A 255,414-nucleotide genomic window follows, 5' to 3' on the forward strand; every position below is an offset into this window, starting at 1 on the left:
CTGCATTATTCCATTTGATCTTCATAGCTGTGTGTGCATTGAAAGGATACATTGTCCTTCCATTCTACATGTGAGGAAACGTGCTCTGGGCTTAGTGATCTGCTTTGTTCCACACTTTAGAGTGACAAAACTCAGATTTCCTAACTCTTAATTCGGGATTCGGTCTACAACATAGGCCCTGTTTTTGTTTGTTTTCTTTTTGGTAATGTTCTGTGAGTTGAAGCTAGAGTTGAGACCATAGTGTTGAGCCACACTGACTACTTTTGGTTATTTTTGGGTATTTTTTGAAAAGGTAACATGTACATATGGTGGAGAATTCAGAAGGCACAAAAGGATATATATATATTTAAAAATGAAGTCTCCCGATCACTTCTCTTTTCCCCAAAATCTCAGTGCCCCTCCCCAGAGATAGTCACCCTTACTAGTTTCTTATATGTCCTCCCAAAAATAATCAATGTAATTCAATTGTATCATGTTAAGTTTTTGATCCCATACTACTCCGCAGCAGGGTTTGTCAACCTTGGTATTATTGACATCTGGGGTGGAATAGTTCTTTGTTGTGAGTACTGCCCTGTGCATTGTAGAGTGTTTAGTAGCATCCTTGGTCTCTATCCACTAGATGCCAGTAGCACCCCTCCCCCTCACTGAATTGCGGCAGCAGAAATGCCTCCAGACATTACCTGATGGTCTCTAAGGGGCAAAATTGCCCTGGTTGAGAACCAGTACTCTAAAGAAAAGTAGCACAGAAGCAGACTTCCTGGGATTCGTACTGTGTTTTTAGAGTCCCTTTAGTAGAAAAGGGACTGCTGTTGTCTATTTTAAGTTTAGAAGTAGTGCCTGTGTCCTCAGAGATCGTGCAGTCCATCCATGCCATCGTGCCCTGTTGTGTGACCTCAGTGTTGATAAAGTTTCATAGAGTTATAATTGTATGTAATAATAATATATAATTATAAATTTTGCCTCTCTTTTGCTATTATGAGTTTTTTTATTCCTTGGCACAGTGGGCACAAAATTTATTTTCCCGAGAAATCTCCTTGACTACTGTCCCTTTCTTTTGCTGCTAGTAGAAATAATATTCCTGAATATTTCCAGTAATCTTGTGGAGAGTTCTTCCAGAATGAGGCCCCTGGGCACAATTCTTCAAAGAATCATAATTGAGAAAGTTAATTAGAATCACAGAATCACTCTACCAAGTATTTTCTGAAGGACCTTCTGGATTCTGTTGCCCCTTGCCCTCAGGCCATATTCATTCAACAAATATATATTGCATACACCGGCTACCTGCTTGGCACTGCTCTAGGTCTTGGATATATAGGAAGTAAAATGGCCCCTGCCTTTACTGGTGGCCCTTTCTAGTTATAGGAGAAGACAGTAAACAGGTAAACAAATAAACATCTAGTCTCAAAGTAGGGCAAATGCTGTGAAAGGAACAAAGAGAGTGCTGTGACAGAGAATAACCAAGGGTGTCAAATAGAGTAAGGTCTGTCTGAGAAGGTAAGATTTAAACTGAAAGTTGAGGGGCGCCTGGGTGGCGCAGTCGGTTAAGCGTCCGACTTCAGCCAGGTCACGATCTCGCGGTCCGTGAGTTCGAGCCCCTCGTCAGGCTCTGGGCTGATGGCTCGGAGCCTGGAGCCTGTTTCTGATTCTGTGTCTCCCTCTCTCTCTGCCCCTCCCCCGTTCATGCTCTGTCTCTCTCTGTCCCAAAAATAAATAAACGTTGGGAAAAAAAATAATAAAAAAATAAACTGAAAGTTGAAGGATGCCATAGAGTTGGTCATTCCAAGAGCATAGACCAGAGTGTTTAAAGCAGGTGTAACTGCATTCAGAAGCTCTTGGGTAGGAATTACCTTAGTGTGTTCTAAGGATTGAAAGAAGATCATCATGTTTGGAGGGTAGCAGTTGAAGGGGGAGAATAAGATGAGGCTGAGGGCAGGTGGAGCAGAATCATGCAGACCACAGTAAGGAGTTTGTATTTTATCTTGACAGCGTTAGAAAGCCATTGCAAAGTTTTAAGTTTTAAGAGAGGTTATGACCTAATCTTACTTATATTCTGAATATATAAATTGGGGCTGCCATGTTGCAAATGGTGAAGGGTGTGTTAAGAGAAGGCAGGGAGATTAGTTAGGATACTCTTAATGGCAATTCAAGAGAGAGGCTGATGGCTTGGTGGAGTGTGGCAGCATGGAAAGAAGCAGGTGGATTTGTATTCTGGAGGTAGAGTCTATGGGACTTACTGACAGTTTGGGAGGGATGATGGTATCAAGGTTGATCTCAGGTTTCTGCCATGAGTAACTTAGGATGTGCTGGCCTATTCACTGAGATGGGGAGAACGGTGTAGAAAAGGGGTTGAGTAGAGAGGATATTCAAGAATTCAGGCCTGGTTTTCTTGACATGTTAAGGTGTTAAGTTTAGGAAGTTGGATGTACCAGTCTGAAGTGAGGAGAGGTCTGGGTTGGAGATACAAACCTAGGAGTCCCCTGCATATAGACGGTTCTGAAGCCGTGAGAACCACTGAGATCTTCTGGCATATAGGTCTTAATCTGGGGTCCTGGAACCCCACAGGGATTCAGAGGTAGAATCTGGACTCCATGAATTCGGTTGGGAAAAACTTTTCTTGTTTCCACTAACCTCTAACTAAAATTCAGCATTTCCTTCAATTTTGCACAGGAATAATAATATTCACAATATCACCAATAGAAATCACTATTTTTATATCACATTACAATTGATGCTGATATCTCGAAATAGCATTTAACACTTGCCACTGCTTCTGAATTACAGTACTGTTATTGAAGCCACAGTTAGAGATCCTTTTTAAAATGTATTAATAATATATTAATAAAGAAGCACATGTTACAATTTTTATATTTTGAAAACTGTATTTCAGTAGAATTGGCTTCTTTTGTAATCCTTTATGTTTTGTATTATATCTTTAAAAAATTATTCTGTGGGGTCCATGAGCTTCATCAGATGCCAGAAGGATTCCTGACACATTCAAAGATCAAGAAAGCTTAATAATAAGACTGTAGAATAGGGGCTCCTGGGTGGCTCAGTCGGTTGAGCATCTGACTTTGGCTTAGGTCATGATCTCACCACTTGTAGGTTCGAGCCCCGCGTCGGGCTCTGTGCTGACAGCTCAGAGCCTGGAGCCTGCTTTGGATTCTGTCTCTCTCTCTCTCTCTGCCCCTTCCTAGCTCATGTTCTGTCTTTCTCTCTCTCTATCTCAAAAATAAAAACATTAAAAAAATTTTTAATAAAAATAATTAAAAAAAAAAAGACTATAGAAGAGACCTGAGGTTGGTTGGGGAGGGAGGGCGGGCCAGCAGAAGAGACTCAAAGGGAGGTTTGAGAGGCAAGAGGAAATCCAGGAGAGAATGGTGCATTTGCAGGAGAGTGGCCAGGCTGTGTGAGAAAGGGTCAAATGGGATGGGTGAAGTTTTGGGTTTGGTGTCGTGATGTCATTGGTGATCTTGGTAAACAGTTTCACCAGAAGGACTAAGAAGACATTAGATTGGAGTGGGCTGAAGAGTCAGTGGACAATGAGAAAGTAGAGACCGTGAGTCCCGTCCAGAGGTGGGCAAATATTTTCGTAAAGGGCCAGATAGTAAATAGTTCTGGATTTGCAGGCCATTTGATCTCTGTCACAACCTCTGTCTTGTAGTGTGAAAACAACCATTAGATAACACATGCACGAATGGGTGTGGCTGTGTTCCAACGAAACTTCATTTACAGACACAGATGGCAAACCAGATTTGACCTATTAGCTGTATTTTGCCAAGCCCAGGCATAGATAACTCTTTCGAGGAGTTTGGTAGGAGGAGTGAAGTGAAAAAATGAGGAAGTAATTGAAGGGGGACAAGGAGTATGTGAATGTGTGGTGTGTATTTTAAGATGGGAGATTCTAGAGCATACTATTTGCTAATGGAAAGGAACCTGTGAAGAAGGAGAGGCTGATAGTACGGCACAAAAAGAGAGTTTAACTGTTGCAATAAACTCTTGAATAGGCAAGCGGGGGTAGGATTAAGAGGACTTAAATTGATATTGTTCTGTGACTTGGGGTTGCTTTGAGTGACATGAATATCCATGTTAACGGCAAGATCAATATGGGGAGTCTGTCCCTGTACATGGTGCCCACTTACAGGACCATTTAATATGATGAAGTAGGCCCTGGAGGAGAGCTCAGTGAGAAGATGGTGGCATGAAGCAGCTCATTTACTTAATTTGCTAGATTCGGAGTTTAATTTGGGACTTTGTTGGATTGGCTTGACCTGAAGCGAAACGTGTAGCTACCTTCATTTTTCTTGCAGGTATCTTCAAGACCCTAATTCTGATTCTGTGAACTGACAAGCTGTAGGAGTTGCAAAAAAGTTCTGGCTTAATATTCTCAGTCTGTTTTTCCACCGCATTTTACTTGGTTAGATTCTTGTCAGTAACAGTGGCTCACTTTGGCAATTATTACTACTGAGGAGGGAGGAGGGAAGGGAGCAGGCATCTACCTCACCACTCCTCTGCCTCCCCCACTATTGCAAGTCATTGTTCTAGACCTTTTGTGGGTACTTCAATTCCGGATTTTAAAAGGCATGTTTGTTCTTTTCCCTGGGCAGTTCAGGCATCTTAATGATCTGAAGCACATTTCCCCCCCAGAGTAGGCACGCTTTGCCTTTTGCAGACCCCAGTATAGCAGGATCTTCAGCATATTAAATCAGTACATATTTTCATGATGAGCACAGACAATAATCCAGGCAGTGAATTCTTTCACAGCTTTTTATGGTCATTGACTAGGCTACACAAAAGGGAGTTACAGAGGACTTAGGCACTTCTCGTCTGCTGTGTGAGCCTCCTATAACACAGACCTGCTTTCTGAAAGTCGTCTGTCACCTGCATTGACAATGTTTTCCATTGGGATTGGGGCTTACAGACTGAAGAGGGTTTTCATCTGTGATCGTGCTCACTTTGCTCAGTAACTTCTAAGATAGGAAGAAATAAGAGGAGAGTCTTTTAGCCATCCACGTTACAGAATTTCTGCTTGGCTTTTTAAATTAGTTTTTTTCTCAAACTATCCAGCGAGGGAAATATTAAAGCAAAAAGAAGAGTCACATCCCCCAGAGGTGACCACTGTCCTTTCTTGTGTGTCCAGGAAAATGTATATGTCTGTGCAAGCACATAGGCTCACACGTTTATCCTTTTTTTCTTAAAGCTTGAATGAGATCATACAATATATTCTGTTCTACAGCTTGCTTTCTTAACAGTCATATCTTTCCATACTAGGACATACTGATCCATCTCATTCTCTTCAGGCTGTTTCTTCTGCCTGGAACGGTCTTGTCCCAGGTCTCTTTATGGCCTCCTCCCTTCCAGTCCTTAATTAAATGCCATCTTCTTGGCGATGCCTTCCTTAGCTGCCCTATCTAAAATCTTACTCCTTCTCCTGTCACTTCCTATTCCCCTTCCCTATTAATGAGTTTCTCCTGGCACTGATTATATATATATTGTTTTGTTTTATTGTCTGTTCCCCCCACTATAATGCACACCCTCTGCTGGGAGGGATTTATGACTGTTCATAGCCAAATCCCCAGCCTTTACAGTAATGCCTGATCCCATAGTAGATGCTCAGTAAATATCTGTCGAATGAATGAGTGAATGATTATGTTGTTTTTCACATTTGAGTGCAGCATAATTTATTAAATATTCCCCTATTGATGGGCATTTAAGTTTTCATTTAAGTTTTTCTCTACTTTTATGACCAGTGCTATATTGAATAGTCTTATATCTTTGTCCTGTTGTGTACGATAAATTCCTAGAGGTGGAATTGTGAGTTTAAAGGATATACAAATTTTAAAATTTGAATAGTTGTCTCCCCTCCCCACCCCCAAGAAAATTACAGTCCTATGATAATACAGCGTATTCTCAAATTACAGCCCTGTTAAGGGTGTCTAAGGACACCCATTTCCCAACACCCTGTGTATACTGGTTATAATCAACCTTTAAGCCATTGCCAATCTGATATATGGAAATGGTACCTCATCTTAATTTGAATTTCTTTCATTATAAGTAAAGTTGAATACCATTTCATATACTTACCTTTTGTGTTTCCTTTTCTGCATATCTCTTTTTATCCCCATCGTCCCAATAGTTTGCTTTGCTTGTGTTTTTGCCAACACATCTTTGCTTTGGTACGTTTCCCTTTCTAGGCTGCAACCAGATCTAACCCAGAGAACAGTATACCTCTGGGCCACAGGTATTCTACACCTAGAACACTTCTAGCCCTGGTGTTCACATCTTCATCTGTTCTTCTTGCTCGCAATTTTTGTTTATTTATTAGTGAAAAACAATCATATAGCATACAGAGCAATCATAGTAGATGTTGGCTAGGTTCAAGGCACTGTGCTCAGCACTTTTTTTTTTTTTTAATCTCTTTAAATGTCACAGCAACCCTATCAGGTAGTACTAGTTTGTCTCCATATATATAACTCATATATATATGTATATATATATATATATATATATATACACACACACATATACATGTACATACACACACACACATACATATAAAGAAGGGTAGTGAGACTGAGTAACTTGCTGGAATTCACACAGCTTGTAATGGCCAAGCCAGGATTTGAGCCCAGGCAGGCTGCGAACTAAACGCTGAGCGCTATTGACTCCTGTACAGGCAATGGGCAACGTTGCCAGTTCTGTTTTCAAGAGACCCTTCTGCCTGTATGTTCCCCATTCAGAAAATTGACTACAATTGTGGAAACAAGAGAAACGTATTCATGTACAGCTCTAGAAGTTTCATCTTTACTTATAAACTAGATTCCACTGCATGGTTCAAAATCAAAATGATAGAAAAAGGCGTATGGTGAGAGGTTTCACTCCCACTCTTGTCCCATCTGCTCTATTTCCCCTGCCGTCTACTTTCCTTAGTTTCCTGACTTACTGTGTACTTGGAAGTAAATGTATGTGTACGTACACATGCAGAATTTTCCCCCTTTCATACTTATAAGATAGCATACTATATGTACTTTTTTATACTTTGGGTTTTTTTACTCAGCTCCTTCAAAGGTTTTAAGACCATTTTATTCCTCAGATATTTATTGAGTGCCTCTTCATCCAGGCACTGTCCCAGCTTTAGAGGGACATGCAAAGAAGCACAAGACACAGGAATCTCTGGCCTCAGGGACTTCACAGTTCTTCAGGCTGATAGCACAAGTGAATATAAAGTGTGGTGTTTATACGACATGGTACTATATTGGCTGATTCGGGCTTTCATACAAAGCACATGTAGCCTGCTAAAGTTATGAACAGGTACCTTGGTCTTTTAGGGCCAAGGGAGAGTCATTGAATTACAGGTCTCTTGAACACAAGAACTAGTCTTACTTATCTCAACATCTTCTTCAAGACTCTATTGGTGAAGAAACAAATCTGTATTTATTTTAAATATAGACTTCAAGGAAACTTTTATATCTTTTTCATGAACCCAAAGGGAAGTGTTTTAGAATCATTTTGATTTTAGAATTCATCCTTGGCTGAAGGGTCTTGTCAAATTGGATTGAGATAAAAATTTCATGTGCCTAGTATAGAACCAAGGGAGGAGGGCTCATCTAAAAAGAGTTTGCTTTGGGGTGGCTCAGTCGGTTAAGCGTCCAACTTCGGCTCAGGTCATGATCTCATGGTTCGTGAGTTTGAGCCCCACGTTGGGCTCTGTGCTGACAGCTCAGTGCCTGGATCCTGCTCTGGATTCTGTGTTTCCCTCTCTCTGCCCCTCCCTTGCTCATGCTCTCTCTGTTTCTCAAAAATAAATATTAAAAAAAATTTAAATAAACAAAAAAAAATGAAAAGAGTTTGCTTTGGGCTCCTGGATGGCTCAGTCAGTTAAGCATCTGACTTCAGCTCAGGTCATGATCTCACAGTTCTTGAGTTCGAGTCTTGCATCAGGCTCACTGCTGTCAGCGCAGAGCCCGCTTCGGATCCTCTGTCTCCCTCTCTCTCTGCCCTTCCCCCACTCTTTCTCAAAACTAACTAAATAAAAGCATTAAAATTAAAAAAAAAATAAAAGGAGTTTGCTCTCGTGGGGGTCATCTTCTTTCCCCTTACTGAGCTGTCCTCCTCTGTTTACTCCCCGTGGGCAGAAAGTAGAAAAGAGTCAGTTAGTCCCAACTCTAGTACAGTATTTTAGAACTGTGGGCAAACTCCCCTCAATTGATTTGTTTTGGGCCTTAGCTTGTATATATTACAACTTACTTCTATTAAAGACGTCTTTGTTCAGTACCCACCCCCCCCCCAACAGTTCTGGACATTCCAGGACCATGTGGAGGCAGTGTGATACAGTGGTTAGAAGAGCAGACTCTGGAACTGGTCTTCTGGCTTTGGAATTCTTAATCTGTTACTTTGGGTTGTGACAAGTTGTGACAAATACTTCTTTGTGCTTTCACTGTCCCCACATAGACATCATAAATGTTAGAGATCTGTGAATATTTTCCCCACTGAGCTTTACAGCCAGGGACAAAATGTAAAGAGAAAATCTAGCCCTTATATTTCTCTAAGAACTTTTTATCAGGACCATAATGCAAATTACAACGTAACACGCACATAGTATATACATAACACATGTACCATCTAAGCATCTTAGTGCTTAGTATGATGCAAGGAATATTCTGCTTTGAAGGAGGATGGATCCCAAAGAAAAAGAAGCCAAGGTTAAGGTCACAGGGCTAATCATAGAACATGGGTTTCCTGCCCTTGGCTGCCAAACTGTTATTTGAAGAAGAATTTGTGACAGAGGCCCTTTCCTTTGGAAGCCTGTCACTGTAATAAGAAAAGAATCTCTTTGGAGGTATATTTTTGGGCACAAGGTAGGTTTGCTTTTCTCCCCTCATCGTTTTAGTTGTGGGAGTCTAGTGCTTCCTGCGCACCTAATTTGGGAGAGGAGGGAAACATAGGGTTGGAGGTGGGTGGGGAACATGGTCACTGGGTGTGTATTATCCCTCCCCTGAATGTCTGGAAACCCGTCTTGCAGTGGGTGCAGGACAAGGGAGTCGCCTTGCTTCAGAGTCTGTTGGGCATTTTCTTTGCATGATAATCATTCTGATCCGTTCCTTTAGGCTCTTTATTGAGAAACTACCAAAGCATCGGGATTACAAATTGGCTGTCATTCCTGAAAAGAAAGACACAGTAAAGGTGGGTCTTCACTCTCACTGTTGCCCATCTAAAAGCTTCAAAGCAGCACAGACTAACTTCAAGGTAAAAGTAGTGGTGTCCGCATCTGAGCATCAAATCCGCCAACGGGAAATAAGGCCATTTCACCAGATCAGTTGTGAAGTAGCAGGTATGGGACAGTAGGGGGTATTTTGCATTGTTTTTGGAAACGTTGTTGCCATTGCCAAGTTGTCTTAAGTCACTTTACTTCTCTACTTCATTAGCTAGGAATTATCCTAATTCTCAGTTTTTGATTTTTGTGTCTCAGAAGTTAAAGGAGATTGCATTTCCCAAAGCAGAAGAGCTGAAGGCAGAGCTATTGAAACGATATACCAAAGAATATACAGAATATAATGAAGAAAAGGTAAGTATATAATAAAAAGGAAATTATTTTGCTTTCTTAGGCTGTGCCCTAGGATCGCGATACGATATTTTAACAGGTCTTGTGATTTTAGTGTCATAGTTTATTTTTTTCAGCAAAGGCAAGAAACTCAAAAGAGTAGAACACAAGTGTTTAGGCTGAGGATTCTAACATATTTAGCCTGCTTGTCCTGGAGGGTGATTTGAGGGACAGAAAATCTGTTGCTTATGTGCTATATCTAGAGGGAGAACCTAAGAGCAGTGAAACATTTCACTGAAACGTAAGTTTTTAGATCAGTGAATTTTGGGATATTGATTCACATTTGGTTATACCTGTTTATAATACTTGTTTTTCAAGCTATTTTCAAATGCTTCTTGTTAGGAAGAGTTAGTTAGAGCATGTGGAGAAACTCCCAAGGCACTGCCTGTGGTCTGTGTCAGATGTGAAACTCGCACTGCCGGCAACTCCAGACTATTTTGTAGCGCTCTGCTGAGCCCTGGACTCTGTTCTGGACTCTGATGTTGAAAATCAGCAGAGAGGTAAACAGCTATGAGGCATATATTTCTAAGGTACCGAGTGAGTGAAAACCTTAATGAGGGTGATTGTTACTTGATGTTTCTTGTTAGTTTAAAATGTCACTTCGTACTGAGCTAGTCACCAGCTAAATTTTGGAGGCTTCCTTTTGGGTTAAAATTCTGTAAAGACCCCCTTACTTCGGATACAGAATGTATACATGGTAGAGTTAGAGAATAAAACTGTGTCTGATACAGATTATGCAGTGCGAACAGTAAGTTGCATCAAGATTTCAGTTGAGAAGAAAATGTCTTAGTAAGAGCCATTGGGGAAGGGTACTGAGGGGGTCGGGACCGTCACTGTCCTTGAAGAGTAGGTCTGCCGTGGCCTGGTAGACACAAGCGGTGACCACTTGGGCAGACGTGAGCTGCCGAGGGAGGCACAGATTCCGTGTTGGGAAATTGGGCCAGAGCAGGGGCACGCTTTAGGAAATCCCTGCCGCAAAGCCTTGTCCCCCCGAGATGCGAAGTCACCCAGGTGTCAGTTGTTAAGCCTAACTCCTTTCTTTTCAGAAGAGGGAAGCGGAAGAGCTTGCCCGGAATGTGGCCATCCAGCAGGAGCTGGAGAAGGAGAGGCAGAGGGTGGCACAGCAGAAACAGCAGCAGTTGGAGCAGGAGCAGTTCCATGCCTTTGAGGAGATGATCCGGAACCAGGAGCTGGAAAAGGAGCGACTGAAAATCGTGCAGGAATTTGGGAAGGTGGACCCTGGCCTAGGGGGCCCACTGGTGCCTGACTTGGAGAAGCCCTCCCCAGATGCGTTCCCCGCTGTACCTGCCACGTCCACACAGCCTGCGGACTGTAATACGGCGGGAAGGCCTGCCAAGCCACCCGTGGTGGACAGGTCCTTGAAACCTGGAGCGTTGAGCAACTCAGAAAGTAGTGAGTCCACTTGTTCATGCCCTCTTCCATCTCAGGGGCAGCCAAACAGAGTGTCATTCTGAGGGGGTTGCCTAAGATTACCTCCATTATCCCACTCATCAGGCTCTGGTCACAGAAGCCCCTTTGATCGATATTGCCATACTGTGTCCTGTCACGCTGGCCATAGTATGAAAGTGGCCTTTGCTTAAGCCGTGTAACTTACCTGGCCCCAGGTCGATATTCGGAAGAGCTCACAATGTCCTTGAAAGTCAGACCCTCAGCTTTTAAGGATTATATAGAGACTCAAAATGTTCAGTGAACCAGAGACCACTGTTGGTTCTCTGGAAGGGAAATTTCATAGCGCCACTTTACAATTCAGCAGTTGGCCTTTAAAAAGTGAAAAAGGGTTACCGAATGCTGTTTGCCCTGGATGTGTTCCCAATCCTTAAGGAGCTTGGTCATGGTAAATACTATATGTAGTCAGTGATAATTCAGTCTAGTCATAACAGCTATTAGCAGTCTTTCCTCCTCTCACCAAAGCTTGCCTATCTGAGAAAATAACAATAGTGGCAAAATGATGATTATACCTTGATTATTAGAATAGATCTTTTGGGGAAGGAATTTCAAGTATCACATGAGGAAGTCAGCTTTGCAGAAGATCCACTTCAAAGGGCAATGTGAGAGTGGGCAAGGGATGCCAGACCCCGAAGCCTGGCCTTTAGGTTTCTCCCACATACTTGGCAGGCTAATCTCCCACCACTGCCTGTTCCTTCGCATGTATTCCGTGCTCCAGTCAGATTGGACTCTCATGTTCCCGGAGCAGCCCCTGGACTAGCTTATCCAAAGAGGTGTGTTAATATTTGCCCTGAGCCTAAAATATCCTTTCTCTATTTCTGCCTTCTCTGCTCATCTTAAAGTTTTGCCAGGTCTCCTTCCCTTCAATCAGATTGATTCTGTTCTTGAAACTCTCAGGGCTCTTATTATCTGTAATGCAGTTGACATCATTTACCTGATAGTGTAGTCATTTGTCAGTAACTAGATTTTAACTTTTTACTGGTTGGGGCTTGAGTCTTATTCATATTTGTGTTCCCTGGAGGTTAAGCACAGTGTATGCACTGGAATGCACTCAGGAAGTGATTATGGAATTGAAAGGAAAGGACTGTGCCAAGCCTTAATTCAGAATCCTCAGATATTGTCATCAGACTATCATGTGACTGTGTGGTCCCTGGTTTGTTACCTCTCCAGCAATTCAGAGCTCGCTGTTGAATGTGCAGAAACAAAACATCCTTTTGCACTTAAAAAAATTTTTTTTGTAATCTTTATTTATTTTTGAGAGAGAGATGGAATGCGAATGGAGGAGGAACAGAGAGAGAGGGAGACACAGAATCCGAAGCAGGCTTCAGGCTCTGAGCTGTCAGCACAAAGCCTGACACAGGGCTCGAACCCATGAATGGTGAGATCGTGACCTGAGCCGAAGTCGGACGCTTAACCGACTGAGCCACCCAGGCACCCCATGTACTTTTTGTTTTTTTTTTTTTAATGAAAAGTGACCATGAAAAACACCCTTATTTGAGCCTGTGGGCTCTCTCTCAGGGCTTTTCCGTGGTGTCCAGGGACTGGGCCTATCCTTGGCATTCTGAACCAGGCTTATAAGCTGCTCTGTGCATTCATGCCTCTTTTGAGGACCAGAATGTGTTTTTCGTGGTTTTGTTTTGGCACTTTAGCATTCTTCTAAATGAATAAATTCAGCATTAAGTAGTTATCCAAAGTATTTTCTGTTACCCAGGATATCTCTGGTGTATTTCTTTATAAGTCGTACTCTCCAATATTCTTATCTGAGATAAAAGACTTAAAATAAAAATAAAAGCTCAGTGGAGTGAGGAGGTTATTTTTTTTATCCTCTGTGTTAGACTATGACAGAGAATTCCTGGATATCTCAGGAACTTGTTTGTTTTCTTTTGTTTTTCAGTTTTTGTTTTAGTTTTAAGTAGGCTCCATACCCAGCATGGAGCCCAATGTGGGGATAGAACTCATCACCCTGAGATCAAGACCTGAGCTGAGATCAAGTGTCAGATGCTTAACTGACCAAGCCACCTAGGCACCCCAAGAACTTGTTTTAAGTAGTAGGTTACCCTCATCTTGAGTGATTAAAGCCTGTTTTCTTAAAGTAATGTGCTTGCAATGGCTGTGCCCACAACCCTCTTCCTTCTGTCGTTAGGCTGAGATCCCCACTCACTGCCCATAGTTCGAGGAACCCCAGTGATTTGGCTTTGCCCTCCCAGGACTGCCTACTCTGGGGCCTGCTTGGGAAGCCTCTCCCTGTGGTCTTACACTTTTCTCCTTTCTCCATTACAGCTCCTACAATCGACGGACTGCGCCATGTGGTGGTGCCTGGGAGGCTCTGCCCGCAGTTCCTCCAGTTAGCCAGTGCCAACACTGCCCGGGGAGTAGAGACATGTGGAATTCTCTGTGGAAAACTGGTAAAAAACAAACGCTTTCCTGAGCTGAGCCTGTTTCTTCCCCCTTGGCCTCCTGTGACTCTGAGAGAAGATATCCAGGGTCAGTTACTCTTTGCAACGATCCCTCTGCAGAAGGAACCGTGGATAGCATAATGCAATGTTACTTTGGATTTGGTGACCTTGCATTTCATTGATTTTCTCAGTCCCTTGAATCGAACTGATTATTTTAATTCTAGTAGTAAGAAATAGCTAATTCTAAACTTGGGAGACCAAGAGTCAGCGTTACCTATATATCAGTTTCTGAGTACCTGCTTTATGGTAGGCCTGGGAATATAACATATGTAAGGCTATCAGCCCAGCATGCGTCCACAAAACCTACCAAAGCATTTTGGAGCAATGGGAGCTACACCCCCGAAGAGAAATAGCACGCTGAATGGTATACGCAGTAGAGCACTAGGAGTTGGGAGGAAGGAAAGATCACTGAATAGAGGCACTTGAAGAACCCATTACTAACTACTGAATGAATAAATGAGTGAAGGCAATAGACTAACACTGAGCCTTTGAGGATGAGAAGGACTAAGAGAAACAGTAAGAGGGAAGCTACCCTAGACATGAGCAAAAGAAGAGAAATGGTACTATCCTGGAGCTTCTTGGGAATCAGAGGCAGACACTTGTGGCTGCAGCCAGAGGCACCTGTGGCTTTGCAGAGTGCCCTTTGCAGTGCACATGAGCAGCTAAGGTTGGGAACCGCTGAGGTGAGGGACTCAAGGAGCACGAGGACTCTTGCTGGGGTGGGAAGGGCCTTCGCTTGTATAGATGTTTAACTTGCCACAGCTGTGACCACGTGGGGTTGTACAAGTGCCAGGGAGTGGTGACAGGCTGCTTTTCTCCTTTGACAGATGAGGAATGAATTCACCATTACCCATGTTCTCATCCCCAAGCAAAGTGCCGGGTCTGATTATTGCAACACTGAGAACGAAGAAGAACTTTTCCTCATACAGGATCAGCAGGGTCTCATCACACTGGGCTGGATTCATGTAAGCAATTCTGAGCTCTCTGAGGGTTAGTCCTCTCTTCTCTCACCATGTGGTAAACACACTGCTTGTTTCTTTGAGCAAAGTGAATGGCATGCAGATTATTTAGATGAAGGTTTTTCCCTCTTTCAGATGCAGACTAGACGTTCCTAGCATACTTGACTGCTTCCACTCCAGTATTGATTTCTGGGAACTACTTAGGGCTTTTTCATTTTCCTCATTTTAAAAAAATGGTTTAATGAAAATGAACTTCTTTCCCTAAAGTCCCAGTTTCCTTGTGAGTGTGAATGGTGATAAAATGCTGGCCTAGAGTATATATGGATATTGACTGTGGAGGTTCTGCCTACTTCATACAAATGGTGTTCCTGAAAATATCCTGAAAATATTTTAATGAACCAAGGAAGTTAATTAATTCAAATGCTTGCATTTGGTCTTTGTTAAAGCATAAAGCAGCATACACCTTTATGTAAACCAGTAGGGTCCTTAATATAGTGGATTTTCAAGTGTCTTCTGTAGTCTTCTGGTGATATTTAGGTAAAAGGTAATTCTATCCCTAAAGAGTATTTCTGCATTTTCCTTCCTATTCCTTTTCAGCCGGTCACTCCACAAACCAAGCTACTTTTCGTGTTGTGTGATAGGCTTACATACAAGCAAGTCAGCTCGTTTCTGGATTTCGGGAGATTACACATACCTGTATGTTACAATTTGGGAAATACTGACCTGGGAGGCAGTCCCATGTGCCTGTGTCCTTTCTCCATTCTGTGACATTAGTATTTGCCTTCTATTGTGTATCTTCCATTATAGTATATGGGAAGTAGAGAACTTTTTTCTTATCTGCTGGGGGATACAAATTTGAGAAAGACACGACTTTAGTCTCATAAAGTAGATTAGACAAAGAGACAAGTAGTAAGTCTTCCCGGGAGGCAGAATGTGCCAAGTGCCTCGAGAAGTACAAACAGCACAATCAAATTGAGGAGGGAAGGACTGCACCTGGCAGGATTTACTAAGATTTTGACAAGATAGGCTAAGGGAGAATTCCATATGCAGGGAGCAGCACTGGAATAAGCAGACTGTGTTCCTAAGATGTTGAGGTCCAGTTGGGGTTTATGTCAGGAATCGTAGTAGATAAATAGGCTTTAATGTGATAACATTGGAGCAGTGTTCTTGGGGGGAGGATCTTGGGTGGATAGGCAGAATAGTTCTGCTTTTTAGTAAGTGGGGAACTTTTAAAGGTTTTTGAGTAGAGCAATGAATGATATGATCAAAGCCATTCTTTAGTATATCTAACATAAAGGCAGTTTTAAAGTAGGTCGGGGCAGGGAGATCATTTAAGAGGTTAGCGTGCTGATAAAATCTAATGATGAGAGCTAGGGTGATGGCATTGAACTTGGGAAGGAGATGAATGTTGAATTTCAGAGGATGTGGAGAATGAGTGAGAGGATGATGAGTAAAAGCCAGTGATGACAGAGAGCAGGCCTGACTCACAGGGCTGGCAGTGATTATCCCATAAGCAGAAACAGGGGCTCCAGGAGGATAGCTTACTTTGGAAGCAGGGCTAATTGTGTGTTCAGTTCTGAGCATGTTGAATTTAAAGTGTATGTGAGACATTTTGTCAGTGGAGGTAGTTATCAGGCAGTTGGCAGTGTGGCTGGCGCTGGGGGGCAGGGTCAAGGTGGGAAAGAGATCTGGGAGACCTCTGCATAGAGCCGACCTGAGAAGCCTTGGCACTGGAGAAGAACGGAGAGCAAGCTTGGGGGCAGGCCACCCAGGGGAGCGCAGGGAATAGTTGGTAATGAAGCAAAGAGGCGTGAGAGCAGGGCAAGGACAGTGTAAAGGCACAGAGCCAGAGGAGGAAGAGCACTGCAAACGTTTAAGAAGTAATGGGGATCGGGGCGCCTGGGTGGCACAGTCGGTTAAGCGTCCGACTTCAGCCAGGTCACGATCTCGCGGTCCGTGAGTTCGAGCCCCGCGTCGGGCTCTGGGCTGATGGCTCGGAGCCTGGAGCCTGTTTCCGATTCTGTGTCTCCCTCTCTCTCTGCCCCTCCCCCGTTCATGCTCTGTCTCTCTCTGTCCCAAAAATAAATAAACGTTGAAAAAAAAATTAAAAAAAAAAAAGAAGTAATGGGGATCAAGGATGTGGTCATGGTGAGACGGGCACTAATTTTTTTTTAAGATTTTATTTTTATGTAATCTCTAACGCCCAACATGGGGCTTGAACCCACAACTCTGAGATCAAAAGTCACGTGCTCCACCAACTGCGCTAGCCAGGCACCCCTACACACCAATTTTTTGAAGAGTTTAGCTCACGGGGAAAGGAAGAAAATGGGATGGTGGCTTAAGGAGTAGCCAGGTTGAGAGAATATTTGCTTGATTTATGGTTTAGCATAAAGGTTTGAACATGTGTTTTGTTTTGATTTTGTTTTTTTGAAACCTTTGTATTTGAAATATATAAGAAAGTACATAAGGGTAAATGGATATTTCAGTGAATCATGAAACAAAACATCTGTGTACGTGCATGACGCAGGTCAAGAGATAGAACATTGTGAGAGGCATGGTCCCACCCCCATGCTCTTGCCCTGTCCGCTTCCCCTCTGATACAGGCAGTCTCTCTCCTGACTTTTCCAGAAGTCCTTTGCTTTCTTTATAGTTTTACTACCCTAAATGCATATCCCTGAACTCAACAGTTTAGTTTTGCCTGGTTTTGAGCTTTATATAAATAGAATTATATGATACATATTCTTCTGTATCTGGCTTCTTTTGCTCAACATTTTTAAGGTTTACTTACATTCTTGTATGTAGTTGTTTCAATATGTTTGTACACCCAGTGAGCCAGCAGAGCTTAGTGGAGCATAGTGGAGCCAGGAGAGGAGATGTAAAGGGGCAGAGACAAGGGAATGCGAAGGTAGGAAAGTATTAAATCAAAAGTACAAAAAGGGGGCTCATCTTCATACGGGGGAGAAAACACTCATCCCTCTGAGACAGAATTGAAGGAAGAAAGAAAGATACAGAGATTTTGGAGGTCTGTTTGGAGGGGTTGATGGAATTCCTTTCATTCAACAGTGTTGCAGTCTAGATTCACTGCCTGGCAGGAGGGAGACGGGTGGTTTTAGGAACTGGAGGAGATGGGGGAAAGTTTGGAATAATCACGGTTTAGACTGCAGATAGAATTCAGCCGCAAATGAATAAAAGGATTTCTAAATCAGGGTTCAGCTAGGAACAAATTTAGAGCTGAAGTTTATAGTATTTCAGCTCTTTTCCCCTATGATAATTTCTGTGCCATTCCTTCCTAACTGGAGATTAAAAACAAACAAACAAGCAGGCTGTAAGGTTTGCTCAGATCTTAAAATTGGCAAGAGAATTATGCAGAAGATCAGTTCTTCCTTCTCCACTTTGCCAGCTGTAAAATCAGGTTCCCGGGTCAAAAAGTTTGTATGGTCATGTATTGATCACCAACTACTGTGTGAGCCTCCAGTCCAGTATTCGGGAGACTCCTTCATCTGGCTTCAGCCCTGCCTTAGCTCGTATCCCTGTCCTATGGCTGCTCTGCTCCCATCCAGGCACCGAGGCTGCCCCCAGCATCTGCTGTTCTTGTTCATTTCTGCTCCCTTGGTTTATTGTTTTCTCTTCATAAAAATGCCTTCCTCTGTCTCCAGCATGATGGACAAAACTATTTTTTTCAAGAAATCCAATTGTTAAGGGAAGGAGAAAGAGAAAGCACAATAGAGGGGAATAGAGACTCAAGACAGGGTTTTTTGATTTAGTTTAACAATTATTTATTGAGCTCCTATGTATCCCTATATTGTCTTTCTACTTTAGATCAGAGGCCTGGATCAGCTTGTTCCATGGCCTCGTTTGTTCCCAGTTAAAATTCTTTGTTCTAACTGTGGGATGAAAGGTGTTGGCACAGGCCTTTTGTCCCTAGCAGTCTGTAGGATCATATTATTAGGTAGAAACTTTTTTTCCTTTGTAGTCACCAAAGTTCTTACCTGCCCGATGAGGATCTGCGTGTGGATTTGCTGTCAGCACTCAGCTAACACGTTCCTGTCCTGCAGGCCTCTTCCACAGTGAGCTGGTCACAGCATTCTGTGGGGTGGTGCTTCTCAGATGATGCTGCACATAAGAATCATTGAATGGCTTTTTAAAATTTCAGGATGGCTATTTCTAGGGGTGGGGCACAGGAGCCTGTGCTTTTGACAGGCTCCTCAGGAGCTTCATTTTGTACATGGCAGGTTTGAAGATGCTGATCAAGTACACTTATTTATTTTCTGTGCTTTCTGTCAGTGAAGGTTGGTGGTCTTTTTGAGTCATATTGGGTCGTCTTTTTCCATTCTTGTTCTCTACAGTCACACCCTTCTAAGATTAACATAAGGCATTATATGGTTATTCATTTGTAAAAAAGAATGTGTTCAATAAAACATTAAATGATTGAAAACAATAGAAACTGAATGTACATTTCGATGGTGCTTTAACTGATTACCCTCAAATTTCAGTATCTTGGTCCTTTTCCCAAACAAGATAGGGTCCTTTGTATGATGTAACTACTATTGTCCCCTGCTTCTCCTATCCTTGGATGGTATGCTTTAGCCATAGGACAGCTTTTGTCATTGCCCGTAGAGCTCCACACTCATTCTTGACCTTTTAACACTTCTGTCTGGAAGAGGAATCATTCATCCAACTGTGGTTTGTTAAGTCCTTGACTTTTATCATTTTGAAATATTGGACAGCATATACCATCTATTCCAGAATGGATGACTCTCCATTGCCCTGAGAGAGCTTGTGAGGGGCCAAATAAGTCTTGATGATCAATTAGAAATTATGAGTTTCCTCTCATACTCATGTTAACCTATATTTGTTTACAGTGCTCAAAAGTAATGAACTTCAGGCATACCCTCTTGTGGCTGCCAGTGACTTTGTACTTGTGAGGGGATTGTGGCCAGCTATTGAGAACCATTTGGGTCTGTTTCCTTTATGGGCCAGGCTTGGCTGTTTCACTCAGAGGGTCTCAGACATGTTTTTCTCTTCTCAGACTCATCCCACGCAGACCGCCTTCCTCTCCAGTGTTGACCTACACACTCATTGTTCCTACCAGATGATGTTGCCAGAGTCAATAGCCATTGTTTGCTCCCCCAAGTTCCAGGAGTAAGTACATAGATGTGGTTCTGGGCATTACAAGGAGACAGTGGGGAAAAGCCTCCAAGGAAAAGTTCTCTATTTGGAAGACCTTGTTCTGTGTAAAGTATATAGACTGTGGTATTAACTGGCTGTTCTAAAAGGTTTCCTTTTAAGCACCATATCCGGATACTCCTACTATTCTTGTTTAAAAAGATATCAAAGCAACAATTTCAATGCTTTTCTAAGAAAAGGACATAAGAAATTTGAAGTGTTTGACTTGAAGCAATGGGAATTTCAAAAGACTGATGTCAGATTAGAGAATTTAAAATCAAACAAATTATCTCAGTTAAATTCTTTTTCATTCTAAATCCTGTTATTTACTATGAATTCTCCCAGCAAAACTAGTGTGGTGGCAGTGATGAGTCATTCCCTAACTCTGATTCATTCACCAGAAAAGAGACCTGTGTGCCAGCATAGTTTTGAAGCTGTCTCAAAATGAGTTCTGTGTGTGTGTTTGGGACTGGGTAGACACCTTTGCTTGATTTGGGCCTGCTTTTTCTTATTGCAGAACTGGATTCTTTAAACTAACTGACCATGGACTAGAGGAGATTTCCTCCTGTCGCCAGAAAGGATTTCATCCACACAGCAAGGATCCACCTCTCTTCTGCGTATGTATCTGTGTAGAAGAAATCAGGGCTGTGCTTCAAGCAGGGAGGACGGTCAGAGCTGATGAGGTGCATTGTCTTTTCTGACCCACATAGAAGATCAGCCTCGTCACTTATCTTTGCAAATCTTCCCAATAAGGACATACATGGGAAGCAGTGTGGGATAGCAGTGGATTTGAGTCATAGCTCTGCCATCGAAGGACTGTCTGACTTTGATCAGACTTCATCTTCCTGGGCCTCAGCCTCTTATCTGTAAAGGGGAATGACAGTGATGGTAATACCTACTTGATAGGGTTATTGAGAGGATTAAATGAAGTAATATGCAGAAAGCACCTGGTGCAGGAGCTGGCTTGTTAAATGTTAGGTTTTTTCCCTTCGTCAACACCAGTTGCTAAGCCTGTACTTCAATAAGGGATTTGAATTCAAAGGAAAAAAGCCATTTAAGATAGGTAAAATATATTTGATTTTGCAATTTTGCTTAAATAATAGGGATTTTTATGACCTTTCTAGGAAGCTTGTTTTCCTAAGTTGTATTCTGTGAATAAAAAGTTTCAGTTGCTGTTAGAGCAGTATGCTTCAATTTGCCCCTCAAATCTAATGTGATAGGCTGCTTCACTCCTTGCTGGCTGAGGGGGGTTATTTCTTTTGGGTTCATTAAAAAGTGACCAGTATGGAAAAGGGACTCAGAACCTTGTCACATAAAAGGAACTGGTGATGTTTAGAAGTGAAACCTCAGGGAGGCTCTGAAAACTGGCTTTAAGTTTCAGAAGAATTGTTGTATAGAAAGGTATCGAGTGCATTTCTTAGGACTCCCAGAACTAAAACTAAGACCTCGTGGAATGAGTTTTCAGCTGAGCATGAGAAAGCACTTTGTGACAGATCTGTTGAAAAATAGGTCAGTCTGCCTTAGAATGTAATAAGTGTCTAGGTACCAGGATGATGAAACAGAGGCTGCAAGAAAAGTGCCCAGGTTTTCTGTTATAAAGGCCTCTTTGCATGCCAAAAGTAAGCATTCCCCATGTGTCAGTGGGTACGCTGTATTAGCTGGTTGACATAGTGACCCCCAAAAAACTAACGAATTCAGCAATTCTTTCAAATAAGTCTGTATTTTGTGAATGTCTCTAGAATATACATTCATTTGAAAAGTGAATGAAGATATATGGGCCCACGTTGATTCAGGCTATGTACAGGTAGGGATTAGAAAGTTACTGATTCCCAGACCCCTTACCATAACTGCCATTTAAGTAGCAGCCTGGCTTCCAGACTGGGAACCACTGGTCAGAATAAGCATGTTAAGTAAGTTTTAAACAAATGACTTCCTAGAATTTTTTAGGACTTTCTCTTTCTTTCTTTTTCCCTGTTGTAGAGCTGCAGCCACGTGACCGTTGTGGACAGAGCAGTGACCATCACAGACCTTCGATGAGAACTTGACTTGAACACCTCCCAAGAATTATAAAACCATACCAGTGTACTGTAGCCCCTTAATTTAAACTTTCCAGAAAGCTCTGAAAGCTTTTTTAGACAGAATTGAAAGTGAGTATCACCTGGGGGAAAACTGATTTTCTGTTTCTGGTTTGAAAAAAAATAATTGGCTGTATTTCTTAGGCAAGTGTGGAGAATAGCATGACCATGCTAAGATAACCTTTCAGTCTGGCTGCAATTAAAAAATTAAGTTGTTAAAATGGTGTAGTGAACACTTACATACCCTTTGTTCTAGATTCACCAGTTGTTAACATTTTTTTTCTTCTCAGCTAGCCTTCTGGTTTCTCTGCCAACTTGTTTATTGTTTACCTTTGGAATTTTTAAGGGCATCTCTGCAGAAATTTGGAAGCCATTTAGAAAATCTTTGGGTTTTTCTGTGGTTTATGACAATATTAATGAAGCTTATTACATGGATGAGGGACAGCCCACCTTGACCAGATGGTGGGGCTTGAAAACCCTGAAGAATGATTTTTGTCAGGAAGTATTGTTATTTAACAAATATTTCAGGATATTTTTTCTTCTACAATAAAATAACCATTAACTTATTTTGTGTGTGTGTGTGTGTGTGCTCTAGAGTGATCTGTTTGATCAAATGTTGTCTAAACAGGCTAATTGAAAGGTCTGGTTGTTTGGGGAAAGGTGAGGGGAAAATGGAATTTGAGCTGTGCTGGTATTGAAGGTGTGTCCCAGTTCACAGTGAACTGTTGAGTGGTTTTTGTCTGCCTGTTGCGTCTTCCAGGGCTGTGAAATTCTCTGTTCTTTTGGTGTTGTCTCAAGTGGGTCATCCCATTCACTTCCTCCGTATGCCCTAAAAGCTTTCAGCTAAAGATAATAGAGCCTTTGTTTGGAGTGCCAGGTTATACCAAATGAATGATTACATTCCCTTGCCACCCCACCCTACCGATTTTATGATGTTGTTTATTCTTTTCTGACTCAGGCAACATTTAGGAAGGGGTTTGAAGCTACAGTTGATTCTATATTTTCCTTTCTATGAGCTGAGCCTAGTGTTGTAAGGTGGCCTAGAAATAATGGCACTGCTTGTGACCCCTCAGGTGACGGCAAGAGGGTAAATACCTTGCATAAGAGAAACATGTTTCTTTTTATATTAAAATTCTATAGGAAAAATTCTGCAAACGTATGAAGTTTGGCTTCATTTTGAAGTTTTGTGTCCTGAATATGTTAAGTTCTTTATCACTTAGGTTAGTGTCCTTGAACTTTTCCCCTGGAAGAACCAAGTCTCTATATTCTTCTTCTCTTGGGTTCTTAACTCCCAGGTATCAGAAATTCTTTTTTCTGTAGTTCCAGTGTAAGTGGGAACATGGGGCCAAGTGAGTCTGGGAAGGAGGAAGAGTGCTTGTCCTATCACTGCCTGCCTTTCCCTCCAGCGGCCCCAGAGGCAGCCTGGGCTGTTCCATCTTGCCTTGACAGTCCTGTCATTGCCCCAGTTTGGTGCTTTCTCGGAAATTCATCCTTTTCTTTCCATGCTCAGGGCTTTATTGCCCCTTACTTGGACTAGTGCAATAGTAGGTTTTTACCAGGTCTCTCTTCTCTCTCTCTTTCTCTCTCTCTCTCTCTCTCTCTCTCTCTCTCTCTCTCTCTCTCTCTTTGGTATTTCTTGACTCCAGTCTGTTCTGCCCAGTACAGTCAGGAGAAGCTTCCCATATTACAGCCATCCTCATGTTTCCTCTCTTGCTCCAAAACCTGCAATATCTTTGCATTGCCTAAGACCTAAATTTAGCCTTTACTCAGAACTTTCTGCATATGGCCACATAACGCTCTTGTCCCTGGCTACACATTCAAATACACATTAAAAAACTACTGATGCTTGTGCTCAACCCCACACCAATGAATTCCAAATCTCTGGGGCGGGGTCCCAGACAGTGTTTTTTGTTTTGTTTTTCTTTTGGTCTCTAAAGCTGCTAGGGTGCAGCCAGGGTTGAAAAGCACTGCAGGAGTCATAGTTCAGGGGCCACTATACCTAAGAATTGGGAGCTCTCTTATCCATCTCTACACTTCAAGGACATTCTACAAAAGTTTGTTGAACCAAAGTGAACTGAATATGTCATGTGTCACAACTGCATTGATCATTTACTTTTTACCAAATGGCCACTTTTCTTTTCTTTCTTTCTTCCTTTCTTTCTTTTCTTTTCTTTTTTTTTTTTCTTTTTTTTTTTTTTTTGCCTCTGCACCTGTGTACAAGAAATCTCAGAGGCTGCCCAGGAGCAGAAAACCAGTCAGCAAATGCCCCCTTTGCACCTGCTGCAGTGTAGCCACTCTGCACAGGGTGGTTTCAGTGTCTCTTCCCCTTAGCTCTGGGGGAGAGATGTGGTATCAATCCAGCACCCAAGGAAGCAGGGGGACAGGGCAGGTGCATGAAAGAGAAAAGGAGCCAGAGTTGCAGGGAAAAGGGGAAAGGATTCCATATTGTGAATAAAAGGGAACCAGACCATGAAACCTGAGGAAAGCAGCTTATATTGAAAAAGTAGCAACTGCTCAGTGGAAAGATTGATTCCTGAGCTCCTGAAAGCCTTTCCACTCTCCCAAGCCATAGGAAGGAGCACCATGCATACTGGTCTGGGCTGAGTAGGGAGGGAGGGCAGTGTCTGGTTGCTTCCCAGTTGGCTTCAGAGGCATAGACCCTCCCAAGTGCCATGGGCCGGGTGCAGACAGACTCTGGGGAAGCTGTCCTCCTGGGATTCGGGGCAGGGCTGTGTTTCTTCAGATGATCATTTTCATGTACTCCGTTAAACATCACCAAAGAGGAAGAAGAAATCACTTAAGCCTTTAAGAAAGAAATCACTTGCTTTGTCGGGTAGCAGTCACCTTAAAAGGCAACATGGGGATGAAGCATTCCCTAGTGAGGCTAGTGTGGTGGATATTTGTTGCTTGAGAGGCTAGGGTCTCAAAATTTCATTTTGGCACCCCCAATTTTAAAATCACAATGCCTACCCCCTTTGACTGTTGATTGCTACTGAAGGGTTTTAGCTGTCCAGGTGGAAGGAAAAAATTTTTGTGTGGGGTTTGGGAGAAATGGCGACCCCTGGGAATGAAGCTTTAATGGCGTGAAATCCCAGTGAATCCTGCAACTTTGGGCTATTTCAAATAGATTTTGAGAACAGTTTTAGGACCAAACCAGTTGTTTCCTAAAAAACATTTGTCAGTTGGTATTGTGTCTCCTGACTCCTCCCCCCGGTATCTCAGCGTTTTAACCCCACCTGGGTTTGGAGACCAGTTTGTCTAAGGATCTTTCACACTTGTGACCAGGAGTGGAACTTCTGAGTCAAAGCTCATTTCTTTTTGTGAGGAGCTTTGCCTGGGCACTGAGAAGGCCTGTTTGGATCAGGACCACTGAAACATTATTCTCTGGAGAGGAAGTGCCACTCCGAACATTTAAGACCTCACTTTTAGGTCCAGCTCTTTATTCACCCACAAGTCACTTAACTTCCCAGACTTTTAAAAAAATCTATAAAATGGGGTCAGCCTGATACGCCTACCCCAAATGAAGACAAAATGAAATCCATGTGCAAGCCCGAGAGCCATAAAATGCTATAAAGATTGAAGGTACCTGTTTTTGGTGTCTCCAGAAATGTTGCTTCTACCTACTAGACTTTTATACCACACAACTTCCAGCTAGAAGACTCTTGAGTCAGATTTGCATTCTTTATCACTGGCTGGACCTAGGCTCCAAATAGCTTAACCTCCCACTTAGTTGTTCCAGCTACTTTTTGAGGTGAAAGAAGAGGAAGAGAACTTTGACCCTCTTCATGAAGTCTGCGTTCCTTAATCCAGGGTTGAGTTTTTGGGTTGACTTTAGCCTACTTGGGGTTAGAAGCAGGGCCATAGGCTTATAGGCTATGTCCAGTATCATTCACTGTGCCTGTTGGATCCAGAATCCAGGCCGGTTGCACTGCACAGCCATGGGCTCTTGTGTCCTTCTTTGGCGATCAAACCTACTTCCTGTAGGTCTTTGTTCAAGTTCTGCCTCCTCTAGCTCCTTCTTTCACTGGTAAATTCACTCCGAGGGTTCCTTCTTTGAACTCCAGTGGCATTTATAGGCTGTTTCCCGTAACTTGATTGCGGATTTTTTTGCTGTTTTGCAGTGTTTTCTCACTGTCTTCCTATGTAGGTCGTGTCTGAACTCACGTAAATTCTGTAAGGGCAGGGATCATGCTTGTTTTCCAGCACTGTGTTGAGTGCCTTTCAGTCAGCGTAGCACTTCCTTACTTTCTTTTGCTTAGCCCTTCCTTGAAATAGAGTCTTTGGTGTTGAATTGTGTGTTAGGAAGCCAGCTGGACCTGTGCCCTTATTGAGAAGATCTGTCTCTACTTTGCGGGAGGCCATCTTAATGCCTTGCCTCAGATGTTGCTTTTGGGGCCTGTGCTGCCACCCCAGTGTCACCTTGTGCCGAAGGTTTGAATATGAGCAAGAGCTCTCAGCAGAGGGAGCCGGCAGTTGAGCTCTCTTCCAACTGCCAGGACAGATGGTTATCCTGCCCAACAGGCTCCATTCTCTGGGTAGTCAAGAGAAGATGCCAGGAAGGCTGAAAGGGGGGAGGTCAGAGAGGCAGGAGGAGACCAGTAGATAGTGGCACCACTATCTTATCACAGAAGCCAAGGAAGGCAACAGTTTAAAACAAGTGGAGTTGCATGGCGCCAAATGGCTCAGGAGGGGTTTTCTGGGCTAACGACCAAGATGAGTTCATGGGATGTGGCAGTTGGCAGTGGTCTCCCCTGACAACCCCATCTAAAGCGCCTCCACCCCATCACTCCACCACACCTTCCTTTAACTCTCTGAGTAGCACTGTCATTAGCTAAAATCATCTTGTTTATTTCTAGCTTATGTATCTAAAGTATACTCCTTGAGAACAGCAACTTTGTCTTGTCCACCCTTGTATTCTCAGCTCCCAGAATAGTGGCTGACACTCAGAAAGATAGGAATACGTGCACAGACTTGTCCAAAGTCACCCGGCTACTGAAGTGGGACATCTTTGGAGGTGTTGGGGGGAACAGAGCAGTAAATGTGCATATGTTTTGAATACTGATTTTAAAGATTGTACGATTTAAAAATTCACAAGTTAATCATAGAAGATTACCTCTTAAGAGGTAAAAGAAGGAAAGCACGTGAGAATAAAATCTGCATATATAGCCATTTAGTTATTTAGAGATGAATGATAATGCAATATCATAGGTGAGAACATCTGGAATTTCTACAAAGTGTACAGAGTTGGAAATTTAGAACTTTAAGTGCTTTCACTATTTAATAAGAAAGAATAAAAAAATGAATCAAGCATTTGATTCAAATGAGAAAAAAAGAACAAAATATAGACCAGGAAAGCCAAGAGAAAAGAAACACATACCATGGCAGAAATTATTGAATTTTAAAATAGGAGAATTGGTAGATACATTCATAATGTCATTTTTTGAAAAAACAATGAAATAGTCAAAAAGGAAAAACAAAATTAGAAATGAACAAGGGTATACAACAAATGTATAAGAAAGTACTATGTGTAACTAGGTTAATGAATTTGCTACTTAGTGAAATAGGTGATTTTCTGGTAAAAAAAAAATTATAAGGGTGAATGAAACCAAAATTGTCTTAATTATCTTAAGCTAAGTGGAAGACCTGAAAGATCAATAATCAATGAAGAAATGGAGAAAAGTGTACAAGTATTATCTCCATATGCTTCTATGAATGAGTTCTTTCAAACTTTCAAGGAACAGGTAATTCTCATGCCATTTTCTTTATCATATCACCATTCTGATTTATTTTAATTAATTATTTAAATTGAGGTATAATTGACATACAACATTATATTAGTTTCAGGTGTACAACATACTTATTTGGCATTTGTATATATATTGCAAAATGGTCCCCACAATAAGTCTAGTTAGCATCCATCACTATAGATTGTTAGAATTTTTTCTTGTGATGACAGTATTATTAATTATAGTTGCCACATTGTACATTATATCCCATGACTTACTTATTTTATAGCTGAAAGTCTGTATCTTTTGACTCCCTTCACCCATTTCACTCACCCCCCCCTCCTCCTCCTCTGGCAGCCACCAATCTATTCTCTGTACCTATGAGCTTGTTTTGTTTTTTAAGATTCTACATATAAGTGAGATCATATGGTATTTGTCTCTTTCTGACTTATTTCACTTTGCGTAATGCCCTCAAGTTCCATCCATGTTGTTAAATGGCAAGATTTCATTCTTTTAAATAGCTGAATAATATTCCATTGTGTATGTGCATGTGTGTGTGTGTGTGTGTGTATTTCACAATGTGTAAATGATTATGTGTATATTACAATTTAAAAATTCTGTTTTGTGGCTGAATAATATTCCATTACGGATATATATGTATATGTAAAGGATATATATATATATGTAAAGGATATATATATATATGTATATATATGTATATATATATGTATATATGTATATATTGTTTAATCTGTTCATCCATCAGTGAACATTTAGATTGTTTCCATATGATGGCTATCGTAAATAATGCTGCAGTGAACATGGTGGGTGCGTATATCTTTTTGAGCTAGTGTTTTCATTTTCTTCAGATAAATACTCAGAAATGGCTGCACTGATTTATATTCCCACCAACAGTGCACAAGGTTCCCTTTTCTCCACATCCCTGGAATAAACCCTACTTGATCATGGCGTGTGATTCTTTTAATGTATTGTTGAATTCAGTTTGCTAATATTTTGTTTAGGACTTTTGTATCTATGTTCATCAGAAAATTGGCCTTTAATTTTCTTTTCTTGATGTGTCCTTGTCTGGTTTTGGTATCAGGTAATGTTGAACTTTGTAAAATGAGTTTGGAAATGTTCCCTCCTCTTCTGTTATTTTGGAAGAATTTGAAAAGAATAGGTATTAATTCTTTGAATGTTTGGTAGAACTTACCTGTGCAGATGTATGGTCCTGGAATTGTGTTTGTAGGGAGTTTTTAAATTACTGATTCACTCTCCTTACTAGTAATTAGTCTATTCAGATTTTCTCTTTGATTTGGTCTTGGAAGATTGTATGTTTCTTAGAATTTATCCATTTCTTTTACTTTGCCCTATTTGTTGATATGTAATTATAGTAGTCTCGTGATCATTTGTATTTCTGTTATATCAGTTGTAACATCTCCTCTTTCGTTTCTGATTTTATTTATTTGAACCTTTTCTCTTTCCTCTTGGTGAATATAGCTCAAGACTTATCAATTTTGTTTACCTTTTCAAAGAACCAGCTGTTGGTTTCATTGATTTTTTTTTTCTATGTCTTTTTAGTCTCTATTTATTTCTGCTCTGATCTTTATTTTCTTTTTCCTACTAACTTTGGACTTCATTTGTTCTTATTTTTCTAGTTCCTTGAAGTGTAAAGTTAGGTTGTTTGAGATTTTTCTTGTTTCTTGAAGTAGGCATTTTTTGCTGCTAACTTCCCTCTTAGAACTGCTTTTGCTGCATCCCATAAGTTTTGGTGTGTTGTATTTCTATTGTCATTTGTCTCAAGGTATACTTTGCTTTTGCTTTTGCTTTTGATTTCTTCACCAACCCATTGGTGGTTTGGTAGCATGTTGTTTATCTCCACATATTTGTGAATTTTCTAGTTGTCTTCTTGTAATTGATTTCTAGTTTCTTACCATTGTGATTGGACAAGATGCTTGGTATGATTTCGGCCTTTTTAAATTTGTGAAGATATGTTTTGTGGCCTAATATATGATCTATCCTGGAGAGTATTCCATATGCACTTGAGAAGAATGTGTATTCCATTGCTTTGGGATGGAATGTTCTGTATATATCTGTTAAGTTAATCTGGCCTAAGTTTTGTTTAAACCTGATGTTTCCTTATCAGTTTTCTATCTGGATGATCTATTATATGAGTGTGTATTAAAATCCTCTATTATTATTGTATTGCTGTCTATTTCTTCTTGTAGGTCTTTTAAAATATTTGCTTTATATATCTAGATGCTCCCAGGTTGCATGCATAAATATTTACATATGTTAAATTCTCTTGTTGGATTGACCCCTTTTATCATTATGTAGTGCCCTTTATCTCTTATTACAGTCTTTGTTTTAAAGTCATTTTGTCTGATGTAAGTATAGCTACCCCAACTTTCTTTTGGTTTCCATTTACATGGTACATCTCTTTTCACCCCTTCATTTTCAATCTGTGTTTGTCCTTGCATCTGAAGTGAGTCTCTTGTAGGCAGCATATAGAGGAATCTTGGGGTTTTTTAAATCCATTCAGTCACTCTGTCTTTTGATTGGAGAATTTTGCCCATTTATTTAAAGTAATGATTATCGTGGTAAAAAATCACATAGCATAAAAATTGCCATCTTGACCATTTTTAAGTGTACAGTTGAGGACTGTTAAGTATATTCATATTCTTGTGAAACAGATCTCCAGAACTTTTATCTCTCCTTTCCTCCCTCTCCCTCACTCCCTGGTGACCACCCTTCTATTTTCCATCTTAATGAATTTGACTTCTTTGGATATTTCATATAAATGGAAGCATACAGTATTTGTCTTTTCATGACTGATTTGTTTTACTTACCATAGTGTCCTCGAGATTCATCCGTGTTGTAGCATGTGTCAGAGTTTCCTTTTGAGGCTGAATAATATTTCATCGTGTGTATATATCATTTTGTTTATCCACTCATCCATTGATTGACACTTGGGTTGCCTCCACTTCTTGACTATTGTGAATAGTGCTGCTGTGGACTTTGGTGTATAAATATCTCTTGCTGTTTTAACTGTTGTAGAGCATGGGAAAATAAGAAAACCAACATAACTCATTTTTATGAACACAACCTAATCATGTACACACACATATATACACACTTCACACTGCACTCAGTAATATAGATGCATGAATCCTAAATAAAGCACTAATGAATGTATCCTTATAGTAAAGGAACAATAACTACCAGCATTTATTGTCCATCCCGTGATGCATTAGACCTTAGAACACATTAGGGTTCTAACCACTGGGTGGTTCAGCTGGTTAAGCATCTGACTTCAGCTCAGGTCATAATCTCACGGTTTGTGAGTTCGAGTTCCACATCAGGCTCTGTGCTGATGGCTCAGAGCTTGGAGCCTGCTTTGGATTCTGTGTCTCCCCCTCTCTCTCTGCTCCGCCTCCACTCATGTTCTGTCTCTCTCAAAAATAAATAAATATTAAGAAAAAACTTAAAAAAAAAAAAAAGAACTTAGAACACATTAGGGACACCTGGGTGGCTCAGTCGGTTAAGTGTCCAACTCTTGATTTTGGCTCAGGTCATGATCTCACAGTTGTGAGATTGAGCCCCATGTCATGCTCTGTGCTGGGTGTAGAGCCTGCTTAAGATCTTCTCTTCTCTTCTCTTCTCTTCTCTTCTCTTCTCTTCTCTTCTCTTCTCTTCTCTTCTCTTCTCTTCTCCCTCCCTCCCTCCCTCCCTCCCTCCCTCCCTCCCTCCCTCCCTCTCCCTTTCCCTCTGCCTCTCCTCTGCTTATGCGTGCTCTCTCACTTGTTCTCTCAAAGAAAAAAAAAAAAGAACTTAGAACCCAATACCTCACTCAGCTAGTAGGGCAGCCCAGATCTATCCAGCTCCAGAGCCCTGATGCATTTGGTGAGTTTGTTGAGAAGATAACGATGGCCCCATAAAAGAAATCCATTAATATCACATTTCACAGAAGTAGGTCAAAGGAAAAAAAACCAGACTTAAGAGTCTCTCATGGGTAATAAAGTATTTGAAGATGAAAATCAACACTTGTTCTTTATTTTTGAAACTCCCCTAATAAATTAGGAAAAAAAGAAGCTTTATTAACATAAATCTGAAAGAACACCCAGCATCATTCTTTTTTTTTTTAATTTTAATTCCAGCGTAGTTAACATACAGTCTTACATTAGTTGCAGGTGTACAATATTGTGTATAACAGTGATACAACACGCTCAGGATACCTCATTCTTAATAAAGAAATAATGTTGTCAGGGATAAGACAGACCCATTCTAACCCCTATTCTCTCACAGTATCCTGAAAGGATAATGAGCCGATGTAATGAAGCAGGATAAAAAATTTACTATTGGAAAGGAGACACAAGTTTTAGCTGCAAACTAAGTATCTAACTAGAAATCTAGAGAGAATCAATCCTGAAAAATGGTTAGACCTAATAGAGAGCAGCAGTCGTGCCCTGAAAACATCTAACATAGCTTTCCAAGCACAAGAAGCCACCAGTTGTGACTGAGAGAAAGAAATCTCATTCACCCTAGCAACCAAAACTATAAAATACCTTGGCACAAAATTAACAGGAAATGTGCAAGACATACAGGAAGAAGACTACTAAGCTTTGCAGAAGGACATGAAGAAAATAAACGGGAAGGCAGGCCATATTCCATGAGGGGAAGACTTGGTGCTTCAAAGATGTTCATTCTTTTTCATTGATCCGTAAATTTAAAATGCAAGTCTATAACAACCTCATTTTTTAAGACTTGGAAATACTATTCTAAAACTAATCTGGAATAAGTGAAATAACCATTTTTAAAAATTGAAAGAAGAATGTTGGGGGAAATTTTATTACTAGATAACTTACTATAAACCTGTAAGTTAAAGCAATATCGTCCTGGTGGTAGACTCATTTAAACATTAGCAAACTTTAATGTTGAAGGAGTTAAGATTTAAAGAGAGAAGTTGCCAAATACCACAGAACCTTAAATGAGTGGTATCAGACTTTCAAACCCATACTCTTAACTACAATGCAATACTGCCTTCCTAAAACATACATAGATACACGTATTCATAAAACGATGAGAAAGAAGCACACCGAAATATTAATATTAGTTATCTGCAGATGAGGGAATTATAGCGTGATTATTCTTTTTTTCCCTTTCTATCCTTTTCTTGAATTTTCCAAATATTCTGTGGAGAACAATATTGCTTTTATAATTGAACAAAAAGGACAATGCCTGCTATTTTCAGAAACCAAAGCTCCACTGCCCCTTCAATGTGGGAATTTGGCCAAGATCTTATTCTTGGACAGCATCAGTGAAAGGGCCTTGGGAATGCTCTTGGGCGCAGCAGCAGAGGCATGTCATATATGGAAACCTTCCATTAGGATGACCTCACTACTGGAACCCATTCAACATAAACCTTGCCTGCAAGAGCTAGCAGAGATCTTTGGACAAAACCTGGAGGGTGGAGAGCTGAGAAAGAACTGACCTAAAGAAGAGAGAACTGGGCTTTTGGCCTGTAGAAGTCCTCTGTACCCATCCGGGCTCAGCAGGTCTCTGTGATTAGTTCCTAGGGAAGGATTACTTTCCCCATCTCACTCTCCTCCGAAAAAGAACTCCTGCAATGGCCGAAGGGTTATTTTGTCTTTTTCCTGGGCCTGAGTGAGAACGTAGGTTGTTACTTGTGTTGGAGAAACAGTAATGGGTTATTAGTGGGTGAAAGAAGTGGAAACATCACCTAGACTAAAGGAAGTAAGACTATTCTTAGATATTCCTCAGCCATTCCCTGTGGTTATTTCCCGATTCCTGGCAGTCTCCTCTCTTTACCTCACCTTGCCTTCAAAACAGCATTGGTGCCTTTGCCACCATGAACAGCTCTTAACGGCTCTGCTTGCCATGCTTAAACATCTGTGTCTAGAACTTGTCTCACTCAGCCTAATGTTCTATACTTTTCCCATGGCTTTGGAGTTAAAAAAAAATTTTTTTTAAGTAGGCTTCATGCACAGCACAGTGCCCGACACAGGGCTTGAACTCACAACCCTGAGATCCCAACCTGAGCTGAGGTTTAGAGTCAGCCACTTGACCAACTGAGCCACCCAGGCACCCCTTATATTATTCTTAATTGAACCATGGTAGACTCAGGATAAGTTTATACAAATATTTTAGTTCCCAGTCTTAGTGTTGTTGTGTAAGCACAAGGCCTCTGATTATGGCCTTTGGAACTTAAGTGTGGCCTGGGAAGAAACCATATAATGAGAATGGAATCCTGTGTTAGTCTGAACTATTTTCATTCCACTGGCAGAAAGCTCAATTCAAACTGGTGTTCAGGCACAGCTGGATCTAGTGCCCACTGTCATCAAGATTCATTTTTTTGTTTTGTTTTAAAGATTTTGTCTTTTTATTTTTTTTTTAATTTTTTAAGGTTTATTTACTTTTGAGAGAGAGACAGAGACAGAGTGCATGCAGGGAAGGGGCAGAGAGAAAGACAGAGACACAGAATCCGAAGCAGGCTCCAGGCTCTGAGCTGTCAGTACAGTGCCCGACGCAGGGCTCAAACTCATGAGCCATGAGATCATGACCTGAGCCAAAGTTAGACGCTTAACCCGCTGAACTACCTAGGCACCCCAGATTCTATCTTTTTTAAATGTTTATTTATTTGAGAGAGAGGCAGACAGAGCACAAGCAGGGGAGAGGCAGAGAGAGAGAGGGAGAGAGAGAATCCCAAGCAGGCTCTGCACTGTCAACACAGCCTGACGTGGGACTTGATCTCAGGAACAGTGAGATCATGACCTGAGCTGAAATTAGAGTCAGTCGCTTAACTAACTGAGCCACCCAGGTGCCCCTGTTTTAAAGATTTTGTTTTATTTTAAAATCTGTACACCCAACATGGAACTTGAAATCACAACCCAGAGACCAAGAATCACGTGCTCCACCAAATGCCCCAAGACTCATTTTGAAGGATATACTCAGTGTTTGTTCGTTTAAGTAAGTTTTCTCAATGTGGTAGCTTTGATGGCTTTTATACTCAGTGTTTATTCATTTAAGTAAGTTTTTCTAATATGGTAGCTTTGATGGCTATAGGTTTATATACTATATAGCTTTATATACTATTGTTTTGGTGAGTCCAACAAGAAAAAGAAAACTTCTGTGTCCAAAAGTTCCCCCAAAAAAGTCCTGGAATTGAGTTGTTGGGTCATGGGTTTGGTCATGTCTTCATCCTAGGACCAATCACCAGGGCCAGGGGGTTAGAATATTTTGATTGGCCAGTCCTGAGTCATGTGCCTATACACCATGTGAACCACATGCACTGAGAGTAGGGGAGAATTCATCCTCCAAAGAAAAATCACGATGACATCAAGAGTAGAAGGAGGAGTGGATGCTGGGCGAGCAAAGACAACAGATGTCTGCAGCAGGTGCCTAGGAAAAAGCTAGGGCCTACCTTCACCACTGTGGGCAGTATGACCTGAGGTGAGCAAACTAAGACAGAACTGGGAACACCAAGTGCTACAAGCTTTAGATAATAGCACCAAAATTATGAGGTAGTGACCCCTTCACTCCCAAAAAGGCGTGTCACACATCCAGGCCATGAATCTTTCATTCATTTGATTTGCATTTAGTGAGCACCTACTTTGTGCAGAGCACTGTTCAAAGTACACAGAAGTAAATGCTGTGCTCTCTGTCTTTAAGGAGTGAATAATGGGGTAAGACAAAGGAGCCATATTCCCATGAAATAGCACGAGAGCAATATCTTCCTAACTGATGAGCATACACAGGATGGGCAGCAACTTCATGTATGGGTGTTGAGGGGACCCAAGCAAGGAAGAAATGAATGTTTTCACTTTATTTATCCTCTACTTTTATAATTTAACTCATACTCTTTATAATTTATTTGTACTCCACCTTTAACTGTTTCAATAAATATTTACCGTATGCCTACTAAGTGCCAAGTCCCCAGACTCTAGATACCAATAGAAAGGTTTTCCAGGATATGTAAAATATTAGAAAGAGAAAATAAATCGATTGAACATGGGGGCAAGTGAATATAGAATACAAGGATGCAGCAACACGGATCCGGTAATAGAGCAAAAAATGTAATCTGTGATCAATTACATTCCCAGTATAGATGAGCCGCATGATATGTGATGTCACAAATAATATAAAAATTTGTTCAATGAACCCAAGCAACACAATAGAGTGTTCTGTTTTGCCATGTAAAAGATGGCACAAGATATAGTAAAATATGTGCATATTATATATATAACATAGTAAGGTACAATATGTAGTAAAGCACAATATATAGTAGAAAGTAATTCTGCTGGAACTCAGGTGGGTGCAGGCATTGGGGCAGTATAGAGTTCAGCCCAAACAACTAGCTGTCTGCTAACCTAGCTTAACCTAGATGGTGGACTGCATGAATTTTAAACAACTCCAAGTTCCTTTTCAGTGACATTTTAATATTTAATGACAGTGAACTTGGAATCGTAATCTTTGGCAAGTGCTTGGGGGTGCAGCTGCCAATCTTTATTGGTGGCCGAGTAAGATCTGAGGCTCTCAACTTTCAAACTGTTTTTGTTTGGTTTTAACACAGCTCACCAAAGTTTTAGTAAGACAGCCTGTGGGTCACTTACTACATCGATTCCCCTTTCACAGCAGAAAAGGAACTGGCAGTAACCACAAAGGGTGTCTGTACAAGCCAATATGGGGAGTCAAAATTTGGACTATGTGGTTGTCTCCTTATTTATGAACTTGGGGAAAACATGGGAATACCTACATGGGGAATACCTACCCAAAACCAATCTTCGAGGTTTTGATCTTGTAGCCTTTCTTTCTTGCCATAATTGGCTAGCAGGGTCTGTTGTATATACAAACCATTCTTTGTCTAGGAAAATAAAGCCCTGTCATCAGAGTAAAAAAGAATATCTTCCTTCCTTTTTTTTTTTTTTTTAATAGCAAGGGGCTATGCAACCAGCCCATCCAAAGATAGTATCAATTTTTTTTTTTTTTTTTTAATGAGTGGAAAAGTACTGGTGTCAGAATTCATCCTGGATCAGCCCTCAGGAAAACTGTCCTCCCCCCACCGCTCTGGCCCATGAAGTAGAATAGCAGTGCTGAATCAATTTGTCCATGGCCCAGACTGAGGAAAGGTCAATAAAAGTTGCAGATAATTTGATATTATTCTTGCCACTGTAGGGCAAAAATTATAGCAGTGACCTGTGGTGGAATTGCTTTTTAAAGCCTATCTGTTCCTTATATCCAATGCTCATCTGAGAATCCTGGACTTTCACCACTTGTTACAGAGCTTTATAGAATTAATAAACAAATCGACGTTTTAAAAACATTTTTAACATGTATTCATTTTTGAGAGGCAGAGAGAAACAGAATGTGAGTGGGGGAGGGGCAGAGAGAGAGGGAGACAAAGAATGTGAAGCAGGCTCCAGGCTCTGAGCTGCCAGCACAGAGCCCGAGGTGGGGCTTAAATCCACGAACAGGGAGATCAGAACTGAACTGAACTGAAGTCAGACACTTAACTGACTGAGCCACCCAGGCACCCCACGAATCAACTTTTAATTTGAGTTAGAGGATGCCCAGGTTGTTCTCACTCAAGAAAGATAAACTGGATTCTGGGTTTAGCTCAACACAGCTAAGTCCAAAGAGTAAAAAAATAAGTAATAAACATAATCAATAAAACTGGGGATGGGAGCCCATTGTCCAAAGGAAGTATTAACAACTCCAGAAGCAAAAAGTTGCTCATGGGTGCTTTATTTAGATCGAGTTTTTAAATTGTCTGGGCAGTGAATTGGGCTCTAGTCAGAGATCGGCCTCATATTTATAAAAATTGGGACAGTTGACTTTGTTTCGTGAAAGCCAGAGGAAGTGAACTTCCCAGGTGTTTGGTCCCACACAAACTCAGTTTCCAGAATAACAGCTCCAAACCTTCCCGAGTCTGCTGTTGTTGCCAGAGTCCATTCTCACCACAAGGTGTTATTGAAGTAAAGTATTTTTAAGACGGTGAAAAAATGTATTCTAAACTTTAACTTGTATGAGGTCCTGAGTGGCCTTTTTCTATTTTGGGTTCTCACAGCTTCTTCATTTGATGTGTTAAAGGTTATTTCAGCTAGCCAAGAATTCTTAAACCAAATGTAGGATAAAGCAGGACCTGCATTTGCTATAACATTTTGAAATTAAGACTGATTCTAAATTATCTGCACAGTGTTGTGATGAGAGAGCCTCATCTTCGGACACTTCTAGTAGTTCTCAGCTAATCCCAGGTTGCAAGTATATTTTTCCCCTCAGCACTAGGGGAGGGCGTAATGCTGAGGTTACGAGCGGGCTCCAGAGCCAGACTGACCTGGGATGGATTCCTGGCTTCCTCACTTACTGGCTGTGTCATTTCAATAAGTGTCTTATCCTCTCCAGCTTCAAAGTCCTCAACTTTATGAAATGTGAATAATACCAGGAGCAAATGAGAGAATGCATACACACAGAGGCTTAGGACAATTTGGGGCACATAGACACAACTCAATAAGGGGCAGTATCGATAATAACAATCATAGTAATAACGATGAGGCCTAAGCCAATAGTTTGCTGTGAATCACACTTTGGGGACAGGGGAAACATCTTTCTCTTGCCTAGAGAGATGGGCAGAGGATCCTAATACCCCAGGGAAACCATAGCCCCTGATCACAAAATGAAAGGGGACAGTTCCTGCTTTCATTTAAAAGCCACCCTTCTGGGTGGGCAGGTCCGAGGGTCAGGGAGATCTTGACTTTTAAAAGAACCATCTAGCAGGAAGGCTATCAATCCTGCTTTTAAAGCCCTCTAGTCCCATCCATCCCCCCGTCCCTGCCTCACTATAACTCTCCTCCAGCTCTTCCTATCTGAGGATGAAGGTAGGGACTTGGGACACCACGCTCCAAGGGTTGATGGGAAGGACAGGATGACTGTAGGAGTCAGAGGAAGGCACTGCCTGATAATAAATAAAGGAAATAATGGGGATCCTGGGGGACTTCCCAGGCCAGCCCAAGGTTGAGACACTTAGAAAGTCTAAAGGGGTATAGTCTGTTTCTAATTCCTCCAGGGTCAGGGTCATCCCAGAGGGAAAAGGAAGGACATGTGCCTTTTTACTTAGATGTATGGTAGATTTCAACATTCTCTCCTTTGGCTGTTACTTCTCCATTTAGCACCGACTGTCAAATGCTGGCTTTCTCGTAACGATCACATGTGGAGTTTCCCGTGGGTCCCGTGCAAACCGCACCATTCCACCCAAGTTCACACTTCCTTGATATGGGAAGTCTGGCCTAGTTGAAATGCTCTTATCCTCCCTTATCCCCACCTTCTCCAGTGATACACCCACATTCTTTCTCTTGGGTGGGGCATTGGCAAGAACACTCCAGTCCAACCACCTTCCCTGTGCCCATTGGTCCTATGAGGACACCCCAAAACTGAGGGTGTCCAGTCTGCTCCACACTTCCCCACTGTCTGCCCTATTATTGCCATCCCACTAGCATCTTCAGGTGGGCTCAAGGCAGATCAGTACAGCCACTGCCCCAGTAGACACCCAAATGGAAAATGCAAACTGTTAAGGGCACCTGTACCCTCCAAACTGTCCTCTTGGAATCCCCCCTTGCTTGCGGGGATACAGCCCTCCTTCTCCACAGAATAATCGAAGAAGCCATTATGTCACTGCTCTTCCCCAAGGCTGGGGACTCAGCTGGGAAGACTCAGTCTACTTCTTTCTCTGCCTTTCCCACATAGACACCTGGGGGTAAGGATACCAGAAAGTAAGTTGGCTGAGCTGCCTCTCAGTCAGCCCTGGGGGAGGTGTTGGGTTCCATTTCTGGCCATCTCCTAGAGCCTATTGTTTGCATTTGGGGCCATAGCAACAATTTCAGGGAAACAAAAATGTTCACTCAGCAGTCTGTACCAGATAAGATTTAATCCTGTTATTCAAATACTGTATATCTTTCTTGATTTTTTTTATCTCCTTGTTCTATCAGTTACTGAGAAGTTGTGTTACTTCCAGCATGATTGCAAATGTATCCATTTCTCCTTTTTGTTTAGTTAATTTTTGCTCTCTCTCTGTCCCTGTGTGTGTGTGTGTGTGTGTGTGTACATACAAGTGCTACTAGGTGCATACAAATGTGGAATTGTTACATTCTCTGGTAGACTGCTGTCTCTTTCCTTCAGGACTACACCTTGCCTTAAAACATACTTTGTCTCATATTGGTATAACTTTCTTTTGACTAGTACTTCTTACTTTCAACTTTACCGAATCTTTGTATTTAAGATGCATCTCTTGTAAGTAGTGAATTACCAGTTTGATATCATCAAATATCCAAACTATCTTTAAGTAGGAATATTTACTCAATTTAAGTTTAGTGTAATTACTGATGTATTTGGGTATAAGCTCACCACTTACAATTTGTTTTCTTTTTTCTTTCTTCTTCCAGGAAGATGTCTTCTCTGTTAAGGTCATTGCTGCCTGGATGAGACCCATCCCTTTTGTGGTAGATAATCTGCATAACTCAAAGACTACTGATTTAAATGTTAGTATCATCTTTTCTTTTTTTTTTTACAAGATGCATACTAAAATTTTTTTTTAATATTCATTTTATTTTTGAGAGAGAGAGAGACAGAGTGCGAGTGGAGGAGGGGCAGGGAGAGAGGGAGACACAGACTCTGAAGCAGGTTCCAGGCCCTGAGCTGTCAGCACAGAGCCTGATGCAGTGCTTGAACTCACACACCACGAGATCAGGACCTGAGCTGAAGTCAGACTCGTTTAACTGACTTAACTCGCTTAACTGACCGAGCCACCCAGGCATCCCACTGTTAGTTTCATCTTTAAAATACTTCCAGAGAAGGTCACCTGGGTGGCTCAGTCAGTTAAGTGTCCAACTCTTGATCTCATCTCAGGTCATGATCTCATGATTTGTGAGTTCAAGCTCTGCTGACCATGCAGAGCCTGCTTGGGCTTCTCTCTCTCTCCCTCTCTCAAAATAAATAAATAAACCTAAAATAATAATAATAATAATAATAATAATAATAATAATAAACCTCCAGAGAAACACCTAAATCAATGTTTGGCCACATATCTGGGTACTGTGGCCTAGCCAAGATGACACATAAGGTGACCATCAGGTCCCAGTGGAAAGAAAGCCCAGAGTGTTTGACAGGCCCCTCCCTATGGTGGCTCTGAACTCCCTAGCCCCATAAGTCTGCCAGAAACATTGATAAGTTTCTTAGTCTCTTAGTTACTGCTTCTTGCTCAACTTCTTTTTTTTTTTTTTAAGATTTTATTTTTAAGTAATCTCTTCACCCAACATGGGGCTTGAACTCACAACCCTGAGATCGAGAGTCGCATGTTCTTCCAACTGAGCCAGCTAGGCACATTGCTTTTTGATCAACTTCCTCTTCTTCTTTTTTTTAATTTGAGAGAGAGAGAGAGAGAGAGAGAGAGAGAGAGAGAGAGAGAGAACGCTTGCGAGCCAAGGAAATGGTCAGAGAGAAAGAGAGAGAATCTTAAGTAGGCTCCATGCTCAGCACAGAACCTGATGCAGGGCTTGATCCCACAATCCTGGGATCATGACCTGAGCCAAAATCAAGAGTCGAACACTCAACCAACTGAGCCACTTCTTGGTCTCTTCCCTGTGCTGCTCTAACATGGAAGGATGTCTCCAGAGGAAGATGGCACAGAATATCAGATTTGCCCAAATGAGATTCCTCTCTCTAGAAGACTGGCCTTTTATGTCCTACCTGCTTTGGTAGTTCTGGGTGACTACAAACAGGTATGTTTTCATAGTTTATTTTAGTGGGAGGATCATTGAGATGCTGAAAAGGGCATTTTATGAAATCCAACTCCCAATGAATAGCTCTTAAACCTAGAATGGAGCAATATGTCCTTAAGATGAAAAATAATGCAAATTATATTGAATAATACTAGAGTAGGGTCCTCAGTGTTGTATTGGGAAAGAAGATGCTTCAATATTACCTGTGTAGCTAACAAAGCACAGTCACCTGGATCCCCCCTCAGACGTAATGAACCAAAACCTGTGAAGGTTGGAGGGGATGGGTTAAGAACACTGAAGTAGACACATTTTCATTAAAGACAAGAATGCCATTTGTAAGGGCAAAACATTAAACATTGTTCTGAAAGTTCTAAATAGTGTAATAAAAATAAGAAAATAAATCAAAGGTAGAGATATTGGTTGAAATATTTTCAGACAATAGATTATCTACCTAGGAAAGAAAAACTTCAAACTAATGAGTTTAAGATGACTAGATAATGTGTGTATAATATATATGTGTACATAATAAAATGTTTATATTTCCTATACATCAGTAATGAGTTGGAAAATATAACAAAAATGTATGGGGCACCAGGATGGCTCAGTCAGTTAAGCGTCTGACTTTGGCTCAGGTCATGATCTCAAGGTGTGTGAGTTCGAGGCCCGATAGGGCTCTGTGCTGACAGCTCAGAGCCTGGAGCCTGCTTGGGATTCTGTGGCTCCCTCTCTCTCTGCCCCTCCCCCGCTCACACTCTGTCTCTCTCTCTCTCTCTCAAAAATAAATAAGCATTAAAAAGGAAATATGACAAAAATGTTAATGTAGTAGCAAATAGGGGTGCCTGGGTGACTGAGTCAGTCAAGCATTCGACTTCACCTTAGGTTGTGGTCTCTCAGTTTGTGGGTTCAAGCCCCTCGTAGGGCTCGCTGCTGTCAGCGTGGGGCCCGCTTGGGATCCTGTGTCCCCCGTCTTTGCCCCTCCCCTGCTTGTTCTCTCTTCCTCTCAAAAATAAAATAAACATTTAAAAAATACATATACAGATAGTAGCAAATAAAAATACAAAAACCTAGTTAATAAAAACAGAACTGTGCAGGACCTATATGATGAAATCTTGGTGATGTTATTGAGGAAGATAAAGAAAGTTTTGAATAGGTGGAAAGACATAAGTGGAAAGTCCGACAGTATAAAGATATAAACAGTATATAAATTAGTATAAAATTCAGTGTAATTCCAGTTAGGATCTCAAATTTTTTAGGGGGGATTTGGTGAAAGAATTTCACAAAATGGTTTTAAAGTTTTTCTGGAAGAACAAATAAACAGTAATAACCAAGAAATATTTGAAAGAGAGTAACAATGCAATATTTATTTCTGCATATATTAAAACCTAGAGCTGAATGAAATAAGTCATACAGAGAAAGACAGATACCATATGTTTTCAGTCTTATGTGGATCCTGAGAAACTTAACAGAAGACCATGGGGAGGGGAAGGAAAAAAAAAGTTAAAGAGGGAGAGAGCCAAACCATAAGAGACTCTTAAAAACTGAGAATAAACTGAGGGTTGATGGGGGGTGGGAGGGAGGGGAGGGTGGGTGATGGGCATTGAGGAGGGCACCTGTTGGGAGGAGCACTGGGTGTTGTATGGAAACCAGTTTGACAATAAATTTCATATTAAAAAAAACAAAAAAAAAACCCCACTGGTTTAAATTAAAAAAACAAAAACAAAAAAACCCCTAGAGCTGTATTTGAAATGGTGAGATACAGGGATGCCTGGGTGGCTCAGTTGGTTGTGCATCTGGCTCTTGATTTTAACTCAGGTCATAATCCTGTAGTCATGGATTGAGCCCCGCATCAGGAGTGTGGGCTCTGCTCGAGATTCTCTCCCTCTGCCTCTCTCCCACACTTGCACGCTCTCTCTCTTTCTTGAAAAAGAACAAACAAACAAACAAATAAAGTGGTGAGGTGCTAACGCAGAAATAAGTAGGCAGATAAAGGAAGAAAGCAGAGTGCAGAAAGAGAACATTTCAAATCACAGAGATGGTGTTGACTGGTTTGTAAGTGATATTGACTAGTTAACAAATAGTGTTGGGTAGTAGCTCTTGGGGGAACAGAGAAGACAGGAAAGTCTGAACCTATCTCATAGTTTATATTAGAATAGATTTCAGCGGGATTCAGTAGAAGTTTCAGTATAAGATACGAAATAACAAAAGCGTCAGAATAAAATGTAGGTGAATATTTACATAATTATGAGTTGAGGAATGATTTCTTTAAACATGACCCAAAGGTACATACCATGAAGGGTAAGGCAGATATTTTTATGTCGGAAGTTAAAACTTTATCGGAGTAGTGTTTATCTTGGGAGGATTATTGACTGTGAGAAGTTACATGAAAATCTGATTTGGGTATGGTTACGTGGGTGTAAAGATTCACTGCACACTTAAAATTCACTTGTCTGTATGTGTGTTATTCTTCAATTAAAAAAAATTTAAGTAAAACTTCTGGTTGGAAAATACCAAGAAAATAATTTTTGAAAAAATGATAAACTAAGAATAAATATTTGCAACATTCACAATATACAAAAGGTTAATTAATATCTCTAATATGTAGTTATTGTAAATCAATAAGAAAAGATTAAACACCCTAATAACAATTAAAAATGCACAAAACCTAATACATATTGACAATAAGCAAGAAAAGATGTGTAGCTCATTGATAACCAAATAAATGTGAATTTAAACCCAAGATAGCATTATTTTTTACCTATTAGATTGCAAAGATTAAAAGGTTTGATGCTCTTTAGCTAGGTTGTAAGGAAATGAGCACTCTTGGGGCACCTGGGTGGCTCAGTTGGTTAAGCGTCTGACTTTGGCTCAGGTCATGATCTTAGTCTCACAGTCTGTGAGTTCAAGCCCTGCGTCGAGCTCTGTGCTGACAGCTCAGAGCCTGGAGCCTGCTTTGGATTCTGTGTCCCCCTCTCCCTCTGCCCTTCCTCTGCTCACACTGTCTCTCTCTCAAAAGTGAATAAACATTAAAAAAATTAAAAAAAAAAAAAAAGGAAATGAGCACTCTTGTACTTCAGTGGGAGAATAAATTGCAATTACTTTCTGGAGGTCTGGCTTAGCAAAATGATTTATTTTTTATTTTTTATTTTATTTATTTTTTTAATTTACATTCAAGTTAGTATATAGTGCAACAATGATTTCAGGAGTAGATTCCTTAGTGCCCCTCACCCATTTAGCCCATCTCCCTTCCCACAACCTTCCAGCAACCCTCTGTTTGTTCTAAATATTTATGAGTCTCTTGTGTTTTGTCCCCCTCCCTGTTTTTATATTATTTTTGTTTCCCTTCCCTTATGTTCATCTGTTTTGTATCTTTTTTTTTTTCATAAGAAATTTTTTTTTCGTTTTTTTTAATGAAATTTATTGACAAATTGGTTTCCATACAACACCCAGTGCTCATCCCAAAAGGTGCCCTCCTCAATACCCATCCCCCACCCTCTCCTCCCTCCCATCCCCCATCAACCCTCAGTTTGTTCTCAGTTTTTAACAGTCTCTTATGCTTTGGCTCTCTCCCATTCTAACCTCTTTTTTTTTTTTTTCCTTCCCCTCCCCCATGGGTTCCTGTTAAGTTTCTCAGGATCCACATAAGAGTGAAACCATATGGTATCTGTCTTTCTCTGTATGGCTTATTTCACTTAGCATCACACTCTCCAGTTCCATCCACGTTGCTACAAAAGGCCATATTTCATTTTTTCTCATTGCCACGTAATATTCCATTGTGTATATAAACCACAATTTCTTTATCCATTCATCAGTTGATGGACATTTAGGCTCTTTCCATAATTTGGCTATTGTTGAGAGTGCTGCTATGAACATTGGGGTACAAGTGGCCCTATGCATCAGTACTCCTGTATCCCTTGGATAAATTCCTAGCAGTGCTATTGCTGGGTCATAGGGTAGGTCTATTTTTAATTTTCTGAGGAACCTCCACACTGCTTTCCAGAGCGGCTGCACCAGTTTGCATTCCCACCAACAGTGCAAGAGGGTTCCCGTTTCTCCACATCCTCTCCAGCATCTATAGTCTCCTGATTTGTTCATTTTGGCCACTCTGACTGGTGTGAGGTGATACCTGAGTGTGGTTTTGATTTGTATTTCCCTGATAAGGAGCGACGCTGAACATCTTTTCATGTGCCTGTTGGCCATCCGGATGTCTTCTTTAGAGAAGTGTCTATTCATGTTTTCTGCCCATTTCTTCACTGGGTTATTTGTTTTTCGGATGTGGAGTTTGGTGAGCTCTTTATAGATTTTGGATACTAGCCCTTTGTCCGATATGTCATTTGCGAATATCTTTTCCCATTCTGTTGGTTGCCTTTTAGTTTTGTTGGTTGTTTCCTTTGCTGTGCAGAAGCTTTTTATCTTCATAAGGTCCCAGTAATTCACTTTTGCTTTTAATTCCCTTGCCTTTGGGGATGTGTCGAGTAAGAGATTGCTACGGCTGAGGTCAGAGAGGTCTTTTCCTGCTTTCTCCTCTAAGGTTTTGATGGTTTCCTGTCTCACATTTAGGTCCTTTATCCATTTTGAGTTTATTTTTGTGAATGGTGTGAGAAAGTGGTCTAGTTTCAACCTTCTGCATGTTGCTGTCCAGTTCTCCCAGCACCATTTGTTAAAGAGGCTGTCTTTCTTCCATTGGATGTTCTTTCCTGCTTTGTCAAAGATGAGTTGGCCATACGTTTGTGGGTCTAGTTCTGGGGTTTGTATTCTATTCCATTGGTCTATGTGTCTGTTTTTGTGCCACATCTGTTTTGTATTTTAAAGTCCTCATATGAGTGAAGTCATATGATATTTGTCTTTCTCCGACTAATTTCGCTTAGCATAATACTCTCTAGTTCCATCCACGTGGTTGCAAATGGCAAGATTTCATTCTTTTTGATTGCCGACTAATACTCCATTGTATATATGTACCACATCTTCTTTATCCATTCATCCATCGATGGACATTTGGGCTCTTTCCATACTTTGGCTGTTGTTGATAGTGCTGCTATAAACATTGAGGTGCGTGTGTCCCTTCGAAACAACACACCTGTATCCCTTGGATAAATACCTAGTAGTGCAATTGCTGGGTCATAGGGTAGTTCTATTTTTAGTTTTTTGAGGAACCCGCATACTGTTTTCCAGAGTGGCTGCACCAGCTTGCGTTGCCACCAACAATGCAAAAGAGATGCTCTCTCTCTGGATCCTTGCCAACATCTGTTGTTGCCTGAGTTGTTAATGTTAGCCATTCTGACAGGTGTGAGGTGATATCTCATTGTGGTTTTGATTTGTATTTCCACGATGATGAGTGATGTTGAGCAGCAAAATGATTTATAATTAAAATGTGCATTCTACTTGACCAAGAAATTTCTCCTTTTGGAATGATCCAAGGAGATAACCCCACAGGTACACAAGCATAAGTAAAAACATACTTATTGCAGTATTGTTTATAATAATGACAGATTGGAAACTAGTTAGATAGCCAGTCAGAAAAGGACTGGTTCAAGAAATACATTGAAATATATACAGCCAGTAAAATAGATGTTGCTGAAAATATATATACCTATGGACACAGAAAAAAGAAATTCCAAGACATCGTGTTAGGTAATAAAAGTGGGATTTGCTTATTTCTTCATGTAACAGATATTTATTGAGTGCCCACATATGTCAGGCCTTCCTCTAGTCACAAGGGATACAGCAGTGAGAGAAAAAAAAGTAAAAGCAATTACTGCCTTCCTGGATCTAATATTCTAGTGGCAAATGAAAAATAATAAAAACTGAAATAAATTATGTAGTTATAAAGCAGCATGTACAGTACAATAGCATTTTTCTAAATGTGTATTTGTATTGAAAATGTCTGCAAAGAGTTTAATTCATTGTGGATTTCTGCATGGTGGGGATTTTCATTTTCCACTTCATACTTTTTTTCCCCTGAAATGTTTTGAGTGAGTATTCCTTTTTAATCAGAAGAAAAGAAATGAATTTCTAGTTTGACAAAAAGAAAATGGCAAAAGAGTGTCTGAATAAATTATATTTGCTATTTCCTTCCCCACAAGAAATGAAAAGATCAACAACTCCCAAGTGGAAGAAACTTTTTGACATTAGAAAGAAGTGCTCAGTTATATATCAAAGCCACAGTGATATGGACCAACATTGCTGCTGGGAATGCAAAATGGGTACAGCCATTGTGGAAGGTTGTTTGGAAGTTTCTTGCAAAACTAAACACACCCTCACTGTATCATCCTGCAGTCACACCACTTGGTATACAAATGGGTTGAAAAGTCATGTCTATACAAATACCTGCTCAAGGATGTTTGGAACAGCTTTAAACTTGGAAGCATCTAAGATGTCCTCCAGTGGGTGATTGGATAAATAAACTTGTGTGTCCATCCAGACAGTGGGGCTGTTATTCCTTACTAAAGATAAATGAGCTATCAAACCATAAAAAGACATGAAGCAACCTTGAATGCATATGATTAAGTGAAAAAAGCCAATCTAAAAAAGATTCACAAAAATAAAATAAAAAATCAAAAGGCTACATAGTGTGTGATGCCAACTATATGACATTCTGGAAAATCAAAACTATGGAGACAATGAAACAATCAGTGACTGCCAGGAGTTGGAGTGGGTGAATAGGGATGAATGGCTGGAACACAGAGGATTTTTAGGACAGCAAAACTATTCTGTATGACACTGTAATGATGGATACATGTCATCAGACATTTGCCAAAACCTATGAAAGACACAGCATCAAAAGTGAACTCTAATATAAACTATGGTCTTTGGGCAATAATAACATGTCAGTGTATGGTCATCGATTGTAACAAATGTACCAATCTGGTTGGGGATGTTGACAGTGGGGGAGGCTATGTGTGTGGAGGGGTAGGGCATATATGGTAAATCAGTGTACTTTCTGCTCAATTTTTCTGTAAGCCTAAAACTACTCCCAAAAATAAATATTTGTTGTTGTTGTTATTATTATTATTATTATTATTCTTTGGAAGACACAAGAGATACCACCTCACACCCATTAGGATGGCTGCTATCAAAAAATGTGGAGAAATCGGAACACTTGTACACTGTTGGTGGGAATGTAAAGTGGTGTAGCTGCTGTGGTACACACTGTGGTTGTTCCTAAAACAAACAAAATAGAATTACCATGTGATCCAGCAATGCCACTTCTGGATATATGCCCCAAAGAATTGAAAGCAGTGTCTTGAGGAGGTATTTGTACATTCATGTTCATAGCAGCATTACTCACAGTAGACAAGAGGTAAAGATAAACCAAGTGTCCTTCAATGGATGAATGAATGAATAAATGTGATATGTACATGCAATGGAATATTACTCGGCCTTAAAAAGGAAGGAAATTCTGACCCATGCTCCAACATGGATGAACCTTGAGGACATTATGCGAAGTAAAATGAGCCAGTCACAAAACGACAAATACTGTATGATACCACTTACATCAGATACCCAGGGTCGTCAAAGTCACATGAACAGAAAATAGAAGGGTGGGTGCCAGAGACTAGAGAAAGTTGTTGTTTCATGGGTACAGAGCTTTATTTTTGCAAGATGAAAACGTCGTGGACATCATTTGCACAGTAAAGTGAATAAACTTAACCTTACTAAACTGTACACTTAAAAATGGTTAAGATGGTACACTTTGTGTTATGTATAGTTTACCACAACTAAAAATAAAATAATGAATAAAAAAAAAAGCACCCAGCTTTCCTGAGAATGTTATGAAATACAGACAACAAAAAGGAAAGACCTCTGATTAAAGAAACGCCAATAAGGTGCATGCTGCCAGACAAAATCAAAAGGCAAATGTTAAACTGGAAGGAAGATACATATTTGCAACCGATGGGATAGGCTAAAGGCTAATCGTAATCACTGATGAAATGTACCAAGAACTCTTATAACTCAAGAAGATTAAAGTGAACCATCCAATGGAAAAATAGACAGACATGAACCAGCCATTCTCAGAAAGACCAAAAAAGAAAAAAGTTAATAAATGCCACATGAGTTCATTGTCATTAGTTATTAAAAATTTTTACATTTTAATTTTAGAACAAGAAGGTGCCAGGGCACCTGGCTGGCTCAGTCGGTAGAGCATGCCACTCTTGATCTCAGGGTTGGGAGTTCAAAACCCCACATTGGGCATAGAACCTACTTAAAAAAATAATAAAACAAGAAGGTGCTAAGTTTCTCCTTTTGTATTGGGAAAAATTTGAAAGATGTTTCTTTAGGGCACAAGGAGATCCAGAGAGGCTCAGCTGGACAACTATCCACTAACGCAAACAAGATGCAAACATCTATTTCCAATTTTTCTTTAAAAAAGAAAAAAACATTGTATTACTTTTATAAGCAGGCGGGAAAACAATTCTAAGCTGAAGAGTCATAGGAAGATTAGCATGTTTCCAAATGTAATAAACAAATATAATGGACCAAAAAAATAATTGAAAAACATCATTGATGCTCAGTGTCTGGTGTGTGAAGAAGGAAGTGGTCTCAGACACTCTTGGCAGGAGGGTAAACTTGTCCAACCTTTTCAGAAAACAGTTTGGCAGTTTCCACCAATATTTCAAATGTTCTTGTCTAATCAAATAATTCTGCTTTAAGAAAATCATCATATAGATACACACATACATGAAAGCACATAAAGTTTTATTAATTTTGGCAATGTTTATGTAAGTAAGAAATTGGAAATGACCCAAGAGCCCCTCAATAGGATATGTTTAAATAATTTATACTATATCCCTACTGCAGAAAACTATGCTAACATTTAAAAAATTACCTGAACTGATTTGGAAAGACATCCAAGAATATTAAGAGAACATGGCAAGTTTCAGAACAATTGTAAAGGGGCACCTGGGTGGCTCAGTCGGTTGAGCCTCCGACCTTGGCTGGGGTCATGGTCTCCCAGTTTGTGAGTTCAAGCCCCACATCAGGATCACTGCTGTCAGTGCAGAGCCTGCTTCTGATCTTCTGTCCTCCTCTCTCTCTGCCCCCACCCTCAAAAAAATAAAAAATAAAAACAAAAATTAAAAAATTTCTTAAAGAATCGTTGTAAAAACATGTTATAATTCTATTTTTATGAAGTAATATAAAAATATAGAAAAATCTAAAAAAATTAGCAGGAATACACATCATACTGTTAACTGTGGTCATCTCTGATTCAGGTCTGAGATTGCAGGAGATGTTTGCTTTCTAAAATACACATTTTTGTACTCTTGAGGTTTTTTGCATTGATTTTTGAAACGAGGGGTAAAAAACAAATCTTCAGGGTGGGTTTCCTCATACTACAAAAAATTGAGTACCTCCAGTACCTGGTCTAGCCTCCTGCCTCCCATACGCCTCCTTCTCTCTATCAAAGTCAAGCCAGACTGCACCTCCCTAAGAATTTTCTAAGAGCTTCAATTTATTCAGATAGCATTCCTTTGTGATCTCTGGGCTCTTTGGACCCTGAATCACAACGAACCCCTTTGGATCATAGACTCTTTATTGTTTATCAGCTGACTGTGCCAACAAGGTGTGAATGTCTGGCCTCAGTGCTAAATGCTTAGAAGGAAACAGAGCCAACCCTGACACTGCAAAGGGAAACGATGTCCCCTTTAGATTCCTGATCAGGGTGAGAGAGACTACTGCCCTGTCCCCACTCAAGGAGGGAAACTCGAAGAGGAGCTCACAACCTGGGCATTAGCTCTCAGCTGCCTCGGCCAGTGAGGACTGACAGCACTCTGTCCCTGCTGGACAGCTCCCACTTTATCCGCTGCCTTGCATGCCCCATCCTCTAGTGAGGGCTTTTCCAGGAACCTGAAAGGCTCGGGAAAACTTCCCATGGGGCCTGGAGTTTAGACTTCACACTAAGCACTCAGTTTAATTGTCAAAAGGTAAGTATACCTCATGATGGCTACAGTGTCCCTTCTCCACAGGGGACAATCACAAGCCCTCAAGTCAAGCCTTCCCTAACCTATCCTCTGGGTTTTTTTTTTCCCCTCCGTATCTACACTTCTATTAATCCTCAGTTAATGAGGAAGACAGACCTGCACCAGGCCATTGCACCAGGTCACCCAAAACCATGTAGAACTCCCATACGATGTCCCCAGAGTGGGTGTAGTTGTGCCCATCTGTACAGCTAAAAGCTGAAGGAAAATGCCATTCATACCTGGAAGAGAAATCCTGTGTGCCCTGCTCACCTGCTGCCCACCCCCCACAAGCTCCTTAGTCTTGGGCTGAGTCACCAGGTGGGGGTGGGGGAATGTTCCCAGGGACGCCTTAAGCAGGTATTTGATGCACGCTCCTTCTGATGAAGGGTAGGTATCCTGGGAACCCCCAGAGTTTCTGATTCCATCCATTTGGGTGAAGCATGAGAATGTGCATTTATAACGGATTACCCAGTCATGCTGGCACTGCCCTCCAGTCAGGCTGGGGCACTTGGGAATCACTGGGTTTGAAGATGGGGCAGAGTCAGGAAACTGTGTCAGGACCAGAGCCTGAAGCAGAGTGGGGCCAGCAAGGGTGGGAGGCAGGCAGCAGAGCTGAGGGACATCTCCGAGGGGAGGGCCACCGGGAAGGGAGCCCAGTTGGCTGCAGAGCATGAGGTGGGGTGTCTAGACTGACTTGGGGTTTCTTGCCTGAAGGACCAAAGGGGAAGATTGTGAGGTAGGGAACCCAGGAGGCAGAGTAGCATGAAGGGAGGGGATAGGGGTTCAGGTTTGGAGGGTCATCTGGGTGGAGATGCCCAATAGGCACTTGGTCATTTCAGTCTGGATTAGACATCAGGTGTGAGGACTGTGGGAATATGGGAGCAGAGGGTACTTGGGACAGAGCTGATGACTGGTAGTGTAGGCAATGAAACAGCTACCCAGGGAGAGTACATGAATTATGAAAAGAAGAGCAAGAACCGCAGGACTGTGGAAACTTCTACAAGCTTATGAGTCTTATCAGGTGTGTTAAGACAGCTCCCTTGGTCTGTAATTCCCCAAATTTAGGGACCAACAGAGGAAATCCAGCAAGGTAAGGGAAACGATAGGGGACAGTGAAGTTCCAGAGGTGGCTGAAGGTATCCTGGGACAGCCAAGTTGACTCAGCCCAGCATTTAGTAGCTCGTGTGATGGGCAGGGGTTAAGGAGGGCACACGGGATCTTTCTGGATGGCATTTCCCTTCAGCTTTTAACTGTCCTGGGCTTGCACCAGACAAGGCACGACTGCACCCACTTTGGGGCACGGCATGGGTGTCCCAGGCCGACCCAGGGTGGGGTGGGGGGGCTGCAGGCAGCAGGGCCTAAGGAGGGAGGTGTGGAGGGAGGAGGCCCACTGCCATTCTTGGTATGGTTCTCTCTCCAGGAGCAGAGTTGTATCTGGCCTCACTCTGGGCAGCTTATAAGGCCTGGTGTGAGTTTTGTTGATGCAAGTGCAGCATAAAAGGAACAAATCCGCCAGCACCAGGGCTGTTGCCACTGGAGTCCTTTTGCATACATTTCTCAAATGATAATTCACTCTACCCAGCCCCCTTCCCCACCCCCCTAGGCCGATTTATTGAAAAAACCACCTTATATGGTAATATTGTTAACACACCGTCAGCTGGCCTTTTTAGGGACTCTGTTTAAAGAAGATCCGCCTCTGGGGTTTTATATTGCTCTGGTATTTATGCCAAAGACACACCAGCCCTCCGTCACTGGGAGAAGGACCTCTCGTATACTCGGTGAGTACTGCACACACAGCTTCTGCCATCCCTTCCTTTCTGAGGCTGCCTGGCCCCCTGGGTGCGGGAGGTGCCTCCAGATTGGCCTGGCTTCCGTGACGCTGGCCCAGCTCACATGTCAAGGCGCTCGGTGGGCAGTGGGGCCTCCGGGCATGCTGCTGCCTTCCAGGAAAAGGCATCTCTGGGCATGGGGCATGCTGGACAGCCCTGCGACTGGATGGTGGGTGGGACAGAACACCTGTGGTCTCTACTCACCCTGCTCACCTGGGCCACTGCAGATCTATAACCTCATGTCCTTTGTCATGATTCAGAATGTCTGAGAGGCTGTTTTAGGGAAGTGGATGTTTTGCAGGAAAACAGCTTCTTCTCGGGGTATTTGAATCAAAGCCAACAATGGTCCCAGGATCCATGAGATGTCTGTGTTGGGAATGGAAGTGTGTTTTCTTCAGTCCCCTTGTGGGTCTCACTCTCCTCTGATTCATGCTTGGCTGAGATGAATTGAGAATTTTCTCAGTCCTTGAAGGCTCCAGGGTCATTGGGGGATGTGGAAACTCAGGGTTGGGGCACGGGCAAGTGTCCTGTGGCACCATGCAGGTTTAGGGCTGGCGGGAACATGACAGTCATCTAATTCATTCTGAAGACACTGAGGCCTAGAGAAGTTAAGTGACCTGCCCAAAAGGCTCACACCCAGCTGTGAAACCACCTACCAATGCCTTCATCCTCCCCTCCGATCCCCTGCAACACATGCACACACAAATAATTAAGAGGGAAATGAGACCAAGGGGCTGTTTCCACTTTTGTGACCAGAGTTGTGAACATCTGTTTGTGGCTGAGGCAGCTTGGTGCAGTGGTGGAGCTCTTGGAGGCAGACTGCCCAGCTGCCAGAGTTACTTGGTGACCCCAATGTTCTCACCTGTAAAATGGGAGTGCTAGTGATAATACCTACCTGGCGGTGTTGTTGTGAAGATTAAATGAGATAATACATTTATAGGGTGCTCAGCTCAACACTGTTAGGGCCTGGCCCTGAGTGCTTTAAGTATCACTTGCAGGGCTTGTTAAAACACAGATTGTCTTCCACCCCACCCCAGATTCTGATTCGGTAGGCTGGGGTGGGGTCTGATAATCTTCATTCCTAATAAGCTCCCAAGTGATGCTGAGGCTGCAGTTCTGAAACCACACTTTGCACAGGGAGGCACTGAGGGCTTGCTTTTTACTATTCGAACAAGTTTAGACTTGGAGGTTAGCCTTTGAGCGGAAAAGAAACTGAGCTTCCTCTGGTGGAGATGGATAGGTACTTGGAGAAAATGCAATGAGCGATGAGATACTACATGCCAGGTCTGGGATACCAAATGGGCAGTATGACATCATGACTTTCAGGCTAGAGTTTTCTCCTTCCTTTTGTTCATTGCACCAACATTTATTGAGTACTTATTATGTGTCAGGCTCCTGCTCCTTAGGGACAGTGTAGAGGCTTCTGCAATCACTAGGAGAGATGAGCAAACAAACAGATAAAGCCCAGGAGGGGCCGTCACCCAGTCCTGGAGTTATCTGGGAAGGCTTCCTGGAGGAAGGGTACCTGAGCTGGGTACTGATGTAGGACTAGTCCCCAAATCAGGGAAGCATGGTCTTTGGACTGTTGAAGTGGCTCAAACTCCACTGAATTAGATTTCAAGACAGGAAGCAGGGACAGTTTAAACAGAGGGGCAGGCAGCGCTGGATTACTAAGGCTTCATACACTAAAGGGTTAGGCAATGGGGGACCACAGAAGCGTGACGGCAAGAGATCTGCCCTTTGAAGGGACTGCTCTGTCAGCGGTGAAGAGAGTGGACTGGAACAGGGCGAGAGCGCTACCCGAGTGTGCAGAGGCCCTGAGCTGGAGCACCGCGGTGGCGCGGAATCAGAAATACAAGACCCCAGGATTGGTTGGGAGGGCAGTGGGAGGAGTCGGGTGTTGGGCGTGGCCTCCAGAGTGGGCGGTTCCAAGTAGAGGATGGTGATGAAGGCCGCAGCCCCGGAGGTGGAGTCGAGGTGCTAGGGGTCTGGGGTATAGATGCCCTGCAGGCAGTCTTCTAGAGCCCGGGAGAGGGGTCTGGACTGAGCGGATCCGGCAGAGCAAGAGAGACGCGCCGGTAAAAGAACAGGCCCAAACGGCAGATTCCTGAGGATCAGAAATATTACTAACCAGAAGTCATTTTTAATTTAGTTAAGTATACCAACCTAAGTCAAGATAACAAAGTTGATTAGAGGTGCTGCTGCTAGAATTTTCCACCGCAGGAGTGTTTTTTGTTAAATTATTTCTCTCTGCCAGGCTAATTGTATGGATATGTGTGTCTGCAGATTATTATAGGCAGCTGCTTAATGTCGTTTGAAGCCCTCACTGCAAAATATTTCTCCAACTATTGTTTGAGGTCCCACTATCTGAGAGGCCTTCCTTTTAGGACTTACATTTTGTACTGAAATGAAAATGCCTTTGGAAAGTGGTGTAAGTTCAGTCTTCCCTTTAGTAATCATTGATTTGTGAAGTGGATGGTTCAACTCCTACCAATATGACAGACTTCATTATGGGAGCAAGTTCTGATAGAGAAGAGTAAGAGAGGTCATAAGAACTATGATTTTTGCAGCCCTTTGCAACAGGGTTTGGCAAACTTTTTCTGAAGGAGGCCAGATAGTAAATATTTTATGCTTTGCAAGTCTAAAGGTTTCTGTGGCGACTATTCAAGGCTGCCATCATAGGGATAGCAGCCATAGACGGTATGTAAATGAACAGGTGTGGCTGTGTTCCAATAAAACTTTATTGATAGGCTCTGAAATTCAAATTTCATATAATTTTCTCAAGTCATAGAATATTATTCTTTGGCTTTTTTTGCAACCACTGAAAAATGTCAAAATCATTCTTAGCTGGTGGGGCCCACGAAAACAGGCATTAGTTTGCAGATCCTGATTTACAATTATAAAGCACTTTCATTTCCACTATTTCTTTTTTTTTTAATCGTTATTTTTTTTTTGAGAGAGAGAGAGAGAGAGAGAGAGAGAGAGACAGAGCATGAGCGGGGGAGGGGCAGAGAGAGAGGGAGACACAGAATCTGAAGCAGGGTCCAGGTTCCGAGCTGTTGGCACAGAGCCGGACATGGGGCTCAAACTCATAAACCATGAGCTCATGACCTGAGCCAAAGTCAGATGCTCAACCGACTGAGCCATCCAGGTGCCCCACATTTCCATTATTTCATTTGCTTCACAATCCCAGGAGACAGATGCTACCCTTTCCAGGAAACTGAAGGCCAGAGGGGGATTCGGGGGAAGGGGCCATCGGAAGGGGGTACCCTGAGGGAGGAGAAGGGGAAAGAAAGGGAAGCCGGAAAGAACTCTGAAGCCAAATCTTGTCTCCTTCAGAGTGACAGGTTGGGGGGCTAACGTCTCTGCCCTCATGTTTGCCTGAGGGTGGCCAGGGAGATGAGTGAATGAACACATTTTTTTGGCACCCATTATGTCTTTGGGTTTTGACCACCCTGAGGGGCGGGGTGGAGCTGGGTTTCTAACTCTGAAATCCTCAGTGAAGACCAGATGTGCCGAAAGAGCCAGAATAATTCTGTTGGCTTTCTGTGAGCACAGAATGGTCGTGACCCCGGGAAACCACAGTGACTTTGGCTTTGGTTCAGCTGACACACTCAAGCCTAGCCACAGATTACCAGCAAGCAGCTGAGAAAGGTCTAGAATTTCTCTTGGCAAAGACATTCCAGGAGAGCCTGGCTTCATGGTGAAACCTTTCTTCCCAGGCAGTGTGGGACCCCGTGGAGGCCCCACTCCAGGCCAGCAGCCCTACCCCTGTCTTTACCTCTGTCACTTCTCATTTGGTTCTGACTTCAAAAAAGCAGATTTAAATCCAGCTAAAGTGCTGCACAATGGCATTGTTGACTTGACAGCTTTAAGTTGCTTTGTGGCTTGTCTCAGCTGCTGCTCGGCTTGGGAAACAAAGTCCAATCCTCTCCTCCTGTGTGTGGGGAGCTCAGCGGGAGACAAAAGGGTCCATTGAAAAGCCAGACAGGCTTGAACTACAAATCACACCAGAGAGGGATGCTGAGGGGACCCCAGAGGGAGATAGTCACAGAGATGCAGGACTCTCGGCCACCTTCTAGCTTTTGAGGTGGTTTTCCCTTCCTGGTGGACCACCTGCTAGAACAGGGCAGCACAACTGGTAGCCGACCAGCTTGTGAAGAGAAAACTGTCTCCCTGTGATTCAAATCAGGCCCGTGTGAGCAAGCTGTCAGGAGACTGGACTGTGGGGACCCAGGGATCCCAGGGGCAGGGCAGATCAGGTCTGGAAAGGGGCCACTCGGGTGGTGGGGGGGGTCACCCACTGTTTATTGAGCACCTACTGTTTGCTAAGCACCGAGTTAGTTTTGAGGGCTGTAAACATAAACCCAGACTTAGTCCTGGCATAGGAGGGGTGCAGAGGCTCAGAAAGAGAAGTGAACACAGATCCTTTTGTTTCGGCCTTTTGCTGCCAACGGCTCTAGAGAGATGGAGAGACAGAAGCAAAAACACCAAACATGGAGAAGTTAGGACAGTTTCACTAAGGAAGGTGTAAGCTTCCGGCTTTGGAACCTGTTCTGAGTTGATGCCAGCCCTGCCTCTTCTTGACTGAGACCTTGGGCCAAGTTCCTTCCCTTCTCTGAGACTTGGTTTCCAAATCTGTAAAATAGAAATAAAAACATCTTCCCTTGGGGCTTTTATGAGGATTAAATAGATAATCTATGTGAAGAGCCCCACATTTTTTTAAATTAAAAATACATTTTTACCAAAAATGGAAGCATGGCCAATACTGGTATGTTTCACCTAGCAATGCAGCTCACCCCTTTTCTGTTGCATTAACTATTCTGCTCTCCCCATTATACAAAGGTTTCAGGCAGTTAGTTTACAAGCCAATTTATTATTCGACAACTTCCTTTGATATTACGTGGCTTCTAATTTTGGTTATTTTAAGCTGTGATAAACTAGCCCGTAGCCAAATCTTTGCATTCACCCATGAGTGTTTCCCAAGGATAAAATCCTGGAAGTGCCTTTGTGGAGTCAAAAGTTATGTACATTTTTAAGACCGGGGACAAGGATTTTCGAATTCCCCTTCTGAAATGCAGTGCAATTTGGCACACCTCCGCTGTGAATGCAAACCCACCTCCCCACACCTTTGCCAGATGCGGGGAGGGGGCGGGGGGGCAAGCATCGGACCTGGTGTTCCAGCTAGAGGTAGTGTTAGCTTTTAGCCTGGCCCCAGAGTACTGCTCCCTCTTCACAAGACCCCATGTCCCGCTTACAGATGCTAAACAAGAGCTATCACAGTTTGCTGATTTCGACCCACGTGCAAAACCTCGTATTTACCCTGTTAGGTTTAATATTATTTGACTTGGCTCATTTTCTCTGTTTTTTGAGATCATCTTGGGTTTTGATTCTTCCATCCAACACATTTAATATTATACTCTCTTCCAGCTCTGGAAATTTGATCGGCACGTACCCCATATTTTCATCCAACGCGTTTATAAAAATGTGTGACAGAGGACTGAGAGTGGAGCCTGGAGGAATATTGCTGCCTCCAGGTTGATGTTGACTCATTAATGAACACCTTTCAGTGACAGTAATTCAGGCAGCTGTAAATATGCGTAACTCATTTATTGTTCAGCCCACATGGCTTTATCAATAGGGATATCACAGGAGACCTCGTCAGATGCCATGATCAAGTTAAGGTCCAAGGTCTCCCACCTTCTTCTGCATTCCCAGCCCACAGCAGTCCCGGGGGAAAAGGGGAGGCTGTCACTCTGTCAACATTTGTTCTTGGTAAACCCTTAGTAATTATAAGAAATCACTGCTTCTTTAATAATGCTTTCTTCTTTAACAGTGCCTTCTGGAAACCTGCCTACCTTGCATATCAAGATTAACTGATGTTTGAGAAATCTGCTTTCTTTCCCTTTTTGAACATTAGAACAAACTTTGCCCATCTTCAGTTTTCTGACATCCCTTCATTTCCCACTCTTCTAACATGGTAGGAAGTTAGGATCTTCTCTGCAATCCAGAAACTGCTCAGACCAGAAACAATATTGTTTTAAGCAGCTAGGGGAGGGTGCTGTCCTTCAATCTCCATCTCATCTCACACCTTGAGTTCCTCTTACCAGTGTTTGGTCTATCTTTGTTACTCTGAAAATCCTTCTCCTTGACTCCCATTGATTAATTCACTCCTTCATTTTTTTTTTCTGCTTTTTTAAATTTTTTTAATTTATTTTTTATTTTTTATTTTTTTTAATGAAATTTATTGACAAATTGGTTTCCATACAACACCCAGTGCTCATCCCAAAAGGTGCCCTCCTCAATACCCATCACCCACCCTCTCCTCCCTCCCACCCCCCATCAACCCTCAGTTTGTTCTCAGTTTTTAACAGTCTCTTATGCTTTGGCTCTCTCCCATTCTAACCTCTTTTTTTTTTTTTCCTTCCCCTCCCCCATGGGTTCCTGTTAAGTTTCTCAGGATCCACATAAGAGTGAAGCCATATGGTATCTGTCTTTCTCTGTATGGCTTATTTCACTTAGCATCACACTCTCCAGTTCCATCCACGTTGCTACAAAAGGCCATATTTCATTTTTTCTCATTGCCATGTAATATTCATCACTCCTTCATTTTGATGACAAACATTTAAAAGCACACTCTGTGCCAGATATTGTGTTGGGCACACTGAAGAATCGTGGGGGGAACAGGACAGACCCAGCTCCTGCCTTTGCAGAGCTACGAACGAGCCGGGATATGCAGAGTTGATCATTGTTCATGCAAGTTCAAGGTGCTGTGGGGCCAAGAAGAGGGGCTACTGACAGACTGGTGGGCCAGAGAGGCCTCATGAAAATGCAGTGTCCATGCAGAGGCCTGGCAGGTGATAGGAGTTAGAGTAGCAAACAGGTGAGGGGAGAGTGCTCCAGACCCTGCGTCTCAAGGTCCGGCAGGGAGAGAAGATGACACAGTTCAGAGAATGGAAAGAAAGTCTATATAGGCAGAGTGAGAAGGCCAAGAGGGGGCAAGAGGGAAGGTGAGCCTGGAGACACAGGCCCGGCCAGAGCCTGGGGAGCTCTGTGGCCTGAGTTAGAGGGCTGGGACTTGATCCATAGCCATGGGGAACCCCAGGGGGAAACAGGGACAGAGGCGGAGCTGGATTCAGGAAGTCACAGCAGCTTCTTCCCTGGTGTCCACTCTGCTTTGAATGTAACAGGGAAGAGCTTCCTTTTAGCCTTAAAGTGTGTTACTAACCTTCTGCTCAGCCTCGACTTTGCCTTTCTGACCTCATATTCACAAGCCTGTGTCTCTGTCTCCTCCTTGCTTTGTCCACCTTTGATGTGAGGCCACGGAAGAGCCAGGGTCACAGATTTCCATAGCATTTATCTCCTTCCCGGCCTGTGGTCAAATGTTCTGAATGAAGCTTCCAGGGGCCTTCCTCCTCAGCAGCCACCTGTTTTTCCTGGACTGCTGAGAGTTAACCTCCCTGAGCCCAGGGCCTTTCTGTCTTCCACCTGTCCCCCTGGGGCACCCCCAGGCCAGGGGGTCTGCACACCCTCCTCTGAGCTTCTGTTGTTTCTTCTTTGTCACCGAGCACCAACAAGTCATCAGCTGTTGTCTTTTAGCCTCCCTGAAAGAAAGAAAACCTGCAACAGATGTGGGAAAAATGAACTCCCTCACCACTTTGCAGCCATCCCAATGCAGCGATGAGCATCAGCGGACGGACTGCTGCTTTCTCCACCCGAAGAGCCAGGGACTGGGCTTCCTGTCCAGAATCCTCTCTCCTCTCAGGCTGCCTTTCCTCCCCGAGCCGCTTCTAATGTCCACATCCTATAAAGATATCCATCCTATTAGATTAGTCCCATTGAACACCAGTCATATTAGATTATTGACTTCATTCTGCCTTAATTACCTGTCTAAAGACACTATTGCCAAATATGGTCCTGCTCTGACACGCTGGGGGTGAAGACTTCAACATATGACTTGGGGCGGTGGGGACACAATCCAGCCCGGGACAGCAGGCTCCAGGGAAGAAGTCCAGCTGCCAGGGAGTGGGAGTTCAGGCCCATGTCTGCTCTTCGTGGAACTGGGCCCTGGTTGGAGGTGGAGTCAAACTTCAGAACCAAGACATGCCTGTCTCCAGCATGATTTTGACAAGGCGCTGACTAGTTCTCTTCTTCCCCTGCCCCGAAGGTGCTCAAGCCCCCGGTTCACTCGGCCACACTCACCATGTGTGAAGAGGAGACCACTGCGCTCGTGTGTGACAATGGCTCTGGCCTGTGCAAGGCTGGCTTTGCTGGAGATGATGCCCCCCGGGCTGTCTTCCCCTCCATCGTGGGCCGCCCTCGCCACCAGGTATGTGCTCATCTGGACCCAAGGCTTTGAGCCTCTAGGAGTAAGCGCTGCATGGTGGAGACTACCTGACGTGTGTGTGCGCGCGCGTGTGTGTGTATGTGTGTGTGTGAGCTTTGTGAGTGCATGTGTTGGGGGTGGGGGGGGACTCGCTTCCAGTTAACTAACAGAGCAAGACCCTTCAAATAGAAATATCCAGGACTAAACCCAACATAGCCCAGGCATGCAGGGATGGTATTATGTTTGGCTTAAGTCTTTGGAAGAAACTTGTAAAAAATACCTGCAAGTAAATAAGAACTTTGCCTTTAAGAAATGTACACTCTGTGAACTAACTTGAGATCACAGGCTACAACAGAGGCAAAATATTTCACCAGGAGGAGCACAAAGGAGGGAGAGATTAAATATGAGTGGAGGGACCAGGGAAGAGAGGCTTTGCAGAAAAGGGAAAACTGAGGATACGGAGGATCTCCTCATATGCAGAGAAGAGCAGGAGCCAAGATGTGGAGACGTCAAAATGTAAGCAGAGGGTATCTGAGGAGAGCAAGTGTGAGCCCTGTGTGTGTGAAGTGAGGGAAGAAGCGCATGGAAGGCCCTGCTCTCTTGGAAAATGACGTTGTTTTAGGAGAGAGAAGAGAGACGAGCCCACAGGAAACCCTCCCCCTTCTCTCCACGCCACCTCCACATTCATCAGTACCTGCTTCGCCCATGTCTCATTCTGTCCTGTCTCCAGGAAAAAAGATATCTTTCCCATCTGTATCCTTCTTCACAGCCCCTCCAGTGCCTAGATCCCCCTAAGTGGAGCCCTCAGCCAATCTGCTTCTTCCTTGTCTTTTGCATTACAGGGTGTAATGGTGGGAATGGGCCAGAAAGACAGCTACGTCGGGGATGAGGCTCAGAGCAAGCGAGGGATCCTAACTCTCAAGTACCCCATTGAACACGGCATCATCACCAACTGGGATGACATGGAGAAGGTATTGGTGGACTCCCCGCTTTTGGTATAATATACACCGTCATGACCCTCGTCTCCCACAGGCCTCTGTCCTGTCAAGTGCCTCAAGATGTGTCTCATATCCTTCCTTCCTTCTTCGTCCATCCCCCTGGTCACTCCCCGTGGGGCTGCCAATGGCTCTCGTTGGACGGCTGCAATGGCTTCCTGATTTCTTTGTCTCCAGCCTCACCATCCAGTGAATTCGCTGCACTGCTGCAAAGCTAGTCTTCCTAAAAACAGATCAGATCGTGTCCCTCATCTTCTCGAGAAGCTTCGGTAGCTCCTCATTAACTGACAGTAGCTTCCTAACTCCCTGTCTGGGGTCTGAGGACCTGTCCTACCTAATGCCCAGCTTCATCCTTTCAAACAGCTTTCGCTCTAGCAGGTGCTCAATGCTGCTGCTGCCTCTATGGGGGTAAATGGCTTCTCTCCCTTTCATTTTTTCCTGTCATGACCTCAGGGAGCTGCATTAATGCCATGTCGTTATGATGATTCTCTAATGAAAGTTCTAAGTAGGACTCTCTGGGGGTTTCTAGAAATGTGTGTGTGTGTGTGTGTGTGTGCGCGCGCGCAAGAAAATGCAGGGGTAAGGGGGGATTTTTTAAAAGGTAGTTTGTGATCAACAAAATCACATGTGGGAAATGCTAATAGAGCCTTCTTAATATTCTTTTGATATGTTCTGCTGACATTTGTCTGAGAATCCTTGTTTTTGCAAGGAGTGCCTTTTGAAGTGCCATAGAATGCTTATCGAACAGACTGCGACCAGAAAGGAGGATGTTGCTGTGAAATCTGTAATACACTCTACTCTTGTCTAAATCCCAGATTCAGTTATTTGGGGTGTGAAGCTTTTACGCTGTGCAGTGGCTAAGAGCACAGACCCTGCAGTCCGTGGCAGGGAGGTCTGGCAGTGGGTTCTTCCTTCTGAGCCTCAGTTTCTCCATTTGTGTAGATAAAAATACTTACTTCATTACAGTTGCTTTGGAGACTGAATTAGGTACTCAGTATGATCTCAAGGCATGGAACACTGTACTCAGTAAATGGCATCTATTACTCATAGTATCTAACAGAATCTAATTCAAAAACATAATAGACAAAATATTTTGGTATAAAAATATTTTAGCAGTAATTATTTTAGTAGTAATAATGTGTGACCTCTTTAAAGAAATTCCTAAACATATATTATACACCTCAAAGAAAAATAGGATAGGGGAAAGCTGTCAAATCTTCCCAAATTCATTTATAGGCTCATTGCCTTTCTAATAAAAAACTCACAATTTTTAAAATTGTATATATATATTTTTAATTTTTTTAAACATTTATTTATTTTTGAGACAGAGAGAGACAGAGCATGAATGGGGGAGGGTCAGAGAGAGGGAGACACAGAATCTGAAACAGGCTCCAGGCTCTGAGCTGTCGGCACAGAGCCCGACGCGGGGCTCAAACTCACGGACCGCGAGATCATGACCTGAGCCGAAGCCGGCCGCTTAACCGACTGAGCCACCCCGGCGCCCCTAAAATTGTATATATTTAAGGTGTACAAGCTGATGGCTTGATACACATTTATATATGTAAGAGCCACCACATTCCAACTAATCAATGTACCTATCACCTCACATAGTGACTTTTTTTTCCTTGTACTGAGAACACTTAGGATTTACACTCTTAGCAAATTTCATATACACAGGACAGTGTTGTTACCTATAGTCACCATGCTATACATTAAATCTCCAGAACTTATTCATCCTGCATTAAGGCTTTGTACCGCTTGACCAACATCTCCCTGTCTCCCCACCCCCAGCTCTTGGTAACTACCATCCTCCTTTCTGCTGCCATGAGTTTGAGTACAAAAAAAAAAAAAAAAAAAAAAAAAAAATCACAATTTTTAATTCTGCAGGGTAATCATAAATAACGTACGTTTGGAGAAATAAATAAGGCAAAATTTATGAGAACACAATGAGTTAGGAAAACTATGAGAAGCTTGCCATGTTCACATATTAAAATATAATACAGTATACAAATTAAAATAGTTTGGTACTAGCACAAAGGTAAAGAGGAAATACATGATAAATGAAACTTTGAACACCAAAGGGAGAACAGGGTTGGTCAACAAATTATTCCAGAACAACTGATGAGTTATTTGGGGGATGGGAAGTCTTTATGGCCCCTACCATACACCATTTCACCAAACACATATAAACTGAATATAAAAGTTAAATATAAAAATTCAAATGGTAAAGAAATACATCATAGTAAGCGTGAGCATTTATCAAATTTCTGGTGAAAGAAGTCATAGAGGGAAAAAATGACAAACGTGATTTTCAAAAAATCATGACTTCTAGTATGTGAAAAACATAACCAAATGTAAAAGGCAAACAATAAGTTGCAAAAAAATTCACAAGAGCAATGAAGATTAATATAAACAGCCAATGTAAATTGATGACTAAAAATACAAAGTCTCCACTGGGCAAATAAATAAAGGACATGAACAGATAATCCACCAAACAGAAATTATAAAAAGTTGCAAATCTGAAAACACTTAAACTCATTTGAAACAAATGTAAATTGTCAAAGTAAAACAATGAAGTATTATATTTCCCTACCAAATTATTTCCTATATTAAGAGTGAGAACCCTGGATGCAGGTAGGGGGAAAATGGGCTTTCTTATTCTGGAGGAAAGAGTAATTTAGCCTCTTTGTTGGTAAAAAGAAATGAAAAGGTCTTCTGGGGTGCCAGAGTGGCTCAGTTGGTTAAGCATCTGACTCTTGATTTCGGCTCAGGTCATGATCTTATGGTTCGTGAGTTCGAGTCCCGTGTTGGGCTCTGTGCTGCAGAGTCTGCTAGGATTTTCTCTCTCTCTCTCTCTCTCTCTCTCTCTCTCTCTCTCTCTCCCTCTCTCTCTCTCTCTCTCTGCCCTTCCCCCATCTCTTTCATAAATACATTTTTTTAAAAAGGTCTTCCAATCACCATGCTAATAGCCTAGTAATTCCACTTTTAAAATTCTTTTCTTTGGAAATGCCCTGAATAGAAAAAGGAAAATACAACATGTACAAGATAGCTATGATAGGATTATTTATAAACAAAAATCAAAGATACCATGAATAGTAATACAATTAAATATATGATAGCATATGATGAAATGTTGTATAAGCATTAAAAATAAATGTTCAATTAATTAAAAAGAAATATTTACTATGAAAAAAGAAATTATTTATGTTACACTCACCAAACAGTGGCAGGAAACCAAGATTGAATGTAAAAACATAAAAATAGTGTAACAATAAATAAATACAAGTATATGAAATAAATAAGTCGTGATAGTAATAAATTTGAAAATGCTCAAAGGTGAAAGATTAGTAAGAAGAAAAAGCCAAAGTGTTAACTATTATTAGATGATGGAAATGTGGGAGACTTTTACTCCTCTTAGAAATAGTTCTATAATTTTAAAATTATCAACATCTCTAAGTTTTAAAGTACTTTGTAAAAGCTCTAAAAAGTTAAGTGAAAATGAAATGCAGGTATTTGGCCTCAACAGCCATGATTCGGATTCCTGGACCCGGGGTCCAGCCTGGGAACCTGCACCAACAGCAGTCACCCCAGCTCGTTCTGTGATAAAGCGTCTGGGGCCCACATTTGAAGAAATACTGACATCACTCAATTAAGACTCATTGCCATTCATATCTCTGTTGTGAAACTTACATAGACAGGGCCTTGGCTTCTGCCATGTCTTCTGCCTCAGATGCCCTTTTCAGCCTCTGGAGACCTTCCTTTGCCTGCAGGGCCCACTCAAATCCCCCAGATAATGAACTGCCTCCTCTTTTACTCAAAATGTGGATATATCTTTCTATTTTGTCTTCTTGGGTGTTTTACTCCTCTCTGGGCCTTGAAACCAAGATCAAGGGACCATGTCTGATTTCATATCTGTCCTCACTACAGTTAGCACCATCCTAGCACAAAGCCGGGAGTCCACAAATATATGGGTGCAATGGAAGCAAATGACCCTATGCCTCGCCTCTGAGGAAATCAGAGCCCTATGTCCCTGCCACTCTGCTGAATCCCTCTGAGATGTAGAGTCCTATTTGGTTGTCTTGGATCATTGGACATGGTGAGAAGAAATAGCTTCCTCTAAAGCAGTGATTCTCCACAGGAGCAATTTTGCCTCCTGGGAGACGTTTGGCAATGATTGGAAACATTTTTGCTTGTCATAGCTGGAGAGGTGCTACTGGCATCTCATGGGTGGAGGCCAGGAATGCCGAACATCCTGTGATGCATAGGTCAGCCTCTCACAGCGTGGAATTATCCAACCTGAAATGTCAAAGTGCTGAGGTTGGGAAACCCTGCTGTAAAGCACCAGCCTGGCCAGTAATAGACAGTGACAGTTCAAGCATATCTGTCAGGTTCCCATAGAGAGGTGTGAGCAGGGGGAGGGAACCAGGAAGAGATGTTGAGGCACCCAAGTACTAGGAACGGAGGAAAGCTCTTACACCCTAAGCCTGAAAGGTGGGTTAGGGGCAGTGTCACTAGAGCTGGAAGAGGAGCCACCCAATAGGAGCCGGGCTCACAGTGAGCCACACCATTGCTTGGAGAAACACCCTGACCTCTCTCCCTCTTCCCACTCTCCAGCCTCTTGCTGATGTCTTCCATCCGCCAAGCATAGCCAGAAGCCAGGAAGCAAGAAATACTGAGAGATGCAATGGGTCTGGCCCCCTAGGGAAGAAAGTCAGGGGGACAGAAGAAGAGTAAAGAGGAGGGAATTTCCTATGGAAATAATCAAGACGCTAAGTATATTGGCCCCAGATCTGAGTCCTGTCTAGGGCCCTGTTGAAAAGGAATGTAAACTCCAAAGGTTAAGCAGAAATTCCCAGGACTGACAGTCTTCTCTTCAGACCCATCCCATGCTGTGGACATTGTGTCATGCTCCCCCAGCATGTACATGCCAGTGGAATTTTATAGGAGACTCCTCACCTCATTTGACTTTTGTCTCAACCAGATCTGGCACCACTCCTTCTACAATGAGCTGCGGGTAGCACCTGAGGAACACCCCACCCTGCTCACAGAGGCCCCGCTAAATCCCAAGGCCAACAGGGAGAAGATGACCCAGGTAAGAGGCCAAGAAGTCTTAAGCATGACACAAGAAAGCAGCATGGATCCCTTCTCCCTTTCACACATCAGTGCAGCAAAAATTTTTGAGGACATGCTATGTGTGTAGTCTATGTCAGGCCCTATGGGAGGTGGGGTGGTGTAAATAGGCACAGCCCTTGCCCTAAATAAGGTTACAAACCATCCCGTGAGCCAAGAGGTGCTGTGATTTCTGCCAGATCATCCTTCATTCTTCTTTGTCCTTTCAGATCATGTTTGAGACCTTCAATGTCCCTGCCATGTATGTCGCCATTCAAGCTGTGCTCTCTCTCTATGCTTCTGGCCGCACAACAGGTGAGCAGCCTGTAATCTGATCCCTTCCTGACTTGATGTGGGGGGGCAGGTGCTGTAGAGAAAGCTGGGCTCCTGCAGAAGTTCCTGCTCAGAAGAATCAAAGGGACAGTCAAAGTCCAGGGAAAACCCTGCTTAGGGATAACAGAAGGGAAGCCCATGTGGAATGCATTCAGGTCTACCCAGTAGAGCTGGCAAGAATTTATATGAACGAATTTATATGACAAGTACATCCAGCAAGGGCTGTTTCCCTCACAGCAGTCAGTCCTGAGCTTACATACACTTTCTAGCAGTATTGGAATGTTTCTGCTCATGTGCCTGTGATGGTGGACATGTATGTGCCCTTGGTATAGAAGGGTGCTCAGGGAAACAGAAGGAACTTCAAGATAGAGCAATTTGTAATGGGGACTCGATAACTTCCATGAACATTGTTCAACATTCATTCATTCAAGTATTCATTGATTCAATGATTGATTGATTGATTGATTCATTCATTCATTCATTCTTCAGACATTTCCCATTACTCCCTACCAGGTGCCAAAGACTGCACCAGGCCATGGGCATACAGTGACAAATGAGACAGCCCTGCCATCCCAGAGCTAATGGTCTAGTGGGGGAGAGGCAAAATGAAAAGATTGTTTCACTGCTGATGACAAGGACAGTGATGGGGAATGTACGATGGTTCTATAATTCACTTATTTGTTTTACCATTTCTCTACTGCTGGACTTTTAGGTTGTCTCCAGTTTTTATTTTTTATTATAAAATATGCTGTGATCAGCATCCTTGTACAAGTGTAAACTACCGGTCTCTGGATGTTTATTTTGTATCGGGCCCTTACTGAGCCATCTTATTAGCTCTAGCCATGTCTCAGTTGATTCTCTTGGGTCTTCTAGGTATACAGCCTCATCATCTGTAAATAATGACAATTCTGTTTCTTTTTGATAATACCTCTTATTTCTATTTTCTGTCATATTGCATTGGCTAGAATATCCTCGACTGTATTAAATAATAATGATACAATAATAATATTAGTGTTTCTCCATAGATTATGATATGGATTGAGATTTATTATCGTGTTGAAAAGCTCATTTCCCTCCATGGTTTAATAAGTTTCATCAGTCAAGAATGTTATTTTTTTTTTAATTGGATGGTTTTTGTGGTCCCTTCCAGATCTCACATTCTCCATGCGTGTGCATATGTGTTAGTTTAATGCCAGAAGGATGTGCAAATTATCCAGTCTCCTTAATGAATGTGCATTTGAGATGCACATTGACAAGTATGCATTACTATGAAAGTGTTTTAAGGAATACAAGAAGGGAAGATGTTTTACTTGCCTTCCAGAAAGCTACCTTCTCATTTTGGAGAATGAATTGATGTACACAAAAAATATTATTATTGATCCTTATGGTGGGTGAATTTTCTTAGCTGCTAAAGAAAAGTATGGTAATTGAGGATCATTTGGCAACTGGTCCCAGAAAGATGAAAGACAAGAAGTTTTCATGGGTCCTATCCCTCTGTCCATAGGCATCGTGCTGGATTCGGGGGATGGTGTCACCCACAATGTCCCCATCTATGAGGGCTACGCACTGCCCCATGCCATCATGCGTCTTGACCTGGCTGGCCGTGACCTCACTGACTACCTCATGAAGATTCTCACAGAAAGAGGCTATTCCTTTGTGACCACAGGTATCCAGCCCCTTCCCTGATTCTCACTTGAGCTCAGAATGAAATCTGATCTAGGACCAGGTGTTCTTTGATGAGAAGTCTGTGGCCCCCTACCCTCAAACTCTCCTGGGATAGATGAGGAGGCCCCTAGGCTGGGGCTGGGCCTCTGGACAAGACCAGGTAGTCAAGGCAGCCTTATTTATGGAGGAAGGTTCCCAACCAAGATGCCCTTGGGAGGGTGACAAACCCTCCTAAGTGCCCTTTCAGAGCATTCCCTGCTTCTCCAGGGACCTGCTACCTCTGTCCACATCCACACCAGGATCGGAGATGGTTTTTACAGTGCTAAATGGTAGCAAAAATCTGATGATGCATTTTGTGTCTTAGGGGCATTTGTGGTTTGTCTGAGGACACATGGAATAAATAAGGTCTGAATTTCTAAGGGGAAGTTGTCATGCCTCAGTGGCCACCCTGGACAAGAGGAGATCTTAGGCAGGGCCCTTCCTAGATTGTGTAAGATCACAGCAGATTCTCCTACATCTAGCTGGAAATGTGTCCTGTAAGGCCCTCGGGAAGGCCTGTAGCTTTGTCAGGGCAGAGTAAAGATGGCAAGGAGAAAAGCCCATGTGAAGTTTTGCCTGGGAATCAAGATTTTGAACTTGCACTTTAGGAAGAGGAATGAAAAATTAACATTTATCCTAAGAATGAATTCAGAGTAGAGGAGGAGGTTTTCACGGAGATCAAAATAGGACAAACTAACAGAACAGAGTATCTGCTTTCTGTCATTTCTCCTCTTACTAGCTGAGCGAGAAATTGTGCGAGACATCAAGGAGAAGTTGTGCTATGTCGCCCTGGACTTTGAGAACGAGATGGCCACAGCAGCCTCCTCTTCCTCCCTGGAGAAGAGCTATGAGCTGCCAGATGGGCAGGTCATTACCATTGGCAATGAGCGCTTCCGCTGCCCTGAGACCCTCTTCCAGCCTTCTTTCATAGGTGAGGTGTTGCCCACTGTCCCTGCTAATCGAGAGCGGGGATGGGGGGGGGGGTGAGGTAGAGGGGTGGGGGGACGGAGGGAGAAACACCAGGAGCCGTGCACACTTTGTTTATGGTTTATACATAGCCCACATTTTTCCAAGAAGAACCAAAAACACATCAACAATACAACTAGATAAAATCTAATTTTTTTAATGTTTACTTCTTTTTGAGAGAGAGAGAGACAGAATGCAAGTGGAGGAGGGGCAGAGAGAGAGGGAGACACAGAATCTGAAGCAGGCTCCAGGCCCTGAGCTGTCGGCACAGAGCTCGATGCAGGGTTCAAACTCATGAATCGGGAGATCATGAACTGAGCCAAAGTCGGACGCTCAACTGACTGAGCCACCCAGGTGCCCCGATAAAATCTGATTTTAAATAAAAGTATAGGAAAATCAAAATAAAGGAAAAGCAGAATAGGGAATATAACATAAAACTAAGAATAAGGTTAATACACAAAACACTTCTTGGATGGCCCAACATTTAGGTCACTGGGACCAAAACCCACAGTGGTAAACAGAATGGGTCTGGGGGCAGACCTGGTCTCAAGTCCTGACCCCCTTCAGACCCTGTCACCTTGGATGCGTTACCTTCTTCAAACCTCAGTTTCCTCATCTATAAAGTATAAATAATGATAGTACCTACCAGATAGGGTTACAACAAGGATTAAATAAGAGAATATTTAATACAAGGACAACTACTTTTTTCGAGGAGTGTATAAGAAGAGATGGGCCTGTGAGCAAATGCTGATAGATGGTGTAGTGTTACATACCAACTGCACAAAGTGATAGAAGCCTAGGAAATCAGTGAAGGCTTCTTAGAGAAGGTGAACATTTGAACAGAATCTTGAACAATGAGTATCATTTGATGGTATCTGGGGACAGAAGGAGTGCAGGATGGGAATGGCCTACAAGGAGGATGGAAGGCTACCTATAAAGACATGGAGGTGTGAAAGGTCATGTTCTATTTGGGACATGATGGGAGAAGTAGGGGTGTGTGTGTGTGTGTGTGTGTGTTTGCACACAGGGGAAACTGGAAGGAGTTGCCAGACCCCACGAAGAGCATGGTGTTTAATCATACTAGCAATGAAGATCCCTGCAAGTTTTTAGCTGGCAGTGTAGTAGGGTCAGGTTTGTGTTTCAGAAAGATTCCTCTAACCTCAGTGTGAAATTCTGTCACATGGGGAAACTACTAGAGGTGGGGGAGACTAGGTAGGTGGGCACGAGCTGGTTGGGCACGCAGGCCTTTCACTGTGGAAAGTCTTGGTGCCAGGCTAAGGTAGCTAGATGTAACCTGTAGATTAGGGGGCTGTCAAAGATGATATGATGGGTATATCCATGCAGTGGAATACTGTTTAGCAATAAAAGAGAATAAAGAACTGACGCAGGCTCTAACATGGATGCACCTTGAAAACATTATATGAAATGTTAACATTAACATAACATTAAGTGAAAGGCGCCAGACACAAAAGGCTACGTATTATATGATTCCATTTATGTGAAATGCCCAAAGCAGGCAAATCTATAGAGACAGAAAATAAATTCGTGGTTATCTAGGGCTGGGCAAGGGGTGACGGGGGAGATGGCAGTGTCTGCTAATGGGGACAGCGTTTCTTTTTGGGGTGTTAAAAATGTTCTGAAATTAGGTTTTGGAAATTAGAGTTTGCACAATCTGTGAGTATACTAAAAGCCACTGAACTCTAAAGGGGTGAAAACTATGATATATGAATTCTAGCTCAATAAGGCTTGAAAAAAGATGACACAATAGAATGTTCCCTTAGAAATATATCTCGTGTGGGGCTCCTGGGTGGCTCGGTTGGTTAGGCATCTGACTCTTGATTTCAGCTCAGGTCATGTTCTCACACTGTGTGAGTTCAAGCTCCACATCAGGCTCTGTGCTGTCAGAAGCACAGAAGCCTGTGCTTCAGATTCTCTCTCTCTGCCCCTCCTCCTCTAGCATTCTTTCTCTCTCAAGATAAATAAACTTTAAAAAAAAGAAAAAAGAAATGTATCTTGGGTGAAAAATGTGACAGGTCAGTCAGAACAGGAAGAACCACTGGCCAGTTAGAGGTCTAATCCTGGGAGGTGATTAAGGGTGTGTACTAAGGTTGCTGCAACAACAGAAGGGTCACTTGAGGAGCTGAAAGTGTGGGTATTTATGACGTGATGGATGTTGACAAGATACTATGACCTGTACTAGGCATGGAGTCTGCCGGGATTCATGAAACCACCTACAATTCCATCATGAAATGTGACATCGATATCCGCAAGGACTTATATGCCAACAATGTCCTCTCCGGGGGCACTACCATGTACCCTGGCATTGCTGACAGGATGCAGAAGGAGATCACAGCCCTGGCCCCCAGCACCATGAAGATCAAGGTGGGTCCTGTCCCAGTTCCCTCCACCCTTTGGGAAAATACAAAGGTCCCAAAGACCTGCCTACTTGGGAGATGCTCCAAGTCTGTCTGCCAGGCCCATAGCTTGGTGGTCTCCTGGGCTCAGCATCGTCCTGGTCTAGGGCAGATTTCATCTCAGGGGATTATGCTCCTTGGGCACTGGTGAGCTGGAGACATGTTTAGCATGGGATCTCAAATGTAATCACGTGATGTCATATGAGAAGGGGGTGAAAGAGCTTGGGATGAGAATATTGCGGGGGTTGAGGATGCAATCAGGAGGAGGGAAATAGAGGGAAAGAAAAGAAGGAAGCAATACTACAGCATCTTTAGACTTTAAAAGGGCTGTGCTGCCCCAGAGGAGGGTCAAAGTTTCGGAGAGAAAGTGTGGCGTGGGTCGGGCTGCTGGCTCACTCACAGACACATCACTTGATTCCTGGGCAGCCTTTGATCTGTTGTCTCCTCTTGGTTCCGGTCCTCCCCATGTGGCTGCTCACCAGGGCGGCTCACCTCACAGGCCTCATCAGAACAGGGGCCCACCTGTCTTCTGCTTCTCCCCAGCCTCTGGTCCCCAACAACCATACAGAGCTTTTAGGGCTTGTAGGAGATTTGCTGCTAGCAGGTTTAGAAAAAGAGTTGGGAATTGAATACAGGTAATGAATAGATTAAAAGTTACAAAGTCTCACAGTCAAGGTGGTCTCTGGGAGTAGGCCTGATCTGAGGAAATGTGTTCTAAGAACCTTTTTCACAAAGGAGGGCTGCCCTAGGCCTTCCCCCTTTCTAGCATATGGTGCTCAGCACAGGGAAGCAGAGTAGGTCACCGGGAGCCACTGGAGCCACTGTACTTACTAAGGCCTGCCATACCGGGGGCATTGTGGCTTTTTACCAGGACCATGTGTCAGGATCCCACACCTCGCCTCGCCCCCAGATTCTGGCTCAACAGATTTGGGGTGTCCCATCACCTACACTGATAAACGAACACCAGCGTTTTGATGCATATCCCAATTTGTGAGCCACTGCCCTGAGTGATTTGTAGACATGATCACTGAGAGGGTGACTTAAATAAGACAAGAGGAGGGGAAAGGGCACTTGAAGCAGGAAAAATACAGAGCACAAAGGTTCCCCATGGTGTGTGTATGCAGGGACAAACACCCCCAGCCAAACTGGACAGCAGGATTTGTACAGAAGAATTGGGGAGATGAGACAGGCTGCAAGGATGTGGAAGAAGAGATGTGAGACCAAGGACACCAGCCCAGGACAGCCCAGTGTTTTCTCACAACCAGAGTGGTGCAGCAATAAAGTGGCCATGCTGTCCTTGAGGTGTCAGTCCAAAGAGTGACCAAGTGACTTTTGTCTGACTGAATAATAAGATAACTTCTAAAGACTCTTCTTCCTCTCCAATTCCATGATCTCTGCAATTTAGGAAATATGTAGAGAGAGCCTAAGTAGACAAAAAAAAAAAAAAATCCAGTGTCTGGTTTCTTCTAGCACTGAATTCTTAGACCCTTTAATAGCAGCCTTTCTGGATCTGCTTTTAGGTGGAGTTCAAAATTGTTTGACAGGACAACCAATTTCTGAAGGCTAAGCTCAGGACTTGCAGGGGCAAGGATGAACCGTGTGTGTATGAACTTGAGAACTTGTCAGATATAAGTGGCTGTTGACAGATGAAGCTCAAGACAGGGTGTGAGTGGACCGGCTGGCTCGGGATTGGAAGACTCAGACTGGCTGAGCCGCCCTTGCATCCGAACTCCAGGCAGGAACAGAGCAGCACTTTCCCTGCAGGTGTTTGCACGGGTCATCTATGGCTGAGGCACAAGCAACTGCGAAATCCCAGGGACATAACACTAAGTGTTGCTTGTGCATCTGCAGGTCAGCTGGGAGTCGGCCAATCTAAGTCAGGCCCGGCTAGGCAGCCCTGCAGGTCTAGCCAGCTCAGGTCGGGTCCATATCTCATTGTGGGGCCCAGGTGAAGGGCCAGCAGCTTCTCAAGGGAAGCCCTTCCCCTGAAGGTGGCAGAGGCACAAGAGAGCCTCCCCGGCTGCATGCCTGAAGCGCATTTCAAGCTCCCGTTTGTATCACGTCTGCCTAAGTCCCATTGGTCAAAGCAAATACAAGGCCCAGACCAAAGCCACAGGGTGAAGCTACGCATCCTTCCCATGGGGGCGGGGTGGGGAGAGGGAGGGACAAAGATCTGAGCAACAATCTAATCTACCACAAGGTTTACCCTGTTTGTTTCTGACTGTGCAGCTGTCCTTACCTGGGGCAGCCCTCTCTGTAATGAGAGGATTCCCAGACCACCTCGCTCTTCCCTTGGGGACTGACGGTGATTCACCACATTTATTCTTTGCAGATTATTGCTCCCCCAGAGCGGAAGTACTCAGTCTGGATTGGAGGCTCCATCCTGGCTTCTCTCTCCACCTTTCAGCAGATGTGGATCAGCAAGCCTGAGTATGATGAGGCAGGGCCCTCCATTGTCCACAGGAAGTGCTTCTAAAGTCAGAACAGATTCTCTGGGGATCCCCTTGAGACTGCTCTGTTACTAATCATGAAATATTAAAACCTGCAAGCCTTACTTCTCTGCGTGGGGCTTTTTCTCTCCTCCCCCCTGGGCTTCTACATGGTGCTAAGGACTTTTCACACCTTATTTTTAATCCACACAATGATCCTGTGAGATACACATATCCCCATATTATGGATGAGGAAATTGAGGCTCAGAGAAGTTAAGGACTTGCTGAAGACCACAGAACCAAGATTAAAATCCAAGTGTGTCTAACTCTAAAGCTAGTACTCTCACTCTACTACCTTGTTTCCTTTTCCTTCAACATGAGTAAGAATGAGGGCTAGATGACTCTTGGGGGGGGGGCGTGTTAAGAAACAAAGGCTTTCAGAGATGTACATCCTTTTACTCAAGGGCAAGACACAGAGAACATGAACACAAAGAGAAACACAAGGATTATAGGGTGTGACATATGAATGGTTCAAACACAATGTTTGAACTTGTGTGGAGGAAGGTCATAGTGGCTTAAGGTCTCTATGAAGTCCTTTGTTATTGAGCATTAGGCTGTATCTTGCCCCGAAGCTAACTAAGAAAGGAGCAACATTCTTAGGAAGAATATGTTTTTCTTTCTTTTTCTCCTTTCCTCCTTCCTCTTCTTCTTCTCCCCTTCTCCCTTCTTGCTCTCCCCCTCCCCCCTTTTTCTTCTCCTTCTCTTCCTTCTGCTCCTCCTCCTCCTCCTCCTCCTTCTCTCTCTCTCTCATTCTCTTTCTCTTTTGTTACTTGCTCCCCACTCTCTGCCCTCAGTCGATTCTGTTTAATTTCACAAGTATTGACTGAATTTTCAGCATCTGCTATTACTGGGTAAGCCCACATGGAATTTATGTATCCAGCAAAGATGATTCCTGCCCATCAAAGTCTCACTGCATAAAGTGGGAGAAGACATATGCAAGACAATGATTTGAGGTGAAATGGAAGCACCCACAGAGTACTACGAGAAAGTAAGAGATGATAATGATAGCTAACATTGGTTGTGTGCTTACAATACACGAGGCCCTAGGTTAAGAGCTTCATAATGATTTCCTCATTTGATCTTCACCATAACACTGTTAGCCGGTACTAGTATCATTCCCATTTTACAGCTAGTTTACAAACTAACTCACCCGCCTAGCTAGTTAATAGCAGAACTAGATCCCCACTTTTGCCTGGCGCACCCTTCACTCTCTCTGCCTACCCAAGTCCCATCCTTGCCACCCCTGAGCAGATCCCACTTGGCTGGGAGCCTTCCCAGACACACTTACTTGGAGACAGTGGACCCCAGTGGAGGTGCACAGACCTCACTGTCAGGCCCTCTTCCTCCACCATCCCCACACTTGTCCTCTGGGGTGGAGAAGCATGTTTTGCAAAAATTCTTAGTGGACTCATGTTTTAGGACAGGTTTCCCAGAAGCAGACCCTGAAGTAAGGCTACACAGGCAAGCAATTTATTAAGGAAGCACTCACAGGGGAAACCAGTGAGCAGAATCAGAGAAGCAGAACAAAAATGGAGAGGAAGAGCAGCAGGGGAGCTCTCAAAGTCCCCCAGAGGGTGGCCTCACCCTGATTCCCAGGCAGCTGGGTGTGAAAGCCTGACCGGATACAAGTGGGCTTTAACACTAGCCTATCAGTGATGAGTGAAGATGCACTCTGGGGCGGGGGGGGGGGGGGGGGGGGGGGGAAGGAGGGAAGGTAAAGTCCCAGGCTTTCCACCTGTGCTGGGAAAGGGCTTCAGTAGTATGAAGGCAGTATTGCAAAGAAAAGCTGCCGGCACTAGCTGTTGGGAGAGAGAGCAAGGGGAAGAGGTCAGAGGGCAGCCATACACACACACGCACACACACACACACACAGGGTCCGAGGAAATGTGGAGCACTGACCATCCCTGCTGCAGAGGAATGCATCAGAATCTCCATGTGGGGAAAGACAGGGAAGCTGACTGGTTGTTCCCCACCCAGTCTTGCCCCACTTCAAGAAGTGCTGTCCTAGAAGTCTTCAGTGGAAGTCAAACTATGGGCTGATAGTGAGGGGGACATGGGTGGGTGACATGGCTTGAGGAGAGATGAAATACATCAGGAAATCAACTAAAGATAAATATAGCAATAATGTCCCAGGCACAGAAGGCCAAGCTGAAGGCAGCCATCACTTACCACGTAATGTGTACTGGGTGGTAACTGTGTGGCGGGAGGTAAGTGCTGCTTGTGGATTATCTTTCTTAACCCTCACCCCTGGCTATCTAACCGCTCCCTAAATGCCTCCTAACCGCTCCCTGAATGCCTCCCTTTATGATTAGGTATATCAGTCAGAGTGCATTCAAGGGAGCAGAGCCACCATGCACATTATGGGAAGAAGGGGTTTATTATAGGAATGAGACTTTACCTGAAGGTGGAAATAGCTGGGGAAGTGAAGTTCTGGAAACAACTGTAGGATGATCAGGAAGGAGACACTAGGGCTTTGAGGACAAGCTGGGATCTCTCTGTGAACTCATCTGTCTGTCACAGTATCTGAAAGACATCTCCCCAGACGATGGCTAAGGCTCCGCCTTCTGAATCTTATACCTGGGCCTCTTTTGGCCGACTCTAACTCAAAGCCCTGTCAGGAGAGGATTCTAGAAGCATACTTCCCGGCTTAACCAAACTGACTTAGCATCATCTAGCACATTAGAAAATCTTTGATGTAAATGAGACTATAACTGACCAGACATCCGAGCAGCAAAAGAAAGTCAGGGTCACATTGGCATATGTTTACCTTCTTATTTTTTGTGGCTATGTTGTAGCATTTTTGTAATATGGGTCTGTATCTATTTGTCACAATAGCACTTACAAACATTTGAAAACAGTAAATCCTTCAGAGCTGTACTCTAAGGACTAGAAAGAGTGCCTGATAACATAGTAGATGCTTGGCAAAAATTGGGTGAAGAAATGGATGCTGAATGACAAGAGTCCGTGTAGTGTAATCAACCTTTATTCATACATCCCAGCAGATATCTGACAAACTCTAGGAGCGTAAAGCGGCCTCATTCCTGTAGACAAGTAGGATGTAATTCTGTTCGCCAAGACACTGCTGCTTTTTGTGTTCTGGCCATCACCTGAGGGGGGATGAAAACACCCTGTTTTCTCCTTCTAGGAGGGACCGATCACTACCTTTTTGGGTGTCTTCCTTGCTCATGATGATCCCTTTAATCACCTTCCTTCTTTATGCACGGGGTGGGGCAAAATACTCATGTTCATTCCATGAGAACTTCATTTGGGGCACAGCTGGGCCAATTAGATTCTCTCTCTTGGGAATTTGGAATTAGGACCAAGAAAGATATGAATCCATGATATAACATAATAACGAACACTACAAAATAAAAGGGAATAGAGGGGTCATCACTGATACTGGGACAACTGACAGGCAATTTAGGCCATTTTAGTTTTTTTACTTATAGTGAACACCAAAGAAATTTGAAAGCTTTTTAAAAGCAAGGAACAGAATGAGAGAAAATATTCATAAAGGAGTTTATATCCAGAATGAACAAAGAACAGTAAGTAAAAGACAGATAGCCAATAGAAAAGTGGGCACGGGACTTGACTAGGTCCTCCAAAACAGAAGTTACCGATATAGCCAATAAACATAGGAAAGAGTGTTTCACTTCGTAAATCATCGGGAGAATGCAGGTGAAAACTATCTACAGCATATTGGACAAAATGAAAAAGCTGACAATACCAACTGTTGTTAAGAATATAGGATGACCAAAAAAAAGAATATAGGATGACCACAGTGCTCACCCATGATGGTGCGAGTCGATTAGGACAAACACTATAAAAACTATCTACTATTTGGGAATATTTACTAATGCTGAACATACAAATAACCTATCACATAGCAATTCCACTCACAGGTATTACCCAAGAAGACTGCATGCTTAACTTCACCAAAAGACATATTCAAGAATATTCATAGCAACCCTATTATTAATAGCCCAAATCTAGAAACTCATAAATGTCCATCGATAGTAGAATGGAGAAAATACATAGTGGTATAGTGACATATTGGAATACCACACAGAAATGAGAATGAACTACAGTTACATATATAGCATGGATAAATCTCATAGATACTAGGTTGAATAAAAGAAATACTATATGATTCCATTTATCTAAAAAACAGGCAAAACTATTGTCTGCTCTTAGAAGTCAGGCTATGGATTATTTGGGGTGGGTAGTAACTGGCAGGGCAAATGGATTCAGGAGATACTAGCAATGCTCTATTTCTTTATCTGAATCCAAGGAACATTTTCAGTTTGTGAGAAATTCATTAAACTGTACACTTATGATGCATGCGCTTTTCTTTACTACTTATTACACTTTACTATCAAGTCTAAAAAAATTATAACTTTTAGGAACACGTTAGTTGCCTGTCTGCACCTAAAGTGGCCGACAACATCGTCATTTAACTTTCCCGATATCCCAGATGGCAGTGAGGGGAGGGAAATCTTGGGGGCTCAGAGAGCCTCTCAAACTTGTTTGGATGAATATTTTCCAAGTCTGAGTTTACATAGCTAAAGAAATGTAAGCAATAATTTGACACGGAGGTGCCTGTGAGAGTAGGAGCAGAGGATGGGACTGACTTTGGCTGTTCCCGTATCTATCAGTGCTCCATCCAGGTTATCCTAAATAAATTTATAATCTATATTTAAAAATAATGTGCTTAATAAATGAACATCACTTCAATCATCTCATATAAACATCAGTATAAGAAAAGGTCCCGTGCTTGCTATGCAAGACAGGTGTCCCAGCCACGAACCCTTCCCCAACCCCTCGCAATCTGATCCCCATTTCCTAAAACCTCCCCCCTCTAAGGTGTTGCCTGAGGGCCGTTTTAACTGTTGGACTCCTGGTTTGACTCTTGTGGTTTCAACGATGGAAAGTGGAAATACCCTCTGACAACATTTCATAACTCGTTAGTTCTGAGGTCGTTATGACAACGGGGTGGTGGTGGCAGGACAAAGCCAGTCAAGGCCTCACCGGGTGGCAGCAGCTCAGAACTGTCCCTGACCCTCCACAGAGCACAGGTCTCCACCCACGGCAAGACTCCAGGTTTATACACCAGCCAAGTCTCTCTCTACTCTGGCTCTGCTCATCCTTTTACAAATCCCACTCAGATTCCCCACCGCCCCACGCTGGCCTGCAGCTCACCCTCGCAGTGGTTCACACCCACAGAGCCCAATCTACGGTTTAAACGAGTTCCACTCACATCCTGAGCCTCCACCCACTTTATCCTAATGGGATTTTTGGCTGCTGTGCAAATCGACAGAGTGAACGTTTATTTCATTCAAGAGACAAAATACGAGGTGGGATGTAATGAGCTAATTTGTTGACTTATTCAGTCATGTGCCAGCATTGTGCTGCGCGTCACCGTGAATGGGAAAAAGTTAACTTGTGTACATCATCAGATTGCGTCATTTTCCTGCTTAAAATAGTCCAATTTCTACCCAAGTTAGAATAAAAAGCAAACACCTGGAAAAGCCTCGTTTAAAATTACAATTACTTTGTCTTTAGTTATGACTTATTTGAAAGTTACACAAAAATACAAAGGTGAGGAGCTTGCTGAGCGTATGTCTCTTTCACAATGTTGCTCTTCCGACAAACAGCGAGACGGCGAGCCTCCCAGACAACTGCAGTTACTAACGCTCCCGCACCCCCGCACTAGAAGTCTTTTCCACCTAGCGTTGCTTTGCTACAAATTTCGCGAGAACACAGGGGTCCCTTCGGCCCCTCCCCGCGCGGCCAGCTGAACTCCACCCACTTCTTGCCCGGCGATCTCCTGACGTCATAGGCGCGCCGGAGCGTTTGCACAGCGGAGCCGGGGGCGGAAGTGCTCTCCGCGGAAGTGATAATTGCGCGAGTCGTGGGTGGGATGACCGCGGGTCAGCTCCTTCGAAGGCTGTTGCGAACACCTTCCAGTTCCATGGCTCAGAGCCGAATCGGTGGCGTGGCCCCCTCCAGGGGCATGCACGCGAAGCGCGGGCCTCGAAAGCTCTCCATCGAAGGAAATATTGGTAAGGGCCGGAAAGTGGCTGCCAAGCCTTTGCCTCCCCCGAGCTGGTGCCCGAAAGGCTGGGAAAGGGAGCTGGGCCAAGACCACCCTGCCCCCGCGATCTGATGTGACGGGGCCTTTCCCTTCCCAAAGAGGCCTCTTTGATTTTTAGGATGTCAGGCCTCAGTACTCTCCCACAGTCACGAAGTCCGTAGATAGCCAGGAGTTCCACCAGCTTGTTCTGATCGCTATGAATGCGACAAGGAGCAGGGTGTAATTTCTTTTGTTCTCCTAAAATAGGGATGTCGGATTTGGGGGGGGGGGGGTGAAGTGCCATTTAAAATAGGATTTCAGATTTTAGTGTGTGTGTGTGTGTCCTATGCAATATTTGGGACATGCATTAGAAAAAATTATTATCTATCTACAATTAAAATTTACTGGCGTCCTGTATTTTATCTGGTAGCCCTACCCTGAGAGTTCTTAAAGTTCAGTCATTCAGATACCACTTACAGTAATTTTGCCATGTCTCTCTTCTAGTCCCATATAATTTAACATTTTTCTTAGAAGAAACTCACTTTTTAAACTTAAAACATGTTTTAAAAGTAACTGTTACAAGAGTAGAGACCCGGTATGTTAGATAAAAAGGAACCAAAAAAACCAAATGAAAGCATAACACTTCGGTTTTTTTTTTTTTAATGTTTATTTATTATTGAGAGAGAGCATGAGCAGGGGAGGGACAGAGAGAGAGGGAGACATAGAATCCGAAGCAGGCTCCAGGCTCTGAGCTGTCAGCACAGAGCCTGACGCGGGGCTCGAATGCACAAACTGAGATCATGACCTGAGCCGAAGTCGGGCGCTTAACCGACTGAGCCACTCAGGCGCCCCTGCTTCAGTTTAACGTTATTAAGTTCTGACTTGATGCTTTTACCTGCTGAGGTGCTGAATAAGTGTTGAAAATTGAAGACAGCCTAGAAGCCAACTGAGAATTTCTCATTTTATTCATTCGACAAATAACCCTTTGAGCAACTTCCATATGCTAACACTGTTCTTAACCCTGAGGATATAGCACTGAACAGAACAAATAAAAATCTCTGCTCTCACGGAACTCTAGTAGAGGTAAATAATAAACAGTATGAATTAAGTAAACAATATATTAGATAGTAATGAATGTGATGGGAGAAAATTCAGGGGTGAGAGATTGAGGGAGGTTGCAGTTTTAAATAGGTTCGTCAAGACAGGCCTCACTGAGAGGTGACATTGAAGCAACAACCAGAAGAAAGCGATGAAACCATGTGGATAACTGGGAGACTCTTCCACGCAGAGGGAAGACCAGGTGTAAAGGCCCTAAGGTGGATAGCGTGTTCAGGGAACAAGAAGAAAGCTGTTGTGGCTGGAGTGGAGTAAGCAAGGGGGAGAATGGGAGGAGATGAGGTCCAAAGGTAACGGGTGGCTGGATTGCATAGGCCTTGTAGTCCGTGTTGGACTTCTACTTGCCACTGGAAAAGATTTGCGCTGTCACGTGACATGATTTGACTTAAATTATAAGAAGGTGACTTTAGCTGATATGTTGAAAGTAGGGGTCAGGTGGTTATTGCAATGGTGAGTTGCAGTGAGTTCGAGCAGGGTGGTGACCGTGGAGGTGGTAAGAAGCAGTTGGATTCCAGTTACATTTTAAGGCAGGGCAAACTGGATTTAGTAGCAGATGTGGATGGAGTGTGAGGTAAAGAGAGGTCCGTGATCACTCCAATCATTTTGGCCTGAGCAACTCGAAAAATGGGAGTTCCAAATTTTCATAAATGGGAGAAGAATGAGAAGAACAGACTGAGCACAGAGGATGGTTTCAAGATTTCACCTTTAGTCGTGTTAGGTTTTTGTATGCTTGGTAGACGTCTGAGTGGAGGTGTTGAAGAGGCAGTTTGATATATACGTCTGGAGTTCAGAGTCTCCCTGGACTGGAGGTATAAATGTAGATGGCATTTGAAGCCAGGAGACCTTGTTGTGTTGATGGAAAGGACTAAGCCATGGGGCAGTTAGATGGAAGAAGGAATCAGGCAAAAGAAACTGAGAAGGAATGAGCACTGAGGTAGGAGAAAAACCGGAAGAGAATGATATCTTGGAAGCAAAGTGAAGAAGGTGTTTGGGGAGTGGGAATGTTCAACTGTGTAATGCTGTTTAGGTAATGGAGCTTTTTGGTGAACTTCAGAAGAACGGTTTTTAGGGGCAGTAGGGGTGAAAGTCTGATTGGCATAGGTTCAAGGAGAATGGGAGGTGACAATGGATTCAGACAACTACAAGTTTTCCTAGAAAGGGGAGACATGGGGTGGTAGCTGAAATGGGAGGAAGGTTTGAGGGGGTTGTTTCCAGTTTTTTCTTTTTGTAAGAGGTATTGGATCATATTTTTAAGCTGGTGGAAATGGTCTAGTAGAGAGGGCAAAAAAATTCGTGAAGCAGGAGACAGGATATAATTACCGGAGTGATTTTAGTAAGCAAGGAGTGGAATCTCTTGCCGAAGTGGAGAGAGGTTGGCCTAAGCTAGGAGCAGAGTTTATCCCTAGGAACAGTGTGCGTGGCAACATAAATGAGTACTGACTCAAGGAGGTGTGGTGGGAACTTGGGGAAGGTCTTTTGGTTGTTTCCTCAGTGAAACGGGAAGAAGGGTCAGCTAAGCAGAGTGGGTGTGAGGAGAGAGGAAAGACATGAATTAGTCTAGTGAGTGAGCAAGAGAAATGTAGAGAGTTGCTAGGCAGCATTAAGGACCCACTTGGACTTAGTGGTCATGGGTTTAAAGTGAGATCAGTCACCACATCTGTGTGTGTTTCTGCAGCCAAATCAGAAACATCAAAAAGATTGAGAAGGGAGGGTCCTGATGGTGTTCAAGATGTTCTGCCTTTGGGAAACATGCCTCTAAGGGAAGCTCTGTTCTCAGAGCCCACAGAGGTACCAAAGTACTTCACAAAAGAAGTACTTGGACAGGCCATTAGGTGAAGTTTGGTTTTCCTGACCAATTTTCCTGACCTTTGCGTCTTAACCTTTGTAGATGGATATGCTTCTGCCTTGGTTTCTCTTGAACCAAGACTTACCGAATATGTGCTATGAGGGTAGACTCACATGTGATACAATTCCTGTCCTTTAAGAAGCTCATAGCCGGGTGGGAGGAGCAGACTTCTAAACATCATTCCTGTACCATGTGATGAGTGCCATGCTTGCTTGGGCATGGAAACTCAGAATCTCTGGGGTAGGAATTCCCAAGGGGGAGATGAGAAAGGAATGTTCCAGGTACAGCAGGTAACACTTGCCAAGGCAAAGCCTGAAGAAACATGCAGTGTTAATAACAGGGGTGTACCTGTGTGGCAGAACAAGAGGGTGGAAGGGTAGACTTGCCAGATGTTGAACAACCTTGTGGACCATGCTAGTAGAGGGACCATGCGGGGGCGGGGGCTGAAGATTTGAGGCCGGTATGTGTCACAACCAGATTAATTTTAAGACAGAAATTGGCCAGAATGAACAAATAGGAAGGTCCATAAGACAGGCACTTTCTTTATATGTCTTGTTTGCTGCAGTACCCATAGTGTCTTGTATCATTGCTCTGAGTGAATGAGCAGGAACAGAATTGGTAGCTAGACTGGTTTTGTGGCTGTTGTTGTAGTAGTGGGAGTGTGGGAAGATGCCGGCCTGGACAGAGGGAATGGAAGGACGGAGAAGAATGGAGTCATTTGAGAGAGATTCTTAGAAGTGAGATTGACAGGACTAGGTGGCCACTTCTAGTATAGAAGATGACAGTGAGGCTTTTAGTTTGGACACTGACTGGCAACTGAAGATGGGAATAAAGGAAGAGGAAGTCTGGGGAGGTAAGAGTGATATGTTTAGTTATCAGGTCCCTCTGAGGCATACAGAGATAGATGTTCTGGGGTAGATTAGGACATGTGCCTGAAATCCAGAGGGATGGGACTGAGCTTTCAGGTATGGAAGTTGTTGATGGTGGGGGTAGCTGTTGAAGCCTTGGAAGTGGATGCACTTGCCCAAGGAAAGTGTGACTAATGACCAGTGGACTGGGGGACCCTGATCTGGCTGTTTCTGGTTTTACCTCCTACAACTCTTCCATCACCCCACACAGCCTGGTGACTGTCCTCAGGCGGAATTAGTCACTGCCTCCTCTGTGTGCTCCCGTAACATTTTGTACCCACAAATGCTGCAGCACTTGACTTCTTCTGTTGAGACCTTCCCTGGGTTGGCTGCTTAGTGTTTTGCTCATCTTGGCATCACCAGCACTTAACCCCTGCCTGACCCATTGTATTCTTTCAGTGTTGACCACATGTTTGGCTCCTGTGCTTTGACATCCACGTGAAAGGTCGTCACTGGTGCCCACGGAAGGAATATGTCAAACTGCTTTACAATCCTAGTCAGGACTGAGCTTGTTCTCTAATCACAGGTGGCATCCCCAAGTGAATGAGTACCCATCCAGGAAACCTGAATAGAGGAAGGGAAACCCTTGTCCTGACTGAAGTTAGATATGTTTAGAGGGGCTTTTCTAGTAGTCCTGCTGCTCCAAGTCTTGTTGATCTGATCCTGTAAGTGCAGACACCCTGCTCATGTGTCTGGTATGAGCTGTGAAGCCATCTGCCATGTGTGATGGAACGTCAGAAACTTGGTGCCTGAACAATGCCTGAAAATCTAAGAAATACTTAGCCTATCTTCTAAGTGTATTCATGGCTACGGTATATTATTGCCTCCCAAAGCCAGTTATTTTGTAATTACAAACCTCAGTTGAACAAAGGACTACCATATGAAATACTGGCAGTGAGTGATCTCAGACCATTCTCACTTTGGTTTTCAAAGACCCAACCAAAGCAGAAGAAACTTTATCACTTTTACAGTCTAGAGGCTTGTATATAAAGCAGCGGAGAGAGCTTCCCTAATAGCATGTTTCCTGCATTCTAACATCACTAATGCTCATCTTTTGCTTTTATTGCGTGTAAACAACTGGGCAAAGAATCCTAGCGGAAAAGAGACTATTTATTCTAAACGTTCTATATTGGAGCGTTTGTTTCTGTGATTCGCCTCGTTCCATCCATCTCCATTCCTAGGACCTGGCTAGGTACTCAGGATGCAAAGGGAACAAGGCCAGTCTGTGTCTTCAAAAAGCAAGTGGAGAGAGTGATGGGTCAACAAATAATTATAATGTAATACCTTGGTACATCAGAGAAGGCAGTAATTAGCTCTGCCTCCGGGTGACGTGGAGCTGGAGAGAGTTCAGGAGAGTTTCACGGAGGAGGAGGGAGTGAAAGGATGAATCCTGTGGTGGGCAAAGTGGGGGAGGAAGGTGTTCCAGACCAGTGAGGGTCTCATGCTGAACAGAGCGGTTTGGATTGTTGGGATTGTTTGCTGGGAGCTGTGAGCAACTTTTTTTTGGTAAACATAGTTTTCCCTAGGAAAAACATTAAAAGGAATGAGGGCAAAAATGTATTATGTTTCTTTTAAGCCTGCTGAGTGATTTTTGTTACGTTTGCCCAGTGTGCTTTTAGGCTCAGAGCCTTTCTGAACCTAGGTACTTGGTTTCACGGGTGGATTATGAACTTTTTGAGGGCAGGATCTCAGCCTAATTCATTTTATAGTACCTACTAGTTAGTAGCGATTCCATAAACATCTCATAAACATCTGGTGAGCCAGTGAGTGAGAGATGAATGTGGCATCACATGCAGTTCCTGAAGTAAAGGCTTTCAATTTTCTTTGGAAGACTTTTGTGTTTAAGATAGACAGTTTTATATATATTGCCTTTGTTTGCTTTTTGGTAAAAGGTTTCAGAATTGGATTTTTGCCATGTTTTTCATTTTGTTCAGGAGAGGAAAATGCTTGGAGGTGATGGTATGTTTAAGAGGCTCACATGAAATACAGCTGTATTAAATTTAAAATAATACATTATTTTGGACATTACACTCTGACTGCTAGGTTTTAGCAGAATGTAGCAATAGCAGGCATCATAGTTTATAGAAAAACTTGTGGAAGAGAAAAAGGAAAAGATGGACATTAGCAAGAGAACTCTTTGGTGCAGCTTGTGGAATGACAGTCTTGGTGCTAATAAAAATCAACATGTTGAACTAATACACTCTAAAGAAAGTACCTTCCCCCCTTTTTCAAGTCATGGCGCATATAGTAAAGTTCAGTAATAGCCAAGGCCTGAAGGGAAGGTTTGATTCTGCGATCTGATACCTCCCAAATTTCATGATATTAAAGAGTATATTGAAAGATAACAGTGAACCTGGGATCCAACTATCGTGATGATGATATCATAAGAAGCTGGTGCTCTGCACAGAGACCGGACAAAGGGAGGACTTTTTCTTGTTTGCCCAGTGTTGCATAAAGAGGAATGGCTTTTGGTGGACATGAGTGTTCTGCTTGCTAGGAGAAGGCCAGTGTAGCAGGAAAGAAGCAGATGTCACCACTCTTATGAAGCCCCTGGAACACTTTAAAACATTTGTCTTGGGGCGCCTGGGTGGCGCAGTCGGTTAAGCGTCCGACTTCAGCCAAGTCACGATCTCGTGGTCTGTGAGTTCGAGCCCCGCGTCAGGCTCTGGGCTGATGGCTCAGAGCCTGGAGCCTGTTTCCGATTCTGTGTCTCCCTCTCTCTCTGCCCCTCCCCCGTTCATGCTCTGTCTCTCTCTGTCCCAAAAATAAATAAAAAACGTTGAAAAAAAATTAAAAAAAAAAACAAAACACAAAACATTGGTCTTAAAAAAAAAAAAAAAAAGCTAACACAACCAAAACCCCAGCAGGAAGAAGAAAACCTGTTATGATTAGGTATTATATCCCTAAAAAAAAGTTATGTTGTGTGTGCTTTTAAAATAAATATATAACTGAATTATCTTTTAAAATTATTCCATATTTGTGGCCTATGCCTGGCACAGCTGAGTTCCATTAGAACACGGTTTTAAGAACTACTGCCCTATGGCAAATGACCCCGGCTCTCTGAGCCCTAGAGCAACATGGATGGCACAGCTCTTAGGACCTGCCACCACCATTTACTGTCATTCTTTGCTGAAGCCAGCTTCTGATTACTCAACTGACTTTCCAGAAGCTTTCGAACGGGCATTGGGGTGCAGGGTAGAGCTGTTGCCCTGGTGTAATTATTCCAGTAATTGGAACTGTAGATTTCCCATTACATCAAATTTGTTGCCATTCTGGGTTTTGTGTGCTTAAATGGCCTGAGTCGATTCCTCAGAGTCCTGACTGCCCTTAGATGAACTAATAGTGTCTGATCTCAGAGGTGAAGTTGACATTTTCTAACCCTGAGGGCCCTTCCTGTCCATCTGCAATAGTTTTTTAGATTGTTTTTAACGTTTAAAGCATTTAATTCTAACAGTCACTTAATCCCAGCCATCTCAATTACCTTAATCTTTTCCTGTTAATTAAAATAGCTTTTCACTGATAGGTAGGAACCATGTTCTAGATTTAATCAACAACCTGCAATCTAAATATTGACCATCTATGCCAAATATTTTAAACTAGAGACTTTTTAGGGCAGTCAGACATCTGATAATATATAATAAACTCAACCAATTTGTAATTCCTGTCAGTCTCTTAGGTACTTCATGATAAGCCTGTAGGCTTTTATTCAGTAGTCTGGTATGTGGTTTTAGAACCTATATTAAAAAAAAAAAAAAAAAAAAAAAACTACCTCTGTTGATTTTGAACAGATTGTAATGGACAGCAACCTCAAATATAAGTATGCATCAGGATCACTTTGGGGCATACTTATAAATGTGGATTCCTGGGTCCCAACCCCAGAGAGTCAGGTCCTGTTAGGAAACCAAAAGTAAGACCCATGAAGCAATCAAAACAATTGAATGCTAAACATACTTTTTTTTTTTTTAATTTTTTTAATGTTTATTTACTTTTGACAGAGAGAGAGAGCGTGAGCATGGGAGGGGCAGAGAGAGAGGGAGACACAGAATCTGAAGCAGGCTCCGGGCTCTGAACTGTCAGCACAGAGCCCGACGCGGAGCCCAAACTCCCGAGCTGTGAGATCATGACCTGAGCCAAAGTCGGACGCTCAACCGACTGAGCCACCCAGGCGCCCCAAACATATTTTAAGCAGTTAATAAATATTTCTTATTTGATTCAATTGCCCCATGCGGTAGAAATTCCATGTGAACTAGAGACATTCTGAACCCATGGAAGAGGTGGGGCCTTGGCCTTGGTAGGGGAAAGGATTTAGACACAGGCCTGGAAGAGCAGGGGAAGGCATTTATTCACTGAAGTGTGGGAAGAGCAGAGGCTGGGCGGATGTGCAAAGGCACGCATGGGCTGGGTGGAGGTGGAACTGAGAGATGAGCGTGACTGTACAGAACGCACAGGTTCATGATGTTTGTTCTTACCCTGTGTTGTTCAGACAGGAGTTGGAGTGGTGTGTAATCGATGGCACATATTGGATGTGTGGGCTCTTCAGTAACCCTGGGTGGCTGATAGAATTGACTTGAAGGGCACCTCCCTTCCTTCTCTTGGTTCCATTAAGTGTTTCACTCAGTCAGATCATTATGCTGGTGTGTGGTTCCAGTTCCACTCTGTGTGCCCTAGAGGAGCCCCATCTTCTACCTGCAGAAACAGAATTACAATTGCAGTGACAGATTCTTACCCAGAAGGCCAGACCAAGGGTAAAGGATGATTAGCTGATCTAGCTCAGAGGAGTCAGGGTCTGGAAAAGCTTCGTGCAGGAAGTACATCTGAGCAGAATCTTGAAAATTGAGTAGCGGGTTGACCAGGTGAGGGGAGAAGATGCTCCAGGAAATGGGAGCACATTTGCAAACTCCCATTTGCAGGGAAGAACATGGCATGATTGGAGTTTGGTCAGCAGGAGCTCAGGGTGCCTGAAGGAAGCCGAGGCCAGAGAGGTATATGCAGATGTTATGTCTCGTAGACCATGCTAAAGGGTTGGATTTTTGTCACAAAAGCAATAGGGAGCTGGTAGAGGGTTTTAAGCAGTGTTATTTTGTGTTCAGTGTGGCTGCAGTATGGATGATAGGTTGAAGAGGGCAATGCCAGAGTCAGAGAGGCAAGAGATGAGAGCCTGATCTTGAGCTTGGAGGTGGGAATGGAGAGAAAAGGAGGGATGGGGAAATTTTAGAAGGCAAGTGCAAAAGGACTTGGTGGCTACTTGAGGTTTGGCAGAGGAGGGACAAGCCCTGACAGTGAGTGGATGCTGCTGCCATACCCGGGTCCAGGATATGGGAAGAAAGTCATTTTGATGGGGATGATGATGACTTCATGTAGGGAGCAGACTGATTTTGAGGTATTTGTGGGACATCCAAGCGGAGGTGTCTGGAGCTCAGGAAGGTATAGGCCAGACATTGGTGTAAATGGAAAAAGATAATTTGTTGTACTAGGTTGGTTTCATCTCCAGAGTATTTCTCAAAAGCAACCACAACTTTCCACGTCCTCTGCCATCCCTTGGTTCAGGCTACTATTATATTCTAATTTGTGTGGCTACTTCTGTTAGCAGTCTGTTCTTTTTTTTTTTTTTAATTTTTTTTAACGTTTATTTATTTTTGAGACAGAGAGAGAGCATGAACAGGGGAGGGGCAGAGAGAGGGAGACACAGAATCGGAAGCAGGCTCCAGGCTCCGAGCCATCAGCCCAGAGCCCGACGCGGGGCTCGAACTCACGGACTGTGAGATCATGACCTGAGTCAAAGTCGGACGCTTAACCGACTGAGCCACCCAGACGCCCCGTTAGCGGTCTGTTCTTACACACCTGGCAGAGTGATCTTTTAAAAATGAGATGGAATCTGGGACACCTGGGTGGCTCAGTTGGTTGCGCGTCCAACGTCGGCCCAAGTCACGATCTCACGGTCTGTGAGTTTGAGCTCCACGTTGGGCTCTGTGCTGTCAACTGAGAGCCTGGAGCCCGCTTCAGATTCTGTCTCTCTCCCTCTCTCTCTCTCTCTCTCTCTCTCTCTCTCTCTGCCCCTCCCCCGCTCATTCTCCCTCTCCATCTCTCTCTCTCTGAAAAAAAAAAAGAAAAATAAATAAAAAATGAGATGGAATCTTTTCATTTCTTGCTTAAAATACGTTGCCACAGATTTCCCATTGCTCTTAGAATAGATTTGAACTTCTTACCATGCTACGAGGTCTTGCCTGATCTGGTCCAGCCTGCCTACCTGCTCCTCCAAACATCTTGAGCCTTTGCTTGACCATGTCTCTTCTAGGCCACAGGCTTCTCTTCTGTCTTGTCGTACACCAGGTCCCCCCACACCCCCCAGCCCTTGCTTATGCGGCTCCCTTTCCCTGAAATACCCTTCCCCCATCCTCGGCCTGACTAACTCCTCACCTTTCAGCTCTTCCCTCAGAGAACATTTTCTTCAGAGGAACCTTCCCTGGTCTCCTGTGCTGTATTAGAGCCGTCCTGCGTTTTTCTTTCCTACCACTCAATGCCATTTGTTATTGGTTACTTCCGTGTTTGTTTAGTGTCTCCCGAGAAAGCTCTGTGAGGGCAGAATCCATCCTATGTTTTGTTCATCACTGTACCCCAGTGCCAGATAGTCCTGAGCCCATAGTAAGCACTCCGGTAAATACTGATTAGGTTTGTTGAGCGAATGAGGGTCATAATTTTAATTTTCTTTCTTGAAAAACTTGCAGTTTTTACAGTCACAGAATATGATTCACGCATTACAACTTAAGTAGCTGATTTCATCTACTTCTGGTAGTCTTACATTTTTCAAGGTTATTAAATAGTTTGCCTCTGGGAGGTTGAAGCATTAAAACTGCAAGTCATATCTGAAGGGTATTTGTCTTCCCTAATGCCTCTATTCCTTATGGCGACTCCGGTTAGCAGGGCCTGACCTATCCATCGGCCGTCGGACAGTCGTATGGCACTGAGTTTTGAAATTGGGAAACCTGGTGCTTGTTGCCTTAAGTTGGGTCTTTGTGGCAGAGTTTAGTAGCAGCTTCTCCTTCAGCCCTCATTTGGGAAGTGTCCCAATACGTGCTGTTTGCGTTGCAGCTGTGGGAAAGTCCACCTTTGTGAAGTTACTCACGGAAACTTACCCAGAGTGGCACATAGCTACAGAACCTGTAGCAACATGGCAGAATGTCCAGGCCGCTGGCACCCAAAAAGTAAGTTTTGAGTTGTGGTGGGTAGTTGGCAGGCATGGGTGAATAAACTCATTGTAATAATCTAATTTGCTCTGAGTTGGTGAAATAGCCCAGTTTGAGTCTCTGTTTTAAAATACTTTCACTCCAGAAAGCAGACCGCATGTGCCAGAGAGGATATGACTTGTTTGAATATGTTTAGTTTTGATTTTTGTGGTTTTTACATGTCTACATAAGTGACTGCCTCTGTTCTTTGTGGTTTCCCAAAGCATGTCCAGCCATCCTGGCTTTGTCATTCCTACCCTTAAGTGTATTACTGAAGCTGGCCATCAGGATTATTAATAGTTAATTATAGTGATCTTAACTTATTTATGAAGTCTGAGAAATTGGAAGGGACTTAGCGAACATCTTGTCACACTCTGAGTCGATGCAGAAGTAATAGCTGACGTTTATAAGGCACACTCTGCCACTTACCATGCCAAGTGTGGTGCATTTCACTTATGCCTCGTGGCCTAGGGCCCAGTGTCACGTCTGCTGCTTTGGGAGAGGCCGTAGGTTTGGTTGCAACACCAGCCACATCAGTGTGAGTAGGGAAGGACCAAGTTAGACGTGAACCTCAGAGGTAGCCGAGGGAATGGCACCACCTTGCCTCAGTCTCCACACACTCCTCCCACAGCCACCGGGAACATTCGCCGAGCAGCTTGTTCTGGGTTTTAACAACTCTAATTGTTAGAAAGTTCTTGTATGAGCCACTTTGCATCCCTGTGACTCTGACTCATTGATTCAAGTTCTGCCTCTTAAGTGTTTTGACTTTCCCACATGATAACGCTTCATATAGTTGAAGGTAATGATTTGTTTGCTCTTTCTCTTCCGTGAGTCTTTCAAGCCAAACACCATTTTCCTCCAGACTCTTCCTCATTCCGAAGTAACTTTGTCTAGGCGATAAGCTCCACTTTGTTAGTTTTCTGGTTAGAATTTACTAAAAGTTGTACTCTAAATGGTAAAATATATCATAGAACTTGTTTCAGGTGCCATTTTTCTGTTATTCGAACTCAGAATTGTATTACCTCTTTAGGCAGGCACTTCATGCTTATTGTGGATATATGTTTTTTAAATTGCCTCTTCCTGTGTGTGTGTGTGGGGGGAGAGTATTTATGAAATTAGCTTTCCATTTAGAAAATAAATTACCTATCTTTTTCTGAGTATGCCGCAGGTCACCTGTTACAGGGATTTAAAAAATACATCCACAAATCGGTGGATGAGCTTTCCTTTGAGAGGTAGACCCAAATTTTCTCCTTGAGTGTGGGCTGGACTTAGGGACTTGCTTCTGATGAATAGAATATAGCAGGAATACAGTGGGACTTTCTAAGGTAGACCATAAAAGACATTGTATTTTCCACTTTGTTCTGTCTTGATCACTTTTGGCTCTGGGGGGTGCCGGCTGCCATGTCACGAAGCAGCCTTGTCTGTGAAGAGGCCCATGAAGCAAGGGATGATTGAGTCCTCCTGCCAACAGAGTGTGAGTGAGTCTTCTTAGAAGTGGATTGATCCTTCAGCCCCAGTGAAGTCTTCAGATGACTGGCCTCCACCAACATCCTGACGGAAACTTTTCGAGAAACTCCAAGGCAGAACCAGGCAGATAAGCTGTGCCCCAATTCCTTGCCCGTAGAAACTGAGATAATGAACATTCTTTTTGTTTAAGCCACCAGACTTTGGCACAGTTTGTTGTGCAGCAGTAGAAAATTAATACTCACGTAGTCCCATTATCCAGAGGGAAATAGTTAACATTTTTGTTCTTTTAGATTTCTTTCTAAAGAGGAGAAAATGTATATATTTATATACACCTATGTTAATATGTTAATACACCTATGTTAATGTATTAAAACATACATACATTTCCTTTTTTTTAAGCAAAAATTGTAATTGTTACCTGCATGGTTTTGATATACAAGGTCTTCCTTTCATAGTCATTTTAATGATCGCAGTTTACTGCATAATATCATAATTAAAATACTTAATTTAATACATAATATTACATGTATTAATTTCTTCCTGTTATAAGCAGTGTTACAATGATGAATATCCTTGTAGCTACATCTTTTTTTCTTTTTAATAGCTAAATTTTGTGCACTTTTGTGTTTTCTTAGGATAATCTGCAATTGGAATTTTGATGTCCAGAAATTACACATCTTGTTGACACTTGTTATATATACTTTACAGAATTTTCCTACAGAAAAGTTGTACTACTCTCCCCATACTTTTGGCGACACTGGCTGTTACTGTTTTTCATCCTTTCTAATATGAGGGACAAGAAAATGGTGTGTTACTTTGTTTTACATTTCTTTGATTACCAATGAATTCAACATCTTTTTTATGTTATCAGTCATTTATTACTATTCTTTAGTGAATTGTCTATTCAGACCTCTTGCTTTTCTTTTTCCTATTGAGATCTTCACGTTTTTGTAATGGCTTCATAAGAACTCACTGTATGTTAAGTATCTCAACTCTGTCCTATATTGCTGATACTTTCCCCAGTTTGTCATTTTTCTTCTATCTTTATATATGATGTGTTTTGCCATATAATGCTTTTAAGTTTTTATGTAATAAAATCTTCTTGTAATTACTGCGTTTGATGTTAAAGTTTAAAAAGGCCGCAATCTGAGATTATAAAAATCTGTGCCTATGTTTCTATCTCTTGCTTTTATGGTTTTATTTTGCTCTCTGTGTGACTTTAAAAGTTATAGGAGGCTAATATTCCCCAAGTCGTTATTTACTTTTCATAATAGTATTCTTGTTTAGTTTATTCCGAGTGGTTATATATTTTCTTATTATTGTGACTAGGATCTGTTTTCCCATCATCTTTTTCAAAGTTATTACTGTTTTGAAGGAAAGCAGTTAACCGTATTTGTCTCATGTGACTTAATTTTTGTAACATTATTGTTTTTTTTTTCTTTGCTTTATCTGCTTGAGGTTTAAGAAAATAATAGTTTTCTCTAAAAACTGATCATTTGGGGGCGCCTGGGTGGCGCAGTCGGTTAAGCGTTCGACTTCAGCCAGGTCACGATCTCGCGGTCCCGGAGTTCGAGCCCCGCGTCAGGCTCTGGGCTGATGGCTCAGAGCCTGGAGCCTGTTTCCGATTCTGTGTCTCCCTCTCTCTCTGCCCCTCCCCCGTTCATGCTCTGTCTCTCTCTGTCCCAAAAATAAAATAAACGTTGAAAAAAAAAAAATTAAAAAAAAAAAATAAAAACTGATCATTTGTAAGAGTTAAGAGTTCTCCGATATCCATACTTCTGTTTTCTTTTATTGGGTAGAAGTTCCAGAACAATACTAACTGTAACAGCAGTGACAGTTAGTTAGCCTTATCTTGTTTTGTCTTTAATGAAACTACATCTGACGCATCAGTGTTCAGTTCCGTGATTGTTAATTGTTTCAGTAGATCATGTGCGGCAAGTGCCCTTCTAATTACTAGGATAGTAACATTTTCCTCAGGATCAGATGTTGAATTTTCATCAAAAGCCCTTTTAGTACCTAGTGAGATAATCATGGGGTTTTTCTTTTTTTAATCTCTTAGTAGTAGTCAATAGATTTGATAGTGGTGCCGTTTGTACATTCTAGAATGAACCCTTTTGATCATGGTATACTGTCCCATTAATTTGCTACTAGGTTGTTTGAAATTTTGCACATATATATATATATATATATTTAATTGGAATTGCTATTTTTTAACAGGTTTTACCATCAGGGTTATGAATGAATTGAGAAGTTTTATACTGTTTTAGCATAGGAATTATCTATTCTTTGAAGGTACGATAGAAATCATTTTTTAAATAATATGGATCCAGTGCTGTTTGGGGGGTAGAGTTACTGGACAACTGTTTCTTTCTCAATTATTATTCAGAGTTTGTGTTGTTTTAGGTATTTTTCTTTCAAATAGGATTTTTAGTTTTTACCCAGTGTTAGGGTTTGCCTTTCCTGGGTATTTTCTCTCTTCTATCACCTTATTTTATGCTTTCATCTTTTTTTTTTCCTTTTTGCTATATTTAATATTCTCTTTCATTTTTCTCCCCTTTATTCACATGAGAAACATACCGTTTTTATCCCAACAGTGGAAACGTTTAAATTAAAAACGTACATGTGCTGCTGAGCCTGGTGGCTTTGTCGGTTAAGCATCTGACTTCAGCTCCAGTCAAGATCTGATGGCTCATGAGTTCGAGCCCTGTATCTGGCTCTCTGCTGTCAGCGCAGAACCTGCTTTGGATCCTCTGTCTCCCTCTCTCTCTGTCCCTCCCCCCCCCCCCCCCCCCCCCCCCCCCCCCCCCCCCCCCCCCCCCCCCCCCCCCCCCCCCCGTATATAAACATAAAAATGTACATGTTTAAACCTATCTTTTAATGTTAGTGGAATCTCTGTGAAAGGGAAAAACAAACCAAAACAAAACTTTTTTACTTTTTTTTATTATCTTCTTCTCCAGTATATTAAAATTATCTGAAATTTTGTAGATCCTGAATGCTTTTCCATTGTGAAATGTCTCTTTTAACAATAGAAATTTGGCACTCAGTTTTATAGCCATTTAAATAATAGTTCCTTAGTTACATTTCACTCTGTTCTACTGGTTGATCACTGGCCACTGTTTTCTCATTACCACATCTTCCCATTTTGTAATTTTTCAGTTGGTTGGAATATATTTTAGAGAATTTTTTTCAGAAGGGGTATGTGGGTGGTATAATTTCTGAGTGATTGCTTGTCTAAAAAATGTCTGTTTTTTTGCTCTGGAATATAAAAGGTAGTTTCTGTTGTAGAGAAGTATTTTATATGGTTTTGATCCTTTTTTTAAAAAAATTTTTTTAATGTTTATTTTTGAGAGAGAGAGAGAGACATAGACTGCGAACAGGGGAGGGGTAGAGAAAGGGGGAGACACAGACCCAAAGCAGGCTCCAGGCTCTGTCTGAGCTGTGAGCACAGAGCCTGATGCGGGGCTCGAACTTACCAACCACAAGATCATGACCTGAGCCAGAGCTGGATGCTTAACTGACTGAACCACCCAGGTGTCCCTGATCCCCCTCCCCTTTTTTTTTAAATAAGTAATTTGTGTGATTCCCCCTTGTTAGGTTTTTGTTTTAGTTTTATGAATCGTCAACATTTTGGCAGGATAGGTCCAGCTATGGGTTCGTGTGTGTGTGTGTGTGTGTGTGTGTTTATGCTTATGAAAGCTATATATGTAAATATATATGAAATCTCTTATGGTACTCAGTGAATTTCTCTGGTGGAAAGTCTCACGTCTCAGAGCTTTTCTTTAATTTTTTAGTTTTAGCTTTTCTATCCGATCAGTTCCTTCTTACTATAACTCCTAGTTGTTCCATGGTTTTAAACTGTTCTCAAATACCTAGAGATCCTACATGTTTCTATTAGATAGCGATTCTCAGTGATGATGAAATCTGATGAGAGGGAGATGCACACCTTATGAGTAGGGGTCTTCCTCTGCTCATCTCTTTGTTGGGGGTGGCTTTTCCCCTCCCTGTGGTGGACTCTTGTCTCATAAGAAGGAAAATCATTTCCCTAGATAGCTTTGTCTGAGCTACAGGTACTATGGAGTTGTGGATCACTTTAGCTCTTGTTTGGAAAGTTGTTTGATACAAAATCATATTAATTACTGTAAGGTGGAACACAGGTGACATTACATCCTGATCTATCTTTCCAGAGGAAAGACAAGGAGAGGCCAAAAAAAGCCCTGCCACGATACGACAGTGCACACTGGATCTCTTCCTTCTACCCCGCGTGTCTTCATTTCTGTCATCCTTTTCTGGTTGGGTTTTTTTTTTTCTCTTAGTTTAAGGACAATTTCTTGAGCCGATTCACTAATTAGGTTTACTGCAGCATACAGTGTGCTAGTTACCATCTTCATTGAGTGCTTTGTTATGGCAATTTCGTTTTTCTCCTCTAAGAATGTTCTTTTCATATTGTTCCTTTTTTTTTTTTTTTAAATGACAGCCTGTTCTTATCAATGTGGCAGTCCCTTAACTCTCATTGAGATTTTTCTGGCAACAGCTCTGTCTCCTAAGGGGCTGCTTGTCCTGAGCACACACATTGGCTTTCTCCTTTTGAATTGCTGAATATTTCTGTATCCAGTTATTTCCCTCCCTTTGTTTCTATGTTTGAAGGATGTCTGCATTTGTTCTGTAGCTGAGGTGGGTTCTTTCAGAAATCCTGTAGACCCTGTAAGTTTTTTGTTTTGGATTGGCCTCCCTTTGGTAGCCCAAAGCCTGCCGGTGGAATAGCTCCCACCTGGTCCACCTAGTACATCTGTACTCACAGCAGCTCGCTCCCCTCAGTGGTCTTCTGCGCAGTCTGGTAACTGTGCCACACCCCAAGGGCTCCCTACAGTTTCTAGTGACACCATCAGAGACTCAAGTGGATTCTAATTCATCCCCCTGCTTCTACTTCCAGCTCGTAACCAGGAGCCGTTTGTGAGGCTGTTGTGTGTTTGCGGATTGGAGGATTGAAAGGAGGGAAAACATGTTGTGATCCATTCTGCTTTACCTGCATTGCTCCCAGTGAAGCCTTTCAGAGAGCTGGGAGCCTTCTGTGTAATCTAGGGTTGATCCTTAGCCAAACTGGGCCACTTATGGATGTCTAACCTTTTACACCTCCTATATCTTTCTCTCCACCCAAATGCTTTTTAATTTTTTTTAATGTTTATTTATTATTGAGAGACAGAGAGAGACAGAGCATGAGCATGGGAGGGGCAGAGAGAGAGGGAAACACAGAATCCAAAGCAGGCTCCAGATGCTGAGCTGTCAGCACAGAGCCTGATGCGGGGCTTGAACACACAAACCACGAGATCATGACCTGAGCTGAAGTCAGACGCTTAACCGACTAAGCCACCCAGGCACCCCCCGAAATGCTCCCTTAATCCCCATTTCCATCTGTGGAAATTCCATGTATCATTGACCTCCAAGCTTATCTTTATATAGAGAAACATTAGAATGAAGTTAGAGGAAGCCAGGTTTGAGTCCCTGTTCTGCACTTACTCACCTTGAGATCTTGGACAAGTAAGTTACTTAATTAACCTTTCTGAGTGGACTTGCCTTTCAGGAAAATGAGCATAACAATAGTTCCGTCTTCATGAAGCTGTTTTGAAGATTAAATGAGATAACAACATAGTGAACACTGAAAATAAATCTTAGTTTTGTTTTCCGAACCCCTTACAGCATCGAGCCCATGTAGCGCCTCATCCATGCAGGCCCTCAGGTAATGGCGGTTGAATGAATGCAGAGCCAAAGGGCTTTGTGCTGAGTCAGTGGCAGAGCCCAGGAAAGAATCAGGGCTCTCGAGTATCTGACCCATGTTCCCACCTGCACGTGCCGAGTAGGTGGGTCTTTAAATATGTTTCATAAAGTCTCTAGAATGGAGGAGGAAGGTTTTGCTTGGCTGTTTTAATCCCTTCATTGAGAGGGAAAGAGAGAGAGAGAGAATTCTCTTTGGTTGGTTAGTTGGATTTTCGAATAATCCGCTGCTTCCTTGTCTGGGTTGGAGTTGTAGAAAGAAATAGCCAGGGATGGAAGCTCAAAAGAGAGGCAACATAGTGTTACAATGGAAAGATTGGATTCCAAGTAGTTGTTGTTGGAGAACTCTTCGTCAGACAGACTCCACAAGCCAGTCAGTGAATGTGCTCATTCTGCGTGTGGTTCTTCTTCTGCTCTTCTCTGGTATGCTGAAGGTGGCATGTCCTCTCCCTCTCAAATTCTCTCCTAATCAGGTAGGAAAATCTCTTCCTTGATACGTGGCTTTGAATAAACTGGGGGATATGATTACATTTTTTTAGAAGGAAACTTCTGTAATTGTTTCCCTCACTGATATTAAACCATGGGTGTGGGGAGCAAACACCATGAAGTAAATGTACCTTCTAGGAAATTCTCCTCTTTTGTAATTTCCCTTTAGGCCTACACTGCTCCAAATCTTGGAAACTTGCTGGATATGATGTACCAGGAACCAGCACGATGGTCCTACACATTCCAGACATGTTCTTTTATGAGCCGCCTAAAAGTACAGCTGGAGCCCTTTCCCGAGAAACAATTACAGTCCAAGAAGGCGGTACAGATCTTTGAGAGGTCCGTGTACAGTGACAGGTAAGACCCCGAGCCCTCCACTGGGCACAGGCCCCGTGCTCAGCACCGCATGTTTTCTCTTGCTCAGACCCTGCTCCGCTGTGGTTTTGAAAAGTATACTTGGAAAAATGCTGCTTTTTTCTTTTTAAATTTTTTAAGTTTATTTATTTATTTTGAGAGAGAGAACACAAGCAGTTGGGGGGGGCGGGGAGAGAGAGAGAAAGAGAATCCCAAGCAGGCTCCATGCCCAGTGCGGAGCCCGACGCGGGGCTCAGTCTCACAATGGTGAGATCATGACCTGAGCTGAAATCAAGAGTCGGACACATAAATGACTGAGCCACCCAGGAGCCCTGAAAAATGCTACATTTTCATTGCCCATTTACTTCTGAAGATGTAAGAAATAGTTACCCATTTACTTCCAGATTAGACAAACCAATTCTACTTCTTGGTGTTCCATAAAGCCTCATGTAGGAAAAAACTACGGGTACACTTGTAAATGTCATGTAATTTTTAATATCTCGAAACACTGCAAGATATGTCATGCAAGATATGCAAAACAGTGCAAGATACGGGCTACATATTCCTTCTCTACCCCAAGAGAGAGCCTACTAAGGGGCACCTGGGTGGTTCAGTCAGTTGAGTGTCCAACTTTGACTCAGGTCAAGATCTCACGGTTCATGGGTTCGAGCCCCACGTTGGGCTCTATACTGACAGCTCAGAGCCTGGAGCTTGCTTTGGATTCTGTGTCTCCCTCTCTCTCTGCCCTCCCCCGTTTGTGCTTTCTCTCTCTCAAAAATATTAAAATTAAAAAGAGAGAGAGAGCCTACCCTTTATAAAAGCTAAATATGTGAATTATAGGTAGTTGGACTGTAGATTTTGGTTCTTTTCATTTGTTGGGTATACTACTGCATATTTTTCTCTCCCCTTTCCTAAGCCATGCCTCTTGGACTGGGAAGATGACTTACATACAACAACCCTGGTTGCTTGGAAACATATTCACCATGGGTTTTTTTTATTTCCAGCCCTTTAGTGAAGTAGGCATATGAGAGACCCCCTCAGAAAAAAGAATACTTGGTTTAGAAGGTATAAGATCTTAACATTTACTTGTAAAGGAAGAGATGAGAACTGATTTTGCTATAGACAGCTATACATTCTAGATGTTTTCTTCAGAGGGGGGCATTTTTGAGATAGAAAAGATAATTCATTTAATCCTAATGGTAACTTAGGCCTTTTCCCCTTTTTTAATTTTCTATTTTAGAGAGCGTGTGCTAGCAGGGGATAGGAGTAGAGGGAGAGAGAGGGAGAATCTTAAGCAGGCTCCACGATCAGTGTGAAGCCTGACACGGGGCTTGATCCCACAACCCTGGGATTATGACCTGAGCTTAAATCAAGAGTCAAACGGACACTCAACCGACTGAGCCACCCAAGCACCCCCAGACCCTTTCCCCTATTTAAAGAACTCATTCACTTGAGGCACCTGGGTGGCTCAGTAGGTTGGGCATCCCACTCTTGGTTTCGGCTCAGGTCTTGATCTCACAGTTCATGGGTTCAAGTCCCACCACATCAGGGCTCTATGCTGGCAATGCAGAGCCTGCTTGGGATTTTTCTCTCTCTCCCTCTCTCTCTGCCCTTCCCCTGCTCACGTGCATGCTCTTTCTCTCTCTCAAATAAACATTTTGAAAACATTCATTCATTCATTTGCTCAAGCACAGAGTTATTAAATCCCTGTATGTTCAGACACCAGGCTGGATCCTGGGACTCAGCAGTGAACAAAGGAGACCCAGTCCCTTCCTTCAGGGTAATCCTACTCTAACGGGACTCTGAGACTGCACACGTGCACACGTGTGTGATGTGTGTCTCAAAGGAGGAACACAAATTATTTGGGAGAGGGGACGACTGGGAGGAAGAAACCTAAATCTTTTTGGTTTGAGTTAAAAGAAACAAAAGCATGTGTTTTTAGAACAGGGGCCCTGATGCCTGGGTCCTTACGCTTGTTCTTTGCAGCACCTACATGCAGTAGTTCCCTCCCTTAGCCCAACCTTCTCCCTGTCTCCCCATCAACACCAGCTGGGAGAAAGAAGTGCTCATCCTCAAGAAAGATGAGGATCCCTCGTAAGGCTTATAACAGATATGTTTTTTCTCTTTATAAGATTTTAGTTTCTAAATTGTGACGAAGCTGAAAATATTTTTCAGAAATTGAGTTACAGAAGTCATCTTTTTGTTGCCTTCGGCTAGACCATAGCTAAACCATTCCAGACTGGGAGAGTTGACTTCTGGAGCTCCCAGATTAATTTCTTTACAGCCTAGCAAAGAAGTAGGTATAGTAACAACTACGATGTCTTGAATACTATGCACCAGTCACTCCAGCAAGCACCTTGTCCTACAAACAGTCAACACAACAATTCCGAGTTGGGTTCTACTGTTACCTCTTTGTATAGAGGAAGAAATGGGCTCAGGGAGTTTGATGGCTTGCCCATGGTAACGCAGCTTATGAATTTGGGGGCCAGGCTCACACTCAGGAATGTGACACTGCAGCCCGTTCTTTTAATCGCAACACTTGCGGCCTTGTGGTGTATACTTCCCTGGGCCATTCGTACGCAAGGATTCTGAATTTCATTTTCCCAGAAGTGGCCAGTTGCTAAGCGTTGCCTTAGAAACTGGTGTTCACTGTTTAGGATGTAAATTGTGTTTTGTATCAAGATGCCTGACGTTTGAAAGCAGAATTGACCCTTCTGAAGCAGTGGGTTTCTTGTTAGCTCTGATCTCCTATTTACCAGATGCTCCTTTTGTTGTGGAAGTAAGCAAGGCTCAAGCTAGCTTGATTTTTAGATTTAGCTTTCTTGTACCTGGATTAGAAGCTCAGCAACAGAGGAAACGAGTAAAGAAGAGCTCATGTGTGCTTGGGGGAAGGTCTGCTCTCTTGGTAATACTGTAGTAAGTGAGAAATGCATTTCCTGCTGCATGGGTGACCCCACTTCAGTACGTTTCCTTCTCTGCTTGTTAGCTGTATGAGAGGATGGCTCAGCAGCCTTGGAGACTCAGAAGCCCTCACGAGCCCTAGGTTGGTTTTTTGTTTGAAGGCTTGCTACAATAATAATAGAGAAATCTCAAAAGTTTCAGTTTTCATGCACCATATGCTGTATGTTCTGACTGGCTTCCAGCAGGGAAAATTGCTAGCAACCAATGATATTCTTTTCCAGTGCCCCTTTTCTCCCAGTGGATCAGTCCTGTTGGAAAGCTGTGATTTTGGCTTCTAAAGTCTAGATGCTATTTCCCATCTTGCCGTTGGAGAAGGAAGGAGATCTAGGTTAAGAATTCAGATTTCTTAAAGATTGATGAGGAGCTAGAAAGGTTAAGTGGTTTGAACAGACGTGGAACAAGTTGGTTATTGATTTTTCTCCTTCTCTCCCTTTTGCCTTTTATTCCCTTTCCCATTCTTCTCCCCTCCCCCAATCCCACTTACATTTCCAACCAGGTATATCTTTGCAAAGAATCTTTTTGAAAATGGTTCCCTCAGTGACATCGAATGGCATATCTATCAGGACTGGCATTCTTTTCTCCTGCAGGAGTTTGCCAGCCGGGTCAAATTACATGGCTTCATCTACCTCCAGGCTACTCCCCAGGTAATGCAGAACTTCAAGCCTTAAGCTTCCCAGCCATATGAAACCTGAGAGGTGACATTCTCCAACCCTGATTTTCTGGTTGGAGAAATTAGGTTGTGGGTATTATCTGGAGCACAGTGGGTAGAGGGTAAACACCCTCCCATTCTGGCATCAAGTACCCCATTTCCCACAGGCTTCTGCAGTAGAGGGCTAAAGCAAATGACTGAAAGGGACTCTCTCAATGTAGTAACAACACAGAGAAAATTGGGAATTGTCTTTATCACCCAGGGTTTGCAGATTGGCTCCTCTGACCAGGTCACCTGTACTCCGTTGCCTCAACTTTCCCTTCTCTCCAACTGGGTCATCCATCAGAGTCTGGGGTGGTCTTGATGGTTTCCTGAATAGGATGCTGGGATGCAGTGGAGAGTTTCCTCACCTCACCCTGATACTACTGTAATTTATAGCTGCCTTTTTGTTATTGTTGTTGTTGTTTTGTTTTTAAATTTTTTTTAAATGTTTATTTATTATTGAGATATAGACACAGAGCGTGAGCAGGGGAGGGTTAGAGAAGGGCGGGGAGACACAGAATCTGAAGCAGGCTTCAGGCTCTGAGCTGTCAGCACAGAGCCCGACGCGGGGCTCGAACTCACAAACTGCGAGATCATGACCTGAGCCGAAGTCAGTCGCGCAACCGACTGAGCCACCCAGGCGCCCCTATAGCTGCCTTTTGAACCTTGAGGATGGACTACAGAAGTTACATTTTATGACTCTCTGACTTGGACCCTGGAGCCAGCCTAGTATGCAGTAGGGTGATATCATAGAAGGAGCACCAGGAAGGAGAGTCTTTGACTGGCAGTGACCCTGGACACCTTTCCCCTAGAGGGGTCCTTGTCTTTTAAATCCAGTGGCTGAGACTAGTGGTCTCCAAGGGCTCTTCTGGAGTGGGATTCTGAGTCAAGGCTGGAGGTATTTTTTGAGAGGTGTGTTGCTCTCGGCTTTTGAGACATATGTAATGTATAGTCAAATACCAGATATACTGCATAATCTTAGGAGGAAAGCTCCTTTCTGATTAGAGGCCATGCTTTTTATTTTTTTTATTTTATTTTTTTTAGAGGCCGTGCTTTTTAGAGATGGGACTGAGCCTTGTGGACAGGGGCAGGCCTGAGAGCAGACTGAGCAGTCAGAAGATAGGTAGGAGAGCCCATCACACAGGCTTGCAGGAGCTGGAGAAAAGGCCAGCAAGAGTCTTCCTCACTTGCTTGTGCCCTTTGGAATGACCGAGAAGTGATGGTGACGGTGGTGGTGGTGATGATGGTGGCCGCGGTGGTGGCGGCGGTGGTGGTGGTATGACTGACACACCTTCGTGGAGAGACTAACTGAGCTCCTTCAGCAGGGGTGGAATGAGGGGGGTTGTTGAAAAAAAATGAGGGGCTTTGAAGGTTTCTTGCAACTTAATGGTAGAAAAAGCAGAAAAGCTTTAAGACTGGTTGTGGATTTTGATGGTCTTTTGATGGTTTTAGAGCCAGAGACCCAGGAATGCTGATATCCTTCCCCAAAGTCACCCCTGACCCCCTCCTGTGAGATTCAGAGGTGACCATATCCGAGGGAAGAGAACAGACGTGAACACGTCTGCATGTGAAAAGCCATGGGAGTGCCCAATACTGTAGTACAAAGCCCTGGGAAAGAAATACTGAGTTTAGAGCATGTGAGATGGACCTCAGTAGGGCATTTTGCTCCTTTCTACCTGCTCTTCCTTAAATTCTAAAACACAAGCAAGCCAACCTGAAAAACAGTCAAAAGAGAAATGTCTGTTCCTCAGTGTCCCACCCAGCCCCATGGAATCAGGAAGAGAGTGCAGCCCTGCCGGGGACTGTCGGCAGCATGGAGCTAGTATGCCGAAGTGCCTGGTGCCCGTGGCACCCAGGCTTGGGCTTGGGAAGTAGAGTGGCCAGACCCACTAGCGGTCACAGTTCAGTGTCCAAGCAGCCTCTCTTCCTGCGGTGGTTGGTCAAGGGGGCAGATCAGCAAGAAGGTCCCCGCTTGCTGTGTGCAGCTACACCGCCCTTCTTACATTCAGGTGTGTCCTTTTGTGAGGACTGATACCAAGAGACACAGGTCTAAAGAACTGTTTGCATATGACTTTTGAAGAAAAGAATTTGTTGAGGGGTATCTTGGCGGCTCAGTCAGTTAAGCGTCTGATTCTTGGTCTCAGCTCAGTTCTCGATCCTACTGTCATGGGTTCAAGTCCTACATTGGGCTCCGTGCTGGGTGTGAAGCCTACTTAAAAAAAAATTGATGTAGCCGTACCAGTAAAATAAGATTTTTGTCAAATGTTCGAAGTAGGAGTTTACCTGTTAATCACGCTCCTTGGAATTTATACCATAAATATGCTCCCAAATGGGCACAATGGCTCATGTGCAAGACAGCAGTGTTTGTAAATAACAGATTATTGGAAACAACCCAAGTGGTCATCAGTAGGGATCAGTTGAATGTATTGTGCTCTGTCCATACATTGGAAAACTCTAAAGCCATAAAAAAGATGGGAAAATACTAATTGTTAAGTGAAGAAAAGCCAGCACAGGGGATGTAGTGGGACACCTTTTACAAGTATGGTGTTTTTTTAAAAAGTGGTGGTAAGAATGTGTATATGCATAAAATATTTCTGAAAGTATACAAAATTAACATTGGTTGTTGTGGTATCGAGAACTGGGCAGCTAGAAGTTGGGGGTGTAAAGCTGTGTGATGGGGAAGGGAGGAGAACAAGGGGAAATGTCTTGAAGCCATCAGCAGTAAGGGTGGGGTGTATAGGCAGAAAGAGGAAGAAGAAAGCAGGTTCATGGTGAAAGAAAGTAGAAATGGAGAAGATGAAAGCAGGAGAAAAAGGTTAACAGAGCCGGGGAGACGAGGGCAGAAATGGACTCAGCGAACGGCGGCAGGCAACAGAGTTTTCACTGACCACTGGCTGTGCCAGCCCGGCGCTCGGCCCTGAACAAGACAGACTCTGGCTCCCAGCCGCTGTGCTCTCAGAGCTCCCTGTACACGCCTCCCTCTGTCTCCTGAGACAGCTGAAATGCCACCGGCGGCCTGTGTTTCCCCAGGGCCTGGCACAGCGCCGGCTCTCCGAGTGGTGCTCAGGAGCTGGTACTAGAAGTAAAGGGGGGGGGGCCCTGCCTCCTCCAGGGAACACCTCTCTGACTCTGGGGCACAGCTGCTCCCTCCCTGATCTGAACTGCTACACTGAAGAAAGATCCAAAGCTCACAGTTTAGCACTTGATTCATTGTTTTGCATGTTGGTTTACCTATTGTCTAAGTAAATTATAAAATGCCAAGGACAAGGACTTCATCTGAGTTTGGGATGATAGTTGATTAGGGGAAAAGATTGGCGAGAAGGAATGGGTGCTAGAAGTATTAACGTGTCAGATCTGTCTCTGTTAATCAGTTTGAAAAGTTGGACATAAGTTCATAAATGAAATTTGTTTACATGATTTCGTCCCCTTAGAGGAAGGGCTGAGTGAGAGGGAAACAGCAAGGACTCTGTGCGTCTTTGGGAGTATTGTGTGCTTCATTTGCAGCTAAAGTTTACATTTGGGATAAAGTTTTTTAAGTGTTTGAAAGAGGGTAGCCCTAGATCAGTGGGCTACTCCACCTGTTCTTCCCAGGACAGGTGACATTGAATGATGAAATGTTTGCCATGTGGAAAGAGGAAGGAAAGCAATCAGGCAAAACAAAGATTTGGAGCAAAAGTCTCAAGGTGGTAAAGAGCTCGGCCTGTCCTGCGGGTCCGATCTGGCCACTGGCACTGAGTCCAGGGAGGTGCTAAGGATGAAGGTGGAGAGGTAGGGGGGACGGCCAGCATCCGGGATGGCCTTGTGCGACAGGTAAAGGAGAAGACGACATTCTCTGAGCCAGTGTGCTTCAGACTTTTCTACCAGGTGAAGGCAGAGTGGAATCATGCACTCTCTGGAAAGGGGGAGGGAAGGAGAGTTAGTCTTAAGCCTCACTTTTTTTTTACTTCTTTGTTTTATCTTCGACCTGGGCAGAGTTTGCATTCTGCTGCAGACTCAGTGAGTGAAAGGATATGAAAGTCGTGTTTCAGATTTTCCATTTTGTAAATATGCTCCTCATGCTTCCTTGAACCTGGGGCTCTGTGGCTGTAGGTAGTACCGAGCCTGGAAGTGTTCGCAGCAAGGAGCGCACCGCCACTCTCCTGCAGCACTCAGGAAGGGTGGGTGGAGGGGTCTCACTGGGAGGAGAGAGCAGCTTTGGCCGGGAACTTGACATGCCTTACCTTGGTGAGTCCTCACCAACTCCCCATGGGGTGAGTGGAGGGGAGGAGAGGGAAGCCCACAGAGCTTGCACCACTAGTACAAGGCGAAGACAGGAATCGAATTGTGGGTTTTCTGACTTTAAGGCCTGTGCCGTTCCCATGCACTTCACCGCCTCCAGAACGCAGAGAGCCAGAAGGCTCTTGCCACCATCTGAGTGAGAGGTGATAAGGACCTGACTAGGACAGAGGCGAGAGAGATTAAAGAGAATTTAGGGACTTCCTGGATGGGATTGGGAAGAAGAAAAAAAAGGGTTGATGAAGTTTGCCATTAACCCTGTGATTGAATAAGAAAACCAGACAGTAGAAGCAAAGTCATGGCTTACCGTTCTCAGGATAGACATCATGAGATGAGTCAGAGAGCCCCTGAGGACTGCATTGTCACAGCCAGGATAGCACATGAGCTCAGCAGGGCCTGGGGATTGTCTTTTAGGTTTGCTGGAAGAGACTACACCACAGGGCCAGGGAAGAGGAGAAAGGAATTGAGCTGGCATATCTCGAGCAGCTTCACAGTCAACACGAAGCCTGGCTTGTTCACAAGACAACCAGGTAAGCAGAGAAGAGGGCAGCACCACACAGACACCTGCCTCCCTACAAGCCAGTTGCCCAAACATGAGTTCAGCACGCAGCCCCATAAGAAGGTTGAGAATGTACCGAGTGGTTGGAAATGCCAAGCATTATCCAACTCAGAAACTTAAATGTTAGATGTAATCTATATGCTAAGAGACTTTTTATTAGATTCTGTTTCTCACCTTTTTTGTTTTTTAACATTACCCTAGATTGAACATTGTGATTGAGGATAGTGATATAGTTAGCTCAGGGTGAAGGTCTGAAAATTTCTGGAGAAATTGTCCTTCTTACTAAGTTGACAGTCCTAGTTTTGGCCTTTCCTTCCTTCGGGCTCGGCATGCTGTCCACTGGAAACGTGTAGGGCTCTGACCTTCCGTATCCATTTCAAGACTAAAGAGAAATTTCAGCCTTCCTCTTTCTGGCCAACTTTATTAAACTCGTTTTCAAATTGCTATTTACATGCCATTTCATTGAGAAGCCATGTGACTTTAGATCTCTTCTATGGATTACTAAGACTTGGTGAGTATGTGAAGGTTGGCTCAGCTTTCTTTTTTCTGTCCCCTAAAACGTTCATGCTTCTTACAAGGCTCCACTTTGAGGCTCTGCTGAACATTCCAGTGCTGGTATTGGATGTCAATGATGATTTTTCTGAAGAAGAAACCAAACAAGAAGAACTCTTGAAAAAGGTGGGGAGGATCTTAACTCCTGCATCTCGTGATTTTCCTTTATTGCGCTTTTGTCTTTGCTTCAGACTTCAGAATGATGGTCTTATGCTTTGTGCTTCAAATTGCATTTCACACTCCAAAGCCCGTGGGACCTTGTACATGTCACAAATATAATCCCTATTCTCTAAAGTATTTTGGGCTAATAATTGTTAAATAATTGACTTCCCAGCTAACTTCCTCCTCAAAGGTATTTTAGAACTGGGGAAATACAATTTATGGATTCTATTCCCAGCTCTGCCACTTGATACTGTATGACCCTGAGCAGGTCCCATTTCTCCCCCGTGCCTATTTTCCCTTCCTCACAAAACCTGGTGGGCTCGGCTACATATGCAGTGTGGGTGGACTGTTGTAGAGTGCTAAAAATGTGAAATATAACTTCTGGTTTTTCTCTTTCGCACAGGTAAACACCTTTGTAAATAATCTGTAACCAGTCCCGGGATGTTCTGGCTCTCTGAGTTTCTAAAGCTGGAAAAATCCCAAGTCATGCACCTTTCCATCGCCTTTTGCCCCTAGAGTGCTCTGACACTCAGGTGCATGGTTTGGGTTAGCCTTCGACTTTGCAGTTACTGTCTTTTATGTCTCAGAGGCTTCTAAAATAAAGTGGAAGTTTTGCTTATTCTGTTAATCCAGTTGTTGGTTTATCCCTGTGCATATTTCTTGGTGCCCGCTCTGAATCTCCCTCTAGATAGCCATTTTCACCTGAGAACAGCCATAGCTTTTCTCTTGAATCCTTCACCACCTAGACTTCCCTGTGTGCTCACTTGTTCCCTCTGATGCGCCTGGGCTGGGATTGTTCCCAGGACTCCCATCCAAGCCCTGCCCTGGGCACGAAGGAGGGAAGTACAGAGGTTCGGGAGAGTGTGGACACTCAGTGCAGGCCCCCAGCACTAGGGAATGGAACCCGAACTCCAGGATGCTCCTGTCTCTTCCCATCCAGCACTTTTGCTTGGGGGTGTGGGGTGCTCTGACCTTTGTGCTAGAGCTGAAGAACCTGGGCCAAAGGAAGATGGAGGGAGGGAGAAAACAAATCATGAGCCCAAAAGTCCCAGCATCTTGCATTTAGGATTCAGTCATCCTGGCACTCTGGCCTGCCCTAAATACACCCAGTGAGTTTCAGGTGATCTTAATGGAGTGACTGTGCTGGAAAAAGAATTTTTTGTGCTGCACTTCAAGCTCCAAGGACAATTTATTGTCAAGAGAAAAATGCATGGCTCCGTAGAATCGAAATGCTCCATTGCAAGAAGCCTGCAGCTCCATGAATCCCTGCACTGAGCCCTTAACAGTCGTGCAGGCACACAGGAAAACGAATAAGCTCAGAAGTCAGCGTCCCAGGAGACAGAAACCTGTGTTTCTCTTTATGCTTGGGGAAACGAGCACGAGATTGGCTTCTGACAAATGTGTGCTGTCGTGAAATGGAAGCACAGCATTTCTTTATCATACTTAAATTTTTAACAGTTTTATTGAGATACAATTCACGTACCATACAATTCACCTAATTAAAGTGCACAATTCAGTGGTTTTTAGTATGGTCGATAGGGTTGAGCAACCATCACCATAGTCAATTCCAGAATGTCTTCAGCACCCTGAGAAAAATTGCCAACCAACTAGCAGTAACTCCCTGTTCCCCATCACCCTTACTTCTTCCACCCCAGTGCAGCTCTAGGAAGTCACCAGTCTACTTTCTGTCTCTAGATATGACTCTTCTGGAGATTTCATGTCAGTGGAATCACATAATATGTAGCCTCTTGTGACTGATTTCTTTCAAGGTTCTCCACGTTCAGCCATGTTGTAACATGCACCAGTACATCGTTCTTTTTTGTGACGAAATATTTCATTGTATGGATATACTACATTTTGTTTATCCATTCATCTATTGATAGACATGTGGATTCCATTTTGGGGCTGTTACGAATAATGCTATGAAAATTCATATACAGATTTTTGGATTTTAAATTTTCTTGGATATACATCTAGGAGTGGAATTACCAGGTCAAATGGTAACTCTGGAGGAACTGTTAAACTCTTCCAAAGTGGCTGCACCATTTTACATTCTCTGCAGTGATAATGAGGGCCCCAGTCTTTCCCGGTCCTTGCCAAAACTTGCTGTCATTTCGATTATAGCCGTCCTAGTATCCTATCCTGGTTTTGATTTACATTCCCTGATGGCTAATGATGTTGAGCATCTTTTCATGTTACTATTTGTTATTTGTATTTCTTCCTTGGAAAAATACCCAAATCCTTTGTGCTTTCTTCAGTTATTTGGCTTTTTATTATTGAGTTGTAAGAGACTTTGGATATTGTGGGTACAAGTTTTTACCAGAGACATGATTTATAAATATTTTCTACCATTCCCTCGGGTGTATTTTGATAGTGTGCTTTGAAGCACAAAAGTTTTGAATTTTGACCAAGTCTAGTTTGCCACTTGGGCTTTTGGTGTCACGTCTAAGAAAGTTTTGAACAACCCAAGGTGACAAACATTTGCTCCTAAGGTTTCTTCCAGGAGTTGTATAGTTTTGGCTCTTCCATTAGGTCTGTGGTTCATTTTGAGTTAATTTGTGTGTGTGGTGTAAGGATTGACTTCGTTCTTTTGTATGCGCATATCCAATTGTCCCACCATTTGTTGAAAAGATGATTCTCTTTTCCCACTGAATTCTCTTGTTAGTGTTGTCGACCCACTTATTCTTGTGTTTGTTTGCCGCTTCAGGCTTTGGACAAGACCAGGGATGAACATTGAATGGTAGGTACGTTTTAGAAACTCAGTGCTTTTGGTTCGTTAGCTTTGAGGGGCCCAAATGTTTAATTCCCATTTACATTTTCAGGAACCACTAATGTAAAGCCAGAATAAGAGCACTGGGACCCCACCCTTCATTCGTTTAATCAGTCATCAAATATTTGTGAGTATCTCCTGTATGCTAGAGACCAAGGAGATAACAGCACAGCGGAGGCAGGCTGTCCTTACCTTGCAGAATTCGCCATCGGATGGTGAGGGTGAAAGAGCAGACAAGTAATTGCTTATGTGGTGAGCGGTTCAAAAGGAAACACGCGGGTGTTCCGTGGGGGCTTATGGCAGAAGGAGCCAACATAAGCTGGGACAGCCCCCCCTAAGAAAGTGGCAACTGTTCCGAATTTTGAAGAATTAATGGGGCAGGGTATTCAGGCAGAGAAAAAGTCACGTGCCAATGTCTTTGTGTGAGAATGAGGCATTAGGCCCAGCTTCTCAATACCACATAAGGCTAGTGGGTTTAGAATTTAGGAATACACTCCTATCCTTCACCTTCTTCACTTAGAAAAAGCCTGAAAATCTAGAAATTCAGCATTTCTTTCCCTGCATAAACTTTGCCCTTCAGAATGTGAATGTTCCAGGGGTGCCTGGGTGACTCAGTTAAGTGTCCCGACTCGATTCTGGCTCTGGTCATATTAACACGGTTCATGGGATCAAGCCCTGCATTGGGCTCTGTGTGCTGACAGCATGGAGCCTGCTTGGGATTGTCTCTCTCCCTCCCTGTCTGCCCCTCCCCCCTTTCAAAATAAATAAATAAACTTAAAAAAAAAGAATATGAATATCCTGTAAGATAGCACCGTGGACAGTCTACCTGGGTAAAATAATTTGCCATTTTCCAAATTGGTAGTGAGATGGTCTAGAGAGACTGTTTTAATGAGGACCTTAGCATTCGAGGAGGGACAGGTCTGGGAGGAGTGTTTAAACACGGAGACCCAGCACAGCACAGTCACACCAGGCCGGTGACTGTCCCACTCCCATTTAGGCTGTGCTCCAACGTCAAATAACTTAGATTAGCACATAAAAATAGAGTTCATTCTCACTTGTGATGTGGTAAAACCTGCTCTTCCCGAACCAGAATATTACCTTGATGGGTTTGTGATGTGAATTGAGATTGTGAAAGTTCTCGAACTCTCCGGCTTTTAGCGTGAAAGGAGAAGGTGGTGGTTTCAGGGGAAAGGCTGTTTATTTTATGAAAATGCTAGAATCACAGGACGTTGAAGCAAGGGAAGAACATGTGCTTTAAAACTGAAAGACTGCTTACCCTTCAGCCTTCACTTTTAAGGAGTGGGCAGTTTAAATCTGGACCACTTTCTCCTTGGAACTTTCTCCTTGGTCTCTTCTGTGTTCCACTATTTGGTCCCTCCCTTTCTGTGTCCTTAGCTGACTCCTCATTTCCTCCTCTCCTCTCAAGTGTTGGCGTCCCCAAGGCACCCTTGGTTCATTTCTGTCTTTACCCACTGTGCTGAGTGATCTTGTATTCCTTTTTTTTTTTTGCTGCCATATCAAGTTACCACAAATTTGGCTTAAAGTAGCACAAGTTTATCTTCTAGTTCTGTAGGTCAGAACTCTGACGTGGATTCTCTGGAGGACAATCTGTTTCCTTACCTTTTCTGTCTTCTAGAGGCTTCCCACATTCCCTGGCTTGTGTCCCCTTCTTCCATCTTCAAGGCCAGCAACTACGTCTCTGACCCTTCTCCCGTGGTCACATCTCTCTCTGACCACAGTCAGGAAAGGTTCTCTGCTTTAAGGCAGAGTACTCTCCCCATCTCAAGATCTTTTGCCTTAACTACATCTGCCAGGTCCCTTTTGCTATTAAGGTAACATATTTACAGGTGCCGGGGATTAGGGTGTGGATGTCTTTGGAGGGCTGTTAACTCACCCTTGCGGAGATCTCAAACACCATCATAGCTCCTACTGTTATCATGGGGTGAGTACTTCTCAAGAACTTGGAAATGTGGAAAAATGTGAATCATTTGCAATAGCAGAGGGAATAGTGCAAAGAACTGTATCCCCATTACGCAGACCCAATCAGCCTCAGATCACCAGAAACAAGCCTGTAGTTTGACAAAACCAGATTTTTAAATTAATTGTGATGAAAGGGACCTCACCAGAGTAACTATGGGTGTCTTACCAAACGGGAAAAGAGAGAATTAAAGGATCTGGGGGAAGGATAGAGTTTAGGTAAAAATGTAAATGAAGCAGTGCTTTGATAGGCTCAGAGAAAAGCAGATCTCCGTATACGGGAGTCAACGCCTGGTCTGAACTGCACTGCAGGCCCAGGTTCATTTCCTTCAAAAGTACAAAGTGAATGTTGTGTTCAGAAGCCCCTTATCTGAAGCTCCAAACCTGAATTGCAAATCAAGACCGTTTCTCTGTGTCAAAGTGACTTAGATCCTCCCAGCAACAGGAGGGTGTTTCATTTTTACTGATAAAATTTCAAACGGCAAACTTTCTGACGGTCCATCATTTCAGAGAACAAGGTGAGCTCAGTGACTCAGAAAGCAGTAGCCACGCAAAGAAGGGGGTGGTAATGACACTTTAGCAGCAGCGTGCCCTTGGGAGGAGTAGTGTTTCATGGCAGCTTTGTAGCTGGCCTTACCTGTGCCGTCTTCCCCGCCTGAGATGGTAGCACGGCTTTTGTTTTCTTAGTCTGAGCTAATTTTTACTTTCTCACCCACTTCAGTTATTTATTCAGGGCCAGTTTTGTGTCACCTGTAGCCAACCCACCACTCAAGATTGTTTTGAAGCAAACCCCTGACTGGAGGGTGACGTTTAAAGCTAGATCCGTGTGGACTTCTGGGTGTCATTACCTGGATCTCCCTTCTGCTCAGTGTGTGCAAAACAGAGTTCTCACCCCACCCTGCCCCTTCCCCCTCCCCCGGGACAACAAAGCCTGTTTCTTCACGAGGTTGACCACATTAGAAGCCTTGGAGTCATCCTTGCCCTCCAGCTCTCTTCCAACCCCTTTCTCACCAAATTCTGAAATCTCTCAATCTCTGAAATCTCTCAAGTCTTCCTGCACCTCATTGTCTGCTCTCTAGTTGAAGGTGTAGTGGGCATTGCAGTTGACTCCCCCAAATGCATTCACCCCGCCTCCTTTTTCCTAGCGGTCACATGGCTCCCTTCCTCGCATGGCCATGCCAGGAGTGGCTACGATGCTCACTCCTTACCCTGCCCGCCCATTGCTACGACCAGCGACCATCTGTTCCCCAGGCCACCTCACCTTATTCCCGGCCCTTATCTGCGGTTTCACTTCCCGCAGCTTGGTTACCAGCAGTCAGCCATTGTTCTGGAAGCAGATGATCCTCCTGACGTCTTGAGGGAAACTCCGTAGTAGCCTATTGCTGTGTCATAATGCCTGTCATTCACCTCACTTCGTCTCATCACGTGGGCATTCTATCATCTCACAGCATCACAAGAAGAAGCGTAGAGTACGGCACAATAAGATATTTTGAGAGAGAAGGGGCATTCACAAAACTCCTATTACAGTATGTTGTTCTAATTGTTCTAATTTGTTAATTATTATTGTCGATGTCTTACTGTGCTACTTTATAAATCGAGCTTTATCACAGGTATGTATATGTGTAGGAATAAATAGAGTATGTTTAGAGTTTAGTACTATCTGTGGTTTCAGGCTTCCCCTGGGCATCTCGGAACGTGTCCCTCTCAGATAAGGGGGAGACTACCGTACAGAAAACCTGTAGCTGCTGTGTAAAAGCATAGCTTCAAGTCAGGTCTTCTGCCAGCCCCTGCCACCAGACAGCCCCCCCCCCCCCCCGCCCCAGCCCTTCCTGTGTGGAAGTATTAGAGCTGCCATGTTTTTGTAACTTTACCTCCCACCACTCATACCGTAAACCCCACAGGACTACCCGTGGGTCCAGACGACATCTCGTGTTTCCCACATAACGCAATGCTTCTCTCTCATCTTCTGCTCTTTTTTACCAAAAGGGATACTGATTCTGCCAGTCCCAAGTCTACTCCTGTCTCTGTGAGGCTCTTCCCTCGCACCACCCAGAAGGAACCGGTATTTGTGCTCTTGGACACACTGCTGATTCAACTATGTCCAACCGTGTGCCAGACCTGAATGAAAGTTGTCTGGAGACCAATGGGCTTTGCCATTTTTGACACAGACCATGTCTTGGTCACTTAGCACAGTGCCTGGCATTTCTCTATTTACTGCTATTTGGTGATACAGACTTGCCTGATACAGACTCACTAAATAAGTGAATGATGTAAGTGGAGACATGTTGTGCCCTTTCTGGGGCCATTGGATTTGTGAGCTCCATAGTATGGTCACCAAATTATGAAGTGCCTTCTGTGTGCTAAGCACTACAAGGATATGCAAAAAAAATTCTGAGCCCAGATCCCATCCTCAAGTTGTCAAGGGAGCTGATGATTGCTGAATGCCTACTGTGTGCCAGATGCCCTAGTGAACCCTTCTTAAATGTTGTATCATCCTCTCATTAATCTTATGAGGGAGGCTTAAGATCCCAGTTTTTACCAGTAAGGAAACTGAAGCTCAGGGAAGTTCAGGAACTCACCCAGAGTCCCGCTGTAAGTGGTGAAGCCAGGACTCAAACCCAGGTTCTTCCTGACTCCGGAGTCTGTTCTGTTTTCACAACAGACTGCTGGTTAAGGGAGACAAGACGAGACTTGCATGCATTTCCTTGGCTGCCTTTTCAGATGTACCAGTCCACTTTTGTTGCCCAGGCAGGAAGAACTGCTAGCTTGCTAACACTGCTGGGTGGAGGCCCCCAGGTGCATCCTAAATATGCCTTTGGCCCCGTGGGTCCTGAGCAGGCAGACGTGCTTCCAGTGGCCCAGATCTCTTCCTGGCAACTGCACCTTCAAGGTGGTGAGCCCCTTCAGGCACCAGGCACTGAGATGCATTTGGAAATTTGGTGAAGGTTCTGGAATGCCTTTACAAATGCCTTTCTACCCTACATCCTGTTCCAACCTGGATGTTCCATCAGACGATTCTCCTAAAACAGCTTTAATCATATTTAATATTCTCCTGTAAAAAGATTGGCGTCTAAATGCAAAGCGTATCCTGGATTGGATCCTGGGATAGAAGAAGGACATTAGCGGAAAAAGCCATGGAATCCAAATCAAGCCTGGAGTTTAGTAAATAATAATATACCAGTATCAGCTTCTTAGTTTTGACAAATGTAGCATACAATGCAAGATGTTATTAGCATCAGGGGAGATAGGAAACTTTCTGTACTATCTTTGCAACTTTCTGTAAATCTAAAATTATTCCTCGGCCCTGGCTGGCTCAATCAGTAGAGCCTGTGGCTCTCGATCTTGGGGTGGTGAGTTCCAGCCCCACACTGGGTGTGAAGCTTACTTAAAAAAAATAAATAAAAATAAATATATATATATATATATATATATATATATATATATAATTACTCTAAAGTTGGGGCACATGACTGGCTCAGTCAGTACAGCATGACTCTTGATCTCTGGGTTATGAGTTCAAGCGCCACATTGGGCGTTTAGCTTACTTAATAATTATTCCAAGGGGCGCCTGTGGCTCAGTCGGTTAAGCATCCGACTTTGGTCACTTTTGAGGTCATGATCTCATGGTTCGTGGGTTCAAGCCCTGCATCAGGCTCTGCACTGGATCCTTGTGGAGCCTGCTTGGATTCTCCGTCTGTCTCTCTCTGCCCTTCCCCTGCTCGTACTCTCCCTCTCTCTCTCAAAAGTAAATAAACATTTAAAAATAAATAAATAATAAATAATTGTTCCAAAATAAAAGTTCATTTAAAAAATGTTGGTGTCTCTTACAAGGTGATGACCAGGCTACTTGATTGGGTTTTGGGGGTTCTCCAACCTTCCCCTTCTTTCACCCTGTGAAAGAATCCTCTGTTTGGCTGAATGGTTTTACTCACTGTCCTCCAGACAAAGTCTGTGCTCCCCTCTCCCCTGCGTTTGCCCTAGCCATGTACCCTGCTGGACTGATCACCTGCCAAGGAATTGTCGTGGTCCTTAACTGCAAACAGAAGCAAGCTAGTGTGAACCTACTGAAGCTCAAGCTTCAGGCCTGTCATTTGCAAGGTCCCAGAGTGTGCACCATGGCTGTTAGGAGAAAGTGATCCCCCTGTAACCGCCTCTGCCACACAAAGATCCTCACAGCCCTGAGGCTCTGGGAGGTATATCTTAGTTGTAGTCTTGGCCACGTGTCCTTGACATGCCAGGTAGCTGCAAGGGAGTCAGATAGTATCTGACTTTTCATCTTCACTGTGTGAGGCCATCTCTACCTCCAACCACAGTGGGAAAGTCCCCAAACACAGGAAGGGGATCCATTCACTGGTTCTCCACAAAGTGGCAGATGTTCACTACAGGTGGTTTTTTAGAGCCAAAGCTTCCATGAGGCACAGCAGGCTCAGGTGACACTTGGGAAATCAGCTTGGTTTGGTCTGGAGGCTGCCTGGTACAGACTGTGCTCCTGCATCTGACTCACTAGACCAGGGTCGAGGGGACTTCATCTCCCGAGGGCACTTGACCTAAAACCTTTACAATAAAAAGGGCCCATGTACATGTCTTTAGCAATGGAAAAGGGTCGTACAGGGGAGGTGACAGCCACCTGAAGCTGGGGGTGTTCCCCAAGGCAAGAGAGCACTGTCATGGGAGAAGGTCTGTGTGCTCTGTACCCACAGTGGCACCATCACTCCTCCGGCCACTGCAGCTAGAAAACTGGGAGCGTCTGACTCCTCCCTCTGACTCATCCCCGACATCCAGGCAATCATCTGGGGCTAGCTACTGCCCCCTAATATTTCCCAGGTCTGTCTCATCAGCAAGCACCTTCTTCAGGAAGCCCTTGCTGACCTCCTACCTGGCTGGGAGGGGGAAGGTCAGGGGTCCGGCCTTTGTGCTCCTGTTGAGCACAAAGCTCATTAACTTTGCGTGTATCTTATGGTTGCCTTGCCACATAGCATTAAAATGGTCTATTTCCTCATCTCTTTGTTCAAGCACAGAATGCGCCTATCCCTCTTTGTACCTCCAGTGCCTGGCACACAGGAATGCACAGCTCGATAAACATTAGACAGATGGAAAGAAGGAAGAAGGGGAGAAGACAAGAAGTAGGCTGAGCTTAAGAAGGGCCCCTTGGACTAAGCAATGAAATGTCCCCCACACTCTTACCCCTTAATGCTGCCTGCAGCATGCTTGCCCCAGCCAGACTCAGAACTGCCTCTCCGGTGTGAAGGGTACAAGTAGAAGACAGGCAGTGAGCCCTCTGAGCTTGCTCTCAGACTCCCCTGTGCCAGGTGATCCTGGGGACACTGGGGACCATGCAGGGCCTCATTAGGAGGGACCTGTGGAAGACAAAAGAGGCCTCAGGCCCTGGGTGGGTTAATCAGCAGCATTAGCCCCATACTGCTCTCCTCAGACATCTACATGAGAAAGGTATAAACCTAAGTCACTGCTGTTTGGGGTTTTATCATTGTATACAGCTGAACTAATAATCCCGTGGCTCTAAGCTTGCTGGAACATTCTCTCTTGCCTCTTTCGGGGCCCTGCTTGCAAGACAGGTGTGTGTCAGGAGGCTTGCAATTGGAAGCCCCAGAGAATGTTACCTGGCACTGGTGGCCCCCTGCAGTGGATAGATGGTTCCTGGGTCCCCAGTGCCAGCACGTGCAAGGAATTAGGAAATGGGGTGGGCAAGTCGTCCGGCCTCTCTACTCCTTGGGTTCCTTGCTCTGAAAACAAGAAAGGTGATCTTCAAGGTTCGTATAGCCTCAAGTTCAAAATATTTGTCTTATGAATGAAAAAGTAGCACGGAAGAGATGGGGGGTTTAGGTGTAGGCATTATACCTGGGCTCCAGTCCTGGCTCGGCCACTAACCAGCCGTGTATCTTGGGCAAGTTCCTGCACCTCTCTAAGCCTCTGTTTTCCTGAAGTCTGAAAGTGTAACTATCTTTGCGCCTGCTTTGCAGGGGTGTTTCAGGATTGGAAATACTGTAGACAAACGTCTGGGCACAGAGCGGCCACTCAGTAAGTGGGGCTGCTAGGTCTTTGTGGGTGGAAAGTCCTTCAGAGAGTCCAGCTGAGCTGAGCCCTGGGTGGTGAGGTGAGGAACATGATGGCAGGCAGGTAAGCAGCATGGGCAAAGGAAGGGATAGGCATAATGTGATGATGAAGAGTGGGTACAGTGTGGTCCCAAACGGGGAGAGACGACGCTTCCTTTCAAGTGTGACGCAAGACAGTCTACAACAGGTGCCACTTCCAGCAAAGGGAACTGCATGGGTCACATGGCTTATGAGCTGGGCACTACACGAAAGCAGGATTTGTAGAGCAGAAGCTGGAAGACAGTGGAGTTAACACCATGGACCAAGGCAGAGAGCTGCGAGCGTGTCCTGTGTGTCCTGGGGGCGGGGAGGGCAACAGTGGATGAGGAATGCTCAAATGCTTTAAACGGAGCACTTGGGCCCCTCTTCTCTGCAGGACAATGACAAGACAGGCCAGCGAGCCTCCACTGCTCACGCTGTCTCCTACCTGCTTCCTCTCAGCACCTCTGCGTAGGCTGTGTCTGTGAGGCCGGAGCCAGAAGGCCTGGGTCTGGAAGGAGCCTCTGCGGTCCCCTGGGAGACCTGCAAAGGGGCTGGTACAGCACTTGTGTTCAGAAGGTGAAAGACTTGGAGAGCAGGCAAGCAGGCATTCACTGCAGCTCCCTTCCCGCCTGGCGGCTGGCTGCGTGCCCTGAACTTGACCTCAGATGACCTGTGTGTTCCCTTCCTGGAAACGGTTCCATTGCCAGAAGCAGTTGAGCTTTGGCTTTGGCTTTCTTTCTCCTTCAGAGCAGGGACTCTGGCTTAGCTGAGATTGGCTCGGCTACTGTAAAAGTCTCCCCATTAGCTGAGCAGGACCTTGCTTTCTTGTCCATCACCTACCACGGGGGTGGCTGCTGCTCTCCACCTGTCCTCTTACCCCTTGTCAGCCTTCAGGGTTCTCAGTTTAGCTTTGGCGACTTTTAAGAGTGGAGACAACTGCATAGATAAGGTGACTTTAAGAGTGCAAGATCACTGCAAAGATAAGGACATAAAGACCAAGTGGGGGAAGTGTGAAATGTTCTCCCCAGGCTGCTCAGCTAGTTAGCTGCGGAGCTGGGACAGCCCAGGAGTTCAAACTCTCAGACGATGCTCTCTTTCTGGGCTATGAGTTGCCTAACTCCACACTCCTCAAATTCATTAAGGCCGGAGGTGTGGACCTTCGCTAATGTGCAAGTCTGGATTAATGTCAGTGTCTTGAAATCCTCGTGTGAAAACGTGAATTTTGTTTCAGGCATTGTCCTTGCTAACTAGCCAATACCATGCTTGGTTGTTTTGTGGATTGGGCTGGCATGAAAAATAATTCCAAAAATGCTTGAATTTGCCCAGTGTCGCTGATTAGTGTTGCTTTAGGAAAGGAAATCCAGTATTAGCTCCAGTAAGGGGAAGAAACTGCAACACTTTCTCTCTAGTCAAATGCATAAGGTATATACGTAGCATACTTACAAAGAAAGGGACTAATTTCCAATCAGCATACAAGCTAGAATGTTATTAATCCCATATAGGTTGCTTTGGTCCAAAGCCTTCACACTTACCTTTGGAGCCAGTTTATGGGTCCCCGTAGAGAGCCAGGCTCTGTTTACCGTTCAACAGCAATATGTTGAACATCTGGGTCCCAGGCACTGGGCAGGGTGCTGGGAATACACTGGGTAGCAAATAGGCACACGTGTACTTTAAGAGTGACCTCTTCACTTAAAGGAATGTCTTCTCTAGGTTTGAATGCCATCTTAATCATCAGGTTTGGTTCTGAAAGATATTTTTGACTGCTTTCTAAAATTAAGCTCCTCTCCAAAGGATAGAGAATGAATTCACTGATTGAAACTACCCAGAGAAAAAATGTAGCTTAGACAAAGGCAATCTCAAAAGAGGAATTCCCAAGACATTTTAAGCAATGGCCACGCAACCTCCCAAGGAGACAGTTAAATAAGAAACATGTATTGGGAAGCGGCATTTATTTAAAATGCAAAGGCACATTTTCATGAGAACAAGGTTTTGACTTCTGGAAGCCAGCCACCTCTCAAAGCAAGATGACCAAACGGTCTGAACCAACTCAGATCTATTGGTTGCTGTCTACTGGCCATGAGCCCTTAGGCTAAGACTGTCCCCGGCATCCACATCTGACAGCACCTGCCTGCGGAATCTCCAAATCAAGGCAAATTACGAGACTGACAGAGCTTAGAAACAAACCCGCTTATTTACACGGGTTCCCCTGTTGCCAAGGCTATTTCATTGATCAAAGATAAGTGTTATCATTTGAGTTTCCAGGTTCTCACAAAGAGCTCATTCTATATGTTTTCTATTTTATACAGACCTTTCTCATTTACCCTCTCCCTCGAGGCCATACCCCGACTCTTGTGGTAGGCATTAAAAATTCCCATTGTATGGGCAGACAAACTAAGGTTGGGTTAAATGGCTTGCCAAAAGCATACAGCTACAGCGGGCCACTGATGGGGCTTGAGACCAGGTCTTGCAGTTCCTCCTCCATCAGACACAGAGGCCTAAACTCCTGCAGAAACGTGTGATGGCTTGTGCAAGCAGTGGGTCCCAGCCTGGCCAAACATTAGACCTCACCCGGGTGTGGCTAGATGTTGCCAAGGACATGAGGCTTGGAGTCCCCACCCAGGTCCATTCAAGGAGAATCTCTGGGTGTGGGGCCTGGGCACCAGTATTCCTGGAGTTCTCCAGGTGGCTGCAATGGGCAAAGCTGAAATCATTCTGTTAGTAATCTGGATCTGCTTCCTTCTTTCTCAAGGACCTGCTTTCCAGTTGTCTTTTTTTCAACAATAATGTTCTATTTCTCAAGTATAGGAATAATACTTATTTGTAGAAATTTTAGAAGAAAGGTAGGACGAAGAAAAAAATCGCCAAGAGATCCATTGTTAATATTTTGATGTATTCTCCTCTAATCTTTGTACATATCTACTTACAAATTTTGGTAATATATACTAATATTTTCTTTTGATTTCATATGGTAAATAGTTTCCAATGTTGCCAAATAGTTTTCAAAAACACTATTTTAATGTGAAAGCAGACAAGATTTTTAAATATACTGTCCCCAACATTAATAGTGATTAACATTGGACTAAATAAATAAACACTTAAGAAAATAAAATAAAATTAGTAAAATCATTATAATGGCTGCATAATAATTTAATGGGCTCACCTCCTATAAATCAATCAATCTTTAATATAGGACACTTAGATTGTTTCTAGTTTTCTGTCGTTATAAGTAAGTCTTCTATGAAGATCCTTGTACCTACGTTTCTGTGCACCACTTTCTTAGAAGTGAAATTAATGAGCTGGAGGGTATAAACCTTATGAAGTTTGTTGATAAACATTGCTGAATTGCTTCCCAAAAGGGTACATGAATTGCTGGTCCCCTCGGTGTAAAGAGAATTGGGAAAGAGAATTGTTACAGTCTTTGCAAAATTAAGTATTTTCATTCTGTGATCCGTCAGTTTGCTATGATTATTAATGAGGCTGGACTTTTTATATCTTTATTGGTCATTTGTATTTCTTCTTTTGTGAATGTTCGTGTCCTTTGCCTTCCCCTGCCTTTTGGGTGTTTATCTTTTTTCTTACATATGAAGCATACTAAGTATATAACACTTTTCCATTCATTTGTTTTGTAAACGTTTTCCCTAAATTTATCATTTAACTTGGGTTGTTGACATACACAAGAGCTTATTGATTTTATGCTCAGAAATACCTTTAGACTGTTTGATCAGGTAAATAGTTACCAACAGTTTCTTCTACAAGTCTCAATGAATAAAAGCCTGCTTACATAGGAGCAGTTTTTCTGGTTAAGCAGGATTTTATTGGTCTGGACTAAGAAAACCAGTCCATCTCCTACAGGAACCTGACTTGAAATTATCAAAACTATAATACTTTTTAGTTTACATTCTTTGAACTACCCCACTGGATACATGATAATGTAAAAAACATGTTGGTTGTTCCCATCTTTGTAGGGCAAAACATTTAAATTTTTTTAATGTTTATTTATTTGAGAGAGAGAGAGAGCCAGAGACAGAGCACAAGCAGGGGAGGGGTAGAGAGAAAGGGAGACACAGAATCTGAAGCAGGCTCCAGGCTCTGAGCTGTTGGCACAGAGCCGGACGTGGGGGTCGAACCCGCAAACTGCGAGATCATGACCTGTAGTTGGAGGTTTAACCTACTGAGCCACCCAGGTGCCTCAGTAGGTCAAAATATTTAAAAGCAAACAGTATGCATAGCCTCTCGCAAAAGACTGCCCCACCCACAAATTAACAAAGTCCGCTTTCTCTCTGATTTCAGAAATAGGGTAGGTTTTAGGAGGGTACCCCTGGGCCCTAGGTGGAGACTTTCTTTCAGCCCAAGCCTCTCCTAGTCTCACGCCTTGGGGACAGACAGACTCTAAACCTGAGCAGGGTTGCTCTGGAATGTAATATCTGGTAGATACTTACACTAAAAAATTTTATGTTGCTTCTCTGACCTTCAAATTTAACTTGGATGCCCTGTATTTTTGTTTGCTAAATCTGACATCCCTGATCCTGAGGTTTCCTTTCAGTGGTGATGTTGGGGTCTGCGTCCCAGGCGTGCCTACAGGAAGCGGTACACAGACGTCGCACAACTGGTAGATCACATAAAGGTGTTTACCTGCCTCCCTCCAAAGAGACTCTCATGGCCAAGGGGCAGCCTCTTCCCTGGGCCCCAGGGATACTTTCTAAGAAACCCACTGCGTTGACTTTTCTATACCAATCAGCATGTACTTAGAAACCTAAGCTCTTCACCCAGGCCTTGTGGGCTGCTCCCAGGCTTGCTGCACGCCATGGTTCCTCTTCCTCCTTTTTCTAGCAGCTGTGAGGTTCTTCTTGGGCTGGTGGATCCAGGCAGGCTCAGGTAAGTGCCCATCATTGCCTCACTCAGGTGTCCTTAGCCCACTACACGTTTTTGTTTGAGTGGCCAATCTGTTCCCTGTGGCCTCTTTCTGCCTTGACACCTATTTTCTGTCTTACGGACTCTTACTTCACTATAAATAATTAGATTGCTTTCCAAAAGTTGGATGCTCAAATTCATGTTTTATTGTGGTTTGAAGTGGCCAAATGACAGGTGGATGTGGGTCATGGCCTAGTCATGCCTCCATTAGGACAACCCTAAAGAATGGCAAGAAGAGGGAGGCATCGGCTCATACCCCCTCCCTGGCTTAGCAGATAAATAGTACAGTGTTGGCAATCCAGACTACTTCCCCAGGAACAGTGCCAGAGTGACCTCGAGTGACTCAGTCCGTTAGTGCAGGTGTTCCCAAGATCGCCTCTCCCGCTCCATGGGGCACGGCTGCGTCCTTTTTACCTCTGGCCCATTTATCTCCAAAGGCTTCTAACGCAGAGCTCCTCAATTTTGAGGGTGCCTAGGAATCACCTGGAAGTCTTGTTAGAATGCAGACACTGAATGAGCAGCTCTGGGGCCTACTGAGAGTCTGCCCTCTTGACAAACTCATCGCACCGCTGCTGTAGGTCCACGGATCACACTTTGAGTGGCAAGCGTCTGAAGCTTTTCCTGATTGGCTGCAGGATGGCCCAGGTGCCTGGTCTTTTCAATTCCAGGGCTTTGGCGAAACCTCCAGGCCCAGGAGGTCGGAATCCAAGGCAATGTGATCCACGTCTGTGAGAAAGGCAACCGCAGGGAGAGGGCAAGGAGGTAAGCGGGAGTGAGAGCCGGGGAGCCGCGGGAAGCCTGAGAGAGGGGACAAGTTCTGGACAGTTTAGAGTGGAGGTGGCAGGCCCTAGGGCTGCTTGAATATGTAGGGAAGGAGGTGTTTGGAGAGCTGTCCTCTCCAGCTGGGGAGGCTGAGGAAGGTCTCCTGCTCCGTGCCAAGCCGGGTGCCTGGGCACCTACACATCATTGCCTCCATTCTCTTAGGTAATACATAATATCCTTACTGATTATTGTATAAATTTTAACTTTGGTTGCCATGGCTATTTATAGTTAAAATATTGTAAGACCCTTTCCCTGTGAAGGGGGCACAGGAATCAGGGGATCGGATGGCTTAGAAGGAGGAGACCATCTGAGCGTCTGCTACATAAAAGGTCCGAGATAGGACATTGCCACAGTGTGGCTCATTTGATGCTCTGCAAAGGAACCTGCAAAGGAGCTAGCGTAAGTCCCATTTTTACAGATGAGAAGGAGGCTGGGTGAGGGAAATCACCTTGCCCACAGTCACAAAACCAGAACCTAGAGGAGTGGAAATGGAGCCCAGGCACCCGGAGGGAGCATCTCAGTGTTTGGGGAAAGGGAAGGTGTGTGTGTGGGGGGGGGGGGGGTGCACAATGGCCAAGTGGAATGATGGGGGCTCTGAGGATTGGTCCCCTTGCACTGCACAGTTCCCGCAAACGGGGCTTGACCCTCACCCACAAAGGATATGGGGAAGGGGGAGCCTCGAGAATGAAAGGGATGATCTCCAGTTCAGGTCTCAGATAGGACAGCGAGCAGGCTCCTGTCCAGCAGAGATGGAATGGGAACAACATATGGAAACAAGATAATGGGACAAACAGGGTGATGATGAAGAAGCCTTTTAGGGATGCTCAGCTCTTTTTAGGAAGCCTTTGCATCACTCTGGCTGGATTCTTAAGATTTGTAGCTCAGGAATTTCATGATTTTTATACTGCACATATTTTCTGTGGTCTCATCTCCCCAACTCTACATGGTTTTGTTTGTTTGTTTTTGTTTTTTAGTAAGTCCTTTTAAAAAGGCTGACCTTGTTGGAGGATTTGATGTTTAAGTTTAACCAGGAGGTAGATAGTAAGATCTTGGTCCAGCCAATTTCCCCCACCCCTGAACCTCAAGTCCCCATATATGCTGCTTCTTGGGTCTCTGGGCATGTCCCACATGTGCCTCAAATGGACATGTCCTTGCTGACTTCATTCAGCCACCTGCTCTTCCTCTGGGCCCCTTAGTGCTACCATCCACCCTGTTGCTCTTCCAGAAACCTCCTGTGTGCCCTCATATAATTGATCCCCATCCTGTTGACGTGAGTCACTAAATCTGTCTCCAGTACATCTCTGCATCCCCAGCCCACAACCCTAATGGAGACCACCATGATTTTTTTTCTCACCTGGGTTTCTGCAACAGCCTTCCAGCTGGTTTCTCTGCCTCCATGCTGGGACTCTAATACATCCCCCATACCGCAGCCAGCACTGAGCAAGATGTGGTCCCTGTCCACAGCACAGTAGATGGGACAAATCTACTAAATCTACTAATGATGTGATTGGCAGGTTCAGTCTCGAGAGACCATCAAAGGCTTCCTGGGGTGTCACCCGAGTTTAGCCAGGAAGGATGAGTGGGAGTGAAATGGCAAGAAGGCAGGAAATGCTTCTGCCGAAGCTGTGCTGTTTCAGAACTTTCCTTTAGCTGTCAGGCCCCTGGTGACACATATACCCCAAGTCCTTTCCTCTGCTGGATTCTGTCTCAATTTACAAATTAATGTCTACTGAGTTTGCCCCACTGCCACTCATCCCTTCCACCAGGCTTCCCTCGGGTCAGATTTCTTCCACCCTGATCTAAATTTCTGAATCTAGTTCTCTAGTGGGAGGAATGACAACCAATCGACTGGGAATTTCAAGTATATGTCCCCAGGAGGCAGAAGCCTCCATGCCTGCCCTCATGAAATGGGCAGAACTGATCGCATTTACACCTACCTTAGAGACCCCACATCCCCGTCACATGCACACACTATTCCCTGTGTGTTAGTTATGAGTGCTGCTAACCAAATACTTTTGCTTCTGCTTCCAGGCACATGGCAGCATTGTACCTACTGCACTTCCCCAACCCCTCATGACTTGCTTTGGCCCGTGAAATGAGAGCAGAAGTGACTTGTATTACTTCCGGATGAAGACTTGGAGAATTAGTGCTTGATTTGCCCCATCCTCGCTTCCTGCCTTCAGGGTCGAGGAGGCAGCATGTCCAGTTCCAGCTGCCTGCGTCCCTGGGTGGCTGTGGGAAACAGAGCTCCTCTTGACCCACAGTGGACACATTTCATGATCGAGGAATAAACTTTTATGTCAAACCACTGTGACCTGGGGATTATTTGTTATCACATCAAAGCCAAACTGACCCTGACTGATACATCCCATCAAATCAAGGTCTGGGTCGGGGAGCACCGAGGTCTTTATCCCTGTTGGGTATTCAACAACCTGAGTCTCAGAGCCAAAGTTCCCACCCTTCTGCCCAGCCCCCTTAAGTTGGAAGATTTCCAGGTTATTTCATCTCTTTCCCATCATGATGAGGATCCATGCATTCTCCTTGGGAGTTATTTAGTCTATTTGATTCCACCTAAATTCAAAATGAAGTCACAGAAATAAAATGTGAAAGCATTTGCTGAGCTACTCAAAAACCTAGTCTAGATATCCTACACATGTCACACTGACCCATGCATGTCCAAAGCAATCCAGTAATGCATCTCCCTTTCCCCAAGAGCAAAATGCCAGCGTCTGCCCCATATCAGCCCTGGCACCGGTAGGCTAATTTCAGAGGCCCTCGATCGTAGGCCCAGTTCTGCCACTTAGTAGTGAATGACCTTGGACAAATTACCTCTCTGAGTCCCAGTTCCCTTATCTGTAAAATGGTGATAATAATAATAAAAGCTGTGTCACAGAAAGAAAAGGAAAGTAACATTTGCATTTGGCGTGTTAGCCACTCTGCAGACAGAACCATAATGTACGTGAAAGTGCTTTGAAAAGGGAAAGCTCTATGCAAACATTAGCTGATAATATTTTTAACCAATACATGACCAAAAAAGAAACACATCCCAAAGCAAATAAACTTCCTTTAATCTTCAAAACCGAGCCCAGGCGTGGATGGACGTGGCTGTGTATTTACAGTTCTGCAAAAGGTTCCGCAGTACGAAGCTGCTTCTTCAAGTAGGGCAAATTGCTTATTAGCTAAAGAGAAGGAGCAGGATCAAACATCTCAGAGGAGGTTAGTCACATGCGATCATTTACAGGTTCGGCAGACGACCAACAAGCAGCGTTGATTCCACTAAGTGACTTCCAGAAGAACTACGCGGGCACTTCCAACTCAACTTCCTGTGCTCGTTGCCCGCCCGCTCGTGCTGAATCGACCGCAGTTCCTCAGTGGAGCTGGAAGTCCTTATTTCCCAGCCCCACCTCCATCCCCAAAGGGAAACGCCCCCTGCCAACCTCGCAGTGCTGGCCGTCCACTGGGCTTGTTTCCTTCGCGACGGGATTTCCCTTTCTAACCCTTGGGGCAGCTGCGGCAGCCAGGTCCTGACCTCACCGGAGCAGTGGCCTAAAAAGGCTCAGTCTTCGGTCGCTGGGGGTGGGGCCCGCCACGCTGCTTAATAAAAAGAAGCCTCTCTCGCTTTACCTCCTCTAAGCGCCCCGGGCCTGATCCTGGCCGCCGCCTGGGCGCTGAACTTGCTTCTCAACCGCTTCTACTAGTCCAGTGCTTCCCAAACTTGAGCGTGCATCACCCCAAGGGCTTGTTACAACAGAGCGCCGGCCCCACCTCCAGAGTTTCTGCTAGAGTAGGTTTGGGGTGGGGCCCCAGAGCTTGCATTTCTAACAAGTTCCCAGGTGTTGGTGATACTGCATCTGGGGACCACAGTTAGCCAACCACTGCCTCTAGCTCAATGCTTCTGCCAGAGAGAGAGGCCCGCTGGGCACCTCCGCCACCGTCCCAGCTGCTCTCCCGCCCTGCGTGCTGTGTGAGGAAGGAACAACCCGGGCAGCACAGGGGGCTGCAGACCCAACACGGCAGGCTGGAAAAAACCAAACAAAACAAAAACCCTGGAAGCCTGTGGGTCTTCGGTGTCACCGGGATGTCATTGATCAGGTTCTACTGACCTCATTTCTTCATTCAGCACATATTGATTGAATGCTAAGTCTAGGGTTACGAAGGTGAAAAGACAAGGTCCCAGCCCTCCAGGAGCTCATAGTAACAGGGAGGGAAATGTGCAAACAATTACAATGCTGATAAGATAACTGTTGTGGGGGGGGGGCATCAAACTTCTGTGGGGAGTAGGTGGAGCTCTGGAATCTGAGGAGCTGGGAAAAGTTTCATGGAAGAAATGGCATTTATGCCCAGACCTGCAGGATGGGTGGGAATTTGGCAGGTAGAAGGAGTAGCTGGAACCCCAGGGGTGGGGGTGGGGGGAGCGGGAAGGGGTTTCCCCAGGCACAGGGAATGAGCAAACAGAGACTGTCCAAGTGCAGGGTTCCAGAGGGAGAAGCAGTCCGGAAAATGACTGGCAGGTGTTGGGCTGGGCCTGGTTTCCCTCCCACCTCTCTGGCTGCTCCTTCTCAGTCTCTTTTGCTGATCCCCTGTCAACTGCTCTTCCTCATGAGCTGGTGTTCCCTGGGGCTCTGTCCTGGCTGCCTTTTCCTCCCACTTTCCCTGTCCACTACCGATGAGCTCCTCCACACCTGAGGCCTCACTTACAATCTACTCAGCAGTGGGGTTCCCGTGTGTGTGTGTTTCCAGCCCAGGCCTCACCCCCTCAGCTCCACATGGATGGCTCCAGGTATCTTTCCTCCCATACTCTGTATTGGTGAATGGCGCCAGCATTCATCCAGTTAACTAAGCCAGAGGACTTTGTGAAACAGCCCTCTCAGGTAGCTGGTGAAGAGTTATTTGGCACAGTAAATTGCTCAGAATACAGAAAGATGCCAGGCTCAAATTCTGAGTCTGCCATTTTTTTTTAAGTTTATTTATTTATTTTAAGAGAAAGAGAGAGAGGGAGAGAGGGAGGGGCAGAGAGAGAGGGGAGAGAGAATCCCAAGCAGGCTCCGTGCTGTCAGCGCAGGTCCCAACTCGGGGCTCGATCTGGGGAGCCGTGAGACAAAATCAAGAGTCGGATGCCCAACCAACTGAGCCACCCAGACACCCCGGAATCTACCATTTACTAGCTGAGTGACCTTGGGCAAGTTACTTAATCTCGGTTTCTTTATCTGTAAAATGAGTTTAATGATAATACCTAGTTCACAAGGTTGTTCTATGGATGAAACAATAACAGTTGTCATTTATTATTCCCTACGAAGAAACAAAAAAACTAACTGATCACAAGTAGTGCTGTCCAGAAAGCCCTAGGCCAAGTACTTTATTTACTTGGATTGTCTCAGAAATGGTGAGTACCTTGTCCAAGGTCACTCTGCTAGCAAATGGCACAGCCAGGTCTGGAACCCAGAATTCTCTGTCCCTAAGCCACCTTCTTCAACCCAATTGTCACACGGTCTGTCTGGAGATTGTATAACAAATGGGGAAATGCTCATGTTATAACGTTAGTGAAAAGAGGGCAGAAAATTGTGTAATCAGTGTGCATACAACTGTTATAAAATTTAAAAAAGGAAACTGATCTACAAATAGAAAAGGCTAGAAAGAATTATAGAGAATGGTTAAACGTGGTTGTATTTTGGTGATGTCTGTCTTCTAATTCTCTGTATTTTCTACATTTTCTTTAATATATATAATTTTATTAAAACAAAATTACTTAAAACATTAAACATTCATTACAGTGACAATTGCAAGTCCACAACCTGTTCTCATGTTTGATTGAAAATTACACTAAGTATCTCTTCTCAGTTCTAGACTTACTTCCCCGAACAGAAACTCTTTAGTCCTCTGTAACACGGGAGTAGGAAGTAGGTATTGCAGCCATATTCCCCACCCACCCACAACTGACAACCTGGCCACTGGAGCAGACTGTCAAAATAAGGCCTGGGAGGAGGAGGGAAGTTCCAGGCAGAACCCCGGCTTCTCCTACCGCCTAGGGCTTTCTGGACAGCGCTACTTGAGATCAGTTACTTTTTTTGTTTCTTCTAAATAGCCGGCCGAATGCTCTTTTTCCAGTTCTGGCTGAGTTGTTAGCTTCAGCCGGGCAGGGATGCCTGCCAGGTACCTGGCTCTGTGAGCACCGCCCAAACTGGTCAGGCCAGTCCGCCCCATGGCTGTTTCTGCCAGAACTTGCCCGCGCGCGCGAGTGTGTGTGTGTGTGTGTGTGTGTGTGTGTGTATGTTAGAGACCCACCCTTCTCTCCAGCAACCCAGGTAGGTGGAAGGCAGCTGCGGGCACCAGCCTGGCAGTCAGGCCAGATGGGTGGAGCTGAATTAATCTAACCTGGAATTTCAACTTGGCCTGCACAACAGGTGAGGGGAAAAAAAAAAAAAAAAAAAAGCAGCAGAGTGAACGGGCAGTTTGGCAACTTGGAAATATTCTTGTGCCTTGTCCCTTGTCCCCTGCCTGGAAAATAGCCCGGGGTGACTTCTCAAAGTGTCAGCACCGGGTAATGGGGCTTGGTTGCACCACGGCCCCCTTCATAGATTCTCCGAGCCCCTCCTGAACGCTGTCCTCCTCCGTTACCCTCCGCGACGCGCCCGTTCCCCCTCCTCTGGGAGGCAGGGCGGGGGTATCGGATTAGTCTTTGTTTTCGACGCGAAAGAGCCGAGCGCGGCGCGGGGGAGGCTCGCGATGGCAGGGCCCTGGGGTCCGCCTGAGTACGGCGCTCGGCCGTGACCCCTGCGAGGGTGTCCCGTAGCCGGCCCGCAGCCTCTGCCCCCAGGTACCCTTTCCTTGCCGGCCAGGCTGACTCGGTACGCAAACGCGCGACGTCCCCCATTGTCCTGCCTCGGAATGAGCGAGCGGCAGCAGGGAGAGGGGGGTCAGTCAGGCCCGGAGCTCAGGGCCCCCGGGGGCTCCGGGGCCGTCCCAGACCTCTCGGGCCCGCAGGGAGCGGCAGGAAGTGGGGACACCGGGGCCGGCTCGGCCAAGGGCCTAGGCTAGGAGGTCCGCGTGCCCCACCCCGCGCGGCCCGCCTGGGCTGCAGAAGCGCGGGAGGGCGGGGGCCACTAGCCTGAAGGGGGCGGCAGGGTCCTGGGAGGGCCGACGCGGGGGTGGGGAGGTACTGCAGGTGCAAAGGCGCGGCGGCCGAGCCGGGCCCGGCCGCCACCCGCTTGCAGGCTGCTCGCTCCGTCCCCTCCCCCTTCGCGGGAACTCCCCCCTCGCGCAGCCCCCGGCCCGGTGGAGGGGGCGGCGGGGCCGGCGGGGCTCGGCGGGGCCGCACGTGCGCGCCCTCCCGGGCGGGGGAGTCCCCGGGCGAGCACGTGCCGCGGCGCGCGGGGGGCGGGGAGTCCCGCGGACGCCTTCATTGCTGCTGCTGCCGCCGCGGCCGCCGCTGCCTCTTCCTTCCTCCTGAGCCGTCCCCTCCTCGGCCCGGGCGGGGGGCTCCGCGCGCCCAGCTCGGCCCGGCCAGGCGCTCCGTGAGGCGGGCGCCCCAGGCGGCGGCGGCGGCCGCGACGGTGGTGGCGGCGGCAGCGCGGGCCGGGAAACTTTGCCCCTTTGTGCGCTCCGCCCCGGAGGCGGCGGGCAGGTCGGTGCAGTCGGTGCCTTTCCGGCTCCGGGGTGGGGGAGGGGAGGCGTGGGGGGCCCTGCCCGGAGGGGGGGGTGTGGGGGAATGGGGGAGGGGACGGCCCGGGGGCCGGCCGGGGGGGCCGCTACTTTGTTGCGGGGGACGGGGCGGGGGTGCTACGGGTCACAGTGTAGCGGAGCCGGGCGGGGGCGGCGGGGCGGGGCGGGGGCTGCGGAGCCGCCAGAGCCGAGCGGCCGAGGCCCCAGAACAAAGGAGCCCGAGCGGCGGCGCGCGCGCGGCCCGGCCCGAGCTGGAGCGCGCCCCCCTCCCCGCGCCCCCTCGTCGGAGCGGGCCGCCCTCCCCAGTCTGGCCGGCGGGCGGGGGGCGCGGCGGGGCGGCCGGCGCGGGCTACCCCGGGCGCGCCCCTGTCCAGGCCGCTTCCGTGCCGGGGGCGCTCGGGCAGCCCCGCCGACTGAAGCTCTCAGCAAACTTTATTTTGAAAGCTCTGCTCCCTTGGGGAGGCCCTAGCGACCTCCAGTGAGGGGTGTGTGTGGGAATTTTGGTGAAACTCTCCCAAGCCCGTGGGGGTGGGGCAGAGGACAACTTTATTAGACATCTCACCTTGACCACCCCTTTAAATTCGTTGAGCAGGTTCCCTCAGCACCCCATAAGGCGCTAGGCCTCCTCCCCCAGGCAGGGAGCGGGTGCTGGTGCGCCCTGCCAGAGGTTCTGGGGAGGACTTCATTTGAGCAAGCCCTTTCTCTTCCCCCATTTTCTCTCCTTCCAGAAGCAGGAAGAGGTAACATGTGAAAGTTGTCCCTGAGCCTCAAGTGATGCGCTTCCTCTTTCTGTCTCTCTTTTAGGCAGCACTGCCTTCTCCATCATCCTGACCCCAGAGGACAATTACCAGGAGGAGAAACTCCTCACCCTGCCCAGCCCCCACCACACACTCACCTGCTCACCTCATGCCTGGGTCCAGGGTGGGTGAGGGTGAAGAACCCACCCAGTCAAGATGATCCCTTCTCTGGGGACCGCTGCTGGTGTCCTGCCCCAGATCCTGGGCCCCAGCAGTTGGGAGAGTGGCCCCCAGCTGAGCCCTATCAGACTGCTGCAGAGGAGGTGAAGAGGGGTTGAGAAGAGGCGCCCATCCTGGAGTCTGGAGCTGCTTGCCTTCACCCGCGTACACTCTTGACTGTTTTAGGAAAGAAGGACCTGGTGGTGGCCTTTGCAGGCAGGCAAGAAGCTGGACCGTGGCTTTATTCTGGCACCTATGCCCCTACCTCTGGCAGCGTCATGAGCCAGTTTCAGGTGCCCCTGGCAGTCCAACCGGACCTGCCAGGTCTTTATGACTTCCCTCAGGGCCAGGTGATGGTAGGGGGTTTCCAGGGACCTGGGCTCCCCATGGCCGGGAGTGAACCCCAACTCCGAGGGGGTGGAGATGGGCGAAAGAAACGAAAACGGTGTGGTACTTGTGAGCCGTGCCGGCGGCTGGAAAACTGCGGGGCTTGCACCAGCTGCACCAACCGCCGCACGCACCAGATCTGCAAACTGCGCAAGTGTGAGGTGCTGAAGAAAAAAGTGGGGCTTCTCAAGGAGGTAAGCTGGCCCTTGTTTGGCTACCCTGCCCTTGCCGTGAGGGTGCTGTCCTCACAGGGTCTTGCTGAAGACGGTTAAGCCCAGTCTACCATTCTGATCCTTTTGGTCTAACTTTCACTGGGGCCATGTGTGGGAGCTGTCTTACTGACAGTTTGTAAGAGAGTAACCACGGAGTGGGGGTCTCCAGCTAGCACGCTCCTCTCTGATGTTTGCATTTGATGGAGGACATATCCAGCCTTATTTCTAGAAGGGGTGTGTGTGTGTGTGTGTGTGTGTGTGTGTGTGTGTCCTACTTGAAGCCTCAGATGTATTTCAAGGTCACACCAATGCTTGGGTGGCATGGGAGTGATGGTGTCAGGTAAGGGGTGGATTTGGAAAGAAAGATTTGGAGTGACAGGGTGCTTTTGTGCTGCCCTGATGAATGGGATGTTTTGTTTTTCCTAAACCTTTTCTCGAGTACCACCGTTTTTCTCAGAAAGCAGGAGAGCCTATTGGAACTGGAGATTTAATGACAACCCATGATTTGGGTTTCTCTACTGGACTGAGGACTTCTTGGGGTCCAAGACTTTTCTTTATCTCTGTGTTCTCAGGACCTGGCTCAGTTCCTTGATGTGTAGTCGGCACTCAGATACTAATTGAATGAATGAATGATGTGCTTTTGAGACACTGTCCAGCCCAGGGAAGAGTACCGCCTTCATTTGGAATAGGGGGATGGAGGGAGGAAAGGAGGAGTGGGGACGAAATGAAAGGGGGAAGCGGAGAGGTAGTGACCCTGCACTGGCCATCGTTCCCTTCCATTCTGGTGGCTGGCTGCCAGCACGAGGTTGGTGGCAGCCTCCATAGCTCAGAGTTGGCAGAAGTAGGGCCGAGCGAAGTTGAGCAGCTCGGGAGAGCGGTGTAGCGGCTTGAGGTCGCTCCAGGCAGCGGAACTGGCGCTGGACAGAGCCGGAGGCCTGCGCTGTCTGTGGGGCTCCTGTGCTCCGCCACTGATTTGTCCAAGGGCTCAGACAACTCAGGCCCCCTCTCCGGGGTTGTCTTCTCCCCTGGGAAATGGAGGGGTTGTGCTTGATGGCCTTTGAAGCCCTTTCCAGCTGGGCTGGGAGCCGCCGCGCTTCTGAGGGCTAGGGCACCTGTGGCTTCGATGGGCTGGCGGCTGGCGCTCGGGATTTCCCTGTCCGCTGAGCGCCCAGCTGTGCCTTGAGCTTGGTGGGGCTGTGGTCCCGTGGCTGGGAAGAGAGCTCCAAGTGTTGGGGGCAGGGAAGTGGGTGTTGCTGGGATGTCTTCTGCCCCTTTTCACTTTCTCTTGTCCACTCCTGTGGAAGCTGCATATAGCGGCCCAGGACCACAGACTTTGTGCTCTGTTTCCCTGGTCTCTGATGAAAGCAGACATCTGGATCACATGTGCAGCTCCCCCTCACCCACCCCCCCCAGCTGGGAAGCAGTGTCCGGTCCCTGTATGTTGCTGGTGTTGTGAGGAGTTGGCATCCTGCTGGTCCAGGGCCCTGTGGGTCACTTCTGAAAGGGAGCAGGGGAAGAGCAGGGGTAGACTTCACTCCTGGGCATGAGATCTAGTGTTTTGGAGTAAGGAAGAGTTGTTCGGTCTACTTTTAAAGCTTGGTTCCTCTGCTTGCTTCCTTGAGGCATCCATCCCATCTTGCCACCCTCTTTGTTTCACTCCACTCTTCCTGTGATCAAACCCGAGGAGTAGGGGGGCTGAGCTTTCTGAACTGGGTGTTCCTGGAAGTAGAGGACATGGTGAACTGTGTTTAAGCTTTTCTTATGGCACTGATGCGCACATCTGAGTGAAAGGGGCAGGGAGTGAGGCCAGTGTCCTGACATCCTCCTGCATAAGCTGCTGACCTGGGCTGCTTGGTGATCATGGTTAAGATACAGGGATCTGGGTTGGCTGAGGCTTAGACACAGCCCTGCTGAGAGATCTGTATCCATGTAGAGCTCATCGGTGATGGCTGCCCATCTCAGCCACCAGGGTCTGTGGCTGGTGGCCCGTGGTGTCCCAAGACAGAAGGACTACACACATGTATAGACCAGCGCTGGCCCGCAACAAAGTTCTTTGGTTTCTGGAGAAACCGTGGAAAGGGGACAATGAAGTGACCTTTTTTCTTAAAACTATTTTTGACTTGTTTTAAGGATAGGGCCTTTGTAATTGATGCTCAAAATGCAGTATCTTTTACAATTCGAAGGTGTTGGTAGAAAGTAAATCTTTTTTTTTTTTTAATCTTTACTTGGTAAAATATAAAATGGTAACTAGTGTCTACATCCACAACTTTTTTTATTGGTCCGTGAAAGCCGAAAGCAGGGGAACCACTGTCCAGGCTACACTGCATTTAATGAATGTATCTCTGGCGTAGTCAGGGAGCCAAGAAACGCCCCGAGAGGCTCTGCCTGAGTGAGTCCAAGAGAACCAGCCCCGGGGGGACTTCTGGGACCTTAACCATTAGATCGGAGCAGCCATGTCGCCATGTCACGGGAGAGTCCCAGGATTGGGGAGGTTGGGAAAGGGGGAGACATGTTACTGGCATCAGAGTGTTTTTTTTTTTTTTTTTTCCCGGCTCAGGTATAGGACTTTAGAATTTGGCCCTGATTCTTCAGGTGGGACAAGACACAGCATCCAGGAGTCTCCTGGGAACCAGTCCATCTCCTTGCATCCCTGCTCCCTGGCATTTCCTCTTCTACGCACCTTTTCCTTCCAGCCTGTCTCCACCTCCCCCTGCTTCTTTGAGCTGTCTGACAACTGCTTTGTGTCATTCTGTAAGGGGGAACGTTATCTTGGGTTTCTCTGCTCCTCACTCTTTTTTGCAGTGTGTGTGTGTGAAGGGGGAGGTGCTGTGGAGCCCCTTCACTCAGAAAAGAAGTTCAGCATTTTAAGACTAGAAACAGTTCCCAGGGAAGGGCCCTCCCACCAGAACCAGGTGACTGCTTCTCTGGGACCAAAAGTGAGGTAAACACCTTCAAGTGGTTTATTCCTGTACCGTGATTTTCCTTTCTAGTGGCAGGAAGAATTTAGATCCTAGGCTGATGTCCGAGACTGTTAGACTTCACATTCTTTTCACCTGAGTCGTGGCTTGTAGCACAAAGAAGATGTCTAATTAGAAGATAGGACGTGGTGGGTATGGAGACAAAGTAGGCCTCAGACCCCAAAGTAAGCCCTGTGCTGCTTACTGTCTTGAGCGTTGGTTTCTCATTTGTCAGATGGGGTAACTTTTCTCTGCAGGGTTGTTGTGAGGATTAATGGAGATTAAAATATGCATAGTGTCTGGCACATAGTAGGTAATCAAAAGGCAGTGACAACACATTCCTAGAACATCTAGGGAAGATGGCTGGGAATTAGCCTCAACTCTGCGGGGGTGGAGATGGGTGAAGAAACGGAAACAGTGTGGTACCTTCACGCATAAATGATTGTGCATTCATCTCTAAGTCGTAATTGTAAAGATATAATACAAATTAGGTGTTTATCTCAAGACATCTACTAGCTTGCTTATAAAAGAACCATAGAGCCAGGCAGAAGGAGGGAAGAATTTGCCAGCCTCTCTGCTGAGGAAGGAGGTTAGACACCCAGGAGCAAGGAGCTGCTGTGGTCTTGGGCCTTCTTGGGCCTTCTTGGGCCTGACTGAGAAATTGCTCGTGGGTGAGCACCTGATAGGAAGGGTAGGAGAATAACTATGGAAAAAGCAAACAAACCCTGTTTGGAAAAACATGTGTGGAAGGTTGGAAGCATGATTGAGAACATTGTGGGTGAAAAATGAAGAGAGATGGGAATATATATAGTGTGAAAACACCATCTAGCTCTCAGCCAAGTGGATTTAGTGGCTGAAACAGCTCTCTATTGCCGTTTTGAGACAAGATACCCCAAAATAGGGGATCTCTCAACAATACGAGAGTATCTACCGATTCTTGCCTTTCCTGTCGGTAGTCCAATGTTCCTGAAGACAGAGGCTGTGGGGAGGGATGCTTTCAGGCTGGCACCAGTTCCCACCAGCAAAAGGGAGAAGTAGTTGGTAAGACAGAAGTGATGAAATTCTTTAGAGAAAGGAACCCCGTCTTCCCCCTTTGTGAAGCCAGAGTGAAGACTGGGCAAGGAGCGGCATTTACCACAGACTTCAGAAATCATCTTTCAAATGCAAAGAGTTTTTAACCCCAGGCCCACAGACTAAAAGGGAAGTTAGCTGGAAGGATGGGATTGCTCTTTAAAAAGGAAATGCTGACAGAACAGTCCTGAATGGTGCCCCAAGGAGGAAGGTGATGGGACTCTGGGAGAACTGAGCCATCTGTGTGGCTACATGGGCTGCTGTTGTGTGAGCGCAGATGGTGGAAGACCATGCTCCTTATGTGGAAAGGGGGTGTGTGTCACGGAAGGCAGATTGAGGAGTGGCCTGACCCCTTAAGAGGAGTGTCAGGAAGTACAGTGGCCAGAATGTGCTGAGGCTGGTGGAAAATACTCAAGACAATAAATGTCTTTTATATATTCCCGGCGAGAATGAGAAGGAAGTGTAGGCTTACAACTTCGGGTACATAGCTGGTGACAGAGAGCAGCCACTGGGCCCCTGTCGTGTTGGGAGGAGTGAGCTGGGGAAAGACCGCAGCGTGTGTGGTTAGGAAAGGAGGGCCAGCCAGCTGCCTTAACCTGAGTCTGAGCCATTCACTCCCTGCCGAACACCTTCACATATGCTCACAGAATGCCAATTTTTATGCAATTATGATGGTTGAAAGAGGACTAAAAGATCAGAGACAGGCAAAAAGTCCAATTCTTCAAAGAGATTTTGGAAACGATAAACGCATAAGCTTGACGTTGATTTTGGACAGCTCTAGAGCAGATTGTTAGAAAGATGGTTTGGGAGACTAGAAAGGCAAGTGATGAGCCTTGGGAGGTGGGGGTGTCCCTTTGGCTTTCTATAAAGCAGTTCAGCCAAATTAATAAATCTGGATTTCTGCAAATAAATGATGGTATCTCCTGCAGCTTCTTGGACAGATCAGAGGGTCGGTTTTTGATTTAAAGTCATCCTGAAGAGAGGGCACTGGCGTAAGTGCCCGTTCAATCTTTTTATCAACCACGTGGATCAGGGATTCCACATTGTGATCCCCTGGGTCCCACTCCCAGGGATTCTGATTTAACTGGTCTGTGGTGAACCCAGTTGGGCTGGGGCACCCCAGGTGTATCTGGTGTTTAGTTAGAGTGGAAATTCTCTGATGCAGTTGCGAGACTGAGGTTATGGGCACCGACCTGGGCTCTTCTGCAGAGTGCTTGCCTGAGTCTTAGAGTATGTGAACGACCATACATCCTCCTTTGCTGATCAGTGGACCAGCAGCATGGACATTGCCTGGGAGCTTGTTAGAAATGCAGAGTCTTGGGCCCTATCTAGGACCTCCTGAATCAGAATCTGTACTTTTACCAGATTCCCACGTGACTTGTATGTCCATGAGAGTTTGAGGAGCTGATCTGCAGCGCCTCTGTGACTGGGAGAAGGGGATGGAGTTGGAGAAGGGGGCAGAAGTCAATCTTGATGAACAGGTAGAGAACTCCAGTTGCCAACAAGAATAAGGAAGATGACTAATCCATTTCTTTACCTGCAGGCCAGGGAGACAAGATCCTCTTGAGATTTACTTCAGGTTTATTCTTGTTCTTCTGGTGCCCATTATTTTGTAGTCTAGTGAGTTATCAATAAAACCCTTTAAGTTTGTGTGTGTGTGTGTGTGTGTGTGTGTGTGTGTGTGTGTGTGTTTAGAATAGTCAGGAAAGGGCTCTCAGAAGATGTCTGCTGCTAAGCAGCCTGACTCAGAATCTTGGAGTCCATGAGAGAGTAGTAGTTTGTGGTGGTTGTGAAGAGGAGACGTGCGTTTATAGAACCTTGGGTCTTATGGGAGGGTCTGGAGACTTATGGAGGAGAAAGCATGTGTACCGTCTTCAGAAGATGTAGGTAGGGAGTAGTAGGTGTGTCAGATAGATAGGTGGGTGGGGTGGCGTGCTGATGGTGGCAGTGCAGGTATTAAGTTGAATGGTAGAACGAGGGGTTAAGGAGATTGGGGCAGTCTAGAGCAATGGGCTCCAACCAAACTTGACGGAATGTAATCAGGGTAAATCTAGGGTATTGTGCTTGTTTAAAAAGAGAAAATGCACAAGCAAGGAACCCTGGTTTCCTAGCAAGTAAGAAGAGCTGAAACTCTAAAAGAGATGTTGACAGCCTATCTCGATCTGTCAGAGTGGCCACATGCAGGATGACTGAAGGAAATGGCTCTGCCGCTTGGAAATGAGGAATGCTAAGGTAAGTCTTATGTGAAAGAGGGAGTCAATTTCTATGTGTAGAGGGGTGTGCAGAACTTTTGGAAGTGCGTGGAAGTTATAAGCAGGGAGATTGAACCTATGTTAGAAAAAAAATCGTCTAGGGGCGCCTTGCTGGCTCAGTCGTTGGAACATATGACTCTTGATCACGGGGTCATGAGTTCAAGCCCTACTTTGGGCATAGAACTTACTTGAAAAAAAAAAAAAAAGAGATAAAAGACAAAAGAATCATGTGACATTTACAGCTATTCCAGAAGTGGAGAGCCAGGCCTGAGAGAGGAGTGCATTTCCTGTACCTGTACCTGTACAAGTCTGGGTAGAGGCTGGGTATTGACTGGCAGGGGTTTTATGAGGACTTTCTGTATCAGGTGGGACTTCTATGTTTGGTGTCTCTTGCTAAGACCGTAGAGTATAACATCAGGTCTGTTTTTGTATTCCTCAGACAACTACATTGCAGAAGAAACACCTCTCTTAGGCCGTAAAAGTTTTTGGTCAAGATCTAGACAATCGCAGACCTAATCGCAGACCTAGGTTGGAATAGAGTGTGAACTTTCTGAAACTTTCTGCCAATTGGTATGTGACTGTAGAGGGGTGTGTTTCTTCAGGGGAGAGGGTCAGTGATTTTGTGCAGATTCTCAGTAGTATTCATGGCCTCCCCAAATTTAAGAAATATGCCCTACCTGAGCTGTCCAGTATGGTATTCATTAGCCATGTGTGGCTGTTTAAATTTTAATTAAAATGAAATAACATTAAATTCAGTAACTCAGTTGCACTAGCTACTTTTCAGTGGCTAGTGTCTTGGGTATGGGACAGCACAAGATATATTTCCATTATTATGAGAAGTTCTATTGAACATGGAGTTTCCCTGTGATCTCTGAGCCCTCACTGAAATCTGTATCTGGGTTGGGGAAATCGTGGTTTCTGTTATCTGCTCTCAGAAGGATATTTTGGATTGGGATCCCTGTCCCCACCCTAAGGTAGGTGGTGAAGGATGTGGAAATGAATAATGCTTTTCCTGGGTTCTAACACACGCTGAAGCTCATTGCTTCTCCTTGAGGGCATGGGCCATGTTTTATTTACCTGCCATGGGGAAAGAATAACAATAGAAATGTGGTGGGGCTCCCCCATCAAAGGCTGTCTCTGAAGCTCCCTAGGGAGAAGTGGTCTCTAACGCCCACAGTCTTGACCAGCGGCCTTGGTGGACCTTGTCCATGTTTACATCTAGCCCTAAGCCTGTTGTCTCCTCTCAGCGTTGAGCCTCTCATTCTGGAGAAGGCAGTGTGGGGAGCAGGCGAGTTGGAAGGCCACATCAGGGGCCTCAGGAGTTGTCACTACTTCCACGCCCTCCTTCCCATCACTTCCTTGCAGCTCCCTTGTGGGTTGAGGGCAGATGCTCAGGAAGAGAGGTGTTAGAAAGGAAAGGCACCCCTTCATCTTCCTTGAGCTGTGCTGCAGCTCAGCTGGCTGTTCCAGGGAGAGGCGTTCAGGGCTGCTGCGTGGGCCTCTACCTGAGTGTGGCCGTGCAGGGCGGAGGCTGCTGGCACACCTGGAGTGGACACACCCCTCTGTGGCCTTGTCTCCTGTCATTTGCATAAGAAATCTGATAACCTAAGTTTTTATTGGTCTTTGAGGGAGGGAGAAAAGAAAGCGGGCAGGCAGCTCATTGTAGGGTGACTGGCTGGCCTTCCGGTGACCCCAGGTCTGGGGGTTGCCTGCTTGCTTCAGGTTGCACAAGATCTTCCTGCACTGCTGGCTCTGACCTGTACAAGAGCCAAGTGCAGTATGCCCTACCTCCCCACACCTGTCAGGGAGTCCGTGGACAGAGTAGTGTACCTATCACTGCTGGTCGGGCAGCAATTCTGGATTTTCTACATGGAAGGGAAATTCTAGTGGGCAGAGTCATTTGGGGGTATGTGCCAGACTGCACTGTGCCCCATAGGCCCCCACCCCTCCTCATTACTGCCAGAGGAAGCCTCAGGAAGGGTGTGGAGGTGCCGGGTCAAAAACGAATACTGAGGCACTGGACTAGATTCTGTTCCACTTCTGAGCCATTCGTGCGGGAAGGACCCTGAGTGGCTTGCTCTTGACTTTTCTCTTTTTATTGATTGCTCTGCTCTTCAAGGGTAAGGATTCATGCCCCAGTAAGGAGTGGGGTGTTGGGAAGAGCTAAGTGCTAGGACAAGGAGGAGAGGCACCTTCCCAGAATGTTTCCTTGGTCCCGGGCCTCACAGCGTCCCCAGTGCGGGGGGGGGGGGGGGGGTGCAATTCCTCTCTCTGGCATCGGCCACAGTTTTCAGTGGTGGGGGGATGGGCAGGACGTCCTCTGCTTTGACTTGTAGACCTGCGAGTTGCCTTCCCAGCCTGATTCAGAGGATTGCCTGGGACTGGCTGTGCGCAAGGCACGCGCGCGCTTGGAGCCTCAGCTGCGGGTAAAGAGGAGGCAGCGCTTACTCCGTCCTTAATGAGCTCACAGTCTGGGGAGGGAGACAAGCATGGAAACAAATAATTACAGTACGGTGTGTCAGGGCTATAGGAGAGGGACGCCTCCAAGGCAGAGATGAGCCTTACTTACCTTTGGGCTCAGTGGGGAGGGGAAGGGACAGATTCTGAGTTTCAGTGTAGCGATATGTGAAGGACAAGGGGGCTTCCAGGAGGAAGGGAGCATTGTCCCTGAGCTTGAGGTGTGTAGAGATGCTTCTTGAATGCTCATGGCTGGTGGCAGGGTGTGGAAGGCTGCGGACAGACAGCAACGGGCCACCTGAGGGTGTTCCCAGGTCCTCCGGGTGAAAGGTAAGACGCGCTTTGTGTTAATTCCTCTTGGAAGTCTCCACGGGCGCTGTCCACAGGTTTCTAAGCCACTCAGCATTCCTGTCCCACCTCTCAACCACCTCTTAAGGTCCGTGCTGTTTGCCTGGATCCTGGAACATTTGGTGGCCCAAGGCTGTTGTATTTGGGGTGGGGAAACCCAGATGCGGCTCGTAGACTGCAAGACTTTCTCACAAGCATCTAGGAGGGCGGGCAGGGTGTGGGCAGAGCTACAGCTGCTACCTGTTAGCTGGGGTGGGGGAGGGGGCAGGTGCATTCTGTTTGTTAGTATGGAAACTTGTGGTGGGGTTGTTGGCTGGTTCTGATAGTATTCCCTCGGACATTGCTGGGTGCATGGGTTCAGTTTGTTTCCGCTGCATCTCCAGAAGCACCTTTTCTCCTCCTCTCCTTCTCCTCCGCACACTGCACACTCCATCTCCTCCTCCTCTTCCTTGTGATTGCTGTTGACACAGACTTCCGCTGCCAAAGCTAATTGTGAGGCCTGATCAGTGAATGAAGGCAAAGGCAGTTCCCATGACAACCGCAAAGAGTTTCAAATATAGGGGATGATGTGTGTGATGGGCTGCAATTACTTGGGTGGAAATTGATGCGTGGACACCGGGGACTTCAAACATAGGCTCTGAAGGTGGAGGGGGTATTGGGTTTCTTTGGCAGGATCCTTTGTGTGATGGAGAGGGAAGGAAACGAGGGTGTGACTCCCCCACAGTTGACTCCAGGTGCCTTCAGTGTGCGCAAAACCCCTCAGGGGCTTGGGGAAGTCACGACTCCAACCATTCTGGTTGAGGAGGCAGGACACCCAGAGGGACAAATATCGGTAGCAAGTGTCAAATGAGAAACATTAGAAGTGCTGTCAGCTGGCAGAGGACTGGGGTAACCCTAGAAGGCTTCCTGGAGGAAGTGGGTCTTGAACTGAGCTTTAAAGGAAAGCTTTGTGGGGAATGACCTCATTCAGGACACAGCTATGCCAGAGAAGTCTGTCTACCTCCTGCCAACTCTAGAAGAGGTAAGTTGATATGAAAATCATAGAACTACACAGAGCAGCCCCAACTGTATCACTGCAAGTTAAGGGGTGGCAAGAGCCCTGCTCAGTCATTCTCTCACTGTGTGACCTTAGGCAAGGTGCTTGGCCATCCTGTAAACTGATTTTTCTTATCTTTAGAATGGGCATGAATAACTCCTGTTTCCCTGGTTTGTTTTGAGGATTAAGTAAGAGATGATACATCATGTCCCAAGTATGGGGCCCTACAATGAGGTTGATGTTTGTTTGACGTTCCTGTACAGGCTCCTGAATCTATGTCTGGATGTGTCCCCATTCCCTAGTCTTTGTATATCAGTGTGGTTTCCGGCCTGTGGGTATCCGTGTTCCTGAGGTTCTCAGTATTGGGTAATTTGTGTGTTCTGAGAGTGAGTGAATCCATCTGCCTCTCCCCAGTCGGGAGGGCTGTAGCTCCATTCCTCTTGCTGGGAGTATAGTGGGACTGGGGTCATGATAGAAAGTGGGGAGGAACCCTCAGTCCCCAGGGGTCCCAAGTACCTCTGGGTTAGTCCCTGAGAAGACCAAAATGTAGAAAGGCCAATAGAGATGGGAGATAGTTGATTGTATTGTGGGGGTATGGCGCATGTCTCTGCTGGGAGCATGCACCTTTGTGACTCCTTAGAGCCCTGGCATTCCAGTGTGGGACAGAGATGGGATGGGAGCAGGTGGACTGCCTCTGGGACCCTGGGCTATTCTAGAGTATCTGCAGGCTGCTGGGGGGTGGGCCAGGACCTGTGGGTGGGGTAGGACTGAGTTAGCAGTGGGGTGGGAGTGGGGGTCAAGCAGCCCAAATGGCTCTTGCAGGCAGGTGAGGAAGATATGTGCTGGCTGAGACTCAGCTGTAGTTTAGTTCTAGCAGGTCCTACCCTCCCATGAGAGCAGGTGTCCCTCTGATCCTTGGGGACCTCAAAGGGAAGGTCAACCAGGAGAGTGGCGTCTCCATTTCAGTGCCCAACCCCCTGTCTCTCCTCCCTCCTTGCCTAGAAAGTCAGCTCAGCACATTCCAGCTCTGTGCAGAGCCTAGTAAAGTGGGGAAGACAGGGCCCCCGCCCACGTGGGGAAGACCGCCGTGTAAATAAATAACTGCACTTGGTTGTGACTGGTGCTGGAGGAAAGGCTGTGCACTGCGCTGTGAGGCCCCTGGAGGAATGGGGCATACTCACAGAAGCTAGATGAACTGGGAAAGCCTCAGAGGGAGGTGACAGTTGGATGAAGCCTTGCACCAGGCCAGGGGGTGGGGGGGGTGGGGGGGGTGTGGAGAAGGGGAGGGGAACTGAGTCAAGGAGCAGCTTCAAGAAGTCTCTGAGGCATGAAAAACATTACTATTCTCGGATCCATAGTTTGAAGGGAAGTGGTTAGGTTCAAATGACCCTATCCCTTTTTGCGTTTCCCCAGGATTGGCAGAGAGAGGGATTAAAGAACTGGAATGAGAAAAGCATAGATTGGAATTCTAGCTCACTGCCCACCAGCTGTGTGTTGATGGGCAAGTAACTTAACATCTCTAAGTCTGCTTCTCCGTTAAAGACGAGGTTGTGTGTGGAATAAGTCCAATGAGATGCTCCTACAGCGTAATTGGCACAGGGCCTGGGACGTAGCAGGGGCTTGATAAACTGTGGCAGCCGCAGCAGCAACAGTATTAATTGTTACTGTCCAAGCAGTGTTAGTCACTCTTATCCAGCAGCAGACTGTGTGTGGTGTGGGTGGGTGGGCCAGGGGTTCTGGGGACCAGAATAAAGGAAGAACTTCACTTGGCTTGGCCAAGGTAAGAGCTAGGGGGTGCAGAAGCCGTTTTCCATCTTGAGCCATGGCTCAGGACACTGCTCCTTGCCTTTACCTTGTTACCTGCCCTGGGGAGGAGCCCATGAGGGCTGCCCTTTATCCCCAGGGGTGAGGCCCCAGTGCAGTGCCTCTTGGAGTCTCCTCACCAGAGGCCAGCTTTGCTGTCTCTCCCAAGGCAGCTCATCCCATTCTGAGTATCTCCTTGGGGCCCCGTGGAGGGCGCAGCAGTTGGGCATCTATGGTGGAGCGGATAGCAGAACACATCACTGAAACAGGGGCTTTCACAGATCCTAACTAGTCCTACCAGTCACTTCTCCTCTGTGACCTCAGCTTCTTCATCTGTAAGATTCTCAAGAAGTAGCAGCTGCATTTCTTCATAGAATCCTCCTGGCTGCGCATGAGTTAGCTACTGTTTGTAGTTCCATTTTACAGAAGAGCAAAGTGAGGCTAAGACAGGTAAAGTAACACCACCAAGGTGCTGCAGCTAGGTCGTGATGGAGCTGGGAACCGAACCAGATGTGTGAGCACCAGAGTCTGTGGCAGTCCCCTTCCCAGGAGGTGGAAACTTTGGGGTGTTCAGCTACAGGGAGGAGATAGGGTGAAGCAGGGTGTGCTCAGGGATACCCAGGAAATTAAATCCAGGAGTGGTTTGTAAGACTTTGCTCTCCCCATTCTGTTCTCCTGCTGCCCTTTTAGTCTCCAGGGTGTTGTAGGCTTCAAAGGCTCAGAGTCCAGGAACTGGAGGCCAGAGTTTTTTGGGTCTGGGTCACCTCCCCTCCTCAGCCTTTTCTGGGGATAGAAAGTCCTGAGGTCTGGGGAGGCTCTGGGGCCTGGAGGGCCACCTTCATCCATGACCTTTCTGAGAGAGGAGGAAACATCCTACTGGTGGTAGTGGTGGAGGAGGCTGGCTGGATGGGGTGGGGTATGTTCAGGCATGAGGGATGAGTGATCTAGGGTGAGCTGTGGGTGTTGGTGTGTATGGGGAGGGCAAGGCTGACTCCATGAGTCTGAGCCACAGGCAGTGTGGGTGGGCTTCAAGAAGTCTATTTTCTGAGGTGGGCGCTAGAGGGAGGGAGGAGCAGGACTGTTTTTAAGGGTTAAGAGTCTGGTCTTTAGAGCCAGATGAACCTGGCTTGGAGTCCCAACCCTGCTGTGTTCTAGCTATTGTCACCTTGGGTAAGTTCCTTTACTTGCCTTGCCTTGTTTCCTCATCTGCAAAAATGGGGTAAAGGTTCACAGTGCCAAGGCTTTCTTCTTCTTCTTGGAAGATTGCAGAGGCTGTCACTCCTCCGGCTCTCTTCTCCTAGCACCTGGCACCGGCCTGGCTGCCGCCGGGATGAGGCAGTGTGCTAGTGTTCCTGGGCTTAGAGAGTGGCTGGAGGGGGAATCCCACCAGTCCGCCCCAGCTCGACCTCAGGCGCAGTCTGTTATCTCTGACCCCGGAGATGCAGGAGACGCCCTGGGTATTACCTTCAGGGTCCCCTACTCGGGAGGAAGTGGGGTGCCCCGGGATCCCCGGCAGGCCTGGGAGCGGCGGCGGCAGGCCTGGGCAGCAGCCAGCGCAGCTCCGCGGCACCCTTGGCGGCGCCCCCGCCTCCCGGCTGGGCAGGTCCAGCCCTCGGCGGCCCTGCCCCCGCCCGGCGGGCCACGGGGATTGGCTGGCGAGCGCGCCGCCCCCTCCACACAAGCCTCGCCGGCGGCGGGGAGGGGAGCCAAGCCGGCAGCTGGCCGCCGCCTCCTCTGCAGTGCCTCCCTCCGTGTGCTCCGGCGGGGATAATGGGAGGCCCGCCGGCCGATGCACCAGAGGAGGCCGGCCGAGGTAGAGCGGGCAGGGCGGGGAGGGACGAGGCCAGACAGGACGCAGGAGGAGGGGCAGTGCCCTCCTGGATCTCTGGAGGGTGGAAAGAGGAGAAATGAAAACAAAAACACAGGAAGGCGAATGAGCAGATCCACCGAGAGTCTGGGCGGCAGCTGGAGGCAGGAAGATGGTCCCTGCTATCCTTTCTTTCCGAGGCCCCCTCCCTCCCATTCTCTTCCTTCCCCTGCAGTGGTGCTGGGGGTGTGCAGCAGAAGGACTTTGCTTCTTTGCTGGTGTCAGCCGGGCTCATCAGTCTCTCTGGCTTCTTTTGCAGGTGGAAATAAAGGCTGGTGAAGGAGCCGGGCCGTGGGGACAAGGGGCTGCTGTCAAGGTACCTTGTGTGTGTGCGTGCGTGCGCGCGCGCGCACACGCGTGCGTGTGTGTGTGTGTGTGTGTGTGTGTGGTGGGGGTGAAGTGTTTGACTGGATTGGATAAAAATAAAGGGTCTCCTCTGGTGATCCCTTAATCTCCCACTGTGTGTGTAGCAGCAGCTGAGGGGGAGGGGTGGCGGGGGTGTGGGCGACCAATGAATTCTCAGGCCTGTGTGGGTTTTGTTTGGATTCTTTTTGCTTTCTCAGCTGGATGGTTTGGGTGCAGTTGGGATTGGGTTTGTTGAACTGTTGTTTTTTTTTTTTAAGACATGCAACCCACTCCCCACCCTGGCCTCTGGAAATCTCTGGAGAATGTCCCTGGCGCTGCTGGGTTGGTTAGCATCCAACCTGCAGAAATCCCGGGGGGGGGGGGGGGGGGGAAGTTCAGGGGGAGGGGGGATTGTGCTTCTGTGTCTGAAGCTGATAGGGTGTCATTAGTCATGCTGCTGTCACCATGGAGATGGCTGGAGATGAGAGGAGGTGGTGGGGGTGAGGATATTTTGGGTAGGGTGGGGGCTGATGCAATATCATGACTGGGAATCCGGCGGGCGGCTGTTACTCTGTGCAGATTGGTGTCTGGGGGACTGGGAAGGGAATGTTACCAGGTGCGTGGGAAGCAGAGAAGGGGGCATTGAGCTTCTCCATGTGATCGCCTGAGGGCCAGGACTCGGGTATTTGGGGCAGGGCAGAATCTGGTGGGGGTATCAGCCATTACTAGGGAATACAGATGTTCCTCTCAGATTGGCAAGGACCAGAATCAGTAGGTTTCCCTGGGCTTTGCCCCTCTTTTCAGGGCCAGGGACCCGCTGAGTGTTTGGGATTACTCAGCAGTATCCTCTGCTGGCCCAGGGTGGAGAAAACTGAGCAGGAGGCAGTTTCATGTGGCTGCGTCTCAAGTCCAAGCAGAGAGGCTGGGGAAGGAGTGCTGGGCAGGGGCAGTACGGAGGGGACTTCTCCTGGGAGGGAGGGAGCCTGTCCCTGCCCCTGGCTCAGCTCTTCTTTCCCCTTTGGCCCATGGAGCCTATGGGGAGCTGGGGGAATCAGGTTGCTTGGGTAGCAGGTAGGCGAGCTGCTGTAGTCCCTGGACGCTTTTAGACTTTGGTCCCTGGAAATCCTCCTCCCACTTCCTGGGAAAGCTGTGGGAAGCTCTGTGGAGGTGCTGGAAGTGGCACCCTGCCGCCTCACTGCCTGGGTGGGGACGCTGGCAGGGAAGGGCTCTGCTTCCCCACGTGGGATGGGGGCTCCTGGGTGAGGCTGCCGGGTGGATCAGGAGCCAGGGTGGTTCCCTGGACTCCTCCCAAGGAACTTGAGGCCAGGAAGTGCTTAGGGGAGGGCATAAATTTTGCTTCTGAAACCTGTTCTGGGGGAAGAAGAAGAGCCAGGTGGCATTAGCTCCCCTGGGGAGCTGGGCACGTCTTGGTGAGGCCGGGAGTAGTGGGCGGCCCCTGAGGCAAGCAGAGGGTGGTTGATACTGGCGGTGCTGTGGGTGGGGAGGAGAGAGCTGTGAGCTCACTCGCTCTCTTCTCCGGAGCAGAACCCCCGGTTCCACCTCCGCTTCCTTCCCTGGCCTCCCACTGCTGACTGGGGGAGCTGTAATCACCGTGTGTCCTATTGAGGGCTGTGGGCACAGAGATCATGGAGTGCACCTGTTCTTCCCCCCACCCTGGGGAAAACAGGACAAGGGGATGAGGACAGATGGGCTCAGGGCAGGGGGCAGCTCCCTCCTTCCTCTGTGTCTCCGGCCTTGTCAGCCAGAGCTTCCCTCTCTGCTGGGAGGAAGGACTGCTGGCAGGTTTGTTTACTCCCCAAAGCACCCCCCTCCTGCCTAGCGATGGCTTCTCTTCAGCTCTTTCCAAGTGTGTTCTCCGTTTCTCCCTGCCTGCATTCTGCTGGCCCTGCAGTGCTGCTGGAAGCTCCCAGCCTAATACCTCAACCTTTGGTGTTGTGGGCATGCGGCAGAGGCTACTTGCAAAAGTAGAGGAAGCCTTTCAAACACGTCTTCCTCCTTCCCTCTTCTCAGAGCAGGGCCTGAGCTGGCTTGGTTTTTAAAGTTCTGAGATTGTGTCTGTGCTTGTTTTTATTGTTGAGTCGTCTGTCTGAGAATCCTAGCCTCCTCTTGGCTCGGCTTGGGCATTGCCAGAAAGCACTCAGATCTGACCACCCCCCTGCCAGCCCCTTTCCTGGTGCTGCCTTTCCCCCACATGGAGTTTTCTTAGGTGGCGAGTTGGGTGAGGTCCCACATACCCAGATGAGGCAGTCTTATCAGATCCTCTTCCCTCAGCAGGTCGTGGTGTAGGAAGATGTGTCTGGTGTGTGAGCTCATTCTGAGTTCAGGCCAAGACTCTGGGACATGGGACGAGGGGGTGTCACATGTCAGAGTCTGTGCTCCCATAGTATGGGTGTGAGATAGGTAAACTTCATGGGTGAATGGTATGCAGCAGGAGGTGGGACTGTGGTCGTCTGCTGTGTGTTCAGTCCCGCCAGAGTTTCAGGAATATCCATGATGTAGGGTGTGCGTAAGTGATGCCTCGCACAGGCATAGAGTTGAGCTTGATAAACGCAGTTTGTCATTTAACTGGCTAGTGTGTTATGTGTGTGCCCATGATATCCCGAGGAACATGCCACAGCACACACTGTTGCCACCACCTCCTTCTTGGCAGCCTGGACAGGAGTGAATGCCCAGTGCCGAGAGCTCCAGGCCACCCTGCTTTTGGGCTCCCACGCTGCTCCCACGCTCTGCCCCATGGGAATCCTCAACTGGCTGAGGATGTCTGGAAACTATTTTGGGACTATGCCCGGGATCTCTGCCTTCTGTCTCTCCTTTGGACCACTGCAGAAATCCCCCTTTGTTGAGGATTTGTGATCCACACACCGTGGGTGATTCGTACTAGATCTTTCTTGCCTGCTCTTCCTATTCTCCAGCCACTTGTGAGCATCTAGTGGAAACTCCCCCCCCCCCCCCCCCCGTAAGTTTACAAGCAGCAGTGAACTTGGGGAGATACAGAAGTAGGCGAGTGCAGGAAGCGAATGGAGCACAGAGGACTTCAGAGTGGAGTTTGAGAATGGAGAGAGTGAGGGCTTCCCCTGCCCCACGTGATAAGGACTGCAGTTAGAGTCTCAGAGCCCCACCTCCTTAGTGACCCCAACCACTTTTGAATGTCCTGGGAAGGGAGAGGACATTGCAGGATAGATGTGTGAGTGAGCCAGAGGGAGAGCCTTCCTGCCTGCCAGGGCACAGGGATCACAGTGAGGGCTCTGGTGGCCCTCTTGCTGGGCTTGCTGAGGAGGGGCCTGGGCTCTGGGTTCCCTCCAGCTGCTAGAAATGGTCTTTGTGGTCCTGCCAAATCCCCTCCCACCCCTCCCAATCCCCTCCCTAGCAAGGGGTTTGGCTGGCTGGAGGTGGGGGGCAGGGAGCATGGGGAGGGGCTTTGGTTTGGCTGAGCTTCCGGGTCTCCCAGTTCTCTTTTTCCCACCCTGACCTCTTGGGCTTTTGGCCTCATTTCCTCTCACACTCTCGCATCTGGCAGTCAGCTGAGGACTCCCCCTTGTTCCCAGCATGTGTGCAGCTTCTGAGAAGGAGGTGACTTCCTTGGGGGTTAGTTTAAGAAGCCTTTGGGCAAATAGGGGACAGGAATGGCTCAGAGGGTGAGAATCTATTGATTATCATGCTATCCAGGAAGGACTGTGACCCCACTCACTCTATCTCCCTTTTTTCTTCCCTTTGTCTTTCAGTGTTTATGAGCATTTACCATGTTCTAGGTGCAATACTAGATCCTGAAAAAAAAAAAAGAAATCATTATTTGATCTTCACCATATCATTGGAAGCAAGAGACATTGACTAAATCACCAACACTCATAACTCTGAGGGGGAAAACCAGCATTGGCAAGTTTTGTTTTTTATGTAGTAAAGGCTTTTGATCTTTGTGTTTGGGGCTGTGAACTTGCACGTGGCTGACCAACCCCTTCACCCCGAGCTGTGCCTAGCTCCTAGCTCTGTATGTTTGCTTTCATACTGGTTCGGTGGACCTCAAGGGACTGTGCAGGAAGAATCCATACACCAGCCTTGTTTTCAGTAAGTTAGTGTTTCCGGGATCTGGTGCTTACAGATTATCAGGGTAGTGGGGTCAGGAATTGAACAGCTGGGAAGAAAGCTTAGTTTTGAAAGGAAAGCGTTGGGTATGGATGTGTTGGGTTTGAGATTCAGGTAAAGCAGAATCGAAATACTGTGTCTGCACATTCTGCCTTGAACCCTGAATTGCCCCCTACTCAGTGGGAGTATGTGGGTCCTGCAGCCCTTCCTGCATTGGGGTTCCCATGGAGACCACTGGCTGCGAAGAGAAAGCTGAGAAGTGCAGTTGTCTGGTTTCTTCTCCTCTCTGTTCCCAACGCTGCTCTGGTGTCTGGGTGCTGTAATTTAGCTTGGGGGTACTTAGTGTCCTTGGACTTCCATTTTCTTTGTGAAATGAAGGGATTACCCAAAGTTAGTTTTTCTCAAACTCAGTGTGGCACAAAGTGCCAGTTTTCTTTTTCTCTTAACACCCAAAATGTTGCAAATGGAAACATGGTCCTACTTTGTACAAGGAGTTTGCAGCTTGTGCCAGGCATGGCTCACCTTGGGAGTTCACCATTCAGATTGGTCTGTGAGCCACTGGATGGGGTGTGTCCAGTGGACATGCTCTTGCATGTTGCGGCAGGTTCACATCGCTATGATGGCTTTAGGAGTTGTGGACTAGTGATAAACAGTTTATGGGCCATACCCTAAACTGCATTACTTCTCAACTTTGCTTCTGAGAGAGCAGAGGGTCTCTGTTTTGACCCTCTCCCCCCACTCCTTTCTGGACATGACTTCCCCTCTTTTCAGTACTGTTCATCTGGAGGATTCTTGGAAAAATAAAGATCTTGCTATCCCAGAGATTCTTCCTGAGTACCTCGAAAGATTTACTTGCCTCTCCAGCTTCTGTAGATAAGGATGCTTTCTGTTTGCCCTTACTTCTCTGCACGTCTCAGATTCTGATGGAGAAGTGTCAGAACCTGTGGAGCCCCCTGAAGGGGCAAGAGTGTGCGCGTGCATGTGTGCCTGTACTCCATGCCTTGAAGGAAGAGAATGGTTAAGGGGAGGCCAGGTTTCCTGTAGATGCCAGAGCTGACTCGTGCCCTGCGAGACACTAAAGGTCCATCGCTTCAGGCAAGGCACCTTGCCTTTTGAGCTTTTTCCATGTGGTGGCTCCCAGTCATCCAGAAGTGGAGCCCTTTTCATCTGAGGGCTGATCACAAATTCTGCCCTGATTTCCTGTAAGGACAGACATCCCAGCATTTTTGATTGCATGAGTTTGGGTCTCTCCCTCCTAGTTTATCCCATCTCCCCCCTGCATGCTCTGCAAAGTTTGTTTTACTTCTCTGCTGAGGATGTTTGGCCTCTCCATTTAGGATGCTGAAGGCTAGACAAAAAAATTTTTTAAATTGATTTCCTGCTACCCTGGCTGCCTCATCCTAGAGGAAAGCAGGGGCAGGGGCTAAGGTATAGGGAACACTGTCTTGCCACAGAAATATTCCTTAAGAGGCAAACATCCTAAGGACAGTAAGATTAGGGTCTGAGCAAATCCTGGTTACCTCTGTGGCCTGGAACTCTTATGCCCTTGGTGCTTAAGTAATTGGATTTCTCAACCCCGCCTCCAAGCATTTTTCACATGTAATCCTAACCTCATGGGCTTTGCCAGGGAACAAAGACATTGAAAGGGTTTGCAACTTGTCCCTGACAGTGAGCTCCTAAACTCTCTGCCCTGTTGACTGAGTTTTCCTGCTTTGCATCTTCTTCAGCATGCACCCATGTCTCCTTCCCAACATTCTTCTCTGCTCTTTTAGCCTGTGGGCCTTGGTTCCCAGCCCTGCTAGACAGAAGGAGCTGTTTCTGCCCATCCACTGTCCTATACCTTAGGAAGTTTCCATCCCTGATTCCTGCTGGCTTCTCTGCATAAGGTGGAAGAACTAGGGCGGGGGGTGGGGTGGGGTGGGGGGAAGGTTAGTAACTCTGCCAGAGGCAGAGACCCTGGAATGGTGCTGGGCTGAGAGTCTTCTCTGCATCCCCAGACAGACTCTCTGCTCTACCTTCGTCCTTGAATGTGGGACAAGGCCCAGGTCTCCTGGGCCAAATCATTTCTCTGCTGACTTGAACAAGTTCAGGCTGGGTACAGGGAGCTCCCTCTGACCACCAGGCTCTGCTGGATCCAGAGAGGAGAGACTCCCTTCCCAAGTGGAATCTTTGTCGCCCTACACCCTGAGGTCTCGTGGGCACACAGAGATGGATTTTCAGTGGAGTGGGGGAGGCTGTGCCCTAGAGATGCCCATTCTGTTCTTCTTGGTGCAACACATCCCTTTCTCTTCCCCTGCTGTGTTCTCCATCCTAGAACACTGTTCATGGCTTCAGCCCACCCCCAGTCTCGCTCTTTGTGGTTTGAGCTCATCCCTAAGTTCTAAACTGAGAAGAGAGGTCCTTTGAGGGGGCTGCTTAGTGTGGTATGGGCCAGGGACTCCTTACATCCTGGTTTTATCTAGGAACTTATAAAATGCTGTGGGTCTGCTGGGCCAAGATAGCTGTCTGCTAGGGTCAGACATGTGTGTTCCTCTCACACATTTAGGTAGGGTGCTTGCAACATGAGGGTGATATGGGGGCCCCAGAGGTTAGTGTTGGAAACTCTGGGCAGGTTGGCCCTGGGGCATCCCCTCCTCATTGGCCCTGCCACTCGTCCCAGAGCCGGGTCCTATGTGATGGTTGAGCTATATGCTGACCTCTGCCCTGTGGCCTTTCTTCTAATTGTTATTTTTCCTCGGTTTCCTGTTTTCCAGCTGTGGGTTCCCAGTGGTGTCATTTGGACCCTGGGTAGTAGTTAGGGCTTAGCTCTGGGGTTGTGTGGTTGCAGTGGTACATGTCTTGGGGCTGTACTGGCAAGTGGTCTAGGGCCCTCTGAACACTCGGCTGGGGGCCAGAACCCAGGGTTCTGTGTCCAACCGTCCAACCCTTGGGAAGCTCCTCCCCCACTCTTCAGCGGCTGCCTCCTTCACATGGGGGCATTGTTCCCCACTGGTCTCTGTCTGAGGTCTGGGGGAACTGGGATGTGGAGGAGGACCTGGGAGGGTGCCAGGGCACTTCAGCCCCTAAACACTTGCTCCCACTCCCCTCATAGCCTCCACCAGGACAAACAGGGACCACGCTTAAACTTGATGAGAGAGTGTCCAGTCCCTCTGCTTCAGCTAGTTTAGTGTTTCTCAGCACTACTGAGTATTAGAATCATCAGGGGAACTTTAAAAAAAGGAAGTATCAATGCCTGGACCCCAGCCCCTGAGAGTTTGATGTGATTAGTGTGGAGTAGAGCCCAGGCACCAGCATCTTTCAGGACTCCTCAGGTGATTCAAATGTGTGTCCAGGGTGAAAGCCACTGCCTTCATCCTGTTTGGCTTTTCTTGTGTCTCCCATACTGCCCCAGAATTTTTTTCTTGTTCATTGCTAATTTTAGTAGTAATCAATAGAGTCTGGAAAGATTAAGACGAGACATGTCAGACAAAATACTGGATTAAATGTTCTGTTCCATGAAACTGATCCATGAGTTCATATTTATTAAAACCAGAATTTAAGAGGGAGACTCTGTGGCAGATGATAGAAACAGAGTATTCTCCTCTCAGTTTTTAATGAAAAAAAAATTTATTGAAGTATAGCATACACATGAAAGGGTACACGCTGTATGCAGTTTGGTGAATTTTCACAAGGTAAACACACCTGTAAAACCAGCATCTGGCTTAAGAAATGAGTACTTTCACTCCATTCCCACCACCCAGAATTTCTGTGTCGTTGCGCAAAGTCAGGTCAGGATATACATGGTACAGCACGGTGTGCTGGCCTTGGGCCTGGAGGGCTTCAGCTTGTCCTCTGCCAGGAGCATCGTTCCATGCCTGTGTGGGTGCTCCTGAAACCGAGCGGGTTTCCTGATGATAGGACCCAGGGCAGAGGAAGCCTGCCAGCCCCTCCCCTGTGTTACTCCCTTATCACCTTTAGTTCCTTTTCCACCTTAGCCTTTAGGCTTGCCAGTCCTTAATCTTGGCTAAATCCAAAAATCTGTTATCGTTGTTTGGCTTTTTGTTCTCTCTTTTTTGTTTTACAGATAATACATGTTCTTTGGAGAAATTAGAAAATAGAAATAGGCATGGGGCACCTGGGTGGTTCAATTGATTAAGCGATCCTTGATTTTGGCCCAGGTCATAATCTCATGGGACATGGGATCAAGCCCTGCCTCAGGCTCTGCACTGAACGTGGAGCCTGCTTGGAATTCTCTCCCTCTCTTTCTCTGCTTCTCCCCAACTCATGGGCATGTGTGCGCACGTGTGCTCTCTTTCAAAATAAATAAGTAAACATCAAAAATTAAAAAAAAAAAAGAAAGAAAATAGACAGAAGGGGAATTTGCCCATAATCTCACAACCCAGTTAACTACTGTTAACTAGTGTTCCTCCAGACTTTGTGCACATACTTGACCCTTGAACAAGATGGGTTTGAACTGTGTGGGTCCACTTATATGTGGACTTACGTGTTTTTTTCCCCAGTAAATACAGCATGGTACTGTAAATGTGTTTTCCTTATGATTTTCTTTTTTTAATGTTTATTTTTGAGAGGGAGCACATGAGCGGGGGGAGGGGCAGCGAGAGGGGGGACAGAGGATCCTCTGTGCTGTCAGCACAGAGCCCAATGTGAGGCTCAGACTCATGAACCATGAGATCATGACCTGAGCTGAATTCGGATGCTTAACCGACTGAGCCACCCGGGGCTCCTCCTTATGATTTTCGTAATAATGTTTTCTCCAGCTTTATTATAAGTGCATGGTATGTCATATATATAACATATAAACTACGTGGTAATCAAGTGTTTATGTTATCAGTAAGGCTTCCTGTCCACAGTAGGCTATTAGTAGTTCACTTTTTGGGGAGTCAGAAGCCATATGCAGATTTTCAGCTGCATGGGGGTCAGTGCCCCTAACCTCAAGTTGTTCAAGAGTGAACTGCTTGTTTTGTGTTGTTTATGAAAATGGAGTCCTACTGCATTATTGCCCACTTTATGTTAATAACTAGCTGTAATGCTGTCTGTTGAGTGCTTATCATGTGTGTGGTGCATGGGGCAAAGTTTTCACAGTTTTGTGGACAACTCCGAGGCAGGTGGTAGTAGCTCCAACTTTCAGATAAGAAAACTGAGATTCAGGCCAGTAGTGTGACCGAGGACTGAGGTTTCCCGAGGGGGTAGAGCTGAAATTGAGGCCAGAGATGTCTGACTTCAGAGCTGATCCCATTGTCAGTAGACTACTTCCTCTTTCCTAAGACTGTCCTTCCATGTTAAATTCATTTGGCAAATATTTAGTGAGCAGAGGCCATTGTGATCCTTAGTGATTTTTTTTTCCCTTTTCACTCTAATGTGAATGTCTGTAGTGTGTTACCCATAAAGCGTGGTATTGCTGATTATTTGAGGTCTTTGTGTCAACTCCTCTCTCATTCCATTTTAAGAAGTTTTCCCCTATTAGTAGTGGATGTTTCATTTCGTCAAATATATTGAACATGGTTTGAAGGTGAAATATTTCTCCTTTGCCTGTTAATAGGATGAATTGTGTTAACGCATTTCTTAATATTGCACAATTTTTACATTCCTTGAATAATCCATACTTGGTAATGGGGTATTTATTTTAGCATGCTGTTTGATTTGATTTATCAGTGTGGGAGTTTTGCATTTGTTTTTGTGAATGAGATTGACCTATAATTTACCTTTTGTGTTTTCATTGTCAGATGGTGGTATTAGAGTAATAGCAACTTCATATAATGGATTGTGAAACTTTCTCTTTGTGCTCTAGAACCATTTAAATAATACAGTTTAAATAGTAATTTCATTCCTTAAGGATTTGATGAAACCATCTGAGCCTGGTACCTTTTTTGAAGGGTGGGTCTTTGCATCTTTGTGACCCCCCCCCCTTGCCATGGCTGTTGGTATAAAACATTCACTTTGTGTTTTCCATGAAAGTGAAATATTTTCAAATTTAATAGCATAATGTGTATGCAATTGTTGCTTTTCAGTTCCCTCAGTGTGATTTTTTTTTTTGCTTTCTTAATTTCTAACATTGTATATTTTCTCTTTTCTTTCTTAGCTTTGTAAGTGTTGTATGTAATTTAAAAGCACATAGATCTGTCACTTATGCTTTCTGGTTTTCTAAAGGATGACTTTCTGCTTTGGTCTTTGTTGTCTTCTTTTCCTTAGGTTTATTTGGTATGTGCTTTTTTAGGCTCTCCGCTGGATCTGTAAGACGCTCTATTTTTTCTACTTTTTTTTTTTAAATCACAGACACATTTAAAAATATGACTTTTTCCTCTAAGTTCTACTGGCCTTTTCTGCAGGTTTTTATATTTCATGTGTGCTAGTGCTCTTGGGGAGATGCTGATGGCACACCCAGTGTGAGAAGACCAAGTCCTGATGCAGCCTGGCTCCCTTTCCTTCCAACAAGGGAGCATCACTGTACATGGAACAATGGCAGGGCCAGACAATGCACTTGATTACTTTCAGGGGCTTTGTGTCCATTACTGGGCACCTAGTAATAATAGTTTACCAGCTTAGCAGCCAGACCTGTAGGAAAAAAAATTTTTTTAACCTAAGCAAAGCCAATTTGAACTTACTGCCTGGGATCAGAGCATATCCTGGGCCCGTATAGAAGTTTTAGTAGTATTTAGAAAAGCCTCTTGCATTAGCATCGGAGAAGATGAAGCTAGAAGCTAAGGACAGTGAAGTGTTCGGGGAGGAAGATAGAACTTTGACCCAAACTCCTGGCCTAGCTGAGCTGGCCTAGGCTGCAGGTTCAAGTCTTGCTCTGTCCCTCTTTCATGCACTTCTGGAAGATATGGCCCAGTTGATGTCCTGAGGCTGTGAAAACTGCACTAGGATGGAGAGGACAGTAGGGTAAAAGAGGGATTCATAGTGCTAGGAAAAACAGCGTGGGCATCTCTTGAGGACACTCTCCAGTGCTCCACTGAAACTCCATTTCTGTATTCCCCCAAGAGCTCAGGGTGTAGGGCAACAGTGATCCCAACTCGGAAGGCATACCTCCCCTCTCCACGTCCAACTGGGTCTGGTGTGGTGGGGAGCCCTCTGTACCTCAGCCTGAACTTGTTGAAGCCAGCAGAAAAATGATTTGGCCCAGGGGTTACACTCAAGGGAGACTGTGCAACACCTTGGGGGATAGATTTTCTTACCCTTTATCTTGACTCCATGGAGAACAGTAAAGGCCTGGGAATAGAAAAGGAATGGAGTTCGACCTAGAAACCAGTAGTAATATTACTCCTTTTTTTTCCCAAATGGAAAATAAACTTTTGGACTTTAGGTAAAAGTAATATATGCCCATTTAATGAACTCAAATAATATAAAAGTATATAAATTAGAAACTGAAGATTGCTATTTCTCCTCCATCCTATTGTAATCTCTATTAATAATTCATACATATCTTTCTAGACTTTAGAATGAGTATCTGAGCTTACTACTTTACCATGGAAGGATGTCCTTCCATGGCAGTATGTCTCTTTTAGCCTTTTAAGAGGCTGTGGAATCTTTCATTTTACAGGTTTGTTGTAATTAAATTGACTCCTATTGATGGACATGTACAGTTCCATTTTTTTGCAATTATAAATGATGTGGTAATTTACCTATTGGTACATAATGTTTTTTTGGTCACTTGTTCAAGATTAATTTTTGTATATGATTTAAGATAGGGATTGAATTTTTTCTCAGAAAGCCTATTATCTCTAGTTTATTCATTGAATATTTACAGTTTCCCAAATGGTTTATAATTCTACCTTACACACTCATGGGCCTCTCTTCAGTTCCATTGAAGTATTTGGCTGATTCTATGTCAGTATTTTATTGTCTTAATTACTGCAGTTTTTATATAACAGTTGGGTTAAAAAAAACCAAAACTCATTTTTTCCACTTTTTTTTGGCTTTTCTTTTGTATTTCCTTTTCCAAGTAAGTTTATAAACAACTTGTCAAGTTCTGTGAAAAATGTGATTTTTTCTGTTGGAATTACATGGAATTTATAGGTTATTTGGGGGAGAGTGGAGAGCTTTACAACGAGTCTTTGTATCCAGGAAATGGGAAGTATATCTTTCCATCTATTCTAGTCTTTTTTGTGTGTCAACCCGAGTTTTAAAGTTTTGGCTCTTACACACTTCTCATTAGGTTCATTTCTAGGATGTTGTAGGTCTTGTTATTGCTGTACTGAATGAGACTTTTTCTATTACACTCTTAAAAATGTTTTTTATTTAGTTAAGTAATCTCTACTCCCAGCATGGGGCTTGAACTCACATTCCTGAAATCAAGAGTCGCATGCTCCTCCGACTGAGCCAGCCAGGTGCCCCTGTGTTACACATTACATAGTGGAAATGTTCTGGTTTTTGTCCCCTGCTCTGTGATACGGTCCCTAACACTCCCACTCCCTGGGCGCCAGCAGCCCCTCATTCCCTCATTACCCCATTCCCCATGCACGAAGTTGGTACCTCTGCAACAGTACTTTAGGGCCTCGTATGAGTTTCTGTGGTGAGGTGCTCTTCTTACTCGATTTCGTTTCCCAGTACCTGGCACAAAGCCTAGCATGCAGTAAATCCTTTTAATGAAGGCTGTAGAACCAAATTGATGAGAGAGGCAATGAGCTTCACCTCCTCAAAGTGTGACAACCTGGGCCAGTCTGAGGAGCAGAATCTAAAGCAGCCCTGGCTGCAAGCCTGGAGGCTGTGAGCTGGATAACAGAGATGGGGCACCTGCCTGATCCCCACGGCAAAAAGAAGGTCCTGGGATGTTTTCCCACAGGCAGACATTAGGGAGGAGTCCTGTGAACCCACACCTTATAATTACCCTGACACCAACAGCCCACTTGTCATTAACTCTCATTAGTACTAACTAGTAGGGAGACTTGCCTCCTCGGTTCCCAGACACCTGAAGGTAGCATAAAACTCAGACTTACCTGCGGCTGCTCTTTGGGGATGGAGATTCATGGAGGCTGAAAGTGGAGCTTAGAAAGACCACTTGTGAAATTGGCTCCACTTCTGTGTCCCTGGTCTCCTTTCTTGAGGAAGCTGGCATCTTTCTTCTTTGCCCTACTGTTCTCCAGAGTCTAAGACTTCCACCACATATCTTCTAGGTAAAGCCTATCAATGTGCTAACCCTTCCCATCACATTTGCATTTTAAGCTTCTACTTGTAACTGGGGAATGAGTGGCGCTAGGTTTTTTTTAATGTTTATTTATTTTTGAGAGAGAGCACACACGTGTGCATGCGAGTACACTCGAGTGGAGGAGGTGCAGAGAGAGAGGGAGCGACAGAATCTCAAGCAGGCTCTGCGCTGTCAGTGCAGATCCCCTGTGGGGCTCGATCGCACAAAGTGTGAGATCATGACCTGAGCCAAAATCAAGACTCGGACACTTAGCTGACTGAGCCACTCAGGTGCCCCTAGAGAGGCACTAGCTCTTGATGGAGCTGGCCAGCGCAAGCCCCTCTGTCCTGACCCCATGGCACTTGTGCCATAGGAGCTGGTCCCTGGTCTCTGCTGCCCCAAGAACGAGGATGGAGTTGGAGCTGCCTGCCTGCCTAGGAAGGGCTGTGTCCACCGGGACCTGAGAACCTCCTTCCCCGGGGCATCAGGCTGCAGACTGGGAGGCGTGGGAATCCCTGCTGCTGTCAGATTCCTGCCTCTGGCCCTGCCTAAAAAGAAGGTGGGGGAGGGCTCAACTCGGCTTGTGTATGTAAAAGAAACGCCAGTTAGAGGTGGGCTGTGAGTTTCCCAATCTCAGTAACAGCCGTGGTGCATCTGGTTCAGTGTGTCACCAGGTTGTGTTTGCAGCAGCGGTGAACGGTTCGCATTTAGCCAGTGGTCTGTGCTCATTCTCCTCTCTCATGTTCAGGCGGCATAGCTGAGAGCAGCGCTTTCTCTGGCTCTTCTGCCAGAGTCCCCTGGGAAACAGTGGAACCAAGGGATGCCCAAGAGGTCCAGGAGGGAGGGGATGTACTTCCCTGGGCCTCCACCCCACCCGTGCCTTACTCCCTCTCCTACTGCCTACCTAGGGCAAGGGAGCAGCCCCAGGGCTGCAGGAGGTCATCACGGGCCCCGCCAGTGCCATGCCAGGTCCCAGGGTCCCTCGTGGCAGCCAGGTTGCATCTTTGCCAGCTCTGGAGGAGCCGCCTTCTCAGGGTGCCGAGCAGAAACTCTGACAGATGGACCTCCGTGAACCCGTGGAGCCGTTCCAAATGCCTTCTCCCGGAGCAGAGCGCATTCTGGCAGGGAGGCTGCGACGCAGGGCTCCTCAGGGCTTCAGCTCACCTGTTGAAGAAGCCTTTTCCTACCCCTGCCCACTTGTTGCCCTCTTTAAAGAGCAGAAGCACTGACCGTTGACTGGTCAAGCCTGTGTGCGCACACGGCAGGGGGAGGGGTGGAAAGAGAACCCTGTTGCCTGACAACCTGTAAGACCCTCCGTTCACCCAATTTCTAAACCAGTTGAGACTTTCCCCTTTTTTGCACTTCCCCTCCCATAGGGTTGTTGGCAGGCTGGGGGGCTTCTCAGAAGGTAGTTGGGGTACCACCTGTGTCCATATCCCCTCTGTGGACACACAGGGTTGATCTCTAAGGGTAGGACCTGGGGGTCTGCATCTGTAGCCGGCTTCCTACAGGCGATTCCCGTGCCCACTGGGGTTGGAGTATTGCCAGGGTGCAGAGTAATGTAAAAAGGCTCTGTTTATTTGGGGTTCCAGCACTTGCTGATTGAGAGGACATGCCTGTAAGACTGATTTGTGAAAAGGCCAAATATTGTTCAAAGGCTCATGAAAAGCCAAGAGACTACGTGTAAAAGCTGTTAAATTTCAGAATAAGGTCAGGCTCTAGGAAATAGGTAAAACGTTTTTGTTGTTGTCTGTTACAAAGAATACAGATTCATTGCAGAAAAGCTAGGAAGTTCAGATAAACAAATGGAGAAAATGAAACATCTATAATTTTACCACTTAGAATTCCTGTTAATATTTTGGTGTTTCTAGAACAATCATATATATGTTTTTAATTTTAATTGATTTTCCCCCTGATTATCAACAAAATAATATATGTTTGTTTTAAAACCTTTATTTTTTAATTGGTATAAAAATTGGCATAACATTTGAAATCTCTTATTGCTGTGTTTAGTTGGATTGGCACTTCTATGTGAATATATTTTTATTTCTTTTGCCCATTTTTTGGTGTGTTGTTATGGGTTAGTAAGAGTTTCATATATTAGTGGCATTAAGTCTTTATCAGACCTTGATAAATGTTAGACATTTCTTTTAGTTTTTTAATGTTTTATTTGTCACACTTTTTTTGTACATGGTTATACGACCAAATCTAGTTCCGGTTGTTTGTCAGTTGACTTATTGACTGATATTTTTGGTTGTGCTACACAGAACAGGCACTGTTTTTGCAGATTTTAAAAGGAATTGAAGGAGATTGGGCAGGTGGATATAGGACAGACCAGTGCTTCTCACATTTTAATGTTCATCCAGATCACCTGGGAATCTCTTTACAATGCATTTTCCAATGCAGCAGGTCTGGGGTGGGGCCTGAGATTCTGCATTTCTTTCTTTTTTCTTTCCTTTCCTTTCCTTTCCTTTCCTTTCCTTTCCTTTCCTTTCCTTTCCTTTCCTTTCCTTTCCCCTTCCTTCCTTCCTTCCTTCCTTCCTTCCTTCCTTCCTTCCTTCCTTCCTTCCTTCCTTCCTTTTTCTTTCTCTTTCTTTCTGAGTGGGGGAGGGAGGGGCCAGAGAGAGAGGAGATTCTGCATTTCTAACAAGCTTTCAGGTGGGGTTGATGCTGCTATTTGTTGGACCACACTCGAAGTAGCAAGGGCCCAGAAGTTTCTAACCCTGGCTGATCACAGAGGTGCTTGAGCATTTTGGAACACAGAATTTTCTGGGCTTTACCCCAGAAATGTCAGGCTGTGGGACTGAGTCCCAGGTTAGCCACGTGTGGCTCAGTGACTTAGAGACAATGCTTTAGCCTCTCTGAGCCCTTGGATTCCTTTTCTGTGAAACAGAGAGATAGTGCTTACCTCATAGGGATCTGGGAGAATTAAATGAAAGAATAAAAGAGATCACCATTTTTATGAGCTAGAAAAATAATGTAATAACTACTGGGCGTGGTGCCCTTTTGGGGGGAGGTAGTTCTCTGATACATTTCTACTTGTCTGGTGATTGATACTTTCAATATTTCTACCACTTCTTTGAAAATTGTCCTTTCATTAATATTTTCAAAGCTTTTAGTAATGCATTTCATGTCTTATTTACTGATAATAGTTATATTCCTTTTCACATTTCCAACATTGTTTATATATATATTTTAAAAATGTTTTTTAATGTTTGTTTATTTTGGAGAGAGAGAGAGAGAGAGAGAGAGAGAGAGAGAGAGAGAGACAGAGAAAGAGAGAGAGAGAGAGCGCACGCGCATGAGCTAGGGGAGGGGCAGAGAGAGAAGGAGGCACAGAATCTGAAGCAGGCTCCAGGCTTTGAGCTGTCAGCATGGAGCCCAACGTGGGGCTTGTGAGATGATAACCTGAGCCAAAGTCCAACACTTAACCGACTGAGTCAACCAGGCACCCCTATATATATTAAAAAAAATTTTTTTTGATGTTATTTATTTTTGAGAGAGAAAGAGAGCACACGCAGCAGAGGGTCAGAGAGAGAGAGAGAGAGACACACACACACACACACACACACACACACACAGAATCCCAAGCAGGCTTCAGGCTCTGAGATGTCAGCACAGAGCCCAGTGCGGGGCTTGAACCCACGGACCGTGATATCATGAACTGAGCCAAAGTCAGACGCTTAACCGACTGAGCCACCCAGGCAACTCAGCCCTGTTTATTTATATTTTTTTTTTTCAAATGATCGCTTTGCCAGAAGTTTGTTTATTTTAATGGCCTTTTGGAGAGCCATCTCTTAGATTCCATTTATAAATACTACTACATTTTGTTTTCTAATCAACTATTTCTGTCTACTGATTCCTTTTTCCTACATTTTTATTTATTTTTATTTTTTTAAAGTTTTATTTAAGTAATCTCTACATCCCACATGGGGCTCAAACTCACGACCCTGAGATCAAAAGCAGCATGTTCCTCCGACTGAGCCAGCCAGGTGCTCCTTTCCTACATTTTTAAAGTTTTTATTTTCTAACTTCTTGGATTGAGCCTTAACTTATTTCCTTCATATTTACCAAAAGTTATTTATAGAAGCAGTTTTAGAAGGATATAGAATTTTTCCCTGTTAATAGTTGTTTTCATTGACATTAATCTTCACATCTGCAGTTGTGACTTTTTTCCACAGAAACCACTCTATTTTTATACCCATATCAGTTTATATACTAATGATAGTTAATGTACATACTTACCATGACCCATACAGGTAGCATAAATAGTAAATCAGTGTAATTGTGATTTTTACTTATTTTTTCCCCCTTGACCCTAGATTTATTTAGGAGACTGACAGGATTTCCAGATGTTGTGTTATTTCCGTCAGAGGGGCTGAGGGCTGCCCTGCTTGCCTGTCCAGGCTGTGTTCTGGTGGACTTTGTGCACTCGTGTTGCTGAAGCCTCTGGTTAGCCTGTGGGGTGTGCATGAGAGGAACTGTCTGTGCCCTGTGCATGTGGAGGGCGGGGATCTTGGGAGGAGAGCAAGGTGGTCTGTTTTCCGAAGCTTTCTGCTTCTCTTGACAGCCTCCCGGACATTGTCCAGGTGGCCCCTTTCTTAATTGCCTTATGCTCTGAGGTTCTTGTCCAGTATCTGAGGTGGTGTCTGGGGCTCATTGTCCTTTGCTGGTAGGAAGATCTGGGGGTTGGGTGGAGGGAGGACTTGAGTCAGAGACCCTAGTTGTAGAGCCCTCCTGCTGCTGAGGAGCTGACCTCTTCCTGTTTCCTGTTCCTTGTCTGTAAAATGTGGAGAATGTTACCTTTTTACAGAAACTAGAAGAGTCTTAGCAATCATCTAGTAACATAATTCTTTTAAAAACTATTTTAATTTTGGCATACTTTCAGAGTTTCAGAAGAGTTGCAAGGATCGTACAAAGAATTCTCTTCACTCAGATTTCCAAATGTTAACATTTTACTACATTTGCTCTGTTTTCTTTTTCTCCGTAATTTTTATTTGAACCATTTGAAAGTAAGTGGCAGACATGATGCCTTTCACTTCTAACTACTTGAGTGTGGATTTTCTTTTTTAATGTTTATTTATTTATTTTTGAGAGCTAGAGCATGCATGCGGGGGAGGGGGGAGGGGCAGAGACAGAGGGAGACCGAGAATCCCAAGAATCCCAAGCAGGCTCCTTGCCCTCAGTGCAGAGCCCAGTGTGGGGCTCGAACTCACAAACCATTAGATAATGACCTGAGCTGAAATCAAGAATCTGATTCTTAACCAACTAAGCCACCCGGGTGCCCCTTCTTCTTCTTTTTTTTTTTTTTTTTTTTTTAGATTTTATTTTTTAAGTAATCTCCACCCCCAACACGGGGCTTGAATTTGCAACCTCAAGATCAACAGTCACATGTTCTACCGAATGATCCAGCCAGGTGTCCCGAATGTGAATTTTCTAAAATCACATAAAAAACTGCAGTGCCATGATCAAACTCAGGAAATTAACATAGATACGCTACTGCTACAGACCTGATCTACAGACTTTACGAACACTAACATTAACATTAATAAACTAATCTATAGGCTTTTTTCAAATTTTCCCCATTGTCACAACCTTTTGTAGGAAAAAAAAAACAAACCCAGGTCACACATATTCTGTGTGCTCAGGTTTCTTTGTCTCCTTCAATCTAGAGCAGATCCTCAGATTTTCCTGACATTTATAAAGAATTTTTTAAAAGCAGATGAGGAATTTGAGGCCTAGAGATAAAATGACTTATCCAGGGCTATGTAAGACAATCTTAGAAAAGCGGGGCTGGTCAGCTGGTATCTCTGCTGAAGTGCTGTCCTGCTCACATGCCCCCCAGCTCCAGGTGAATACCTTGCTGCTAGGTCTTTATCATCAGCCACCTGCCGCCTTCTGCCTTTGGCTTTGCCCCTCTGTCTTTGTAGCGCCAGGCCACAGCGCCCCACCCCCACCCCTTTCCTAGCTGATTCTGTGTTGGCCAGAGATCAAGGCCATAGCTGGGGAGACAGAGGGACTTTAAAACTGGTCCAGCCTTTCCCTTGAGAACAAGCTGAGGAGCAAGGATTGTGGCCTTGGGTGGGGCACGGCAGCTGCTTTCTGAGGAGTGACACCCTCGGGTTGGGGATGTGATTTTTAATCTCCCTCCCCTGGAAGTTTTGGGGTTGGTGGCTAGGACTTGTTCATCTCCAGCCGAAGTGGGAGCTCGGGATATGTCTTGAAGCTGGGCCCGAGGATATAAGTCACCTGCTCACCTGCCCTAGCTCCTCCCGGGGAGGTTCTAGAGCAGTCGTTCACATGACAGGGGGAACACTTAGCAGGTAGTTGACTGCAAGGTTATCTGGCAGTAGCAGTACCCTCTTATATTGTGGATATTAAAAACATGATTCATTTTTTCAACAAAATGGTTTGCATTACGCTTTTTAAGGGCATGCTGATTGCTTAATATATATTCTCTGTCTTATTTCCTTTAATTTTACTCAACCTCTTGCAGATACCCTTTCCCAATTTTTCTTCTTCTTCTCATTCTTGTTTTCCTCCTTCTTCAGTAAGGACCTTTTGAACCAACCTATATGTCATGACTGTTGCCTAAGACTGCTCAGCTGATCAGTGGAGTTTATGTCAGTGATTCTTGGTTTTGGGGGCCCTTCCTATGCATCTTCAGTGGCCATCTCTTTCTTTGTCAGCACACAGCTCGTGGCCACACCAGCCTGCTTTCTGCGCCTCATAGGAGGTACCATGCCCCTGCTGTGCTGAAGAGCTTTTCCTTTCTAAGTGTGGTGGTGGAGTGGAAGGTGGTCTCCCCCTCCTGACCACCAGCACTCACCCCGAGTTAAGACCTCCCTTGTTTTCACTTTCACTGTGACCCAATGGGGAAATAAAGGAAGTGTCAGATCCTTGTGAAAGAGTTACAAAGAAGAGTTTCCATTAAGGTTCCTGACATTCCTCTGTCCCTTACCCTTCACCTTTGCAGTGGGCTCACCAGCTCAGCCATCCTCTCTTGAGCACATGTTGTTTCTGCTTTTGTCCTGAAGCTTCTTACAGAAATGGAGATGTAGGTTTTCTTGAAAAGATTTTTTTTTAATTACAGTTTTATTGCGATTTAATTCACATACCATGTAAGGTGTAAAATTCAGTGGTTTTGAGTATATTGACAGTTGTGCAACCATCACTTCTCTTTCAGAACATTTCCATCACCTCAAAAAGAAACTACTCAATAGCATTTACCTCATCCTTGTTCTCCGGCAACCACTAGTCTTTTTGTCTCTATGGATTTGCCTAATCTGGACGTTTCATGTAAATGCAGTCATACAGTATGTGGCCTTTCGTGTCTGACTTCTTTCACTTAATGTGATATTTTCAAGGTTCATCTATGTTGTACCATGTACCAGGACATCATTCCTTTTTATGGCTGTGTAATATTCCTCCCCAAAGGCAGATCAGAGACATAACTAGTGAACTGTCACTGAAATGAGATGAAACGCTTGTACTAACGTGAGTTAAATCCTACTTGTTGTCAGGGTTGTTACCTACAGCCTTTGACGCTGGTAGCGTCTACCCGTTCAGCTGACCAGAGCCCTGACTTGTGCCAACTGTCCATTCCTGTCCTCAGAGGAATCACAACCCCAAACAGAGGCAGGAGGATAAAGAAAGAAACTACCCCCGTAGTCAGTCTGTGCCATGGGAATGCAACAAAAACACAAGGGAACCTCGGCATTCACTTGAGGGGCTATATGTATGTCCTGCGTGTGTTCCATATACGTATACCATGTGTGTGTGTACCCCACAAACGTGCCAGGGAAGGCAGTGCAGCTGTCCGCAGTGAAACTCTTGAGGAAGAGTTGACACTATGAAAATACCTATGATACAGTAAGGGAAGAAACCCCAAATTTATTTAAAACCGAAATTAAAAAACATTAAAAAACCCCGAATATATTCAGTGATCCCAATTTTATTTTATTTTTTTTAATTTTAATTTTTTAATTTTTTTTAACATTTATTTTTGAGATAGAGAGAGACAGACCATGAATGGGGGAGGGTCAGAGAGAGGGAGACACAGAATCTGAAACAGGCTCCAGGCTCTGAGCAGTCAGCACAGAGCCCGACACGGGGCTCGAACTCACGGACCACAAGATCATGACCTGAGCCGAAGTCGGCCGCTTAACCGACTGAGCCACCCAGGCGCCCCCAGTGATCCCAATTTTATAAACGAAGTACATGTTGAATAGGAAAAAAAGGCACCAGATGTAAACTGTAGTTGTCTCTGGGAAATGGGAGTTCCTAGTTTTTACTTACTTTCCGCTTTTCAGGGACAGAAACTCCTGTTCTTCCACCTCCCTCGGCGTCTTCTGTTGAACCTCTTCTTTACCTTTCTTATCATTCTATTTTTAGGACCTCTCTTTATTCTTTTGGGTCATCCACCAGAGTTTTCCTTGGCTCTGTAATGAGTTTTAGAGTGGCTGTGATATTCTAACAGTAACCGCACAAAGGGCAGCTTCATTCAGAGATAAACTCGTAATTAGTATCAGTTTTCAATGCTTTCATCACCTATTCAAAGCCACAGAGTGCATACCATAGATTAATGCTGCCATACACATTTTAGAGATAGTGGTACGGGTCTGTCCTAAAGGAACTTTCCTTTGAATGAGATCTAAGACAAATCCAAACAATCTAAAAAGTCTCTGTTCATGAGGCAGAGACTGCTCATTCACTGCTGCGTCCCCAGTGCCTAAAAGTAGCATTCATGTTGTAAGTACTCAACACACGTTTGTTGGAAGGATACGTGAATTAATACATATATATGTATGCATGTATGACAGCTGTGATTGTTATGATGTGCTGATGGCATCAGTGGGTGAAATTTTATTCTATGGGGCCACTCTAGCTGTTTCTGCTTTTTAAAAAGACTGTCTTCCCTCTTTTGTCATTTTTCTGCATGGTTTTACATAGTTGTAGTAATAACCTTCATATAGTGTGGTATTCTATTTTTACTGTCCATTTTAGCATTTCCTTGGTGTTCATACTTTATGGTTTTTGATGACTGTATAATATTCCATTGAATTGTGTTATGTCCCAAACTGTTCCCCTCATCCAGAGTTTTCAGTTTTCACTAATGTGTAGAGAACATTTTTTGAAGTGCAAATTTATAAACCTGAATTCCTAGGAGCGAGATGGCAGGATCTTTATTGCCTTTGATACATGTATCTGCCTACTTACCTATCTACCTATTTGCTTATTTTTACCATTGAAACCAAAAAGAAGTAGTATAAATGAGACTTTATACTGAGATATGTTGAGTGATTTTTTTCCCCCAGGGGTTTAGGATAAATAGAGTTTAGCTGCATTCCCTAATTTCCCATCACCAGGCTTTTCTAAGTGGCGGTGCCACCCCCACCCCTTTCCATTTCCTAGCCAACCATGGGAAGTCAGTCTTATGACTGATGGCTGGAGGCCCCTCTGCCAAAATCTACTTTTCCTCCAGATTTTTGGGTGGTGGCTTAAAGTTTTTGTTGTTGTTGAATGAAAAAAATGTAAGGCCTCTTGAGTCCTTGAGAAAGGAATGACGGGGGGCAAACTCACTTGACAGGGGTCCGAGGGAGGCTGAAATCCATGGATTGTGAGACTCTCCTGCACATAAGGGAGATCGTTCGCTAATAGATGAGAAGCTTGGCCAGGGGCATGCACACTTCCCTCCGCTGTTAGATTGGGCTTTCCTCTCACCAGCGTTGAGCCTTGGAGTATGTTCTTTAACTGTGCCTTATTTATTTGCTTATCCACTAAAATGGATGTTGGGTTGTTGGAAGACTTGAAAAGGTTACATTTGTACATGACAGTACTTGCTTAATCCACGGTTTCGCACGAGGCATTCAAAACTGTTGGCTGCTGTCATCATCAGCCTTGTCCTTTGGTACACCTGAAGGGCCAGTAGGTTTTGTACGCTTTGAGGTACCTTTAGGGAAAGTGCATGGGGCTGTTGGTCAGGGTTGGTGCTCAGCAGACTGTGGCAATGGCGGGTTTGCTTTCTCATTTCCTCCACGTTTAGACTTGGGGGTGGGAGGTGGGTGGTGAGTACCAGGTAAGGGCAGTCGGGTGGGTGGAGCTGTGGGAGTGCCCAGCCTCGCTGGGGGTTGATGGGGGCTTGTCTGGACGTGCACTGCGTGGCTTGGCCGATGGCCCCAGCGGCTGCTGGAGGGGCGCGTGCGTGCGTGTGCGTGTATGCGTGCGTGTGTGTGTGTTTATGTGTGTGTGTGTTTTGCTGTCTGGCCAAGGAGCCGCCTCTTCGTCCTGCCCTGGTTCTCGTGCGCTGGCGGCTTCGGAGGCAGCTGCTGCGCCTTTCGCCAGGCCTCAGATGTGGTCGGCTCGATTTCCTCCCCGCTGGCCCCTGGCCGGGCCGCCACCGGCTGCTCGAGGCAGGGGCTTCCGTCGGGAGAGCTGGCCGCGTTGGCCACAGATCAGGGGGCGGCGCCTGGACTGGGCTCCCCGCCCCCACCCAGCACGCACCCTGTCAGCTGCCGGGTCGCTCCGGCGGAGGATGGCGCTGCTGGGGGAGGAGGCTTCCGTGCGGGCGCTGCGTAGTGGGGCTTTACCTTGGACCTTGGTGGGAGCACAGCGAGCTACAGAGAACTTTTGATGGGCGGGGAACTTCAGGCTCCTCACCCCACCTCACCCACACCCAGTTTTCCCCTTCAGAGTGCGCTCATCTTGTAGGATTTTTCCTACTTTCTCCCTCCCCTCCCCTCCCCTCCCCTCCCCTCCCCTCCCCTCCCCTCCCCTCCTCCCTCCCTCCCTCCCTCCCTCTGTGTGTGTGTGTGTGTGTGTGTGTGTGTGTGTTTGTGTGTGCGCGCGCGCGCGTGTTGGGGAGATGGGTAATACAAACAACTCCGTAGCAACAGAAATAGCAAGAAGAAACTTCATCCACAAATTCCTCTCCCTGAAGCCCCCTTCCAGTCTTTGTTCAAGCGTAGTGTGTGTGAGGTTTCAGGTGTGTTGTACCTACTCTATTCTAACACTTTCCCCTTAAATAAAAATCTGATACTTCAAATGAATTATGGGGACTATGAACAGGAAAATATTCCCATTCTATACTACCATGTGATGAGCATTGTTAACATTTCTGCGTATTTTCCCTTGGTGTTTTGTGTGTGTGCACAAGCGTGCATCGTGGACAGAACTGAATTCTTAAATTGGGCAATATTTTGAATCTTGTTTCGTTTTTCCACTTCAAATAGTGTATAAACACTTCCCCGTCATAAAAACCCTCAGGAAGCATCTATTTATGAGTACAAGTACATTCTTGAGTTTCTTTTTTCATTTCAGACATTTCCCTGTGTTTTTATAAAAATGTTCTTTTTTTTTTTTTAACGTTTGCTTATTTATTTTGAGAGAAAGAGCATGCAAGCGTGAGCTGGGCAGGAGCAGAGAGAGAGAGGGAGAAAGAGAATCCCAAGCAGGCTCTGCACTTGTAGCATAGCCCCGAGCAAACGCTAGGCTGTTTGGACATCCTGGCCCTGGATCTTAGGAACTCTGAGATCATAACCTGAGCTGAAAGCGAGAACCGGTCCCTTAACCGACTGAGCCACCCAGGCACCCCAAAATGTTCTTTTTTTTTTTTATCGTTTTAAGCAGTTATATGTGTACTGATGAAGTAGTATGTATTATAATTGTTCTTACGTATTATTTGGGTGTCATCCTTGGGTAGGGACCATGTTCATCTTCTCTGTATCCAATTTTAGTATGTGCTACCAAAGCGAGCACTCTTACATATTATTTGAAACATACTTGACCTAGTGTTTTACGTACGTTAAACAGATAAAGCATGATAATGCACACATGTGAAGTACCTACCCAAGATAAAAACTAGAACATTGCCAACATCACTGAAACCACCTGGGTGTTTCCCCTAGCCCTGTACCCCTTCTTTACCGAGGTTACCAATCCCTTGAATTTTGTGTTTATCATTCCCTTGCTTTAAAAACAAGTTCTAATTACATACATTTTATTAAATCTTATACATTTAATTTTATTTTTTTGTTTGAGCTTTGTAGAATTGGTAGTCTATATATAGTCTTCCGAGGCTTACTTTTTTTTTTTTTTTAACTCAGTGTAGTTTCTGAGATTTGTTTGTGTTCCTGTGGTTCATTTGTTTGCACTGCTGTATAATATTCTTTTGTCCCTCTGGTTGGTGGGCACTTAAAAGTATTTCCACAATTTGGTTTTTATGAGTAATGCTGCGATGAACCCTTGAGTACACATCTCCTGATGCATGTGTGCAGAGTTTCTCTGGGAGTGGAATTGCAAGATGATGGGGTATGGGTATGTTTAACATTAAAAGAAACACCACAAACCTTTCCAAAATGGTTCTTCTGTTTTGCCCTCTACTAGTGGTGTGTGAGAAAAAAAATTCCTGCTAAACCCCACCAGCACTTCGTGTGAAACAAAAGTACCCTTTCATGGGACTTATTAGGTACCTGGTACTATTGTAAGTGTTCTTCACGTGTTAGTTTGTTTAATCACGACAACCTTGTGAGGTTAGGTACTGTTATTAACCCCTGATATACAGATGAGGAAACAAAGGCACAGAGAGGTTAACTTTTAACCCCAGATTTACAGATAAAGGAATGAGACACAGGTTAACTAACTTGTGGAAGTTCACACAGCTAGTAACTGGTGAGGGCAAAATATGAATTAAACAGTCTTTTTTTCCTTCATTTTGAGATCTTGTTCATTTTATTAAAATAAAGTTATTAAAATAAGAGTAAGCTAGATTCCAATTAACCAAGATTGTACTTCAAGTGATATCTTAGCATCCTGTCCTACCCTAAGTAAACTAAAGAGGCATGCTGATACATGTACAGAATAACAATTAGGATGAAAGAATGAATATTTATGTACTTTATTTTCCAAAGAAAGGTTGCCATGTGGAAGAAAAGGCCTAAGACAAGTATTCATAAAAGAAATAACAACATATTCTATGGACATTGTACCAGTACTTATTTCAGAAATAGACAGTGAAGGGCACCTGGGTGGCTCCGTCGGTTAAACATTTGTCCCGCTTCGGCTCAGGTCATGATCTTGCGGTTCATGAGTTCGAGCCCAGCGTCAGGCTCTGTGCTGACAGCTCAAAAGCCTGGAGCCTGCTTTCGGATTCTGTGTCTCCCTCTCTCTCTGCCCTACCCCACTCGCTCACTCTCTCACTCGTTGTCTCAAAAATAAACACTAAAAAAACACTACTTAAAAGACAAAATATTGGGGCGCCTGGGTGGCGCAGTCGGTTAAGCGGCCGACTTCAGCCAGGTCACGATCTCGCGGTCCGGGAGTTCGAGCCCCGCGTCGGGCTCTGGGCTGATGGCTCAGAGCCTGGAGCCTGTTTCCGATGCTGTGTCTCCCTCTCTCTCTGCCCCTCGCCCGTTCATGCTCTGTCTCTCTCTGTCCCAAAAATAAATAAACGTTGAAAAAAAAAAAAAAAAAGACAAAATATTAAAAAAAAAATAGCCGGTGAGACTAGGAACGATTGGACATTGATGATTTTTCTCTAGTGTATACCAGCAGAATTAAGCTAAAACTAAATGCTATATAGAGAATATAAAATGGAGTCTCACAGCGGTCTTATTTTGTATTTCTCTGATTACTAATGGAGTCGAGTATTTTTTTTTTCATATGTTTATTCCCCATTTTCTTTTTGTGAAGAAGAACTAACAAAGCACTTTAAAACCAATCCCCTATTGTTGGGACACTTAAGGTATTTGTAATTTTTTACCGTTAATGCTTCAGGGGAAATCTTTGGCACATGTAACTTTTTTGTTTCTTTAATTGTCTTATTTTGTTTACATTTCCTGAAGTGAGATTAGGAATACTTAATGGTTAAAAATCGCTGTGCTCTTCTGGATTGCTTTGTGATCTTGCGAAAGTTACTTAGCCTCTCTGTGTTCAGGGTCCTCATCTGTGGAGGTACATCTCTATCTTGTAGAAGTTTATGATGATTGGAGGAAATAAGTGAGGGGGCAGTGATTAGCATGATGCTCAGCCCGTCTAAAAGTGTTCCATCAGAGTCCTTAGACTTTTCCTAGTTTCTCTTCCTTTCTTCCCTGAAACCACATTGATTACTGTTGGGGCAGAGGGCATGAACAGTGACAGCCTGTGCTTCTGCCAGATATGGTGAGCTCAGGGAATTAGGTCTGAGGTCATCAAGTCTAATTCAGCTTTTTCCCAAGCATCATCCCAGCCATTGAGAGATCTGCTGCATCTGTATCCAATTTGTAGTAGGAAAAAAAAATTAGATTTTAAAGTGTTTTATTGATATGTACATACTAACCACAAGAGCCACTGCCTCCCCCCACCTCATACAGGAACACCCTTTGCCAATACGTGACAGTCTCCAGAAGTTAGACATAACCCCCGAGATTTGCTGTTTGCAGAGAGCTTGGTGTGGAGAGTGCAGACATGGGACCGGGCTAGCCAGTGTATACACACACACACACACACACACACACACGCGCGCACGCACGCACACACACACACACACACACACACACACACACACACACACACGCACATCCCCTGAAAGGGCTCCCCTGAAAGTCTCCTTTCCCACTCACAGATTTGTTTCATCAGTAAATCCCAGGAGGGGAGAATCCTCTTAAGAGATGAATAATTGATCACCTCTAGACGGAGCGTGCCATAAATACAGCCCCTGTGCAATGAGACATTGGGGGAGGGGAGGAAGGGCTTGGCTGCCGACCTCTAGGACTAGGGGAAAGGGCGGAGCTGGGAAGTCCAACCCCCTGAACAGCTGCTGGAGGGCAGAGGAGCTGAGCTGCTGGCAGAGGCAGGAAAGTGCTGGGTGGGGTCTACTGGCCAGCTGGGTGGGGAGTGGCCACCACTGTCTTGGAATCCCACGAGAATTCGTTCTTGGAGATGCCACCGTAGAGGATGCACCCTAGACCGGCCCTACCTCCCAGCCACTGGCCTTTATTGACTGCAGACTTTTTCATCCTGGCTGGATACACCTTCCCAGACAGGTTTCTTCTAACATGGTGTGTAAGTGCTGACGGCCAGCAGAAAACCCTCTGGACTCTGTGCCTCTTATGACTCCTCCTTTCCTAGAGGCCCTGAGATGGTATGGTCAACGAGGACTTTGATCTCTCAAGATGGTAGTCTTTATCTTCCTTCCTTCCTTCTGTTTCCTTTGATAGGGGATTGCTGATTTGGTTTCAGTGTATTGATAGTCTGAGAGTCAGAAAAGACTTGGAAAAATGTAGTATTTTTCTGCCGCTCTCCCTGTGTTCTAGACAAAATGAGATGTTTGGGGATGTGGTTTCATACTTCTCTGGAGCCCCTCAGGTGGGGAGGGTGGGCTGTTGTTGAATACCTGCAGATGTCTGGGGGACCAGCTATGGAGAATTGGGAGCAGAAGGAGTTGGCTATAAAGGGGGAGGTGGGAGGAACCTTGGGAATCCCGACTAGGCAGGGTACAGGGACCAATCCCAATAGAGGTTCCTAGACCACTGGAGGGAGACCTGGGTCCCCTCAGGGTTAGAATCATGAGGATGGGCTGGCAATGCTGGATGCACTTGGCAAGTCTTCATGAAGTGGGGTGAGGGATTAAGACTCTTCTTGGATCTGAGAAGGGGATTTAGTCTGTCTTGTAGTAACAAGCCCTTGTTGTCCCCCCATTGAGGGGCACCCCCAGCTTGGACAAGGCTGAGCTTGGGATGGGTCAGAGCCTTGCTAGTCACACTGTGAGGCAGGGAACGGACTGGGTAAGGTAGGGTATGTGGATCCCTACCTCCACATAAGGTAGGTATGTGGAGGCCAAGGCGAGGTTTTATACCTGGAAAGAGGCCATAAGAAGGGGCCCACTTTTGGTGGGCCTTTCTGTGGAGGGCAGAGTTGGGGCAGGCTGTTCCAAGGTGAGTTGTCAGGTTCCTAAGTCACTTATGACAAAGGTATTCCTGACGGCACTGGTAGCTTCACGGGCATCTACAGTGTGAACGTTGTTGCCAGGTGCCCAGTAGAGGAGCCACCGCCGGCTTTGCCCAGAGCTTCACAGACCCTCTTTTCAAGGCTGCTAGCTGCCGGCTCCTGGGAGGAAGAAGCAGCAGATCTTTCTGAACATCTGCTGAGTACTCTGCCAGGTTCTGAAGGTGTGATGGAAGCTTTAGTGCAGGAGCTTGCAGTGTACTTGGTCATACTCCCAGGAAGAGATCCCCCAACAGAAGGTGGCTGTGCATGGTGACTGTGGGGTCTGGTTCATACCCTGTGGCGGGCAGGACTGGTGAAGAAGGACTTCATCAGGGGCGCTTGGTTCTCTTTCTTGCCCCTACATTTAATCATTTCTTCCCATCACTGTCGTTCATCTTCATCTCCCTGCTGCTGCCTTACTCAGTTCAGGCCCTTACCCTGGTGTCGTCTCCTAACTGGTCTTTAGGCCGCCGGCCTTGTAGCCTACAGTCTGAGTTCCCCAGGGACATTTGGTTGCCCCTCCTAAAAGGTAAATCAGTTCTGCAGTGAGCCACAGGCCTGTCCTCACCACACTTCGTGCTCAAGCAGTGCTCCCCAGCTTAACCTTTCCCTGGGCCTGCAGGCCTTCTCAGGAATCTGTGCTTTTGCATATGCTTCTCCCTCCTCCAGGAATTCCTTCTCCTCCCCCTCCTCCAAAATACCTGCCTATCCCCAAGGTTACTTTGAGTTGAGATCTTTTTTTTTTTCTTTTTTAAGTAATCTCTATGCCCAACTTGGGGCTCAAAACTCATGACCTCGAGATCAAGGACCACAGGGCTGGGAGAGATGGTGATGAGCATACAATTAATTCTCCCAACAGGTGTCTGAATCCTCCACAGCCTGTCTGCCATGGCTTCCCACTTGAACACCTCCAAGGAGGAAGCGTGGAGACAGGTGGATCTGATTCTAAATTCTGGCTTTATTTCCTATTACCTGTGCATCATGGACAAGTTCCTTAAACTCTCTGAGCCTCAGTTTCTTCATCTGTAAATTTGGGACAGGAATAGCTTTACAGAGTAGTTTTGCCAGCCAGGTGCCCTCAAAGTGAGACTTTTCCTGACTCCCCTGTTCACCCACCCAGATAGAAGTGACCCCCCACCCTGGGTTCCACACTGTTTTCACAGCACTCATGTGCTTTGGGGCATTTGTTTATAGTCTGTCTTTTTTCCCTTATAAACGTCTTAATGTTCCTGAAATACAGTCTGGTTTTTAATGCCACCCCAAAATTTAGTGGCATAAAGCAATCATTTTATTATGCTCATGGAGCCCTTGGATTCAGAAGTCAGGGAGGATATGGCATGGGAAGCTTGGCTCTGGCCCTTGATGTTTTTAGGGCCTCAGCTGGGGAGGCTCAAAACTTGGAGGTAACTTGACCCCTGGGCTCAAATCCTTGAAGGATTCCTTTACTCACACATTTGGCAGGTGATGCAGCTATTGGCTGGGACTTCTCAGAATGTCAGCTCAGACACCTGCAGGTAGCCTTTGCATGTGGCCTGGGCTACCTCACAGCATAGTGGCTGGGCCTGAGAGTGTGCTGGGAGTCTTGAGGGAAGGTGAGACATCATCAGCAACAGAGATAGTGGCTGAGGTGGGGGCTGGGGGCACATAGAGTTGCTTAAAGGGGACACTGGCAGGTTGACAATTAGGAAGTGTGCACACACACCAAGGCTCAAATTGGGGCAGGAATGGGGAGGGAGGAGATAGAACAGAGAGGTGTTCTCACTTAGAATTGTTTGGGTCTGGTGACCAGGCACACTGGAAGAACACGGGTGACGTTGGGGTTGGGAACATTGGCGAGCGTAAGCATGCCGGCAAGAATAGGAAATTGGAAAAGGGGCTGTGGTAGGTGGGGAGAGGAGTTCAGTTCTGTTTGAGACAAGCTGGCTCTCTCTCGGCTTGTAACACGTCTCAGAGGTTGGAGCCAGCTGGAGGTTGGTTGAGAGGTCCAGACAAAAAGCAGACACTGAGGAACATCCTTGGAGTGGCACTTGCTGGAGCCCAGAGGGGAGCAAGGATTGAGAGAGAGAGCTTGGAAGGGTTTAGAGCTGGGGTATTTCTGAACTGAGATTTTGGAAGGGCCTCAACTAGCATCCACCCTCCAGCATTGTCCTGCCTCTCTGCCAGTAATCGCCTGATAACTGTCTTGTTCCTTTTTCAAGTCTCCATTGATAAGGACTTGCTGCCTCCTGGTTGTTAGGGGGGACAAGATTCAGTGCATTAGCATCTCTAAGTTTTAAAAGTCTTCCCTAGGGGCACCTGGGTGGCTCAGTTGTTTAAGCCTCAGACTTCAGCTCAGGTCATGATCTCCCAGCTGGTGGATTTGATCCCAGTGTTGGGCTCTGTGCTGACAGTTCAGAGCCTAGAGCCTGCTTCAGATTCTGTGTCTCTGCTCCCTTCCCTGCTTGCGTTCTCTCTCTCTCTCTCTCTCGCTCTCTCTCTCGCTCTCGCTCGCTCTCGCTCTCTCTCAAAAATATATAAATGTTAAAAAAAAATTTTAAGTCTTGCCTAAGTTGAGCCTAAGTTCACTTCTCTAAAGCTTAAAGTCACTCGAAACAGTGTACTGACAGACTTCAGATGTTTAAAGACTTTCATGAATTTATCTTCGTTAGAACCCAAAGGGTTTCTCTATAGTTTTGAACTGCCTGGCTTGCTCTGCTCTGTGCCCCCTCAGGGGTAGCCCCAAGGGAAATCCTAGGTCAGGAAGGGACTGGGTGGGCAGAGTGGGGCTGTCAGTACCTGTGCTGTGGGTCCTGCTCCAGTCAGGTCATGGCTGTGTATGTGTCCAGCTATGGCTTGCAACCCACTAGTGGACTATAAAATCAATTTACAAGGTTGCAACCTGCCAGAAAGAGAGAGGGAGGGAGGCATTTGTGTGTCTAGTAAGGGGAAATATCTGTCCAACTTGTCATATATGTAAGTGCATAATGGGTCATGTTGTAAGATGCATTTCTTACTGTGGATTGTAGTAAAGAAGTTGGAAAAAATCCCGAGTTATAAGACCTTTTGAAACCGCCAAGTCATGGGGCGCCTGGGTGGCTCAGTCGGTTAAGTGTCTGACTTTGGTTCAGGTCATGGTCTTGCAGTTCATGAGTTCAGGCCCCATGTTTGGCTCTGTGCTGACAGCTCAAGAGCCTGGAACCTGTTTTGGATTCTGTGTGTGTGTGTGTGTGTGTCTGTGTGTCTGTCTCCCCCTGCCCCCACTTGTGCTGTCTCACTCTCTCCCTCAAAAATAGACGTTAAAAAAAAAATTGAAGTTGCCAAATGATCACTCTGCGTGTATCATCAGCTAGTCTTTCACCTCTCCTGATTCCGAAGACATTTTTTTTAAACACCATTTATTAATGTTTATTTACTTTTTGAGGCAGGGAGAGAGCCTGAGGGGGGAAGGGACAGAGAGAGAGGGTGATACAGAATCTGAAGCAGGCTCCAGGCTCTGAGCTGACAGCGCAGAGCCCGATGTGGGGCTCGAACTCACAAACCATGAGATCATGACCTGAGCCGAAGTCAGCCGTTTAACCGACTGAGACACCCAGGTGCCCCGTCCGAAGACATTTTTATGTGCAGTGCTGCCATCTTTGATTTGCACATACTTGATTTGGGGCCTAAGTATAAGACCCTGTTTACCCTGTTAGATTTTTTTTCTCTCTCTCCAGCCTGTTGACCTTTTGGCATCGGGTCCTGTCAGTCAACCTGTCTCTATCCGTCTTATTTTCAACATTTGACTGTTTAATAAGTGTGCCTTCTCTATTATTCTTGATAAATATGTTGAACAGGACAGTTCTGAGGGCAGAGGCCTGTGGCAGACCACTAAAGACCTTCCCCCTCCAGTTGATACACCACTTGAGTTTGAGCGTAGTCATCCTGCCAGTGGTGAGCCAGCCTGTCTGGCCCTGTAATTAATTCTCTGGCCCACGAAGGGATCATGGCAGATCTTAGGAAACTTCAACATCTGTAGCCCAAGTTACAAGTGCAAATGCCTGCACGGGCTTGGCAAGTAACACAAACGAATGAAGTGATCATGAATTCAGGCAATTAATAAGTAACCTCTGACCCCTGGCCTTGGTTTCAAGAAAGCAGTGTCAGATGGCGAGTGTGGGCGTGATCTGGAGTGGTAGCTGTTGCTCTTCTGCCGGGTCAAGTGTGGACCTTTGAGATAATCTGGGTTTCGTGTAAAATTTGATTATTATTTTTTTAGTGTTGGAAAGACAAATAAAAATACTGTGTAGGCCAAACAAAACAGATCTGTGGCTCATTTGGCCTGCAGCCCTTGAACTGCCTTGCTTGCTTGAGTTTGTGACCTGTGAGGCAGGATGTCTCCCCATCCCCTGGTCCGATGACCATAGGACACAAAAGCAGATTAGTTGGATATTGATGGCCTTTGGTGAACCTGGCTCTTTGTGGTTCGTTTCCTCAGTCACCCATTCAGAAATCTTACTGGGGCAGACCTCGCTCAGTGGACTAAAGTCGGGAATGATCCCTGCCCTTTTCCCGCCTGAAGACACCTTCTCCTGGCAGCATATTTCTTCCGGGATCACCAGCAGGTGTTGAGGAATGGATCAGTGGGATCCCCTGGCCGAGAAACTGCAGTTTAGAGTTTCTTAAAATCTCCCCACCCATCCTGGCTTTACTTTCCTTCCTTTTTGTGTCCACTCTGCCCTTCTCTTTTTGGTCTGAAGAGCATTTTCTTTCCCAGGAAATTCAGAGGCACAAGCGCCAGCCTAGCCCTTCCTTGTTCTTATTCACAAACCAAAAATAACTTTTTAAATCCTTTTAGTTGTCTTGACCATTTTGGGGAAGCCTCAGCTCACACAGCATTAGTCTTCCTGACACTGTTTTTGTAAATCCATGCTACTCCCTCATGTTTCTTCTGGGTTATGCGTGCTCCTTCTGTCTTTTACACAGAAGCGTGTAAAATTTGGCCACTTCAGACTTTGTAGCCTTTGCTGTCGTGGTAGTTTAGGTCTTGAGAAGGAGGGAAGGGACTACTGGGTGATCAACCACATTCCTAAGGGAAAGGTTTCTTTCCTAGTTCCGCGTTTGGAGAGATAGTCAGGGAAAGGCAGCTTAGTCTGTGGCCAGTGGGGGATGGGAAGCCTTTCCCTGGGCTGCGAGGGCGTTACTGCAGCAGCTGTGGGCAGGAGGTGCAGAAGTGGTTAAGATTTGGACTTTGTCTTGAAGGAGCTAGCATCTGGTGGGAGAGGCAGCTGCTTGAATAATAGTAGGAGCATGTGAAAAGTGCTAATAGAGGCATCTACAAGGTGCTATGGGAGGCTGGGGGAAGGAGCCACAGGTGTGTCTGCCAACCAGGTCGGGGAGGAGGTGACATTGAGCTGGTGTTTGAGGATAAGCTAGAGTGGCCCCACAGAGGCTGGGCAGGGCATTCCCGGCAATGAGAACTACACGTGCAAATCTCAGAAAAGTCTGTTGGAAAAGCATGTGAGTCCTTAGTCACCAGAGTTGGAGCAATGACGAGGATGGGGTGGGAACCGTAGGCTGGGCCTCTGCTCACCTCCCGTAGGGCTGGTCCCAAATCCCACCTTCCCACCACTGCTTTGGAGCCCAGGATGGCCATGTCTGACAGTCCGGGGACTAGTATCGTTTTAACCCTCTGTTTAATACACTTTATTTTAGTGTTTATAGAAAGGTTGCAAGAAAAGTACCTGGGACTCCCACATACTAAAATGGTTCACATTTCGCTTTGTCATTTTCTTTATATGTGTATATTTTTTATATGCATATAATACTTTTCTGAACCACTTGAGATTGTTAGAGATACTCTGTTCCTTTACCCTGAATACTTCAGTGTGTGTTGTCCGTGTCCTAAGGACAAAGACATCCTTTTACATAATCAGAGTAAAATAATCCCAAGTCAAGAAGACCGAGATTGACACAGTGTGATCTTATCCACATCCATATTCAAATTGCATCACATGTCCCAATGGTGTACGTTTAAGCTGTTTTCCCCAGTCCAAGATCTAACCCATGAGCATGCATTTCACCATCCTGTGTCTTCAGTAAGCTGAAGATGTTTGCAGAGATGTTTGTCTTTCTTGTCTTTGAAATTTTTGAAGAAAACAATCCAGGTGCTATCTCGAATGCCCTCCAATTTGGATTTATTTGATGTTTCCTCATAATTAGATTCAGGTTGTACATTTTGGCTGGAGTTCTGTGTGAGTGATGTTATAACCTTCTCAGTGTATCATATCAAGAATCTCATGATGTTGGTTGCAATATTGGCGATGATAACTTTGATCGTTCGGTTAAGGTGATGTCTGCCAGATTTCTCTTTACTATTATAACTCAGTGATTTTTGAGGAAATACTTTGAGACCATGTATATATCCTGTGCCCCATCAAGCTTTCACCTGCTAATTGTAGCATCCACTGAGGACTTCCCAAATCCATCATCCCTCCTACATTTTTTTGTTGGCATTCTGTTGTAAGGAAGAACTTTCCTTTCTGGAGGGATGAATTCTGCAAACTGAATTTCACATTTTTGTATCAGCTTTTAAGTTGCTGGGCTGGGCCACCTGGCTCCTTCCTTTGTATGCCCTCCCCCTTCTGTGTGCTTTGCTGGGTACCAGGTGTATAGGGGTGGTTTTGGGCTTGGGAAGAGGCCTGGATCTTCATCCAAATAGCAACTTGCTTGTTACTGGCATGACCGGCTCGGCAAGAGGTGCTAAGCGCACGCAGTGTCCAATCATCAGTGTTTCCCTTGGGCCTGGCTGGGACTGGGAGTGGGAATGTCATCTTGTTGCCAGCTCTCAGAGCTCAGCCAGGGCTTAAGTGAGGACAGTAACAGGCAGAGAAAAAATACTGTGGGTTCCTTCCCACTGAAAAGCTGTGGCTGACCCCTTGTCCGGGCTGCATTTGTCCATAAAGGCTGCTCGCTCCCTTCCCTGTACACACACACACTGCACACTTACGGCATATTGCTAGTTGGTGTGCTTGGTTAGCTTTCTCTTGACAAAAACCAAAATCAGTGTAGTCCTGGTGTCACTTTGGTTATTGAGAGTTAACGATCTTTTTGGGAACTCCTTAATAAATGCTTGGTTTCTGGGGAGCCTTGTCAGTGTGATTGATCTTAGGCTCTAAAAGGATGTGAGCGACAGAATTCAGAATTCTGGATTAGGACCTTTTAAAGACCTACCTTTCATTTTTGTTGGTGCAGCTAGCTGGGAAAGGAGACACGAAGATGAGTTCAGGTTCAAGCTGTATCAGAGACAGAGTTTGCAAGAAAAGCAGGGTTTAGGTGTGCATCTGAATGGTGTGAAGCAGGACAGTGCATTTCTAATATTATGGCTCATCTTTTTCCTCTTTTTCTCTCTCTCTTTCTTTCTTCAGACAGGCTCAGAGCTCAGCCCAGTTGATGGACCTGTTCCAGGTCAGATGGACTCAGGGCCAGTGTACCATGGGGACTCACGGCAGCTAAGCGCCTCAGGGGTGCCGGTCAATGGTGCTAGAGAACCCGCTGGACCCAGTCTGCTGGGGACTGGGGGTCCTTGGCGAGTAGACCAGAAGCCCGACTGGGACGCTGCCCCAGGCCCAGCTCACACTGCTCGCCTGGAAGATGCCCACGATCTGGTGGCCTTTTCGGCTGTGGCCGAAGCTGTGTCCTCTTACGGGGCCCTTAGCACCCGGCTTTATGAAACCTTCAACCGTGAGATGAGTCGCGAGGCTGGGAACAACAGCAGGGGACCCCGGTCAGGGCCCGAGGGCTGCTCTGCTGGCAGCGAAGACCTGGACACACTGCAGACGGCCCTGGCCCTCGCTCGGCATGGCATGAAACCGCCCAACTGCAACTGCGATGGCCCAGAATGCCCTGACTACCTCGAGTGGCTGGAGGGGAAGATCAAGTCTGTGGTCGTGGAGGGAGGGGAAGAGCGGCCCAGGCTCCCAGGGACTCTACCTTCTGGTGAGGCTGGCCTCCCAGCACCCAGCACCAGGCCACTCCTCAGCTCTGAGGTTCCCCAGATACCTCCCCCAGAGGGCCTGCCCCTGTCCCAGAGTGCCCTGAGCATCGCCAAGGAAAAGAACATCAGCCTGCAGACAGCCATCGCCATTGAGGCCCTCACACAGCTCTCCTCTGCCCTCCCTCAGCCTTCCCACTCCTCCTCCCAGGCTTCTTGCCCCCTCCCTGAGGCCTTGTCCCCTCCTGCCCCTTTCCGATCTCCCCAGTCCTACCTCCGGGCCCCCTCGTGGCCTGTGGTCCCCGCTGAAGAGCACGCGTCCTTTGCTCCTGATAGCCCTGCCTTCCCTCCAGCAACTCCTAGGACAGAGTTTCCTGAAGCCTGGGGCACTGATACCCCACCAGCAACTCCACGGAGCTCTTGGCCCATGCCCCGCCCAAGCCCTGACCCCATGGCTGAACTGGAGCAGTTGTTGGGCAGCGCCAGTGATTACATCCAGTCAGTATTCAAGCGGCCTGAGGCCCTGCCCACCAAGCCCAAGGTCAAGGTGGAGGTGCCCTCTTCCTCCCCAGCCCCTTCCCCATCCCCCATGCTCCAGAGGGAGGCTCCTGCCGCACCCGCAGAGCCCGACACCCACCAGAAGGCCCAGACCGCCCTGCAGCAGCACCTTCACCATAAGCGCACTCTTTTCCTGGACCAGGCCCACGATGGCTCCTTCCCCCCTCCCACGGAGCCTCCTGCTCCGGGCTGGTGGGCCCCACCAAGTTCACCTGCCCCACGGCCTCCAGAGAGACCACCCAAGGAGAAGAAGAAGAAGCCCCTGGCACCAGCTGGAGGTCTCGTGGGAACCGAGAAAGCCGCCCTTGGGATCAAGCCCAGCGTCCGGAAGCCCATTCAGATCAAGAAGTCCAGGCCACGGGAAGCACAGCCTCTCTTCCCGCCTCTGCGGCAAATTGTCCTGGAAGGGCTGAGGTCCCCAGCCTCTGAGGATGCGCAGGCACATCCACCTGCCCCTGTCCCAGCTTCACAGGGCTCTGCTGTCCCCTTGCCCCCAGAACCTTCTCTTGCGCTATTTGCACCTAGTCCCTCCGGGGACAGCCTGCTGCCCCCTACTCAGGAAATGAGGTCCCCTAGCCCCATGGCGACCCTGCAGCCGGGCTCTGCCGGCCCTCTTCCCCCTGCCGATGACAAGCTGGAAGAGCTCATCCGGCAGTTTGAAGCTGAATTCGGGGATAGCTTTGGGCTTCCCGGCCCCCCATCTGTGCCCATTCAGGACCCCGAGAACCAGCCAACATGTCTCCCAGCCCCCGAGAGTCCTTTTTCTACCCGTTCCCCCAAGCAAATCAAGATCGAGTCTTCAGGGGCTGTGACTGTGCTCTCAACCACCTGCTTCCATTCAGAGGAGGGAGGCCAGGAGGCCACACCCACCAAGGCCGAGAACCCACTCACACCCACCCTCAGTGGCTTCCTGGAGTCCCCTCTTAAGTACCTGGACACACCCACCAAGAGTCTGCTGGACACACCTGCAAAGAGAGCCCAGGCTGAGTTCCCCACCTGCGATTGTGTCGGTAAGTCCACCTGGGTGTCAGGGAAAGGCAAAGCCTGGTGGGCTCATTCTGTTGTTTGGCAAACGTTTACTGTGTGCGAGTCGTTCTCTTGAGGGCTGGGGACACAGAAAAGAGCTCACACGCTAATGGAAAAGACATTGAAAGAAACAGACAGTGATGGGGCATGTCAGTGGAGGTGGGCATGGGCGCTTTGTCGCCCAGATGGAGGCAAAGGCATCGTAGAGGAGGTGGTGGTCCTTGTGTGTTGAGGCCTGAGCCTAGTGGCTGTGAGGGGGTAGGGCTTATTTGGACTGCGCTTGGTCTAGGGGGAGCAAAAGGAGAGGAGAACATGTGGGTAGGAACAAAAGGTGGCCTGAGATGCAGCCAGGGGCCAGGTCTTGCACAGCATAATGAGCTGAGGTCAGGAGTCTGACTTGATCTTATAGGTAATAGTGACCTCCTGAGGGTTTTAAAGCAAGTAATGATCTGTCACTTTGTGCTTCTGAAAGACTTTTCTAGCTTGTGGTGAAGAGGAAAGCCTGCCTGGTGGGGAACCTATAAGAAAGGTGTCACGAGCCAAACAAGAAATAACAATGGCCTGACTGAGAGAGCGGGTGGGTGGAGGGCCTCTCAGGAGGAGGACGTATGGGGTTAGGACAGCCCAGGTCTCTACCTTGGTGGTGCTGGTCCCCAAAAACATATTTGGAGGAGGGATGAGTTTGGGTAGGCTGAAAGCCTAGAGCTCTGAGCTGTGGGTTTGGACATAGCATCAGGTGGTGGCTGAAGCCTAATGGGTAAGAGCACTGAGGAATTGGTCCATTTCTGAGCCTTGCCTTCCAGTGAAAACACAGCGAAGGCTACGAGGACCGCTCCTGGGAGCTTCTGTCTCGGGAGGTCAGTGATGTTATCAGGAAGCCCCAGGTCTATGCTAGGCTGTGACTCTGCTATTTATGAAGCGTTCTGTAAAAGATGTGTTTCAGGTGTTGCTCAAAAAGCACATGGATGCTGGTGAGGAGCATGTTGAAATTCTTGTGATTTTATGATACACAAAACAAGTCTTACAAAAAGTCTGTGTTCTCTGCGTATTAAAATAAATTAATATTAGGTCAATTGTGTGACTAGTTGGGATGCTGTGTCCTTGTCAGGAAGGAGGAGCTGGGCTGTCCTGCCCACTCCAGCTACCCCAGACTCCTGTAGTCCAGATAAGGAATCACTTGGGGAACAAGGGCAAGTTGGCCCCCATATTTCTGTCTGAGAGTGCACAGAAGTGGAGGGTCCTGCCAAATGCTCACAGACATGTTTTGGGATTGTGGCCCCGTCGATGGCTAACCCTGTTCATTCTTGGATCTTAATAATGAGATGCCTTTGGGGGCCTCCTTATTTCTCAACATTTTGGAGAGGCTTGTTCTGATCATAGGAATTGGGCCCTTCCCTTTGCCCTTTTCTTTCTTTGCCTTGGTGTGTATCTGTCCCATCTGCCTGATACTTAGTACATTGTTAGGTATTTCTTCCTCTGCAGAGTAGGACATAACCTTACATAATGCTTAGGCCATAGTTGGTCCTTACTAAACATATTAAGGGGCATCTGGGTGGCTCAGTTGGTTAAGTGTCTGTCTTCGGCCTATGTCATGACCTCGCCGTTCCCGAGTTCGAGCCCCGCGTTGGGCTCTGTGCTGACAGCTCAGAGCCTGGAGCCTGCTTCAGATTCTGTGTCTCCCTCGCTCTCTGCCCCTCCCCCACTCATGCTTGCTCGCGCGTTCTCTCTCTCTCTCTCTCTCTCAAAAATAAACATTAAAAAAATATATATATATTAATTGGTAATATATCTATATGTGTATATTGTTGGGGCATCTAGGTGGCTCAGTTGGTTAAGTGTCTGACTTTGGCTCACGTCACGATCTCATGGTTAGTGCGTTCAAGCCCCACGTCAGGCTCTGAGCCTGATTCGGATTCTGTGTTTCCCCTCTCTCTCTTTGCCCCTCCCCAGCTTCTTTGGGTGCTCGCTCTCTCCCTCTCTCTCTCTCAAAAATAAATTAAAAAAATATTTTAAAAAGAAATATTTTGTTGAATTCAATTATATGGATGTGATATTTGATCGAACTAGTTTTTGGGGGGGTTTTTTTGGTTTGTTTTTTTGAGAGAGGGTGCAAGTGAACAAAGGGCAGAGAGAGAGAGGGGGAGAGAGAGAGAATCCTACGAGGGGCAGGGAGGGAGAGAGAGAGAAGTGGGGCTCATCTGAAGCAGGGCTGGAGCTCACCCGGTGTGGGACTCGAACTCACTGACCATGAGATCATTACCTGAGCTGGTCAGATGCCTAACCGAGTGAGCCACCCAGGTGCCCTTGATCAAACTAGTTTTTAAAATTTGAATTCTGGGGCGCTGGGTGGCTCAGTCGGTTAAGCGTCCGACTTCGGCTCAAGTCATGATCTCACGGCTCGTGAGTTCGAGCCCCGCATTGGGCTCTGTGCTGACAGCTCAGAGCCTGGAGCCTGTTTCAGATTCTGTGTCTCCCTTTCTCTCTGACCCTCCCCCGTTCATGCTCTGTCTCTGTCTCAAAAATAAATACACATTAAAAAAAATTTTTAAAAAATAAAGAAATTTGAATTCTAACTCCATCACTTCCTCGTGCACAAAATAAAAAGATAATAGTATCCCCTCACCAGGGCTGTTGGAAGGTTTAAATTAGTTGAAATGTATAAAGCACTTAGAATTGCGTCTGGCACATTGTAAACACTATAAGAGTGTTAGCTGTCACCGAGCCTGTTGAGTGCAGTAAGGCAAGAGAAAGAAGTAAAAATATACGTGTTACAAAGGAAGAAAAGTATTGGCCATTACTTTATTCATCAGTCATTTGTTGATTACTAGTTCTGTACTAACTACCGTTAAGGATAAAAATTAGGAGACATGGTTCCTCTCTGAAGGACTCTGTGGTCTGCTTGAAGAGACAACAGAAACAATAAGATATTCAGTCATCCATTCAACAGCTGTTGGCCCAGTGCCTGTGCAGTCATAATGGATGTGGCTAAACGGTAAGAGCCAAGAGCGCTCCGAAACCCCGGGCTTGGTTGTTGTTAGGGAGGGTCATGTTTTCTTTTGGAAACTCTTGTTCCAGGCTGGGTTTTGAAACATGTAGTGAACACCGATGGGGAGAGGGGAGACGGTGGCCACTGAAGTCCCAGGCGTGTGTGAACACCGTGTTCGGGGCAACAGAGCAGGCTGGCAGGCAAGCCGGCAGGCCGGTAGCACAGGGGTGGACCCGAACCCTCAGGGCTCCACATTCCATCAGAGAGGACAAGTCTCAGCTTGAAGCTGGAGAGCAGAGGAGCAGGGAGGAGAGTGTCGGCATCACAGACACCAGGCAGTAGCAATGCCAGCAGCTGTTGCCTCTCAGCCCGGAAGGCGGGGCAGTGGGCGAGAGATAAGGGGAGTGGAGAGTCCTACCACCAGTCATTTATTGTTCTGGTTCGTGTTTTATCTGCATCTCATCCTAAACAGAGAATTAGAACCAAACCTACCTCGTGGTGTTAAATGTTAAATTATGGGGTAATGCTTAGTTGGAAACAATGTACACACCTAAACGGTACATAAATGATCATCTCACCTACATAAAAAAAAAAAAAGGTGGGGGGCACCTGGGTGGCTTAGTCAAGCGACCGACTTTAGCTCAGGTCATGATCTCATGGTTCATGGGTTTGAGCCCCGCGTTGGGCTCTGCACTGACAGCTCGGAGTCTGGAGCTTGCTTTGGATTCTGTGTCTCCCAGTCTCTCTGCCCTTCCCCTACTCACTGTGTTCACGCGCACACGCGTGCGCACTCTCTCTCAAATAAAAACATTTGAAGAAAAAAATGGAAAAAGAAAAAGAATGAAAGGAAATACATCACTAGTGGTTGTCTCTGTGGTCAGACAGTGGCTGACTTTTCCCTTATATGTTTTCTGAACTTTCTATAATAAAATATGCATTTTATAATCAAGAAATGTTTTGACAGCATATCCTGGAAGTAGCTTGGAAGATAGATTGGTGAAGGGTAATAGCCTGTGGCAGAAAACTGGTTAGGAAGCTATTGAGAATAATAATAATAATAATAATAATAATAATAATAGTAGTAGTAGTAGTAATAGTAATAATAATATTTATGAAACACTTGCTCTATTCCAGGCACCGTGCCAAGTACTTTACAGTTAGTCATTTCATCCTAATAGTATCTATATGAAGGGGGTACTGTCAGTAGTTCCATCTTAATGACGAAGGAAACAAACTCAGATTCAGCAATTTACCCAGGTCCACATCTAGCACATGGTAAAAGTGAGATTTGAACCTAGGCAGTTGGACTCTTAAAATGTTTAATTGAGAAATGAGTCCTAAGTAAAATAGTGGTATTAGGTGTGAAGAGGGGCAAAGAAGAAGGGATTCACTTAGAAACAGTTTCTTGGTGCTGGGGGTTCATGCTAGGGAAAGCCATCCTGTTTTCCAGAAGTATCTGGAGACCCCATTTCTGGACTGTTGCTTCCATCAGCCAGTATGGCAGAATTTGTCTCTGTGAACTCGGGCTCAGGACAAGGGTTAGGAATAAAGGCTGCTCACTCTGGGATTGATGTCAGATGGGAACCATCTCATATTCCAGACACTCATCCCCTCAACTGTGGTAGGTAGGTGCAGAGCAGGTCAGTATAAGGAAGAATTTTCCATGGAAGTGACGGTGAAGTTTGGAGATGCCATTATGCACTAATAACAAACAACTTTATAAAAGCATAGAAAGGTTTTATAGCATAGCAAAAGAAACTTAATATTCAATGTGGTGATGTATGCCAAATCGGCAGTTTTGGCCAATATAGGCTTTACTGGATAACCAAAAACCCAAACACCAAGAGCACTGTTTTTCCCTTGTATACAGACTATGAGTTTCTGAAGGTATGGATGGCCTTCGTATGGACTTATTCTCCAAATCTTGAAATACTAGAATTAAAGGCACCCCTTGAAGCTTCAAAGAAATAAATTTAGAATATGTGAAAGGAAATGCCTTCCTCCAGAAGGTAGTGTGGTATGTAAAGGTTTGGGGAATCTTAGCACAAGTTGAAGTTCTGTGTTGAATTATTGGAGGAAGAGAGTATTCATACATTTCTAATATCTTGAGACACACATTGGCGATCCCCTTAACCATCCTGTAATACCACTGTCACAAGCTAGTGAGCTGCAATAACTAGGCTCTATGTATTTTATCTATCCCTAGAAATGGGGAAATTCACAAGAGCCAGTTTAGGACAGGGAATGAGTTCAGGTGACTTTTTAGTGGGAATGCATCCTTGGAGATCACCTGCTCATCATTTCATGGTTAAGGAAACTGGTTTGTGTTAACTTTTTTTTTTTTAAGTTTTTTTAACGTTTATTTACTTTTGAGACAGAGAGAGACAGAGCATGAATGGGGGAGGGTCAGAGAGAGAGAGGGAGACACAGAATCTGAAACAGGCTCCAGGCTCTGAGCTGTCAGCACAGAGCCCGACGCGGGGCTCGAACTCACGAGCCGTGAGATCATGACCTGAGCCGAAGTCGGACGCTTAACTGACTGAGCCACCCAGGCGCCCCTTGTGTTAACTTTTGAACCTTGTCCTGATTTCTCTGAGGAGCATCCTACAGACAGCTAGAGACATCAAACTGTAGGAGAAGCAGATTAGGAGTTAGATGGTAGGAGTCGCCTTCACAGAAATGCTGTATTTTTATCCAGTTGATCATCCTGCCCTAAAGGAGTAACCAAAGGCCAATACAAGAAAAAAACCTCTCCTTTTGCCTAGAGCATGGTGAGAGTCTGGGTGAGCGGGGGGAGTGTTGTCCAGAAAATGTGGTTGGTAGCAGTGTCCACTGGGTGCTTCAATACAGACCATAGTTCTGAATGGGGGACACAGAGACTTACCTCTGTTTGCAGTAATGGAAAGTCTATTTCCTATAGTTTTTATGAGAAAGTATCTCCCTCTCCCCCCCCCCCCCCCACTCAGTTGGAGATAAAGAGGAATTTTATGTGTTTTAAGTATTTTTTTAGACAGCGCAATATTTGGATCCCAGCATAAAGGTGGAGAATATGACTTTGGGTAGGTGAGTATCAGAAAGAAGTTCCTGGAGTAGGTGATGTTTGATCTGAGTTTTAAAGGATAAGTGGAAGTTTAATGGATTAATAGGAAGAAGGTAGAGTGTTCCAGGCAAAGGGACATGAAGATTATGGAGATGAAAAATACATGAAAAACCACATGAAGATGTAGAGATGAGAAGACATGTGGAAATACAAGTAGTTGGTATATTGGATGAAAGATTGGGAGTGGCCAGAGAGGGGGAGTTCAGGGGAAGAAGAGACGATACCAAAAGTAGAGAAACCAGTTTGCAAGCTCAGGTGTGGTTCAGGCAAGAAATAATCAGTGCCTGAGCTCAGAGAATGACATTGAGTAGGAGGGAGGAGAGGAGTGGGTGGATAAGAGTAAGATTAGGAAAAAGAACTAATGGTTGGCTGTAAGTAAGGAAGAAGAGGGGCTCCTGGGTTGCTCAGTCAGTTGAGTGTCCAACTCTTGGTTTCAGCTCAGGTCGTAATCACACAGTTTGTGGGTACGAGCCCCGCATCAGGCCGTGGGTTGATAACATGGAGCCTGCTTGGGAATTCTGTCTCTCCCTCTCTCTCTGCCCCTCCCCTGCTCATGCTCTCCTTCTCTCTCAAAATAAACAAACATTAAAAAAAGAAATAGTACCTGTTTAAAACAAAACAAAAAAAGAGTAAGGAAGAAAAAACAGCCACAGGTGATTCCTGAAGTTGCTGAGTAGATGGTGGTGCCATTCACCAAGAATCAAAATACTGGGAAGGAAGCACGTTTGGACACCCAGCCTTTGAGATGTCTATGGGGTCTGAAGGTGTGCATCCATGTGGGTCTGTGAGTTGGAGGTTCTAGAGCAAACTGATGGCAGTTGAAGTTTCAATTATGATCATTTCACCAGGTTAAATGTATAGATTGAGAAGAGGCGTTCGAAGGGAGGATACTAGCGTTTAGAGGGTCTCAAATAGGAGACTGTGAAGGAGGTGTGAAGGAGAGGTGGGAGGAAATTGAGGAAAGGGAAGCTTAAAGGACCAGCATATAGTTTGGGAGGTTGGGAGGGCTAAGAACCCAGGATTTAATGCTGAATTCCTCTTTGTCTTCCATGATGTGTGTGTGTGTTTTTTTTAATATTTATTTATTTTTGGGAGACAGAGTGCAAGCAGGGGAGGGGCAGAGAGAGAGGGAGACAGAGAATCTGAAGCAGGCTCCGAGCTGTCAGCACAGAGCCTGACACGGGGCTCAAACCCACAGAACGCAGGATCATGACCTAGGCCGAAGTCGGACACTCAACTGACTGAGCTACCCAGGTGCCCCCATGATGTGTTATTATATGCGCACTAGTCTCATCAGTTAAATCCTAGGTTCCTTAGGATCAGGGACTGAATGTTGTATTTCTTTTTTTTTTTTTTTTTTTTAATTTTTTTAATGTTTATTTATTTTTGAGACAGAGAGAAACAGAGCATGAACAGGGGAGGGGCAGAGAGAGAGGGAGACACAGAATCTGAAGCAGGCTCCAGGCTCTGAGCTGTCAGCACAGAGCCTGACACGGGGCTCGAACTCACGGACCGTGAGATCATGACCTGAGCCGAAGTCGGACGGTCAACCAACTGAGCCACCCAGGCGCCCCTGAATGTTGTATTTCTAAAACATTCAGACTAGTGCTGAGCACTGTGGTAAGTGCTCTTCATATTTTTTGGTTAACTGGTCAACCTTATTCTACTTCCATATTTAAACTCTACAAAGATGTCAGATGGGTTTAGGCACGATCTCCTTCCCTTTAATCTTTGTCATCAGTGAGTGTATCCTTGTTATAAAGGTATTTGTGTCTATAACCAGCAGGCCTTGGCATGCTGCCTGCAGGCAGCCTGACCTGTGATTTTAGTTTAAAAACAAAACAAAACAAAACAAAAAATTCATCTAGCACACCTAATCCAGGGTAGGGCCCAACCATCTGCCTGCCCACTGTGTGGATTTATGGCTGCCAGGAAGCAATGAGCTAGCAGTTGGTTATTGACTGTCATGGAAATAGAATCTAATTCGTTCTATAAGCTTAATCTGGTCAGCTTGAAGTACACTGAAATTGATACAGGAAACTGAGGCATTTATATAGGATTGTTTGGAAAAAGAAGACCAGTACATAAAACTTTTGTGTGATCTTGACACCTATGCATTAATTATACCAGTTATCGTCTCTATCAATGGCATAAAGAGAAGAAATGCCTTGACCCAGGAAGATGGGAGGTTCATTTAGAAATTAAGGATCCTTCTTTCTGTTAGGCAGTCATGAGTAGTTTCTTGTGTTTAGTATCTCTTGCAGATAGCAGAAAGGATACATTTCATTTTTTCCCTAGCCTAGTACACAAGTGGAACAGAGCATATTTTTCTATCTTAATGAGCGTAAAATTAAGTGCATAGGGCAGAGAAAAGCACCTGGAACCACATAACCAACATTTTCTCAAAAATTGGATTTTTCTCTCCTGAGCTCCTACCATGTATTTTAGGGAAAAAATTCACTTCTTTCTGCTCCAACTGCTCAAAATGAGACCTAAAACAGATTTCTCTTTAAGGAGAGTTGAGCTATTTCCCTGCTCTACCTCTGTAGAGGAGGAAGACCCTACTATGGTGTTGGAGACTAAAAGGAGAATTAATGACTTAAAGCAAGGTAGCAAAATAACCCTTTCCTGAAACCTGGTGAAAGGAACGACAAAAACAGAAGGGAAAATTCGTCAACTGAAGTTTGGAAATAGCCCCAATCTTAAACCATGAATTCCAGGGGCTGTCTGCTAGCTTAAGATCAGTTGAATTTAAGGGGGCTCCTGGGTGGCTCAGTCAGTTAAGCATCTGACTTCGGCTCAGGTCATGATCTCATGGTTCGTGGGTTCAAAGCCCCGCATCGGGTTCTGTGCTGACAGCTCAGAGCCTGGAGCCTGCATCAGATTCTGTGTCTCCCTCTCTCTCTGCCCCTCCCCCCTCATGCTATGTCCCTCTCTGTCTCTCAACAATAAATAAATGCTAAAAATGAAAGAAAGAAAGAAAGAAAGAAAGAAAGAAAGAAAGAAAGAAAGAAAGAAAGAAAGATCAGTTGAATTAAAATAAAGGATGATATGATGTATACGACCCCCACTGTTGGGAGAAACACTGGAGGAGTCTCAGAGGGACCCTGAAGCTTGGAGAGATGGGCTGGAAACCATCCATCTAGAAGACATTCTGGAAAGTGGGGGATGCAAACCAGCCCCTTTTCCCTGCCTATTCCAGCTTCTGATGGGGATGAGGTATGGGGTGGGGACAGTTGGCCAGAGAGACTGGAAGCCATATCCTAGGAGCCAGCTTTGTAGCCGAGGGCCAGCAGCACCAAACAAAGGCCATTGTGCACAGAGAAATATTTGCTGAACCACCAAACAAAAATCCTGCAATCTGTGGGGCTTTATTTTAACTTGATGTCTTATCAGAGTGACCAGCTTACTCCCATATGAGGAAAAGAACCAAAATCCTAGCATCAAGACAGAGCATGACCCAGCCCTCAACACACAAAATAGGTGTATATTTAGAGGCGTTGGTCCCAACAACCAAGTGCCTAGAGATGAAATTTCCCAGTTGCGACAGTCAACAGCCAGCCCCAATTCTTCCCATCCCCCTTCAGGCTGTTGAACTTTTGAACTAATAATTGAAACCTCTACAGCATCCAGTTCTCTAGCTTAAAGTGTAAGGAAGAATTTGAGCAGTGTCCAATAAGGAGATTCTCCTCATTCTCTTTTGGGGCAAATGAGTAGACCAGTGGCTTTCAATGAGGGGCTGTTTTGCCCCTCTTCTCCCCAGGGGACATTTGGCAATGCACGGACAGTTTCTGCTGTCACAGTCGGTGTGGTGCTACTGGCATCTAGTGGGTAGAGGCCAGGGATGCTGCTGAATATTCTACAGTGATATGCAGGGCATTACAGCACAGGGCTATCTAGTCCAAACTATAGTGCCGAAGGGGAGAAACCCTGGAGATGAACTTTTTCCACGGAAAGATGAATTAATAAGCAACTAACACGCAACCCGTGCAGATTCTATGGGAAAAGGGGAGGGATTATTATAATATTTAGAATGAAAACTTACATTAGAAAAAACAGAAACTTGAAGAACTGATATATACTGTCAAGGAAGTTGAAAAAGATGTTCTCTCTGAAACAGGAGGTGAAAGGTGAGGTGCTAGAATAGAGTTACAAAGAAGCCACAAGAGGTATGGATTAAATTCCAGAAGTGTGCTGTTGCATAAAGCCCGCACAGCTGCACTAGAGGCTGGAAAAAGCGGAATCAGAGTTACAGGAAGGGCAAATCAGTGAGGAAGAGGGACTTGGAGGTCACTCCAAAACAGGAAAAGAAAACAGGAATGATCGTAGAGTGGGGAGATAAGGGGTACGGAAGAGAGGCAGGGGGAGGGATTCTATACACAGATTCATTCTGTCAGAAATACTGGCAGTCACTGGTGAAGAGCCTAGAACAAACTGAACAAAGGCAAGAGTCAAAGAATAGAAAACTTTTCTGAAATGAAAGAAAACGAATAAAAATCAACAAATAACGATCCTGAGGAACTTCCCGAATTTCAAGAATGAATAGTCTACCAATAAATTAACTGAAAAATTAAGTTAGTCACACATGTTCAGTTTTTTTTAACTTAAAAGAAATACTTTAAAAAAACATTCTTTTGATTGAAACACATATAGGAAAGTACATAAACCTTAAGTGTACAACTCAGTGTTATGAAAGGCACGTACTTGTGTAACCACATCTAGGTCAAGAAAGAGTTTTTCCAGCCCCTCAGCAGCCCCACACCCAGTCACCTGCACCCGACTCTCGAAAGCACACTAGGTCTGCAGACCATATCTGGCTCTTCTCTGTGAGCTAAAAATGATGTTTATGTTTTTAAATGGCCTAAAAATATGTCAAAAGAAGAATATTTCATGACTGACAAATTATACGAAGCCCAAATTTCAGTGTCCGTAAGCTTTAATGGAACATAGCCATGCTCATTTGTTTATGTATTATCTACGGCTGCTGCCTTTTCACTCCATCGGCAAAGATGAGCTCTTACCACAGAGACTACGTGCTCCGCAGAGCCTTAAATGTTTGCTATCTGGCCCTTAACATAAAAACTTTGCCAACCCCTGTCCTAAGGTGGTAACTACTTTTCTAACTTTTAAAACCACATTGATCAGTTTGCCTGTTCTTGAATTTCATAGGTATCTACCATAAATACGTGTGCATGTATTCCTTTATGTTACGACTTTTTTGTTCAGTGCCGTGCTTATGAGGTTTATGTATGTGTGTGTAGAGGTACCTATGATCTGTTCATGCTCATTGCTGCGTACTACTCAGTTTTATGAATAGGCTACAGTTATCCATTTGACCACTGATGATCATTCGGATTGTTTCCAATTTGGGGGTTATTATGAATCATGCCGATATAAGATATTCTTCTGTATGTCTCTCGGAACATACACGTACACATTTAAATATTTCTGTTGGGGGGGCGTCTGGGTGGCTCGGTTGGTTAAGCGTCCGACTTCGGTTCAGGTCATGATCTCGCGGTCCGTGAGTTCGAGCCCCGTGTCAGGCTCTGTGCTGACAGTTCAGAGCCTGGAGCGTGTTTCAGATTCTGTGTCTCCCTCTCTCTCTGCCCCTCCCCTGTTCATGCTCTGTCTCTCTCTGTCTCAAAAATAAATAAACGTTAAAAAAAATTTTTTTTTAAAAATTAAATATTTCTGTTGGGTATATACCTAATGACACTGAAATTGTGTATGTTCAGCTCTAGTTGGTACTATTTGTTTTCCAAAGTGGTTGTGACAGTGTAAACTCCTACCGCTGGTGCTCCACATCCTCACCAGCAAACAGTATTAAGTCTTCCTGCCGTTGTGGTAGGTGTATCTCGTTGTGGCTTTAATGTGCATTTCCCTGATGACTAATGAGTTTAAGCACCTTTTCATACCTGTTCATACCTGTTCAAGCCATTTGCCTGTTTCTCTGTTGTGTTTCTCTTTTTCTTATTGATTGTTGGGGGTTCTTTATTTATGCTGGATATCATTTTTTGTTGGATATGCGCATTGCAGTTCTCGGAATATTAAGATAAATGTTTGACCCAGGAATTCTATACCCAGTTAAGTTGCCATTCACACATAAAAGCTTCATTGAAACATTTCCGAATATGCAAGAACTCACATTTTCTAGAGATGAGTCTGATGAGTAACAGATTGGGGAAGTTCTGTGTTATGAAGGGGCGGGTAGTGAACACTAAATGTATTCAAATGTGACGTCTAAATTTAAAGAAGTGTGATAATTTTTTCCTAAAACGAAGGTGATATACTTACTTATACTTTAAATTATTTTATATTAAATATCTCTTTTATAATAGAGAGGAAGAAATATGTTCACAAGGACACCAACAAAAAGCAGGAGATGAAATAAAGGAGGAGATGGGAAAAATTGTAAGCGTGCTAACTTCTTTCTCTGCAAAAGCACATTTAGCATCACTAAAGACATACTGTAGATTTTTCCAAATTACCAGGGGTATGGGGTGGGGAGTAATAGAAAATACAAAACATATAACAAAATATAGGAAAGAAAAAAACCAAGGATACAAGCAAGGAAAACAAAATGACAGAAGACCATACATAGGTTATAACTAAAATAGGGTAAACTCACGTATTAAATTTAAGATTATAGCATTAAACACAACCAAAAGGTTAATAAATCTTATTTTGCCATGAAAAAACAGAAGCACATATTGGTCACTGATTCACAGTATATACTGCATTCTGCAGAACATTCCCCCAACCTGACAAAGTATTGTCACTTGCCCACCACCATAACTGAGGATAAGCCCATTGCTACACAGAAGATATGTAGAGATTTATCTATTTATCTGTATGTGTATATAATGAGATGTATTTTCTCATATTTATGTAAATATATATAATGAGATATATAGCCTTATGGATATATAAACATGTAAGGATAATTAAGTTTGTAAATGTATACTAGTTTTATAGCTAAGCATACTTAATTTTTTTTTAATTTTTTTTTCAACGTTTATTTATTTTTGGGACAGAGACAGAGCATGAACAGGGGAGGGGCAGAGAGAGAGGGAGACACAGAATCAGAAACAGGCTCCAGGCTCTGAGCCATCAGCCCAGAACCTGACGCGGGGCTCGAACTCCCGGACCGCGAGATCGTGACCTGGCTGAAGTCGGACGCCCAACCGACTGCACCACCCAGGCGCCCCAAGCATACTTAATTTTAAGTTTAGTTTTTTTCCATAGAATATCTTCTCCCTGATATAGACATATAATCCAGGAAAGGGATCTGTTTGTCTCTATAATTTAAAGTCTATCTGTACATATATCTTACGTGTTTTTTATATATGTAAAACAGGAAAAAGGATATAATTAAAAGAAAATGCTTCTGAAGGGCTCCTTGGGCTGCCTTATGAACCTCTAAAAGGGAAAGAATAATTTTGCTTTTTGTTTAGTACTTGGAGCTATGTCTGCCCTTGGTGTTCTAAGGGCCTTCCCAGAGAAACCTGACCGACCATCCAGTTTCTAGGTTGGCTCGGTTTTGGATCTTTATCTTTTTTCATAGCTGCTAGGGTGGAGTTGCCAAGACTTAGTTTGCATCTTCTCCTTGAAAATCTTTCTCTGCCTTTAACTGTGTAAGTTTTGAGCTTTTCTGATTTGGGGCAGAAGGTAGTCACTAAAAGCTACATTATGTTCTAGTTCCAGTGGAAGATCCTGCAGTCAGTCCATTACTTTGACTTTTTTCCAGATAATAGAAACTGGAATAGGGCCCAGAAGTTCTGGCATATTCTTAGGTTCTACTTTTTATATACCATGTAGTCTCCTAGTGCCTATAAAGAGCTTTCAGACCACTACCTCCAGCACCCACATTCTTACATTTTCTTTCCCTCCCCTCCCCTGGTATCCCCCCACCCCCACACTCCATATGTTCCCTTCTGTAATGCTCTCTGTTTTATGGTTCAAAATAGTGTATATTTGGAGCAAGTCATTTTTAATCCTTTACTTGAAAATATTCATTCATTCATGAAACATTTAAGCATTGATCGGTTGAGAACAGTACTAGGTGACTACATCTCATCTAATCTTTAACAACTCCGTAATGTAGGAACATTATTTTAACTGCTTTTAAGGCTCATAAGGGTTGTGTAATTTGGCCATGGTCGCACAATTTGTTTGGCAGAGTCTGGACAGCAGCTGCCTATTGAATTCATATTATGCGCCAAATACTGCACGGAGCCCTCTGTGTAGTTGAAGGCATGAGTATTAGAGGCCGGGAAGGTAACTCGTCACATTTGCCCAGGCCGGTCTGCAAAATCCATGTCCATTCTGCTGTGCCATGCTAATGATAAAAATGTGCTGTGATACATGCCTGGATATTTCCGTTGTATGCAAGGTGTTCTGGGAATCCAGAGGCAAAGCAGACCTGAGAAGTGCACTGGAGTTTCACAGAAGAGGTGGCATTTAGACCTTAAGAGGAGAGTTCTTCCAAAGAGAGAAATAAAGGAAGGCACCGTTGTCAGTGAGAAAGCACGTTAAAGACACGGAGGGGCGGCACAGTTGTGTGCCAGGAACGCTGCAGGCTGTAGCGCTGTGCACGGGCAGCTCCAGAGGGGCCTTGTGGATGCTGCTCTGGAATTTGGGTTCTTTCTTTTGTCTCACGCCAAGTCATCAGTGGGAAGTGGTGTGGTCAGACTTTTGTTTTGGGTGTATTAACTGGTGAGATTGGGTAGGATAATTTAGACAAGAGCCTGACCCAGGACATGAAGGGGATGAAGAGACTCCACGAGTGGCAGCCACAAGAGGTAGGCGTGTCCCATCAGTTCATCCGCAGGGACTGCACACACCATTGCAAACCTTTTTTGTGGGGACGGGAGGGAGGGAATCAAACCGTTTTATTGAGGGGCTTCAGGGAAAGGTTCAGTGAGATCTGACATCCTCAGTCTGGCCAAAATCTCCCCAGCTTCATAGTCGCCGGAAAGCCTTCCACACCCTTTGTTGTTAAAGACAGGAACACACCTGAACTCATTTTCACAGACTTGCTCTTACACTTAGTGTGGGTAGTAACCCAAACACTGTTTTTACCTGGATGTGGTGCGTATATACTAACGTATGTGTGACTGTATATACTAACTATGGTATGTTATACATGCAATATTGAAATTTGCTTTCTTTTTTCCCGCCTAAAATATCTTGGAGGTCATTTTTTTGTCAATAAATCTGGAGCTGCCTGGTTTCTTTTGATAGTGCTCAGTAGTTCATTATATGGATATGCCATAATATGTTTAGAATACATAATGTATCACGAGGAACATTTTGTCATTGCACAGATTTTGTCATTACAAAAGATGCAGTGAGTATTCCTATGTATGTATTCATATATATGAATATATTCATATATACGAATATACATATAATTGTGTACATATCCACATTTCCAGAAACAAATTCTTAGAAGACTTGAGATTCTTTGGAATTGCTGAGTCAAATGGATTCATGTGCAGTTGTTATTTTACTATTTTGCTAAATTACTCTCCATAACTGCCTGTTTTCCTATACCCTCATCAGCACAAGACACTGATGGTAACTCATCTGAAGGGAAGGGTAAAACGGGTGTCTTATTGTAGCTTTACATGTGTTTGAGCCATTTGCATTTCCCTTTTTATCCTTTTTAAATTTTTTTCTTGAATTACTGACCTTATTCAGCTACAGGCGTTCTTGATATATTAAGGAAATTAGCCTTTTATCTGGTATGAATTCCAGATATTTCTCCTCAGTGTGTTGTTTGTCTTTCAGCTTGACTTTTGTTAGTTATTATTATAATTTTTTTTTAAGTTAAATTTATCAGGGTTTGGGCGGGGAGCTTTAGAATTTCTTGTTGAGAAGACTTCCCATTTCCATGATTATTTTTAAAGGCTCTCCCATTGGGGTGCCTGGGTGGCACAGTCACTTGGGCATCCGACTCTTGACCTTGGCTCAGGTTATGATCTCACGGGTTCGTGAGTTTGAGCCCCACGTCGGGCTTTTCGCTGATGGCGCAGAGCCTGCTTGGAATCCTGGCTCTCCTTCTCTCTGCCCCTCCCCCGCTTGTTCTCTCTCTCTCTCTCTCTCTCTCTCTCTGTCTCTCTCTCTCTCAAATAAAAACTTACAGAAAAAAAAAACACAAAAAACCTCCCATTGTTTTCCTTTCAGAACTTGCATCGTCTAAATTTTTTTTGTATTTAAATCCTCCAACTAGGGGCGCCTGGGTGGCTCAGTCAGTTGAGCATCCGACTTCAGCTCTGGTCACGATCTCGCTGCTTGTGGGTCCGGCCCCGCATCAGGCTCTAGGCTGACAGCTCGGAGCCTGGCACCTGCTTCAGATTCTGTCTCCAACCTCTCTGCCCCTCCCCCACTCATGCACTGTCTTTCTCAAATGTAAATAAATATTTAAAAAAAAAATTAAAAAATCCTCCAACTATTTGGAATGTATTTTGGGGTAAGGTATTAAGTGTGGATCAGACTTTTTGTCAGTATCATGCACTGAAAAATTCATCTTTCCCCATTAATTTGAAATGCCATTAGGTAGCTTCTTCTGTGTGGATCTTATCTATCCAGGTAGATCATAAACTCTTGAAAGGCAGCCATCACCTATTATCCCATCTTGAATTCCCCTTAAAGTTGAGCATGATGTTCTGCATAAAATAGGTGTGACAGGTTTTTTTTTTTTTTTTGCATTAAAAAAATCGTGAATGATAGTGGAAAGTATGCAGAACATTCATATACAACTCAATGAAAATGTATAAAGTGAATACCGGTGTAATCACAACCTTGATCCCTGTACACCGGCCCTGTTCACATTCCTCTTCCACCCTCCAGAGGCAACAACTCTCTCAACTTGTGACAATGATTTTCTTGTGTTTCTTTATACAACCATATAAAATCACCATTGTTTGTAGATAAAAAACCGTTGAATGTCTGCAAGCTCATATTTCAACCGGGTAATTTTACCACCTCTGTGTGGGCCTTTAAATAGTATAGTTTAGTTGAGGCTGTTTTTGTATATTATTTAAATGTAATCTTACTGCTTTTGTTTTTTGGTATGTGTCTTTCACTTGCCGTGATGTTGTGGTATTCAACCGTGTTGTGGAAGGTTGTGGATTCTCAGTGCTAGATAGAACCCATTGCACGACTGTGCTACATTGTATTTATTCACTGTTGCTGGATTATAGGTTTCCAATTTTGACTATTGCAAACAGTGTTGCTCTGAAAATCTTTGTACCTGTGTTTTGATGCATGTAACTAAGATTTCTTCTAGGACAGAATCAGTAAAGTGGGGTGCGCTGCCTAGTTTTTTTATTTTTTGAAAGCTTTTAATTTTGAGATAATTTTACATTTATAGAAGAGTTGCAGAATTGGTACAGAGAGTTCCTGTATACCCTTTATCCAGCTGCCCCTAATGTCTTACATGATCACGGTGCATTTAAAAATAAGACATTCCTGTTGGTACAATACTATTAACTGCAGACTTTGGATTTTGTCAGTGTTTCCACTGATGTCCTTTTCCTATTCGAGGACCAATGTGGGATACCACGTTGCATTTAGTTGTTGTATTTTCTTTAGACATAAAACAAACTTACCAACTATAGTACAGTATTTGTGGAAAGTTCTTTTTGTTTTTAGTCTTGTAGTAGCCCCTCAAAACTGCTTTCCACAGCTACTATTACGTAGTCATTTGGGTCGCGTTTCTTTCACTGCGAAAAATTCATTTAAAATTCATCCATGTTGTGTGCAGCGATAATTTGTTCTTTTTAAAAATAATTGTAGTGAGCATCATATAAAATGAACTATTTTAAAGTAAGCAGTTGCGTGGCATTTAGTATAGTTACAGTAGACAACCACCACCTCCTCTGTCTAGTTCCAAAACACGTTCGTCACCCCAAAACCAAACCCCGTACTCACTTAGCAGTTACTCACACGTTCTTTCCCTCCTCCCAGCCTCCGGCAGCTGTCAATCTGCTTTCTATTTCTGTGGCTTCACCCATTCTGGAGGTTTCATATGCATGGGATCATACAGTATGTGATGCTTCTTTCACTGAGCATAATGTTTTTGAGGTTTATCTACATTGTAGCATGTGTCAGTCCTTCATTCCTTTCTTTTCTTAAATTGTGGTAAAATGTACGTAACAAAATTTGCCATTTTTGTACACTGTTTTTAAGTGTACGGTTTAGTGGCATTAACTACACTCACAATATTGTACAACCGTCACCACTACCCATTTCCAAAACTGTTTCATCCCCCTAAATAGAAACTCGGTACCCACGAGGCAATAAGTCCTCCTTCTCCACCCCTCCCAGCCCCTGGTGACCTCTAATTTTTACCTCTGTGAACTTGCCTATTCTGGATATCTAATCTAAATGGAATTATGCAATAGTTGTCCTTTTGTGTCTGGCTTATTTCACCGTAATGCTTTCCAGGCTCATCCATGGTGTGGCATGTATCAGAACTTCATTCCTTTTTCTGGTTGGGTAATATTCCATTGTGTAGATACCCCGAATTTTGTCTGTCTATCGATGGACTTTTGTGTTGTTTTCACCTTTTGGCTCTTGTGAATAATGCTGCTGTGAAATTGGCATCCAAGTATCTGTTGGAGTCATTATTTTTTATTCTTTTGTGTATATCCCTTGTAGTAGAGTGGCTTGCCTACCCCAGTCTAAACACACAGAGTAGTAAACTGAATTGCAGAGTGGTTACACCACAATCTTGACGACACTTGATTTTACCAGATTCTTCAGTTTTTTGCCAATATGCCCTGTGTGTTATGGTGTTTCACTGTGATTTTAATTTGTATTAATGATTCCTAATGGAGTTGAACACATTTTCACATATTTATAAGCCACTCAAATTTCCTGCTTTGTAACGTGCCCATTAGTTTTCCTGTTGGTGGTTTGACTTGCTAAATTAATGTTGATGAGTTGATGCCTCCAAATAATGTTTACTCTGTGTTTCTGCAGAACAAATAGTGGAGAAAGATGAAGGTCCATATTATACTCACCTGGGATCTGGCCCCACGGTAGCCTCTATCCGGGAACTCATGGAGGAGCGGTGAGTGACGCACAAATGTCCAAGGAGAGCTGGGCAAGTTGTTGGTAGAGCATGGAATTGAAGCACCTCTCGTTTTCATTTCCTTGACCAGACCACACACAGAAAGGAAGCCAGGATATCCGGACTGTGGAGGGTTGAATATGGGATTCTCACCCACAGTGCTTCTGGATTTCTCTGTCTGTTGGTCTGCCCTCTAGATCTTCCCCTCCCCGCCTTTTCTCTCTCTCTTGAAATATTTTCTTACTGATGAGGTCTGGTTAAATGACTCTGTGTCCCATAGTGTTTCCTGAGGTCTGAATTTTGCTGCTGGCTTTTCTTTGCTATTGTCATGTTCTTCTGCCCTCTCTGTGGCCTATAAGTTCACAGAGCTAAAGACTTCATGGAAATCACATCATTTTTTCTTTCTTTCTTGTTTTTCAAAACTACTTTATAAGTGCTATTTTGTACCTCCACTCGGAAGAATATAATGTCTCCTCTTTGGCCAGTAGGCGCCTACTCAGTGTGTCCTGAGTCGTTCTGATACCATCCCAGGAGTCTCTCATAGCTTTCTCGATTCCTTGTACGACTGTATGATCTGGGCTCGCATTCTGTGTCTATCCACGAAGTCCTGGTCCTTTTAATTGGGGGAAAAAGTTTTCAGAAAACAAACTCTGGTACGAGGTGTGCTCATCATTTCTAGGCCATTTCAGTAGAAAGAGCTAAGATGTATGTGTAGATTTTTTATTTTTGTTCTTGATTGTGATTAAATACATCATGAGTTTACATTGACACTAGAATTCAAACTCAAGACTACACGGTTTTTACATAACAGCCCAGTTTTGTTTTTCTAAGCAGCTCATGTAGCTAGAGACTTTAAATTTTATGGGTGGGTCCACAGCAGATATTAAATGCTATGAGTTCCAATGTACAGAAAGGTAAAATAGCTTGGTGACTGAGAGCATGTGAACGCTGAAACTAGACATAAGGTCTAATCCTGGCCCTGCCACTTCCTGCTGAGTCCTTGGGTAAGTTGCTCTACTGCTCTGTGACTCAGTTTTCTTATCTGCAAAATGGAGATAATGTAAAAGTACATACACATTGTAGGAGAATTATGAAGATAAACTGAATTGATGTCTGGAAAGCACTTAGTGCTTATAGGGAAGTACCACACATAGGGTATCTTGTCTCATACAACATCTACTGATTGAGATCTTATAACAAGCATTAGTATAGCAAAGGCAAAGGCTATGTAGACATAAACATGTTTGCTCATACGTATACATCATATACACACAGATGTGTGGAAGGCAGAGTGGCCTAGAGTTTCCTCAGATCTGGGTACCATATTTTGTCTGAGCAGGGGAGCCAAGTGAATCCTGTCATCAGTCTAGCAGGGAACATGAATTTGAACTGAAAAACTGTATTGGCATCCTTGAGTCAATAAATGGTAAGATGGATAGAAGACTGTGATCTCCCGTAACGACTCTTAATTGTCCTGTACCATCTGGCAACATTTGTATTCAAAGTAGCCCATCAGAAAAGCATTCAAAGACTCAATCTGTAAATTCAAGCCTGCTTGAAAGTGGACCTCTGAGGCCGTGAGAACGAAACATTTAAAACAAGGTGTGTGTTGCATGTGTGTGCCTTCGTGTACCAACGTGCGTGTGCATTGCGGTGCCAGGGTTGGGGCAGGCAGCATTTTGGCCAGTGACTTTTTGGTAAGAAATAGCGACGCTCTTATTTGCAGGTTGAGGGCTGCAGGGGAGTCACATGTACAAGTTGACCTGGGACAGTTTTTGTGTTTGTTTCTTGGAAACAGTTCTACAAAATTTCTAGACAGCTCTCTAAATAACTTTTAGTTATGGAAGAGTATGTTTTGAAACAAGGATTAAGAGATAGTGATAAAGTTGAGATTTGTCCTCCCCCCCCCCCCCCATTGCTTTAAAAATAACAGCCAACTGTAGAATCTTCAGAAACTGATCCAAGGGAGGAATTCCTGTCGAGACCAGGAATACTTGTGTTTTTCCTCAGCAGCTGGTTTATTTTTATCTTAAGGACCTTGTAAATTATGTAACAGATTGTATTTCCATCTTTGTTGGCTGCTGGGTAAGCTTAGAGCCAGATTTGTGTACCCCCTATTGGGAGGAATGTAATTTCTCATCTTTGGCCCATGAGAACCTATTCAGGTTCACTCCTGAGTCCTTTTGACATAATCCTAAGGAACCTTCATTAGCTTCCTGATTTCTCATATGATGAAATTTTCTAGGCTCGTCTCTCAAAAACACACACAAGACCGTACTGCTTGCATTCTGTGTACCAACGTTATGTTCATCTTCCTCCCCCCTTTACTCTGATTTCATCACCTGTTTTTATCTTAATAGACATCTTTTTTTTTTTTTTTAAGTTTTCTTGTGGGACAAGGAGAGGAATGAATAACCAGTGAACATCACCAGGCTGGGGGTCTAGTTTGTGAATGGTCCAGGCTGTCTCCCCCACCCTCTCTCTACAGGACCACTCTACCGCCAGAAGTGGGCCAAAGTCAGGAAGGGGAAACGAGCTGAAATCAAGGAGACGTTGGTGCTTTTAGCTTCTCTGGTAAAGATTTGGAAAAAGGAGGGGCGGTCAAACACAAATCCTAAAATATTATCCCAATTTATTTATGGGTTCCACACATGGGAATCCAGGTCCCCATTGATGTACATTCTTGTGGTCAGTTGTACAAACCCGTATCTCAGAATGGTGTGCTGCACAGAGCCCCATGTCGTCTATCTGGGAAGGGGATTCTCTGCAGCCTAGGAGCTCATTAAATGTTTATTCTAAAAACAGAGAATCACCACTGTGCTAGCAGATCCTCTGAGTTTAGGGAACTAGTCTCATTGCTGGGTGATAAAGGTAACCCCAAAGAAGTACAATTTTAGATCAGTGGTCAATTTTAGATCAGTGGTTATCAAACTTGAGCGTGCTTCAGGGTCTCCTGGAGTGCTTGTGAAAGCACAGATCCTTGGCCCTACCCCAGAATTCCTGACCCAGCAGGGCTGGGATGAGACCTGAGAGTCTGTATTCCTCCCAGATTCCCAAGTGATGCTGATCTCAGCACCATCCTTTGAGAACCACTTGCTAAAATGATCAGGTTATCTTTCAAGATAAGATTTCAGCCTATTCTTTTCAGACTTAGCTTAGGGTCTAGGAGTTCATCTGTATGCAGGAATGAACATTATTCAGATGTTCTAGAATATCATTTTAATGCTAGGCCAGAGAGTAAGACATTTAAGAAAAAAGAGCTAAATCCGGAGTTGATTGGTTGTCAGTAAGCACAGAGAAATTTCTCGTTTGAAGGAAAAAAAAAGAAAAAGAAAAGGTCTAGCTGATCAGAGTGCTTGGCCCTTTTATTTGCTCTTGAATACGAAGTTCAGTGCAGAAAGTGTTCCTCTGATGGGTGGGATGGGGGGAAGGTACTGGTCAGAGAGCTCGCGTCAGTGTCCTCTGCTCACCCTCCTGAGGGGAACACAATATCCTGTTTCGATGAGAGCAGCGTGGACGCCTCGGGCTGTTCATCCCACAGGGACCCCAGGACACACCAAGCACCCAGGCTTTGCACTTGGGGGCCACTTCCTGATAAATGTTTGTGAAATTGAAAGTTTTCCAGGAACCAAACAAAAGCGGCACTATCTGGTCTTTTCCTCTTGAGACAGGCCACACTATATAAACTCCCCCAGAGTCCTGTCTCCAAACACATTCTATAAGGGACTAACATAGCCTTAGAATTTTAATGTGCTAATTATCAGAAACACTTTTCACCTCGACAGTGTGCTCTGTTTCACTCAAGAAACCAAAGAAACCGTACATCAATACTTTAAAAAAATGTATTCTCTTTCCCAATTACCAAAATAAAACCTGTCTATACAAGTCTTTTTTAAAAAAAGTTTAGAATAAAGCCTTCCAGTAATTATCCAGAAGAAACCTTTTTTAAAAAGTTTGATGTCTACTCTTTAGTTTTTTGTCAGCATTTATAGATGCGCATATATAGAGAGAGATTTTAAACCAAATGGGATCAGTCATAATGTACTCACTATTTGTAGCCGCTACCCCTCCAGCCCCCAGCTTAATTTCTTCCATGTTAGTACATAGAATTCTGTCGAATCCCTTTTAATGGCTACATGGTTTTCCAACATACAGAAGTTTATTGTATTTGTTATAGTTTAGCCAATTCTGTACTAGATATTTCAGTTCCTAATTTTTCAGTTGTTGGCACAAGGAACACCTTGTGCCTAAGTCTTGGTGTATCTGTACAGTTATTTCAGAGGTGTGGAGATTCCTGGAAGTGGAGTGGATGAGATAAAGGAATACAGATCTCCCTCGCTACCCAAAAGTAGAGTATCCCTTTGAAAACTTTCCTAAACTGAAAATGGCAATGAAGCGAAGAAGCAGTTACCATTAATGTATATGGGAAAACGTCTGAGTGTTCCTGGACCCCCAAAAATAATCTCTTTTAGGCTTTTCTGATACCTTAAGATAAATCAAGATAAAGCACAGATGCTCACAGACACAGTTCCGCTGTCTGGTGGCCTGAATGCTGAGTGCAGTTCCTGGGCCAGGAGCTTGGTGGCGCCACTCTCGCGGCACCACTTGGGGTGTGCATTGCCTCTGTAATGGCTCGTTGCCAAACGAACGCTGAACGCTATTTTCACTCTTTGCCTTTTTTCGTAAAAGCAAAAATTCTCTTTGGATATCTTCTGGTTACCAAAAAAACAGGTACTGATGTAGGTCTTTCGTAAAAGCAAAGTGGCATAACATGAGCTTCTGAAAGGTGAGGGATACCTGTATGTGTAATTGTCTATGTGTGTTTGTAGAGACTATGTTAACTGTAGTGTGTATGATGAGATATCTCTCTATTAAAGTAGTATATTAAAAAGGGCCATGACCAGAGTGGATTCGTTATAGAAATATAAGGATAGTTTGATTTAGATACTCTGTTAAAATAGCACATTCATATTAATTGATCAAAGGAAAAAAAAAAAAACAGTCATCTGTGTCCTTTGTTGCTAAAAGTGCTTTTGATAAAAATAACCCATTCTTGATTAAAAACCAAGGCTTGAAGATGCCTTCAAACTAAGTCAGTCTCTGTCTCTTTCCCAAACTCAGCTAGCTTCCTTCTCAGTGATGAATAGTTGGCAACATTTTACAGTCAAGCGAGGAAGTAAGCAGAGATGCCCACTAGCACTTCAGAAGCCTTGGCTGGTACAGTGAGGCAAGAGAGTGAAAGAAGGGCATGAAGAGTGAACAGGAGGAGGTGACAAATCACCCTGTTTGTCGATGATATGATTTTGTGCCTGAAGCTAAAAAGCTATTAAAAATAAGACGGTTCAGTAAGATGGCTACTTAAACGTTGTTAAGAATTAATATTTAGCAGGCTCTCTAACCCTCACGCAGGAGCTTCAAAACACTTAAAACAGTGCATCCCTATGGATTATGTAATTTGTTCTCCTTCCAAGCCTGGGAAGTATGGGCCCTTTCTATCTTCATGTTAGATTAGGAAACTCAGGCCTTGAGAACTTCAGTCATTTGACTACAGTGCTGCAGCCAGAAAGTGGCTGGGAGAGCATTCAAGCCACCGATGCCTGTGGCACCATAGTTGTGTGGCCTTGGGCAGGTCAGTTCAGCTCTGGGGCCATAGTTTGATCACTTCTGAATTAGACGGTCTCGGAATCCCCGAGTGTGTGTGGGCCAGGGCACGAGTGTGTGCAGTGTGTGTTTACTGCCAGGGCAGTCTCGGAGCCAGATGGTGCTTGGTAGGGTCACTTCCCCTGGCCTCAGCTCTCTGTCCTCATCATGTTGAAATGTCAGCTGGGGATTGTTGAAAGAAAACAGTAAGATTTTCCCCCATTTATTTTCTTCTGTTTACTGACTGTATAAATAATAGGGTGACTCCACTAACAAGGCTGGATACAAATGCCCATGTTTAGCCTTTGGTTTGAGTACCTTCCCTGGAGGTTCAGAATAATAATCAGGGACACTGTGTTTGATGACCCCCTCTACCCTGAGACAGAGCTGGGCAAGATGGACCGGAGGCCCTGTGGACCTGTACGTGGCTGCTGTGTCTCCAGAGGCTCTAAGCACAGAACAAACATTTAAATCCTTCTCCTTCTCTGTTGACCCCACAGTAACTAAACCCATGCTGAAGCACACTGAGGCTTGCCTTCTTACCATAAGCTGCTCTCTTCTGGGGCTTCACTGTGCTGATGGTGGCTTCTGTCTCCCTCACCAGGTATGGAGAGAAGGGGAAAGCCATCCGGATCGAGAAGGTCATCTACACTGGGAAGGAGGGGAAGAGCTCACGCGGCTGCCCCATTGCAAAGTGGGTGAGTATCAACCCTGTGGCCGGGGCTGCTGCCTCACTTCCCTCACCGCAGGCCAGGCCAGAGGTGTGTGTGTGGAAACAGACATGTTTATTGTTCAGGGGAACGTGGGAGCTTGCATCTGTGCTTGGTTACGGTCATTTTCCCCCAGCCTGAGCTAGCCTCGTTTTATCTAAACACCAGCCCCTGGCACCCTGGGCTGGCCTCAGAAAAGCTCTAGTCATTATGCTTGGTTCATACTCTCCCCGTGGATCAGGGATGTGGTTGAGGGGAGGCTGAAAGATGTCATCTTACTCAAAGCTGGGCCCCACTGTGCACCATTTGACCCCTCTGCCCCTCCAGATGCCGGTGGGGTTCCTATCTCTGGTCCAGAAGAACTAGCTAGGCCTCTAGGCAGGGAAGGGGACAATCTTGCATCTACTTTACTTCTGAGCCACTGTTCCCTATAAGGCAGCCTGAGTGTCCCAGCGAGGGGAGCGTCAGTGACTGTGACCCTCGTTTCACCCCCACACAGTTTTCTGACCTTACTCTTCCAGTCCTCGAGGAGATATTTAGCATCACTGCAGAAGCTCAAGAGCAGCAGCAAGTCATCAGGTGTGAGCTCAGTACTGTGCTGGGTGCTCGGTACGGGAATATGCCTCGAAAATGAAAGGGTCTGTCCCTGTGCTCAAGCTGCTTATGGTGTAGAGACACATGAGATAAGATCACGGAGACTTGAGTGATCAAGGTCCAATTATGAGAGGCGAACTCAGTGCGGTAGAGTTCAGGGTCAAGGGATGTGAATGGTGGGAGGAATGTGAGGCTTTGTTTCTCAAAGGAGGGTGACGTGCATGGGATCACAAATACAGGGCCACATTAAATGGGCTGATGAGGGGCACCTGGGTGGCTCAGTCGGTTAAGCGTCCGACTTTGGCTCAGGTCATGATCTCATGGTTCGTGGGTTCGAGCCCCGTGTCGGGCTCTGTGCTGACAGCTCAGAGCCTGGAGCCTGTTTGGGATTCTGTGTCTCCTCTCTCTCTGCCCCCCCCCCCTTCCCTCTTGAAAACAAATAAACATTAAAAAGTTCTTTTAAAAAATAAATAAATGGGCTGATAGGAGAGCAGAAGCATTTCTGGCAAGGAGAGTCATGTGAGCAAAGGTAATAGGCTTTGTGAATATACAGCTCACTGAGTGAGGGAAGGTGGGAAGAAGACCTTTGTCAGCCTGTGTCCATGTGCACATGGCTGTTTTTGTCTCGTATACGCCATACCTTTGCACCTTTGTTTTTAATGAATATGAAAGGTGTCTGTACCTGAACTATCACGTACCTTTTTTTTTTAGCAATTTTCGGTCAGTATTGCAGAATTATATATAATAAAAGAATCTGGAGCTACATAGAGCCTTCACAGGTATGAAGAAATATAGCGTCCCCACCCTCCTGAAAGATAGGTATTACAGTGGGAGGGGGACTGTATCCGTCTGTGGCTGATCAGGGTGCAGTGTTATCCCTCAGAGATCCCATCAGCGACATGGCATCTGCCCTTATTTCTGCTAATCCATGTAGTCATTGGAGAATTCCACAGTCCTGGATGGGAAACTGAAGATCCTCACACGGGTGGAGCCTGGGGACTTTTCCATCTTCAGAAACAGTTGGATTAAGGGAAGAAAACAACTGGCTATGTAGGTGGTGTCGAAGAAGAGAATATGCATTTCTGGCCCCAGAGCTCTGGGGAGCAGCGCCTGTGCGTCTCTGCTAGGGCTGAGGAAGGAGGTGCCCAGGTGAAGCAGTGAGCTTAGTTCCTGGGGGCAGGAAGAGGGAAGCAGAATGATGGAGGGGGAGGAACTTGGTCTTCACACGTTGGTCCTCCAGGGTCTGTGCGCAGATGCCCAGAGCGGAGCACACGTGGCACCTGATGTTTTGTCCAAAAGATGAAACAGCTCGTGGGTATCACCAAACCCCAGCTGGTGATGCCAGCTTTGAAAGAAAAGCCCAGGTAGAAGGGAATGCATAGTGACCACGTTCCCAGAGGTGGGGAAATTCTTGTGTCTGATGAGGGAAGATAAAAGGAGAGAGGAAAGAAATGGTGTTTTATAGGAAGGGCAAATGGTGGCAGGTCATAGACTATCACAGTGGTAAGAAAATGGTGGTGCGGAGTTGTGTTTTTCTTTTCTAGCTATCTCCCTTAGTGCAGTGGACTTCTCTTGGTTTTTGCCTACACAGCCACCAAATACCCTATCTATTTTGGTGGTAGGGCTCATCTAAAGAGTTCTACCTCCTTGGAAGTTAGAGAAGGGCAGGTGTTCCCTTCCCGTGCTTCCCCCCCCCCCAATCCACACACACACACACACACTGGGAAGTGACCCATAGTGCCAAGAGGGGCAGATTGTCCTTAGTGTCAGCGTGGCGTCAAGAACCCAGGCAGTAGTCTGTGGCTACGGGCGAGCGGCAGCATCCAGCTGCCTGTGGTGGACAGTGCTTCCTGTGGTTCTTCCTGCCCGCCGCCTGTTCTGGTCTCCCATCTAGAGCCTGGGTTTTCATCTGAACCAGGTTCATGTCTTTGTCTACAGTCTGAACCCCCAACCAGTAGGTTCATCTAAAAGCAGTGTGTCTGACAAATTCTAGACTTGCCTGGCCAGGCTCTTGGGGGACAAAGTTGAGGCGCATCATGGGTACCCAGCAAATGTGTGTTGAGAGAAGGATCTAAGAAAGCAGTGAGATAGCCCAGGGAGCCCACTGATAATCTGCAGTTTTGAGGTGGCTTGTACGGCGTATGGAAGTCGGCAAGCATGGGAGTAAGGGAGTGACCAGGTAGCATTCCAAAGGCTCAGAATAAATGGAGACATGCCAGAAGCAAACACCACAGACAGCAAAAATGCGCTTTGGATACAAGAACCTTGGAGATGCTGCTTGGGCCAGTCTGTAAAGATAACAGGGGTCAGAAAGCAGATATTTGAAGGCCCCTTGAGGGCAGGGTTGGAACAGACCTCCTGGGGAACCCCAAGGGTTGGAACTAAGTACCGGGAGTAGGAAGACAGATGTGGGCTTCCTTTGGTGCTGTGCTATTCTTGTTCAGTGCACGGGGGACTCCTGCCCAGCTGGGGGGGCGGGGGTGCTGTCTGTGTCTGTGGTGGGATATGAACCATCCGTATGGCCACACTCAGGTACTGGTGTCTTCCTGCCTTCCCTTGGCCTTTTGATTTTTGCACTTGGTGCATTCAGTCCTGCTGGCTTCCTTCCTTCATAGAGTGGGTAGGGAGCTCCACTTTGTTTTCTTATAGTTTTTTTGAGTGTACCCATCGGCCTGTGAGGGTGTGGCCACAGAGAGCTGTCTGCTTGTGCTTATCACGTTTATGTGTTTGCCACTTGGGAAACCAAAGAGACGTGGCCTCAACCTCAGCTTTGGTAGGTCAGGTGTTTCCCTGTGTGCTCTGAACACATGTTGCACGTGAGGGCGATTAATTAGCCAGTGCCCTACCCTGGGCACTGAGCAGAGATTGACAGTAGTGCCTCAGAAACCCTGGTGGCAGGGACTGCTGTCTTATCAGTACCTGTGATGTGTGATCGTGAACCTGTGTTCACGATGTGCCCGGCTCAGTCTGTGGAGGCCAGGCAATCACACAGGGAGCTCTAATACTGCATGACTTAATGACATGTTCGTGTGTTACTGATCCCAAAAAGTTTTAAAAATAATGATATAACCGATGCTTCTGTGGGTTGGCTCGGAGCAGGAACTCATGGGCCAGGGATATGTTTTGTTTAACGTGTCCCTGAAAATTTTGAAGGAAATCCTGACCTCTGCTACAACCTGGATGAACCTTGAGGCTGTTATGCCAGGGACCAATTCTGTATGACTCCACATGTATGAAGCACTGCCAGTAATCAAACTATTCAGAGAGTCAGAAAGCAGAATGGTTGTTACCATGGAGTAGGGGCCAGAGAGAAGGGAGAGTGAGTGGTAAGTGGGTACAGAGTTTCTGTTTGGGAAGATAGAACGTTGTAGAGGTGGACAGAGGTCTGGTGACGGCTGCAGAACAGCGTGAAGGTACTTCTGCGACTGAGCCATACAGTTAACATGGCTGCAGTGGTAAATTTTACGTCATGTGTATTTTACCGTGATTTAAAAAATTGAATTAGGTGCTCACATCTTTAAAAGGAGAGATTTCATGTAAAAATCTAGGTTTCTGTTTTCTTCTTGTTAAAATTGGAAGAGGTAGCTGCACTAGGCTGGGATTCCCATCAGGCAGTGGTTGATGGAGAGAAGGCCTGGCTTACCCATTTTGAAGGGGCGTGTGCTTTTTCACTTGGCCATGGTCCACACCACCCCCAGTTGTCCATCTGGCCCACTTTCCTTATTTATACTGCCTGCCTGGCTGCCTCTTTGGACAGCTCCCTGCACTGCTGTACTCATGACCAAGTGCGTCTCCAGCCCAGGCCTCTCCTGACCTCCAGACCCAGTGTATTGGGGTCTTACTAGAAATAGCCACTCAGACGTTCCCAAGTACCTCAGCCCCAGCGTGTTCCCAGTTAACTCATCAGTAAACAACCCCCACCCCACCCACTGTCCTGTGCCACAAAAGTGGAAGTCCGTTTAAGACTTTGCCCTGTCCCTCAGCCCCTAGAGTCAGATGGTCCCAAGGTCACCTTTCTCCTCAATGAGTCTGAATGCATTCCTTTTCCTGTTTCATTCCCCGCTGTCCTACTTCAGCACTTTATCCACTTTTGTTTGTGTTTTGTTTGTTAGTGGTCTCCCTGTCACTCTCCGCCTCCACCCTGCCATCTGCCTGCTCCTCTTCTAGAGCGGGAAGCTACTTATGAAAGCCCCTTGTACAGACTTCTTTGTGGAACCCCTGCCTTGAGTTCTTTTCCCCTGAAAGCCCTTCCCTCATCCCTCCCCTCTTCACAGGCCCTCATCTTGTCAGGTCACAGAATTAGTTTGGGCTCTTATGGGAGATCAGCCACCTCGTCCCCCAGCTCCCGGGTCCTTTGCCATGCCGTATCTTTTTGGACAGAGTTCTTCTGGGTGTGAGAGTTAGGTGAGAACCTGGCTGGGCAGCAGTGCAGAGCCCAAGGCCCTTGCTTTTTGTTTTCTTTAAGAGCCTTATTGAGATATAATTCACACACCATACAGTGTATCCATTCAAAGTATATAGTTCACTGGTTTGGGGTATATTATTAATTTTTTAAAGTTGTGTTAGAGTATACATAACATAAAATTGGCCATTTTAACCATTTTTAAGTGTGCTGTTCAGTGGTATCCACTACATTCACATTCTTGTTTTGTTTTGTTTTTGAGAGAGCGAGGGAGGGGCAGAGGGAGGGAGAGAGAAGATCTTAAGCAGGCTCCACGCGGTCTGTGCAGAGCCCGACACAGGGCTTGATCCCACAACCCTGGGTTCATGACCTGAGCTGAAATCAAGATTCAGACGCTCCACTGACTGAGCCACCCAGGCACCCCAACATTCACATTGTTTTGCAACCATCACTACTCTATATTTTCAAAACTTCACCATCCCATACAGAAACTCTATACCCGTTAAGTAATAATTCCCCACTCTCTCCGCCCCAACTCTGGCAGCCACTGTTCTACTTTCTGTCTCTACGAATTTGACTATTCTAGGTACCCTCTGTAAGTGGAATCACACAGTGTGGATCCTTTAATGTGTGGCTTCTTTCGCTTAACATGATGCTATCCAGGTTCATCCATGTTGTTGCATGAGTCAGATTTTTCTTCCTTTTTAAGATTGAGGACTATTCCGTTGTTTGGAGGGGCCACATTTTGTTTATCCATGCATCCACTGATGGACACTTGTGTTGTGCCCGCTGTTTGGCTGTTATGAACAGTACCTGACCCAGTCCCTGCTCTTGGTCACCTTGGGTATATTCCTAGGAATGGCATTGCTCGGTCATATGGTAATTACATATTTAGCTTTTGGAGAAACTACCCAAAATTGTTTTCCACAGCACCAAGGCCCTTATTTTTTAATTAAAAATATACAGATATGCAGCATTTTCTCTGTAAATATTTTAAGATACATAAAAATCTCTGAATATATTTTGGCTTACCAATTTATCTGTGTGTTTTTAGTCCTAAGTCTGTGTGATTCATCAGTAACTTCCATTTTGTAGTAAATATTTTTTATTTTGCTCTTAAAAAATAACTTTTGTATTTATCATTCCTTAATTGTAACGGTCTCTTAGCCGGTATGGTTGCCATTACCAGGTTGTGGTATCCTGTGGACACTGCCCTAAAGACCTGAGTCCCCAGGTCTGGTCAGCAGAGGTGGGGGGTGTATGGCATCCCATGCAGAGGAGTGTGGGGGCATGGCTCCCACAGTTAGCAGTGCCCTCCCCACCCCACCCCCCTGCAGGTGATCCGCAGGCACACGCTGGAGGAGAAGCTACTGTGCCTGGTGCGGCACCGGGCAGGCCACCACTGCCAGAACGCGGTGATCGTCATCCTCATCCTGGCCTGGGAGGGCATCCCCCGCAGCCTCGGAGACACCCTCTACCAAGAGCTCACTGACACCCTCCGGAAGTACGGGAACCCAACCAGCCGGAGATGTGGCCTCAACGATGAGTACGTGGGTGGGATCTTGGCGTGCAAGGGTTGGGGTGGCTGGGCCAAGTGTCCATTGGCAGGGCCTTGGGGGGCAGATGCAGGGGGAGATTCTGGGCCCCCCTGAGGGCGGCGCTGGCCCCTCCCAGGGCCCTGTCTGTCCTGCAGTCGGGACTGTGGTGAAAGAAGTTCTCCCACAATCCTGACCTGGGTTCTTCTGGTCCCGGCAAGAGAAGGGTCCCTTGGCTTGGCTCTGCTGGTGAACCTCAGAGGGACTCTGAGGTTCTAATGGTGGAACAGCTATGAGTGCATGAGTGTCCCACAAATCTAAGGCATCAGTGGTATTCATAAAACCTGCCCCTCTAAGGGTCTTTTAAAATTAAGGCGTTTAAATTAAATGCCACTTTTTAAATTAAGGTGTTTTTCTTTTTTTTTAATTTTTAATGTTAATTTTTGAGAGAGTGTGCGTGAGCAGGGGAGGGGCAGAGAAAGAGGGAGACAGACTCTGAAGCAGACTCCAGGCTCTGAGCTGTCATCACAGAGCCCAACACAGGCTCAAAACCACAGACTGCAAGATCATGACCTAAGCCCAAGTCGGACGCTTCACCGACTGAGCCCCTGAGTCCCCCACCCCCACTTCTTAAATTAAGGTATTTTTACTTAGATATACAGTTTGAAGAGGTTTCTTTTTAAGTATTTAAATTCCAGTTAGGTAGCATACAACATAGTATCGGTTTCAGGCGTCCAAGTTTGAAGAGTTTTGACAAATGTTTACAGTCACGTAGCCACCGCGAAGATGTATAACCATTCCATCATCCCCTCCAGTTCCCCTGTGCCTGCTTTGTAAGCAAGTTTCCTTCTGCCAGTGGCAACCACCACTCTTGCTTCTCATCCCAATGAGTTTGCCTTTGCAAGAATGTTGTAGAGACGGAACCATACGGGGTGTAGCCTCCTGAGTCTGGCTTCTTTTTCCCCTGAGCATAGCGTTTCTGGGCTTCAGCTGTGGAGGTGTGTAGCTCATTCTTTCTGATTGCTGAGTAGTTTGCCACTGCTGGACGCCTCACAGTTCATTTACCCACTCCCCAGTTGAGGGGTATCTGGAGCATTTCCAGGTTTGATTAGTTGTTGGATTATAATGTCAGTGTTTATTTATTTAAAGGCCTGTCAGCACCTGAGCCTGAAGGAAGCAGGCGTGTTCAAACTCTGTAGCCCATGTCACTTCCCTGATTGTGTCGTCTGTGTTGGAACCCGTCATGATATTAGTGTTAAGGCAAAGTATAAACCTTACTGGGGTTTTGACTAGATTTTTCCCACTTGCCTCAAAACACCCAGGGGTTTCTCCCAGCAACAGATTCCACAAAAAATCTTTTTAATGTTTGTTTATTTTTGAGAGAGACAGAGTGCGAGCTGGGGAGGGGCAGAGTGAAGGAGACACAGAATCCCAAGCAGGCTTCAGGCTCTGAGCTGTCAGCACAGGGCCCGACATGGGGTTTGACCTCACGAACCGTGAGATCATGACCTGAGCCGAATTCTGACGCTTAACCCGACTGAGCCACCCAGGCTCCCCTCCCAAAGACAGATTCTTAGACCTTCAGGCTCAGGGGTGGGAGCAGAAAGGGCTGCTCAGAGCTGACTCTCTATGCGAGGAAATTTGGGGAAGGAGTTAAAGGCGGGAGGGATGTGGTCCCAGTCACTGGGAGACCATGGGTGCCAGGCCTCAGCAGGACCTCCCCCTGATGTAGGAGGACGATTTCCGAACAAAAAAATGTGTCTGTATGCCTAACGTGTGATGCGTATTGCAGCCGGACCTGCGCTTGTCAAGGCAAAGACCCCAACACCTGCGGTGCCTCCTTCTCCTTTGGTTGTTCCTGGAGCATGTACTTCAACGGCTGCAAATACGCTCGGAGCAAGACGCCTCGCAAGTTCCGCCTCGTGGGGGACAACCCCAAGGAGGTAAGCAGAGTTCCGCGGAGCAGTGGGGCCCTCCGGCTCGTCCTACCCTGCCTCCCGTCTCTGGTAGTGTGGTGGGGGGTGGGTTAGCACACCCTGAGTCACATGTGCAGATAATGCAACTGGCTTTATTTTTTTAACTGACCTTATCTTGCCGGGAAGTAAGGTATGTGGGGTGTGGTGTGGAGGGGTGTGATGAGTGAAAAATTAAACCTAACCAATTATGGGCATTTCAGACTCTCCCAGCTTAAAACAGTCTCTTTGAGGTAAATGGTCAAATTCCTCACCAGAATTTGATCTTCTTCAAGAGTCATTTCTTTTCTTCATTCTTTCTAAGGTGTTTTTGTAGGGGTGGGAGGTATGGCAGGAAGAGGCCTCTAGGCCTCGGCCGCTTTCTGGGGCCAGTGCTGGGCTTCCCGAAGTGCCCCTCATTCTACCTGGCAGCCAGGCACGTGTCTCTGTGCGGTTGTCCACATTTCCAGGCCCTTGCTGTCTTCTTGCTGGGAGCCTAGCCTGTCTCTTAGGCACCGGACTAGGGTCCACAATGGCCTCCTGTCTGCAGCCTCCCGGTCAGGTCAGGCTGCCTTCCTCCCTGCCCCTTCCCCTCTGTTGCTGTGCTTGTGAAGGCCATCCCAGGAGGTGGTCTCCACGCAGAGTTCCAAATGCAGAGAAGGTACGGGTCTGTCTGGGTTCCCTGCCATCTGTCCCCGACCCTACCCCCTCCCCACTACCTGAGCTCTTGTGAGGTAGGGTACTGGGTCCCTTTGTGGGGATCTAGGCAACATCTTGATCCCCAGTTCTTCCTTCCACATCTCCCCGAGCTCCTTGTACAAGAAGGGTTTCCTCCTTTTCCATGGGCGTGGGGACTCCCCTGGGGCACACGTTTTTCTACCCTATGTGTAATAAACTTCTATGCTCTGGGTATCCAGTCGTGCTTTTCAGAAGTAAAAGGAAGCATTTTCAAGTGCAGAACTTTATTTGCCTCAAAGCCTGGCTTTTAGACTATTGCAAAAGCTAGTTTGATGGTCTGATTTGACACTGGACTTTTCTCTATGGTGGCATCCGCCCTCCCCTGGAAGCAAGTTGTTTCAATGCACTTGTTTCAATGAAGAGAGGAGCCCCAGGGCCACAGGAACTAGGAATGACCAGGAGTGAAAAGGCATTGCTTTCATTTCTCACACGTACTTCCCCTGTTCTATCAGCTGCCATTTCTGTGCACTTACTTAGTGCCGAGTATTCTGGCCAGCACCTCACAGATGTGCATCTCCGTTAACCTCAAGACACCCCAGATGTAGGCCCTGTTGCTACTCACCTTACAGATGAGGCAAATGGCTTGCCCAGGGCCGTGTGGCAGTAATGGTGAAGTCAGGTCTGGGTCTTCCCAGAGCTCACGGGCCTCAGCCCTGTGCTGTGCTGGCCGTGGGCTTACCGTGTTGGTGGCAGCCTCTGGGCTGCAGCCAGAGACAGGCAGCTGGCAGTGGCTGGCAGCTCTAGCCACCCTACTGGACAGACCGCTGAGCCATTGGTCTTGCTCTTCCATCTCTACTTCTATGAACTTGGTTCTTTTTCTCTCTTCTTCCTCTTTCTTCTCTGCAAACTCTTCATGCCTATCTGTGCTCAAGGCCTTGTAGAAACAGCCCCCCACCCCAGCTCTACCTGCCACCCTCAGAGGGCCAGGGAGAGGCTGTGGATACCTGAAACCCTTGGCCAAATGTAGCTGGGGTGCGGCTGCTTTGTCTGGGGCAGCACTATCCAGTGGAACTCCTTCTGTGATGATGGAAACGTTCTCTGTAAAAAACGTGTAGCACAGGAGCCACATATAACCACTGAGCACTTGAAATGTGGCTCGTAAAACGGGAACTGGGTTTTTAATTTTATTTAACTTTCTTTAGATGTTTACTTATTACGAGAGAGAAAGAGAGTGAGTGGGGGAAGGGCGGGGAGAGAGAGAGAGAGAGAGAGAGAGAGAGAGAGAGAGAGAGAAAGAAAGAGAATGAATCCCAAGCAGGCTCCATGCTGTCAGCACAGAGCCCCACATGGGGCTCAATCTCACAAAGGGTGAGATAGGACCTGAACCAGATGAAGAGTCAGACACTTAACCAACAGAGCCACGCAAGCTCAGAGCTGACTCTCTGTGCCCCAATTTTATCTAATTTTAATTACATTTAATATACATTTCAGAAGCAGCACAGAGTTCATGACTAACACATGCAATGGTGCAGGTCTAGAGAATAGAGTGTCCCTGGCTCATGACAGGCTCTGGGCCTGGCTGGCTGTGGAATTCCTGGCCTAGACTTTGACCCGCCCCTCTCTGCCTTCATTTGCCTGTCTGCAACACCAGAAGAAAAAGCCACACCTTTTGATCCTGCTTTTACCTGCCTACTTCATCGAACTTCTGACCTAGGGTGTTGAGCACTCAAAACCAACAACCTGTTTTATGTGTTCTGAGCGGCACTGAGCTAGTAGCTTAGCAGTCAGGATGGCTGGACCTTCAGGCCACAGCTTTTCCTGAGCTTCTGTGTCTCCAACATTAAAACAGACATGGTACCCTATGCCTCCCAGACGGAACCTGTAAAAACACCTGATGGCACTTCCTACCTTCCCAGCAACCCAGCAGTGGTTCTAGAATGGAGGTTAATTTCCAGTGTGTAGAGTTTGCCAGGTGGGGCTGCTTTGGATACGTGTGACTGCTGTTCTCTCCACAGGAAGAAGTGCTCCGGAAGAGTTTCCAGGACCTGGCTACTGAAGTTGCTCCCCTGTACAAGAGGCTAGCCCCCCAGGCCTATCAGAACCAGGTACTGGGTCTTGGGCTTTTCTCTGCCCACGTGTCATCTGCATCTCTGTCCGTGTTCCCTGAAGTCAGGAAATGGGAGAGTGGGCTCATTTGTGCTCCTTATGGGAAAAGCTCAGCTAGAGATAGAGCAGTGATGTAGGTCTTTGATGAGATCCTTTCTTGACAACGAGCTAACTGCGTCCCAGACCATCTTTCCCCTATCCTTTGCTTTCATGCCTCCCCCCATAGTAATCTTTCACCTCTCCTGGTCTGGCTTCTCCTGGGGAGGCTCAAGTTTCTCTCTCCTGTCACCTGTGCATCTCCCAGATGAGGTGAGGAGGACTTGAGTTAACTCAGAAGGAAGTAATCTCTACGGAGGCTTCATCCGGAAAGCCTACCTCCTGCAGCCCCTCTGCAAGGCCTCCATGGTCCTTAACCTCCTTCCCTCCAAGACCTAGCTTTGCCTCCTCAGCACAGAATCTAGGCCACTGACCTCAGGTCACACGAGCAGTTCTCCTTGGCTGTCCACACAGGTGACCAATGAGGAAATAGCGATTGACTGCCGCCTGGGGCTGAAGGAAGGGCGGCCCTTCTCGGGGGTCACAGCCTGCATGGATTTCTGTGCCCATGCCCACAAGGACCAGCATAACCTGTACAACGGCTGCACAGTGGTAAGGAACTCTGGACCTGTCACAGCTCCCCCTGCGGGATGGTCCTGGGAGGGGGACTGGTTTAAGCAGACAGGAGGGCTCAGAGTAGGGAGGGACCTGGAGACAAGAGTCTCAGATCTCTGGGAGGTGCCCTGCCATACTGGCTGCCCCTGCCCACTTCTCTGAGAAATGCATGGACCGGAATGCTTGGACAAGGCTGGTCTCATCTCCATGTCTTAGGTGGATGCTGTAGAACACAGTCTGTTGGGCACCTGGAGTCCTTACCTAAAGACTGTTCCAGGTCTCTGAACACTGGATTTAAATCCAAACCACTCTTGATTCATCCACCGAGCAAATGTTTATTGTGCCCCAGATGCTGCTGTAGATATTGGAGAATAAAATGGACCAAGCCCTGCCCAAGTATGTGATACAGTTAATGTCTGGTAGTGTTGAAGGCTGTGAGGAAGATATGAAATAGGGTAAGGGGTAGAGTGATAGCAGATGCCATTTGGGATGCCATGGGCAGAGAGGTCCCTCTGAGGAGGGGTACCTGAGCTGAGACCTGAATGAAGCAAGAGGGTAAGGGACCCAAATGTCTGGGGATGGAGTGCTCCAGGCAGAAGGACCAGCATACACAGAGATTCAGGGGCAGGCAGGGACCAGGTCACAGTGAGCCCAGAAGATGGGCAGGGCTGTGGGTTGTGCTCCGAGTGTGAGGGGAAGCTGGGAGTGGTAGGGTCTCCTTGATAAAGTGCTCTCTTGCTCCTGCAGATAGAAAAGAAGTATGTGGAGATGGGGTGAGTGGGAGAGAATCAAAGGAGAAAGCCAATTAGGCTGGGACAGTGTCTAGGCTAGAGGTGACAGGGCTTGGACAGGAGCGAGGGTTGGGAGGGGGGTGGTTGGACAGACTTTGGGTGATCTCGAAGATACAGCCAGCCAAGCGGGGGTTGCTGATGGACAGATGTAGGATATGACAGGGAAGGACTAGAGAGCCACCCAAGGCTTTTTGCTTGAGCACCTGGTCAAGTGTTGGTGCGACACGCTGAGATGTAGAATCACAGGAGAAGCCCAGTTTGATGGCAAAAATGAAGAGTTCTGTTTTGAGATGCCTGGCAGATGTCCAGGTGGACACGTGGAGCAGGCAGGGGAGCGGGCTGTCTGGAGGACATGTAGTTCACAGTTTCAGGCACGAGGCTAGATGCCGTCACTAGGGGAGTGAGTGCAGATGGAGAAGAGGGGAGGTTTGGACTTAAGTGGGGACCCCCTCAAAGGGATGATGCCAGCTCTCTTCTTTGCTTTTTAACTAGGTCCTGGGCAGGCAGGGCTCCCCGGGGAACTGTGGAAGAGGCAGACGTAATGGCAATTCACCTGAAAGGGGGCTCCCAGAGTCTGGGTATAACTGGGGTGTAACACAGGGATTGATGGCCCAGCACGAGATTTTATTTCTCTACCTTGTCCTCCTTCCCTTATGTGCAAGGCTAGAAGCAAGATGAGGCAGGCCCCTGTCCACACTGTATTGTGAGGGTTTCGAGCTGACACACAGAGAAAGGGAGGGACCTCCAGGATTAGAAGAGGGGCAGGGAAGGGAGGAGGAGACATCAGGAGATAGGAGCACAGTGAGGTTATTTTGATCCCAGAGCTTTGTAGCATTTGGAGTGGAAAAAAGTAAACCTCTTCCAAAATGAACAGTGTTTTTTTTTAATTAAACTATTTATTGTCTAAAAAAGTAAACAGTATAAGAAAGCATAAAGTAAAAATTGCCTGAAATCTTAGAGACCTAACTAGTGTTAGCATTGTGATGACCATCCGTTCAGGCACCTGAATATATGCATGTGCGTGTGTGCACAGCTGTGTCAGTTTTACACAGATGTGATCACAGTATATGTATGTGCTGTTCCATGACCCGCTTTTTGTAAGAATGCATGATGGACAGCTCTCTGTGTCACTGGATGTAGACTCACTTCAACGTGTTGTAAGGCAGTATGTATGGCTCTGCCATCATTTATTTGACCACTTCCCCTGTGGATGGACAGTGAGTGTTTCCAGACTCCCCCTCTGTAAACCAGAGTGGGGGGTCCATCCTTACCACATCTTGGTACGGTGGTGGAATAATCCCCTTGACGTCCCAGAGTAAGGACATTTATAGGTTTAGAGTGCTGCTTCTCTGGCTTACTTGGCAACACAGGGTTTTCACAATTTCTTTAGTCTTTGCCCACCTGAGTGGCAAATGTATGAGCTCACTGTAATTTGTGTTTCTTTTATGACTAGAGAGGGTGAACATCTTTTTCTCTTTTTTTTTTTTGCCCATTTAAATTTTATCTTTGTGACTACCCGTATGTCCTTTTTATTTATTTATTTTTTTTAAACAAGGATAGCTATCTGTCGAGATTGGTAAGGTATCTATGTTAGGGAGAGAAACGCAGTTTCTATCATATCTCATCCTTTGCTTTTTACTTTTGCTGTGTTGTTTATCACATTGGGTTTTAGGGAATGATGGGAAGCAGGGCCGGTGGTCAGTCAAACCCAGAAAGCCTGTGGGGTCCGCTCAGAGCAGGTCAAGTCTGAAGAGACATACATATGCTGGGAAGAAACACACTTGGTAGAGCATCACACCAAAGGGGAAACTTCAGATGGAAGTTGACTTCATAAAAATGTACAGTTTCTGTTCAATAATAAAACACCATGATCAAAATTGAAAGGCCTGTACAAACTGGAAAACAGCATTTGTAACAAGTGACAAAGTGAATGATAACTTTCATAGACAAAGATTACTTTACATGAATGATAAAAAAAATGAATAGTCTAGTATAAAAATGGGCAAGAGGCATAAAACTCACCAAAAAAAGAAGAGAGTTGTATTAAAATATACCCAAGGTTTGTTTTAATGAAGTATGATAAGAGAGGAAGACACAGGATTGTCAGGAGGGCCGAACTTTATACTCACAGAGCCCAAGAAGCATGTGCCCACCAGGCCACACAGGGAAGCACCAGGATTGGTCAGGAGGCAGAGGAGTGAGTGGTGAGAGTGTGGCCCAGCGCAGTTGTTGGAGATTTGGTGGGAACGAGTGGGCAAGGCAGAGTTAAGTAAGCTGAGAACTGGAGAGTTTGAATAGTTTGTGAGCTCTGGGCCATAGGGGTGGTCCCCAGGTGTCCTCCCTGGTCCTGGGTGATGGAGGGCAGGGGGAATATTTGCTTGGTGTGTGAGAGTTTGATAAAAAGAGAGAGTTAGGGGTGTGGGCCCCGGATCGGTCAGTTTGTATATCAGAGTGCACCTGAAGGGGGGTCATTTGCTATCTCTAGGAATTAGCTAGTCTTCGGGGAAGGACGTCCCTCCAGGGTCAAGGCCCCAACTGCCAGAACATCAAGAACACAGAAAATAAAATATAATCAACCCAAGAGTTAAAGAGTAAACTTGACAGGAAAAAAAAAAAAAAAAAAAAGATTAAGCCTTATTGGTAATCAGAGAAATGCAGACCAACGAGATACATTTTGATAATGAGCAAAATGTTTTTCAGAAGTTAGTGGCAAAATTATAAGCAAAAGTATAGGAAAATGGAAGCTCAGCTTCAGCCAGTGTGAGTGAAAAATGTGATAATCATTTTGGAGGGCAGCAACGTATGGCTGTTTACTTCACAGCGTTTATTCTAAGGAATTACGTGTTTTAGAAGATTTAGCTTAAAAGTACTGTTTATGATAGGAAAAATTAGAAACAAGTTTTAATAGTAATGAGGGATTAGTTAAATGAATACATTGATACAATAGCATAGTATTATGCAAGTTCTTAAATCATACTGAAGGAGAATATTTAATGCATAAGAAAATATACTATCTTTCAAAAATGAAGTTACTATAAAACTGTATGGTAATAGGATCACATTATACAAACACTGTGTGTATGTGTATATATGCATATATGATCAAACTGTTTATAGTGATTATTTCTGGGTGGTGGGATTATGGAGATAATTATTATTTCCTTTTTGGTGGCCTAAATTTTCTACAACCAGCACATAATAGTTTTTAATAAAAAGTATTTTAAGAGCAAAAGGAGGCTGAGTGTTCAGGGCAAGGAGCGTAATGGTAGAAGGTCTGAGGCTCAGCAAGGTGATAAAGCACAGTGACAATACTATTCCACTGGTGGGCAGAGCATGGCCACTAGGCCTGACCCAGCCCCTTTCCAGCCATGTGACCTTGGGCCGGGCATCTCTTCTCCTCAGCCACATGAGGGTCCCAGGAGGCAAAGTGAATGGATGTCCTTTGAAGGTGTAGAGGAGATTCTGAGTGCTGGGGATACTGTTACTGCATGAACCAGGACAGCTGTGCTTTTAGACATTCTAGAAACCGTGGATGGCTGGTGTTGGGACTGTGTGGGGAAGGGTGGGCGGGTCATGCATGCAGATGCTCAGCCTCTTTCTCTGAGCGCCGGGCCCCCCCAACCCCATGTACCCTCCCTCTCTCTGCCCGGGGCAGGTCTGCACCCTGACCAAGGAAGACAATCGCTGCGTGGGCAAGATTCCTGAGGACGAGCAGCTGCACGTGCTCCCCCTGTACAAGATGTCCAACACAGACGAGTTTGGCAGTGAGGAGAACCAGAATGCCAAGGTGGGCAGCGGGGCCATCCAGGTGCTCACCGCCTTCCCCCGTGAGGTCCGGCGCCTGCCCGAGCCTGCCAAGTCCTGCCGCCAGCGGCAGCTGGAAGCCAGAAAGGCGGCAGCCGAGAAGAAGAAGGTTCAGAAAGAGAAGCTGAGTACTCCCGAGAAGATCAAACAGGAGGCCCTGGAGCTGGCCGGCATCTCCACTGACCCAGGTGTGTAGGGAGAGGGTGCCCACCAGAGGTGGCACGGGCGGGGCGGGGAGGGTTGTGGCCCTGGACAGCTCCTTCGCTGCCCCTCTTCCTGCTTCAAGATTGCACTCCAGACTAAAGTCCGGGGCCTCTCTCCGCCCCGTGGACCACACGTTGCCTTAACTTTCAGCCGGCGCAGTATCCACGGCAGCCTCAGGACGCCTGAGTACCTGGGGGCGGGGGTGGGTGGCACCTGCGGAGCCAGCAGAAGAGGAGCTGGGCTTCTCCTCCAGCCTGCCTGAGCGTCTGCAGAGAATCCCACGGCCTCAGGCACGTGGTCTGCAGTGGGGGCAGCTCTCATTTCCCCTGACCCTTGTCCTGCAGAGGCCAGCGTGAGGGGGGGTGGGCTTCCGCGAGGACTTGTGGGGGTGTGCCAGGGAGGAGGAGGAGTGCTGGGTGGGCTCTGCCCCTGCTTTTCCCAGTGCTTCAGTGGGGCCAGGAAACCCCTAAGGGAACAGGGAGGTTGCCCCCCTGGCCCCCTCGCCCAGGGCCTTGGCGGGCCGGGGTTCCCTCTGCTCCTTCTCCGTGTTGATTCCTGTGTTCCCCAGGCCTGGCTCTGAAGGGTGGACTTCCCCAGCAAGGCCTGAAGCCCTCCCTCAAAGTGGAGCCGCAGAACCACTTCAGCTCCTTCAAGTACAGCGGCAACGCAGTCGTGGAGAGCTACTCGGTGCTGGGCAACTGCCGGCCTTCCGACCCGTACAGCATGAACAGCGTGTACTCCTACCACTCCTACTATGCACAGCCCAGCCTGACCTCTGTCAACGGCTTCCACTCCAAGTATGCTCTTCCGTCATTCGGCTACTACGGCTTTCCATCCAGCAACCCCGTCTTCCCCTCGCAGTTCCTGGGTCCTAGCACCTGGGGACACAGTGGCAGCAGCAGCAGTTTTGAAAAGAAGCCAGACCTCCACGCTCTGCACAGCAGCCTGAGCCCGGCCTACGGTGGTGCTGAGTTTGCCGAGCTGCCTGGCCAGGCTGTTCCCACGGACACCCACCACCCCACTCCTCACCACCAGCAGCCTGCTTATCCAGGCCCCAAGGAGTATCTGCTTCCCAAGGCTCCCCAGATCCACCCAGCATCCAGGGACCCCTCTCCCTTTGCACAGAGTTCCAACTGCTACAACAGATCCATCAAGCAAGAGCCAGTAGACCCACTGGTCCAGGCCGAATCTATACCCAGAGACCCTGGTAAGATGAACAAAACACCTTTGCCCGAGGCTTCTCAGAACGGGGGACCCAACCACCTATGGGGACAGTACTCAGGAGGCCCAAGCATGTCCCCTAAGAGGACTAACAGTGTGGGTGGCAGCTGGGGTGTGTTCCATCCTGGGGAGAGCCCTGCGATCATCCCCGACAAGCTCAGCTCTTTTGGGGCTGGCTGCCTGACCCCTTCCCACTTCCCAGATGGCCAGTGGGGGTTGTTCCCTGGGGAGGGGCAGCAGCCAGCCCCCCAGCCTGGAGGACGGCTCCGAGGCAAACCGTGGAGCCCCTGCAAGTTTGGGAACAACACCTCGGCCTTGGCCGGGCCCGGCCTGACTGAGAAGCCTTGGGGGGTTGGGGCCGGGGATTTCAGCTCTGCCCTGAAAGGTGGTCCTGGCTTCCAAGACAAGTTGTGGAGCCCCTTGAAGGGAGAGGAGGGAAGGATTCCAACCCCGGGGGCGAGCCAGCTGGACAAAGCCTGGCAGTCCTTCGGCCTGCCCCTGGGCTCCACTGAGAAGCTGTTTGGGGCCCTGAAGTCGGAGGAGAAGCTGTGGGATCCCTTCAGCCTGGAGGAGGGCGCTGCTGAGGACCCCCCTAACAAGGGGGCGGTGAAGGAGGAGAAGAACGGTGGGGCCGAGGAGGAGGAGGAGCTGTGGTCTGACAGCGAACACAACTTCCTGGACGAGAACATCGGCGGCGTGGCCGTGGCCCCTGCTCACGGCTCAATCCTCATCGAGTGTGCCCGGCGGGAGCTGCATGCCACCACGCCCCTCAAGAAACCCAACCGCTGCCACCCCACCCGCATCTCGCTGGTCTTCTACCAGCATAAGAACCTCAACCAGCCCAATCATGGGCTGGCCCTCTGGGAGGCCAAGATGAAGCAGCTGGCGGAGAGGGCCCGGGCGCGGCAGGAGGAGGCCGCCCGGCTGGGCCTGGGCCAGCAGGAGGCCAAGCTCTACGGGAAGAAGCGCAAATGGGGGGGCGCCATGGTTGCTGAGCCTCAGCATAAGGAGAAGAAGGGGACTGTCCCCACCCGGCAGGCACTGGCCGTGCCCACAGACTCAGCAGTCACCGTGTCCTCCTACGCCTACACGAAGGTCACTGGGCCCTACAGCCGCTGGATCTAGGTGCCAGGGTGCCAGGGAGCCAGCGTACCTCAGCGTCGGGCCCCGCCCGAGCTGCCTCTGTGGTGCTTTTGCCCTCACACCTGGGGGCGGGTTGGGGGTGCAGAAGTCTTTTTATCTATATATACATATATAGATATGCATATATATGTATTTATGGTCCAAACCTCAGAACTGACCCGCCCCTCCCTTTCCCCCACTTCCCCAGCACTTTGAAGAAGAAACTACGGCTGTCGGGTGATTTTTTTCGTGATCTTAATATTTATATCTCCACGTTGGTTTTTTTTTCCCCCCCCTTGTTTGGGGGGGGTGGCTTTTATTTCCTCTTGTTTTTAAAACTTTATCCTTGTATATCACAATAATGGAAAGAAAGTTTATAGTGTCCTTTCACAAAGGAGTAGTTTTAAATTCCATTTAAAATGTGTATTTATTGGATTTTTTAAAAAGCGACAATAGTAATGGTAAAGGATCGGCAGGAAAGGCCAAAAGCGCTCCTTCCTGCCCAGTCTTGCTGGGCCCAGTGAGCCTGGCCCTCTTGGGAGCTGACAAGGTTCTCTCAGCCATCTGCCCCTCATGAGCCAAGTGCAGATTTGTAGCCACCCGGTCCATCCCTCCTGACAGATGCGCCTTCCCTTCAGGGGAGGGATCCCTCAGGACAGCTTCTGTCCTCTCCAGTAGGATGGGAGAATCTGTAGAAAAACAGCTGGAGTCCCTTTTCCAGTCACCGACTTGGCATCGGGGACAGGGCGGGGGGCAGGTGCACCCCAGGCCAGGCACCTGAGATGCTGGTGTAGATTTCCCCAGAAACTAGGTTGGTATTAGACAGCTTCAAGCTTGCTAGTCTCCACACTGAATCCTCTCTGTCCGTTATTTATCAAGTCACATGATGTCATGGTTCCCTAGGCAGCACCTCCTGATGGAGCTGGAGTTGAGAGGCTCTTAGGAGCCGTTTCCACCGGGGTTGACAAGCCAATGAATACTGGGCTGAAGGAATTTGTCTTAGTGGCAGTCTTTCCTAAAATGCCCGAGAGTCTATGCTGATCCTGAAAAAGGGCTACTGTATCTCTAAAAACAAGAAGTTGAACCCAAGCTGTGAAAAGCCAGCATTGTGCCGTCCCTCCGTGCACAGTGCTGTGCAGAGCCTGGTGCTGTAGTATTGTGCTGGGACTTGCTTGACTCTTGGGCAGGTCACATCCTGCGGGAGCTCAGCACACCAGTGTAACGGCAGTTAACGCATCTCTCTCTATTCCTGGATTTCCATGTTGGACAATGGTGCAGGCCTCACGCCCAAGCCGGCCCCCGCCATGCTACCATTGGTGGGGGTGGGCTTACACTTATCAATTTTAAAATGCAGGAGTCAAACATTTTCAGCAGGTAGCTATGATTGTCCTCCCTAATTGGTGCCATTTCTCTATTTGATCATTTTCTCCTTTCCTTCCTTCCCTCTCCACCCACTTGAACTCGCCCGTTCTAAAATTCTGGTGCATTTGTTCAGTTCTTTGAAATGAGAATGTGGTGCTTAATTTTTGCAACTTCTTTGAGAGAGGCTGGGCCTAACTGGTGGAAGCAACATTTGTCGACAGCAAGTCAGACTTCCTGGAGTGTTTGTTTTTCCTGTGGTATTAGCAAAGTTCCTATGAAGCTACCCATGTAGATGTGTGTGGTGAACGGGAGGTTTCATCAGGACACACAGAGGGGATCATGGCCACACAGTGAAATGACAACCAAGCCCTGAGATAAATGTCAGATATTTATTGAGCAGTTTTTTTTTTTTTCAGATGTGGGTCTTTGTAAAACGAGTTTAACAATCAGATGACGATGCTAAAGGCAAGTCCCTGAGCTTCCAGGTGCCTTGTGTAAGAGCTGAGAACCGACCCGCTGGCTGTTCGCTGTAACTGTTCAGAAGCACTGGCGGAGAGTCGCTGTAAGATGTCCTGAGCATTTATGTGGTCTGGTTTTAATTGTAAATAGTGAAAGATTTTTTTAAGCACTTTTGCCTAGATTTAAACAGCAACTTGAAAAAAAAAAAGTATGTTTTAACATGTAATTGTGGGAGAAATTGTAAATAGTAGCTGAATATTTAACGTGCTTTGTCTATCCTTCACTTTTACCATATTCTGTAAAGTTGCATTTATTTTACAGGACAAAAATGAAATATTATTGCTTTTGAAATAAATACCCAAGAGCTTATCAGGATTTAGAATTATTCAGAACTCAGATTTATAGGAAAACCTCTGACCTTCAGTGTGACAAGCTAAAGGAAGCAGAGTCTTTAATAAGCATGCTAATTTTCTAGTTTTGAGGAAAAGTTGGGTCCTTTAAATGCTATTTTGCTTATCGCATCCGTACTTTTATGCAGGTCTCATTTGACTCCGTGCTTAGGTAGATGCGGGGGTGCCTTGAAAACTTCATTTTAAATGATCTTAAGCAAGAAATACAATATTTTACGAAACATTTGGAGAATGTGACCGTCTGTATGACCCGGGAAAGCCCCAGGTTGGCTGTTGGTTTGGAAGGTCCCGAGTGTAACCCAGGTGATTCTGATCCTTGGCATGTATGAATCTTCCTGATGTATGTTAAATATACTCTTCCCCTCGTCACCCTTTGATAGCAAAGCCATTAGATGAAAGGAGAAACCAATACAAGCTAAAAGCATGTGATGTCTGTCCCCGCAGCCCCAACAGCCTTTGGTTCATAAATTCCTAGACTAGCAAATAGGCTGCTGAGAGGTGAGTCAAGAGGCAGTCTCCATTGGATGTTCCCATTCCCCTCAGAATGGTGTTTCAGAAATTAGGTGGTGCTGTTGCTATGCTCGAGCCCATGCTGATTTTTACACACTACATGTATAACCTACCTCAAATCTCAGTCATTAAAATTAGCATGCTTTAGACGTATATTTAAAAAGTAACTATGCACAGCTCTTTATCCCCTCCTTGCTGCTGAAGGTTTCTTAAAGAGAAAAATCAAATTTTTATTTTTTACTGGCACTATCATTTTTTAAGTCCTAAAGATGATTAACAGACGTTTTTATCATGAGAAGAAAAATAAAGCCATTGCAACTAAAGAACCTAACAGCATGACCAAGTTTTAGAGTTAATATTATAGCAATGAGAAATGATGGAGTCCTCATCTCCCCAGTGTGCCCTGTCCACAGATGCCATCCACATGCAGTGCGAATATTTGGTTCCTCTTTCGTTTTGTTTCCCCCTGCCTTTTGCATGCAAGGGAAGTGCTTGCAAAGTTCTGTGCTAAGAGATTTTTAAAATAAAAATCGCTTTGCGGCAGGTTCTCACAAAATAACTGGTGCTAGCTCAAGAAACCGTTATCTAACCATCAGAGATCTTGACTAAAGTTGTTTCATGGATTTTTGAGGCTTTGTTGTTTTTGCTGTCATTGTAGTTTGTTTCTTGGCAGGGCCTGAGTTTCCCACACGCTGGCTTCGTGGGTCCGGCTTTCCCTCTCACCGAGGTGACCGTGGTGTGCATGGAAAGAGATCATACCCTGCCCCCTCTTGGTCCTTCCACCAGACTCTTTTGGAAACAGGAGTTTGCAGAGCAAGGGATTTTTAAAGTGCTAAAGCAAGGACAGAAGTAGCAGAGCCTAAGTGCTCTGCACCGAACAGCAGTAGAGGTGTGAGGATGGTTGATGATCAGTAGGATGGTAACCTGATTTCATGGAGAGAAATCCAGCCAGACTTTGTAACGTTTAACCACCGCCAGATCTCAAACCAAGGCAATGCTGGTGGAAAATTTAAGTGATGTCCCTGACGTGCCTCAACCAATCTCTTTCCTTTTGTTACTGAAGTGTGTTTTATGGACTAGGAAGCATTTTTATGAATTGACATAGTCTAAATAAAATGGTGCTATGGTGTTTTAATGTGACTGTCCCTGATCCTGTCCTGCTGAGGTGCTATCAAGGTTCTGAAACCACAACCAACCAAAAACAAGGTGGGCTCCAGTCTCTCTTGGCTTCCCCCTCCCCCCCCCCCCTTTGGTGCTGTCTCCTTAGACCTCTGTTTATCGTGCTAAAACCTGCTCTGAGCAGTTTTTCTGTTTTGTTTTAGTCCTCTTCCCTTGGTGGCCAAAACCTGAAAGGCAAGTTCCGAAGACAGCTCCCTAACTGTACTGGGAGTGGGCCTTCCTGGCTTGGCAGGTGCTCTGGTTACACATCTGTCCCCTCAGGCCTAATGAGAAAGGAAAGGTGAAGGGCTTTTTTTTTTTTCTTCTTCCATTTTTGAGGAAGGGGAGTCTGGGACTCCTGCCTCTTCTGAAATGGCAGGCATTCTCATTGCCAAGGACACACATTTTCCACCTGCAGGGTGCCAAGCAGACACCTTTGAGGACCTCCAAGGTACTCGTACACCGAGGCGTTCCGAGCAGGCCTCCTTCCTCCCCTGGCACTGGCCCCGCCGTGGTGGGCAGTGGGCTTGTTGCTTTGCTCTTCACGGCCCCTGCCCCAGCATTGCTTCTGCCTGTCACTGGTAACCCCTCACGTTCGAACTAAAGGAAGGAGATTTCTTTGCTCACTTGACGCCACTGAGGCTGCTTTTTAGTTGGTGCTACTCTAAATTTCCTCTCGGGTCCACAAAAGTTGATGTTTTGAAAACCGGAAGCTCCCTTTTATGTCATCCACTGTCACAATTTTTTTAAATACCTCAAAAACAGGACATTGTGACAACTTCAGTAGATTCCTTGAAGGTCTGATACCTGCAGGTTGTCCATCTGATGACTTGACCTTGAAGAATCTGGGGTCATCTTATTTTTCATTCTTCAGCAGTTGAAATGGCAGAATATCTAAAGGAAGGAGTGGGGTTGACTTATTTCATTCTCTTTGTAAGTTTTGCTTTTGAACAAAATGTGAATCTCGTATGCCCATCTCATTGAGCTTTTTCAGGCATTGTTGTCATTTGAAATCACTTCCTCAAAACTTACTTTATTAGCCAGCTGCATCTGTTGTAGTACATGGCCAACTTCGACATACCCTGGACCAAAATTGTTTTTGAGGTGCATATCCCAGCATAGGTTATACGGCCCCACACCCACACGTGCTCAGAGTGTTTCCATGTGAGACCCCGTCCTGGCATTCCTAGCCCTTCCTCCCGCAGAGCTGCGGACAAGAGCAGAGCAATAGGCTTCTCCCCTGAGCAGAGGCTGCGGCACAGAAATGCAAGGTCTAAAGTTGCTTTTTGCCTAAGAATCTGAGTGATTTGGCCTACTTCCTCATTCGCTTCTATTCTGATATCAGGGATGCTTTTTGTAGTGGTATCATTTGCGCTCTTTTCTCATTTTGACTACCCGTCGTCATTCAGGGATAACTCATCACTATTCACATGGGGATTTAAAAAATACTATTTGGCTCCTTTGAACATCCAAATTTTCTTGATTCCAGTGCTTTTTGTTGGTTTTTTTGAGGGGAAAAAGGAGGAGAAAAACAGGAGTGGTGTCATTTCTTTTTCGCATATTCTAATTATAAAAACAAATAAGGGCAGGTCATAATTGTGGCATATTAATGCATTAGACTTAACCTAGAATCCCTGTAGCTTTTTGATGTGTTTTATTTCTTCTCTCTTTGAATTCCTGTTTGGTTACTTGGCTTCCAATGGAGGTGAACTTAACAACCATACTTGAATATTCCGTCTTGACTTTGTAACTGTGGCTACTTGAAATGAAGTTTATCTGGGGTTGATGGATGAATGGTAGATTTTTGCAATGTCTCAAGGCAATAGGATGTGTATTATTAAACTGTAGATATTCTTAGTACAGTAAATTTATGCTGATAATTTTATTTTGTATAATTTTTACCTTTCTGTTAATATTTTTTCCTCCCACTTTATTGGTTTGCCTCCTGAGCTACCCCTCCTTACCTTCCCTTCTCCCCCAGTGTTTCAGTAAATTTAATTTAGGGTGCCTAGAAATTGCAAGTATGTATCCTTTTTTGATTTGTATTTTATTATAATTTACACAAACAACTGGGTTTGTGAACTGTATTACTCCTGGTATCTTTAAAATATTGTGGGTGTTTTAATAAATTTTATATTTATTTTTTGCACTCAAATTCAGAGTGGGTCCTTTTTTCCCCTCACCTCAAACCAGGCCCAGATTGTGGTATCTGAGATACCCTATAATCCCACCCTCCCACTGTAGGTTGTAGATGCACCAACGAAGCCCTCACTAACAGCAGCAGTAGGGCCTGTCCTTGTCACCACCGGCATAATGTTCAAAGGCCATGAGCTTTTAGAGCTGCATAGAAAGGGACAAGATAGAGATGGCCTTTTTCTCATCTGTGTTTCTGTTTTTCCTCCTTTTATTCAACTTGGAGACTCCCCCCACACTGATTAAAATTGTTCACTTCTGATGTAATATTTGCTAAAGGATGGCTGATTACTGCTTCATTCTGATGGTCCTGAGCACTAGCTCTAGTAGGGAGGGCCAAATATGGCTGTCCTTGGGGAGAGGAGCATTCCCATAAGGTCCCATGCCTGGGGCTACCTCTTTTAATTCAGATTGCCAATCTGCTGCTACAAAAGTGGTTCTAAGAGTAAATGGTAAATTGATGGCAATATAGGCCTACCTCAAGAAGCAAGAAAAATCTCAAACAACCTAACCTTATATCTAAAGGAGCTAGAAAAAGAAAACTGAAGACCAACAGAAGGAAGGAAATAAAAATTAGGGCAGAAAGAAATCATATAGAAACTAAAAAAAAAAAACCAAAAACAATGGAACAGATTATTGAAACCAGGTTCTCTGAAAAGATGAACAAAATTGATAAACCTCTAGCCAGATTCATCAAATAATAAAATCGCTAATGAAAGTGGAAAAATACCACCACAGAAATACAAACAATTGTAACAGAATATTATGAAAATCTATATACAAACAATTTGGACAACTTCAAAGAACTGGATAAATTCCTAGAAACATGTAACCTACCAAAAATAGAAAAGCAGAAAATTTGAACAGAGCAATTACCAGCAATGAAATTGAATCAATAAAAAAAACTCCGAACACACAAAAGTCCAGGGCCAGATGGTTTCATGGGAGAAGTTTACCAAACATTTAAAGAGTTAATATCATTTCTTCTCAAACTATTCCAAAAATAATAAATAGAAAATTCATTCTGTGAGGCCAGTGTCATCTTGATACCAACACCAGAAGACCCCACCCAAAAAAGAACAGGCCAATATCTCATGAACACAGATGTAAAAATCCTCACCAAATATTAGCAAACAAACCCAACAATACATTTAAAAAACTGTACACCACAATCGAGTGGGATTTATTCCCAGGATGCCAGGGCAGTTCAACATTTGCAAAACAATGTGCTATATCATCAAGAGAAAGGATGAAAACCCTATGATCATTTCAGTTGATGGAGAAAAAGCATTTGACAGTGTACATCATCCGTTCATCCAAACCCTCTGCAAAGTAGGTCTAGAGGGAACACACAGGCCATATATGAAGAACCCACAGCAAACAACATACTCAGTGGTGAAAAACGGAGCTTTTCCCCCCTAAGGTCAGGAACAACACACTCTCACCACTTTTATTCAACATAGTACTAGAAGTCCTAACCACAATGATTAGACAACATTAAGAAAGAAAAGGCATCCAAATTGGTAAGGAAGAAGCAAAATTCTTACTGTTTGCAAATGACATGATCCAGTGTATAAAAAACCCTAAAGATTCCACCAAAAAAAACTAGAACTGATCGGTGAATTCAGTAAGGTCACAGGATACAAAATCAATATACAGAAATCCATTGCATTTCAATACACTAATAATGAAGCAGCAGAAAGAGAAATGAAGAAACAATCCCATTTACAATTGCACCAAAAAATAATAAAATAGAAATAAACTTAGAGAATTAAACACTAATGAAAGAAATTCAGGAGGATGCAAAGAAATGGGAAGCCATTCCATGCTCGTCGGTTGGAAGAACAAATACTGTTAAAATGTCTATACTACCTAAGTAATTTTCAGGTTTAATGCAATCCCTATCAAAATACCAACAGCATTTTTCACAGAACTAGAACAGAAAATCTTAAAATTTATATGGAACTACAAAAGATTTTGAACAGCCAAAGCAATCTTGAAAAAGAGAAACAAAACTGGATGTATCACAATCCCAGATTTCAAGTTATATCACAAAGCTGAAGTAATCAAAACAGTATGGTACTGGCATCAAAATAGACACACAGATCAATGGAATACAATAGAAAACCTAGATATAAACCTACAATTATACAGCCAATTAATCTTCAACAAAAGGCAAAATATGCAATGGGAAGAAGTTTCTTCAACAAATGGTATTGGGAAAACTGGATAGCTACATGCAAAAGAATGAAACTGGACTACTTTCTTACACCATACACAAAAAATAAACTCAAAATGGATTAAGGACCTAAATGTGAGATCTGAAACAAACAAAAATCCTAGAAGAGAGCACAGGTCGTAATTTCTTGATATCAGCTGTAGCAACATTTCCCTAGATAGGTCTCTTGAGGCGAGGGAAACAAAAACAAAAATAAACTACTGGGATTACATCAAAATAAAATGCTTCTGCACAGTAAAGGAAGCAATCAACAAAACTAAAAGGCAACCGATGGAATGGGAGAAGATATTTGCAAATGACGTATCCTATAAGGGATTAGTATCCAAACTATATAAATAACTGATACAACTCAACACCAAAAAGCAGTCCAATTAAAAATTGGTCAGAAGACATAAATAGACATTTCTCCAAAGAAGACATACAGATGGCCAACAGACACCATGAAAGGATGCTCAACATCACTCTTAATCAGAGAAATGCACATCAAAACCTCAATGAGATGTCACCTCACACCTGTCAGAATGGCTAAAATCAAGAAGACAAGAAACAATAAGTGTTTGCAAGGATGTGGATAGAAAGGAGCCTTTGTACACTGTCAGTGGAAATGCAAACTGGTACAGCCTCTGTGGAAAACAGTATGGGGCTTCCTCAAAAATTAAAAATAGAATTACCATATGATCCAACGATTCCACTACTCAGTATTTACCCAAAGAATACAAAAAAAAAAAAAAAAACCACCACAAAACAGTCATTTGAAAGGATATATGCACTCTATGTTTATTGCAGTATTTTTAAACAATAGCCAAATTATGGAAGTAGCCCAAGTGTCCATCAACTGATGAATGGATAAAGAAGAGGTGGTGTGGTATACACACACACACACACACACACACACACACACACACACTGGAATATTAGCCGTAGAAAAGAATGAAATCTTGCCATTTGCAACAACAAGGATGGAGCTAGAAAGTAGAATGCTAAGTGAAATAAGTCAGAGAAAGACAAATACGATATGATTTCACTTGTGGAATTTAAGAAAAAAAACAGCAAAGAAAAAAAATGAGACAAATCAAGAAACACTCTTAATTTTAGAGAACAGATTGATGGTTACTAGAAGGCATTTATCATGATGACAAAAGGATAGATGGATGGATGGGTCGGTTGGTGGATAGGTAGGTAGGTAGATGATAGTTAGATAGATACATAGATAGATAGCCAGCCAGCTAGCCAGCCAATCCTGGTGGTGGCTGATCCGTGAAAAAAGGTGAAACCGTGAATTGGGGAAAGGAAAAGAGAGAAGGGTAAATGGAAGAGAATCCCCTTCTGCTTGAAACATGTAACTGAAATTCAGAGTCTCAGACTGACAATGAAGCCAGCAGTCCATAAAGACCTGAGCATTCTTTCTAGTGGATGCTAACATCCTGTTAGGTCACCAGATAGGAAAGCTGCTCTCCAAGGGCATCTGGATGAAAGCCCATAATCATAACAGGCTGCCAGAAGATAGGCTCATATGGTTTTCCTCTCCATTTTCTTTCACTTGCAAATGAACCCTCTGGAAATGCCTGAGCACACTAGGCCCTCTGGGGATCCTCATACACATTTGCATGTTTTACAAAAGCAAGATCACCCTGTGTTTGGTAACCTGCTTCTTTCCACTTGACAGTTTGGGTTTGAAAGAGACCTAGTCCTGTCCCGTCCCCAGCCATTGTCATATTGGCTGCACTTGTAGGGCCTGAGGAGAGGGCTGGGAGATTCCTGCCTTAGCAGGGTCTGGCTGACTCCAGGGTAAGTATAATTATGCTTTCATCTCTTCTTATACAATTAGAAGACAGAAATTTTTAAAAATTACCTGAAATCCCACTGTAAGAGAACCACACATTGGTTGCAAACATCTGAGTATGTAAATACACATATATATACATATATTTTGAAAGAATAATGCAATAATGCTGTTGTAATCTTTTTTCACTTAATATATCTTTAAGCATCAGTGCTGCAGAACCATATCATTTAGAGTTGCTGTCAGAAGGTGGAGGAGGGTCAGTAAACTATCCTCCAGACTAAGAAAGCACTCAAAAAACAAAGCAAGCCCCTCCATACCATTTACACAGAGTTTATTCAGGGTAACTTACTGACAGTGGGGATTGGGCAGATGGACAGTCCACACACTACACAGCTATTCTGTGCCCTATCTGGACCTTAACACACAGCTTGTATAAAACAAGGGGATCACTGTGGTGAGGTCAAAGGGTAATTACCTAAAGTAGATACTCCAGAAGGAAAGCTTCCAAATTCATTCTTTGAGGCCAGTATTACCCTGATACCAAAACCAAAGAAAGACACTACAAAAACAACAAACACACAGGCCAATATTTCTGATGAACATGGATGCAAAAATCCTTAACAAAATATTAGCAAGCTAAAACCAACAATACATTAAAAAAATTGTACACCACGATCAAGTGGGATTTATTCCCAGGATGCAAGGGTGGTGATTCAACATTTGCAAAACAATGAATGTGATATATGTCAACAAGAGAAGAAATAAAAACCATATGATCGTTTCAATTGATGCAGAAAAGCATTCAACAGGGGCACCTGAGTGGCTCAGTTGGCTGAGTGTCCGACTTCAGCTTAGGTCATGATCTCATGGTTTGTGAGTTCAAGTCCCACAGCACTGAACCAGCTTTGGATCCTCTGTCCCCCTCTCTCTGCCCCTTCCCTGCTGGCTCTCTCTCAAAAATAAACATTTTGTTAAAAAAAAAAAAAAACACAAGATTTATGTGTGTCAAGCATTGACACAGGGATATTTTTTTAAAAAAAAAAGGAAGAAAAAGCATTCAACAGTATACAACATCCATTCATGATTTAAAAAAAAAACCCTCTGCAAAGTAGGTCTAGAGGGAACTTACCTCAACATAATAAAGGCCATATGCAAACATCATTCTCAATGGTGAAAATCTGAGAGCTTTTCCCCCTAAGGTCAGGAACAAGACAAGGTGTCCACTCTCACCACTTTTATTCAACATAGTACTAGAAGTCCTAACCACAATGATTAGACAACATTAAGAAAGAAAAGGCATCCAAATTGGTAAGGAAGAAGTAAATCTCTCACTGTTGCAGATGGCATGAGCCTATGTATAGAAAACCCTAATGACTCCACCAAAAACTACTAGAACTGATCAGTGAATTCAGTACGGTCACAGGATACAAAATCCATATACAGAAATCCATTGCATTTCAATACACTAATAATGAAGCAGCAGAAAGAGAAATGAAGAAAATCCCATTTACAATTGTACCAAAAAACAATAAAATATCTAGGAATAAACTTAACCAAGGAGGTGAAAGACCTATACTCTGAAAATGATAAAACATTGATGAAAGAAACTGAAGATGATGCCAACAAATGGAAAGGCATTCCATATTCATGGATTGGGAGAACATATATTGTTAAAATGTCCATACTACCCAAAGTAATTTTCAGATTTAATGCAATCTTTATCAAAATACCAACAGCATTTTTCACAAAATTAGAACAAATAATCCTAAAATTTGTATGGAAACACAAAATACCCCAAATAGCCAAAGCAATCTTGAAAAAGAAAAACAAAATGAGGTATCACAATCCTGATTTCAAACTATATCACAAAGCTGAAATAATCAAAACAGTATGGTACTGGTGTAAAAATAGACACATAGATCAATGGAATACAATAGAAAATCCATATATAAACCTAAGATTATATGGCCAATTAATCTTTGACAAAGCAGGAATGAATATACAATGGGAAAAAGTATCTTCAACAAATGATGTTGGGAAAACTGGACAGCTACATGCAAAAGAATGAAACTGGACCACTTTCTTACACCATACACAACAAATAAACTCAAGATGGATTAAGGATCTAAATGTGAGATCTGAAACCATAAAAGTCCTAGAAGAGAGTACAGGTAGTAACTTATCTGACACTGGTCATAGCAGCATTTTTCTAGATAGGTCTCCTAAGGCAAGGGAAATAAAAGCAAAAATAGATTATTGGCACTACATGAAAATAAAAAGCTTCTGCACAGTGAAGAATTACAAGAAGCTGCACAATAAACAAAACTAAAAAGCAACCTACTGAATGAGACAAGATATTTGCAAATGATATATCCCATAAGGAGTTAGTATCCAAAATATATAAAGAACTGATGCAGCTCAATACCAAAAAAACCAATAATCCAATTTAAAAATGGGCAGAAGAGGTGTTTGGGTGGCTCAGTCAGTTAAGCATCTGACTCTTGATCTCAGCATGGTGAGTTCAAGCCCTGTATTGGGCCCCATGCTGGGTGTGAAGCCTACTTAAAAAAAAAAAAAATGAGCAAAAGACATAACAGACAATTGTCCAAAGAAGACATCCAGATGGCCAACAGACACATGAAAAGATGTTCAACATCACTCATCATCAGGGATATGAAAATCAAAACCACAATGAGCTATCACTTCACATCTATCAGAATGGATAAAATAAAAAACACAAGAAACAACAGGCATTGGTGAGGATGTGGAGAAAAAGGAACCCTCATGCACTGTTGGTGGGAATGAAAACTGGTGCAGGCACTCTGGAAAACAGTTTGGAGGTTCCTCAAGAGATTAAAAATAAAGCTACCATATGATCCAGTGATCACACTACTACATAGAAAAATACTAATCTGAAAGGATATATATGCACCCCTATGTTTATTGCAGCATAATTTACAATAGCCAAATTACAGAAGTAGATTGTGTCCATCAACAGAAGAATGGATTAAAAAGATGTGATATATATCTGTGTGTGTGCATACATATCACATCTTTATACACACACAGAGAGGAATATTATTAAGCCATAAAAAAGGATGAAATCTTGCCATTTGCAACAACAGGGATAGATCTACAGAGTATAATACTAAGTGAATTAATGCAGAAGAAGGTAAATACCACATGATTTCACTCATAAATGGAATTTAAGAAATAAAGCGAGCAAAGGAATATAAAAGAGAAAAACAAACAAACAAAATGGCTCTTAGCCATAGAGAACAAAGAGATGTTTACCAGAGGGGAGGTGGGTGGGAACGGGAATGGTTGAAATAGATGAAGGGGATTAAGAGCACTTTATCTTGGGGCGCCTGGGTGGCTCGGTCGGTTAAGCGTCCGACTTCGGTTCAGGTCATGATCTCGCGGTCCGTGAGTTCGAGCCCCGCGTCGGGCTCTGTGCTGACAGCTCAGAGCCTGGAGCCTGTTTCAGATTCTGTGTCTCCCTCTCTCTCTCTGCCCCTCCCCTATTCATGCTCTGTCTCTCTCGGTCTCAAAAATAAAAATAACGTTAAAAAAATTAAAAAAAAAGAGTACCTTATCTTGATGAGTAATGAGTAACAGAATTGCTGAATCACTACACTGTACACCTGAAACCAATTTAACACTGTATGTTTATTGCAATTAAAATAAAATAAAATAAAATAAAATAAAATAAAATAAAATAAAACAAAACAATATAAGATAAATAGAGACACTCCTAAGAGGATCATCTCAGTCCTTCCTATGGCCTATAGGCTTTCCTTCTGAGCCCTCACAAAGCCGCCAGGCCTCAACTATGACACCAATCTGATGATTTCCAAAACCATGTCTAGCTCTGACCTCCCTCATGAGTTCAGGCTGTTGGGTAGCTTTGGGTAGCTGTTTTGCAGGGCCAATGCCTTAACACACCAAAAACTGAGTCTCAACTCTCTGCCATATTTTCCTTTGGCTGTTGATGGTCCCATCATTCTCCTGGTCATATCCTGACACCTACCAAGTCTGGATTTTACCTCCTCAGTATCCTCAATCCTGCTCCTCCGTGCCAATATTATTAGCAGCTCACACGTGGCAGTTGCACAGGGTGTGCCCTGCACAAGTCTGGGAGGCACCATTCATATGGACTACCACCTGGGCCTTTGATCATTGGCATAGACTCCTCTCCACCACGGGCAAGGGCATGCTGGAAAAGGACCACAGCAGGGCCTTCTAAAGCTGGTGACCCAGGGCAGAGGGCCTCATAACTTGGTCTAAAAATGAGACCTTTCAGACGATTAAGTGTCTTGCCCAAGACCATCCAGCTAGGTAGTAGCAAAACCCAGACTCAAACCCAGGTATGTCTGACACCAAAGCCTGTGCCCTATCCAACCATACCCCTGCTTCTTCTGCACCTTAGGAGCCATGTACCCAACGGATACACAGTGTTCTCACTGACAGGGACCCGCCCCTGAGCAGAATTTAAGGCATGGCCAGCAGCCTGGGGGTCTGCGGGCACAAGAGGCACAGCTTGCAACAAGGTGGCTCTATGGGAAGATTTGTGCTCTCACGCTTTTTAACAAGTGTTGATCTTTGAAAGCCTGCTGTCTAGCCTCCATTTCATCTCTCTGCCCACCTCACCAAACCCAATCTTACCCAGATAATCTTCCTAAAAACCAAATCAGATGATACTATCTCCCTGTAATACTCCTCAATGCTCCCCATTTGGTACAGCTCTCAGGATAAAGTGCAGCATCCTGACCTTGTCACAGAGTGCCGTGGAATCGGGCTCAGCTCACATCTCTGGGCCACTGTAGTCCATGTGGGGCCTTTCATTACCTCATGATCTCCTCAGTGCCTCCCAGGGGCTCCTTAAATATGAAGGGGCTTTCAGACTAATGGTAGTCCAAGTAATACCACCGAGAGTTCATTCCTTTTAAAATCTATTAAAATATTTACGTAAACTATAAAATTACTCCGAATAAATTATCAGTAAGAACAAAAAGATTAGCAAAATTTTACTCAAAAAGTATGAATGAACAGTGAGGCAAGTTATCTGAAACCAAAGAAAAACTTTTACTGCACAAAGAACAACAAACATTAAGAATTCAGGCTAGTGATGAGTCGTTTGCAAGCAACATAAAAGGGTAGACAGTGATTGCAGTCTATTTTCAAAAAAGATTAAAAAGAATATCCCAGCTACTCAACAAAATCAAGATTACTAGATAATGAACCAAATAGCATCTAGGCTGAAAGCATAACTGGCGTGCAGAGAACAGAATAACCACAGTAGATCCACGAACGGCTATTTAAGGTGAAGGAATACACAGGAAGAGGCATGAGGCCATACAAGACCATGAGAATACGACACTGAAGTGCCTCCTGGGAATACTGCAAGTTCCCAGTTAAAGGACACAGAATAACTGGTTCTGAATCAGCAATCAAAGGTCTCCGGGAACAGAAATATTCTGAACGAGGTCAGAGGAGAGCTGATACCTCCAAGGCTCATTCCACCAAGAAGGGAGAGTCCTGGAAATTAACTTTCTCCTAATCACCTGGAGACATATTTCTGCTAAGACGTTTCGACTCTTCGGCATGTTCGCATTTGGAACCCAGAGCTAAAGCTGCTGCCCCACATCTCAGAGCCGCTCACTCCATAGCTGGCACTCGGCAGCTTGCTCTTGGCAGCTGCTGTGCCAGGTGCTGTGCACCTGTGACCAGGTCCACACAGCCAGGCAGTTATATTTTGAGTATATTTGAATAGTAATATTTAATATTAATATTAATATTTTAACATCTAGTTGCTAGTCAACAGCTAGTGTACCCTCATTGCTCTTCTTTTTGGGAGTTTCCTAGCTGTTCTTGCATGTTTATTGTTCTACATGAACTTTGGAATGAACTCGCCTAGTGCCAGGAAACAAAAATACTTGTTGATACTTGTATTTGACTCACATTAAATTTATAAGTTACTTAGAACTATTTGGGGTTCTGGGTTTTGGGTTTTTTGGGTTTTGGGGACGCCTGGGTGGCTCAGTTGGTTAAGCGACCGACTCTTGATTTTGGCTCAGGTCATGATCTCACAGTTCATTAGATTGAGCCCTGCCCTGGGCTCTGCACTGAAAAGTTCCGAGAACTGCTTTGGATTCTCTCTCTCTCTCTCTCTCTCTCTCTCTCCCCCCCTCTTTCTCTGCGCCTCCCCCACCCACGCGTGCTTTCTTACTCTCAAAACAAGTAAATAAAAAAAAAAACTGACATGTTTATACAGTTGAGTCCTTCTATTCAAGAACAAGGTTACATTTTCCATTTGTCCAAGTCTGCTTCCTGGTCATTTACAAATTAAAGCACACAAGGTGCAGGGCTGGTGTGCAGGTAAGGAGTGAGGGGGCAGGGGGCTGAGGATACCCGGAAGGGAGCAGCTACATGATGAATGACGAGGGGGTGGGATGGGTGTGGCCAGGGAGGGACCCACTGTAGCTGTCCCCCCGGGAGTACCCCTTCTCACCCCCTGCACCTGGAGAGGGGGACCGAGGGATCAGCTTGACTCAGAAAACCACACACAGTGGGAAACTGGTATTCTTGAGAAATACATCACATTTGTCAGGGAAGGGACAGAGATTAAACTCAGCTATACAGAGCAACTCAGGATCTTTTGAACAAATACCAACCCAAAAAGAAGTCAAAGGAGGAAGAAGAATGCAGGCATACATCATGTTTACACCCTGTGAGCATACTGAGTGGTCACGCCGGGCAGCACTAACCCAACTGCCAGAACTTGATCTCACAGATGACTGTAGAGGTAGCAGGCTATGTTCAAGACCTGCACGGGCGTGGAAACTGCACTTCCACGATGCACAGAAGACACATACTTGCTGGAAGAAACCTAAGTCAAGTAAAAGATGATTTGAGCAAGACCGTAAAAGGACTGGCAGAGCACAGCAATGTTTTGAGAAAACGACGCCGACAGGAATGTTTTTCAAAGTAGATGGAGAAAAGGCACACCAACAAGCTCAAAAGCGTCGCCAACGGCAGAGGACAAAGAAGAATACTCATCAATTCTGAGAAATCCTACCATGAGCTGCGTGAATATTACCATCCTCGTATTTTCAACATCTTGCAGAAAATACAAGAGATGGATGCAAGAAGGATGGTGAGAACTGGAGAATCACTGAAGACGTGCAGAGATTGATTAACGAGCAATAAGCAGTCAATGGAAAGTTCTCAGAGAGAATCATAAAGGCAGTTGAATCAGTGATCGGGAAAATGTCACAGCTGCTAATAGAAACTGTCAGGTCATGGGGCGCCTGGGTGGCGCAGTCGGTTAAGCGTCCGACTTCAGCCAGGTCACGATCTCGCGGTCCGTGAGTTCGAGCCCCGCGTCGGGCTCTGGGCTGATGGCTCAGAGCCTGGAGCCTGTTTCCGATTCTGTGTCTCCCTCTCTCTCTGCCCCTCCCCCGTTCATGCTCTGTCTCTCTCTGTCCCAAAAATAAATAAACGTTGAAAAAAAAAAAACTGTCAGGTCAGGGTTTGAGCCTCCAGGAGACATCTGAGGACAACGCTCAGCCAAAGAAGTGTACTGTGTCTGATAACAATCTTTCCCATTCCAGAGAAGGCAAACCAGAGGTCAAATCCGTTAGCAAATCCAAAAGAAGTTATGGCAGTTCCCAAGAATAAATAAGCCTCCCGAAGGGAAAAAGGAGCTCGTTGCTTCGGTGAATTCATGATATTCAAACCCCAAAGTCGCGGCTTCAAAAGCCGAAAGTTCAGGGGGTGCAACACCAGACGATTTCAGTAATCTTCCACCTCAACAAAGAAGGAAGAAACAATAAAAGAAAGTCAATGAATTCAATAAAGAAATCCGGATGGAGATGTATCAAAGAGGAGGCATAACAAGGATGGAGAATGACTCTAAAGAAGCCTCAGACAGAAGACCTGGCCAGTTTGGGTCACAAATTAACAGACGTCGGCCAAAAATATAGAAAAACTGTGACTAAGCCCGGCTGGCTGAGGCTGAAGGCGGGCTCCCAGCTCCAGGCAAACAGGCCTGACACCAGAGTAAAATGTACCAAACCCCCAAGCCCCAAACAATGGTGCGCGAGCCCAGGGGGACACAGGCAGCAGTTACACAGAGGAGCCGAATCAGGAAAGGCAGGGGTAGGTTCTGGGCACGGACCTTAACCATGAGTTTGATGATGAGGAACCCCCTCCCACCGCAGGGACTTATAAAGCTCTCCCTGTGAGGGGAAGAATGAAGGAATCCTTCTGCAGCTGAAGCAGAAACACCATTTGTCACAGAGGAAACTAAAGATGAATCTGCACTGGGAGAAAGAAAGTGAAAAGGGTTACAGTCCCACTTTCTCTATCAAAGTCTGTTTGGACACAAATGCCAAAGGCGTTAAGATGGATATTTACTACCACTTTTAAAACTTTGTAAAAAAAAAAAAACACACACAAAAAAACAAAACTGGAATTATTTCTCCCCACAACTGTGATGGTTACAGGCAGCTCTCTCTTCAGGAGACAGGATGGGGGGACAGTGCCACAGTATATATTTTTATGGCCTCACATAGTAGGCTTTTCTGTATCACCCTTTCTCAGCTACTTTGTTTTTCTAGTTACACAATGATTTTATTGCTTGAACACACAGACACATTTATGCAACAAGAACAGAGGCTGTGGACGACTGGGGTTTCCAAATGGGGGGGGAGGTGGAGGACTTCATAATATCGAGCCAACTGGTGATTCTCTGTGAGAATCAGTAAGAATTTAGCATCCTTACCCTTTCTGTTCCTCTCAAGATGCTTTCAAATGGCAAGAGCTTTTCTTCATCAAATGGTAGAGGTCCTCAGAAGGACAAGGAGCAAGGCCTTAAGAACTCTCGAGACTTTATTGCCTGTCACAAAATGCGCTTATGCAACACCTTGTGAGTGCGTCTGGGTCACACGATTTGAGAGGGAGTCAGGCCCTTCCCGGGAGCATACACGCGACAGACAGTAGAAAAAAAACGTCGCTACTTTGGACTCTAATCGAGCTTCTCTTGCTAAGATGAGGTTTTACACTGAACGCCTGCCAGCCGCCAATTTACAACGGTGTCAGCTGAAATCTGAGAAACCTTTTTTCTTTTGGCAGCATCCGTATAGGACAAAAAAGTTGGACTCTACCTTTTAAGCGTTATTTCTAAACCAAAAAGGATAGCATCATGGGGGTGCAGAAGACTTCGCTCTCTTATTTAGATACAGTGTCTACCGGAAATTAGACCACGTCAGAATGTTACATTGTGTATCATTGACCTATGCTAGTTTGTTCAATCTTACCATCATCCACTTAGGGGAAATCATGAACAAGATAAAATGCCGCCCTTCTTGAGCAAAGGAGTAAATGAGAAAATCCTTATACCGGTACCAAACATTTGTATGTTTCCTTAAACGCAGTCAAGATCCCAGTGGGTTCATCATGATTATTCTAGCATGTCGATTTGATCCCAAATAACCAACTGGAATCCGGAAACGTTTGGACAATCAACCTGTTGATTTTTACTAAAATCTGACATCAGTTGACCTTTTCTCTCCACCAAACTGACACAGTAGATCAGATGTTCACTTGCTGTATAGACACATTTATATGCAAACAGTCCTTGTCTACTTCCCAACCACCCTGATTCTGTTTCATCTGGAGGCTTTGTGGCAAGAGTAGCAGTATTCAGCTCACACTTCCTTAGGCTGGCCAATAACTAGGATACAGTGTGGCAGTAACTATCACACAGGGACACTCAGCATATTGCTTTTCAAAGGGCAGATTTTTTAACTGCAAGCATCTTTAACATTTTTTTTTTTAGTTTGCTTATTTATTTTTGAGAGAGAAAGAGAACAGGGGAGGGGAAGAGAGAGAAGGAGAGAGCGAATCCTGTAGTGCAGAGCACAACGCAGGCCTCGATCTCATAAACCAGGAGATCATGACTTGAGCTGAATTCAAGAGTCCAACGCTTAACCAGCTGAGCCACCCATGTGTCCCCAAATCATTGGCATCTTTAAAACTTCACTTTCGAGTTGACTGGGATTTTTAAATAGCAATACACATGGAGGCTCACTTTAGAAAATAATATGATTAACTTTAGCCAGAATAATATAAAATTTTCTCACCGACTTTAAAAACCTGCCCACATAGGACTTGCATTCTTAAACTGACAGTGAAGCACGAGGATGGACAATGAAACTAGTCATGTTTAAAGCCCAGTGTTTAATCATGTTCCGTAATGAGATCTACCCCAAGATCACAGAGAACCAGCTATTAAATGGGTCAGAAGAAAGGTGTCAGGTTGAAATGGTCTTTTTTTTCCTTTGAGAAATATTTAGTCATTTCCTTCCTGCTTTTAGACAAGAAAATTAGCTTCTTGTGTCTACATTATGGGCTCATTTCAGAAGCTCAAATCAGAGGATCAGAAAGGGGCAGGAAGAGAGTCCTGCTTGCTGAATGGCTCATGTTTCAAGATCCTAGCACAGTGAGTTAGGTTACTTTTTAAAAAATTGTTTAATGTTTGTTTATTTTTGAGAGAGAGAGACAGACAGACAGAATGCCAGCAGGGGAAAAGCAGAGAGAGAAGGAGACACAGAATCCGAAGCAGGCTCCAGGCTCCACACTGTCAGCACAGAGCCCAACATGGGGCTTGAACCCACGAACTGTGAGATCATGACCTGAGCCAAAGTTGGACACTTAACCAACCGAACCACCCAGGTGCCCCAGCTTACATTTACAAGGGCTATCAAAGTGAAATGTAGTGGATTTAACTTAATGACAACCTGATTTACAACTACACAACTTTTTAAATTTTGCAATTAAAATTGAGTTATGTCTTTACTGACACGATATTGATAAAGCCACCCATCTTGATCTAGACTTCTTCAGGGGAATTCAGTTCCCTTTTTCACGTATTATAGCAAGAAAATCAGCTGATCCTCAAACCATGAGGATATATATTTTTTTAAGTTTATTCATTTATTTTTGAAAGAGAGAGAGCACAAGAGCCAGGGAGGGGCAGAGACAGAATCCCAAATAGAGTCTCTGCTGTCAGCAGAGCCTGATGTGGGCCTCAAACCCACGAACCATGAGATCATGACTTGAGCTGATATCAAGAGTCAGGCGTTCAAATGACTGAGCCACCCAGGCGCCCCACCACGAGGATTTACTTTAATGAGCCAGAAATGTTTCTCCCCTCTGCAGCAACAATAGATTACCAGCTTCAGGCATTTAACCAAAGGAAGGGGAGACTGAAGATGTAAAAGTCTGACCTTCCTATACCAGATGATGAGCTCATGGCCAAACTGTTAGCTACCAGAGAAAGCAAAATAAACACTGAAAAAGCCTAAAACAGGGCAAAGTCAACATTAGCTCCTAAAAAGCCTGCCATGAAAAACATCCTGTTCTTTGAAGTTTTTTCTTCAGAGTTGTGCAAATTTGATTCAGAAAATAGCTCAGTTGGTTTGTACAGGGTGGGGCAGGCGGCTTGTGCATGAATGTATGATCATTAGTTTGCGTTGTTTGTATGCTTCAGCTCTGAGAACAGGGGAAGATGTGGGACGCAGACTGAACAGTTTAAGGTATTTTGTATTTTCAGTTCCTCTAGTCAATGCCTGAAGTATTAGAAAAAGTACTAAAACAATTTCAAGGCATCAGAACTTTCCACTTCCACCCAAAGTATTTTTCTTCTTCCAGCAGTTATCTGTTAAATAAAAGGAGCACAATAGCTTGTTTATAAAGTTTTCTTCCTTTGTTTCACGAGTTAATATTAACATGCTTACAGGTTAATGATGTGTGTGGAGAAGCCTTTCCTACCTAACCTTGTTTATAAATCTACCAAACCAGGGGTGCCTGGGTGGCTCAGTCGGTTGAGCTTCTGACTTCAACGCAGGTCATGATCTCACGGTTCGTGAGTTTGAGCCCCTACATCAGCTCGCTGCAGTCAGCCTGTCAGCACAGAGCCCGCTTCGGATCCTCTGTCCCTTTCTCTCTGCCCCTCCCCTGCTTGCGCTCTCCCTAAAATAAATGAATGAATGAATGAATGAATGAGTAATAAATAAGTAAATAAATCTACCAAACCTTACTCTAGACAACATCCTCCTTTAAACTCCTGTCCTGGTGAAGCTGCTACTTTCTGATGCCTCTGACTCAGGGCACTTGTTTTATTTTTAATAATGCCAGAGCACTGTTTTTGGTGTGGTGTCTAAGATGTGACTAATTTAGTATTTACCAAAATGTTTGGGATAGAGTAACTTTCAGTT

General features: G+C 45.2%; 4 protein-coding genes, 1 long non-coding RNA gene and 1 pseudogene across 12 annotated transcripts in view; 5 read left to right on the forward strand and 1 right to left on the reverse strand.

The window, feature by feature from the left end:
* LOC122497020 (STAM binding protein) overlaps window positions 1-22,287 on the forward strand; it is a 25,203-nt gene extending 2,916 nt beyond the window's left edge. For both annotated transcript variants that reach the window (XM_043603708.1, XM_043603709.1), the window contains exons 3-10: window positions 9,105-9,180; window positions 9,467-9,562; window positions 10,645-11,011; window positions 13,346-13,470; window positions 14,349-14,486; window positions 19,510-19,622; window positions 20,164-20,263; window positions 21,627-22,287. In XM_043603708.1, coding sequence (XP_043459643.1) covers window positions 9,105-9,180; window positions 9,467-9,562; window positions 10,645-11,011; window positions 13,346-13,470; window positions 14,349-14,486; window positions 19,510-19,622; window positions 20,164-20,263; window positions 21,627-21,683 — 1,072 coding nt within the window. In that variant the 3' untranslated portion in view covers window positions 21,684-22,287. The remainder of the gene's footprint in view (window positions 1-9,104; window positions 9,181-9,466; window positions 9,563-10,644; window positions 11,012-13,345; window positions 13,471-14,348; window positions 14,487-19,509; window positions 19,623-20,163; window positions 20,264-21,626) is intronic.
* Window positions 22,288-52,840: 30,553 nt separating this feature from the next.
* Window positions 52,841-75,420, forward strand: ACTG2 (actin gamma 2, smooth muscle). Its single transcript, XM_043603710.1, has 9 exons — window positions 52,841-52,968; window positions 61,187-61,348; window positions 62,188-62,316; window positions 67,322-67,432; window positions 67,680-67,764; window positions 69,287-69,448; window positions 70,226-70,417; window positions 72,653-72,834; window positions 75,199-75,420. Exons 2-9 carry the CDS (start codon window positions 61,223-61,225, stop codon window positions 75,340-75,342), a joined length of 1,131 nt encoding a protein of 376 aa, XP_043459645.1. The 5' UTR covers window positions 52,841-52,968; window positions 61,187-61,222; the 3' UTR covers window positions 75,343-75,420.
* Window positions 75,421-81,175: 5,755 nt separating this feature from the next.
* On the forward strand, window positions 81,176-110,425 carry DGUOK (deoxyguanosine kinase). Of its 4 annotated transcripts, XM_043603711.1 has the most exons (7): window positions 81,188-81,417; window positions 92,388-92,500; window positions 100,413-100,600; window positions 104,055-104,202; window positions 108,939-109,054; window positions 109,662-109,761; window positions 110,201-110,425. In XM_043603711.1, exons 1-7 carry the CDS (start codon window positions 81,276-81,278, stop codon window positions 110,225-110,227), a joined length of 834 nt encoding a protein of 277 aa, XP_043459646.1. In that variant the 5' UTR covers window positions 81,188-81,275; the 3' UTR covers window positions 110,228-110,425. The 4 variants fall into 4 exon arrangements, with proteins under 4 accessions (XP_043459647.1, XP_043459648.1, XP_043459646.1 ...); XM_043603714.1 differs by lacking the exon at window positions 92,388-92,500 and having other exon boundaries at window positions 81,312-81,417; XM_043603712.1 differs by lacking the exons at window positions 109,662-109,761; window positions 110,201-110,425 and having other exon boundaries at window positions 81,176-81,417; window positions 104,146-104,202; window positions 108,939-109,655.
* Window positions 110,426-124,761: 14,336 nt separating this feature from the next.
* On the forward strand, window positions 124,762-128,678 carry LOC122497025. The gene is made up of 2 exons (XR_006301013.1): window positions 124,762-126,309; window positions 128,401-128,678. It is a non-coding gene; the product is annotated as an uncharacterized LOC122497025 (long non-coding RNA).
* A 3,967-nt stretch (window positions 128,679-132,645) lies between these two features.
* On the forward strand, window positions 132,646-239,070 carry TET3 (tet methylcytosine dioxygenase 3). 4 transcript variants are annotated; one of them, XM_043603716.1, is made up of 12 exons: window positions 132,646-132,770; window positions 134,833-135,565; window positions 149,634-149,690; window positions 186,290-188,423; window positions 207,516-207,606; window positions 213,851-213,944; window positions 220,290-220,498; window positions 222,280-222,430; window positions 225,133-225,222; window positions 225,734-225,871; window positions 230,321-230,657; window positions 231,242-239,070. In XM_043603716.1, the coding sequence occupies exons 2-12, from the start codon at window positions 135,263-135,265 to the stop codon at window positions 233,017-233,019; spliced, it is 5,382 nt and encodes a 1,793-aa protein (XP_043459651.1). In that variant the 5' UTR covers window positions 132,646-132,770; window positions 134,833-135,262; the 3' UTR covers window positions 233,020-239,070. The 4 variants fall into 4 exon arrangements, with proteins under 4 accessions (XP_043459651.1, XP_043459652.1, XP_043459650.1 ...); XM_043603717.1 differs by lacking the exon at window positions 132,646-132,770 and adding an exon at window positions 133,098-133,214; XM_043603715.1 differs by lacking the exon at window positions 132,646-132,770 and adding an exon at window positions 133,863-133,990.
* Window positions 174,601-174,699, reverse strand: LOC122467391 (annotated as a pseudogene).
* Window positions 239,071-255,414: the final 16,344 nt, after the last annotated feature.

This window comes from Prionailurus bengalensis, chromosome A3 (assembly GCF_016509475.1).
Source record: "Prionailurus bengalensis isolate Pbe53 chromosome A3, Fcat_Pben_1.1_paternal_pri, whole genome shotgun sequence".
Taxonomy (NCBI): Eukaryota; Metazoa; Chordata; class Mammalia; order Carnivora; family Felidae; genus Prionailurus; species Prionailurus bengalensis.

Excerpts from the sequence above, each read along its gene's own strand:
- ACTG2 (XM_043603710.1), top strand. The coding sequence starts at position 61,223 with ATGTGTGAAGAGGAGACCACTGCGCTCGTGTGTGACAATGGCTCTGGC. Across the intron at positions 61,349-62,187 it reads TGGGCCGCCCTCGCCACCAG|GGTGTAATGGTGGGAATGGG; the intron begins GTATGTGCTCAT and ends TTTGCATTACAG. Across the intron at positions 70,418-72,652 it reads CTTCCAGCCTTCTTTCATAG|GCATGGAGTCTGCCGGGATT; the intron begins GTGAGGTGTTGC and ends GACCTGTACTAG.
- DGUOK (XM_043603711.1), top strand. The coding sequence starts at position 81,276 with ATGACCGCGGGTCAGCTCCTTCGAAGGCTGTTGCGAACACCTTCCAGT. Across the intron at positions 100,601-104,054 it reads AGGTCCGTGTACAGTGACAG|GTATATCTTTGCAAAGAATC; the intron begins GTAAGACCCCGA and ends ATTTCCAACCAG. Across the intron at positions 104,203-108,938 it reads ACCTCCAGGCTACTCCCCAG|GTTTGCTGGAAGAGACTACA; the intron begins GTAATGCAGAAC and ends ATTGTCTTTTAG.
- TET3 (XM_043603716.1), top strand. The coding sequence starts at position 135,263 with ATGAGCCAGTTTCAGGTGCCCCTGGCAGTCCAACCGGACCTGCCAGGT. Across the intron at positions 149,691-186,289 it reads GACAAGGGGCTGCTGTCAAG|ACAGGCTCAGAGCTCAGCCC; the intron begins GTACCTTGTGTG and ends TTCTTTCTTCAG. Across the intron at positions 188,424-207,515 it reads CCCCACCTGCGATTGTGTCG|AACAAATAGTGGAGAAAGAT; the intron begins GTAAGTCCACCT and ends GTGTTTCTGCAG.